The 288,358-nt window shown below is 44.0% G+C and overlaps 1 protein-coding gene and 1 pseudogene across 1 annotated transcript; one reads left to right on the plus strand and one right to left on the minus strand.

Annotated features, from left to right (window-relative positions):
- Positions 1-30,215: 30,215 nt before the first annotated feature.
- LOC126234940 (extracellular serine/threonine protein CG31145-like) lies at positions 30,216-216,885 on the minus strand. Its single transcript, XM_049943679.1, has 8 exons — positions 216,869-216,885; positions 204,874-204,998; positions 166,262-166,340; positions 101,812-101,904; positions 76,259-76,563; positions 56,278-56,551; positions 30,415-30,630; positions 30,216-30,285 (listed from the first exon to the last, which is right to left on the minus strand). The coding sequence occupies exons 1-8, from the start codon at positions 216,883-216,885 to the stop codon at positions 30,216-30,218; spliced, it is 1,179 nt and encodes a 392-aa protein (XP_049799636.1).
- LOC126238303 (5S ribosomal RNA) lies at positions 167,228-167,345 on the plus strand (annotated as a pseudogene).
- Positions 216,886-288,358: the final 71,473 nt, after the last annotated feature.

Raw genomic sequence — 288,358 nt, forward strand, 5'->3', positions numbered from 1 at the left:
TTCTTAAAGAATACCTTCATTTAATGTAGTTGAGAGTGTAGAGTTTAGAAAAATGACTTATTTATTAAAAGAAAACTATGTACCTCCCAGTAGACAAACACTCTCCCACAGTTTACTCTCTCAAGTGTTCGACAGCACGCTAGTGCGAGTAAGATCTGCAGTGCAAGCTGCATCCTACATCTGCATTACAACTGATGGATGTATATCTGTCAAAAATGAGAATTATATTGCAGTGGCTGCTCACTTCATTGATTAAAACTGCAATCTGAAGTCATATTTGTTATCTAGTTTTAAATTCCATGACAAGCATCCAGCAGAAAACATTTCCAGTGAATTACAAAATGTGACTTCATCTTGGGGTATTACCAATAAAATTGTAGCCTGCACTACAGATAATACACCTAATATGGTGAAGGCAGTGATGATGTGCAAATGCTGGCATGCACCTTGTTTTGCACATACACTGAATTTAATTGTGCAAGCAAGCCTTGATCCAATTACAGACACAAGGGCAAAAGTGAAGTCAATAGTGAAATTTTTCATAAGAAGTCCTCAAGCACTTGAGAAATTATACAATATTCAGAAGCAAATGGGCTTCCCTATCTTAACACCGAAACCAGATTGCCCTACGAGATGGAATTCCATGTGTGAACTATTTGACAGGCTTTTGAAAATCAAAGAGCCTTTGCAAAGCACCCTCGCCATCCTCAGTGTGGATTCACAAACAAAACTGTCCAATGAAGACTGGTCAGTTACTGAAAAATCTTGTGAGATACTATCTCCTTCTGAACAAGTCACAAGAGAAATTAGCAGTGAAAGAAATGTAACCTTGTCAAAAGTTGTCTTATTGAGCAAAGGTTTACAAAATCATTGTCTGAGACTGAAAAACTCAGATCACAGCAATGAAGCCACTAATACAGTAATTGATAAACTTGAAGACGGAATCTGTACCCACCTCGTTCAAAAGTTTGCAGATAAAGCAGTTGCTTGTGAAGTAACATTATTGGATCCTCGCTTCAGGGAGCATGGTTTTCCAAAAACTGGGCATCGATTAAAAGAAAAAAAAGATGCCATAATTAACAAATGCTGTGCAATACGACAGAAACCCACTCGGTGTTCTACAGAAAATCCACCACCAGCCAAACCAGTTGTGGTGAGCACATTCACCTCTAGCAGTGGCAACATTTGGCAAGATTTTGACCAAGCTGTAGGTGGCCTGATCCAAAGTGTAGACAATCCACGTGCTGCAAGTATAGTCGAGCTTGATAAATATATGAAGATGCCACTGATACACAGATCACAAGGTCCATTGCTGTGGTGGAAAGAAAATCATGCGTTGTTTCCTACACTGTTTGAAATAATGAAATGACGTCTTTGTATTATGACCACCTCTGTTCCATGTGAGCGCATATTTTCAAAGCAGGGGCAAACAATAACAGACAGACGATCCTGTCTTTCAAGTGAAAAAGTATCAAAAATGATATTTCTAAACTACAACTTAGAGTAGTTACAGCAGATCTACTCACAAATGAAACAGTAAAATTTCAGTTGATTTTGTTCTTCTCTGGACCGTGGCACTGAATTTATATTTGATTGTATTTTGTTTAGTCCACTAAATTGTGGCTCTGAGCACTATGGGACTCAACTACTGTGGTCATTAGTCCCCTAGAACTTAGAACTACTTAAACCTAACTAACCTAAGGACATCACACACATCCATGCCCGAGGCAGGATTCGAACCTGTGACCGTAGCAGTCGCACGGTTCCGGACTGCGCGCCTAGAACGGCGAGACCACCGCGGCCGGCACTAAATTGTGCATGTAGCTATCTTATAAGAACATTTCTCTCATGTTTGTTGCACATAGAAGACACGTTTTTGCCCACCATTCAGTGAGTTTAATTTTATTTTGAATATGTTATGTATTCATTTATATGTTGAGAATAATTATCTGATTTGTGTATGTATATATTTGTGTGTTTGTTTTTGTAAATGTCCTGTATTTGGTTATGACACTATAGACATCTTAATACTTGTGTATGATAAATAATTCTCAGGCAAATCAACAATGGTACTTCGATACTTTTGTTTTTGTCATTCAGATACAGTGATAAAAATTGCATTTCAACAGCGACATAACTTCATCTCTGATATCCTGGGGTAGTTTATAATAAAATGGTAATACATCTGCTTGCTGTGAGTACTTGAGGAACTCCATGTACCTGTACCCCAAACAAACTTCTTTAGCAAGAACTATGTGGTGTAGAGGCAGATCTGCCATGATATAGGTATCACAAAGGCATTACACTGTATGAATTGGTTTAAATTTTAGTCTGGATTTTATACTTCAAAGAAACATACCTATCTGCATTTCAGTTACCTTGAAATGTTTTCCAAGTCTATCAAGTGTACTTACTATGAGATGTATGCAGCTAACTTATGAATGTTTGGTGAGAAACTGCCATACTTGACCATTGTGCTATATCCTCAAGTCTGTCAGGGGAATTTTTTGATCTGGGTCCATCAGTCACTTTGCATCCTGCTCTGTGTGACAAACAACGGAAAATTTAACTGTGAGTAGTAGAAGTGTGAGTGGCACCCTCATAAATGTTAATTCAGTGCCTCGCTTCCCAGAATGTTATCTCAATAAATTATATCTCATGATATGCCTTTTCAAGAGCACATACAGATTATCACTCATAAAACCTATCAAAATTATGCACTAGAATACAGGGAAACGAGTTTGGCAAAATCTGTTATGTCAAACATATTTAGTCTGACCTCGGCCAATTGCAAAGTATGAAAGTCACATGACACGAAAGCAGCGCATTTGCTACAGGAAATATGGAACTGCAAAGACGCCTAAGTGAAAGTTTCACACTTTCTGCGATATGATTGGCGGTCTCGCACCTCATTTGTTTTTTTATGACAATATTTTTACAGTAGACACTCAAGATGATATAATGTGAAGGCCTATACTATTACAAAACACAAACTGTTTCACTGTTTCGAAACAGCGTTTCGAGACATTGCATTGTACTGTTTCATTTGTTTCGAAACAGTTGTGTGTTTCAGTATGCCCATCTTTACAGTGGAGGCGGCGGAACAATACTCTCTAGCGCGATCTCTGGCGCTGTGGCTCAGTGTAGCCACCTTTCAAAAGCAACTGATTTTCTTTACGATAATCGGCATGACTATGGATAGAAGAAATTAGTAAAAACTTTAAATTCAGATGAATGACTGTCAGAAGTTATCTTAATAAGAAAGATTATTATTGAAAGATTTTTTGTTAACATTTACATGGGACTTTGGTATCACAATAGTACAAAAATAAGTTGTAGCAATTAACAGATGCTCGCGGCAATAAAGAAAAATAATATTTTGCTTTTACCTTATCCTACATTGCTCGGGCACCGCCATCATTCTCCACGACCGGCCTTGGTAATTCCATAACTCTACTGCTCTTCTCGAGCTACAAAACACCACTACTGGACTCCATTGTCCGAACTTCAGGACACAAGTGCTCTCTGTGAGCTATATAACTCGACAACTGCTCTCTACAAGCGACCTGACCAAAGCGCCTGATTACGAGCTACTACTACTACTAGTGCTGCCGACACTGCTCTCTGGTCTGAGATTCTATTGTAGCTTACATATTGCAGGCAGCGCGTGAGCAATTCTTCGAACTTACATCTGCTCGAGTGCGCTAGGAATAAATTCCTTAGTCATAGACCTCTTACAACTGGTATTTGACTTCTCTCTTAGATATAAAAAATCCATGTTTCAGCATTTTGGATCTTCTGCCCCTAAGACGGTGAAGTTCTTTATGAAAATATTACGTTATATTAAAGCATTTTTAAAGCAAAATCTATGAAAATTTTTATTTGACTTCGAGAGAAATGAGCGTTAGGGGATGAAAGGTCCTATGGAAGCATCACTACAATAACTCAAAAGGCAGGATCAAAAAAGACCTTTGGCTCTCCAGCTACCAGAACAGTTTTTTTGGTCAACATATTCGGAAGAGACCCATGCTCCTATTGCCTTAATTAACGTGTAATGTTTAGAAGATATTGCAATTAGTGAACAACATAAAAATTCGATTGAAGGAAAAAATATTGACCATACAGTTAACACGAGCGAACCAGCAGGCGCTAAACTTGTATATTATAAGAGCTGAGGTACAACAGAGTCGGTAAATAGTGGGCGAGGTTGAAGTATCCTGCAGTCTGAACACTTCTACAAGATAGACACGAGAATGTAGTTTTATATTTAAGGACACTTAATTCAACAGAAATTGTCTTCGTTGGTCGCTACAACAAGTGACCAACTTTGTAACTATTTCCTACAGGGAAATAAGTTCACAACTAAACGCAGGTTCTTGTAATGCCAACAAAAGGAAAACTTTCACAGCCAGGGTTCGTTCTGCATCAGTTTGACTATCAAATGTTTAAGGCATCGCTCTTCTTGAGCGGAGCACATTGGAACAGGTTGACACTCAAGTTGCAGTCTGTAGGAGTTGATGCTTTCTACAGAATACCAACAGGCTCGCGAGCAGGTTCCGAGGTTCCTTACCGACGACGACGGCTTACCGTTGGCAGCATTCGATCCGCAGCAGGCTTCTTTTCTCAGCTGGCTGCATCATTTGTCGTGATTTTTTCTTCTTTATTATGATTTCATTCCGCTGCCCCATAGGGGGTTAATGGGGGTTAAAATAAACACTGACACCGAGACGTTCATTGTAGGACAGTTAAAAAAAAGGCAACATAGATTTAAAAACACAGTTGGTGATTCGTGGAACACGTAAAATACACTGAAGTCACATGCACAAGATAAAAGTTGGCGACAGTATTAAAACACATCAGAAGGAAGAAACTTTAAAACCACTGTAAAAGACGAAGCACACACGTTGAAGAATAAAAGCTGTTAGGAGGGACCTGCCAAGGGGCAGGAGGCCTGAGAGGAGGGAAAAAGGAGAGCGAGGTACAGTAGGGGAAGGGGTCTGGAGGGGGTGGGAGGAAAAGGAAAAAGGGAGAACAGGAGACAGGCGGGATGAGAGATGGAGGGGGAAGGTAAGTCATGAGGGAGTACAGAGACGCAGAGGGGAGGCACGGGAAAGAGAGGGGAGTGTAGGAGGGAGGGAAAGCACTCAGGAGAAGGGAAAAGGAGGCGAGAGGGAGCCCTGAGGAGTAGGAAGGGTTAAAGTTGCTAGAAGAGGTAGAGACCAGGGTGAAGCTCATCATGTGGGAGGGGTAGGTGCTGGAAGTTGCGTTGAGAGAGGAGTTGGAGAGTGTGGAGATGGAGAGACACAATGATAAAGGCGCGACAATGGGCTTGGGGTAGAGAGGATAGAAGACACCAGGAGGTGGATCGAGTCGGCAGATGATGTACAGGGTGCGGATATGTTCGAGGAAAAGATGGGAAAAGGCGATGAGGTCATAGAGGATCTGCACGGGGGATGGGAGGCAGATATGGAAGGTGAGGCGGACTGCATGGCATTCAAGGTCTGGAGGGCTTCATAGAATCTGGGAGGGGCAGAAATCCAGGCGACGCTGGCATAACAAAGGATGGGGCAGCTGAAGGATTTTTAGGAGTGAAGGATGGTGGAAGGATGCAGCCCCACGTGTGGCCAGACAGGAGTTTCAGGAGGCGGATTCTATTATGGGTTTTGTGTTGGTTCATAAGGAGATGGGGTGTAGAGGTTAGGTGATGGCCGAGGGTGACGCCAAGGTATTTCAGGGTAGGAGTGAGGTGGAGAGGACGACCATAAATGTTGAGGTACAAATCATGGAGTTGGAAGGAGTGGGTGGTATGACCTGTGATGATTGCCTGGGTCTTGGAAGGATTTATGCAAAGGAACCACTGGTTGCACCAGGCAGTGAACTGGTCGAGGTGGGTTTGGAGGGTATGTTGCGATCGTTGAAGGGTAGGATAAAGAGCCAGGAAGGCAGTGTCATCAGAAAATTGGAGAAGATGAACAGGCGGGAAGGTATGGGCATATCGGCAGTATACAGGAGATAGAGGAGAGGGGAAAGGATGGAGCCTCGGGGCACGCTGCCGTTGGGATGGAAGGTACGGGAGTTGGAATTGTGGATAGTGACATAGGAGGGACGATGGGAGAGGAAGGAAGCAGCGAGACAGATGAAACTGATGGGGAGAGCATAGATCTGGAGATTGAAGAGGAGCCCGGGATGCCAGACATGGTTGTAGGCTTTCTGGAGGTCGAGAGAAACAAAGATTGCAGAGCGACGGGAGTTATTTGGAGGACAGGAAATTGGTAAGGTGAAAGAGCTGGTCGTAGGCTGAGAAGGAGGGCCAGAAGCTACACTGGGTAAAGTGAAAGAGGTGGTGCTGGTTAAGGTGGTGATGGATATGGTGGGAGAGGATGTACTCGGAGACCTTACTAAATACGAAGGTGAGGCAGATGGGAAGAGGTGTCAGAGGGGCTTTGTTGGGTTTAGGGAAGTGCAGGACATAGGAAGTCTTGCACAGCCGTGATCATCGCGGACACGGTCCTAAAAACCAGCTCAGCGGGGGTACACTTTTTGATTGGTTGTCCGTGACATTGGCGTATACAGGAAAAGGTTCGTAGTATGAGCGACCTCTCTTGCTGATTTTCAATACCTCTGTACTGTGATCCGGCCTACGCGAAAACCCTCTGCAGGTCGCGCTGCAAGTTACGGAGTCAGAACGTCGTGTATTAACAGGGGCTGAGCTGGCAACCAGCCCGACGGCGGTGTGTGAAAAAAAAAAAAAAAAAAAAAAAAAAAAAAAAAAAAAAAAAAACCGCTTGAAAACGGACCACGGAAATTTCGTTTTGCGCCCACAAGAGTGTAGTGCTTGGCGGGCGCGCGACTTAACGAGCAGCCGAGCCGCTGGCCGCTCGGACGGACTCGGGCAATGGCGAGGTACGATGGACGTCGGTGCGGCTCCACCGGCTGACCGGGCACCGCGAGTCGAGGCTCGCTCCTCTGTCATGGCTACGGTCCCGCAGGCTCGGCGCATGCCGCTGCCAATGACTAGTCCACGTTCTAAATCACAGAGTTCTCCTGACAAACCTGTTCTGCTGTGACTGCTTCTCTACTGACAACACAATCCGCCTCCTGTTAGAACGACAGTTCCGCCTTCATGACATCTGTAATCTGTCCAAAAATACTTTAGGTTTGATACTTCGGCAGAAGCACGTGGAGGCGCGTAACAGACTTGTCATGTCCCGCACGGAACACGTGTGTAACCTTACATATCATTCTGCTCTCCCGAACAGGCAAACTAATTACTTTACAAATATGGAAATTGCATCATTGTGTTCTGGAAGAGGTACATTATGTTTCGATTTTAGGTTTATCTGCAGCAACAAAATATTAAGACGATAGCCGACCAGTTTATGAAAATGCATTTTCTCACGACAGTACCGAATTTTGACATGTGGGAAACTTTTTTGTTAGTGAAGTTAGATGAATACACTATGTGAATGAAATCTTAAGAATGCATCATACACTCCTGGAAATAGAAAAAAGAACACATTGACACCGGTGTGTCAGACCCACCATACTTGCTCCGGACACTGCGAGAGGGCTGTACAAGCAATGATCACACGCACGGCACAGCGGACACACCAGGAACCGCGGCGTTGGCCGTCGAATGGCGCTAGCTGCGCAGCATTTGTGCACCGCCGCCGTCAGTGTCAGCCAGTTTGCCGTGGCATACGGAGCTCCATCGCAGTCTTTAACACTGGTAGCATGCCGCGACAGCGTGGACGTGAACCGTATGTGCAGCTGACGGACTTTGAGCGAGGGCGTATAGTGGGCATGCGGGAGGCCGGGTGGACGTACCGCCGAATTGCTCAACACGTGGGGCGTGAGGTCTCCACAGTACATCGATGTTGTCGCCAGTGGTCGGCGGAAGGTGCACGTGCCCGTCGACCTGGGACCGGACCGCAGCGACGCACGGATGCACGCCAAGACCGTAGGATCCTACGCAGTGCCGTAGGGGACCGCACCGCCACTTCCCAGCAAATTAGGGACACTGTTGCTCCTGGGGTATCGGCGAGGACCATTCGCAACCGTCTCCATGAAGCTGGGCTACGGTCCCGCACACCGTTAGGCCGTCTTCCGCTCACGCCCCAACATCGTGCAGCCCGCCTCCAGTGGTGTCGCGACAGGCGTGAATGGAGGGACGAATGGAGACGTGTCGTCTTCAGCGATGAGAGTCGCTTCTGCCTTGGTGCCAATGATGGTCGTATGCGTGTTTGGCGCCGTGCAGGTGAGCGCCACAATCAGGACTGCATACGACCGAGGCACACAGGGCCAACACCCGGCATCATGGTGTGGGGAGCGATCTCCTACACTGGCCGTACACCACTGGTGATCGTCGAGGGGACACTGACTAGTGCACGGTACATCCAAACCGTCATCGAACCCATCTTTCTACCATTCCTAGACCGGCAAGGGAACTTGCTGTTCCAACAGGACAATGCACGTCCACATGTATCCCGTGCCACCCAACGTGCTCTAGAAGGTGTAAGTCAACTACCCTGGCCAGCAAGATCTCCGGATCTGTCCCCCATTGAGCATGTTTGGGACTGGATGAAGCGTCGTCTCACGCGGTCTGCACGTCCAGCACGAACGCTGGTCCAACTGAGGCGCCAGGTGGAAATGGCATGGCAAGCCGTTCCACAGGACTACATCCAGCATCTCTACGATCGTCTCCATGGGAGAATAGCAGCCTGCATTGCTGCGAAAGGTGGATATACACTGTACTAGTGCCGACATTGTGCATGCTCTGTTGCCTGTGTCTATGTGCCTGTGGTTCTGTCAGTGTGATGTATCTGACCCCAGGAATGTGTCAATAAAGTTTCCCCTTCCTGGGACAATGAATTCACGGTGTTCTTATTTCAATTTCCAGGAGTGTATTTTCTTATGTTCGAAACCAGAACTCTGTCGGAGATCTCTAATGCGAGATAATTTGAGTTAAATATGACGCACAGTGGTTCGCTCGCGCGTCAGCTACTATTCGGATGCTCGTATGGTTTCCACGCGAGAGACAGATCGCTGTAGGTTTGTACAAAAACCGTTATTAATTTTTATGATCCGCTCGCTTAATTCCGACACGACAAAAAATAATACTAATCTTATTTATGATGGTGGGAAAACGTATCTTAAATAGGCCAGCCTCCATTATTTAGAAGGAACAAAAGCGATGCAAATAACAAGGCCTCTGTATTACAGCAGTTATATTGTTTACAGTAATATTTATTTTGTGTGAAACAGACTGAATTTATGGAATGAACTTTAGAATTAGTTGCTGTGAAGACATTATGACTGAAATTTCAAAACTTACAACGATAAAATTCTCTTATGTACGTACTTACAGACGTAAACTGCACACGCCAACATGTAGCCGAATCTGTCCGTGCTCCATTTCTACGGGAATAATGAAGGAAACTCCACTGATTCCATTCTCGTTGCTATGACGGATTCTTGACGTGCCAGTATCATTGTCACTGTCACTGTTGTCATTTAATGAAATATTCGTCTCCTCCACTGAACCTTTCAAAAGAGCTTCATTCTGCCACGTTATTTTCATGATTTTCTGCGTCTGTTTTGACGGCTTTCTTCAAATCTTCGGCGGTGACGTTCCTGACAGCTTCTCTCGTGAGTGCTTCGACTCCAGAGAGGGTAAATTTATTATTGTTTAATTTGGGCTCATATTAGCTCTATTGGGTCGAAATGGCAATGGTAAGATGGTAGCTTAACGACCGTATGCCCATGTTTTTCTTTTCTTTCTTTCTTTCCATTTTTTTGCCAGTTCGCCAATTTTTTGTAGGGGCAACTTTGGCTTATGGAGAGATATTTTTTCTACAAGCTTCACCTTTTTAAGGTCATCAGTTACATTGATGTTATGACGTTGAAGACAGTCAATCATTTTCTTCCATCGGTTTGCTATGGTAGGTGCCTTGTCAACAACAACTGAATGATAAGAAGCCTTACCTAGAACAACTGTTGACGGTTTCTCAAGATGTATCATCGAATCACTTTGTAAATGTAACGTGGTTCATTTCTTCGTGATAATCTCCTGTGTTCTTTGATTTGAAAACAAGGAAACTTTGGGGGAACTCTTGCGAGGTGCCTCCATGAAGAACTGTAAGTCTGTCCCCCTTGCTAGAAGGCACTGCCACTGATCATTTAGAATGGGGCCCACAGGAACGGAGTGTTCCCGTAACGGGAGACGGACTGCGCCGAGACGTAGTGTCGTAGCTGTGCGGCCAGCTGCGAAACAAATTGCACAGGGCCAAATATCGAGTCATCTATTGTGGCTCTAAAAAGTTGTTTTATGCAGAAAAGCAAAGTTACATCCGTCTATGTAGTTCGTTGCTCATTAAAGCTTTTACTTTTTGCGTAAAGAATTAAAAAGCACTGTTTTTGACATCCGTGTGTTCTGCACGCTGGGTGATCTTTCTACATCTATATCTGCATCTACATGGATACTCTGAAAATTACATTTAAGTGCCTGGCAGAGGATTCATCGAACCATCTTCAGAGTTCTCTATAATTCCAATCCCGTATACTGGTTCAACTGGCTCTAAGCACTATGGGACTCAACATCTGAGGTCATCAGTCCCCTAGACTTAGAACTAGCCTAAGGACATCACACACATCCATGTCCGAGGGAGGATTCGAACCTGCGACCGTAGCGGTCGCGCCGTTCCAGACTGTAGCGCCTAGAACCGCTCGGTCACAGCGGCCAGCCAATCTCGTATAGCGCGCGGAAAGAATGAACACCTATATCTTTCCGTACGAGCTCTGATTCCCCTTATTTTATCGTGGTGATCGTTTCTCCCTATGTAGGTCGGTGTCAACAAAGTATTTTCCTATTTGGAGGAGAAAGTTTGTGATTGAAATTTCGTGAGAAGATATTGTTCTCTCTCTCCCTGTTTTACAGTATAATATTTTGTTCAACTTTCGATCTGTTACATACTATCTGACATAATGTAATCAGCACATTACGTGCACTCCTGTTCCTATGCTTCTGACAGCTGTTGTCACTGTAAATTACAAGCATTCAATACTAGATTGCGCGATACAAGGTGCCGACTTGTTAACATCGACGGCGCGCGCGCCTGTCAGTCTGATGCTGCTTACAGTGCCGGCCGCACACGCGACCCTTAGCGGCGCGTCTTAATTAACTTGTGCATTCCTAGGAAAATTTTGTAATGTACAAATATATTTTTATCTTTAACGTGAGCACTGTTGCTCTAAACCATTTCATAACTATTTACTCTATGTAAGTATGCTTTCTTTGTCTACTGTTCCGTAGCAGTTAGCTATGATGGAATTTTATTACATATGTTTAATTTAATAATTTTTATATTATTCCAAAACTCTGTTATAGGTAATGTAAAATTTTTTTGCTTCTGATGAAGGCTGCCTTAGAGCAGTTGAAACCTAGGTAGAGTTGAAAATTTTTTACCTGTGCAACCGAAGAGCTGTATTTTCAAGTAATATTATAAATTTCGTGAGAAGATTGCGTCGCAACGAAAAACGCCTTTCTTTTAATGATTTCCAGCCCAAATCCTGTATCATTTCTGTGACACTCTCTCCCATATTTCGCGATGATACAAAACGTGTTGCCTTTCTTTGAACTTTTTCGACGTACTCCGTCAGTCCTACCTGGTAAGGATCCAACACCGCGCAGCAGTATTCTATAAGAGGGCGGACGAGCGTAATGTAGTCAGTCTCCTTAGTAGGTCTGTTACATTTTCTAAGTGTCCTGCCAATAAAACGCAGCCTTTGGTTAGCCTTCCCCACAACACTTTCTATATGTTCTTTCCAATTTAAGTTGTTCGTAATTGTAATACCTAGGTATTTAGTTGAATTTACGGCTTTTAGATTAGACTGATTTATCGTGTAACCGGTTTAACGAGTTCCTTTTAGCACTCATGTGGATGACCTCACACTTTTCGTTATTTAGGGTCAACTGCCACTTTTCGCACCATTCAGATATTTTTTCTAAATCGTTTTGCAGTGTGTTTTGATCTTATGATGACTTTATTAGTCGATAAACGACAGCGTCATCTGCAAACTACCGAATACGGCTGCTCAGATTGTCTCCCAAATCGTTTATATAGATAAGAAACAGCAAAGGGCTTATAACACTACCTCGGGGAACGCCTGAAATCACTTCTGTTTTACTCGATGACTTTCCGTCAATTACTACGAACTGCGACCTCTCTGACGGGAAATCGCAAATTCAGTCACATAACTGAGACGATATTCCATAAGCACGCAATTTCACTACGAGCCACTTGTGTGGTACAGTGTCAAAAGCCTTCCGGAAATCCAGGAAACGGAATCGATCTGAAATCCCTTGTCAATAGCACTCAGCACTTCATGTGAATAAAGAGCTAGTTGTGTTTCACAGGAACGATGTTTTCTAAACCCCACGTTGACTGTGTGTCAATAGACCGTTTCCTTCGAGGCAATTCATAATGTTCTATCACAATATATGTTCTAAAATCCTGCTGCATATCGACGATACGGGGCTTTAATTTAGTGGATTACTCCTACTACCTTTCTTGAATATTGGTGTGAACTGTGCAACTTTCCAGTCTGTGGGTACGGATCTTTCGTCGACCGAACGGTTGTATATGATTGTTAAGTATGGAGCTAATGCATCAGCATGCTCCAAAAGGAACCTAATTGGTATACAGTCTGGACAAGAAGAGGTGCTTTTATTAAGTGATTTGAGTTGCTTCACTACTCAGAGGATATTTACTTCTACGTTACTCATGTTGGCAGCAGTTCTCGATTCGAATTCTGAAATATTTACTTCGTCTTCTTTTGTGAAGGCATTTCGGAAGGCTGTGTTTAGTAACTCTGCTTTGTCAGATCTCATTAGATTTGAGGAAACTATTCAACAAAATATATTTTTACACATCTTATAGTCTGACATCACAGCCCGATAATGAATTGGCTTTCTTTTCGTTATTGCCCACACTTATTGTAATGTTCTTATATGGATATGGTGTCTGTTCTTACGGACAGGTCCGAAAGAATGGACCCCATTGATGACCTGCAGCCGTCTAGAACGAAATTAGAATTATATATTAATACCTTCAGCTGCTGACGGGCGTTGATATATATCAACACCGACATGTGAAAATGTGTGCCCCGATCGGGACTCGAACCCGGGATCTCCTGCTTAAAAAGCAGACGTTCTCTCTTCTGAGCCACCGAGAGCACACAGGACAGTGCGACTGCAGGGACTATCTCGCGCACCCCTCACACGAGACCCACATTCTCACCTTATATGTCAACATACTACATTCGTGTTGTTCTACCCAAGACACTCATTACTCGTGGAAGACATTGTTACCAAGTCCCGTAAGAGTTCGGGTAATATGTGTGCATCCCTGCAGTCGCACTATCGTCTGTTGCCCTCGGTGGCGCAGATGGATAGAGCGTCTTCCATGCAAGCAGGAGATCCCGGGTTCGAGTCACGGTCGGGGCACACATTTTCACCTGTCCCCGTTGATATATATCAATGCCCGTCAGCAGCTGAAGGTATTAATATATAATTCTAATCTTATTGTGATACGTCGAAGGAAAGTAAAACACAGCGTTAACTTCGAAAAGTTCGCAGTAAAAAACGTCGCTATCCAGATTAGCCTGTGCAGGTTGCGATGGCCGACGCACAGTGACCAGTTTTCGTCCAAAGCGCTGGGCGAGTTCATTCGTTCGTTCAGAAACGGAGGACGTCACGTGTGTTCCACCTTTCGGTCAGCAATGACAGAATCTAGGCGCACGCTCTGTTATCTTTCTCAATCGATATTACAGAAACTATTTGGTAAAAAAATGAATTTGCTTGACTTATAGCTTTATATGACAGGTTCGTGAAGATGTGCCCATCATTTCGTTAATGGTCACAGTTATTGTGAAATTTACATGGAAGGGAATTTCGGAAAAGTTTGCAATGAAACATAGAGGTGGCTATGCTTTTGCATTTGGTACGTATTACATAATATGTTGTTGCATATGAAACTTAATTAACATATTGAATTTTTCTTTAGACTTGGGTGGAGGTATTATCTGTCAACAATCTCGAGAAAATACCGATCGTGCCCCGCTAGCGATAAAGCCAGAGTGAAATATCCACGACATTCCTCATATTTCACAAACGGTTTGAGATATCGAAATGATAGTGCATTTTCCATATCATTACTACGTAAAACTTCATTATGTACCGTGTTATTTCACTAACTACAGACTTTTTCGATGAAAGAAAGTAATTTTTAAGAGCCATCGACAGCTGGTGAAACGAGAAATGCTATAGGTTTTGGAACAACATAAGTGAAGAGATATTACAATTTTTTTTTGTACCGAGGATGTGCTTTTTCATAAGTTGCTGACCTTAATAAACGATTGTTACAGACTTCTCTCACAACTGGGTCTGCACAACATGTTAGCCGGCCGCCGTGGCCGCTTCAGTCAGGAACCGCGCTGCTGCTACGATCGCAGGTTCGAATCCTGCCTCAGGCATGGATCTACATCTACATTTATACTCCGCAAGCCACCCAACGGTGTGTGGCGGAGGGCACTTTACGTGCCACTGTCATTACCTCCCTTTTCTGTTCCAGTCGCGTATGGTTCGCGGGAAGAACGACTGCCGGAAAGCCTCCGTGCGCACTCGAATCTCTCTAATTTTACTTTCGTGATCTCCTCGGGAGGTATAAGTAGGGGGAAGCAATATATTCGATACCTCATCCAGAAACGCACCCTCTCGAAACCTGGACAGCAAGCTACACCGCGATACAGAGCGCCTCTCTTGCAGAGTCTGCCACTTGAGTTTGCTAAACATCTCCGTAACGCTATCACGCTTACCAAATAACCCTGTGACGAAACGCGCCGTTCTTCTTTGGATCTTCTCTATCTCCTCCGTCAACCCGATCTGGTACGGGTCCCACACTGATGAGCAATACTCAAGTATAGGTCGAACGAGTGATTTGCAAGCCACCTCCTTTGTTGATGGACTACATTTTCTAAGGACTCTCCCAATGAATCTCAACCTGGTACCTGCCTTACCAACAATTAATTTTATATGATCATTCCACTTCAAATCGTTCCGCACGCATACTCCCAGATATTTTACAGAAGTAACTGCTACCAGTGTTTGTTCCGCTATCATATAATCATACAATAAAGGATCCTTCTTTCTATGTATTCGCAATACATTACATTTGTCTATGTTAAGGGTCAGTTGCCACTCCCTGCACCAAGTGCCTATCCGCTGCAGATCTTCCTGCATTTCACTACAATTTTCTAATTCTGCACCTTCTCTGTATACTACAGCATCATCCGCGAAAAGCCGCATGGAACTTCCGACACTATCTACTAGGTCTTTTATATACACTCCTGGAAATTGAAATAAGAACACCGTGAATTCATTGTCCCAGGAAGGGAAACTTTATTGACACATTCCTGGGGTCAGATACATCACATGATCACACTGACAGAACCACAGGCACATAGACACAGGCAACAGAGCATGCACAATGTCGGCACTAGTACAGTGTATATCCACCTTTCGCAGCAATGCAGGCTGCTATTCTCCCATGGAGACGATCGTAGAGATGCTGGATGTAGTCCTGTGGAACGGCTTGCCATGCCATTTCCACCTGGCGCCTCAGTTGGACCAGCGTTCGTGCTGGACGTGCAGACCGCGTGAGACGACGCTTCATCCAGTCCCAAACATGCTCAATGGGGGACAGATCCGGAGATCTTGCTGGCCAGGGTAGTTGACTTACACCTTCCAGAGCACGTTGGGTGGCACGGGATACATGCGGACGTGCATTGTCCTGTTGGAACAGCAAGTTCCCTTGCCGGTCTAGGAATGGTAGAACGATGGGTTCGATGACGGTTTGGATGTACCGTGCACTATTCAGTGTCCCCTCGACGATCACCGGTGGTGTACGGCCAGTGTAGGAGATCGCTCCCCACACCATGATGCCGGGTGTTGGCCCTGTGTGCCTCGGTCGTATGCAGTCCTGATTGTGGCGCTCACCTGCACGGCGCCAAACACGCATACGACCATCGTTGGCACCAAGGCAGAAGCGACTCTCATCGCTGAAGACGACACGTCTCCATTCGTCCCTCCATTCACGCCCGTCGCGACACCACTGGAGGCGGGCTGCACGATGTTGGGGCGTGAGCGGAAGACGGCCTAACGGTGTGCGGGACCGTAGCCCAGCTTCATGGAGACGGTTGCGAATGGTCCTCGCCGATACCCCAGGAGCAACAGTGTCCCTAATTTGCTGGGAAGTGGCGGTGCGGTCCCCTACGGCACTGCGTAGGATCCTACGGTCTTGGCGTGCATCCGTGCGTCGCTGCGGTCCGGTCCCAGGTCGACGGGCACGTGCACCTTCCGCCGACCACTGGCGACAACATCGATGTACTGTGGAGACCTCACGCCCCATGTGTTGAGCAATTCGGCGGTACGTCCACCCGGCCTCCCGCATGCCCACTATACGCCCTCGCTCAAAGTCCGTCAACTGCACATACGGTTCACGTCCACGCTGTCGCGGCATGCTACCAGTGTTAAAGACTGCGATGGAGCTCCGTATGCCACGGCAAACTGGCTGACACTGACGGCGGCGGTGCACAAATGCTGCGCAGCTAGCGCCATTCGACGGCCAACACCGCGGTTCCTGGTGTGTCCGCTGTGCCGTGCGTGTGATCATTGCTTGTACAGCCCTCTCGCAGTGTCCGGAGCAAGTATGGTGGGTCTGACACACCGGTGTCAATGTGTTCTTTTTTCCATTTCCAGGAGTGTATATTGTGATGTCCTTAGGTTAGTTAGGTTTAAGTAATTCTAAGTCTACGGGACTGATGACCTCAGATGTTAAGTCCCATAGTGCCTAGAGCCATGTGAACCTTTTTTGAACAACATGTTAGTGATGTGAGACTGTGTAAACAACACTGTGATTAGGCAAACGAAGCAAATTTTAACATGGCAGCCAGAGAAATATGTGGTTTTATTCAAAATTCCCCACTCATGACTCTTCTGAAAGTTACAAATGGTTGACAAGCGAGGTGAAAATAAATCGCTGGATTTTCGGCTAAATTCTTTTTAGACACCAACCAAAGCAGATGTGTCCATAGATCTTCTTGAATGGTCATCATGCAAGTGTGGGCGTGGAGCAGGCCACTTAATATTTACAAAAAATGTTAATTTAGGCCTCAGTTTAGAACGACACTTCTCCTCCAGTGCTCTGCGTTTCACCTACAACGCCTGCTTGCAACCCCCACCACTACTGCTCTTCCCTCACATGCCCTACCGCCTGCGCATGATCTGCCACCGCGTTCTGCACGGACGACACATTTAGTGCATTTAGAACAAATGATGCTGCGTACCAAATGTAGCCAACATATCCAAATTGTTTTTAACGCTGGAAGGAGAGCTGTACCTCTTTCCCATCCCGAATAAACGAGCAATATGTATTGGCGTTTGACCGCAACGTACTATGATGCGCATCGCTCGAGGCCATGGCCACTCGCTATGCGCACTCGTGCCTATTATTTCTGTATGGGATTTATGAAGTCATTTACACTAACACTTGAGGTTAACATTGCAGTAAGAGTTATTTTTGTTTTAAAGTGGAGACAGGCATTAGCAGAATCGGTTTCCGGATCGAACTTATACAAAGTGGGCAACAAGGAATTAAAATGGCTCAAATGGCTCTGAGCACTATGGGACATAACATCTGAGGTCATCAGTCCCCTAGAACTTAGAACTACTTAAACCTAACTAACCTAAGGAGATCACACACATCCATGCCCGAGGCAGGATTCGAACCTGCGACCGTAGCGGTCGCGCGGTTCGAGACTGAAGCGCCTAGAACCGCTCGGCCACACCGGCCGGCAAGGAATTAAAGAACGTTTTCTCTTCGTCCTCAGAGGAAAGAGAAAGAATTCAAGACTTTTTAGAAATTTCCGTCATTGGAGTTTCAACGTCAGGTTTCACACTTCTGTTATTTACTTTTGTAGAATTGATGACACCTCTGATGTCCTCTCAGGTATTAAAGCGTCATCTGATGTTGTTTGACAGCCCGTGTTGCCTCTGCCAGAGATAATTCCAAAGCCGCATGTCCATATTGCGTCTTTCTGTGGACTTTAAATTGAATCTCTGGCTCTAAAACAAGTGCCAAGAACCCTAGTTAGTTAGCATACACGGTAGTCCCTATTGTTTCGCCACTTTTATTGAGCCTTCTAGCCTACAAGAGAAAAAAAAAAAAACGAAGCAGCAGATTAACATTAACTTCGAAGTCTTTAACATTATTACATAATGACTAATTATTGACCATCAGTTTTTACATTTATTTCTTTGGTTTTAGATATTTGCCTGCTTGTTGTTAATTATTTGAGATGCACTGTGCGTAGCAAATGGCAAGTCAAGAGCCAATGACGTAAAGAGAACAGTGTTCTGCAGCGCCATTTTGGGCTGCATGCGTGACATGTGTCTGCCTCAAGAATGGAAGAACATCGCAAACGCATTCCAAACCCGTGCGAATGTCCCCCGAACTGCGTACGGGGAATCGATGGTAAACATAATGGGTTGCTGCAGCGAAAGATGAGTGAGTCACTGTTTTATATTTATAAGGACTTTTTTATATTATTCTTTTATCAGTGGCCGACGTACATTACAGATTAGTTTTTGTCGATATTGGATCGTTTGGAAAAGATTCAGACGGAACAGTGTTTAAAAAATAACTGTTGTGGAACAGTCTGAACGAAAATACATCGCACATACCTGAGGCCTCTACGTTACCAAATGTCATTGAAATAGTTCCGACGTGTGTGTTTGTTGATGAGGAAGCGTTTGGGCTCTCAGACCACATACTATGATGACATGGAGGTAGGATATTGTCGCATGAGAAAAGAATTTTGAAGTACCGTTTGTTAATGGCTCGTAGGTACGTTGAATGTTCCTTCGTCATGTGAAATAAAGGGCGCGTGTTCCAGGGATTTTGTTGTTGGCATAAGAAGACCATGTTGTATTCTACATAATTATGTATGTGAGAGAGATGGGTACCAAATTGAGAACACATCTACTGTGGAAGGATTTGAGTCCGCCACAATGTCAGCAATAATAAACAGAGACGTAATTGCAAGTTATTTTGTAACTGAGTCTGGTAAAGTTCATTGCCAAGACAGCAAAAAATGTGTCTGAAATCTTATGGGACTTAACTGCTAAGGCCATCAGTCCCTAAGCTTACACACTACTTAACCTAAATTATCCTAAGGACAAACACATAGACCCATGCCCGAGGGAGGCCTCGAACCTCCGCCGGAACCAGCCGCACAGTCCATGACTGCAACGCCTTAGACCGCTCGGCCAAGACTGCAAAATTTTGTGTGTTGCATAAAACAGAATAAGGGCAGTCATCTGCACATTTTCCTTTATACTACAATTTTATTAATTTGACTGTTATTATCGATGGCTGTAGCTGTAAATTTCCCTAAGATATAACAAAAATGTAGTCTGCTGCTGCTGACTCTTTCTCACACTATCCAGAAATCCTTTTCATAGCAGTGGTTACTTAAAGTGGAATGTTTAATGTTCTAATTTTTAGTGTTGTATCACTGTCTCCAATAACGTAATTGTCAAAGGCAATCATGTGCCTTAATTCATCAGATGCAAAGGAATCGATATCATTATTGTGGAACCACCTCCACGAAAATACATTTATGTACCAGAGCCTACTGGTTTACAAAATGCCGTTGACTTACTCTATAAGCATTTGGGCTCTGAGAACACAAACGACGAAGATGGAGGTTGAAAGGCCGCTTGTCAGTGGCTCGCAGGTGCCTTGTAAGAAATCGCAATGCATAGTGCCATCATATTTCATTCTTATCGGTCATTGATTGTGTTTGTTGTGTATGTTTACAATAAAACAATTAACAAATTACATATCTATCTTTATACCAACATTGGGTATATTAGTCATGTTTCCCAGTATCTAGCCATCGTTCAGTACCCCTGATATAACATTACTGTGAAATTTTTGTCTCCCCTGCCCTTAGTTCCATTTTTTAACATCGTTGTTGGATTCCATCATAATTGCAGATGAATTATTATTTTTGCTAGACTGTGTCAAAAGAAGCAACATGTAACACGCTAACAGGAAACATGTAGTTTCTGAAAACTTGTCACTTTGACGAATTTCTAAATAAAAATGGGTGACCCATTTGGGGAAACTATTTCGCTAATTCTGTTGTAATTCCGACTGATCTTGTAGACCAGAGTATTATTTTTGTACTAATGAAGAGGTGAAAAGAAATACCAACAGATTCTCTCTCTCAAATTTGGCTCTCCGAAATGTTGAAATAACTGACAGCAAGTATCATATCCTGCCATGCCATATCTTCTTTGGTTCTATTCTAGTATTCATCGGTCCATATGTCCGAAATATCGGAAATACACTGAAGCGCCAAAGAAACTGGTAAAGGAATGCGTATTCAAATGCAGAGATACGTAAACAGGCAGAATCGGCGCAGCATTCAGCAACGCATATGTAAGGCAAAAAGTGTCTGGCGCAGTTGTTAGGTCGGTTACTGCTGTTGCAATGGAAGGTTATCAAGATTTAAGGGCGTTTGAACGTGGTTTTATACCGGCGGACGAGCGATGGCACACAGCACCTTCGAGGTAGCGTTGAAGTGAGAATTTTCCCGTACGACCATTTCACGAAAGTACCTTGAATATCAGGAATCAGGTAAAAATATCAAATCCCTAACATCATTGCGGCCGGAAAAAGATCCTGCAAGAATAGGACCAACGATGACTGAAGCGAATCGTTCAACGTGACAATGCAACCCTTCCGCAAATTGCTGCAGATTTCAATGCTGAGCCATCAACAAGTGTCGGCGTGCGACCCATTCAACGAAACATCATCGATATGGCTTTCAGAGCCGAAGGCCCACTCATGTACTCTTGATGACTGCATGACACAAAGCTTTACGTCTCGCCTGGGCCCGTCAGCACCGACATTCAACTGTTGATGACCGGAAACATGTTGCCTGGTCGGACGAATCTCGTTTCAAATTGCATCGAGCGGATGGACGTGTACGGGTATGGAGAAAACCTCATAATCCATGGACCCTGCATGTCAGCAGGGGACCGTTCAAGCTGGTGGAGGCTCTGTAATGGTGCGGGGCGTGTGCAGTTGAAGTGATATGGGACCCCTGATACGTGCATTCCGAAGGACTTCGGCAATTCCAACAGGACAATGCGACACCCCACACGTCCAAAATTGCTACAGAGTGGCTCCAGGACCACTATTCTGAGTTAAGACACTTTCGCTGGCCACCAAACTCCCGAGACATGAACATTATTGAGCATATCTCAGATGCCTTGCAACGTGCTACTCAGAAGAGATTTGCACCCCCTCGTACTCTTACTGATTTATGGACAGCCCTGCAGGATTCATGGTGTCAGTTCCCTCCAACACTACTTCAGATGTCGACTCCACGCTGCACCGTGTTGCGGCACTTATGCGTGCTCGCGGGGGCCCTACAGAATATTAGGCAGGTGTACCACTATCTTTGGCTTTTCAGTGTACGAGGCCTCTTGGAGTCTTCTGTTATCAAAATGTTTGTATTTTTTTTTTTTTTTTGAGTATCTACAGGTCGCGCGACTTCCTCCTCGTTAAGGGCGATGTGGTTGGCAGGCAGCGAAATTCCGCAGCCGCAGACGTTGGCCCCCTGCGGCGCTCTCTGTGGACTGCCGCATCCACTCCGTGCCCCGTAGCGATGCACCCGTTTATCCCGCAGCTGACGGTCAGCAAATATTCTACTCATGGTGCCCCAGCCTCGGTTCTGTCGTCTGTCCATACCTGATTGACACGGCCAGCGTCTTGAGGGCCATTCCAAGACCCGGGCCGCCGCCCACAACCAGGTGACGGGCAATATTATACCTATCCCTTCTCTATTCAGTTCTCTTCCTTCCTTCTTTCTAAATATTTAATTTCGTTTTGTTTATTAATATCTTACTTGATTTTGTATTAGTTATAAGTTTTTCTAATGCTGCACAAAAAAAGATATCAAATGGATCTAAACAGAGCCCACCTCCACGTGGCGGGACACGGGCAACGGTGTGAGTGGGGACGGGAGCCGGTGTGGTGTTACTTTCAGTCACTCCGGACCCAGTCACAGCGGCTAAGTGGCAACATACGACCCACCATAAGAAATTAGACGGTGGGTCATAAAATATAAGCAGCTAGTGAAAAAAAAAACAACCTGATTGACAGCGTGACCAGAACTGACCCCTGTTTCTTCAAGGCACAACACTTCGTCGATATTTATGCTACGAATGTACCCTGAAAATAGGCATCGCCATGCTGTTATATCGTCCCTATCAGCAGCTTACCGCTACAGAAATGTCGCTAGTGAAAGCCTAGGTTGTGTAAAACTGTGGACAGTGGTGTGCTACTGCCTCGAGAAAGTTAAGATTCTCTAAGCGCAACCATTAACTTCCTGAGTGTCGCATGTTTCTTCCTGCGATAATAATCACAAAACATTACGACAGATCGCATCCTCTGCAAACAAATCGATGTTGGTGCTCCGCTTAACCATACGATGTTATTTCTCAGGGGTGCTAAGTTTCGACGGTTCTTCAGCTTCATTTGCTTTGTCGAACACTTGTTTCCCGATCTTTACGACAGTGTTTTTGTTTATTTTCAAAGCTGCAGCAGTTCTGTCGATTACTTTGTTAGCGGAGAACAGCCGATCACCATTCATTTTCAAAGTAGGCACGTAAAGCGCAAACCATTTCTCCATACTGCCCTCGTACGGTAATGCTCTGGCCAAGAGGACGTCGTCGAACTTCTCCCCTAGCAGCGTCCGACGAACTTCAGCTGACATCGTTGAGTATCACGCAATGAACAGCAGTAACAACGAATAACAGTAACAACAAGTAAAAGAATAACTCCTATATACGCAAAAACGAACACACACGTGACAGCAAGCTCACTGCAGCTGAAGCTAACTGCAAGCAGGAAGTGCTGCGGTGTGGGGTTAAGGTTTGACAACTTCGGGCATCTGCTGCGGCTGCATGTAGCATAGTATTGGTGGAAAGTAGCACGGACCTGCCACGCGAGATTCCGCCCCTACCACTTACGTCCTCGCTGTCAATGCTAAAATAATTTTGGACAGACTACAGCAATCAATTGAGGGTGTCCCACATACTGTTGATGAGATAGTGGGGTGTGGACCGTTAACGGACTAGGAGCTATTACAAAATCTCTTTCTCACACTGGAAAAAAATAAATACACAATTATGTAAGGAGAGGTTTTATTTTTTTAAAGAAAAAGCTAGATTTTCTTTACGTGATTTGAAACCTGTGCTTACTGCATTATTATAGTGGTGGACGTGATTAAAGTGAAGTACAAGAAATTTTTCAGCTCATTCCCTTTATCCACACATTTCTTGTCTGCTATTCTCAATCTCAGTATATTCACAATATTGGAAAAAAACAGCAAGTTAATGAAATAAGGAGTCGCTAGCGTTGTAGATTCACCAATTTGTCTTACAAGGGAAGGACTCGGACACGGCCAACCGATTCGGCTCATATTTGGTAGGTCGCTTGTGTACAACCTAAAACGAAGGAATCTAAGATATTTTGGGTCAACACCCCCGCGTTTTTGAGAAAATCACCCCTAAAGGTTATGACGAGCGATCGACTCAAAGTTGGCGGGTTCGATAGATAATTGTAAATAGAGCATTTTTCACCATGAGGTATGGGGTCCGAAAACGCATACTTTTCCAGAAATCGAGGTAAGAAACTTTTAGAACTGCCGCTTCTGTACCCACATGGTAAACGCTTTTCGCCGACAGCACCGATAGAGTAACGGCCAAGGTAACTGGCTGCGAATCTCGAAGAAACATAGTGGATGTTACTCTTTTGGTTTGTATTTTTCCATATCTCAATTGATAGGGATAGGCGGGTTAATAAGGTAAGTAAATCAACAAGGAATGATAATAAGGTAGGCAAATAAACTTCTCAAACCTCTTGGAATAGTAAACAACTAAAATGTTACTCCAGGTCACTTTACAATGGCTCTTTGAGTCACTGTTATGTGTCCTCACTTTCTTCGAACAACTAGATGGATGGTACTTGTCATATAAACATTCGAAACAAATATACTCACGGCACCAAGAGCATCTAATGAATGCAATCTTTCGACAGCTACACTGTTCCTTCCCTGTGATATGACGAAGAGGCAACCGGGACAACAGAACTCTCCCTGCGTGCATTCTATCCCGTGCCTCGCTGTAAACAAGCGTCGCACGGTTGGCTGTGTGTGATCCCTCGTGAGGTAGTCGCAGCACTTTTACTCGGAGGCTTAAAAGTTTAATGCTTCTTATCATTCCTTATTACTTTACTTACCTTGTTAACCTTCGTATCCCTATCAATTGAGATAGGGAAAAATACAAACGAAAAGAATAACATCCACTAGGTTTCTTCGAGATTCGAACCCGCGTTTTCCGATTCCCAGCCAGTTACCTTGGCCGTTGCGCTATTTTTTTTAATCTCATTTTGTTCATTTTCGTTCGTTGCATCTGCTCGGGGCGGACATCGCAAGACACCCGTTTCAGTTCGTCGTCCCTCTGACCGAACACGCTGAGCTACCGTGCCGGCTCGCTACCGGCGCTGTAGACGACAGGCGTTAACCATGTGGGTACAGACGCGGCAGTTGTAAAAGTTTCTTACTTCGATTTCTGGAAAAGTATGTGTTTTCGGACCCCATACCTCATGATGAAAAATGCTCTATTTACAGTTATCTATCGATCCCGTCACTTTTTAAGTCGATCGCTCGTCATAACCTTTAGGGGTGATTTTCTCAAACACGTGGGGGTTTTGACCCAAAATATCTTAGATTCCTTCGTTTTAGGTTGTACACAAGCGACGTGCCAAATCTGAGTCGAATCGGTTGGCCGTGTCTGAGGCCTTCCCCTTGTTAGTCATCCGCATTACCTGCCGAGGTAATCCATTATAGACATGCCTTCCTTAACACGATCAGTGTTCTTTTCTATCATTATTCGATTTTGAACAATGGGTCACTGGGAGACAAATACACATTGCAAACTGACTAGCAATAATGATTTATACATTTTCCATACGATACGCTCTTACTGGCCTTATGTCTATTGTCAAAGTTCGCCCCGTCTGGACTAAAGCTTATGTTTAACATTAATATTATGTTTGTGCTTTGTTTCCAAGCTAATAACGAAATTACTGATGTTTTGTTACGAGCTATGTAGATGCAATAACGCACTCATTCTACTAGAAATTAGACTTACTGATCTACCTGGATTGTTATTCAGGCAGACACCATCTCCTCAAAATGAACACTAGTGTTTCAAAATGACCATAGTCATGACAGTCTCTGTTTTAATACTTTTTCTGTATCCCTGTCTACGTATGATTTTAAGTCTGAATGGTAAGGACAGATTACTTAGCACTTACGAAATGTGTCTTCATACAGTCTAAAATTAAAAAAAAAGAACGACGCACCACAAAGGAATTACCCGAATGGGACGGAAATCGGTAGATGTGATATACATGTTCAAACAAACAAATGATTACAATTTGAGAAAAAACTTGATGATTTGTTCATGAGAAGGATCTTCACAAGCTGAGCAAGTCAATATCGCATTGGTCCACCCCTGGTCCTTATCCAAGCAGTTGATATTGACTGCTAGAGTTGTCGGCTGTTCTCCTGAGAGGTATCGTGCCGAATTCTGTCCAAATTCCTCATTATATCGTCAAAACTCCGAGCTGATTCGAGGACACTGACAATAATGCTCCAAGCGGTCTCAATTGGGGAGAATTCCGGCGACCTTGCTGGCCAAGATACGGTTTGCAAGGCTGAACACAAGCAGCAGAAACTTTCGTCGTTTTCGGGCGGGCATTATGTTGCTGAAATGTAAGCACAGGATGGCTTGCGTGAAGGGCAATGAAACGGGGAGCAGAATATCGTCGACGTACTGCTGTGCCGTGAGAATGCCACAGATTGAAGGGTCGTGCTATGAAAAGAAATGGAAACCAGACCATCACTCCTGATTGTTGAGCCGTACTGCGGGCGACAACCGGGTTGGCATCCCACCACTGTCCAGAGGTTCTCGAGACACGTCTTCGTTGGTCGTCGGGGCTCATTTCGAAGCGGGACTCATGGCTAAGACAATTATATTCCAGTCAATGAGGTTCCAGGCGAAGACGTGTCTGGAGACGCCCGGGACACCGGTGGGATACCAATCTAACCGTTGCCCGCCGTACGGTTCGACAACCAGGAATGATGGTCTGGGTGCCATTTCTTTTCGTAATAGGACCCCTCTGGTTGTCATCCACGGCACCCTTATATCACAGCGGTACGTCAAAGATTCTACGCCTCGTTATGTTGCCCTTCATGGCAAGTTGTCCTGGGCTTCAATTCCAGTAAGATAAGGTCCGTCCGCACAGGGCGAGGGTTTCTACAGCTTATCTTCGTGCTTGTCAAACTCTTCCTTGGCAAGCAAGGTTGCTGGATCTCTCGCCAATTGAGAACGTTTGAAGCTTCAACCAGCTCGGGATTTTGACGACCTAACGCGCCAAATGGGCCGAATTCCCCCCAGGAGGACATCCAAGAACTATCAGGCGGTGCCAAGCCGAATAACAGCTTGCATAAGGTTCAGAGGAGGATCAAAACGTTACTGAGCATGTAAATTGCATCAACCGATCACCATGCTATTCGTGGTGCAATTTTTTTTATCTTATAGTGTACCTTCATAATCAGTCCTGAAATTTGGTATACGTACTGTTTTGATACCTCGTATTTCGTTGCCCTGACGTCAACATTTAAGGCCACTGCACTTTTGACAAAACGTAAGACTCCTTTATGAGATATGCAGTGTATTCTAGTAGGTAGGAAGATGGTCATGCTAACGAGACCACTCCGCTCTTTCCATGACGGTCCAATTTTCAACAAAACACAGAAACAATACTCAGACTCACACAGTTACTTGTTCATTCCGAGCCGATGTTCCTGGAAATTGCGTGTAGCTTGTTCGAAGGCTGGTTCAAATGGCTCTGAGCACTATCGGACTTAACTGCTGTGGTCATCAGTCCCCTAGAACTTAGAACTACTTAAACCTAACTAACCTAAGGACATCACACACACCCATGCCCGAGGCAGGATTCGAAACTGCGACCGTAGCGGTGGCGCGGTTCCAGACTGTGCGCCTAGAACCGCTCGGCCACTCCGGCCCGCTTGTTCGAAGGGTTTTGATGATTTCTGTTAAGCGAAACAACAATATAAAAAACATTTAAACTGCAGGTAATTCTGTATAACAGCTTTATTTGTTATTAAACAAGGTCAGTTTCCCAACAGAACATGCATATAGGCTTGCATTGTAATTTTCACACAATTAACAGTTATATTTCAACATAATTTAACCGTGTTATGTACACAGACCAATGTAACAACAAAAATAACAGATCTTCACATAATGCTGACAGCTTTAGACATCTGCTCGGATGCATCTTGACGGCACTGGCTAAGCGGTAACGTTATACTCATTTTTCCGCAAACATTCGACTGACTGCTGGCTTTAACAGATGAAGCACTATCAGGCCTACATATTGAATAACCACTGGCGTTTCATTGTCCACGTACCAAAAAAGGAAAAACCACCGTATAATAGTCGCAAATCACCATATTGTCACAGCCACTGATGGCCCTTCTATTCAGGCCGCATGAAACAGTTCTTGTAACTAACAAACAGTCTAGAAGGACGTTTCACACACTATTGTCTCACAAACTTATCAGTGTATGATATGTAATCTGTTGTAAAGCGACCAATGACGAATTGCGCTGCAATATACCGTCCTGCAGTTGAGTCACTGAGAACTAATAACTGGAAAACTCACTCAGTTAAGGTTTGACTGTTTCTGGAACCCATAAACGTCGTTACACAATAGTTTTAAAGTGGCCACATTTAAAAGTTAACTGTAGCTTTTTCTGTTACTTTATATATGACAGCATGTTTTTGTAATTCAAATATGAGCCTGGAGGGATTATACAGTAGCGGCACGAACGAAAAAGGCCTAAGAGCACATACAGCTGTATTATCTGTCCGCATTGGTTCGCTCAATGACAATGGCTTCTGGTTTGTGGGAACAATTCGCAAAAAGTCATACATCAGTAGACTAAACTAGGAAGTTGTTATAAATTGTTGAGAGTATTCTTTCACTATTTTGTTGAGCATTCAGCACGATATAAGATTAAAGAAATACTTTGTTTTTGTTTGTCTCTCTTGTACATCTTCTGGGAGTATGTGTCGTGAACCATGCGGTGTTCCTTACTAATCACATATTTCTTACCAAGTCTGTAAGTGTCGACTTGGAAGCCGTATCGATACAGTGGCACTGATGACTATTTTTCGTAATTTTGCCTTCGCTTTAACGATAGACTGATATTTAGCTTGAACCATGCTCCTTTTGCAGTTTTTTTATTGTTTTGCATCGTACCTGAAGCGCAACAACGCGTGGACTGATAGGAGAATCTCCGTCTTAATTAAGTATTTAGAAGAGTTGCAGTCTACTGGAAGCCTATCTCCGACTGCTTACGACTTTTCAAGATTTCTCATTGTGTTGTGGAGTAAAAGGTGTGGAAGAGAGAAATGTATGTGTGTTTATTTGGTACGTAAGACGACGTTATGGCTAGGTGAATTTTCCTGTCTATGGCACGATATACACCCCACCCAAAATAATCACTGACAAACCTTACACGAAAACAAGAAAAAAAGTCTAATGAGCAGAGGCCTTAAAGATTATCTTGAGAGGTATGAGCACTTAACCACGCTACGAAACACATCTCTTCTACTGCAAGCTCTTTGCTTTTTTCTATTTTGGGAAGAGGTAGTACGGGCCAAAATAAGGAAAAAATTTCCAATAAACATGGATTCCAAAATGCATACCTTAAGAGCTGTGAGCACGTGTTCTGTAGAAGAGATGTTTTTCACACTAGCGGAGATGAACAATTGCTCATAACTTTTAAGGTATTCATCTTAGAGCCCACATTTACTGGAAATTTTTTCCTCGTTTTGGTCAATACTTCTTCCTCAAATTTGGAAAGCTAAGACCTTGCAGTAGAAGAGAACTATTTCACAGAATCAAAAATGAACAAGCGATCACACCTCTTCAAGTATGCATTTCAGAGGCCATCTTTACGGACATGTTTTTCTTATTTCGATATTTATCATGTTCGTCGGAGTTTTTATAGGACATTCTGTATAACAGGGACGTAATAGAATTTTCTTGTAGTCAAATTAGTCCCCAAACATTGTGAGTCAGACGAACTTTTTGGATTGCAATTACTTCTTTAGCGTTGTTGGTAATACATGTTTATTAAACACATCATCACAAGTGTCTTCAGTCCTTGGTGCGTCACGACCAAGAAGCGTAAAGAGCTTGTGACATCAGCTGGTCTTGTCACTGGCGCGGAAAGTTTGTGAATCGGAAAAGAGTGTGTAATTACAAGTGAAACTACAATACGCACAATATAACTTGGAACTTTTCTGGAAGCGAAGGAGTCGAATGAAGTTAGATGACTTAGCGCTGGTACGGAGAGTTTCCGCCACTGTCAACCTTTCCTAGAAAACAGTGTAACAGATCGTAGCATTTTGGTAGGCGCTATGAATGCAACATTATTTTCATTGTGCTGCATGCCCTGCGAGAAGAAGGCGGGGCTTGTTCCCGTTACACCCCTCCCCCCACCTAGGAGGCGATCATTACGCTCGGTGCATTCCTAGCAAAGAGGTCGAGTTATACTGTGCGTATCAGTTCGTACTGGCTAGAAAGAAGAGCCGGTGAGGAGTTCGTCGCTTTCTTGTACGCAATGCGGAGGATAATACGGCATTGACTTGCAGACCAAAAACCGTACAGGACTAGCTGTATCGTATGCGTTAACGCTGTGATTTGCGTTTAGGAACATTTGTGTGAAATATTCTGAGCGGTATATGTCAGTTTAGATATGGTGAAGTTCCCCTCCTTTATTAGGAATTGATCGGTAGAAAAAAAGCACGCATCTCGTGTCGTGTGTACACATGTACATTTACAGGTTCAGCAGAGAACTGGTGAAGCTTAGTGGAGCTGTAGAAAAAGAGTAGGACACGAGTTCTGGAGCGGGCGCTATGGAAGCAGCGTGGTCCCTAGGTTGTTGTTTACTTTTGCGACGACCATCACACGAGAGCAGAGTCCACTGTAAACACAGAGTGTCCGACGACTGTCGGCTGTCCGAGGGGCGGTGCGCGGGGGCGGCTACGGGTGCAGGCGCCTCCGCTGGCGCTGCCGCAGCCGCCGCCGCGCGCGCCGCCGCTAGGAGCCGCTTGCGGGGGCGGCGTCGGCGGCGTCGCCGTCGGCGTCGTTGCGCACCACCGCCTCGACGGCGTCGTCGCGGGCAACGCAGTCGCGCACGGCCTGCAGCACGATGCGCACACGGCGGTCCAGCGCGGCGAGGTGCGGCTCCCACAGTACCGGCGCCACCGGGTCCTTCTGCATCGCGTCCCGCATCGCGTCGCTCAGCTTGCGGGGGCCGTTGTGGTACCTGCCGGGCACACACCTCGCCCTCAGTGGCGAAAACATACGCATACACACACACACACACACACACACACACACATACACACACACACACACACACATTAGGATAGTTCGACACCGTTCCTCACAAGCGTCTTCTAACCAAACTGCGTGCCTATGGAATATCGCCTCAGTTGTGCGACTGGATTCGTGATTTCCTGTCAGTAAGGTCACAGTTCGTAGTAATAGACGATAAGACATCGAGTAAAACAAAAATAATATCCGGCTTTCCCCAAAGGAAGTGTTATAGGTCCTCCATAGATCTTGATCTACAGGTTGGTCCATTGATAGTGACCGGGCCAAATATCTCACGAAATAAGCATCAAAACGAAAAAACTACAAAGAACGAAACTCGTCTAATTTGAAGGGGGAAACCAGATGGCGCTGTGGTTGGCCCGCTAGATGGCGCTGCCATAGGTCAAACGGATATCAATTGCATTTTTTAAAAATAGGAACCCCCATTTTTTATTACATATTCGTGTAGTACGTAAAGAAATATGAATGATTTAGTTGGACCACTTTTTTCGCTTTGTCATAGATGGCGCCGTAGTAGTCACAAACGTATAAGTACGTGGTATCACGTAAAATTACACCAGTGCGGACGGTGATACATTACCCGTGTTAAAATGAACCGTTTACCAATTGCGGTAAAGGTCGATATCGTGTTGATGTTTGGCTATTGTGATCAAAATGCCCAACGGGTGTGTGCTATGTATGCTGCTCGGTATCCTGGACGACAACATCCAAGTGTCCGGACCGTTCGCCGGATAGTTACGTTATTTAAGGAAACAGGAAGTGTTCAGCCACATGTGAAACGTCATCCACGACCTGCAACAAATGATGATTCCCAAGTAGGTGTTGTAGCTGCCGTCGCAGCTAATCCGCACATCAGTAGCAGACAAATTGCGCGAGAATCGGGAATCTCAAAAACGTCGGTGTTGGGAATGCTACATCAACATCGATTGCACCCGTACCATATTTCTATGCACCAGGAATTGCATGGCGACGACTTTGAACGTCGTGTACAGTTCTGCCACTGGAGATAAGAGAAATTACGGGACGATGACATATTTTTTGCACGCGTTCTATTTAGCGACGAAGCGTTATTCACCAACAGCGGTAACGAAAACCGGCATAATATGCACTATTGGGCAACGGAAAATCTACGATGGCTGCGACAAGTGGAACATCAGCGACCTTGGCGGGTTAATGTATGGTGCGCCATTATGGGAGCAAGGATAATTGGCTAACATTTTATCGATGACAATCTAAATGGTGCAATATATGCTGATTTCCTACGTAATGTTCTACCGATGTTACTACAAGATGTTTCACTGCATGACAGAATGGCGATGTACTTCCAACATGATGGATGTCCGGCACATAGCTCACGTGCGGTTGAAGCGGTATTGAATAGCATATTTCGTGACAGCTGGATTGGTCGTCGAAGCACCATACGATGGCCTGCACGTTCACCGGTTCTGACGTCCCCGGATTCCTTTCTGTGGGGAAAGTTGAAGGATATTTGCTATCGTGATCCACCGACAACGCCTGACAACATGCGTCAGCGCATTGCCAATGCATGTGCAAACATTACGGAAGGCGAACTGCTCGCTGTTGAGAGGAATGTCGTTACACGTATTGCCAAATGCATTGAGGTTGACGGACGTCATTTTGAGCATTTATTGGATTAATGTGGTATTTACAGGTAATCACGCTGTAACAGCGTGTGTTCTCAGAAATGATAAGTTCACAAAGGTACATGTATTACATTGAAACAACCGAAATAAAATGTTCAAACGTACCTACGTTCTGTATTTTAATTTAAAAAACCTACCTGTTACCAACTGTTCGTCTAGAATTGAGAGCCATATGTTTGTGACTATTACTGCGCCATCTATCACAAAGCGAAAAAAGTGGTCCAACTAAAACATTCATATTTGTTTACGTACTACACGAATATTTAATTGAAAATGGGGGTTCCTATTTAAAAAAAAAACGCAGTTGATATATATTTGACCTATGGCAAAGCCATCTAGCGGGTCAGCCATAGCGCCATGTGGTTTCCCCCTTCAAGCTAGACAAGTTTCGTTCTTTGTAGTTTTTTCGTTTGACGCTTATTTCGTGAGAGATTTGGCCCGGTCACGATCAATTGACTACCCTGTATATTAACGACATAGGAGACAACCTGAGTAGCCCTCTTAGATTGTTTGGAGATGATGCTGTCATGTACTGTCTTGTAAAGACATCCGAAGACCAAAACGAATTGCAAAATGATTTAGATAAGATATCTGTCTGGTGCGAAAAGTGGCAATTGACCCTGAATAAAGAAAAGAGTGAAGTTATCCACATGTGTGCTAAAAGAAATCCGCTACATTTCGATCACGTGATATGTCACACAAACCTGAAGGCTGGAAATTCAACTAAATACTTGGGAATTACAGTTACAAATAACCTAAATTGGAACGATCACATAGATAATGTTGTGGGTAGAACAAACCAAAGACTGCGATTCATTGGCAGAACACTTAGAAGGTGCAACAGGTCTACTAAGGGAACTGCTTACACCACACTTACCCGCCATATTCTGGAGTATTGCTGTGTGGGATCCGCAATAGGTGAGACTGACGGATGAAATCGAAATAGTTCAAAGAAGGGCGGCTCGTTTTGTATTATCGCGAAATAGGGGAGGTAGTGCCACAGACATGATACGCGAATTGGAGTGGCAATCATTAAAACAAAGGCCATTTTCGTTGCGACGGGATCTTCTTTTGAAATTTCAATTACCTGTTTTCTCCTCCGATTGTGAAAACATTCTGTTGGCATCCACCTACATAGGGAAAAATGATCATCACGATAAAATAAGAGAAATAAGGGCTCGCACAGAAAAATTTAAGTGCTCGTTCTTTCCGCGTGCCGTTCGAGAGTGGTACGGTAGAGAGACAGCATGAAGGTGGTTCACTAAACCCTCTGCCAGGCACTTTATTGTGAGTAGTAGAGTGATCACGTAGACGTAGACGTAGACATTAGGATGACTCCGTTCGGATGGTGACAGAGATACATGCTGTTCTTTGATAATCCACTGCTGGCCATTAAAATTTCAACACCAGGAAGGGCCCAAATAAAAAATAAATTTTACTCGTTGTGCATTTATTGGACTTATCAGACCTGTTATGTACAGGGTGTTGTGATAGTCCGGTGGCAAACATCGAGGACTTGCAAAGTGGAGTGAGTACATAATACTCTGAACAGGAACCCATGTCCGCAAATGTACCGGTTCCATTCTATGACCTTTTCAGTTCAGATGTGTAACGCGTCCAAGTCTGCTGAGGCAAAGAGAAAAGTCTCAGTGTTGCTCGTCCTGGTATGCAACAGCGTAGACAGAACGACGTGTACTACGTCAGACGATCACATGATATCACTTAACGTCTGCCTTGCTGCGAGATCTATTCAATGCATGTGCATCTCAGGTACAGTAGCCATGGTTCGGTACACATTTTGGGAATACACAGGCATGCTCCTTGTGTGTGGCGAAGCTCGAGGTGGTGGAAGACCTGCTAGTCGGCTATATGACAAACGTTTTCCTTAACGTAGCACGCCATCGCACAAACTTTTTGCCCAAGTCAGCAGCGGCTCCGAGAAACGGGTACCTTCACCACGACGAGGCAGGTGTGTGGTGCTCCATGGCGACGCCGCACGCGCGAATATGAAGAAGATGTACTGTGTCGCGTTGAAGAGAACACGTCAACGAGTACTCGGACAATTGCGCGTGCAGTGGGTATAGTCATTCTACCGTAGTCTGGGCCTTTCTGCGTGAGCAACAATTACATCCGCGCTACTTACGACTACGATTTATAAAGGGTACACGCTATGGGTCCAGACGATTTTCCACAACGCGTTGGCTAATACATGCGGTTCTTGCACCGCTGCGTCGACACATCCTTGTTTCCACTTCGAGTTGTGTTTACAGATGAATTGTGTTCTGAATTCGCCAAACAGCCATGTCTGGGCAGACGAAAACCCTCGTGCCACGCATGTTCAGGGAATTCAGCACCTGTCTGGCATTAATGTGTGGGCAAGTATGTGATTGGGCTATACCTCCTTCCAATCAAGCTAACTGATCCTGCATGCTTGATCTTCCTACAAAACATATTCTTGGAAGCTGTGCCTCTGAATATCCATCAGGAAATTTCGTTTCAGCAAGACGAGGGGCAACTTCACTTCTCACTTGCAGTTCGGAGACATTTCAACATGCGGTAGCGTTCTCGCTTCCCGCGCCCGGGTTCGATTCCCGGCGGGGTCAGGGATTTTCTCTGCCTCGTGATGACTGGGTGTTGTGTGATTTCCTTAGGTTAGTTAGGTTTAAGTAGTTCTAAGTTCTAGGGGACTGATGACCATAGATGTTAAGTCCCATAGTGCTCAGAGCCATTTGAACCAACTATGCGACTTAACTTCTGAGGTCATCAGTCGCCTAGAACTTAGAATTAATTAAACCTAACAAACCTAAGGACATCACACACATCCATGTCCGAGGCAGGATTCGAACCTGCGAACATAGCGGTCGTGTGGTTCCAGACTGAGGCGCCTGGAACCGCTCGGCCACTCCGGCCGGCAAAGATGGACAGGCCGAGATGATCAAACCGCTTGGTCGCCACCATCGCAGGATTTAGCTCCTATGGATTACTTGTTGTGGGGTCGTATGAAACGTTTAATTTACGAGACTCCTATAGAGAAAGAGGAAGATCGGCTGGCACGAGTTCTGGACGCTGGACTGGAAACTGAAAAGACGTCAGGTGGGATGGAGAGTGTACCAGAACATGCCTCGTAGGTACAGTTCTGTAATAACCGTTGGTTGCCACAGCGAGCCGCTGTTGTAATGCATCTGTACTGTCCTGTATGGGCTCTTTTTTGGTTTGGAATAATGTAAACTAGTAATGTTTAAGTGTTAATATAAACAAGCGTGCTTAAATCATAAATGGAATTTTCGTTATGTTTCCTTTCAAATTGTTACCTAATGTACTATGTCACGCCTAATTCAGTTCCTCAAGCAAAAGTGGATGAGTTAAACATATGGACTGAAACATTCGTAGAACGGAAACGGTACGTTTCCGACATTGGTTCCTATTCAAAATATTATATAGCCACTCCCCTCTGCAAGTCTTAGAAGTTTGTAACGGAAATTTTCGAACACCCTGTATAATACGTTTAAATAGTTCAATTGCGCACTTGAGAAAGTAATCGGACAATGGAGCAAAAATATAAAGAGCGTAATAGGACTGGGCTGCATAAAGGAAACTCTCAATATCAACTCCATTGCCTTTGTAGCCTGTTTTCTGAAACAATAGAGGAAGCAAAGGAACAAATCCTTGAACTAGAGAAACAAGCAGCTAAAATAGTTATTACATATCCTTTGAAAAAAAGCTCAAATTATGACCAACAACAAACACCCACATAAATACCCAAAAGTCCAAGAATATAACACAGAAATAGTAAAAGAATTTACGTATCTGGAGGAATGGATTAGCTGGAATGCAACATCCCGCAAGGCGAAAGAATCCAGGAAGAAACAATCTTGAATTGGCCTTCCAATTGATAAAGGGAGACGTACAAGAAGCAATCCCTTTCGTAGGAGTCCAAAATGTAGCATTACAAAACAGTGATCAAGCCAGAAGCATTGTATGCAGCACCGCCCTAGCCATGTGGCCAGATAGAACAGTCAAAAAAAGAAAAATTTTAAGAAAAGCACAGGAATAAAATATCAGAATGATAAAATAGTACACTCTACAAAAAATATTTAAAAACCCTTAGAACTGCGCAAAGAAAGACACAAAATTTTTACGGACATCATCTCAGAATGAACTCTTATAGACTAACGAAGGGAATTTTTGATTTCTTCCGTAACCGCATAACAAAACCTAATTGGTTTACGAGAACTAAAGAGGACCTAATTGAATTAAAAATTACAAGAAAGTTACTACACGATCGAACAGCTCAGATAAGTATTAAAGACGAAAAAACAAGGTTCCGAGACAGATTTAAAATTAAGTCGATACCCATCACTTCGGAAGAGAAGCAGAGACAATGAAGAAATACTGGGCACAAAGGAAGAAACAACACGTTAAGAATGAAGAGGGCGAAACGAAAGAAGAAGAATACGTTTAAATTCGTCAGTTAATTTCCTGCATATAGCTTGTTAACCTGAAATGTGCTCTTGGAGCGGATCGGGACGAAGCAGAATAGGGCAGTGCCTTTTTATGCAGGTGGATTTCAGACTATATATTTCTTTCATTCCACTAGCTTTTCCAGATGGTGTGAGCTTACATTAGAAAGACTGACAGATAGCAGTGGGATATTAAATCATTGGAAATGACAGTTTCAGCCATTTGATCTTCAGAAATGGTTGTTTTAAAGGCTTCTAAGGAGATTAACGTTCCCAAATCAATGTTGCGAAGATACATTCGTCAGACTAAGAATAATCCCAACTGGAGAACTGACAAATAAGATTGGAAGTTTAAAACTGTGTTCACTGCAGAACAAGAAGACGACCTAGTAGCATATTTGAAGTCAGTGGTGAGCGGACTCTTTAGTCCAACGACGAAACCAGATTGTCAGATCATTAGCCTACCAGCAACTGGAAAGAAATAGCTTACTATACAAATTCGACAAAGAAACATGTCTAACTGTGCAGAACTGGGCTATAGGAGTTATTGCTAAGGATAGTACATTATCTATTCGCAAGCGAGACAATATAAGGGTCGATGAAAATGTTTAGGTTTGAGGATGTTGCTGCAATGTATATGCAATCCAGCACGACCCACATGCGGGTATATAAGCAACGACGTTTAGGTAAAGAGCTAGTGTGGTCTTCCAACGGAAACTTTTTGATCGTCCCTTATACATCTGGTGCGGGTGCGATGGCATTAATCCCAGTATCAGTAACAGTAACTTGGTATAAAGCATTAAAAACAATTGCACATTTTTCAAACTGACACAAATATTTTCTTATAGTAACGGTTTTCAAAATGGTTCAAATGGCTCTGGGCACTATGGGACTCAACTGCTGAGGTCATTAGTCCCCTAGAACTTAGAACTAGTTAAACCTAACTAACCTAAGGACATCACAAACATCCATGCCCGAGGCAGGATTCGAACCTGCGACCGTAGCGGTCTTGCGGCTCCAGACTGCAGCGCCTTTAACCGCACGGCCACTTCGGCCGGCAGTAACGGTTTTGTTTGAAGATTTCGTATGCCTAGAAAAGTTATTCAAGTTGTGTAGGCGCGGCTCTCAGCCATTCTGCCGAGTAAATAACATTCTTAAAGAAAAGGGAGAAAAAAGAACCTTTCCAAACTTTGTAAAATAGTAGCATTCCTATCCATAAGATGCAATATACTGTTCCGAAAAGAACCCGGAAATTTATTAATTTATAAGAAAAAGTTTCACTTGATTTCTCAGAAGTTTTTGCAATAAATAATATTTTTCGTTCGTTTAATGTTTCTCTTACACTAACTAGCAAATACTCCAGTAACCAAGTATTCCACTAGTTACGTAAGAATATAGAATATTTTTGTGTCTTTTCCTTACAGCGGACGACTCCAGAAGATATTTGTTGCTGAACGTTTTCAAGTAGTTTTTTTGTTGGTACATTAGGAGCGTCTGTCAGACTTCTGTAGTAGTGTGAGGTGGAAATTGTTTTTTGCAGGAGCCAAAGGGTGCTTGTTGGATCAATCCATTGCGCAACTTGACAAAATAAAACCCACACAGTCACACCATGTCCCGCCTTTTTTAATCTCCAGGGAACCATCATAAGACTAGGTGACTTCAGTGTGATACTTCTTTTTGAATGAGTCATTTCTGTGCGTATCATTGCGTATTCCTTTCAGTTACGTTCTCTGCTATACCATAGAAGTTTTTTCTGTGTATAGTCCAAGTGTCATCGAGCTATGTTATTTGGCAGCGACACATCATACGGAAGTTACTTTCGCCCTTATGTTTTGAATACCAGTTTGTTTCTCATCCTCAGAACATCAGAAATTCCTTCTTTCTTGCACTAAATTTAAAAATCTCTCACAATCCAAGCTCTGCGTGTGGGAACTTGGCCCGATTCGAACGAAGAAAAAGAAATTTAATACTGTTTTCTGAAGTCTCTACATCCGGACGTTGAGATCATTAGCACAGAGCCGCTCGGGGTAGCCACGTGGTCTAAGGCGTCTTGTCACGGTCCGTGCGGCTCCCCCCGTCGGAGGTTCGAGACCTTCGTCGGGCATGGGTGTGTGTGTGTGTGTGTGTGTCGTCCTTAGCGTAAGCTAGTTTAAGTTAGATTAAGTAGTGTGTAAGCTTAGGGACCGATGACCTCAGTAGTTTGGTACCATAAGCCCTTACCACAAATTTCCAAATTTATCCCGCGCACATACTGGCGTACTGATTTGAAAAAATCGGCTGTTTTCGGTCAACGTCGGTCGTCGGCGGAATGATCCGATGGCGGTGCCACTGTGAAGGTAGAATTATACTCATCTCTGTAGGATCGGAGCAGCCAGATGGCGCGGGGGTGCCCCGTCGTCCAAATTCAGGAGTTATTTTGGAGCCTACCGAATTAGCGCAGCAGTCTAGTCAGGGGGATTGTGCAGAGTGGAGTGCGAAAAGCAGGCGAGGGAAGTAATATTGTCAAATGCGTTAAATAGGTCGCAGAAAATGCCAACCGGCGCTGTTTTATTATTTAATGCTCGTAAAATCTGGTAAGCGAACATGTAAATGAGCTATGCAGAGTAACCCTTCTGAGATCAGACTGGGATTTTCTGAGGATATTATTGTTGCCAAGGTGTGATAACATTCTAGAATACATCACGTTCTCAAAAGTCTCGGAAAATGATGTCAGTACTGTTCTAGAATTAACCATTGTACTGTTATAGAATACTTCACCCTCCCAAAAATCTCGGAAAATGATGTCAGCAAGAAGGAAGGAAGATTAGGGTTTAACGTCCCGTCGATATATAGGTCATTAGAGACGGATCAGAGTCTCGGTTTGGAGAAGGAAACCAGCCGTGCCCTCTACAAGGCACCACCCTGGAATTTGCCTGGAGCGGTTTAGGGAAGCCACGAGAAAACTAAATATCTAGATGGTCGGACGCGAATTAGAACAGTCGTTCTTCCAATTCTAGTTCAGTGTGCTAACCACTGCGCCACATCGCTCGGTACAGATTGAAAGGAGCTGTACAAATATTCAGTCACATCTTGACAACGCAAGATTATGCACTTTTCAAAACGAAAAAACTTAGTGTCTTGTGATAGTAAAATCAGTGAGTCGCAGTTGGACTCGGACAACTAATAGAAATATCTGGGTATACATTTTGCAGGGAGATGACAAGGTTCGATTGGAAAGGTTCAGTCGTGGGCAAAGCAAGCAGCAGACTTCAGTTTAAAGGTACAATACTAGGGAAATGTAGTCAGTCTACCAATGAGATTACTTACAAATCACCTGTGCGACCCATCCGGCTATATTGTTGAACTGTGTGGAATCCGTACCAAACCGGACTAGCAACGTATTTTAGTATCTTAATCCTGTTTGTAGCAGTTACCAATGGTCATTGGTGGCACAATCGGTGTAATACGTTAACGGATTTCTTCCTTGACTAACGTTCGACCAGCCACTGCTACACGCACAGTGCGTCGTTCTTGATGTGTGTACTACGCGGACCGCTATGTCCTGTTTTACGGTCGTGGGAATATTGCAAATTGTGTCCAACATATGCATCAGTCTGTCCACACGCCGTCCAGCTTCCGGCAGGGACACAATGCGATCCCGTTCAAACGGCTGAAGCTGTTCAACTCGTGGGGCACGTTTGTATCGTAGAATGAATGTTGCAGACACTGTTAAACTCTAAACTCAACACAGTTACTGCCTGCAAAATCGAAACAAAAGCCACACGAACAGGTCTCGGTAGCGCCATCTGATCGCCGAAGATGATGACAAATGAATCAGTAACACTACAACACCTCAGTATCCATGTCTTATAAACGGGTTCCACTGAACATTATCGTTGAGCGTATTGCATTTGTTTCTCCGGCAGTGTTGTATCATCGAGAGGTTTGTTTTTGTAACTCCGATAGCGTACCTTCCAAGAAAGAAAAATGGTTCAAATGGCTCTGAGCACTATGGGACTCAACTGCTGTGGTCATAAGTCCCCTAGAACTTAGAACTACTTAAACCTAACTAACCTAAGGACAGCACACAACACCCAGCCATCACGAGGCAGAGAAAATCCCTGACCCCGCCGGGAATCGAACCCGGGAACCTGGGCGTGGGAAGCGAGAACGCTACCGCACGACCACGAGATGCGGGCTTTCCAAGAAAGGTTGAGCGACATATTGCGTCCTCCAAAATACGAAATGATTACCATGAGAAAATCAGAGAAGCTAGAGCTCATACGTAAAGTATCGAATATATGAGACTGGTGACATAGCACTAGAATTTCGAAAGATAGCAAGGACGGATAAGAGTGAAAGCTATAGTAGAATCTGTTTAACGGCTCATACTTCAAACTAGCTGACAAGAATAATATTCAGAAGAATAGAAAAGACAACTGAGGCCCTGTTAGATGACGATCAGCTTGGCTTCAGGAAAGATGAATGCACCAGAGAGGCAGTTCTGGCGTTGCCCTTGATAGTGGAAGCAATAGTAAGAAAAATCAGGACACCTTCGTAGGATTTATCGACCTAGAAATAGCGTTCAGCAGTGTAAAATTTTGTAATCTGTTCTAAAGGCTTCGAAAAATAGGTGTAAGCTGGAGGGAAAGACGCGAAACATACAATATGTATAAGAACAAAGAACGAACAATAAGAATGGATCACCAACATCGAAGCGTAGGGATTAAAAAGGGTGTGAGACAGGGATGCAACCTCCCTCCCGTACCGTCCAATTAGTATATCGAAGAAGCGATGACAGATAGGCAACGAAATTCAGAGTGAGAGTGTGTCAACGATGAGATTCACTGGGAGCGAGAAAGAATTACAGGACGTACTAAACTACACTGAAGCGCCAAAGAAACTGTTGTAGCATGCATAACCAAATACAGAGACATGTAAACAGGCAGAATACGGCGCTGCGGTCGCCAACGCCTACATAAGACAAGTGCCTGGCGCAGTTGTTAGATCGGTTACTGCTGCTACAATGGCAGGTTATCAAGATTTAAGTGAATTTGAACGTGATATTATACTCGGCGCACGACCGATGGGACACAGCATCTTCGAGTTAGCGATGAAATGGTGACTTTCCCGCACGTCCATTTCACGAGCGTACCGTATCAGGAATCCAGTAAAACATCAAATCTTCGACATCGCTGTAGCCGGAAAAACATCCTGCAAGAACGAGACCAACTACAACTGAAAAGAAATGTTCAGCATGACAGAAGTGCAACCCTTCCGCAAATTGCTGCAGATTTCAATACTGGACCATCAACAAGTGTCAACGTGCGAACCATTCAATGTAACATCATCGATATGGGCCTTCGGAGCCGAAGGCCCACTCGTGTACCCTTGATGATGGCTCGAAACAAACCTGGGCCCGTCAACACCGACGTAGGACTGTTGATGTCTGGAAACATGTTGCCTGGTCGGACGAGTCTCGTTGCAAAATGTATCTAGCGGATGGACGTGTACGGGTCATGAATCCATGGACCCTGCTCGTCAGCAGGGTACTGACCAAGCTGGTGGAGACTCTGTAATGACGTCGGGGGGGGGGGGGGAGGGGGTGTACAGTTGGAGTGATAATACGATTCTGACAGGTGAGACGTATGTAAGCATCCTGCCTGATTACCTGCATCCATTCATGTCCATTGTAAATTCCGACGGTCTTGGCCATTCCAGCAGGACAATGCGACACTCTACACCTCCAGAATTGCTACAGAGTGGTTCAAGAAACACTCTTCTGAGTTTAAACACTCCCACTGGCCACCGAACTCCCCAGACATGGACATTATTGAGCATATCTGGGATGCCCTGGAACGTGCTGTTCAGAAGTGATCTCCATACCCTCGTACTCTTACGGATTTATGGACAGCCCTGCAGTGTCAGTTCCCTCCAGCACTACTTTAGAAATTAGTTGGGTCCACTCCATGTCCTGTTGCGGCACTTCTACGTGCTCACGGGGACCTACACGATATTTGGCAGGTGTTCCAGTTTCTTTGGCTCTTCGGTGTAAATGAACTGTGTACTGAGCACTAAATATGGATTGAGGCAAAACTGAAGAAAGACGAAAGTAATAAGGAGCAGCAGAAATAAGATTAATGATAAAATTAACATCAAAACTGCGGAACTCGAAGTAGAGAACTTAAGGAATTCTGCTACCTTGGAAGTGAAACAGCCCATGACGAACGAAGCAAGGACTTAAAAAGCAGATTTGCCCAGACAAAGGGCATTCCTGACCAAAAGAAGGCTACTGGTATAATTTGAGAAAGAAAATTCTGAGAATGTACGTGCGGAGCACAGCAGTGTATGGTACTGAAACATGGACTGTGGGGAAGCTGAGAAGAAAAGAATCAAAGAGTTTCAGATGTTTTGCTTCAGACGAATATTGAAAATTAGGTAGAGTGGTAAGGTAAGATACGAGGAGATCATCGCAGAATAGAAATATGTGGGAAACAGTTATAAGAAGGAGGAAGCGGATGATAGGACATGAGTTAAGTTATCAGGGAATAACTTTCCTGGTACTAAAAGAGGGGAGTTGTGAAGAGTAAAAACTGTAGAGGAGGACTGAGATTGGAATGCATTCAACAAATACTAGACGCAAGTGCTACTCTGAGATGGAGAGGTTAGAGGAGAAGAATTTGTATCGGACTGTATCAAACCAGGTGACTGGTGACCAAAAGGAAAAAAAAAGAAGTTTTGTGGACAATCATTCTTCCCACAATCAATCCGCAAATCGAACAAGGAAGGGATATGAAAGGTACCCTCCTCTGCACTTTGTAAAGTATCTTGCGCAGAATTCATGTAGATATAAGATTAGAAACAACGGAGAGAGAGAAGTATTAATCTATACGAGAGATTGGTGACCAAAAAGCGCGAAAGGACTATACTTCCAAGTATTATCATGTTCCCACTAACTTGGACCTTCTTGTGCCCAATTCCTTGTTTGTAGAATAAAAATTCGCTTTATTTATTCCTCGACCGGTTTCGAAGCTTAAAGCTTCATCTTCAGGTGAGTAATCTCATCCGTGTAGTGCTATCCAGGCAGGCGATGTGCGTGCTGGTCTTACACTCCCATGCGTTTGTTTCACTTGAATGTGATCCCCCATGACTGACTGGCCCGGCTGCCAAACATTTATGTTCCAATAATTGTTTGGTGGCAACTGAGGATGAAGCTTTAAGTTCCGAAACTGGTCGTGGAATAAATTAAGAAAATTACTGGCAACTGAGGCGGATCTATATTCTATAAATACATCACTCAGTGGCGGTTGTTCATCTGGTCAAATATTTCGTATAATTCCGCGTAATATTTCTTCGAAGGAGGAATTCGATACTCTGGAAGCGACTGTCAGGTTTCGTTCTGGTAATACTTCGGTAAAGGGGTCGCGTTACAACTTTCGCAAGCGCCGAGGGAGCGCACGCACTTGGCCAACTCCGCTAATCTCCTAGTCTCGAGAGAGAAAATTTGTCGAAGAACAAAAGTGACCTGTAGCGCCCGCGACTAGAGTTTCTTTCCTTTCTCCTCTCTGAAGAGCGTTCGCCGCTTTTAATTGCGAACGAAAGTGAACGCCGGTCGGCGAGGGCTCTCGGTGCGAACCGCATTCATCTCGGCCCGCGAGAAAGAACATTAATTATCCGGAAGAAGAAACAGTGTTCGTCATTCCGACAGGCCGGGGGCAAAGATTTCCCCTGCCGACGCCGAGACGCGGGAAAAAAGAGAGAGGGGAAAGAAAAAGGCAAGAGTGGTGGGTGAGTGAGAAGGGGTGGGAGGGGGAGGCGAGAAGAACGACCGAGGTAACCGCTAGAAGCTGGGAGAGGGAAGAGGAGTAATGCATTCTCCTAGTTATTTTCGCTGACAAATAGTGTGAAAGGAGGAGGGAGGTGTATTCGAAGAGCACTCCACTCGTCCAGTTTTGTTTCGCGGTCCGTGTGCGCGAGTCTCTTGCGCCAGTAGGTGCAAGATGACAGTTGAAAGGGCGCCGCCAAGCGCGCGGGATAAATTATTAGGCGAGATGACTGCAGAGCGGCGGCTACTTGCGGTCTCTTGCAGCGGTGTTGTGGAGGGGCGCGGGAGGCAGTGAATGATTGATGGGCCGGCGCTGAAAGCAGCGACGCCGGCGTCGCCGCGCTGGCCGACCGTCCATTATTGCCGGCGCAAGTGCGTGGCGTCCCGTGACGTCGGGGCAGCGGCAGCCGACGCAAACCGCTAATGAAGGACATCAATGCGTAATGCAGCCGCGGGCGGAGGGACTGGTCCCGCCGTAAAGCGGGTTGCATCGCGCCAGGCGCCGCAGCACCGACGAAACTACCAGAGGTATCGCGTTACCGAGTTTCGTCCGTTTTATGTCCTCTGTGGCAGAAATTTGCCAATATCGGGCAAAAGCAGCCCCCCCCTTCTGTTTCCCTCCCTCCTTCACCCCCCCCCCCGGTCAAAACACACGGTCAAAACCCTCTGCCAGGCACTTAAATGTGGTTTGCAGAGTATCAATGTAGATGTAGATGTAGATGTCTCTGACGTGATTATGACCGCACGACGGAAATTAACAGACTTTAAACGTGGAATGCTAGTTGGTGCTAGATGCATGGACGAACCATTTCGGAAATCGTTAGGGAATTCGGCAGTGGCCGACGGCGTTCGCTTAACGATCGAGAGCAGTGAGTGGAATAACCACAAAAGTTGACGTGGGACGTACGATGAACGTATCAATTGGGAGAGAGAGTCGAAATCTGCCGTTATTGGGCTATGGTAGCAGACGACCGATGCGAGAGCCTTTGCTAACAACACGACATCGCCTGCAGCGCCTCTCGTGGGCTCTTGACTATATCGGTTGGACCCTAGGCGACTGGAAAACCGTGGCCTGGTCAGATGAGTTCTGATTTCAGTTGGTAAGAGCTAATAGTAGGGTTCGAGTGGGGCTCGGACCCCACGAAGCCACGCACCCAAGTTGTCAGCAAGTCACTGTCCAAGCGGGTGGTGGTTCCATAATTGTTTGGGCTGTGTTTACAAGCAATGAGCTGGGTCCTCTGGTCAAATTAAACCGGTGATTGACAGGAAATGGTTACGCTCGGCTACTTGGAGACCATTCATGGAGTTAATGTTCCCAAACGACGATGGAATTTTTATGGATGGCAATACGCCATGTCATCGGACCACAATTGTTCGCGATTGGTTTGAAGAACATTCTGGACAATTAGAGCGAATGATTTGGCCATCCAGATCGCCCGGCATGAATCCCGTCGAACAGTTATTGAACATAATCGATATGTCAGTTCGTGCACAAAATCCTGCACCGGCAACCCTTTCGCAATTATGGACGGCTACAGTATTTTTGCAGAGGATTGTGTCTGTAGCGTCAGAAATATATCAAGACACATGAATGATAGTAAGATTCTGAATTCGTAAACGAAACAGTATTGCTTTTTGCAACCGTTCTCCTTCATTTATTATTTCAATTGTGTTTATCATATAGACAGAAACAAGTATTATCCGCCTGAAGGTTTACTTTGCGTTCCAACCAAAACAGCACTTAACAACAAATATTCGAACTTCTTTCCGCCTTTCTGCGGTGCCCCATGTTTTCCCTTCAGTGGTATCCTGAAGCACGTCTGTTAAAGAACTTAATACAGCATGATTTTATTTAAAAAAATGTGCTTGTCTTTCTTCTTTTGCTTTCTATGGTATTTCTGTGTCGGTCTACTGCTCTTATAATACACACTTTCCTTATCATGTAATAACTTCGTACAGAGTCTGATTATTTACACACTCTTACAAAAAAAATGGCTCTGAGGACTATGGGACTTAACATCTGAGGTCATCAGTCCCCTAGAACTTAGAACTACTTAATCCTAACTAAACTTAGGACATCACACACATCCATGTCCGAGGCAGTCGCGCGGTTCCAGACTGACACACTCTTACACTTCACTCGATTATTTAAGACATGAATACTTTTATTTAATTACTTCATTTCCGGAAGAGATCTTTGTTGCAGATTCTGATGTTTCTGAGTCTGGTATTTTTGACTCTGATGTAGCAATAATTGCGAAGAACTCATTTCCACTTTGTCTTTAGTTTTATTGCTATTGAAGTTTTATCGTCAGTTCTCTCTTCAGCGACTTGTGATTCCGTTCATGAACAAGTTTGGTTCGACGTGTAGCGAACAAAACTTCACGTTCTTTTGCTTGCACGGAAAGTTTCTCAACAAACAGTTATGTCTTCTAATACTTACTAGACATTTTCTGCTCCTATGAAAACATTAATCTTCATTAAATGTTTGTAGGTTACAACAGAATCGTAGCTACACCTGGAATCTAATGTTCCATACCTCACAGATTCTTAAAGAGAATCAAAAGAATGAAATTTGTTGTGTTTTCTGTTTGCCAGTGCTGTAGTTTATTACGCTACATAGACCTTTTTTTAAATTTTATTTTACAAATCATGTCTAACTTCAACATAAAAGTCAAAGTTAAAGTAGTCCCATAGTCAGGGAGTGAGCTCAGGAGAGCAGATGCAGGGATCCTGCATTGTCCTTCTAGGCAGGCCCCAACGGAGGTGGTTTGCCATTGGTATCCTCCGTCCTGTTCAAACGGTTCAAACGGCTCTGAGCACTGTGGGACTTAACATCTATGGTCATCAGTCCCCTAGAACTTAGAACTACTTAAACCTAACTAACCTAAGGACATCACACAACACCCAGTCATCACGAGGCAGAGAAAATCCCTGACCCCGCCGGGAATCGAACCCGGAAACCCGGGCGCGGGATCCTGTTATGAAGTGGCTAATTTGTATTTGTGATGTGGCTTGACAGCAATGAGTGCATGTAAAGTGTAGCGTTGAGTTTGTGTTGTTATGGACGGTAGACAAGGGTGTGGGTGAAACCAATGCCATCACACAAGCTGTTCCTCTCGAAGAGCCCCAAGCGAACTTCCGAGCTTCAAGTCCCCATCCGACGGACGGATCATCATCAGCAGTATAACATGTCCTCACTTCGTAAAACCCTGTGGAGATATTTAGAATTTAATCCAGCATACCGACGCATATACGGAGGTGACAAAAAGCCACGGGACACCTCCTATCGTTAGGACCTCCTTCCGTCCGGCGCAGTGCAGAAATTTGACATGGACTTGACATGGCATGGGCTCACCAAGTCGATGGAAATCCTCTGCAGAAATATTGCGCCATGCTGCCTCAGTAGCCGACCATAATTGCAAAAGTGTTGCCGGTGCAGGATTTTGTGCACGATTATGTCCCATAATTGTTCGATGGCATTCACGTCGGGCGATCTGGGTGGCCAAACCATTCTCTCGAACTGTCTGTCCAGAATGTTGTTCAAACCAATCACCAACAACTGTGGCGCATTATCACATGGCGCATTATCATGCAAAAGACATCCATCGTTGTTTGGGGACATTAAGTCCATGAATGGCTGCACTTGGTCTTCAAGTAGCGGAACGTAACGATTTCCAGTCTATGATCGGTTCAGTTGGACCAGAGGACCCTGTCCGTACCACGTAAACACAGTCCACACCATTATGGAGCCACCGCCAGGTTGCACAGTGACTTGTGGACAGCTTGGGTCCATTGCTTTGTGGGGTCTGCGCCACACTCGTACACTACCGTCAGCTCTTACCAACTGATATCGGGACTTATCTCACTAGGCCACGGTTTTCCAGTCGTCTAGAGTCCAACGTATACGGTCACGAGCCAGGGAGAGGTGCTGTAGGCGATGCCGTGCTGTCAGCAAGGGCCTGGAGTTATTCCTCTACTGCCATAGCCCATTAAGGCCAAATTTCGCCGCACTGTCCTTACGGATGCTTTCGTCGTACGTCCCACATTGATTTTTGCGGTTGTTTTACGCACTATTGCTTGTCTGTCAGGAGCGACAACTCTACGCAATGCCGCTGCTCGAGAGGTAATGCCTTAAATTTAGTATTCTCGGCGTACTCTTGACACTGTGGCTCACGGAGTATGAAATTCCCTAACTTCAGGAATGGAATGTCCCTTGTGCTTAGTTCCATCTACCATTCCGCGTCCAGAATCTGTTAATTCGCGTCGTGCGGCCATAATCACGGCGGAAACATTTACACATGAATCACCTGTGTACAGATGACAGCCTAACCAACGCAATGCCATTTATACCTTCGATATCCGATACTACCACCGTCTGTATAGCTGCATGTCTCTATCGCGTGACTTTCGTCACCTCATAGTAAACTGGTGACGAGGGACCTTACGCCACCACACCACCTTACCTTTGGCGTAAAGGGAAAGGGAGGGCTGCCAACAGCTTGTGGCGCGTCTGGAGGGTTACCCATCTAAGCACCGGTGATGCCCGACACTATTAATCGTATCAAACACAGCAACGCCAGCGGCATACATCATTATAGACGGTAATATTCACTATCGTTTGGTGTCATATTCAACAGCGCAGCTTACTGTCCACCTTCTGGCGTGCTGCTGCAGAACCATATAACAAAAACCACACAAGTGCAGGCAGGACTCGCGTTCTGAGGGTTCCGTACAAACTTAGTTATGTATATGGATACTTCATCTATATGTTGTGATGGGTGAGTTTACGAGTATCAAAAATGTGACATAAATGCCGTAGCTATTGATTGCATTGACTTAGACGCTTAAATTTATTATACCGCCAAGAGACCGTAGATCTTAGTATCTGACTAAATTTCAGCTGGATACGTCTACCTGTTCCTGAGAAAAAGGGGTCTTGACAGATGGCCGAATCTTTTGACTGCATTGACTTAGAAGCTTAAATTTTTTCCACCGCCAAGAGACTGTAGACTGACAAATTCCATTTGATAATCCAACCGAAGAAAAAAAAAAGATAAATTTCAATCCGATAATCTAACTGTTCCTAAGGAAAATGCGTCTTAACAGATTGACGAGACAACAGACAAACAGATGGACGAGAAACTATTGCTATACACTAACAAACGCGATTCTCTGATCAAAATCGACTGCTGGAAGTGTGTGCGTGTCTCGTGCCTGCTTGTAAATTAGCAGTCAGCCACGACGCGAGTGTGTCTACGACGTCACTGATCTGCAGATTGTACCAAGTGCGGAATTATAAATTCCCGAGCATGCTGCACACTCCGCATGCGCTGTAACAGGCGACTATGATGGCATCTGCTATCATCCGCACTGGCCGAGCCGGCCGAGCGGTTCTAGGCGTTACAGTCTGGAACCGCGCGACTGCTACGGTCGCAGGTTCGAATCCTGCCTCGGGTATGGGTGTGTGTGATGGCCTTAGGTTAGTTAGGTTTAAGTAGTTCTGAGTTCTAGGGGACTGATGACCGCAGTAGTTAAGTCCCATAGTGCTCAGAGCCATTTGAACCATTTATTCTGACCGAGCTCAATGCTGTTATAGAAATGGATTTTGTATTATCGTGTCTTCTTAAACTTAATTGCGTTGTTTGCTTTGTTTTCGTGAAACACTTAAAAGATTCACAAGATACCGGTATTTTCTCCTATCTAGTGTTCTCCTAGAAGAGGGACGAAATATCTGAAAGCAAACAGGTATTTATGTTTTACAGAGAAATAGCCTACACTATGCACAAATAAGTCGGGTGATGCTGAGGGAATTAGATTAGGAAATGAGACACTTAAAGTAGTAAAGGAGTTTTGCCATTTGGGGAGCAAAATAACTGATGATGGTCGAAGTAGAGAGGATATAAAATGTAGACTGGCAATGGCAAGGAAAGCGTTTCTGAAGACGAGAAATTTGTTAACATCGAGTATTGATTTAAGTGTCAGGAAGTCGTTTCTGAAAGTATTTGTATGGAGTGTAGCCATGTATGGAAGTGAAACATGGACGATAAATAGTTTAGACAAGAAGAGAATAGAAGCTTTCGAACTGTGGTGCTACAGAAGAATGCTGAAGATAAGGTGGGTAGATCACGTAACTAATGAATAGAGGAGTTTGTGGCACAACTTGGCTAGAAGAAGGGATCCGTTAGTAGGACATGTTCTGAGGCATCAACGGATCACCAATTTAGTACTGGAGGGCAGCGTGGAGGGTAAAAATCCTAGAGGGAGACCAAGAGATGAATACATCAAGCAGATTCAGAAGGATGTAGGCTGCAGTAGGTACTGGGAGATGAAGAGGCTTGCACAGGATAGAGTAGCACGGAGAGCTGCATCAAACCAGTCTCAGGACTGAAGACCACAACAACAACAACAACAAGCATAAATAAGAAAGCCAATACATAAACATGTTTAAAGCAAAATTATTTCAACAGTGAAAAAGGCAGAATTATTTAACAGAAAAATAATTTTGTATGTTACTTGACACTTAGCAGGAAAACACGATACAGAGGATAAAGCGAAAAGGCTACGTTCTTGATATTGTTTGATGTGTTTGCAGATATATATATTTACTCGAGCTAATGAATGTTTATACGAGGGCTATTCGGAAAATAAGGAACGATAGGTCGCGAAATGGAAACCACAGTGAAAATCAAAACTGTTTTATTTGCAACTGTTAGCTACAACTTCCAGCTGCTTATCTCCATAGTCGCCGATCCGACTTAGACGTTTGTCGTAGCGTTGGATCAACTTTCCAATACCCTCGTTTATAGACGGCAACTGCCAGTGCTTTCCGCCAGTTCTTTACGCTGGCCTACAGCTCGTTGTCTGTGCCAAAGTGTTGTCTTCATAGCTAGCGGTTCATGTGAGCAGAGATGAAACTTGGGCTGTATTGTCGGTAATCAAACATTTCCAACTGAAAACGACGCAGGAGCATCTTCATTGCCCCTGCAGAATGCGGCTGAGAATTGTCTTGAAGAAGAAACCGCACGACAGTTATGTAATGTTGGCTGCATAGCTTCAGGCGAAATTTCTCACCAGGCCCTCGTACTTGGCAGGGGACACTGTTGTTCTAGGTATCTGTATGTGCTACCTGTGAGCTGAGAACTAAAAAGAACTACCTAACGCGATCGACGGGCATGCTAGAAACACTTCCCAACACACCTGTGCAAAACTTCATCGGTTTTTCACTGCGGTTTCCATTTCGCGACCGATCGTCCCTTTCATTCCGAATAACCCTCGTATTTCGAAATATTTGGATGAGACATTTTCTGTTCTTTTAGTTCTCAGTAGCGTAAAGAATTAACCACACGACCTTTGACAGGAGCTTCATGATTTCTGCTTTGGTCATTGATATACTCTACTGTCATAGTTTACTCCTATTATTTGTTACTCTCTCTCTCTCTCTCACTCACTCACTCTCTCTCTCTCTCTCTCTCTCTCTCTCTCTCTCTCTCTCTCTCTCTCTCTCTGCTTCTTACAATGATGTGTACACGTTGTTTTCGTCGTCGCCGGCGAATGTTGGTTTACAAATCACGCGCGCGATTCAAATTACGTTGGAGCAACACGCCACTAGTATTACTTGATGGTGTGTTGCTGGAAAATTTATTTCCGGTGTGATTGCGTAAGCTGATAAAGAGTCCACATTCGCTGCATGCGCCAGGACTGATGTTATAGATAGCACACTGTTCTGTCTAGCGCATTCACTTGGTTTGAGTGAATAGCCACTGAGGCACTGCTTCTTACAATGATGCGTAAATGTTGGTTTACAAATCACTTGTCAATGTGGACGGCACTCTTGGTGCTTCGACATCTTCTGCTAAGGGTAAAAAGAACGAAACCAGAGGAGTTTCTAAAACTGCTCAATTTGTTCTTATTCATGGACCTACTTTATTTTGTGGTGCGAGATTAACTTTTTCTTTAATGAGAGTTTCTTCTTCCTCCAGTTTGGGTAACGGATGGCTAACTGTAGCTTTCGTTGCTTGTAACAATGCAGTTAGAGCCGGTTTGGAATCCTTTGAAAGTCGGGAAATATTAGCTTACCGTACTATACCTGTTTCTGAGATTATTATTGCTAGTGAGGGTTCCTACCCTTTTCCGCACGGGAGTTTGTCTTTGTCTTGTCGTAGACGTTGTAAGATAAATTCCGATTGTAGTATTCACTTATGGGTGAAGGCTAGTGGTCCTTCTTCTTTGGAAGATTGTCGCATTGTGGGTGATTGTACTTTATATAATCATTGAAAGCAGTTCTCAATAAACGGACCTTTTAAGGGCCACAAATACTACACATTGATCTTGCCAAAACCCGAGAAGCGATTCTTCTTAGTGTTTTAGCTCTCTGGGGCACTCTGGGGCACTCTGGGATCCTCAATAGATGTCGAGCACAGTCTCTGATTGGTTGTTCTGTTTTTGGCGCGCGATTCAAATTATATATATATATTTCGTAAAAATGATATTCCCTCAAAACCTTACTTTCACCAGTCAGATGCCAAATTGCACACCAGACAGCTCTCAACTCCCACAACACACGCAGTTTTGGTACCGACGTATCAAGGAGAGAGACGAGTCTCAGTACGGGAATAAAACGCCAGGGGCGCTGCTGTATACTCACTTGTCTCGAGGAGTCAACTGAGACAAGGAAGTCGACCGAGTAAAAGGGGCTTAAGGATGATGATGATGATTTTAGGTGAGGGGCGCTAAACATCATGGTCATCAGCGTCCTGACGAAAAGTCAGAATGCCAGTCTCATGGTTGGGGCCGAAGGCTGTCCCCAAACGCGTAGCAGTTTATATAGCATTAAAGTCTGTCTCCCTTCTCCATTAATTTGCAGGATGAGCCCTGACAGTTCACAAAACGTCACCACTCTTGTAAGAGTGGAATCAGTACCCGCGAGGATGGTGGGCAGATCTCCATCGAGAGTGAGGGCTGCTTTGATATCAGTATATAAGACATACGTTGCCAAAATATGCTGAACTGAAAGCGGCACACCACAAACCTCACAGAGTGGTGGATCCTCTCGCCGAAGGAGGGAGCCGCGTGCTAAAGGGCTGTGGCCGATGCGCAGCCTGGTACGCAGAACCTCCTTCCAGCGGTGAGGCTGACATGAAGTCTGCCATTCCTGTGAGGTAGATTTGAGCGACCGCAATTTGCTTTCTGTCAACTTCAACCATTTAATCTCCATATGACGCATGGTGCATTTGTCAGAAAATGAGACGACGGCGTGCAACGGGATGGGACATTGACGGAGAACACTATCTTGACTTGCTTCCTTGGCATCTTTGTCGGCCATGTCGTTTCCCTGTTTCTGATGTGACAGGAACCCAGCAAAAGTTCAGCCCCTAGCCAAGGTGTTGGTGCCGCTGTAAGGAGTCATGGATGAGCTGAATCAGCTGGTCTACTGGATACATTTGATGAAGCGCCTGCATTGCACTAAGCGAGTCGGAACAGACAAGAAACCTTATACGGTGATGTTTGTGATTGCTCTCTAGTCCCATCATAACGCCATATAACTCCGCATCGTAATTTGTAAATACTGTTCCTGAAGATGCACTTTGAAATCCCTGTCATGGAAAACAGCGGAACAACCGGGGACATTCTCTTGCTGGGATCCATTCGTATAAACAACGATAAAATTGTGGTACGTACTTAAAATTGAAGAAAACAAACTTGTAAAAACATAATCTGGAGTACAAGTTTTCTTGCAAGCGTTAGGCTTAAAATCACGTTGGGCCTCTGAAGACACCAACGCGGCAACGCGTTATGTCCGTTGCTGTGTATTTGATGGTCCGACACATCCAGATCCTTGAAACAGTCAGTAGCCACGTATCTCGAATTGCTTGGTCGCATGGTGCCGATTCCTAAACAGCGTTCAAAGCTGGATTGGACCTCTGCACTACGAGGTGTACCCAAAAAAACCGGAACAACATTGCCGTGGACGGAGCTTGTGTAGTACCAATTTCTGCCGCTAGGACTCATTGCCAGTTCAGCGCCGTCTGTATTGTCGACCTGGCTTGTTTTGTTCATCTGCAGTGATTGTTTCTGCTAGTGTTCTTTTGTTCGTGTTTCGTTTTTTACGACGGCAAATTTAAGTTAACAATGTGCAGCTGAGAAATTTTGTTTGCTACTCTGTAAAAATGCTGCTGAAAGTGTTTTCATGTTGAAAACAGCTTACAGAGATGAAGCTATCGGAAAAGCTCAGGTGTACGAGTGATTTGCACAATTTAAAAATGACGACATGTCGATTGATGACAAAACTCGTTCTGAACGGCCATCAACTGCCCGAATCGACGAAAATATTGAAAAAATTCAAGAATTTGTGCTCACAGATCGTCGACATGTAATTGATTAACTGTCAGAGATTAATGGGTTATCTTGGAGCTCAGTTCAGCGAATTTTAACGGATGATTTGGGAATGAAATGAGTTGCTGCCAAGTTTGTTCCTCGGGTTCTGACTGACAGCCAAAAGGAACGTCGAGCTGAAACATGTGTATTCAAACAAAAGCTTGAAACTGTTCCAGATTTTCTGTCAAAGGTCATTACTGGTGATCAGTCATGGTGCTACGGTCAACACCCACAAACAAAGTGACAGTCAAACCAGTGGAAGACGTCATCGTCACCCCGTCCAAAAAATGTCACCAAGTCAAATCAAACATCAAAACAATGCTGATTTGCTTTTTTGATGCCAAGGGCATAGTTCATTCAGTGTTTGCTTCCCCAGGCCAAGCCATCAATCAGATCTTTTATTTGGAGGTTTTAAGAAGACTGCGTAACAGTGTTCGTCAAAAAAGACCCGATTTGTGGCAGAGAAGAGACTGGTTCTTCCACCACGACAACGCACCTGCACACAACACCATCTCTGTTAGACAGTTTTTGGTTAAAAATGCCACGGTTCCGCTGCCCCAAGCACCTTACTCGTCTGGCCTGGCTCCGTGCGACTTTTTCTTATTTCCAAGCATGCAAAAGGGCATGAAAGGTCACCGATCTGACAACACTGAAGAAGTCTAGAAAAAAAAAAAACGAGGGAGGAGCTATTAGCCATTTCTAAAGATGACTACAAAAAATATTTCGAACAGTGAAAGCACGGGTGGGACAAATGTAATGAGTTGTAATGGAGGGCATTTTGAAGGGGATAAGGTTGTTTTGCAAACGATTTGAAAATATATAACTTTAAAAAAAACATCCGGTTTCTTTGAGAACCCCTCGCAAATGCCAATGACCGAGGTGAAGCTGAGATTTTCAACGCTTGTCGAGCCAAAAGGTTACGTCGCCGAATCCACAGACTCGGAACTGAGCTGGTCCGAAAGGCTCCACTCGATTTCCGAATGCCCTCACGGTAGACAGCGTCTAACATCTTTAGTTAGGAAATACAGGCTGATCCATAGACCACGCTGCCATTATCTAAACGTGATCGAACAAATGCTCTGTGAAACTGCATGAGGCGGGATCTGTCAGCTCCCCATGCTTTTCCGCTAAGGCATTTCAAAATATTCGATGACCTAAGAGGCTTAAGTGTTCAGCTTTTACAGGCTGAGGTGCGGAACCCTAGAAATGAGCCGGACTGTGGCAAGTGTACGTGTTTTAGCCTGTGGCCTTCCTTGGTGATCGTGCCGTACCTGAGCAGCGTGGTGAGCGTCGACTGCCGCAGCAGGCAGCACTGTATGACGGGCGCCAGGATGGACATCTCGTCGTGGAAGGGCCGGCCGAAGCCGCGCCCGTGGTCCAGGTGCAGCGGGAACGTGTCGTTGCCGAACATGCGGAACGTCTCGTAGTGGTGGCGGTCCATGTTGCCCGTCAGGAAGTCGAACACCGCCATGTCCATCAGGTCCAGCAGCCGCCGTCCGCTGTCGTACGGCGGGATGTCGCGCACCAGCGAGCAGTAGCCAGGGTCTGCAACACCCACAATAAAGCTACGTGCCGTTCCCAATTCCTGTACAGTGTGACATCTCGAGGCGTCAAGGAAAAGTCACTGTGGTATCCGAGGGAAATGCGGGGATAAAAATTTTAGAGGGTGATTAGGCATGATTACAGTAGGCAGGTTCACATATCGACCTCTGCAGCTACATCTGCATGGGTACTCTGCAGACCACACTTACATGCCTGCATAGTCACTCATGTGGTGCCCAAAGACCCTACAGCTGAGGATTTTTTCGTCACGTTCGACAGGGAAACTGAGACGCCAAGACCTTCTCCACGTCAGAGGACTAAGGAAACTTTACCCCCTCTTAAGTCCCATGTCTCTTGTTCCTTGTCGCATATGGCTCACCGGTCATTCATTTTGGTTTTTGTATGTCATCGATGTGCACATCAGAGAGAGAGAGAGAGAGAGAGAGAGAGAGAGAGAGAGAGAGCAAGTTACGTTAAACAATCTTTGGTCTTGCTGTGGCACAGACTTTGCCTCTGCGCAGTATGATACACTGAAGTGCCAAAGAAACTGGTATAGGCATGCGTATTCAAATACAGAGATAAGTAAACTGGCAGAATATGACGCTGCGGTCGGCAACGCCTTTGTAGGACAACAAGTGTCTGGTGCTGCTGCTGCAGTAGCACGTTATCAAGATTTAAGTGACTTTGAACGTAATGTTATGTAAGGAACACAGGATCTCCGAGGTATCGACGAAGTAGGGATTTTCCCGTAAGAGCATTTCACGAGTGTACCGTGAATATCAAGAATCCGGTAAAACATCAAATCTCCGACATCACTGCGACCCGAAAAGGATCCTGCAAGAAACGAACCAACGGTTTCGGAAGAGAATCTTTCAACGTGGCATAAGTGCAACCCTCCCGCGAATTGCTGCAGATTTCAATGCTGCGCCATGAACAAGTGTCAGTGTGCGAACCATACAAAGAAACATTATCGATGTGGGCTTTATGAGCCGAAAGCCCACTCGTGTATCCTTAACGACTGCACAAGACAAAGCTTTACGCCTCGCCTGGGTCGTTCAACGCCGACACTGGACTGCTGATGACTAGAAACAAGTTGCCTGGTCGGACGGGTCTCGTTTCAAATTGTGTCGAGCGGACGGACGTGTACGGGTATGGAGACAACCTCATCAATGCATGGATTCTGCATATCAGCAGGGCACTGTTCAAGGTGGAGGAGGCTCTGTAATGGTGTGAGGCTTGTGCAATTGGAGTAATACGAGACCCCTGATACGTTTAGATACGACTCTGACAGGTACGTAGTACGTAAGCATGGTGTCTGATCACCTGTATCCATTCATGTCCAGTGTGTATTCCGACGGACTTGGGCAATTCCAGCAGAACACTGCCCACCCAATACGTCCAGAGTTGCTACAGAGTGGCTCCAGGCACACTCTTCTGAGTTTCAACACTTCCGCTGGCCCCCAAACTCCCCAGACATGAACATTATTGAGCACATCTGGAATGCCTTGCAACGAGCTGTTTAGAAGAGATCTCCACTCGCTCGTACCCTTACGGGTTTATGGACAGCCCTGCAGGGTTCATGGGGTCAGTTCCCTCCAACACTACTTGAGACAGTAGTCGAGTCGATGCCACGTCGTATTGCGACACTTCTGCGTGCTCACGGAGGCCCTACACGATATTAGGCAGGTCAACCTGTTTCTTAAGCTTTTCAGTGTACAGTCTTCACTGAAGTGTGGTAGGTGATGAGCGTATTCAGTAGTGCTGTGTTAACTTGTATCTGTTAGATAAAGAAAATGGTAGAGGACAGCAAGGATTAGTAAGATGCGTTTATTGAAAGGTAAAAGGAACGTATATTTCGAAAAATGTTATTATTTTTGAAGAGAGGAAGTTTGAGGTAAGGCTGCAGTACTGCGCAGATAGGAATGATTACTGTCAGATAGTTAACTTGCACAGAGCTGAGAGAGAGAGACCACCCCACTTCCCTAAGTCATGCACTGACATATTAATTGATTAGTCTGTTTGACTTTTATGTAAATGCTCTGTTAACATTGTACCTTTTTGTTAAGCATAGTATTTTTCAGACCAATGTTAAGTGTGAAGATCACGCAAAGTTTTACTCTGACTTTTTGAATACATACTTCATTCTAAAATCTGAGTCTTGAAATACCATTTCACAGGAATAGTTACTCTCACCACCCCACTGTTTATCATTACGCATTACCACGTGCAACAGTTTGAAAATGTATTTAGAAACAGAAATCTAGCTTAGTCGCTGCCTGCTTGCTGTCTGCTGTTGTGCTTTCGAGAAATCTGCAACAATGTTGTCAAGATGCGAGGTAAGTGGAAATTTTGATTAGGATTAGATAACTGTTTTAGTTCAGTTGCACATTTAACATAAACACAACTTGCATTCAAATCAGCTACAGTTCAGTTCATATTAGGTTCTGTTTAGTCTAAGTTCAGCATGCGAGTTTTTAGTTTTTGATAATGCATAGAATTTTATAGTGTGGGAAATAAAGTTAGACTAAATTTCATACAGAAACAAATATAGTGTGGAAGTTAAAACAGTACATAAAACTAAGGTGTTGCCGATACTGGGATATGCTGCTGTTGTCTTACGCAATACAACACAATGGAAACCGAAGATGCTTGCTACGAACATTTGTCTAAGGCATATTGATTGATGATTTTGAGTTTTTTCCATTTGTGCTCCTCGTCTTCACACTATCTCGCACTGACACAGTGAAAAAAAAGAAAAATACGACCTTACCGAGTATCGGGACAGGTTTGCGACTGGATTCAAGAATTCCTCGCAACAGTACTCAACACGTCGCTCTTAAAGAAACAAAATTAACAGATATAATTTCGGCGTTACCCAAGGGAACTCTGATAGTGCCTTTACTGTTTACAATGAATATTATTAGCCTAGTAGAGGGCGTCAGGAGTACTGTAAGGCTGATAGCAAATGATGCGGATGTCTGTAAGAAGGTAGCAATGCCGGAAGACAGTAATGAATTGCAGAAGTACCTACAAAGGATTGATGAAAGGCGCAAGGACTGGCAGCTGACCCTGAATGTAAATAAAATTAACATACTGCGCACAGATAAAAAAAAATTCCACTATTGTACAACAACACTACTGGTGACAAATTGTAGGGAACAGTAACTACCATAAAATGTCTAGGAATGTCTATCTGGAGCGACTTTAAGTGGAATGACCACATAAAACAAATAGTAGGAAAAGCAGATGAGAGACTAAGATTTACGGGGATTACCCTAAGGAAATATAATTCATCCACTATAAAAGTGGTACACAAAGGCGCTTGTTCGACGGATTCTTGAGTACTGTTCACCAGTCTGAGACCCTTACCAGTGCAACACGTATAAGAAATAGAGAAAATCCAAAGAAGAGCAGCGCGTTTCGTCACGGGATCGTTTAGACGGCGCGAGAGCGTTAAAGAGAGGCTCAACAAACTCCAGTGGCAGACTCTAAAAGAGTAGATTTTGCATCACGGAGAGGTTTACTATTGAAATTTCGGGATAATCCTTTCCTAGAAGAGTCGGATAACATATTACTTCCTCTCATACACATCTCTCGAAATGACCGCTACGAGAAAATTCGAAAAATTGGAGGTAGTAAAGTGGCTTACCGACACTTTCTTCCCACGCGCCACTCAAAGAAGAGAGTGATCAGTTAGTGGTACCAGAATTACCTTCTGCCACATACCGTCAGGTGGCTTGCGGAGTACTGACGTAGTAGGCTGTACAAAACTGCGCCTTAGAACGTGCACTCATAGTACCTTCTGGATATCATACTTGTGGTGTCACCGCCAGACACCACACTTGCTAGGTGGTAGGTTTTAAATCGGCCGCGGTCCATTAGTATACGTCGGACCCGCGTGTCGCCACTGTCAGTAATTGCAGACCGAGCGCCACCACACGGCAGGTCTAGAGAGACGTGCTGGCACTCGCCCCAGTTGTACAGCCGACGTTCATAGCAATGGTTCACTGACAAATACGCTCTCATTTGCCGAGACGATAGTTAGCATAGCCTTCAGCTACATTTGCTACGACCTAGCAAGGCGCCGTATTCAATTGATATTGAGATTCTATTAATGTATCATCAAGAGCGATGTTCTACAAATGTGGATTAAAGTTAAGTATTCCAGAAGCTACGTACTTTTCTTTATAGCGTTCATTAGGTATCCTGTTTCAGACCTCACGCCAGCCTGCGTGAGTTTAAGCGCGTGCCTTTTGGCTTCCTCTCATTGTGTCTAGGCTGTATTGTCTAGACACAACAATACTAACACATTTAACGAAATGTCTGGGGTGCCTCTCCTCAGCGAGCGCTTCAAAAACTGCGCGACAATTCTATCAGAAAAATGTTCACGCCATCTACGCAAAAATTCCCCCTCTGGGCCATCAAGGTCCGCGTGCGTGGGCAACGAAATGGCCCGACCTACTGCGCACGTGGAGCGTTACTGCGCTACCTGGCCGGTACTAAATGACGGCGACAGCGATTAACTATTATAGCCCACCGCATTTGTTATGGCTGATGTTCCACGCTGTAGTCACTATCGGAGAAATACCGCTACGCGCTTGGTCTCCGCCAACATCTCGTAGTTCAGCATTTCTAGTCAGCAGCAGCAACAAGCCAGTCTTCGGACTGAAGACCACAACAACCTCACAAGGACAAGGAACAGTACGAAACAGAGTGAGGTACAAAACAACACAGAAGACGACAGTGACAAACACACACAGTACACTTCAGATAGGTAATGCTGACTGAAACCAAAAACGAATGATAACGTGCAGATGCCTTCCGACTCCTACCGTCTTCTACAGGTTCACGTCTCGGGAGCCGATTGACGAACGTACAGTTAACAAACAGCCTACATCCCGGGTCCTGGCTTGGGTTCGTTTCAATTTGAGCTGTCCACTCCACAGTCTGAGTCTTCCTCCGGCGGCGTGCCCCTAAAATGTAACTGACTTATTTAGGATTTAGAGCTGTATTTAAGCTAAAGGTTTAGTAAAGCAGCCTATTCCTGCGATTTCTTCACCTAAAGCTTGTTCTTTCGGGAGTTTGGCTTTTCATATGAATTTGAGTAGATAGTTTTTTCGATCTTAATTTTTTGCATCAATTTGATGTTAGTTTTCGTGAATGTGAAAGTCGACAATGTAAGATAAAATTCTCAGGTACGGGGTACTTGATGGTTCTACGCAATAAAAAACCACGATTTTTCGTACAGAAACAATGATGTTAGGGAAAAATAAAACCGTACACGATTGTATTTGAAAAATAATTGCGGAGTTATGCTTGTGTGATTGACAAAAGCACAAAATAAAAAGGAAAATTTGCAAAAGAAATGTGTATAAAGCAGATAAAAATCACATATCTATATAAAAAAAGTTATAATATTATTAGTTATAACAATAAACATGAAAAATATATGCAAGAAGCCTTGTGAAATCATTCTAAAGTAATGAACTAACTGCAACTCCTTTTCTATTAGTGAGAATATTTTTGTTAATTTTTAAAACTATTCTTAATTGTTAACATAATTGTTAACTGTTAATTGTTGATACAATTGTCAATTATTCAGCTGGGTTTGTCAGCCTGCCTTTGTGTCACTCTGGTTGATTAGCACGTTCTTTATCACAGTTGTGGTCGGCTGCGTAAGTATAAATAAAGCAAATGTATCATCAGCCGGATGTTTCATTTATAAATACCAAAACCCGAAGACCATTTTCGTGATTTTTAAGACTAGTATTTTCGTTTTGAAACTGAGTCTCCTCTAATGAGATGTACACTCAAACATACATATGACGCCACCAACTTTTAGTAGCTGCAGCGAAATCTGAAGCACTTAACAAGATGATATCGAGTTTCGTCAAATGTTGCATGTTTTGGTTATGGTTGGAATTTGGGGGGAACATTTCACCAGCAACGTTCCAACAGGTGGCTTTCTGTATATTGATGTCCTTTCACGAGTAATGTTACCAGACGGTTTTAATTGTCATGTTACTACACAGACCAACATTCCACCCACTTTAGCAAACAGTGTTCTTCAGGTATAATCAGTGCAGTGGGAACGTGTCGTTGCCGAACATACACCACGCTGCAACATCGACCGAAATGTTGATTTATATTCCAGCATAAAATCGCGTTCACATATCCGGAAACGTTTACTGGAGATATTCAAGAGAGATATCACAGTGAAGCTCCGTTGGGCCACAAAGCGACGCTCTCTCCAAAAAGATGGAGCTATACGAAAGTTACCTTAGACCTCGGGGACACAAAATTAGCGTTGAAAGATCATAAAAGAGATGGCTCACTGCTACTAAGAGGACTGCTGGAATGCTGTGCTTCCAGATGGGACAGAATCGACTGGAATGGAAGAAGTTTTCATTCAGTAGTGTGTGGAATGTTGAAGAAAAAGCAGACTAAGAATAACAAGTCTCTGAAAGACACAGCATATGCATAAAATATGAGTACATGCAAGCAGTAGAGAGTGGCACTGCTGAATGCTTGGTATTGCATTTTCATAATAAATTACGTTGGATGGAGCATTCTGCAAAATGCTCAAATTGCCTAAATAAATATTTTCAGTGCAAATGCAGTCAAGCATGGATGACGTAAAAAAGAAGAATCTGTACCATAATGTTTTATAGAGTAATTCGACGTCAAAATTTGCCGCGTCTAAAATCGAAATAATACGAGTTAGGAGTGGTGAAAATTTCAAAATTGTCCTGTAGTAGGGTTTTTGAAGAATTGCGTATAGTATGTGTTGCTTCTTCGAACCTGCATTGTTTCATTAACTTCGTCGTATCTACAAATTTCAGGTTGTAAATAATAACTATTTGTAGCGTATCACAGTGGTGTGGGGGAAGTCAAGATGAACAACTTGGAATAACAAACTAGTGGCTATGAAGCCGTGAAACAATCTCAAACTGGCCAACCAAAGTCGCCTAAGCTACAGATGTTGAATATCCCCTCACCCTCTTGCGCCAACGGCTTTCGATAACGTTAATAAGATACCTATGATGGTAATGAAAGGAAAAACACTTTTGAACATGTTATCCAAATCTAATTACGTTTCCAATTCGATGTAAACCTATCCCACATAAGCAAAGTGGTCTCGTACTATAAAGGCCAGAGAAACAAAACGCTTTAACTACGAATTTTACGCTGCTAAAATTCACGACCTCTAAAAATGAGATTGACAGGAAGTGCAAAATGGTTACGGAGGAATAGCTAGAGGACAAATGTAAGAATATAAACGCATATATCACTAGGCGAAAAATAGATACTTCCTACAGGGAAATTAAAGATGCCTTTGGAGAAATGAGAAGCAGCTGTATGACCATCAAGAACTTAGAAGGAAAGCCAGTCCTAAGCAAAGAAAGGAAAGCTGAAAGGTGGAAGGCGTACACAGAGGGTTTATGCAAGCGAGACGAACTTGCAGGCAACATTATAGAATTGTAAGAGGGTGTAGATGACGAGGATAATGGAGAAATAACACTGCGAGAAGAATTTGACAGAATGCTGAAAGAGCTAAGTCGAAAAAAGGTCGCGGAAGTAGATGACATTCCGTCAGTCCTATTCGATAGCCTTGGGAGAGCCGGCCATGACAAAACTCTTCCATGTGGTGTGCAGGAAGTATGAGACAGGTGAAATACCCTCACACTTCAAGAAGAGTGTTGTAATTCCAGTTCCAAAGAAAGCAGGTGCTGAACTATCAGTTTAATAATTGGTGGTTGTAAAATATTAACACGAATTCTTTGCAGAAGAATGAAAAAATTGGTAGAAACCGACCTCGAGGAAGATCAGTTTGGATTCCGGAGAAATGTGGGCGCACCGAAGCAGTATCGACCTAACGACTTATTTTAGGTTGCCAGCATTTTTTAGACTTAGAGAAAGCTCTCTGAAATGCTGAAGGTAGCAACGTTGTGCGAAGTGGACGCGCGGTTTGAGGCGTCATGTCACGGACTGCGCAGCCCCTCCCGCAGGAGGTTCGAGTCCTCTCTCGGGTATGGGTGCGTGTGCTGTTCTTGGCATAAGTTAGTTTAAGTCGTGTGTAAGTCTAGAGACCGATGACCTCAGCAGTTTGTGCCCTTAGGCGATCACACACATTGGAACATTTTTTTTGAAGCAAGGGTAAAATACAGCGACTGAAGCGTTATTTACACCTTGTACAGAAAGCAGAGGGCAGTTTTAAGAGTCGAGGGGCGTAAAACGGCAGCAGTGATTCAGGATGGAGTGAGACAGGGTTGTAGCCTATTCCAGATATTGTTCAGTATGTACGCTGAGCAAGCAGTAAAGGAAACAGAAAAAAAATGGAGATGAAATTAAAGTTTAAGGAGAAGAAATAAAAACTTTAGGATTTGCCGATGACATTGTAATTTTGTCAGAGGCAGCAAAGGACTTGGAAGAGCAGTTGAACGTAATGGACAGTGTCGTGAAAGATGGATACAAGATGAACATCAAAAAGGTAAAATAAGGATAATGGAATGTAGTAAAATTAAATCAGGTGAGGCTGCGCTAGTTAGACTAAGAAACGACACACTGAAAGCATAGATGAATTTTGCTATTTGGGCAGCAAAATAACTGATGATGGCTGAAGTAGAGATGATACGAATTATAGACTGGTAATGGCAAGAAATGATTTTCCGAAATTTGTTAACATCGAATATAGACTGGGATGTTCTTTTCTGAAAGTATTTGTGTGGAGTGTGGAACTGTATGGAAGTGAAACATGGACGATAAACAGTTTAGACAAGAAGAGAATAGAAGTTTTTGAAATGAGGTTCTACAGGAGAACGCTGAAGATTATTAGATGGGTAGATCATATAACTAATGAGGACTTACTGAACGGAACCTGCGAGAAAATAAATTTCTGGCACAACCCGACTAGAAGAAGGGATCGGTTGATAGGAGACTTTCTGAGACATCGGGGGATAATCAGTTCAGGATTGGAGGAAAGAGTGAATACCGTAAGCAGATTCAGAAGGATGTAAGTTGCGGGAGTTATTCTCAGATCAAGAGGCTTGCACGGGATAGATTGACATGGAGAGCTGCATCCAATCATCTTCGGACGGAAGGTCGAAACAACAAAATTCACGAAACGCTGAGGTAAAATTTATCCAAACGCCAGTTTTACCATTTTTCAGTGCTCGATTAAGCCGGTAGCGCAAACTGGCGTGAGTATACTACAAAATCTAGCGAGGCGGAAATGTGATGTATCTTGGGCAGCTGTTGCAGGCTAATTTGGGGTTTGTTTCCTGGATTGACAGATCACAAGTGTCTTATCTAAAATTGTTCGCCTTGTCTTACCCTACGCTACTAAGTACGTTATAAGCCGGAGTCGTCTACAACCCGTGTTCCCGATTCAAACCAAAAGCCTAGTTCACAAAACGAATTCTACCGTTAACAACAATCTTAAGGGATTTTTTTTGTCTAAAGGTGTCCCTATTGAATAATACACACGTTTAAGGAATGACTAGCCAGTGAAAAGATACTACTAATTAAATACACTGTAAGCCCAATCATTGACGTATGTGTTATTAGTAACATAAGATAAAATAAATTCTTTATAATATTCGTTTAAATTACGTCTTAAGTGCAATAATATTAACAGTCTACAAGAATTACAACTGTAGGACATTTATTCTAGTGTCCAGATTTAAAAATGAAAGTGTGTTCTAGGTTGTTCACTTTTTGCATAACCTCCAGGACCAATTAATTAGGAGCTGTGGAAAGTACATTAAATTCAAGAGACTCAACATAATGTATGTACCATAAATTTTGAGTTTGTGTTGTACTCGCGTATATGAAAAGTTCCTCAATTTTTATCCTTGGAATGTATTTAATTTCCTGTAGATGAGAAATGTGAAAACTTTGCTTACAAATAACAGAGTAATTGCAGCACCATTGTTCTATCCCTCAAAGTTCAGTCTATTTCGTGACAATTGACAACTCAGGTTTTCATAAATCAGGAAAAAACTCAAAACATGAATATCCCGGAAAACATACCAAAATGACATGAAAGTATGTTTTTAGCATAGCAGTTTCATAAAAACCCGATAATTTAGTGGAACTTGCAATCGAACTAAATATGTTAACCAGGATTTTCCCACGACATTGCTAGGTATAAGAGTCACTGTATTAATTTTCACATTTACTGAGGGGTGCGGAGATGCTGAGAAAGCACCTAGAAGCACCTATGAAAATCAGTACGATTATCATTAAAAAGTGTCCTAAAACATGAAAGAAATTAGAACAGATAGGGGATGCAAATTTGTTTCATCGAAAAAGCAATAAATCGAACTGCAGATATGGCGAATGCCGTCATACACCGAAGAATCTATTCGTAGCTATGCATTTCACATACATATGCTTTGTTGTGACTAAGCAATGACATTTGCGTGTAATGAATTCTTTAACGCGTGAACATGGCGCTGAATAGCGCTATTCGGAGCGAAGCGACACGCATTTGGATGCGAGCCGACCACCAATAATCCATTACGTAAATCAGGAGCCGGTATCAAAGAACGCTAGAATTTTGCGCCCTACGATGACCCATTAAGTCGCATCATACATCGTACGATCCCGATTCGTTGGCACTGGCCCCACAACGTACTATAAATGATCGCAGCAGATAACACAGACTATCTGAATTGTAAACTCTTTAACAAACGCAACGCCTGCTTCTGAAATATTACCTGCGATTAAAATTCATGGACCATCAGATTAACACTGGAAACGGCCCTGTGAATAAGCCCGAACGACAACTCATATTGTGCACACTTTTTTCCGTTAGTTACAACGTACTTTACCCGTGAGAGAGTGCGACAGTTTGTGTTGAAACAGCCATCATTTTGAATTTTTAGGTTTGGAGGAAGTTACATATTTAGACCCGAAAAATCGGTAGAAAAAACTCGTATGGCACTTGGCCGGACTATATCAGTTATACCCTCTCTCAAGGGAGATGGGAGTCACATCAAGGGAGGTTTTTGGTAAAAGACGAAGATAGTATTTTACAGTAATTTTCGAGTTAAAAACCTGAAACGCATTATTTAAAGTTTTGAAAGAAATCATCCGCACTGGCTACAGAATATTTTTTATTAAAAGTCACGACAGGTTTCGCGTCAATTGAAGACGCATCCTCGGGTGATAAAGATTCTTTTTACGAAGTCGTTGCCGAAAGGTAACTGCCTTAGAACCACTCCTCATCATTCACGTCAAGTCGTAAACAAATAGTGCGCTAAAAGTTGTAGTCCGTATTTAAAACGAAGGGGATAGCAGAACCGCACCACAAGCAGGGGGGTGATTGAGCGGCAGTTGGTAAAGTGTAAGGTTGCATAAATTTTTTAATTCGTTATCATTACTGTTTGTCAAAAGAGACAGGTATGTTACTTGAGAAATGATTTTCTATGAGTGACTTCATAACTCTCAAAGTGTATGAGTCAACTTCTGCTTTAGCTGCTAATGGGGACTTGGGGGCTGAGATGCGACCTCTAGGGTGGAACGCTGTTAACTTGGTACAGATTTTCGCTTCTAGATAGCCCTGAAACAGAGGTTTAATAGATTTTCTTATTCATTTTTAAATACTGTGCTGCATTTTTTATGAAATTACAGTCATTACTCCAGAAAAAAGGCTTTTCCAGATACAAAAACAAGTTCCAAGATACAACATTATGTGTATCTAGGAACAAATATTCTATTCGAATTTAAAATCGTTGCAATCGATAAAATCCTAGCCTATCTGTTGCGTTTCTACTCTACTACACACCAATAATTATCAGGTGAAATCAGATTAAGCGGCAGTGTTATCAAAAACCACTTAGAAGTTAAGTACTTTCAGAAGCTAACATAAATTTTCTCTTTCAGCACAGATAAAATTGTTAAGAAGTTAAATAAACTCAGTTCATTTGCAAGTATCACATGTTACACGGTGAAAGACCTCCTTCTGTGTCGAGGTACCAGTGCGCCTGTTTATCTTCGACATTTTGAAAAACGTCTACTCTACTGCAGGCTCCATGGTTTCCGTATTTTTGGAGGGGGCAGTATGAACAAAATACGGAAAAAATGTGCAGCGAATATGGGCTCTACAATGCATCGTTACGAGCTGTGGATACTTCTTCGGTAGAGGAGATATTTTTCATAGTATGGAAGAGGAGCAAGTGTTCATCGCTCTTAAGGTATACCTTTTGGAGCCCTTGTTTACAACTCCTTTCTTCTTGTTTTGGTTCATACTACCACCTTTCAAAATATGGAAAGCGGAGAACTTACGTTAGAAGAGGTTAATTTAACAGTATCGAAGACGCGCTCTAGCTGTTTATGTGTCTTAGAGCCCATATCTACTCAGACTTTTTTGCTTCTGGTATTGTATAGTTTCAACTGTATGCGTTTAAGCCATTAATTATGATAAACCTTGTATTTACAGCACTTAACCGTTTCATTAATGTAGGGTTATTTTAATTAATTTCTAAGACAGAAGTAATATTATGAAAAGAATATTTTCTGCAGTTTGGTTTACCAAGTCATTCGGGGGTGGGGGTGGGGGCTTAGGACAGACAGAATTATCCATACACTATGTGATCAAATGTATCCGGACACCCCTAAAAACATATGTTTTTCATATTAGGTGCTGTGTGCTGTCAGCTACTGCCAGGTACTCCATATTAGCGACCTCAGTAGTCATTAGGCATCCTGAGAGAGCAGCATGGGGCCCTCCGCGGTACTCACAGAATTCGAACGTGGTCAAGTGATTGGGTGTCACTTGCGTCATACGCCTGTGGGCGAGATTTCCACACTCCTAAATATACCTAGGTCCACTGTTTCCGACGTGATAGTGAAGTGGAAACGTGAAGGGTAACGTACAGCACAAAAGCATACAGGCTGACCTCGTCTGTTGACTGACAGAGACCGCCGTCAGTTGAAGAGGGTCGTAATGTGTAATAGGTCGACATCTATATCATCACACAGGAATTCAAAACTGCAATAGGATCCACTGCAAGTACTACGACAGTTAGGCGGGAGGTGAGAAAACTTGGATTTCATGGTCTAGCGGCTGCTCATAAGCCACACATCACGCCGGTAGATGCCAAACGAGGCCTCGTTGGTACAAGGAGCGTAAACATTGGATGACTGAACCGTGGAAAAACGTTGTGTGGAGTGATGAATCACGGTAGACAATGTGGCGATCCGATGGCAGGGTGGGGGTATGGAAAATGTTCGGTGAACGTCATCTGCCAGCTTGTGTAGTGCCGACAGTAAAATTCCGAGGCGATGGTGTTATGGCGTGGTCGTGTTTTTCATGGAGGGGCTTGCACCCGTTGTTATTTCGCGTGGCGCTATCTCAGCACAGGCCTACATTGATGTTTTAAGCACCTTCCTGCTTCCCACTGTTGTAGAGCGATTCCGGGATGGCGATTGCACCTTTCAACATGATCGAGCACCTGTTCATAATATACGGCCTATGGCGGAGTGGTTACACTACAATAACATCACTGTAATGGACTGACCTGCACAGAGTCCTGACCTGAATCCTATAGAACATCTCTGGGATGTTTTGGACTTCGTGCCAGGCCTCACCGACCGACATCGATACCTCTCCTCAGAAATGAAGACAAATAGCAAACAAAGATAACCAAGTGAAAGCAAACAAAACAAAAGAGAGAAAAACAAAACACGATCAACTATGACCCGCCTCCACGTGGCGGGACACGGGCAACGGTGCGATCGGATGCGGGAACTGGTGTGGAGGTTCAGCCATATCGCGCCCATATACCGATCGCAGGGGGCTAAGTGGTCAATAGAGACCCTCCTTATGCAATTAGGTGGTGGGTCGTAAAATCAGGGCGGCAAGTGAAAAAAAGAAAAAACTTCTCCTCAGTGCAGCACTCCGTGAAGAATGGGCAGTCATTCCCCAAGAAATCTTCCAGCACCTGATTGAATGTATGCCCGCGAGAGTGGAAGCTGTCATCAAGGCCAAGGGTGGGCCAGCACCATATCGAATTCCACCATTGCCGATGGAGGGCTCCACGAACTTGTCAGTCATTTTCAGGCAGGTGTCCGGATACTTTTGATCACATAGTATAAGTACCACCTTGGTGTCAGAAGACAACTGCTCAAAAACTGCAAGACGAACTGAAACAGACACACATCAGTGGACAGAGCATCTCTTCATGTTTATAACTCACACTACAGGTTCTCAAGATGGGCATCGTTTGTGTGTGGCGAGGGTCAATGTGAGGGCGTAAGTCATTGACACAATGCGTCCGGAGAGGCGCGAATGCAGCCCGTTTTGCGAATCTGGTAATTGAGTGCGAACTATTTCGGTGTGACAATATGGCGACGCGGGTTAACAGTGAAACTTGAGAACAGTACAACCTACAGGCGCAGTCTGTAATGGTAAGGCCGACCGGTGACGCCGAGCGGATCTAGGCGCTTCAGTCTGGAACCGCGCGACCGCTACGGTCGCAGGTTCGAATCCTGCCTCGTGCGTGGATGTGTGTGAGGTCCTTAGGTTAGTTAGGTTTAAGTAGTTCTAAGTTCTAGGGGACTGATGACCTCCCATAGTGCTCAGAGCGATTTGAACCATTTTTTTTGTAATGGTAAGAATTGTGCTGATCATTAGTAGGCTTCTCTTTACCTGTGGGACACTGATACATAGAGCAAGACATTCCAATTGGTTCTGTGATAACCTATCGTGGAACACATGCAATGATCAGCCGAAACATTACGACCACTGCCCACCGCGACGTTAGATGCCGCCTGGTGACGTTGCGGGCACGTGCCGAGGTAACAAAAGTATGTAAGCAGACACGGACGGTTATCACCCTAGCGAAGATATGGGCTGCAAATGGGGAAGTCCATTCAGGTAAGCGACTTTGACAGAGGGCAGATTATTACTAAGCAGAGCCTATGAACGAGTATCTCGAAAACGGTGAAGCTGGTCGTTTGTTCACGTGCTAGTGTCGTGAGCATCTACGGAAAGAGGTAGAAGGATAGTGGAACTACCACTAGGCGTTATGGCTGGACGTCCACGACTCTTGAAAGAACGTGGTATGCGGTGGCTTGTCTGCTATGTAAACTAGAACAGATGGTGATCTTGGCATCTCTGCCGTAAGAGCACAACGCTGGTGCACGCACAAGTGTTTCGGAACTCAGCTTTCATCGTACATTGTTTAACACGGAGCTCCGCAGCAGACAACCCCTACGTGTTCACATATTGACCCAACGACATCTTCAATTACGATTGCAGTGGACACGGAGCCATAGGGATTCGACGATCGATCAATGGGAAAGTGTCGGCTCTTCGGGGCGAATCACATTTTTGCTGCACTAGGTCGATGGTCGTCTCCACAAACGCCGTCATCGAGGTGAACGGCGGCTCGAAACGTGCAGCGCGCACGGACGCAGCCTGGTGGAAGCAGTATTATGCAATGGGAGACATTCTATCGCCCTTGCATGGGACCTGTAGTAGTAATCGAAGGCACGCTAACAGCAGCAAACCACCTGCATCCCTTAATGTTTGATGTCTTCCCCGAAGGCGATGTAATCTTTCACCAGTATAATTGCCCTTATCTCTTAGCTATAACCATGCTACTGTGGTTTGAGGAGCATTGTAATGAACTCATGTTGATTGTGACCAAATTCGCCTGATGTAAATCCTATGGAACCCATCTGGGTCATTTTAGGACGCCATCACCGCGTACGCAAATCAGCGGCCTGTTATTTACGCGAATTACGTGATCTATGCGTAGACGTCTAACGCCACAGACCTCCACAAATCTATCAGCAAACTGTCGGATCCGTGATACACAGATATTTCGTTCCAAAGACGGAGAAACAAGCTATTATGCATGTAGTCTAAACGTGTTGGTTCATCAATGCATGTACCGTTGTTAATGAAAGGGTTAAATGGTTAAATTTGTAGAACGGGAAATGCTGTGCGTAACAAAAAGGCATGTCTAACCACAACGAAAACGGTAGGAATAGTTGGGAAATGATTACGACGGTTTGTTCAAAAAAATGGTTCAAATGGCTCTAAGCACTATGGGACTTAACATCTGAGTTCATCAGTCCCCTAGACGTAGAACTACTTAAACCTAACTAACCTAAGGACATCACACACATCCATGCCCGAGGCAGGATTCGAAACTGCGACCGTAGCAGCCGCGTGGTTCCAGACTGAATCGCCTAGAACTGCTCGACCACAGCGGCCGGCAAGACGGTTTGTAGTTGCGCGTTGCTTCACGCTGTGATGAAATCAGTCACTGGACTGAAGTACCACCGTAGGTACACTATCCTCTGGTAACAACATCTACATCTACACAGATACTCCGCAAGTAGAGTGAGGGAAAAAGGACTGTCTGTATGCCTCTGTATGAGCCCTAATTTCTCGCATGTTATCTTCGTGGTCCTTACGCGCCATGTATGTTGGCGCCAGTAGATTCTTTCAGCAGTCAGCTTCAAATGCCAGTTCTCTAAATTTTCTCAACAGTGTTTCTCGAAAAGAACGTCGCCTTCCCTCCAGGGATTCCCATTTGAGTCCTCGAAGCATCTGCGTAACACTTAACTGTTTTTCGAACCTATCGGTAACAAATCTAGAAGCCCGCCTCTGAATTGCTTCGATGTCTTCCTTAAATTCGACCTGGTACGGATCCCAAACACTCGAACAGTACTCAAGAACAGGTCGCACCAGCGTCCTACCTGCGGTCTCCCTTACAGGTGAACCACTCTTTCCTGAAACTCTCCCAATAAACCGAAGTCGACCATTCGCGTTTCGAACCACAGCTCTCACATCCTCCTTTGCAACGTTATGCCCAGATATTTAAATGACTTAACTGTGTCACTAGTTATATTGTATCTGAACATTACAGGTTTGATCGTCCTACTCATCCGCATTAACTCACATTTTTCTACATTTAGAGCTAGCTGCCATTCATCACACCAACTGGAAATTTTGTCGTCTTCAGTCACTCCTACGTCCGCCCCGATAGCTGAGTGGTCAGTGTGACGGATAGCCGTCCTAAGGGCCCGGGTTCTATTCCCGGCCGGGTCGGGGATTTTCTCCGCTCAGGGACTGGATGTTGTGCTGTCTTCATCATCATTTCATCCTCATCCGGCGCGCAGGTTGCCCAATGTGGCGTCGAATGTAATAAGACTTGCACCGAGGCGGCCGGACCTGTCCCGCAAGGGCCTCCCGGCCAATGACGCCAAATGCTCATTTCCATTTCCACTGAACTTCGACACCTTACCGTACACCGCGGCATCATCAGAAAACAACCGCAAACTGGTGTCCACCCTGACCACCAAATCATTTATGTGTCCAGAGAACAACAGCGGTCCTATCACACTTCTCTGATGAACAATCGTCGTCGAGGACAACGTCCTGGATTCTATTATTTAAGAATTCGTCGAGCCACTCACATATCTGTGAGCTTATTCCATACGCTCGTACCTCCGTTAACAACCTGCAATGGGGCTCCGTATCATATGCTTTCCGGAAGTCTAGAAATACGGAATCTGCCTGTTGCCCTTCATCCATACTTCTCGGTATATCATGTGAGAAAAGGGTAAGCTGAATTTCGCATGAGAGATGCTTTCTAAAACCATGCTGATTCGTGGAAATAAGCTCCTCAGTCCCAAGAAAGTTTATGATATTCGAACTGAGAATACATTCATGCTCATAAATTAAGGATAATTGCAGAATGTGGTGCCACACAACGTGGCACTACACAAAACTGCCGCTAATAGCATAGGCACATAGGGAACACATACGACACAGATCTGTAAGTCCACGGTATTGGTGGTAAGTTGAGAAAGCAGTCCCGAAACACATGTGCTACAAAACGCCACTGTTTGCTGCACATATACCCCGAAATCAATATGGGATATGGTAACCATGCACACGTACACAGGCCGCACAACGGGTTGGCATACTCTGGATCAGGTGTTCGAGCAGCAGTTCGGGAATAGCCGCCCATTCTTGCACCTGTTCCTGCCGGAGCTCCTGAAGTGTCGTAGGGGTTTGAAGACGTGCAGACCGAGAGCATCCCAGACGTGCTTGATGGGATTTAGGTTTGAAGAACAGGCAGGCCACTCCATTTGCCCGATATCTTCTGATTCAAGGTACTCCTCCACGATGGAAGCTCGGTGCGGCCTTGCGTTATCATCCATCAGGAGGAAGGTGGGACCCACTGCCTCCCTGAAAAGGCGGACGTACTGGTGTAAAATGATGTCCCGATGCACCGAACCTGTTACAGTTCCTCTGTCAAAGACATGCAGGGGTGTACGTGCACCAATCATAATCCCACCCCACACCATCAAACTACGACCTCCATAAAGGTCCCTTTCAAGGACATTAAGGGGTTGGTATCTGGTTCCTGGTTCACGGCAGATGAAAACCCGGCGAGAATCACTGTTCAGACTATACCTGGACTCTTCCTGGCAGATTAAAACTGTGTGCCGAACCGAGACTTGAACTCGGGACCTTTGCCTTTCACGGGCAAGTGCTCTACCAACTGAGCTACCCAAGCACGACTCACGCCACGTCCTCACAGCTTTACTTCTGCCAGTACCTCGTCTCCTACCTTCCAAACTTAACAGAATCTCTCCTGCGAACCTTGCAGAACTAGCACTCCTGAAAGAAAGGATATTGCGGAGACATGGCTTTGCCACAGCCTGGGAGGTGTTTCCAGAATGAGATTTCCACTGTGCAGCGGAGTGAGCGCTGATATGAAACTTCCTGGCAGATTAAAACTGTGTGCGGGACCGAGACTCGAACTCGGGACCTTTGCCTTTCACGGGCAAGTGCTCTACCAACTGAGCTACCCAAGCACGACTCACGCCTCGTCCTCACAGCTTTACTTCTGCCGGTACCTCGTCTCCTACCTTCCAAACTTTACAGAAGCTCTCCTGCTGCAGAATGAAAATCTCATTCTATACCTGGACTCGTCGGTGAACATAACCTGGGACCATTGTACCAATGGCCATGTAGTGTGTTCCTAACACCAGGCTTTACGGGCTCTCCTGTGGCCAGGGGTCAGTGGAACCCACCTTGCAGGTCTCCAGGCGAATAAACCATGTCTGTTCAGTCGTCTGTAGACTGTGTGTCTGGAGACAACCGTTCCAGTGGCCGCGGTAAGGTCCCGAGCAAGGCTACCTGCAGTACTCCGTGGCCGTCTGCGGGCACTGATGGTGAGATATCGGTCTTCTTGTGGTGCTGTACACAGTGGACGTCGCGCACTGTAGCGCCTGGACACGTTTCCGTCTATAATCTTGAGAGCACACTTTGTGGCACACGGAGAGCCCGTGCTACGACCTGCTGTGTTTGACCAGCCTAGTATTCTACCCCTCATAACGTCATCAATAAGTGTTCTTTGAGCGATTTTCAACATACAGTAACCATTAGCACGTCTGAAAACGTCTTCGCTGCACGGTACTCCGACATGCACCGACACACCTCTTCGTATGTGGACTGCTGCCTGCGCCACCGTGCGACGACCGCAGGTCGAATGCACCGCACGGTCATACCCCGAGGTGATTTAAACCCGCAAACCGCTCACCAGAGCACTGTTTCACCGTGTATAAGCAGTTTCCTTAATTTATGAGCATGAGTGTATATGCAAGGATGCTGCGGCACACAGGAGTTGCGGACATTGGTGTTACGGAGCAGGCAGCGGCCGGCCGGCTACTCACCGTTCTCCCACTGGGCCTTCCGGCGCTTGTGGTAGGAGCGCCGCCAGGGGTGCCTCCACACTTTGCGCGGCGCGACCGCCTTGTCGGGCAGGAAGGCGGCGAAGCTGCCCTCCAGCGTGTCCGGGTTGCCGCAGATGGCGTGCGCCGTGTCGCAGTAGTACGAGCAGCGCCCGTGGAAGCACAGGTTGTCCGACGGCGACACGAAGAACGTCTTCAGCAGCTCGCCGTCCGCCAGCTCGTACAGCTCACTCGTCATGTTCAGCACGCGCCCCGACACCGGCATCGCCCTCCGGAAGCCCAGCAGTCTGCCGACACGTCACACACTCACTCATTCACACAGTCATAGGTCAAAACCAGTTTTACAAATACGAGGGTTGCCCAGAATGTAAAGCAGCGCATTTTTTTTCCTTCAACAACTCTTTATTGCACATAACGAGAACTATACACACGAAAGAATGGTATTTTATCTACACGCCCTATTTTTCCACGTAATCTCCGTCCTGTTCTGTGATCTTCCTCCAGCGCGAATCAAGGGCGTGTACGCCCTGTCGGTACCAATCCGTGTCATGATGGTGGAGCCAGTGCTTCTCTGTGTGAATCACCCCCCCCCCCTCCATCGTCCTCAAAATGTGTTCCACGAATGACATCCATTAATGGCCCAAATAAGTGGAAGTCCGAGGGGCTAGGTCGGGTGTGTCAGGTCTCAGGACCGCTGCAAATCATGGAGCTCCGCCGAACCGCCTAATGACCTCACCCTCCGTGCCCAGCGACTAACTGTATTTCTGTCGACAGCAGATGCTCCATGGACTTTGCACAAGCGTTTCTGAATATTCCCCACGGTTTCTTTCCCTGCAATGAGAAATTCAACGACGACACGTTGCTTGTAACGTATTAAACCTAAAGACACCATTTTGAAGCTGTCCTGAAGCTACGCTATCAGTCGGAAGTGACGGATACTTTGCGCACTCACTCAGAAGACTTCAAATTATACATACGTAATGTTTCGCATTCTTAGCATCCTTTTCGGCCGAGAAAAAAAAAAAAAAAACGCGGTGCATTACTTTCTGGGCAACCCTCGTACGTTGGCTTTCGTGACCGGTATCAGTCTCATTACAGTCCTTCGGCGTGTACTGCCGAGTCGTCTTATAAAATAGCTAAGGCCAGATCAAGGGAATGCGAGTTTGAAGTACGCAGACTGCGTGCACTTTAGTCACTCAGGAGTTATCTGAAATAAAAAATCGATTACATCAGTTGATACTAGATTAAATTTATGGGAGCTTATACCTAACCACAATGAAATATACTTAATTTTAACGATACGGTGCTAATTTAAACTTTGCGTACGAGTTTTGGTGGTTTTGCTCACTCTTTATTGCTTTACAAAAAATATTTGATACTAGCAACTTTAATATATTATAGGTATAAGCTCCCAAGAAAACTGTTTGCTTTTCAGGGGTCAAAGATAGAAGTTAATAAGATGAACCGTTTTTACTTTATGCTGCATACACTTTTGACAAACCGTCTCTGTAGAAAAAACATTTTTAAAGTTTAGGGGAAACTTTTATATCTATTATTAGTTCAAGTTGCATAAAAACCACATGTTATTAATATATTTTTGGTGTCGGTGAAAACAAATCTCAAGTTAGATGAATATGGATAATCCAATATGGTGGTCCAAAAGTTATGTTTGAACAAATGTTGATCACAAAAAGTATTTTCCTTACTTACTTTTAGTCTGTAATTCCAGGGTCATATATCAAGCATTCCTCTAACTCGAACTGTTCCTGCAGAGCACTTCCCTCGTTCTTTTTGGTGAGAAGTCGATCTGGCTGGACTGTACACAGCCCTTCTATAGACCCTCTAGAGGTCTCTTTAATTTTCCTGTGAGCCGTATCTGCCTTACCCCTAGTGAGATAAGCCTCTACATCCTTACATTTGTCCTCTAGCCATCCCTGCTTAGCCATTTTGCACTTCCTGTAGATCTCATTTTTGAGACGCAGTGTTTCCATATTTTTGTTCATCCTCTGTGCATCAAATCAGTCTTCGGACAGGCAACAACTAAAAGAACCCGGCCGAAGTGGCCGTGCGGTTAAAGGCGCTTCAGTCTGGAACCGCAAGACCGCTACGGTTGCAGGTTCGAATCCTGACTCGGTTCAAAAATGGCTCTGAGCACTATGGGACTCAACATCTTAGGTCATAAGTCCCCTAGAACTTAGAACTACTTAAACCTAACTAACCTAAGGACATCACACACAGCCATGCCCGAGGCAGGATTCGAACCTGCGACCGTAGCAGTCCCGCGGTTCCGGACTGCAGCGCCAGAACCGCTAGACCACCGCGGCCGGCTCCTGACTCGGGCATGGATGTTTGTGATGTCCTTAGGTTAGTTAGGTTTAACTAGTTCTAAGTTCTAGGGGACTAATGACCTCAGCAGTTGAGTCCCATAGTGCTCAGAGCCATTTGAACCATTTTTGAACTAAAAGAACGACGCACCCAAGAACTTTACGTATCCAGCATTATTACTCAGTTTTATCACTCACAATCTCGTGAGATGATTTTTTTCGATTAGTATTAAAGTTACCGATGTGGGGTCTCCCTGACATTCAGCCAACGTCATTTTCCAAAATAGTATTCCATGCACCAAGACAATTATCTCTCTGTCCGCTGCAGAAATGTATCTGCTTAGAAGGGTAAGGGCGGCTGGAAGTAGAGGACTGTATTCTGCCGGCTACAGGGCTGACAAGACCTGCAAAAGGCGGCGGTGGCACACGGAGAGGAGGGAAGTCGCTACAAAGCGCTCCTCCGTCTGTTCGCTGCAGTCCCCCTACAGCGCTAGAGGCCGTTGTCGGGATGCGGGCTCCGGGACGTATTTCAGCAGCGCATTTCAGTAATTATGTCTGGCCACCGGGTCTCGGAAATTGTACCCTTTGTATGAGTCATTTTTAGAAAGCGCTGTTTCGGCAACCGGGCTTTGAGACGAGAATCCGAACAATAAAAACTATCGGTAAAAGGACATTAGCAAAAAAAGACACATTGTAGTACACCTTCTAATGGGTCACCCTCCTCTAACATTACCTTTTTTTTATAGAAATAACCGATAACATGTATACTATCGATTCTTGCATAGGTTAAAATTATCTCAGCTGTTTCACTAAAAGAATTCATATGTATTTGTAGTATACGATGTGTTATATTTGAAGCTAAAATGTATAAAAAGAAGTTAAAGCGTTAGAATCGATATGTAATAACAGTTAAAATTACACTTCTTTTAAAAATAATTGAAATTACAAAATCTGTGGCATACTTAAAATTGGATTCCTAATTAGATTAGAAAATCAGACACTTAAAGTAGTAAAGGAGTTTTGCTATTTTGGGGCAAAATAACTGACGATGGTCGAAGTAGAGAGGATATAAAATGTAGACTGGCAATGGCAAGGAAAGCATTTCTGAAGAAGAGGAATTTTTTAACATCGAGTATAGATTTAAGTGTCAGGAAGTCGTTTCTGAAAGTATTTGTATGGAGTGTAGCCATGTATGGAAGTGCAACTTGGACGATAAATAGTTTGAACAAGAAGTGAATGGAAGCTTTCGAAATGTGGTGCTACAGAAGAATGATGAAGATTAGATGGGTAGATCACATAACTAATGAGGAGGTATTGAATAGGATTGGGGAGGAGTTTGTGGCACAACTTGACTAGAAGAAGGGATCGGTTGGTAGGACATGTTCTGAGGCATCAAGGGATCACCAATTTAGTATTGGAGGGCAGCGTGGAGGGTAAGAATCGTAGAGGGAGACCAAGAGATGAGTATACTAAGCAAATTCAGAAGGATGTAGGTTGCAGTAGGTACTAGGAGATGCACAGGATAGAGTAGCATGGAGAGCTGCATCAAACCAGTCTCAGGGCTGAAGACCATAACAACAAAAACAACTTAAAATTCATATTATTAATAGCATACTCTAACGCTACTTATTAAATTTATTTCTTGATTTCTCTATGAAATAATGATATAATTTGGTAAAGATTCTTCTCCTGTCGAGAAAGTTTGCAAACTTTTTTGCTTTGTAAACTCTTTGGAAATTGTGAGTACGGCAGAATGTGAGTAGTGGTGGCCATGCCTCTGGAGGAAGTAGATGTTTTTCTAAACTTGTCAACAACAATGTAATTTCTGGTGTGATAGATGTGAAAATTGCAAAGTCGGTGTGATTTAGAAGAATGGGATAAAAAGGAAAGAAAATCATAGCAACAGGAAAAATCTTCGTCAGTTATTTAGTCATCAAGAACCTACAGAATCGAAATTTCAGATGCAAGAGTGTACCCCTAGACAAGACTTGGAGCCATCAGCAAAAACAACAAGAGAGAAAATCAAGATAAGTAAGAAGTTCTTCTTTTGTACATCTTACGCCTCTCGAAGCTTTGAAAATTTGTGCAAAGACAAAGAAGTTTAATTGTGATGTGTGGGAGGGTAAGATTACAACCTCCATATTTATTTATGTCACATCTAACCACTCTCAAAAATCATCTTGTGGTGCAGTTCTTATTGTTGTGTCCTTTTTTGCTACGAAAGTGGGATGAGAAGTTCCGCCTTATGCAAGACACTTTTTTTTCTGTTTTGTTTAACCCATATATGTTTTAGCACTTTTGTGCTATCATCAGTATATTTGATTTTTATTTTTAACTTTAAAATTGTTGTTACATATTAACATTTGTGTTGTTTATAACATTATGTCGAAGTTCCATTTTTAGCTTAACTGGCGAAACTAATGCATACATCCACTTTTCGCCAATTAAGCTATAAATGTAACTTTGACATAATGTTATAAACAACACAAGTATTAATATGTAACAACAATCTTAAAGTTAAAAATAAAAATTAAACCCACTGATGATAGCACAAAAGTGCTGAAACATGTATGAGCGAAACAAAACAGAAAAAACGTGTCTTGCATAAGGCGTAATTTCTGATCCCATCCCCTCAAAAATTTTCACCTAAAATTGCTCTCTTACTGACATTAACAGGAAAGTAAAGGAAATTAATTCATAGATCTGATATAACCAAATTTTCCTGAAGGGATTTGAGTCTCACCTTATTTGACGATAGTGATGGAAACTGAAGAACGGGAAAATAAGCTGAAGATATGAATTGGAGTTTGTGTTATGGAGGGCGTCGGACGAGAATAGTTCAAGCATCCACGTTTGCTATGACGCTGTGGTGGTGTAACAGCTCGCATACGTGCCCAGTAAGCAAGAAGACCTGGGTTCAAGTTCCAGCCATGCCACAAATTTTAATCCATTTCTTCAGCTTTCCTCATTATCTTAGAAATAAATTCAGTCTGACGATACTGCATAACAGGAAGTCAAACACTGCCACTTATTTATTTTATTGGATGACCAGTTTCGCCCTTTCAGGGTTCCGTACCCTTACAGGCTCACTTGCCTGTCTGTCTATCTTTCATTCCGACTGTTAAAAATCCTTTTCCTCATGAACCGGTAGATGTATCAAGTTGAAATTTATGTCACGTAGGAACGTCTACAGTTCACTGGTGGTGTAACAAATTTAAGCTTCGAAGTCAATGCAATCAAAAGATACGGTAATTTATTCAACATATTCTAATACTCGCACACTCACTCATCAAAACCTATAGAGTACTTCCCGTTAATCTGGAACCATGAAATTTGGCGAGAAGCAAGGTTTCACAGTGCAAGTAAAGGGGAAAAAATCAGCAAATTGTTATTCTGTAAATATATCACACGACAAAATATTTCTTTGTCATTTGTTATCAGACGTCAAACTTGAAATTAGATCATTCTCGAAAGTCTTCGAATTCCTGGAACCGATATGTTGCCAGTATCAATGTCGATAACTGGCAAAAATCATCGAGATTGTCGATTCGCGAAAAGAATGATCTACACTCCTGGAAATTGAAATAAGAACACCGTGAATTCATTGTCCCAGGAAGGGGAAACTTTATTGACACATTCCTGGGGTCAGATACATCACATGATCACACTGACAGAACCACAGGCACATAGACACAGGCAACAGAGCATGCACAATGTCGGCACTAGTACAGTGTATATCCACCTTTCGCAGCAATGCAGGCTGCTATTCTCCCATGGAGACGATCGTAGAGATGCTGGATGTAGTCCTGTGGAACGGCTTGCCATGCCATTTCCACCTGGCGCCTCAGCTGGACCAGCGTTCGTGCTGGACGTGCAGACCGCGTGAGACGACGCTTCATCCAGTCCCAAACATGCTCAATGGGGGACAGATCCGGAGATCTTGCTGGCCAGGGTAGTTGACTTACACCTTCTAGAGCACGTTGGGTGGCACGGGATACATGCGGACGTGCATTGTCCTGTTGGAACAGCAAGTTCCCTTGCCGGTCTAGGAATGGTAGAACGATGGGTTCGATGACGGTTTGGATGTACCGTGCACTATTCAGTGTCCCCTCGACGATCACCAGTGGTGTACGGCCAGTGTAGGAGATCGCTCCCCACACCATGATGCCGGGTGTTGGCCCTGTGTGCCTCGGTCGTATGCAGTCCTGATTGTGGCGCTCACCTGCACGGCGCCAAACACGCATACGACCATCATTGGCACCAAGGCAGAAGCGACTCTCATCGCTGAAGACGACACGTCTCCATTCGTCCCTCCATTCACGCCTGTCGCGACACCACTGGAGGCGGGCTGCACGATGTTGGGGCGTGAGCGGAAGACGGCCTAACGGTGTGCGGGACCGTAGCCCAGCTTCATGGAGACGGTTGCGAATGGTCCTCGCCGATACCCCAGGAGCAACAGTGTCCGTAATTTGCTGTGAAATGGCGGTGCGGTCCCCTACGGCACTGCGTAGGATCCTACGGTCTTGGCGTGCATCCGTGCGTCGCTGCGGTCCGGTCCCAGGTCGACGGGCACGTGCACCTTCCGCCAAACCCTGGCGACAACATCGATGTACTGTGGAGACCTCACGCCCCACGTGTTGAGCAATTCGGCGGTACGTCCACCCGGCCTCCCGCATGCCCACTATACGCTCTCGCTCAAAGTTCGTCAACTGCACATACGGTTCACGTCCACGCTGTCGCGGCATGCTACCAGTGTTAAAGACTGCGATGGAGCTCCGTATGCCACGGCAAACTGGCTGACACTGACGGCGGCGGTGCACAAATGCTGCGCAGCTAGCGCCATTCGACGGCCAACACCGCGGTTCCTGGTGTGTCCGCTGTGCCGTGCGTGTGATCATTGCTTGTACAGCCCTCTCGCAGTGTCCGGATCAAGTATGGTGGGTCTGACACACCGGTGTCAATGTGTTCTTTTTTCCATTTCCAGGAGTGTATATACGTAATTAAGTTTGTATGGAACCCTCAGTGCGCCAGTCGTACTCGCACCTGGCAGACGTCTTTCATGTCATCCTCAGTTCCTTTAATTATTAAAAAGGAAAGAAAAGGGGGCACTGTAGCCACAGGGGTAGTAGTAAAGTGACACAAAATACATAAAACACACAGCGGCAGTAAGTAAAATTTTTTAAAAAATTGAAAAAAGTCAAATATTTTGTGGAATGAATTTCTCTTAAAGTAAGAAATAAAACAGATTAGAGAAACATTTGACGCGCCTATGAATGATTTTCGAAATCATATGCAATAGCTGAGATGCTCATATGTTAGTGGCAAAAGTAGAGTACTGCGTGAAACTCCACGAGACAAATGTCCTCCAGTACTTTTCAAAATTCTAAGTTAAATTGACTTTAAATTCTCAGTCAGCACTTCATTGGCTGCACACGATTTCGAGGATCATTCAAAAGTACGTCTAATGTTCTTCTAATCCATCGTATATCTCACTTTTAGACAAATCGTTTCACAAAACATTTGACGGTATTTTTTTCAATTTTTTTTTAATTTTCAAGTTTTGTTCAGTAAGAATGAAATATAAAATATTTAAATAATGATATATACTCTATTATAATCAAGAATATACGGATCAAGTGCGGGCAGAGCACTGTCACTTTATGCTGTGATTTAATATTTTTTGACACTTCATTTACGTAGTTGGCAGTAGCTGTTCGTGAAATATTTCAACTTTCTCGGAAATCAGTAATTAAGTTTTCCCTAATTACCCTGATTAATTTCATCCCATCACATCTTTCTTTCGCAAAACTAGATTTCACGCTGATCAGTTTGATACTCCAGGATAGAAAATTCTCGGTAGTTTTGCCGCATGAAAATCAGATAAAATCCCAAGCTTTCGAAGACTGCCTCTATCGTCATCGTCAGGGGCTAACTCTGGTTGTCGTGAAACTTCGAGCATCAGTTTCACGACAGTCAATCAGAAATGAAAGCTTGAAATTTTATCCGATTTTTAAGCGGCAACTTTACCGAGAACTTTCTATCCAAGGATTCGGTCGCGAAAGAAGTCGTCGTGATATTTGATAAATCCTTTTTCCATTTCGCAATCCTCATATGACTATGAAAATTCGAAATTTTTCCCCCTCAAATCACTAATTAATTTTTTGTTAATTACTCTGTTTACTTTCAGGCAATTAATTGTCTGCGAAAGCTGCTACATCTACATAACTACTCTGCAGTTCACACTTAAGTGCGTGGCACAGGGTTTTTTGCACCCCTTTCAGACTATTCTATACCGTTCCAATCTCTAATAGCATGTAGGAAGAACGAACACTTAAATTTTTTCGTACGAGGTCTGTTTTCTCCTATTTTATTTTGATGATCATTTCTCGCTATGTAGGTTGGCAACAATAAAATATTTTCACATGCAGAGGAGAAAGTTGGTGATCTAAATTTCTAGAAAAGACCTCGCCGCAACGAAAAATGCCTTTGTTTTAATGACTGCCATCCCAGTTCGCTTATCATATCCGTGACACTCTACTATACAAAACGAACTGCTTTACTCTGGACTTTTTCGATGTCCTCCGTCAATTCTTTCTAGTAAGCTTCTCATATAGCACAGCAATACTTCAGCAGGGGACGAACAAGCGTAGTGTAGGCAGTCTCTTTGTTCGGCCAATGAAACGTAGTCTTTGGTTTGCCTCCCCCACATTTTTTATGTGATCGTTCAAATTTAAATTTTTCGTATTTGTAATTCCTAGGTATTCCAGCCCTTAAATTTGTGTGATTTATCGTGTAATTGAGATTTAACTGATTTTTTTTTGTACACGTGTGGATGACCTGACTCTTTTCCTTGTCGAAATACAATTGCCACTTTCCACACCAGTCAGATATTGTGTCTAAGCAGACCTTAGGATGGTCAATATGATACCCCTTTTGTCAATTTCCCACTCTTCGTTTGGCTATGAAAATTCGCACAAAATTGGTGTAATTTCTAGAGAGTCTTGTTTTCGGTGCGTTCCGACATTTGGCCAATCAAACAACATGAAGCAAATGAAATCGAATTACTGCAAAGCGCAGGTCATCAGTTGGCAATCTGTGTTTGTCTGAACCATTTTCATTGTCAGCACTTTACAGGATTGTAATGATGAGCCAGATACAACAATAATTCGAGCGGGCGTTTGCCCGAGAGAGAGGTGGCCCTCTGCAATAATCGGGAGCCCTGCCATCAATCTACACGTTGAGACGTCTGCTGCATGGCAGGTGATCCGACCTCATGACGTGTCGCACGGCCCTTTACTCTGACATGTGACATACGACAAGGGTCTCCGGACAGTCGGCTTTGTAACTGCTTTGAATGAAATGGTCTGTCATCGCTGTTGTCGGCTTAGAGGAGCTGTCAGCTCCTAATACTGCACCTGCGTCAAAACTGTCTCTCAATGGAACTGTCTCTCAATGAACTGAATTACGTACTGCTAAATTTCCGCGGTGGATTTGCGCGGGGTTCATAATTCTTAATACCTGCTTCATTGCACCGTGGAGTATGATAAAATGTTCGAGTATTCCGTGAATCAAATGCTTATATTGTTGCTAGATCTGACAATATTCGTACACAGACCTACATGACTATTCTACAATTCACAATTAGGTGCTTAGTTGAGAGTTCCTACAACGACTTTCAGATTCTGTCTCGATCGTTCCCCTATTGAACAGTAAGCGGGGAAAAGTGAACACCTAAACCTTTCCGTGCGAGCTCTGATTTCTCTTACTTTACTACGCTCATTTATAACTATGCACGTGAGAGTCAACTAAATACAATGCAAGAAAAAAATGAAAGGACGTACCACGAAGGAACTCTCCGTATGGGAAGAAAATCGGTAGATGTGGTGATGTACATGCACAGACAAACAAATGATTACGATTTAAGAAAAATTAGAGAAAGAGCTTGACAAGTTGAGCAAGTCAAAAGACGTTGGTCCGCCTGTTGGCTCTTATGAAGCAGTTATTCCGCTTGGTTTTCATTGATACAGTTGTCGACGTCCTCCGGGGTGACATCGTGCCAAATACTATCCAAATGGCGCGTTAGATCGCCAAAATCCCGAGACGGTTGCAAGGCGCTGTCCAGAATGCTCAAAACGTTCTCAACTGCAGCGAGATCCGGAGACTTTGCTGGACAAGGTAGGGTTTGCAAACACGCAGACAAGCAGTAGATACCCTTTTAGCGTGCAGAAGGGCATTATCTTGCTGAATTGTAATCCCAGGATGGATTGCCACGAAGTGCAACAAAACGGGGCATATTATATCGTTGACGTACCGCTGTGCTGTAAGGATGCCGCAGATGACAACCAATGGGATTCTGCTACGAAAAGAAACGGCACCCCAGACCATCACTCCTGGTTGTCGGGTCATATGGCTGGCGACAGTCAGGCTGGTAACCCACACCTGTCAGAGGCACCAGCAGTCACGTCTTCGCTGCGCATCGGGGCTCAATTTGAAGCGGGCTGTTGACAGTTCCACTCCAGTCAATGACATCTCAGCAACTTGACGACTTAACGCGCCAGTTGGACAGAATGTGGCACGATATCTCTCAGGAGGACATCCAACAACTCTATCAATCTATACCAAGCCGAATACTTGCTTGCATAAGGGCCAGAGGTGGACCAACGCGTTATTGACTTGCTCAATTTATGAAGCTCTTTCTCTTGAATACGTCATGCAGTTTTACTGAAATTGTGATCATTTCTTTGTCTCTACATATACATCACATTCGGATAATTACATCGTGGTGCGTCGATTTTTCTTCTTCTTTTTTTCAGAGTGTTATTCGAGTGCGGAGGAGAAAGAGAAACTTTCTGCTTTAATGATTCCCATCCCAGTTCGCCTATCATATCCGTGACAATCTCTACCCTACTGCACGATACTACAAGACAAGCTGCCCTCCTTTGAGCTTTTCCGATGACCTCCGTCAATCCTATCTGGTAAGGATCCCTACCACGCCCCAATACTCCAGGATGGATAAGCGTAGTGTAGGCATCTCTTTTGTAGATTTGTTGCATCTTCTAAAGGGTTCTGCCAATAAAAAGCAGTCTTTGGTTTTCCTTCCACACCAGATTTTCTGTGCGATGATTCAAATTGTAAATCCTGGGCATTTAGTATAATCAGCAATGTTTAAATTGATTTATCATGTAAGCGAAAGTTAACAAAACCTTTTTAGTACCCATGTGGAGGACCTCACTTTTTTTTAGTGTTTGGGATAAAGTGACACATTTTGGACCATATACACTGCTGTCCATTAAAATTGCTACACCAAGAAGAAATGCAGATGATAAACGGGTAATCATTGGACATACTAGAACTGACATGTGATTACATATTCACGCATTTTGGGCGCATACATCCTGAGAAATCAGTACCCTGAACAACTACCTCTGGCCGTAATAACGGCCTTGATACGATAAATAGTTTGGACAAGAAGAGAATAGAAGCTTTCGAAATGTGGTGCTACAGAAGAATGCTGAAGATTAGATGGGTAGATCACATAACTAATGAGGAGGAATTGAATAGAATTGGGGGGAAGAGGAGTTTGTGGCACAAGTTGACAAGAAGAAGGGACCGGTTGGTAGGACATGTTCTGAGGCATCAGGGGATCACAAATTTAGCATTGGAGGGCAGTGTGGAGGGTAAAAATCGTAGAGGGAGACCAAGAGATGAATACACTAACCAGATTCAGAAGTAAGTACTGGGAGATGAAGAAGCTTGCACAGGATAGAATAGCATGGAGAGCTACATCAAACCATTCTCAGGACTGAGGACCACAACAACAACAACATGTTATTCCTTCTGTTGTTGCTGGCCAGGGTGGCTGAGCGGTTCTAGGCGCTACAGTCTGGAATCGCGTGACCGCTATGGTCGCAGGTTCGAATCCTGCCTCGGGCGTGGATGTGTGTGATGTCCTTAGGTTAGTTAGGTTTAAATAGCTCTAAGTTCTAGGGGACTGATGACCTTAGAAGTTAAGTCCTGTAGTGCTCAGAGCCATTTGAACCATTTGAACCTTCTGTTGTTACATGTGAAGTGGTCTTGATTATGATGCAGGCATTATCTAGAGAGCACTTTTCCTGTCCTTCAGCATTGTAATGTGGTAAGTCATTTACAGATAGCAAGAATAAAAATGGTTCCAGTATTGAACCCTGTGGAAGACCACTAGGAATCTGGCTACAGTCAGATGATTCATCACACGAACTGAATGAACTCACAGTGTGTGAGAGTATTTCAGTTGTGTGCGTCTTTCTTGTACTTATTCTACAACCCTTACGTTTTATAATAATATCAAACAACCATGACAACACAGGCTCATCATTCGTCGCACGCAGAAGATGTACCTGAATGCTGTCTGATATGGTGGCCCCTCAGTTTCGAAACCCTGTGTTCCACTAAAAGAAGGCTGTTAGTGAAACGAGGTACATATTAATAAAGGAAAGTCAACTGTTTAACTAAACAAACACTGTACTGTCTTTTGCCTTGTTTCACAAATTTTATTATTAATGTTATTTCACAACCTAGGTTTCGAGTTATAAGCCCATTTTCAAGAACATTATTGATTCCCAAAGATGATACTGCACAGATAAACATGATGACAAGGCAAAGATAATCATCTCAGCCTCTTAAGGTATCGAGCCATAGAGTAATGTAAAATAACGTCAATGATCATTTTTCCACAAATTACATATGTAATGCAGCAGTTACACCTCGTAACATAACAAACCTGAAGATATCCATCAGCCATGAACTTTTAATCTAATGATGGACTGAGGCCCAACGTTTTGTTTCTATCCTGCGGTTGTGATCTCATCTAAAAGAGGTGAATAACTGAATTAGGTTTGCTCTTTATTAAGCAATGGATGATGCATAACTTCAGTCCTGTCATGTTAGTGTAATTGCTGAATTGTGTAATTAGATGCGTAATTTGTTAAAAAATGGTCATTGACGAAATTTCAGGTTAAGCTGTCGATCGGTACCTTAAGAAGTTGAGATGATTATCTTTGCCTTGTCATCATGTTTTTCTGTGCATTATCATCTTTGGAATTAGTAAAGTACTTGAAAATGGGCTTATAACCCGAAACCTAGGTTGTGCAGTAACATTAATAGTAGACCGTCAGCGAGAGCGCATCGCTAGCTCCTGCTACTACTAAGGCGAGTACACCGTTTGCTTCTTACATATTTTACAAACAGCAGCGACTTATTTTCAGTTATCTGTGTAATTACTAGTTTATTTTTGTAATTTCTTGCGTGTTCGAGTGCTTACTAGGTAGAACCTTTTATTTCAATAACAGTGTTTTTGTACTTATTTGCTGCGCTTAGCTTTTAAATAGTTTTTCTGGGAAAACCTAGCGTAGTTTTCGCGTCTCGTATTTCAGTGAGTGTTTCTTGATTATCAGAGTAGCTCATCAGAAGATTATCTTGGGAATTTGTCACCGTATAGAGTAGGGTAAACATAGTCATGTGTAGGGACTGTGGTTGTTGTGAGCGGACGCAAGGAGAATTGGCCACTCTTCGGGGACAGGTGGAGGCTTTGTCTGTTAGGCTCATCGAGCTCGAGGCGCAGGCGTCGGCTCGTAGTGGCGTTGGGGCAACTGTGGTGAGACCTATGCCTACTTCGGTGGCCTTGGAATCACATGGAACCCCTGATGTCGCTGCGTCTTCCGGCAGTGAGCATCTTACCGGTCAGCCATCACTCCAGGGTGAATGGCGGACAGTGGTGGGCTCGCGCGTGCCTGGCCGAAAGGCGAAGGTGGGATCTGGCCGCGTGGCGGCTGCCTTACCCCTTTCCAACAGGTACGGGGTGCTTCCTAGTGGTGATGACATCGTTTCCGAGCCACCACAGGATGCCTCGCCTGTTGGGCCAGTGGCCGATTCTCCGGCAAGGTCCCGACAGTCACAGAGGGCGGGCCTATTAGTTATAGGGAGCTCCAACGTTAGGCGGGTTATGGAGCCCCTCAGGAAAATAGCGGGTAGGTCGGGGAAGAATGCCAGTGTGCACTCGGTGTGCTTGCCGGGGGGTCTCGTCCGTAATGTGGAGGAGGCCCTTCCGGCAGCTATTGAACGCACTGGGTGTGACCGGCTGCAGATAGTAGCACATGTCGGAACGAATGACGCCTGCCGCTTGGGTTCTGAGGCCATCCTTGGTTCCTTCCGGCGGCTGGCTGATTTGGTGAAGACAACCAGCATCGCACGCGGAGTGCAAGCTGAGCTTAATATCTGCAGCATAGTGCCCAGAGTCGATCGCGGTCCTCTGGTTTGGAGCCGTGTGGGGGGTCTAAACCAGAGGCTCAGACGACTCTGCGACTATAATGGTTGCAAATTCATCGACCTCCGTTATTGGGTGGAGAACTGTAGGGCCCCCCTAGACAGGTCAGGCGTGCACTACACACCGGAAGCAGCTACTAGGGTAGCAGAGTACGTGTGGCGTGCACACGGGGGTTTTTTAGGCTAGAGGGACCCCCCCTTGGGCGAAACGATAAAATACCTGACGGCTTACCAGAGAGAACATTATCATCGTTGATAAAGAACGTCCGTCCTCAGAGACCAAAAACAGGAAAAGTTAACGTAATATTGGTAAACTGCAGGAGTATCCAGGGCAAGGTTCCTGAATTAGTATCTCTTATTGAAGGAAATAGTGCGCATATAGTATTAGGAACGGAAAGTTGGTTAAAACCGGAAGTGAACAGTAACGAAATCCTAGACACAGAATGGAATATATACCGCAAGGATAGGATAAACGCCAATGGTGGAGGAGTATTTATAGCAGTAAAGAATTCAATAATATCCAGTGAAGTTATTAGCGAATGCGAATGTGAAATAATCTGGGTTAAGTTAAGTATCAAAGGTGGGTCAGATATGATAGTCGGATGCTTCTATAGGCCACCTGCATCAGCAACCGTAGTAGTTGAGCGCCTCAGAGAGAACCTGCAGAACGTCGTGAAGAAGTTTCGTGATCATACTATTGTAATAGGGGGAGACTTCAATCTACCAGGTATAGAATGGGATAGTCACACAATCAGAACTGGAGCCAGGGACAGAGACTCTTGTGACATTATCCTGACTGCCTTGTCCGAGAATCACTTCGAGCAGATAGTTAGAGAACCAACTCGTGAAGCTAACGTTTTAGACCTCATAGCAACAAATAGACCGGAACTTTTCGACTCCGTGAATGTAGAAGAGGGTATCAGTGATCATAAGTCAGTGGTTGCATCAATGACTACAAGTGTAATAAGAAATGCCAAGAAAGGAAGGAAAATCTATTTGCTTAACAAGAGTGATAGGGCACAAATCGCAGAATATCTGAGTGACCACCATCAAACGTTCATTTCTGAGGAAGAGGATGTGGAACAAAAATGGAAAAAATTCAGAAACATCGTCCAGTACGCCTTAGATAAGTTCGTACCGACTAAGGTCCAAAGCGAGGGGAAAGATCCACCGTGGTATAACAATCATGTACGAAAGGTACTACGGAAACAAAGAAAGCTTCACCATAGGTTTAAGAGTAGTCGAATCATAGCTGATAAGGAAAAGCTGAACGAAGCGAAAAAGAGCGTAAAGAGAGCAATGAGAGAAGCATTCAACGAATTCGAACATAAAACATTGGCAAACAATCTAAACAAGAACCCTAAAAAGTTTTGGTCATATGTAAAATCGGTAAGCGGATCTAAATCCCCTATTCAGTCACTCGTTGACCACGATGGCACCGAAACAGAGGACGACCGAAGAAAGGCAGAAATACTGAATTCAGTGTTCCGAAACTGTTTCACTGCGGAAAATCGTAACACGGTCCCTGACTTCAGCCGTCGCACGGACGCCAAAATGGAAAATATTGAAATAAACGATATCGGAATTGAAAAACAACTGCTATCACTTAGTAGCGGAAAAGCATCCGGACCAGACGAGATACCCTTAAGATTCTACAGTGATTATGCTAAAGAACTTGCCCCCTTTCTATCAGCAATTTATCGTAGATCTCTGGAAGAACGTAAAGTACCTAGCGACTGGAAGAAAGCACAGGTCGTTCCCATTTTCAAGAAGGGTCATAAATCAGATGCGAATAATTATAGGCCTATTTCACTTACGTCAATCTGTTGTAGAATAATGGAACATGTTTTGTGTTCTCGTATTATGACGTTCTTAGATAATACAAATCTCCTTCATCATAACCAACATGGATTCCGCAAACAGAGATCATGTGAAACCCAGCTCGCCCTATTTGCCCAAGAAATTCACAGTGCCGTAGACACTGGCGAGCAGATTGATGCCGTATTCCTGGACTTCAGGAAGGCATTTGATACGGTTCCGCACTTACGTTTAGTGAAAAAAATACGTGCTTACGGAATATCGGACAAGGTTTGTGATTGGATTCAGGATTTCCTAGAAGAAAGAACACAACATGTCATTCTTAACGGTTCAAAATCTGCAGATGTAGAGGTAATTTCGGGAGTACCGCAAGGAAGCGTGATAGGACCTTTATTGTTTACAATATACATAAATGACTTAGTTGACAACATCGGTAGCTCCGTGAGGCTATTTGCAGATGACACGGTTGTCTACAAGAAAGTAGCAACATCAGAAGACTCGTACGTACTCCAGGAAGACCTGCAGAGGATTAATGAATGGTGCGACAGCTGGCAGCTTTCCCTAAACGTAGATAAATGTAATATAATGCGCATACATAGGGGCAGAAATCCATTCCAGTACGATTATGCCATAGGTGGTAAATCATTGGAAGCGGTAACGACCGTAAAATACTTAGGAGTTACTATCCGGAGCGATCTGAAGTGGAATGATCACATAAAACAAATAGTGGGAAAAGCAGGCGCCAGGTTGAGATTCATAGGAAGAATTCTAAGAAAATGTGACTCATCGACGAAAGAAGTAGCTTACAAAACGCTTGTTCGTCCGATTCTTGAGTATTGCTCATCAGTATGGGACCCTTACCAGGTTGGATTAATAGAAGAGATAGACATGATCCAGCGAAAAGCAGCGCGATTCGTCATGGGGACATTTAGTCAGCGCGAGAGCGTTACGGAGATGCTGAACAAGCTCCAGTGGCGGACACTTCAAGAAAGGCGTTACGCAATACGGAGAGGTTTATTATCGAAATTACGAGAGAGCACATTCCGGGAAGAGATGGGCAACATATTACTACCGCCCACATATATCTCGCGTAATGATCACAACGAAAAGATCCGAGAAATTAGAGCAAATACGGAGACTTACAAGCAGTCGTTCTTCCCACGCACAATTCGTGAATGGAACAGGGAAGGGGGGATCAGATAGTGGTACAATAAGTACCCTCCGCCACACACCGTAAGGTGGCTCGCGGAGTATAGATGTAGATGTAGATGTAGAAAATTTATGAAGTAAGGCAAAAAGCAGTGTTTGCTTAGTTAATTTACAATATTTCCCCAAGAACCCACAGTTGATTGAATTAAAAAGTCAAGTCTTTCTTTACCGGAAATGCTGTAGAGATAACCAAACGCTTCCACGTATCGTGTCTTTGTTATTTCTGCATACCACCGTTTGTTCCATGGTTTCGACTCGGTCTCAGCTCGGAGATATTCGTTTCTGCCACAGTGTCAAATATTCCTGTGTTTCTCTCTTGTTGAGCAGATGTAAGTAAACACAGATTTATCCGACTGACTATGTCTTTGTGCCTTGCCATGTTTTACCGCAGTACGAAATATGCCCCAGCGATTACGAAAACCATCATAGCGTTCGTCTCGCAGATGCGCACTCAAAAGCAAGTTTCGGAGCAGTGAAATTATTTAGGCTCCAGTCGTACTGGAGGGGGATAAACTTGGCAGCCCCTTACAGAGTAATCTCGCCCTCGCAAACTTCTGCAGAACATCTCGTAAAGACCCTGTCTTATCGAGTGACGTTAGGCGCTTACATTCCGTTCGCAGAACATCCTACTAGGATCAACTGTTAGGATTACGCAAAGAGGAAGGAAACACTGTACTAGGAAAGTAAACAAAATCTTGTGGATACATCTATTTAACAGCAGTAGTGAAAAGTTTTTCTGCCTTTCCTTTTACATCACCGATGTCAGGCTCCAAGTAACGCTTAGAGAATCCCCAGAAAGAGATTTTTTAAAACCTGAAACTACTCACTTTCAAATTCCCGAGTAATTGTAACTATACTGCTAACCGGGAATCGATCGTGGAAAGGTGCCTTTCACGGTCAGGACTCTTACCTACTGAACATCCAGGATCGACTAGCGATGCATCTTCATAGCTTCAATCGGCACGTACCATTCTACCATTTTTCGAAATTTCACAGAAGCTTCCTTTGGGCAACTAGGAAATACGTACTTGCACATTAAAACTCTGTACGAGTGTGGCTTGATTGCTCAGCCGGTAGTAGTAACGTTACCGAAAAGGTAAGGGTCCAGTTTCTCAATCACAGTCAGGTACGCAGTTTTTTCCGTCCGGAAGTTTCAGGACGGCACCACACTCTCCTGCGGAGTGAAAAATTGGTTCAGCATCAGTGCCGCGCAGGATTAGCCGAGCGGTCAAAGGTGCTGCAGTCATGGACGAGCGGCTGATCCCGGCGGAGGTTCGAGTCCTCCCTCGGGCATGGGTGTGTGTGTTTGTCCTTAGGATAATTTAGGTTAAGTAGTGTGTAAGCTTAGGGACTGATGACCTTAGCAGTTAAGTCCCATAAGATTTCACACACATTTGAACATTTTTTTCAGGATCAGTCTTCGTGTCAAACCCATTTTCTTTTATCCTATCATAACATTCTGAGCTTTAGAGACCTATTACAACCGTCGTATTGAACACTGTAAGCTTCATATTGTAACCTACGTTATTAACTTTTCAAGATCTTCATCAACATTAATATCTTGCGAGAATTCCATGTATGACAGCAAATCGTAATTTGGGATACCTACAAAATGTGTGTGAGCACCGCATACTACACTTACTGCTGTTTCTTTCTGAGTGATAATACATTGTTAAGTGGAAAGATGCAACATTTTAGGTCGATTCATTTGTTTCCAAGGCTAACAATCACACGAAGAGGAAAAACAGTTGAACTTAACTGTTTGAGTAGCTCAGTAATCCATTTCTTCCAGTTCAAGTTTTGATTAACATATACACCCAAAAATATGGAGATTCTACCCTTTTTACTGATTTCTGTACGTGTCCTTCATAAGTTGTTGATATGATTATTTTCCGTACAGAAATGAATACAGCGTGTTTTTTCAAGATTGAATAACATTATTAGCAATATCTTCTGCTGCTTTCTCTCCAGTGGGATTAATTATAACACTAATATAGTCTGCAGGGAATGCCAATTCTGCTTGATGAAGGTTAAGTGGAAGATCATTCTCATATATCGAGCGTTTCTCCCAGACATTTTCTCTAGTGTTTCGGCACATATTTGTAATTTAGTTTTTTAGATGTATAGCTGGAGTCAGCTCAGAGATGTACTACTGATCACGTTTTTCACGCGAGGCCCAATGTCGACGTAAAATATCTGTTTGTTTCCAATTATAAGAAAAAATGTTTTTTAAAGAGGAATTTTACGGGCGTATTCGATAGGGTGGTCCCAGATCAGTCTAGTGCTATATTCGTTTTATCGATCTGTGTAAACAGGAAGGATAAAACACGAGGAACAACCAGTACTCCAATAGCGAATGAACAGAGCTGCTACATGGCCGTAGCAGTCAGCTCGGGCCAGGGCGGTGCTGGAGTTTCTCGTGTTTTACCCTTCCTGTTAACATAGATCGATAAAACATTGGAGTAATTTGGGACCACTCAATCGAATGGGCGCTTAAAATTCCGCTTTAAGAACCGCGTTGTTCGTAACGGGAAACAAACTGATGCTCTCCACCGCCACTGGGCTTCGCATTGAAAGATGTAAAGATGTGACGGACAGTGTTTGTCTGGGCTGACTCCAGCTACACACTGCAAAACCGAATAAGAATTATCTGCCGAAACATCAGAGAAAATGCGCCTGACGACACATAGGAGAGACACCTCGTGTAAGGAATATGAGAGGATTCAAAATTGAACGCTGTGCAAGTTCCTTCGTCATTCCCCCCAGTCACTGAAATTTTCTGTACAATAACATTGTCTACACAGTCTAAAGCCTTGCACATATCACAGAAGATACCAACTGCCGATATTTTGTTACTTAAGGCTTTTAACATTTGGCGAATGAATTCCTCTATTATAGCATCGGTGAATGGAGTTGGGAACGATTTAATAATCGATTCTGTGGCAAAACACGCCGTTCTTCTTTGGATTTCACCTATACCTATATTAATCCTACTTGCTAAGTCCAAGGACGACGAGCAGTACTCAAGAAGGTACGAACGAGGGATTTATACGTACCTCTTCCATTACTGAACTACATTTTCATGGGATACCTACATTTTTCTACATGAGCACTGAATTTCAAATATCCCCTGCAGCACATTCTTAATAAATGTTTGTTTCCGGTGATCTGCTATCTTAATTTTACTCTTTATAGTCACTTGATCTAGTGTAAAATTTCAAGTGCAACTTTTTACTGTTTAATCTCGTGAAATGAACCTGGACTGCACTGTTTTTTTTGTCTGTAGCTTAGTGTGTGTGTGTGTGTGTGTTGTTGTGCTGAACAGTGCAAGCGGTGTAATTACATAACGCTGTTTAACTGTATTTTAATTAACTTCGGCCGAATTAATCAGAAAACGTAAAACTGTATTTTAAATAAGCAGTCTTGTGAATCTGTTTTGCGCTGTACAGTGCTTTAATATATGGCATGCAGTTCAGACACACAAAACTAACAGAATAATGATGCGACATAATTGCAAACTGAACTTTGAAATAACCAAAAAAGTTTCTACAATAATGCCCTGTGAATTTACGTATTCAGACTGAATAGATAGGATTCCGAACACTGAATAATATACACGCAAATGTAACACTGCACTGTGAGAATAAAACTGTCTGCATAAGAAATGTGGTCTGAACAGAACCTTCAGTACAAAGAAAAACCAGTCAAAGATGCAAAATTCACTTTTTTTTGTTCACTCGATGACTACTTTCGGTCCGGGACCCATTTTCAAATCGTCGTCACAGATAGTCAAATTGGTATTTCCGGAAATGCAAAAACCATGTGAAAAATGTGCAAACGAACAGTTGCAGCTCATATATGTCGTTCGTAACGGGAAAAAAAACCTATGCTTTCCATCAGCAGTGGGCTACGCTTGCTGTATGCGTTGTAACTGTCAGCTTGAACATTTTTTGAGATGATTTTTACATTTTCGGAAATTGCAATTTGACTATCTCTTACGATGATTTGAAAATAGGTCGCCGCGCGAAACTAGTCATCTAGTGAACACACAAAAATAAAAAAGAAATTTTGCAACTTTGGCTATTTCTCGTTTTACTGATCAACAGAAGTTGCTGAACTACTTCTATTCTCTACATGTAAAAGACAATATCCTGACTGACTCACCATCGCCCAGTCCAAACGGCTAAGAATAGAAACTTGAAATCTGGAGAAGACGTGGATCTTATATTGTAAATCGGTTAAGAATGAAATTTTCGAAGTAGGGGAGAAATAGGGGATTAAGGGATTTTTCTGAAAAATGTCGCTGTTAAGGAAATTTTGAAGCTAAACCTACGAAAACAGGTATTTGGTTTCTCGGTCAGAAATAAAGAAATACGTGTTTCACTGTTTTTGGAAGTTCAGCCACAAAGGGTGTCAAATAGGGTCAGACTGATTCACTGATTCATTATCGCCCATCCCAAACTGCTAAGGATAGAAGTTCGGAGATGGCGTGGATCTTATATTGTAGATATAGTTTAAGAAGTGATTCTCCGGAATTCCACTCCTAAGGCAGTGAAACAGGGGATGAACGGCTTTTGACAGTATTTTGCTGTTAAGGGAACTTTGAAGCTAGAACTACCAAGACTGGCATTCGGCTTCTCAGAAAATAGAAAAAAAGGAGTTTCGGCATTTTTGGAAATTCAACCACTAAGGGGATAAAGTACTTAAGAAATATTAAAGGGTTTTTAAGGCTACATCAATAACAATTGGTGTATGACTTCTCGGTCAGAAATAAAAAAAGTACGTGTTTCAGTGTATATGGAAATTCAACCGCTACGAGAGCGCAAAAGGGGATAGAAAATTTTAAAAAAATATTTCGTTACATTAAAAAAATTTTAAAGCTGAATTTATGAAAACTAGTATTTCATTTCTCGGTTAGATATAAAGAAATATCCGTTAGGGGATGAAAGTTGCTATGGAAATAACGCGATAAGCACGCAAATTGCCTTTTGTGAGCTATGCTCTTTTCTGCTGTGTTGTAGAGAAGTGCATGGCGATCCTACTTGTAGCACCCCTCTGCTTCTGTCATAGTTCACAAGCAGTGACGCGGGCCCTAAGCGTTTTGGGGAGCTCTGTTGGTAAGAGAATTGCCCATGGGAAGACTGGATTCCGAGATCGAGGGCCATTCTGCTACACAGTTCTGGTCCCTCTGGAAGCTTCTCAGCAACCTGAAATCCGGAATAGACTAACTGATTAACTGTAGGAATTGAATCCTCAACTTTGTACGCCGCCGTAACAGTGCAGTCAGCGCTTCGGGCTTCCATGTTGGTGTCTCGGGTTGTTCCCGGCACAGCCAGGGATTTCTCCTTGGTGGGAAGAATGGAACGGGGTGCACCCAACCTCTTTAGGTCAGCTGAGGAACTACATCGATCAGAAGTAGTGGACTCAAGGTCTGGAAAGCTAGAAACGGTTAGGAGACAAGTGCACTGACTGCAACCATATCCTCCACTAACGCCGCAAATGACTTTTTCCGAAAAAAGTTTTAGCCATCCGTTCCAGTTTGCTCTTTACACGCGTCTCTGACTTCCACATCTCGAGTATCTTTCTACACTCCTGGAAATTGAAATAAGAAGACCGTGAATTCATTGTCCCAGGAAGGGGAAACTTTATTGACACATTCCTGGGGTCAGATACATCACATGATCACACTGACAGAACCACAGGCACATAGACACAGGCAACAGAGCATGCACAACGTCGACGCTAGTACAGTGTATATCCACCTTTCGCAGCAATGCAGGCTGCTATTCTCCCATGGAGACGATCGTAGAGATGCTGGATGTAGTCCTGTGGAACGGCTTGCCATGCCATTTCCACCTGGCGCCTCAGTTGGACCAGCGTTCGTGCTGGACGTGCAGACCGCGTGAGACGACGCTTCATCCAGTCCCAAACATGCTCAATGGGGGACAGATCCGGAGCTTGCTGGCCAGGGTAGTTGACTTACACCTTCTAGAGCACGTTGGGTGGCACGGGATACATGCGGACGTGCATTGTCCTGTTGGAACAGCAAGTTCCCTTGCCGGTCTAGGAATGGTAGAACGATGGGTTCGATGACGGTTTGGATGTACCGTGCACTATTCAGTGTCCCCTCGACGATCACCAGTGGTGTACGGCCAGTGTAGGAGATCGCTCCCCACACCATGATGCCGGGTGTTGGCCCTGTGTGCCTCGGTCGTATGCAGTCCTGATTGTGGCGCTCACCTGCACGGCGCCAAACACGCATACGACCATCATTGGCACCAAGGCAGAAGCGACTCTCATCGCTGAAGACGACACGTCTCCATTCGTCCCTCCATTCACGCCTGTCGCGACACCACTGGAGGCGGGCTGCACGATGTTGGGGCGTGAGCGGAAGACGGCCTAACGGTGTGCGGGACCGTAGCCCAGCTTCATGGAGACGGTTGCGAATGGTCCTCGCCGATACCCCAGGAGCAACAGTGTCCCTAATTTGCTGGGAAGTGGCGGTGCGGTCCCCTACGGCACTGCGTAGGATCCTACGGTCTTGGCGTGCATCCGTGCGTCGCTGCGGTCCGGTCCCAGGTCGACGGGCACGTGCACCTTCCGCCGACCACTGGCGACAACATCGATGTACTGTGGAGACCTCACGCCCCACGTGTTGAGCAATTCGGCGGTACGTCCACCCGGCCTCCCGCATGCCCACTATACGCCCTCGCTCAAAGTCCGTCAACTGCACATACGGTTCACGTCCACGCTGTCGCGGCATGCTACCAGTGTTAAAGACTGCGATGGAGCTCCGTATTCCACGGCAAACTGGCTGACACTGACGGCGGCGGTGCACAAATGCTGCGCAGCTAGCGCCATTCGACGGCCAACACCGCGGTTCCTGGTGTGTCCGCTGTGCCGTGCGTGTGATCATTGCTTGTGCAGCCCTCTCGCAGTGTCCGGAGCAAGTATGGTGGGTCTGACACACCGGTGTCAATGTGTTCTTTTTTCCATTTCCAGGAGTGTATTTAGAGAATGAAATCCGCCAGTATATCGCTCATTTTTAATAGTAAGTTATTATTGTCAACCCTGTTAAACTTCTGTTGTTTATTCTTTGTGAATGTCAAAACCGAACACTATGCAACATGACACTTTCGTCAAGTTTTTAAGGAACATTCAGTAGTACTGGAAGCGAAATACATTATTGAAAGTAGGGCGGAGGTCTGACATGTTTGGCAGCGAGTGTAAGATACTGCCATCTTCTGAGATAGAAAAATATAGCATTATCTTTTTTTACGAGGCTTTCTCGATCCTAGTGTCGCATGACCTTCGTTGCAATGACTTCAATACGCTGCTCCCTCGGGCAGATACGATTAAACTACTACCGTCTGGTCGCAAGAAACTCGTTATCTGCTGAAGAATTAATTTAAAGTTAATAGAAGATTTCTGAAATGAGTTTTTACGGAGCAATTTAGCATCTTGACGATTACTTTACCCTTATCCCTTCATTTATTAAAACTGAAATGTTACGGTCTGAATGTGCACGATTAAGAGCCGAAAATGAAATTCTCGTTCTAAGCCAACGAGATTAAAAAAAAGTATCCAGGCGTGCATTGTATGGGAATGGGATAGCGGGGTAACGGGCGAGGAAAGATAATACTGGAGCCACTCGCTACGAAAGTCCGGCCTCAAATCGTATATTAATTTCTGGAGTAAAGATGTAAAGGTTCATTACAGATCTGATTCGTTCTTGTTTTTTGTTCGTGGCATTATCCCCGTTTTATGCAAGTTGTGTATGAAGTAAGCTTTCTCTTATCCCTTAGAGTCGTATTTCTGTGGGGAATACTGAGGGCATTTCCAGCTCTAGGATGCATGTATCTTGTGTGTTGGCACGAAGCTTACCTGTCCAGGTGGAAGGAGGCGATCTCTGCCGTGTGCCGCTCGAAGTCTGTGAAGTAGAAGTGATTGGGCAGTGTCTGCTGGTCCCGAGGAAACCTGCAACATAGTGCCGAAACGTCTTGAAAACCAAGTGCCGAATTAGGGCACATGTATGCGATTAACGCTAATGGAATTGAGACATACGTCTTTAGTAATTACCGTGACAACACAGCTACAACAGATAGGTAAATTAATTCTAGTTACTGGCATACAAAAGAAGTTACATGTTCCGCTAATAATGTACATTATATGATCAGAAGCGTCAGGAAACCTGTTAGTGGACAATAATATGGAATGTCTCTACCTTTCGCCTTTAAGACGGCGTTAACTCTGCCTGGAACACTTTCAATGAGGTGTCTGAATGTCTGTGGAGGAATGGCAGTCCATTATTCCTCAGGACCAGAAACGGGAGGAGGTAGTGACGATGGACAATGGGCTCTTGAGCGAAGTCGATATTCTGATCCATCCCAACTGATCGTTAGGTTCAGGTCGGGACTCTGGGCAACTCAGTCCATTTCTGTAATGTTGTTGTCCTAATATCATTGCCTCACAGATGCTACACTGTATTGCTGATACAAACTATCAATGTCTCCGAACTGTTCATCTGCTGTACTCACTACACACTGCTGCAAAGTATGTTCATAGCCTTCTGCATTTAGCTTTTTATAACTGCACTAAGGGAACCACATCACAACCAGAAAAACACTCCAATACTGAAATATTACCTCCTCCGCGGTTCACTGTTGCCAGTACTCATTATGTCAAGTAACGTTTCCCAGGACCACTCAAACCCAAAACCTTCAATCGGATTGACGCAACGTATAGCGTTATTCACGACTCCAGATTACTCGTTTCCAGAGGTCCACTGGCCAGTGGTGTCTCTCGTTACACTAAGCGTCACTCAGCAACGACTACAGAAAGCCGGCCGGAGTGACCAAGCGGTTCTAGGCGCTTCAGTCTAGAACCGCGCGACCGCTTCGGTCGCAGGTTCGAATCCCGCCTCGGGCATGGATGTGTGTGATGTCGTTAGGTTGGTTAGGTTTAAGTAGTTCTAAGTTCTAGGGGACTAATGATCAGAGCCATTTGAACCATTTTGCATATTTCGTCACAATGTGCAACGTATTTGTTCGTGTGGACTTACTATGATCAGCCAGAATATTATGACCACCTGCGTAATAGCCGTTATATTCACCTTCGGGAAGGATAGCAACGACGACACATCGTGGCCTGGAAGCAATGAGGCCTTTGTAGGTCGTTGGAGGGAATTGGCACCGCATCTGCGCATACAAGTCATCTGATTCCCGTAAATTCCAGGGACGGGGTTGATGAGCTCTGATTCCACGTTCAATCAGATGTGTTCGATCGGTTTGAGATTTGGTGAGTTGGGGCGCTGGTACATCAACTGGAACTCGCCAATGTGTTCCTCGAACCATATCATCACTCTCCTGGCCTTGTGACATGACGCATTATCTTGCTGAAAAATGTCACTGCTGTCGGGAAACACGATCGTGATGAAGGGGTATAAGGTGTCTGCAACCAGTATATGATACTCCTTGGCCGCCACGGTGCCTTGAACGAGCTCCACTGGACCCATGGATGTGCATGTAAATGATCCCCAGAACATAATGGAAACACCACCAGCTTGCCTTCGTGCCGCAGTGCAGGTGTCAAGGAACTGTTCCCTTCGTAGACAACGTATTCGCGCCCTCCCATCGGCATGATGAAAAAGGTATCAGGATTGATTAGAGCATCCAACTCTCTGCCAGTGCGCCAACTTCCAGTCCCGATGGTCACGTGTCCATTTGTCTTAGTTGCCGATGTCGTGATGTTAACATTGGCACATCAATGGGTCGTCGGCTGCGGACGCCCACCGTTAGGAGTGTTCGGTGCACTGTGTGTACAGAGGCACTTGCACTCTGCCTAACATTAAAGCCTGATGTTAGTTTCACGACAGTTCGCCGCCTCTCCTGCTCCACGAGTCTACCCAGCCTACGACGTCCGACATCTGCAATGAGGGGTGGCCGACCAACCTCACGACGTTTGGAGGCGGTTTCATCTTGGTTTCGCCACATGTTGAAGACACCCACCATAGCACTCCTGACAAACCCGACAGAATGTGTAGTTTCCGAAATGCTCGTGCTAACCCTCTGGACCATTACAATCTGCCCTCGGTCAGACTCAGATAGACAGTGCATCTTCCCCATTCTACACACAACCAACACGCTCACTGATACTATGAGCACCATGCGTGTGTCTGAGTAGCAGTTATTCCTTACCAAGTGACGCTGCTATCGCCTTGACGGGTTTATATCGATAGAAGGTCGGTAGTCATGATGTTGTCTGATCAACGTATATTCGTCATATGCTTTAGGGATAATTGGAGCTTTAGGTTGTATAGCGCATGTCCGCCCCCCCCCCTCCCCCCCCCCCCTCCACACACACACACTCCCGACGTATTTCGTAAGAGTCGGTAGGCACATTCTCTCAGAAGATATTTACAATTTCATTCTTACAATGTGTAGGTTGGGGCAGCGCAGACAAAATCTGCCCATCATGTGTTTTTTGCGATGTCCAAGCACAACGGACGACATAGAATTGTTTCTCGTGACAAATAAAAATTTAATTTGCAGTGAAAATCATTTGTATATTCGATAGAATGCCCCAGGTTTCTCGAGTGTGATTCCGCATTCATATTGCTGCCCGTTGGAGGAATATTCTCGTCGTTTCTTGGTGGGGTACGAAAGACATGACCTCATAACCCTCGTGAATGTCCCTTCCCCCAACTCCCCCAACCCCTCACCCCTCCTCCTCCATCTTCGCCACTGGATCCGCGCCTGCAACTTTTGCAAGCAGTGGGGACGTCCACTGATCATGTGAGGGATTTTCTTTCAAATTTTGACCCCCCACCATGCTAAGATTTGACGAGATGTGGTGGGGCACAGCCCCTCCCCCCACCCCCCCCCCCACCCTCTCACACCTTTCCTATTCAGGCAAGATAATGAAGATAGTTTATTTGTTTTAAACTGTTTTTAAGCACGTGATTAAAAACACTATTTTAAATATGACGTAGCTGAGCGGTGTTCGGAGGTACAGAGACAGAAAGGGAGACAAAAAGGCCCCATGAGAATAGTACGATGGATCTCTAGGAAATTCACCTTTTGTTGGTATATTATATACTTTAATTGTTAATGACCTTCACTTAATTTGCACATGAAAGACGACACTGTTTGTAGCTTTATTTGAAACGTATAATTATTTATCTTTTAAATCTGTTGATTTATATGATCACTGAGAGAATTCTCGGCTGTGAATTTAAACTTGGCTTGCTTCCACAAACGATTAACTTCTTGCTCGCACGTGTGTTTCGACTTGTCGGCATAATATGCGCAACGTGAAAGTCGTGATACAAATTCATGTTGAACACAATAACATTGGCTTTATATGCGTTGCAAAATTTCACAACTGACTCACTGAGTAACATGAAGCGACTTCTACCTGCGTGGCAGAGAGCTTACGGAATGATATTAACACTTGTGCGGCACTTGTTTCAAATCGGGAAATCGCGGACATACACACGTGTAAGACATTCAGTTCGGTTAGAGAGGCCATAAGGATAGGTGGGAACTTTAATTTTGTCTATGCTCGTGGTTAATTATAGAAAACAAAATGTTATCCATTATACTAACGTATATTCTCTGAATTAAAAAGTTGATGTGAAGTTCCCAGATGATTATTTTTCAACTTCTTCTGTTTTTCTTTCCTTGCCCTATTCCCTGTCTTCACAGTTTCGGCATATGTCAGTGGTTGAGGGTGGCCGGATGCCGTAGTTGACGCCATCCGCGCCTCCTCGTGTACGAAATATGTGAACCACCGCGTGTCTGATTCGAATATTATCACATGCGAAGTGTGAACGTTTTCGAAATGTTTGCGAACTGTGTAGCTGATGCGGGACGTGGGGAACCAGTCTGGTATTCACTTCGTAGTTAATCGGCAGGGCGGCTCCGACCCGGGGCGGTCAGGCCTCCCCGAAGCCCGACATCGGCGTGCTAATGCGCCCGTCCATTCGAGCGGGTCATGAGGAACCTTTCAGTCGCGATGGTATTTGCATCTGTCATGATTGGAGTGATGAAAGTCTTTATCCCACATTCGTCTCATATTACCAGCATCTATTATCTATCAATATTTGGGGTTGGAATTTTTCGAAGTCGGCTGACATTTCGGAGTACGAGTACGGTGCCGTGCGTCGAAACCTTCCGCAGAGTTCGGTATTTTTCGATTTTTTGCATCCCTGGTGGAATCGCTGGTTGTGTAGAATATCTTTGCCAGAGATGCTTGTGGTGCGAATTTGGTCCGCGAGGCGGCGTGGCACGGGCAGCGGAGGAATCTGAAATTAGCAGCAGTACGAGGAAGGTGGCGAGCGGGGCCCTGTGCTGGGAGCAGCATGTGTTGTGTACCGGAAAAAGACTTGGCCGCACCTGGAGTGACAGCGCTGCCCAGTTGTAGTTGCGAGCCGTTGTTTGGGAAGCCATAATTTGGAAAGGAGCTCCCCTTTTGAATGCAAGAGCACTTCGGATGCACAATACTGGTGCTGCCCGAAGGAGATCGGCGGTTAAAGCAACGGCTGCATATCTGTACAGCCGTCACTATACTGTCGCTGCTCCCTGGTTGCATTGACACACGAATAATGGATAACTCCACGTGAAGCCGAGTTGCGTTCTCATTGAGTACTTCCCCATGTGTGTGTTTTAGTTGTTCGTCTTGCAAATAATTGTTGAGCCTGCTCTGGTGGGGCGCCATTAACTCCACTATTTCGTGACAGGTCTTTTTTTTTTTAACTGTTCATATTATAACGTTGTCATAGAGTTTGTCTTGGTGGGGACCGTTATTTGTATGCCTTTGTGGGGCCAGTGTGAACTGATTCATGTTTCAGGTCTTAGCACGCCAATTTAGTGATGTGTGTAACGTATTGCCAGGAAGAGTGCGCAAGACTGCCGTGTGAAATAACATAAGATGGCAAGATCACGGCACTGTAAACCCACTGAGGCAGCGGCGAATGAATTATAATGCTGCAGATTTGTTCTTGAGTTAAGTGATTACCTTTTGTAACTGAATAATTCACGCCTCTTTATTTGGCGTTCATCTGAAGAAGTTTGCACCTAAACTTGTTTGAAATTGTTCGGTACTCCTGTACAGTAAATGAGCAAATTCTGAACTGCGGCACAAAAAGAAAGGCGTGTACAAAACTTGTAACAAGGAGATCCCACTGTAATTTGTTGTGTATTTCAAGTGCTTTGGTTGAACTGGATTTATCTGAATTCTGTCTGTATGTTTGAACTGCTGTCGGGTTGTTATTATAAATTTGTTTAAAGGTTACAAAATCCATTTTGAAATAGTCTTGGGCATTTTAAACTTTTCATCACAAATAGTTGTCGAACTTGGTCGAACATGAATTAACAGTTTTAATAGATGTTATAATTGCTTTGGGCTCAAAGAAAATGTTTTCTAATAACTGTTGAGTAAGAATTGTTGTTAATAAATTTATTTTAATGGATGTCTGAATTTATGTTAGCCTGGCATCTTATCATTCTTTAACAGCTTCTACCATACCACGTACGAAGCGATTTAAAGGCAGATGCCAGACTGAAATACAGGGTGATTCAAAAAGAATACCACAACTTTAGGAATTTAAAACTCTGCAACGACAAAAGGCAGAGCTAAGCACTATCTGTCGGCGAATTAAGGGAGCTATAAAGTTTCATTTAGTTGTACATTTGTTCGCTTGAGGCGCTGTTGACTAGGCGTCAGCGTCAGTTGATGCTAAGATGGCGACCGCTCAACAGAAAGCTTTTTGTGTTATTGAGTACGGCAGAAGTGAATCGACGACAGTTGTTCAGCGTGCATTTCGAACGAAGTATGGTGTTAAACCTCCTGATAGGTGGTGTATTAAACGTTGGTATAAACAGTTTACAGAGGATGGGTGTTTGTGCAAGGGAAGCCCGTGACAGAGCACTTCATCACTGGCCTCCAAGAAGCCCTGATCTTACCCCCTACGATTTTTTCTTATGGGGGTGTGTTAAGGATATGGTGTTTCGGCCACCTCTCCCAGCCACCATTGAAGATTTGAAACGAGAAATAACAGCAGCTATCCAAACTGTTACGCCTGATATGCTACAGAGAGTGTGGAACGAGTTGGAGTATCGGGTTGATATTGCTCGAGTGTCTGGAGGGGGCCATATTGAACATCTCTGAACTTGTTTTTGAGTGAAAAAAAAAACCTTTTTAAATACTCTTTGTAATGATGTATAACAGAAGGTTATATTACGTTCCTTTCATTAAATACACATTTTTAAAGTTGTGATATTCTTTTTGAATCACCCTGTATATTGGAAGAATCCTAGGGATATGGAATCCATCCACGAAGGTGGCGGCTTCCAAAGCTCTTTTAAGCAATGACTCTAACAGTCGCTCCCCTATGTCGTTCATATCGCCAGACTGTTTCTTTCCCTCGTAGAAACCTTCGATATACTCTTTTATACGCTCGCTTCTCTGTCTTTAACAGTGTTATTACTGTTGTGTTCTTAATATTGAAGCTTTTACTTTCAATATCACCGACGTTTGCTTCGAGCTGTACACGTGCCGAATCCGTCTTTCCGACGACAACTCAATAGTGACCAGGACAGCCACTAAATAATTTTGCGAGCATTGAGTGAATTAAACTTTATAGTTTAAAGTGATGTGATTACTGTTCCTCTCAGCCAAAACATGGGTAATATGAAAAAAAAAGAAAAAGAAAAAAAAAAGAACAGAAGACAATCTCTCAATGTGTGGAGAACGAGCGTCAGTTGGTAGAGCGAGTCGTAGTTTAGCGTGTGGCGGAAGATTTGTACCTGATAGAGCTCCGTGGAGATACATGCTGCCTCGAATCACCATTGATCGCAAACACAACCGAATGGCAGTTTGCCGAAAGTTACGAGGTCGTTTGCAGAGCTATACAATTGATATTATCTGGCAATTTGTGGCTTTGTACGCACCACATGGGGAGGGGCGTGTGAAGTAAAGCAGGCGTGATAATTCTTCACCACCGAATGAGAAAGTATCGCTGTAACGCAATAAACAAAGTTTCTATTCATGACAGTGTATCTTTGTGACTACACATACCAGTACTCCCACCAAAGAAAAAGCAAGCTAAAAGCATAATTACGAGGGTCATTCAATAAATAGATAAATATGTATAGTGAAAGCAACGCGTAATGCAAGGAATTGACATATCTGTATTAGTTGGCAGCCTTAAAAGTGTTAGTCATTAATTCGGTTAATACCTACATAAACATTCATTAGGCTGATAAACGTCATGGAATCGCAATATGCAGATATTCAGATGGCGGTAGTATCGCGTACACAAGTATAAAAAGCATTGCAACGACGCACGACGGGAATTAACAGGTTCTGATAGCGGAATACTAGTTGGAGCTAAGCGCATGGAACATTCAATTTCGGCATTCGTTAGGGAATTCAATATTCCGTGATCCACATTGTCAAGAGCATGCAGAGAATATCAAATTACAGGCATTACCTCTCGATCAGTGGCGACTGCGTAGAGTTGTCACTGCTAACAGACAAGCAACAATGGATGAAATAACCGCAGAAATCAATGTGGCACGTACGACGAACGTATCCGTTACGTCAGAGCAGTCAAGTATTTGGCTTTAACGGTTTATGGCAGCAGACGATGGACGAGACTGCCTCAGTCGCTCTCTTGGGCTCGTGACCATATTGTTGGACTTCAGCCAATTGGAATACTGTGGCCTGATCAGATGCGCTCGCATTTCAGTTGGTAATACTTGATGGCAAGGTTAGAGTGTGGCGCACACACCACAAAACCATCTACATCACTAAATCCATATTGACACTCTGCAAATCACATTTAAGTGCCTGGCACAGGGTTCATCGAACCACCTTCACAAAAAAATGGTTCAAATGGCTCTGAGCACTATGGGACTTAACATCTTAGGTCATCAGTCCCCTAGCACTTAGAACTAGTTAAACCTAACTAACCTAAGGACATCACACACATCCACGCCCGAGGCAGGATTCGAACCTGCGACCGTAGCAGTCGCGCGGTTCCGGACTGACGCGCCCAGAACCGCATGGCCACCGCGGCCGGCTCCACCTTCACAATTCTCTATTACCCCTATCTCGTATAGCACACGGAAAGAACGAACACCTATATCTTTCCGTACGAGCTCTGATTTCCCTTATTTTATCGTGGTGATCGTTTTTCCCTACGTAGGTCGGTGTCAACAAAATATATTTTCATTCGGAGGAGAAAGTTGGTGATTGGAATTTCGTGAGAAGATTCCATAGCAACGGAAAATGCCTTCATTTTAGTGATGTCCAGCCCAAATCCTGTATCATTTCAGTGAGACTCTCGCCCATATTTCGCGATAATATAAAATGTGCTGCCCTTCTTTGAACTTTTTCGATGTACTTCGTCAATCCTATCTGGTAAGGATCCCATACCGCGCAGCAGTATTCTAAAAGAGGACGGACAAGCGTAGTGCAGGCAGTCTTCTTAGTGACCTGCCAATAAAACGCAGTGTTTTTTTAGCCTTCCCCACAACATTTTCTATATGTTCCTTCTAATTTAAGTTGTTCGTAGTTGTAATACCTAGGTATTTAGTTGAATTTACGGCCTTTAGTTTTGACTGATTTACCGTGTAACCGAAGTTTAACGGGTTCCTTTTAGCACTCATGTGGATGACCTCACACTTTTCGTTATTTAGGGTCAACGTCCACTTTTCGCACCATTCAGATATTTTTTCTAAATTATTTTGCAATTTGCTTTGATCTTCTGATGACTTTATTAGTCGATAAACGACAGCTTCATTTGCAAACAACCTCCCAAATCGTTTATATAGATAAGGAACAGCAAAGGACCTATAACACTACATTGAGGAACGCCAGAAATCACTTTTGTTTTACTCGATGACTTTCCGTCAATTACTACGAACTGGGACCTCTCTGACAGGAAATCACTAATCCAGTCACATAACTGAGACGATATTCCATAAGCACGCAATTTCACTGCAAGCCGCTTGTGTGGTACAGTTTCAAAAACCCTCCGGAAATCCAGAAATACGCAATCGATCCGAAATCCCTTATCAATAGCACTCAACACTTCATGAGCTAGTTGTGTTTCACAAGAACGATGTTTTCTAAACCCATGTTGACTGTGTGTCAATAGACCGTTTCCTTCGAGGTAATTCATAATGTTCGAACTCAATATACAGGGTGATTCAAAAAGAATACCACAACTTTAGGAATTTAAAACTCTGCAACTACAAAAGGCAGAGCTAAGCACTATCTGTCGGCGAATTAAGGGAGCTATAAAGTTTCATTTAGTTGTACATTTGTTCGCTTGAGGCGCTGTTGACTAGGCGTCAGTGTCAGTTGATGCTAAGATGGCGACCGCTCAACAGAAAGCTTTTTGTGTTATTGAGTACAGCAGAAGTGAATCGACGACAGTTGTTCAGCGTGCATTTCGAACGAAGTATGGTGTTAAACCTCCTGATAGGTGGTGTATTAAACGTTGGTATAAACAGTTTACAGAGAATGGGTGTTTGTGCAAAGGGAAAAGTTCTGGACGGCCGAGAACGAGTGATGAAAATGTAGCACGCATCTAGCAAGCATTTGTTCGCAACCCAGGAAAATCGACTCGCAGAGCTAGCAGAGAGCTGCAAATTCCACAATCAACTGTATGGAGAGTCCTACGAAAAAGGTTACTTATGAAACCTTATCGTCTGAAATTGGTTCAAGCACTGTCTGCAGCTGATAAGATTAAAAGAATCGATTTCTGTGATTTTATCCTTGCTCAAATGGAAACAGATGAATCTTTCGTTTCAAAGATTGTGTTTAGTGATGAAGCAACTTTCCACACTAACGGGAAAGTCAACTGTCACAATGTCTGTATATGGGGCACTGAGAATCCGCGGGAAACAACTCAGTATGAACGTGACTCGCCTAAGGTGAACGTTTTCTGTGCCATTTCAGCCAATAAAGTTTTTGGTCCCTTTTTCTTCGAAGGTGCTACTGTAACTGGACTACAGTATCTTGGAGATGTTAGAGAATTGGCTGTTCCCTCAGCTCGAACAAGAAGCACAACAATTCATATTTCAGCAGGATGGAGCGCCACCACATTGGCACTTATCTGTCCGTAACTACCTGAACGTCAACTACCCGAGGCGATGGATCGGCCGCCAGGCAGCCCGTGACAGAGCACTTCATCACTGGCCTCCAAGAAGCCCTGATCTTACCCCCTGCGATTTTTTCTTATGAGGGTATATTAAGGATATGGTGTTTCGGCCACCTCTCCCAGCCACCATTGATGATTTGAAACGAGAAATAACAGCAGCTATCCAAACTGTTATGCCTGATATGCTACAGAGAGTGTGGAGCGAGTTGGAGTATCGGGTTGATATTGCTCGTGTGTCTGGAGGGGGCCATATTGAACATCTCTGAACTTGTTTTTGAGTGAAAAAAAACCTTTTTAAATACTCTTTGTAATGATGTATAACAGAAGGTTATATTATGTTTCTTTCATTAAATACACATTTTTAAAGTTGTGGTATTCTTTTTGAATCAGCCTGTATGTTCTAAAATCCTGCTGCATATCGACGTTAACGTTGTGGGCCTGTAATTTAGTGGATTACTCCTACTTCCTTTCTTGAATATTGGTGTGACCTGTGCAGCTTTCCAGTCTTTGGGTAAGGATCTTACGTCGAGCGAACGGTTGTTTATGATTGTTAAGTATGGAGCTAATGCATCAGCATACTCTGAAGGGAACCTAATTTGTATACAGTCTGGACCAGAAGGCGTGCTTTTATTAAGTGATTTAAGTTGCTTCACTACTCCGAGGATATTTACTTCTACGTTACTCATGTTGGCAGCTGTTCTTGATTCGAATTCTGAAATATTTACTTCGTCTTCTTTTGTAAAGGTTGAACCAAGGTTGTCAACAAGATACTCTGCAAGCTGGTGGTGGCTCCTTAATGGTGTGGTGTGTGTTTACATGGAATAGACAGTATTGTCTGGTCCAGCTATACGGATCAGTGACTGGAAATGGTTATTTTCGGCTAACTGGAGACCGCCATTCATGGACTTCATATTCCCAAACAACGATGGAATTTTTATGGATGACGATGCCCCATGTCACTGGGCCATAATTGTTCACGATTGGTGTGAAGAACATTCTGGACAGTTCGAGCAAATGATTTGGCCACCCAGTTCGACCAACACGTATCCCATTGAACATTTATAGGATATAATGGAGAGGTCAGTTCGTCCACAAAACTCTACATAGGAAACACTTTCACTATTACGGAGGGCTATAGGGGCAGCACGGTTCAACATTTCTATAAGGGACTTCCAACGACTTGTTGAGTCCATATCATGTCGAGCTGCTGCAATGCAGGAGGAGGTCCGACACGATATTAGGAGGTATCTCGACTTTTGTCACCTCAGTATCATGTCCAAAGTCTTATTTATGGTGGTCCGTCCGCTCGAAAGAAGTGTAAGGTGACCATGTCTTCTGAAGCATCGGATGTCACCTTACATGGTTGCTAACTGCCAAATCATTGAAACTTTTTGTGTAGGAAAATTAATAATTAAATTTGCCCTGAGCTCAGCCGAAATTTAATGTAACATTTGATGAGTAAAAGCATCGACAAGGAAAGGAAACTGTTTGGAAGAATACTGTACTCGTCAGTAAGACATCTGAAGCCAGGTGGTGCAAGCGATGGCAAGCATAGCGTGCGACGCCAGGATGTGAAACTGGTTGAGGAGACGCCCAGGTGACGTCACAACATAATACACGAGGCCCACGAGAAAGACAGGCCGTGACGCGTACGTCACGAAGGTAGGCCAACCGAGCTTGCTCGCTCAACGCAGCAGAAAAACTGCGCTTCTACACCTGTTAACTCGTAACTGGGTGTGTATGTACAAACGAGAATTGCATCTTCTTCTGGAATAGATACTTATGAAATCTCACTGTTATTAGTCCTACAATGATAGAAAGTGCATAGGTCTGATAATTATTTGTTATGGCTGTACTGGGGTACTATAAAATTAAAATCATGTCAAAATGATTATCAGCTGCATAAGGCACCACATCTTGTATTAAATGGGGATAGTTACGCAGAACAGACTGAATGTGACAAACAAGCGGTTATACTATTTATGTCGAGAATTGATCTTAAATTTTCTTGTACGAATAGTAATCAGTAAGACTTCATAATAGCAGATTCTAGTAGAAGATGCAAATCTAGTTAGTACATACACGCCCAGCTGCGAGTTAAGAGGTTTAGAAACGCATTTTGTCTGCTGAGCTCAGCGAGCGAGCGAGCTCAGGCCTACCGTCGTGACGTACGCGCCGCGGCCTGTCTTTCTCGTGGGCCTCGATAACACACGATCAGAACGGCGGCCAGCGTCCAGAGGCGTGGTCGTAAGTGTTAATGAGGGCGAAGGGTAGGGGAGTGCCGTAGAAGTATTAAGTTAATTAACCCAGGGGGCTACTGAATAAGAAAACTGTCGAATAACTTTTATTTGTACATATTGGTGCTATGAATGGTCGTTTTTGCCCTAAATAAATTGAAAATAATAAGTGATAACTCTAAAGTAACAATCGACGCACTCAGTGGCCTCCATCTTAAGGGTGACGCAGAGCAGATTACAGTGAGGCGACAAAAGTCATGGGATAGCGAGATGCGCTTTTACAGCTGGCAATAGTAATGCGTACACAAGAAATAGAAGGGCAGTGCTTTGGCGGAGCTGTCCTTTGTACTCAGGTGATTGATGTGAAAAAGATTCGAATGTGATTTCGGCCGCATGATGGAAATTAAGACTTTGAATACGGAATGGTAGTTGGCATAGAGGCCTAGGACAGTCTAGTTCGGAAATCGTTAGGGAACTCAATATTCCAAGATCAGCAGTGTCAAGAAAGTGCCGATAATGTCAAATCTGGGGTATTAACTCTCAGCACGGACAACGCAGTGGGCGAAGGCCTTCACTTGACGACCGAGAGCAGTGTCGTTTGCGTAGAGTAGTCTGTGCTAACAGACAAGCAACACTGCGTGAAGTAAACGCAGAAATCAATGTGACACGTACGATTAACGTATCCGCCAGCACAGTGTGAGGAAATTTGGCTTTAATGGGCCATGGGAGCAGACGGCCGGCGCGAGTGCCCTTGCTAACAGCACGACATCGCCTGCAGTGCGTCTCCTGGGCTTTTGACCCTAGACGACTGGAAACCTGTGACCTGGTCAGATGAGCTCCGATTTCATTTGTAAGAGCTGATGGTAGGATTAGAATGTGGCGCAGACTCCACGAAGCCATGCGTCCAAGTTGTCCACAAGATACTGTGCAAACTGGTGGTGGCTCCATAACGGTGTGGGCTCTGTTTACGTGGAATGGACTGGGTCCTTTGGTCCAACTGAACCGATCATGACTGGAGCTGATAACTGTCGGCTACTTGGAGACCATGTGCAGCCATTCATGGACATCACGTTCCCAAACAGCTATGGAATTTTTACGAATGACAGTGGTCCATCTTAAAATGGCTCTGAGCACTATGGGACTTAACATCTTTGGTCATCAGTCCCCTAGGACTTAGAACTACTTAAACCTAACTAACCTAAGGACACCACACAACACCCAGTCATCACGAGGCAGAGATAATCCCTGACCCCGCCGGGAATCGAACCCGGGAACCCGGGCGCGGGAAGCGAGAACGCTACCGCACGACCACGAGCTGCGGACGGTCCATCTCACCAGGCCACAACTGTTTGTGGATGATTTGAAGAATACTGTGGACAGTTTGGGCGAATGTTCTGGCCATACTGATCTCCCGACACGAATCCCATTGAATATTTATAGGACCCAACCGAGAGGTCAGTTCGTACACAAATCCTGGATTGGCAACACTTCCGAAATTATGGACGGCTGTAGAGGCATCATGGCTCGATATTTCTGCAGAGGACTTCCAACGACTTGCTGAGTCCATGAAACGTCAACTTGCTGCACTATGCCGGGCAAAAGGAGGTCCGACATGACATTAGGAGGTGTTCAAAAATGGTTCAAATGGCTCTGAGCGCTATGGGTCTTAACATCTGAGGTCATCAGTCCCCTAGAACTTAGAACTACTTAAACCTAACTAACCTAAGGACATCACACACATCCATGCTCGAGGCAGGATTCGAACCTGCGACTGTATCAGTCGCGCGGTTCCGGAGTGAAGCACCTAGAACCGCTCGGCCACCGCGGCCGGCATTAGGAGGTGTCCCATGACTTCTGTCATCTGTGTGTGTACGCATGTTTAGCAAGAATACTTTTTTCTAAATAGAAGATACATCAGAATATGGTTTCCAGATAAATGCGTAGCAATTTCAGTGCCCAATATTAATGTTTGGATGTTGCAAATTCACTAACTTGTATTTATTTTTATTTTTTTTTGCAGTGATATTACATCATATGAACAGGTAAGAAAATTCCGTTAGCAAAAAAAAAAAAAAAAAAAAAAAAAAATTAAAAGTTCAAAACAAGTAAAAACGCAAGAGTAGACATGTCATAGTTGGCTCACAGTTACCCTGGATTTTAACAGATAGAAACAGCATAAACAAATCTCCCCGAAAAGGGCTCATTGTGAAAGTACTGTTGAAGATTAGCGTTCTGTGATCGGGTTTTTACTTTCGGAAGGTGTACAACCGGCAGAAATATTCTCTCCGATGAGCAAAGAATACGGCAACAGTTGCATCAACTGTGCGAGGTTTTATTCGTGTCTGGAAAAGTTTTCCTGTAACTAAAAAGCCTAACCGACAGAACACCGCTCTGGCGTCCGGTAGCAGTACCGTTCTCGATGTTGCAAGCTAGTAAGAATTCGCTTATCCAGGAAGACCGACGACTTACAAAAGAACAAATAGCTGGAAAATGGTGAGTAAATGCAGGCGCAACTCATTCTATCATTGAAAATAACTCGAACTACCTTAAAAATTTCATTCATGGCTGTCAATCAGCAGCCATGAAGCACGTTTTAAGAATAGAAATAATCAGTCGTCAGCTGCACATATTTTTATTGAATTAAATCGTAATTTAATACCAATCTGTGTAGCTGCAGGAACAGAGATTTCGCATTTGGGACGAGCTCAAAAATTGTTGCGGTAGCGAACGTGATTCATCAAAAAATTATTCAAATGGCTCAACACTATGTGACTTAACATCTCAGGTCATCAGTCCCCTATAACTTAGAACTACTTAAACCTAACTAACCTAAGGACATCACACACATCCATGCCCAAGGTAGGATTCGAACCTGCGACCGTAGCGGTCGCGAGGTTCCAGACTGTAGCGCCTAGAACCGCTCGGTCACTCAGCCGGCGTGATTCATTATTCGACCGGATTTTTTCCTGTGGTGAAACTTGGATATATCATTTTCTGGCCTACTCCGAGCGTCAAAACTTGCTCTGGAAACATCCTGGATCGCCTTTTTATAAGACATTTAAAACGCAACCATCGGCTGGTAATTTTCATGTTAAACACCTTCTATAGTGCTCAAGGTCGGATATATATATATATATATATATATATATATATATATATATATATATATATATATATATTTTGGAGAAGTATCTCACTATCAACGGCCCACATTACTCAGGCGTAACTGATAACAAAAATAAAAGTCTGTATTGACGAAATTTGCAGGATGGCAGAGGAAAGTCGTGCTTCCTCAGGGCAACTTTCGACTTTGGACGGCATGGATAGTTCAGGCGAAATTGATTGGTAGCTCCTACCTATTCCTCCTGAAAGATCTGTCCTTGCCCAATTCGGGTTTTTATCTGTTTTTCTTTTCTATTAAGTAAGCTTTGTGTGGCATCATCTACAACGGCAACGTAGAGGTAAAGAAAAAAGTGCAAAACTGACTTCGATATTACGGATAAGAATTCTTGGTCGAGGGGATAAGAGGATTCATGGTGGCACAAGTGCTTATAAGTTGGTTAGGATTACGTGGAAAATAGAATTTAATAAACCATTTTTGCTCTGCGGCTGTTTGTCTGTTTAATTACTGAATAGCCTTTGTACATTCAGTTTGACATGTTGCGACATTCTACTTTTACGGCCGGGAACCCGTCTGGCACAACACAGTTGTGGGTAGCCTACATGCTACGCAACAGCTCTGCGCCAGAAAATAGTTTTGCAGCAGTTCCACTAGGCGGCTCTGGCAGCGCTACCAGGGATCGCGGTCAGGGGTGACCTATTTGCATCCACGACCCACGTGACCTAAAATAGTTCCTGTGATGTCCTACCATGCGACAGTATTTAGGCCGCGCACTGTCGTGGTGACAGAGTTCACTTCGAGCCACAGCTACGAACGGACATCCGCACCACTACGACGCCGCTGCCAGCTGCCTCCTCGACGGACACCGCATGACCTCTGCAGTTCCCCAGATGGTAAAGTCTCTGGGGTTGGATGTCGTAATCTGCTTCATAAACTATAACACAACACTGACTGTAACCTGTTTTCCCAAGAATCTATACCACTGCGCAGTTACTAAAAGTGAACTGTTGGGGAACTCGGTTCCTGTGTGCAGCAGTTGAATGTAAATATTAGCTTTTGGAAAACTCGACCAAGTATGAGACTGAGTTGTTGAACAAAGGCCTTCTGCCAGTAAGTAATTTTTGAGAGTTAATTGTGTTTGTTTTGTCGGAGCAGACGAGCATACTATTCCTTCCCAGTAAACTACATTTGTGGAAAATTAATGGCCTTACTTCTACCTGTAGCGACGAGATTTATTTACTACTTAACTGGTGCGCCGCTTGCACTGATTAGGGATTTGTGAAAGCCTTGCTCAAACAAATACTTCGTAAGTTCAGTGGCTGAAACCTTGAGTATGACTTCAAGGATTCTGCTGACCCTGAAACACACGAAGCAGGAATTTCAAGCCATGATGGACAGGATGGCCGCTTAGTCTGCAGCGACACCGGAGGTCTTCAATCGTGTTTCCCACATAGACACCATAGTGAAGAACTTCTGCACTTCCGCTTCGTCGTTCCCGCCATTCGACCTCAATCTCGAACTGTGGGCGAACTACGTCGCAATGACGGAGCAACATTTCTTGGTCCACATCATCTCCGGTAATGAACAGTATAGCGCATTCTTGTTAGCTTATGGTGGACCTGAGATCTATGAGCAAGTACCACAAACGAACCTGGAGGCTGAACCCCACACTCTCTCTTACGACCGGGTCAAGACCAGTTTTTGAGCAGTCTGTTTTCGCTGCTAGGCCTTCCCCTCAATCCCTACCACATGCCCAGCCGGACTGGCAACTGTCTCATAAAGACTAGGCACCAATGCGCCGACCACAGCAACTGCCGCACTGTCGCCAGTCTTTTGCGTCCAAGTGCCGTTATCGGCGGGCGAAGAGTACAGCGTGTGGTGAATCAGATCACAGGGTGGGAGTCTGGCAGTCCAACAAAATGTCACTAGACTACAAGTGTCGATCCGTCGTATGATGAAACAGCGGCCGGAGACAAATCTTTTCCCATTGTTGCTTGTGTACAATCAGTGTTTCCCTGACAGTCTCCTTGTACACAATCATTTACTGACACTCCTATCAGCAGGTAAGCGCCCCAACCCTCCAGCCAATGGATTTCCAGATGCTGTCGTACAGTAATGGCATAAACCATTTTTCGACTAGTTCACGGCTGCCATTCAGTACGACAACCACTTTATTAAGGCGCACATCCTACTGGTGGTCTCCCTGGGGACTGCTAGACCTTGAGATCCACGATTCCATGCCTACCGCCCATTCTCTCAGAGTGTTAGGTCTTCTGTTCGACTTGTTTACCCATTTTAGTTCGGTATTTTCATCTTCCGACCCCAGCGTCAAAGGTTTTGAGGCCCATATCACACTGCACCCATCTACTACCCCTAAATTTTTGATAGCACGTAATTTGCCCTTTGCCCTCCTTGACAACTGTGCCCTGAACTTCAGCGCTTCCAAGACGAAGACGTCACTACCCCAGTCTCCAATAGTCGGTGGGCGACAGTTGCCATCCTAGTCAAGAAGCCAAATGGCGCCTTGCAAATCTTTGCGGATTTCTCAAACACAATCAGCTTCTAGTCCATGGTCTACTCCTACCCCATCCCTAAAGTCGATGACATTTTGACCTGGCTGGCGGGTAGTACTAATTTTGCCTAGATTGATCTCAAGGATGCCAACCTCCAACTGCCCTAGGATGTGGTCATCAATATGCCATACAGCATCTATGAATGTAATCGCCTCACACTTGGAATAGCTAGCACCCAAGCCATTTTCTGACATTATCTAGAAACTCTGATTCATGAAGTTACATGTGCAATGGTTTGCCTAGATGACATCATTGTCGTCAGCACTGATGCAGCTGACATTGCCAAGAACGTAGTGGCGTTGTTTCTCGTGATTTAGGGCGCAAACCTTCGGTGCAGCAAGGAGAAATGTAATTCTTTTGTCGAATACCCGGAGCACATCCTCAGTGCGGTGGGCATTGATCCGACGCCATGATATATGGAGGCGATTCAACTGTTGCCCCCATTCAGTTGTGTTTGCCAGCTCAAATCTGTGCTGGGGCAGTTAAATTACTACTGATCATTTATTCCTTGAGCGACTGCCATAGCACACAACCTCTCCACAACATCGGGAAAGATGTCAAGTGGGAATGATCGCCATGGCTTTTGGGGAACTGAAGCAGGCCCTCCTCCATAACTCTTGCCTCACTGCATGTGATACCTCCCTCCCACTCATTCTTGCTGCAGGCACATCCGAGTATGGGGTGTGGGTGGTCCCATTTTTGGGGTGGAATGGCCCAATAATTTAATTCTGAAGACTTTCTCATTGGCCCAACGCCATTACAGACAAACTGAGAAAGAGACAGTGGTCACAATCTTTAGCCTCAAGAAGTTACAAGATTACATCTGCAGGAGACCATTTACCGTGCTCACAGATATCAAGCCACTGTTGCCCCTTTTTAAAGCTTCCCCATCCTTCCCCACTAAATGGCCCATCGTCCCCCCCCCTCCCCCATCTTTGGCACTGTATTTGCTGCCTATAATTATGTTATTCAATATCGCTCCACCAACCACACGCCAATGCGGATGTTTTGTCTCATTTACTGGTAGGTCAGGACACAGATTTCGACATGGACCCAGAGGGCTGCTTTCACTTTGACGACAAGGCAGAAGACGGTATTGCCTGTCTTCCACTGGACGCACTGCTAGTGGCCCAACACTCCGCACCCAGTTATCATGGAACTCCTCTGACTGTTCCAGCATGGGTGGCCCACTGATTACCACAGTCTCGCCAAGCTTACTGACACTGGCGCTGTGAGTAATCTACTGTGCATGGGAGCCTCCTTCTACAGGACGAGAACCACAACACTGAAACGGTAGTTTTGGCTCCTCTCCAGCAATGGGTGTTGGTCCTCCTCCATGAAAGGCACTGCGGGTGGCCCTCACTAAGCGTTTGGCTCGTGAGCTTCTCCACTGTGGGCTATCGATGCAGCAATCACTCATCTAGTGGTCACATGTATCACTTGCCAGAGCAAGCAAACTGCGTCACACCACCGGTTGTTTCCATGGCCAGATATCTCGACATCTTGGTCTCGCCTCCACCTAGATCTCGCCAGGCCATTCTTGGGCCATACCTGGCTCATAGTGGTGGATGCTGCTATTGGTTTTCCCTGTGTTTTCCACATATCTGGTACCTCCTCCAATCATACCATTCGGATCTTGGCCACAATTTTTTCCATCGACGGGCTGCCAGAATCTTTGTACAAGGATAACGGGCCCAGTTTACTTTCAACGGATTTCGCTCCTTTTGTGAAGCAAATGGAATTCAGTTTCTTCATACTGTCCTGTTCTATCCGGCCTCCCATGGCCTCGCATGTTTAAGACACAATTAGCAAACCTCCTTCCCTGTCACCGTCTGGATGAGGCCCTAACGTTACTCTTTGCTTCCTATCGTTCCAAGCCTTAGGATGGAACCTTCCCAGCCGAGAAATTGCATGGGCGGCCTCACTAGTCCAAACTCACCAACATCCATCTGCCGATCTCTTCCCCACGACCCAGCAATTTCCTTCACCTTCGGTGTGCTCTTTGGGCCCTCGTTTCTCCGCGGGGATGTCACAAATGGCTTCTGTCTAGATCTCAAGTGACTAAGATAACAAGATGACAGGTTAATGTATGCGAGAGATATGCCATTTAAAATGTGAAATGCTAGTACATTAATAATCGGCGTAACCGATAGAGTGTAGAATGGAAGTACGCTAACGTGCATGCATTGTGTAGTACAGGTGGCGGATGTCAGTTTGTGGGCTGGAGTTCCATGCATGCGGCACGTGGTCGGTCAGTACAGGACAGTTAATACCGGTATTATTTGTGAACGACGCTGGAGTTGTAGTCCGATGATGTCCAATATATGCTCGGTTGGGTACAGATCTGGCGATCAGGCAGGCCAGGGCTACTTGTCGGCACTCTGTAGAGCACGTTGGGTTACAACAGCCGTATGTGGACGAGTGTTATCCTGCTGGAAAACACCTCCTGGAATGCTGTTCATAAATGGCAGCTCAACGGGTCGAATCACTAGATTAATGTACAAATTTGCAGTCAGGGTGCTAACCTAGAGAGTCCTCCTGCTGACGTACGAAATGGCACACCAGACCATAGCTCCAGGTGTAGGTCCAGCGTGTCCAGCACTCAGACAGGTTGGTTGCAGATACTTTAACTGGCCTTTTTGTAACCAACCACGGCCAACACAGCACCGAGGCAGAACCAGATTCCATCAGAAGACACAACAGACCTCCATTCTGCTCTCTAATGAGCTCTCGTTTGAGGACTGAAGTCGCAAATTGCGGTGGTTTGGGACCGCTACATGTCTTCTGGCTCGGAGCTGTGGTTCGTTGTGTCACCGTGGTGCCAACTGTTGCTGAAATTGCTGCTACTGATGCAGTACGGTGCACCAGCGCCATACGCCAAAAATGACGGTATTCCTTCCTGGTAGTGCCACGTGGCCGTCCGAAGCCCGGTCTTTTTGCTACCGTGCATTCTCGTCACCAACACTACCAGAAATCATGTACAGTAGCTGCATTCCTACCAAGTCTTTCTGCAGTATCGCAAAAGGAACATCCACCTTATCGTAATCTTGTTACACGATGTCGTTCAATCTCAGTGAGGTGCTGATAATGGCGTCTTTGCCATCTTAAAAGCTTTCTTCGTAAACATCAACTCAACACGCCCAATCTCAAAGGTAACTCTCACGATCATTACAGCGTGTATTTAAAGCAAACCTGATTTGCATCCTCATAGTGGCGCTACTATCGCCACTCTTATGCAACTAACGGAGCGAGGTGGCGCAGTGGCTAACACACTGGCGAGGTGTCGCAGTGGCTAACACACTGAACTCGCATTCAAGAAGACGGTGGTTCAAATCCGCGTCCGGCCATTTCCATGATTTCCCTGAATCCCTTCAAGCAAATGCCCGGACGGATCCTTTGAAGTGGCACGAACGACTCCCCCCCCCCCCCCCCCCCCCGTCCAAACAAGCAACCAAGCGACTAGCGTGAAATCTGAATAGACACCATCTTTCAGATGCAGAAGCCTACCATCTTCCGTTGATGTCGCACAACTACTTTCTGGTGTTGCGGTTTTTTTCTGTCAGCGTATTGTTCATGAAGTTTTGTATTGCTCTTCTGAAAAATATAATCAATCTGTAGTCTGTTCTCATGTAATTTCGGTTTCTTGTGCAACTATTTTCACTTCTGTTTTCATTAATTTAAAATCCGCACATGCGCTCAAATCTTATTCATGGAAGGACCGTAGTCGGGTGCAACAGCACCCTCAGCAGAGACAAAATTTACACTCCTGGAAATTGAAATAAGAACACCGTGAATTCATTGTCCCAGGAAGGGGAAACTTTATTGACACATTCCTGGGGTCAGATACATCACATGATCACACTGACAGAACCACAGGCACATAGACACAGGCAACAGAGCATGCACAATGTCGGCACTAGTACAGTGTATATCCACCTTTCGCAGCAATGCAGGCTGCTATTCTCCCATGGAGACGATCGTAGAGATGCTGGATGTAGTCCTGTGGAACGGCTTGCCATGCCATTTCCACCTGGCGCCTCAGTTGGACCAGCGTTCGTGCCGGACGTGCAGACCGCGTGAGACGACGCTTCATCCAGTCCCAAACATGCTCAATGGGGGACAGATCCGGAGATCTTGCTGGCCAGGGTAGTTGACTTACACCTTCTAGAGCACGTTGGGTGGCACGGGATACATGCGGACGTGCATTGTCCTGTTGGAACAGCAAGTTCCCTTGCCGGTCTAGGAATGGTAGAACGATGGGTTCGATGACGGTTTGGATGTACCGTGCACTATTCAGTGTCCCCTCGACGATCACCAGTGGTGTACGGCCAGTGTAGGAGATCGCTCCCCACACCATGATGCCGGGTGTTGGCCCTGTGTGCCTCGGTCGTATGCAGTCCTGATTGTGGCGCTCACCTGCACGGCGCCAAACACGCATACGACCATCATTGGCACCAAGGCAGAAGCGACTCTCATCGCTGAAGACGACACGTCTCCATTCTTTCCTCCATTCACGCCTGTCGCGACACCACTGGAGGCGGGCTGCACGATGTTGGGGCGTGAGCGGAAGACGGCCTAACGGTGTGCGGGACCGTAGCCCAGCTTCATGGAGACGGTTGCGAATGGTCCTCGCCGATACCCCAGGAGCAACAGTGTCCCTAATTTGCTGGGAAGTGGCGGTGCGGTCCCCTACGGCACTGCGTAGGATCCTACGGTCTTGGCGTGCATCCGTGCGTCGCTGCGGTCCGGTCCCAGGTCGACGGGCACGTGCACCTTCCGCCGACCACTGGCGACAACATCGATGTACTGTGGAGACCTCACGCCCCACGTGTTGAGCAATTCGGCGGTACGTCCACCCGGCCTCCCGCATGCCCACTATACGCCCTCGCTCAAAGTCCGTCAATTGCACATACGGTTCACGTCCACGCTGTCGCGGCATGCTACCAGTGTTAAAGACTGCGATGGAGCTCCGTATGCCACGGCAAACTGGCTGACACTGACGGCGGCGGTGCACAAATGCTGCGCAGCTAGCGCCATTCGACGGCCAACACCGCAGTTCCTGGTGTGTCCGCTGTGCCGTGCGTGTGATCATTGCTTGTACAGCCCTCTCGCAGTGTCCGGAGCAAGTATGGTGGGTCTGACACACCGGTGTCAATGTGTTCTTTTTTCCATTTCCAGGAGCGTATTTCTTTAAAAACAAAATTTTCAGCTGACAATTTAAGGCTGGATCTGCAAGATACGTACTTGGTACAGACGAAGCTGCCTAGGCTTTGGATTTAAATGAATCATCTTCAGTTTGTTAGGCGTTGTAGAATACAGTGTACAGGTACATCTGCACGACACGAACCCCTTCCATAAGGAGTAGTTCACCGACACTGATAGGTCGTATAGATCAGGTGTGAAGATTATGAGTTCAGTTTGTCTTGATTTAACTTATGTTCAATACCCGTTTAATTATTCCGTTGCAGAGTGAGAAAGTTGGTTCACTAGAGCCCTTTTGACTTGAAACAGTCAGGTCACCTTATTGTTTATTTATGTGTCAGAATTTATACAAGTTGGAATTTTTGCAGGGCATTAAAATCGGTGTGATAAATCCATCGACAGGGTAAAGTTTACATGTAGTGACCGCTTTCAGTTGCTTCGAAAGGGCACGGCCCATGTCCTTTCCAGATGTTTGAGAAGCCTCTGGCAAACCACAAAAAGTTCCATAAGTCTGATTACAAGTAATGCTTCGCTGTAAAGGGCAGCTGGAATGACAAACTGGTAGCGAAATACAGTGAGATCCAGAGGGGGTTGACGTCTGGATTAAGGAATTGTCAAAGAGAACAATTGTTTTGGTATGCCTTAGAGACCAAACACTGGAAGCAGACACAAAAGTAAAATATTAAGGGCTGTGAGACCGGAGCAGTTAAATGACGACCACGTAAAAGTAGCTGCAGGAAGCGCAGACGCCAATAAATTAATTCATTGGAAGGCCCTAAGGAAATGAAAATTATCCATGAACGAGGTGGTTTACAGTACCTACGTTCGACAGATTCTTGAGTATGTAGCGTCAGTATGGGTGTCTTAATGTGTAGAATTAATAGTGGAGGTAGTGAACGTCCACTTTCAACGTTTTCTGTTAGTGATGGAGTTGCGAATAATTCATATGAGCTTGTCTGTTGCAAATGGATAACGGGACCATTGTACGGAGCTGTCCTAAAAAATGAAAAACTTGGCTTTTCATCGTAGAGCTAATATTAATGAACAGTTACTAGGTCATAACAAATGTAATACAATTCTCTTGTGTGGTATTCGTGTGTTCAGAGAACAGTGCGGTGAATAGCTAGCGAAAACACTCGAGGTGTATCAAACTATCGGAGCTAAATAATGGCCTGGAGTATAATAGTCGTGTTTGGTTTCTGTTGAGTCCTGTATAGACGGACGGTGTATGTTATTTGCATTTGAACTGTTTACAGTGGAAGTAAATATTCATTTATTGAGACAGTGTCTCTGACACAGCAAATAGTAACCCAAAATAAATAAGAGAGCATTTCCTGTATTAGCTTGTTACTGTTGCATTCGAAATGACAGCAACTACCGTTTTTCTAAATTTTAACACGTTTGTAAGAGACTTTTAGGATCAGCACGTTACTGATATAAACTATGTCTAACTGAACAGGTAACACCATTGGAGGAGTCACTCTATAGAAAGAGACGTTGAATAAGTAATCCAATACATTTTTTTATGAAAGCAGGCTTTTTTATTCCAATAAACTGTATTATTATCCACTATTTTGGCTACAAAACGCTTTTTTCCAACGTAATCTCCGTTCCATGCGACGGCCTTATGCCACCTTACTGGGAGGGCTTACATGTCCGCATGGTACCACTCTACTAGAGCCAACGTCTTGCTGCATCAAAAACCTGCATCAATAAAATCCCTATCAACAGTTACTACTTCTTGCGGAGTGCGTCCTGTATTGGGCCGAAGAGATGGACGTCAGAAGATGCGAAATCTGGGCTGTAGGGTGGATGAGGAAAAACATTCCACCGACTCACCGTGCTTTTGTTCACTGCCAAGTCTAAGTAGACATTCTGCAAGCGCGTGTGTACATCTGCGACGCTCCGGTTTTCCGACAAAAGAAACTCAATGACAGCTCCCTGCTTGGAACGCCTCCTATCTCCATGAAAAAATAGGGACTGAAGCGGCAATATTTCACGAAGCCCCACAACAAATTCTGCATCTTTTTCAACCACTACTGGCCGAGAAGAAAAGTGTGTTGCAATACTTATTGAACGCCCCTAATTCGAGCCTGTGTTAGCACTTACCCGCGTAACCCGAAGTCGATTGTGTCGTTGACAATCTGTTTCATTTTTTCGCAATAATTTAACTTTTTTTTAAATTTCCGTTGAATCCTATCGGCAGACCCGTTTCGTTTGTGGCATATTGAAGAGCCTAAATGATTGTCATTTCGAGTAAAAGGACTGTCGCTGGCAAATGATTCTCCTCTGTTTTACACCACGTGACTCCATAGAGAACATTAAATGTATCTTTGGTATTCAATCGTGTTGCATGATCCTTGGCTCTGAAAAACGTTGACTAAAGTATTGGTTCACTGCATGCTCATTCTCGCTACCTGGAAGACCCACTTAAGAACACAAATAAGAGACAGATTACGCTTCATACATTTAGAGCGTTCCAACCAAATACAGGCAAGATATGCCAATACGTTATCACCCTTCTCATCTCTCCGGGTAGTATGGGTGTCTTACTCCCATGGTATTTTTTTTACAAATAATGTCATGTATACACAAAAATTGATTGAAATTGTTTCAGGTGTTCCTGAGTTATGCTTCTACGTCAATGCCTGTAGTAGTTGTTTCTTGTCTCAACATTGATTCTTTCCAAACAGTAAGTGCTGTAATTGCATCTGTAATGGAGGTGCGATCCGAGAGCTGCCATTGGGTTTCATTTGGATGAAAACCAGAGCACCGCGCATATTCATAGGCAGTGAACAAAACCACGTTGAGTGAACAAAACTACAGTGAGTCGTTGAGGCGAGGCACCTGTCATCACCGTAACAAGGTCGCGCAAACCTTCGATATCTCCCGCATGACGGCCGGACGCTAACAGCTGTGACTCCTGCAATGTTGGAACGTCTGGATCATAATCAAACACCTCGCTGCAGATATATGTCTCAGTTGTTAGTGCTGACGAAGATATGTGCCTGCTGGATTCCTCGCCGCCTAGCAGAAGACCATAAAGTGCAACGAAGGACCATCTGTGCGAAATTGCCATCTCCCCGTACGCAAATCAGCGAATTTAATGGCCTGTGCGTAGATATCTGATACCAGCAACAAACTGTCTGATCCCTGATATGCAGAATCAGTGAAGTACTTCGTTCCAAAGACAGACAAACAAACTCTTAAGCGACTGGTCATAATGTTTTGGCTCATCAGTGTAAAATGAAAGAAAAGCAACAGAAACTTACGTAAACGTAGACGGACATATAGTCAGTCCGCCATAAAACCACATAAAATGGAAAATAGTCTCAACAGTAACTGGATATCCGTCTTGCAAACATAAAATGCGAAGCGGAACTAGTTAAGAGAAAAGATAACCTCCAGTATAATGTCAAGAAGGTACAAGAAGGTGGCGGAAAAAATTCAATGATTGTCTCATGTTATCGTGAGTACACCAGCTGATACGGCCATAGCAGTACAAAATAGGGCCATGATTACAAAATAAACGCGGTTGGTGCCGCATACGGCACAATGACCGCTTGCCGCCCACACAAATATGACTGCGATAGATGAAGAAGCACACACCGTGTATAGTGCGGCAAGGGGTGCCCAGGTGGCGCGCATGATCGGCGTAAGGGACATATACGTAATACAAAAACTAAGTAAAACTAATAAATTAAGATGCATATATGCAAACCGTTGAAATCACATGAAACCAGAAGTACAATAAAGTACCCCATATAAAGCAGAAAAAAAGTAAAATGGTGATATGAAAAAAAGCGAGTCAAAACATGCCATTGAAACTATCTTACGGAGTAAAATACCTAAATTTTAAAGTGCGTCTACAGCGTATGCGTACAAGATCAACGACCCAAACATCAAGGAATCTGGATCAGGGGCAGTCGTAAGCATTCCAAATTAGAGATAAAGACGTATTCCAGTCATTAAAGCAGAGAAATATAAGTTAAGAATATAAGAAGGTAAAGTCACCTGCGGTAAGATCATTAATAAGACCCCCATGAAATGTAATTCCCTTAACTTTACTCACAAAAAAAACATGCAAGTTCAAAATAAAGCTGTCGACTTAAAAGGTATTACTGTAGCAACATTCTAAATACAGGTAGCATTGTATCAAAATATATTTGATTTCTGCTAATCAACTGATCGTTCAGCAACTTGTCTTTGTCAATACAGAGATGTGTAACGATTTCTAGCTCCTCGAGTAGCATTCGGGAGGACGAAGGTTGAAAACCGTGTCCGGTCATGTTGATTTAGGTTTTCCGTGACTTCCCTAAATCGCTTAAGGCAAGGGCAATGGTTCCTTTCAAAGGACACTGCCGATTTCGTCCTTCATCCTTCCCTATTCCGAGCTTATGCTCTGTCTCTAATGACGTCGTTGTCGATGGGACATTAAATACTCATCCACTCCTCCTCCTCGAGTAGCTGATGTGTTCAATGTAACGAGATAGTTGTTGAAATTTTTCCGGCACCTTCTCGTGCCCTCTTGATGATATACCGGAACATTTCTTTGCTTTTAACTAGGTCCACTTTTCATTTTGTATCTTTATATTCAGCTACTGTTGCGTCCATTTTCCATTTTATATGGCTCTATGATGGATGGGTTTTCTATCTAGTTTCTTTTACGTACATTTCTATCACATTTAGTTCACTTTACCTGCGTAGTCGCACATGACAGGACCATACCCCTTCTTCTGTTTGTTTCTAATTGATTGGTTTCCTGTTTTTATGAACAATCTGATAGTGCCCCAAAAGGATGAAGACTGTTTTGTTCTGAAATAATCGGAACCTGGTTGCTGTAGCATCCTGTCGCAATGGAATCGATTTTTTTGAGTCTGTGATGTTTTCAGGGTGTTTTTGGTATCATGACGTAGGCCTGTTTAATTCAGGTACATGAATCATGATGTTTATTTCAACATTATCGGGGACGAAGTGTTATCCTTTCTTCTACATCGTGATCACGCTCTAGACATTTCCATTTTACAAAAGGACAACAGCCGAGTTCAAAGAACTGCACGTGTACACTTGTGCTTTAATGAACACTGAGGCACCTTATAAGTTCATCGTATCTTGACTGGCCCACTAAATCATCCGATCTCAAACCCAGAGAAAATGTCTGTAACTACACTGCAGGAAAAAAAAGACACACCATCGAGGACTGTGTTCAGTGGCACCTGAGCGGTTGTAACGTTAGTGATTCATTTGTCTCGATCATCAGCGGTCGGATGGCGCTCAGGGGACCTTTCTCTGCATCCTCTGCATTGACTCTGCAGGCAGTAACCGTGCTCAATTTAGAGCAGTGGTTTGCAACATTCGTTCCAGAGTAGAAACATGCCCGGCTGACGAGTATGTATGTTTTTTGAACAACCTCAGCCACTTGAAAGTGGTCGTATTGTGGGTCTATGGGAAGCTGACTGGTGGTATCGACGGATTGCTCCACATGTTGGGCATAATGTATAGGTGGTATGTCGCTCCTTTCAGAAATGGTCTGTGGATAATTCCCACACCTGTGGACCAGGATCTGGACATCCGCATACTACAGACGCACGTCAGCATCGATGCTTTATACTAGCAGAGGTGGCCGACCGAACATCATCCAGGGAAGGAATCTGGGCGAATGTTGCACCTCACGTGTCACTGAGGGCCACTGGGAATCGTCTGCTTGCGTCAGGGCTAAGATCACAGGGACCGATGACCTCAGCAGTTTCGTTCCGTAAGACCTTACCACCACTAAGATGACGTGTGCCTCTGGTCTGCATCGACTGATATCACAACACCGACATGCACTGCTACTTTCACAAGCTGCGACATCGTCGCGAAAAACAGTGACCTTCATATGTAATAAGTTTCCTTTAATTTACGTCTATGGCCACAAACTTTTTGTTAACAGATTACCGGTTTCGGCCTTTAATGACCATTATCAGATCTGTTTCATAAAAACATTTAACATTTGACGATGCCACTATGGCTGCAGTTCATTAGGACTTTGTTTTTATGAAACAGATTTGAGGATGGTCATTAAAGACCGAAACCGTTAATCTGTAAACAAAGAGTTTGTGACCATAGACGTAAATTAAAGGAAACTTATCACTGCTACTTTGATGTCATGAAAGAGTCGACTCGAGAATGGAATGGCGCTCTGTAGTCTTCAGCAATGAGAGTACGTTCTGTCTACACGTGAGTGATGTACGTACACGAGCACAGCGAGCGGCGTATTCCGGAGTCCATTCTCCATGACATACGGTCCCACCCAAGGGCTCTTGGTATGGGGTCCTTCAGTTACCACCACTCGCGGTCACCTCTGGTATTTCTCCAGGGTAAAGTCACTAATGCCCGGTACATTTCAGTGAGTGTTATCTCCATTGTACTGACATTTCTTCGACAGGAATATGATGTGCTTTTTCACTCGGACAATGTATGTCCACACACGGTTGCTGTGATGCAAAGTGCTCTTGTGTGGTGTACAGAATCTACGTACCGAGCGAGTTGGCGCGGTGGTTAGCACACGGGACTTGCATTCGGGAGGATGATGGTTCAAACCCGCGTCCGGCCATACAAAAAGTATCCGGACACCCCTAAAAACATACGTTTTTCATATTAGGTGCGTTGTGTTGCCACCTACTGCCAGGTACTCCATATCAGCGACCTCAGTAGTCATTAGACATCGTGAGAGAGCAGAAAGGAGCGCTCCGCGGTACTCAAGGACTTCGAACGTGGCCAGGTGATTGGGTGTCACTTGTGTCATACGTCTGTAAGCGAGATTTCCAAGCTCTTAAACATCCCTAGGTCCACTGTTTCCGATGTGAGAGTGAAGTGAAAACGTGAAGGGACACGTACAGCACAAGAGCGTACAGGCCGACCTCGTCTGTTGACAGACAGAGACCGCCGACAGTTGAAGAGGGTCGTAATGTGTAGTAGGCAGACATCTGTCCAGACCATCACACAGGAATTCCAAACTGCGTCACGATCCACTGCAAGTATTATGACAGTTAGGCGGGAGATGAGAAAACTTGTATTTCATGGTCGAGCGGCTGCAATTAAGCCACACATCACGCCGATAAATGCCAAATGACGCTTCGCTTGGTGTAAGTAGCGTAAATATTGGACGACTGAAAGTGGAAAAACGTCGTGTGGAGTGACGAATCACGGTACACAATGTGGCGATCCGATGACAGGGTGTGGGTATGGTGAATGCCCGGTGAACGTCATCTTCCAGCGTGTGCAGAGGCAACAGTAAAATTCTGAGGCGGTGGTGTTATGGTGTGGTCTTGCATCCCTTGTTGTTTCGCCTGGCGCTATCTCAGCACAGCCTACATTGATGTTTTAAGCACTTCCTTGCTTCCCACCGTTGTAGAGCAATTCGGGGATGGTGACTGCATCTTTCAACGCGATCGAACAACTGTTCATAATGTGGCGGAGTGGTTACACTACAATAACATCCCTGTAATGGACTGGCCTGCACAGAGTCCTGACCTGAATCCTATAGAACACCTTTGGGATGTTTTGGAACGCCGACTTCTTGCCAGGCCTCACCGACCGACATCGATACCTCTCCTCAGTGCAACACTCCTTGAAGAATGGGCTGTCATTCCCCCAAGAAACCTTCCAGCACCGGACTGAACGTATGCCTGCGAGAGTGTAAGCTGTCTTCAGGGCTAAGGTGGGCCAACACCATATTGAATTCCAGCATTGCCGATGGAGGGCGCCACGAACTTTTAAGTCATTTTCAGCCATGTGTCCGTATACTTTTTTCCGTGAGTTCTATAAATCTTTTCAGGCAAATTCCGGTTTGGTTCCTTTGAAAGGACAGGGCCTAATGCATTTCCCATCCTTCCGTAATCCGATGGGACCGATGACCTCACCGTTTCGTCCCCTCCGCCAAATCAACAAATGAAAAAAACAGTTTGGGTTTCTTAAGGGTTCTGATATCGAGAAAGCTACTTACAGTGAAAATGTCCTTAATTCATTAGGCAAAAAGTTAAAGGCAACTGGCATATTTTGTGACCTGGCAAAGGCTTTTGACTGTGTGAATCACAGCTTTATATTAAGTAAATTAAAATATTATGTCATCACTGGTAGTGCTGCAAAGTGGTTTCAGTCATATCTTACTAACAGAAAACAAAGGGTGTCATTCCGTAACACTTCAGCAGTAGGCAGTCAGACATCATCTGGCCGGCCAGGATGGCCGAGCGGTTCTAGGCGCTACAGTCTGGAACCACGCGACCGCTACGGTCGCAGGTTCGAATCCTGCCTCGGGCATGGATGTGTGTGATGTGCTTAGGTTAGTTCAGTTTAAGTAGTTCTAAGTTCTAGGGGACTGATGACCTCAGCAGCCCAAATGTTCCATACTAGGTCCACTACTTTTTCTTGTGTATATTAATGACCTGTCATTTGTTACATTACCAGATGCCAAGTTTGTCTTATTTGCAGATGATACAAACATTGCAATAAGTAGTTTTTTTACTGACATTAATAAGTGGTTCATAGCCAATTCACTGTCATTAAACTTTGAAAAGACCCACTATATGCAGTCCAGAACTTCCAAGAGATTTCCTTCTAGTGTGTGTATGAAAAGGAAGTAGGGGAAGTTGAGAGGGTAAAATTCTTGGGATTACAAAAATGGCTCTGAGCACTATGCGACTTAACTTCTGAGGTCATCAGTCACCTAGAACTTAGAACTAATTAAACCTAACTAACCTAAGGACATCACTCACACCCATGCCCGAGGCAGGATTCGAACCTGCGACCGTAGCGGTCGCTCGGTTCCAGACTGTAGCGCCTAGAACCGCACGGCCACTCCGGCCGGCTTGGGATTACAACGTGATAATAAATTCATTTGGTAGCGACATACTAACGAACTGCTAAACCGCCTAAACAAGTCTGTTTTTGCAGTGCGAATGATATAGGTGATATAAATACACTCCTGGAAATGGAAAAAAGAACACATTGACACCGGTGTGTCAGACCCACCATACTTGCTCCGGACACTGCGAGAGGGCTGTACAAGCAATGATCACACGCACGGCACAGCGGACACACCAGGAACGGCGGTGTTGGCCGTCGAATGGCGCTAGCTGCGCAGCATTTGTGCACCGCCGCCGTCAGTGTCAGCCAGTTTGCCGTGGCATACGGAGCTCCATCGCAGTCTTTAACACTGGTAGCATGCCGCGACAGCGTGGACGTGAACCGTATGTGCAGTTGACGGACTTTGAGCGAGGGCGTATAGTGGGCATGCGGGAGGCCGGGTGGACGTACCGCCGAATTGCTCAACACGTGGGGCGTGAGGTCTCCACAGTACATCGATGTTGTCGCCAGTGGTCGGCGGAAGGTGCACGTGCCCGTCGACCTGGGACCGGACTGCAGCGACGCACGGATGCACGCCAAGACCGTAGGATCCTACGCAGTGCCGTAGGGGACCGCACCGCCACTTCCCAGCAAATTAGGGACACTGTTGCTCCTGGGGTATCGGCGAGGACCATTCGCAACCGTCTCCATGAAGCTGGGCTACGGTCCCGCACACCGTTAGGCCGTCTTCCGCTCACGCCCCAACATCGTGCAGCCCGCCTCCAGTGGTGTCGCGACAGGCGTGAATGGAGGAAAGAATGGAGACGTGTCGTCTTCAGCGATGAGAGTCGCTTCTGCCTTGGTGCCAATGATGGTCGTATGCGTGTTTGGCGCCGTGCAGGTGAGCGCCACAATCAGGACTGCATACGACCGAGGCACACAGGGCCAACACCCGGCATCATGGTGTGGGGAGCGATCTCCTACACTGGCCGTACACCACTGGTGATCGTCGAGGGGACACTGAATAGTGCACGGTACATCCAAACCGTCATCGAACCCATCGTTCTACCATTCCTAGACCGGCAAGGGAACTTGCTGTTCCAACAGGACAATGCACGTCCGCATGTATCCCGTGCCACCCAACGTGCTCTAGAAGGTGTAAGTCAACTACCCTGGCCAGCAAGATCTCCGGATCTGTCCCCCATTGAGCATGTTTGGGACTGGATGAAGCGTCGTCTCACGCGGTCTGCACGTCCAGCATGAACGCTGGTCCAACTGAGGCGCCAGGTGGAAATGGCATGGCAAGCCGTTCCACAGGACTACATCCAGCATCTCTACGATCGTCTCCATGGGAGAATAGCAGCCTGCATTGCTGCGAAAGGTGGATATACACTGTACTAGTGCCGACATTGTGCATGCTCTGTTGCCTGTGTCTATGTGCCTGTGGTTCTGTCAGTGTGATCATGCGATGTATCTGACCCCAGGAATGTGTCAATAAAGTTTCCCCTTCCTGGGACAATGAATTCACGGTGTTCTTATTTCAATTTCCAGGAGTGTATAAAGAAACTGGCATATTTTGCTTATTTTCACTCCATTATGTCATATGGTATCATACTTTGGGGTAACTCTACAAACCGAGCAAATTTTTTTAGAGTACAGAAGCGTATAATAAGAGTAATGTGTAGTGTAAATCCAAGAAAATCATGTGGAAACCACAGAATTGGGCATACTAACCACAGCTTCTCAGTATATTTATTCCTTGATGAAGTTTGTTGTAAATAAAACATCTCTTTTTCCAACTAAATGCTTAGTACATAGTATCAATACTAGGAATAAGAACAATATACATAAAGATTTAAAATTACTTACTCTTGCCCAGAAAGGAGTCCAGTATTCAGCAAGGCATATTTTCAATAAGTTACCAGCAAACATTAAGAGACAAGGCACAATTTGAACATAATTTTGAAGAATTTTTGGTGGCCAACTCCTTCTATTCGATCCACGAATTTCTCAACAAGTGCAGTAGACCATTTTAATGAAAATTTATTATTCTTTAATTTTTGACAATACTTGGTTGTAACATCCAAGTAACTACCTACTGTGTGAATGATAGACGTATGGAAAGCAGATGTAAGTCTTAAGTCTGTAAATAGTGGAAGTTTAATTTTAAATCTTGAACATCATTTGACTGTTCTGAACTGAGGATCATTGAAATGAATAATTTACTTTAATTTTTGACAATACATGGTTGTAATAGCCAAGTAACTAGCTACTTTGTCAATGATGGATTTAATGAAAGCGACGTAAGTATTAAACCTGTAAATATTAGAAGTTTAATTTTAATTCATGTACATAATTTTACTGTTTATTAACTGAGATCACTAAAATTAATGAAATTCAAGTTTTTCTAATTACATTTTTGTAAGGTATTTATCTGACATGTTCCACACCGAGGAGGATCCCCTCTTTTGTGGGTCTATGGAATGAATAATTAGTCTAATCTAATCTAATCTCAACCTACCAACGGCAACTACCCTGCCCAGTAAAACCTCCAGATCTCTCACCAATAAGAATATGTATGCGGCATATTGCAACAGATGTTTAAAAAGTCTCCTCAGGATGCCTACCGCTCCTTTACGATCGTCTGCATGCGAGAATAGAGGCCTGTGTTGCCGGTGAGTGACGCGCGGTGACGGCTCCCTGCAAGTAGCCAGCGCCCACCATCTCTCATCCATCACCGGCGGAGGCAGCAGTGACTCCCGTGGCTGCGGCCAGAGGGCAGCAGCGGCACGCGGTCACGTCCACTGTTGCTTTCCGCGGGAAATCCATACACTTCCCACTGATTACGACTGCACCCTGTACTGCGACATGTGTGTTTCATTTGGTCTCAATTTATCATATACTTTTGCAGTGATGAACTACGCGTCACATCTCTTACCTATAAAATGGACTTGTCCTTGAGGGTGTTGCATTTTTTTTTCCTGTAGTGTATTTGGAATAGCGCATGAAACACAACAATCATCTTTCCTGGAGTCTGGTAGCTCTACAGGATTTATTTATCTATTTATTTACACGTCAAGTTCCGTAGGACCAAATTCAGGAGCAAATCTCCAAGGTCATAGAACGAGTCAATACATGAAGTTACAACAAAAAAGTAATAACAGATAAAAATAAAACGATTATGAACTCAAAAAAAAGTCAAGCCATAAGTTTAAGTAAACGCAATCAACAATATAACATAAGAATCAGCTTAAGTTTCCAAGGAACTCAACAGAATAGGGGGGGAGTCACCCACGAGGAAACTCTTCAGTTTAGATTTGAAAGGGCGTGGATTACTGCTAAGATTATTGTGGTAGCTTGTTGAAAACGGATGCAGCAGTATACTACACACCTTTCTGTGCAGCAGTTAAGGAAGTCCGATCCAAATGCAGGTTGGATTTCTGCCGAGTATTCACTGAGTGAAAGCTGCTTATTCTTGGGAATAAGCTGATATGTTTAACAAGAAACGACAGTAAAGAATATATATATCGAGAGGCCAATGTCAAAATACCCAGACAAGTGAACAGGGGTCGAAAAGAGGTTCGCGAACTTACACCACTTACTGCCCTACCCGACCGTTTCTGAACCAAAAATATCCTTTTATAATGGGAAGAGTTACCCCAAAATATAATACTGTACAACATGAGCGAATGAAAATAAGCAAAGTACATTAATTTTCGTGTCGAACGTTCACTTACTTCACATACCGTTCGAATAGTAAAAATTGCATCATTAAGTGTCTGAACGAGATCCTGAACGTGGGCTTTCCTCGACAGTTTACTGTCTGTCTGAATACATAGAAACTTGAACTGTTCACTAATCATATGCCCATTCTGTGAAATTGAAAGCCGTGTTTTGTTGAATTATGTGTTGGAAACGGTAAAAACTAAGTCTTACTGTGTTTTAGCGTTACTTTGTTTTCTACAAGCTATGAACTTATGTCTTGAGCTGCACTATTTGAAACCGAGCCATTGTTGCACGCAACATCTTTTACTGTCGTCAGCAGACAGAAATACTTTAGAGTTACCCGTAATACTAGAGGGCATGTCACATATATAAATAAGGAACAGGAGTGGCCCCAAGGCTGATCCCTGGGGCATCCCCATTTGACCGTACTCCACTCAGACCCTACATTACAGCCATTCTCAACTCTGTGAATAATTACCTTTTGCTGTCTGTTTTTAAAGCAAGAGGTGAACCAATTGTGAGCTACTCCCCTTATTCCGTAATGGTCCAACTTCTGGAGCAAATTTTGTGCCACGCAGGGTAGCCGTTAGGTTTAAGGCGCTTTGCCACGGTTCGCGCGGCTCTCCTCATCGGAGGTTCGAATCCTCCTTTGGGTGTGTGTGTTGTCCTTAGCGTAAGTTAGTTGAAGTTAGCTTAAGTAGTGTGTAAACCTAGGGACCGACGATCTCAGCAGTTTGGTCCCATAGAACTTACCACAAATTTCCAGTTTCAAATATTTTGTGATCAACACAATCAAACGCCTTAGTTAAATCAAAAAATATGCCTAGCGTTCGAAACCTTTTGTTTAAGCCATCCAGTACCCCACAGAGAAAAGAGAATATAGCATTTCCAGTTGTTAAACGACTTCTACAGCCGAACTGTACATTTGACAGCACACTGGTTATGTAATCACCAATAACCAGTGGCGGCTCATGAGTATAGATTCTGGACGTTCACAAATTTTGAGATACAGATAAATACGAGAATGTGAAAATAATAGTATCTGCTGTATGACAGTTATGCTTATCAACTTGTTTATACAACTACAGCCATTGCCAATCATAATAATGACATTAATTATAATATTAATAACGTGCATAATTTGTCTGACAAAAGAAAGAATCGTTTTTGTGGAATTTTGTTGTTTTGTACATAATGAAGTATAGCTTAGCGCAAGAACGAAATAATGTTATGATTTCGCTATTCCCTGTTTCGCATTTTTGTGTAAGTTGAAGTTTTCGTGCTTTTTAATTTTTTTCCGACAAATGCACGAGATCCATAACACATGTATTAGTTGACGAGTTAACTTCTGTGCTGAAAATCAGATTTTCTTATGCTGCACCCACACAACAACTTACGCTTATTAAACACTTCTTTGTTAAATGTTCGCTTATAGTCACGCTTATCTGATTTCGTCATTTTCTCAGTCGACAGATCTGGTCTGGCAGGCCCTAGTTACTTTGTGACTAACTTTTCATGGGTATTTTCTTTTCTGTTAGCACAGACGCAACAGAGTTCGTGTTGAAACTGCAGATGTAATCCGATTCCTCCACAGTAATCAAGCAACTCCAAATACAAACTGCCGTTTGTGGAAAGGAGTAAACACAAGTAGTACTGTCTACCAACATTGGCACTTGACTAGAATGCAAATGAGGCGCTGAGAACCATAAGGACCAAAAGCACACCGTCGTCGATCCCATATTTAAGTGAATATCAGAGAAGCCAGTGAGACAGCTTTTCGTGAATGTTCATACATATAATGTGGGCCTACTGTACAGATAAACCTGACCCACTATATAAGACCAACAGATGTCAGAAGCATGAATAAAGGCTATAGTCTCACAATCAACGATGATTTGCTGTATGATTCTCAGCGTTTCAAATGGATTACTGTATGATAAAATCTAAAACATAATATACTATATCTCATTCAGAATCCCACAAAATACGTTTTTCTATGAGTTAACTGGAACATATACTGATGTCCGATGTAATTTTACTATATAGTGAGTGAATTGGCATACCTGAGGAATGTGCTACCGACTAGCGGAATTTATGCCAAGCGAAATGGGATAAAAGTCTGCTACAGTGTGTTACCACCTGGTGGCACTGACGTACACTTCTAGTTGAGTGGTAAAGGCTGTGTACGCCTTGAACCGTACACGTTGTTTAGCAACGCCGTGTATAAATGGGCTATTCGGAAAGTAAGATCCGATCGGTCGCGAAATGGAAACCACACTGAAAATCAAGAAGGTTTTATTTACAACAGTTACCACATCTTCCAGATACTTCTATATGTAGTCGCCGCGCCAACTTAGACATCTGTCGTACCATTGCACCAACTTTCGAATACCCTCGACACAGAAAAAAGCCACAGATTCTTTACATTGGTCTACAGCCTTTTGCTGTGCGAAAATATTGTCTTCATAGCCAGCGATTCGCGAGGTATCTGGGAGAGCCAATTACGGGGTGGGTGATCAAACACTTCCCATCGGAAACGCTGCAGGAGCATCTTTACTGCCCCTGCCGTGTGCCGTAGAGAGATGTCATGAATGGCCGACTGCCTTGGCCGAGCGGCTCTAGGCGCCTCAGTCCGGAACCGCGCTGCTGCTACGGTCGCAGGTTCGAATCCTACCCCGGGCGTGGATGTATGTGATGTCCTTAGGTTTAGATAGTTCTAAGTCTAGGGGACTGATAACCTCAGATGTTAAGTCCCATAGTGCTCAGAGCCATTTTTTGATGTCATGAATGAGGAAACGCACGATAGTTATGTGGGCTGGATGATTTCGCGCGAAATCTCTCACCAGGCCCTCATACTTGTCGGGAGACACTATTTTCTAGATACATTTACGTGCCGACTGTGCGTTCAGCACTGAAAAGAACAACGTGACGCGACGACGGGCATACTACAGACATTCCTCAACACATCTGTGCAAAGCTTCATCAGGTTTTCACTGTGGTTTACATTTCGCACCAGATCGGACCTTACTTTACGAATAGCCCTCTTACAAGACCCGTAAGGCAATTACATTACGCCAGTTGCGCTTACGCAAAAGCTCTTTAAAATGTGCGCAACTGAAAAGTGTTCTCGCGATCCTGGAGCCAAGTGCCGGCCGGTGTGGCCGTGCGGTTCTAGGCGCTTCAGTCTGGAACCGCGTGACCGCTACGGTCGCAGGTTCGAATCCTGCCTTGCGCATGGATGTGTGTGATGTCCTTAGGTTAGTTAGGTCTAAGTAGTTCTAAGTTCTAGGGGACTGATGACCACAGATGATAAGTCCCATAGTGCTCAGAGCCATTTGAACCATTTGATGTCAAGTTTCATGGAGAGTAGAGGATGAGCAATGTGGCATAGCATAAATTTAGTGCCGTTTATTTCAGATTACAGTGTCTCCAAATTTCGTGCCGTGTATTTTAGGTTACCCCGTATACATTACGTTCAAGAGCATTCAAAGAAAAACAACAAATAAATCCACAAGGTGTCAATACTCACGTGCTCTTGTGCTCATACACAACAGCTACCGCTGTCAATAAGAGCCTTCAGCTGTATATGACGTAAGGGCTTTATCAAAGCTGCGGGCGGTGTTATGTAGTGTGAGCCTGATGTAACTTGAGGCGACTGAACTTTTTTAAAATTTTGTCTGCTTGATGGTGAGTTAATACTGTTGATAAACGTTTCAATGTTTGTGTAAATTTGTTAATTTAGGAAGCATGCATGGTACCACGGGCTTCACTCCAGTTTCTGTTCCCCATGAAGTGGACTGTGTCGATATTCGGAAGTCCCCCGCAATAAGGGGATTTCCCGCGGGAAGCAACACTGGAGGTGGCCGAGCGCCGCTGCTGCCCTCTGGCCGCAGCCACGGGAGTCACTGCTGCCTCTGGCGGTGATGGATGAGCGGTGGTGGGCGCTGGCTACTTGCTGGGGACCGCCACAACGCGTCACTCAGCCACCGCAAAAATGGCTGCCGTCCTTCGGTGACAAAAGACGGCGCCGCTGTAATCTGCGGAACACGCGCCACCTCCGCCATCCTCCTTACCTCCCCGTTTTCTTTGCCCACCTCATCTTGGCTTTGGCTTGCGTCCCACCACAATTCCGCTGAGGTACCATCTGACAGCGGTAGAAGTCGACAGTTCGATGTACCATTGTCTTTATACGACCGCTTCCGACTACTGTAATAAGATGGAACGAAATATGGCAGGTGCATTGAGGGATGATTATATCCGTTTGAAGGTATCCGAATCTGCTGATACTGGAATAATAATAACCACAGCACGTTGGACAGACAAACACAGGTACAAGGCAGAAACCCTAACAAAATACTTATTTGAACTGTCAGATGAAAAAAGGAAGTACAAAAATGTTAAGGAAAATTTAAGGAATACGGCAATGTAAACTACATAGGAATGAAATCAGAAGGTTGCAGAAAAAATATGATTATATGCAAAAGGAAATGATCGTCGGAAGGACAGATTTAGCGTATAGAAAAGTCAAAGTAACTTTATAATAAAAATGACTCTAAAAATGCTTGTTGGTTGCTGAAAAATCTTGTTGCTGTTTCTGGAGACTTTATTTCCACATTCACAGCATATTTCGGGCCCAGTCCATCTTCTAGTATCTTGAAAGCAATTAAAATTTGTGATTACAAACACATGATGGTGGTAAGCTAGGACAAAGAATGGCTGAAACGTATGGCAGCACCTTGCAGCAAGCTACAAAAGTCCAGATCTTCCTGGCGGATTAAAACTGTGTACTGGACCGAACCTGACCACGGGACCTTGCCTTCCACGGGCAAGTGCTGTACTGGCTGAGCCATCTAAACATGTCCCACGATCTTCGCTACAGCTTTACTTCCGCCAGTATGTATCCTATCTTTCAATCTTTCCATGTTCGAATCCCCGTCCCGCACACAATTTTTATGTGCTAGGAAGTTTCAAATCCGTGCACACTCTGCTACAGAGGGAAAATTCATTCTGGAGATATGCAGATCATCGGTGAAAGTAAGATCGAATACACGTGCAAGAGAAAATCCACAGCCTGTTAATGTGAAAATTCAGATGCCTGGGAGTTCAGTTGACCGTGTGTAATGAATTGGACATTGACTGAAAAAAAGCAAGAGCGAAATACTTCTTCGGTCTGGTGAAACTTCTGAAATGACAAGAATTGGTCATGTGTTTTGCAAACATCGACGGCTTCGAGGATGGATAGAAAGAAATTCGAATCTTAGAAATACGTGCGATCGCGATGATCGTACCTGTCAAAGTTGGATTCGAGTCGAGACAGTGGACAAAAAAAAGTTAAGGATACAATGGGTCGTTCTGGGATTACAAGAATTTTTGAAAACCAAGCAGATCTCGTTAGCAACTCTTGTAGCATGGATGTGAGAAAATGCAATTACCAGAGCTGTGACGGGGGAAAAGCATGTAAGATTTATTTCCTTGACAGATCAAGACTGTGCTGATATGAGCAGTGAAATGAGTTATCCCTACTGGGAGTTGAGGCAACTAGAAGAATGAAGCTCTAGAAAGAAGGAGATTGAGCCAAGCTTGTTATGATAGCCCATGGCCTTATGGTTCAAATGGCTCTGAGCACTATGCGACTTAACTTCTGAGGTCATCAGTCGCCTAGAACTTAGAACTAATTAAACCTAACTAACCTAAGGACATCACACACATCCATGCCCGAGGCAGGATTCGAACCTGCGACCGTAGCGGTCACGCGGTTCCAGACTGAAGCGCCTTTAACCGCACGGCCACACCGGCCGGCCATGGCCTTATGGGTCCATGATCATTTGATGACTTCATGATGATTCTCCAACTATGATGGTGATACTGATGATCTATCATCGGATAATCCGATGATCATCAACGGATTATCGGATAATGATGATCGCATGATGACGACGATGTAAACGGTTTTTAGAGCCACAGTCGTGTGTTAAAAAAAGCGCGCGGTTAAAAATGCAGAAAAGGTTCATTTTTCCTGTCGGGGCCGGCCGAAGTGGCCGTGCGGTTAAAGGCGCTGCAGTCGGGAACCGCAAGACCGCTACGGTCGCAGGTTCGAATCCTGCCTCGGGCATGGATGTGTGTGATGTCCTTAGGTTAGTTAGGTTTAACTAGTTCTAAGTTCTAGGGGACTAATAACCTCAGCAGTTGAGTCCCATAGTGCTCAGAGCCATTTGAACCATTTTTTTCCTGTCGGGAATTCACGTCTCGATATGAGAGTTGGCTTCAGCAATACTGTCGAACTGTAAATACCCTCTCTCTCTCTTCATGTCTTTCTCTCTTTTCATTTTGACTATTGCTACTCGGATAAGTGACTGTTCACTCACGTATGCAAACGCAAATACCACGTGCGGTCACTGTTTTATCCTGCTTGTTCTTTTAGGGCCGTATATGTGGCAGCTATGTGGCGCGCGCGAGTTTGTGTGGTGTGTGTGTGTGGGTGTGTGTGTGTGTTTGGGGTGGGGTCTTTAAGCTGCATGCAATCAGAAAGCTTTGTAGATAGCAGATGCTGACCACTGAAACACAAACAGACGCGAAGTACTACCGGTTCGTGTTTCAGTGTATTCCTTGTCAAAATGATATGCGTTACGTTGTTTTCACAGTCTACATTCTAATATTTATTTCTCTACATATACCTGCTACAGAATTCGTTACGAGTGAGTGATTTAAGCTCAAGTTGTATGTGAGTGTATTGGTAGGTTCATATTTCAAAGAGCTGCAAAGGAAAAAAGAATGTGCATGTGCACAGACTTTCCAAATACGTGAAGAATTGCTTTCAGTCACAATGATATGGGTATAATTGCATTGCAAGGTACGTTTCAGGCCTTGAAGATCGAACTTTATTTATGCAAATCAAGACAGGACCATCGGACTTGTGGACGTAAGAAATGGCTCTGTGCACTATGGGACTTAACAGCTGAGGTCATCAGTCCCTAAACCTAACTAACCTAAGGACATCACACACATACATGCCAGATGCAGGTCTCGAACCTGCGACCGTAGCGGTCTCGCGGTTCCATACTGAAGCGCCTAGAACTACTCGACCACTCTGGCCGGCTTTTGGACGTAGATAAAGCGTTCGACAATGTAAATTGTGCAAGATGTTTGAAAGTCTTAGAACATACGTGGTAGCTATAGGGAAATACCAATAATATATAGTACGCACAAAACGAAGAGGGGAAAATAAGGATGGAAGACCAAGACGGAAGTAGTCGCATAAGAAAGCATCTGTTCAAACTAAACATCGAAGAAACAATGACGGAATTAGGGAAAGGTCGAGAAGTGGAATCATAATTCACTCTGAAAGAAATTCGTCTATAAAATTGTCTGATGACATTGGTATTCTTAGTGAAAGAGAGGAAGCACTGCAGCACTTGTTGAATGTAATGAACAGTCTAATGAGCAAAAAAAAGAGATTGAGAGTAAGCCGGAGAAAGACGGAAGTAATGAGTAGCAGCAAAGATGAGACTAGTGGTAAACTTAACGGTACCATCACTATAGAATTTAAAAAAAATCAGTTTTTTATTGGATTTAAAGATGCTTCGATCCTTGTAAAAGAAACAAAAGTGTTGTTTGGAATTCCGAGATCCTCCTTAAGCGCCTCGGATGACCTGAAACGGCTACCTGCGTCATCCCTGTAGCCCCTGTAATGTCTGGGTGTAGGTAGAGGAATTTCAAAACGATAATACGTTAGCTTCGCGTTAGCAAGTGTACGAAAAAGACAGTTCTTTCGATTTTGTGTGCAGTATTGAATTTTGATGGTTTATTTGTGAAGTTATAGTATACAGTGGAGTGGCATCACGTTAGTATTTCGAAATGTAGTTACCAGGAAAAAGACCAACTGGGTGGCCTAGGAATAGATGGGCAGGTCAGGTTAATGAAGATGTCAAGAGCAAAGTACGTGGAATGCAGTGGAGAGAGAAAAGCTGTGTTAGGGCAGAAATGAATGAAGGCGTACCTTTCACGAAGTTCCTACCTGGCTCACTGGAAGGAAATGATATTGATGACGAGTTGATGATGAGAATGAGAGCAGCGGCCTCCAAAAAACTTTAGATGTAATTTCAATCCTTTTAGAAATTTTTTGTCACTGACTGCCCCCCACCCCACCCCAACCCATCCCCCAAAGCCCGCAAAATAATGAAAGAGTTCAAACGGTTCAAATGGCACTGAGCACTATGCGACTTAACTTCTGAGGTCATCAGTCCCCTAGAACTTAGAACCACGTAAACCTAACTAACCTAAGGACATCACACACATCCATGCCCGAGGCAGGATTCGAAACTGCGACCGTAGCGGTCGCTCGGTTCCAGACTGTAGCGCCTAGAACCGCACGGCCACTCCGGCCGGCAATTAAAGAGTAACAGTTGATCGCTTACAGCGTTTTCACTGATCATTCAGTAAAAAACTTCAGCATCAGGTATGACATTCAAGTTGATCACTTCTTTACTGTGAACGTTATAAACAATAAATGTTTCAGGCAGTAATCACTTGTCCCACTGAAGGTACTTGCAAAATTATGTGATTGTAGTGCTGATAGTTTAGGAAGGAAATACACTACTGGCCATTAAAATTGCAACACCACGAAGATGACGTGCTACAGACGCGAAATTTAACCGGCAGGAAGATGATGCTGTGATATGCAAATGATTAGCTTTTCAGAGCATTTCCGACTTTGATAAACGTCGGATTGTAGCCTATAGCGATTGCGGTTTATCGCATCGCGACATTGCTGCTCGCGTTGGTCGAGATCCAATGACTGTTAGCAGAATGTGGAATCGGTGGGTTCAGGAGGGTAATACGGAACGCCGTGATGGATCCCATCGGCCTCGTATCGCTAGCGGTCGAGATGACAGGCATCTTATCCGCATGACAGTAACGGATCGTGCAACCACGTCTCGCTCCCTGAGTCAACAGATGGGGACAACAACCATCTGCACGAACAGTTCGACGACATTTGCAGCAGCAGGGACTATCAGTTCGGCGACCATGGCTGTGGCTACCCTTGACGCTGCATCACAGACAGGAACGTCTGCGATGGTGTACTCAACGACGAACCTGGGTGCACGAATGGCAAAAAGTCATTTTTTCGGATGAACCCAGGTTCTGCTTACAGCATCATGATGGTCTCATCCGTGTTTGGCGACATCGCGGTGAACGCACATTCGAAGCGTGTATTCGTCATCGCCATACTGGCGTATCACCTGGCGTGATGGTATGGGATGCCATTGGTTACACGTCTCGGTCACCTCTTGTTCGCATTGACGGCACTTTGGACAGTGGACGTTACATTTCAGATGTGTTACGATCCGTGGCTCTACCCTTCATTCGATCCCTTCGAAACCCTACATTTCAGCAGGATAATGCACGACCGCATGTTGCATGTCCTGTACGGGCCTTCCTGGATACAGAAAATATTCGACTGCTGCCCTGGTCAGCACATTCTCCAGATCTCTCACCAAATGAAAACGTCTGGTCAATGGTGGCCGAGCAACTGGCTCGTCACAATACGGCAGTCACTACTCTTGATGAACTGTGGTGTCGTGTTGAAGCTACATGGGCAGCTGTACCTGTACACGCCATCCAAGCTCTGTTTGACTCAATGCCCAGGCGTATCAAGGGCGTTTTTACGGCCAGAGTTGGTTGTTCTAAGTACTGATTTCTCAGGATCTATGCACCCAAATTGCGTGAAAATGTAACTACATGTCAGTTCTAGTATAATATATTTGTCCAATGAATACCCGTTTATCATCTGCATTTCTTCTTGGTGTAACAATTTTAATGGCCGGTAGTGTAGCTTTTGAGGAAAATGGAAACAGTTCTCAATATTGGTCGCAGCAATGTTTAGAGAATTAAAAAACTGTGTTGGTAAGTAGTTATCAGATGACTCAACGATTTGTAATCAGATGCTTGTAGGCATGTATGAATGACAGCTTCACGAGTGTGTGGGGGAGGAATGGGGGCGATTTGGTGGCTAACTTAGAAATTCAGTATGTAGATGTAAGTTTACTCGCATATAGGGGGAGATGAGATGCAGTGGGAAGGCTGATGTAAAGTGGAGGAGCGCTTTTCCCTTAAGCTAGTGGGAAATTCCTGGGGCTGCCCCCCCCCCCCCCGACTCCTGCAGAGCAAACTGCCTGGGAAAGTGACAGCTGCCCGCGGCGGGTATTTTCCGCGCCGCTGGCCCGCTAGCTGCCGGCTCGCCCCTTGCTTAATAGCCAGGCCGGTGGTGTGGTGTGTGTATGTAGCGAGACGAGCCAGGACCAGAGGAACACGGGCTGCGTGCGGCCGAGGGACGTGTAGCGGCGCCGTGACACTGCCGCCTGCACCGCAATTAGCGCGTGCCAGAGGTCACAGCCTTCGGACACCTGCAGCCTGCTGCCGCTACCCACCTGCTGTCTCTGTGTCTGCAGATGGAAGGCGCAGAGCCAACTAGACGTCGTCACAACTTGTCGAGTTTAGCCAGTGCGGCACGTTCAGAAAGGCCAGTTAGAAGCACAGAGCATTACAACTACGTTGTGAAGCACTTTGTGATAATCACCTCTCCCGACGCCGTCAGGATGGGAAAACTTGCACTTCTGTAGCGAAGGAGGCATTCAGCAGGAAGAGGAGATTATTGTGGGGCAAAGTGCACTACTGGCCATTAAAATTGCTACACCAAGAAGAAATGCAGATGATAAACACGTATTCATCGGACAAATATGTGATTACATTTTCACGCAATTTGGGTGCATAGATCCTGAGAAATCAGTACCCACAACAACCACCTCTGGCCGTAATAACGGCCTTGATACGCCTGGGCATTCAGTCCAACAGAGCTTGGATGGCGTGTACAGGTACAGCTGCCTATGCAGCTTCAACACGATACCACAGTGCCAGTTGCTCGGCCATCATTGACGAGAAGTTTTCAATTGGTGAGAGATCTGGAGAATGTGCTGGCCAGGGCATCAGTCGAACATTTTCTGTATCCAGAAAGGCCCGTACAGGACATGCAACATGTGGTCGTGCATTATCCTGCTGAAATGTAGGGTTTCGAAGGGATCGAATGAAGGGTAGAGCCACGGATCGTAACACATCTGAAATGTAACGTCCACTGCTCAAACTGCTGCCAATGCGAACAAGAAGTGACCGAGACGTGTAACCAATGGCATCCTATACCATCACGCCGGGTGATACGCCAGTATGTCCATGACGAATACACACTTCCAATGTGCGTTCACCGCGATGTCGCCAAACACGGATGCGTCCATCATGATGCTGTAAACAGAACCTGGACTCATCCGAAAAAATGACTTTTTGCCATTCGTGCACCCAGGTTCGTCGTTGAGTACACCATCGCAGACGCTCCTGTCTGTGATGCAGCGTCAAGGGTAACCGCATCCAAGGTCTCCGAGCTGATAGTCCATGCTGCTGAAAACGTCGTCGAACTGTTCGTGCAGATGGTTGTTGTCTTGCAAAGTCCCCATCTGTTGACTCAGGGATCGAGATGTGGCTGCACGATCTGTTACAGCCATGCGTATAAGATACCTGTCATCTCGACTGCTAGTGATACGAGGCCGTTTGGGATCCATCACGACGTTCCGTATTACCCTCCTGAACCCTCCGATTCCATATTCTGCTAAGAGTCATTGGATCTCGACCAAAGCGACCACCAATGTCGCCATAGGATAAACCGCAATCAGGCTACAATCCGACCTTTATCAAAGTCGGAAACGTGATGGTACGCATTTCTACTCCTTACACGAGGCATCACAACAACGTTTCAATAGGCAACGCCGGTCAACTGCTGTTTGTGTATGAGAAATCGGTTGGAAACTTTCCTCATGTCAGCACGTTGTAGTTGTCGCCACCGGCGCCAACCTTGTGTGAATGATCAGAAAAGCTAATCATTTGCATATCACAGCATGTTCTTGCTGTCGGTTAAATTTCGCGTCTGTAGCACGTCATGTTCGTGGTGTAGCAATTTTAATGGCCAGTAGTGTAGATAAAGGTCTGAGGAAAAAATATGGCAAGTGTTTTGTCTGGAGTGAGAGACTCTATGGGGTAGAAACATGGAAGTTGAGACGAGAGGATGAGAAATTGAAGCATTTGAGATGTTGGTGTGGAGCAGAATGGAGATTGTAAGCTGAATGGAAAGAGTAAGTAACGAAAGAGTGTTGGAAAATGTCGGTGAGAGAACAGGATTCCTGCAGGTTATAAGAGGAAGGAAGAAGTACTGGATAGGACATTTGTTGAGACGGTAGTACCTGCTAAGAGACGTTTTGGAAGGTCTAGTTCGTGGGAGGACACTGATAGGAAGGAGGAGATACAAAATGACAGACGACATAAAGGGAAACAGAACACGAGACAGGAGAGCATGGAGAGTTACCACGTGAAAACCTGTCGTGGGCAGAACACTGATGATGACCTCTTTACAGGGCGACTTCGTGGAGTGCCCCGCTTCAATTTTCTCCTTACTTCTAGGATCTGAAGTCAATGCAAGGACGTCTGTTTCCTAAAGCAGCGCGATACATTTGTCAGAAGTACTCGAAAAAAATCTACTTTTCAAGATTTCCGAGCGTTGTTGAAGTTCGGAAACTTCGAGCAGTTTGCGAAAGCTGTCCGTTTCTGCTTGCATAATGTAATAGTATTGTTACTGCGAGGTTGGTTGTTCTCTTTTTGCTAAACATAAATAGTATTTTACTATTACCTGGATTCTTTAATCATCGAATAGAAATATTACTTAAAATGTTGAGTCAAAATTTTCTACTAAAAAACGTTGGAAATTTGTGGTAAGGTCTTATGGGGCCAAACTGATGAGGTCATGGGTCCCTGAGCTTACACACTATTTAATCTAACTTAAACTAACTTACGCTAAGGATGACACACACACCCCTGCCCGAGGGAGCACTCAAACCCCCGACAGGGGGAGCCGCGCGGACCGTGACAAGACTCCTGAGACCTCGCGGCTACCCCGCGTGGCTCTATAAAACTGACAACTTTTAGCAAAATGTCTTATTGAGGTATACAGGGCGATTCACGAAGATATGCAAATATTTTAATATGTTGTTATACAAGTAAAACTAAAGAAAAAATTTCATGTAAACATAGGTTCGCTAATAAAAGATTTTGCCTGAAATTAGCAACTTCACTAATATGAAGCCATCGCAAAACTGTACGATGTTAAAGTAAAGCACGATTTCAATTTATTTTTTGTTATTAGTCTCGTGAATCTAATAAAACATGTCACAGACGTGTATTTGCAGTAGTTTTCCAGAACATCCAGAGAAGCAAAGATTATTATACAAATAGATTTGTTAACTTTCCACTAAGAATGTAGAAATGTTTACATCACTGTTGGCAACCGTTAGAGACTTGTTTCAGTCGTTTCCTAACCTGGAAACGAGTTAGTTTTCTCTATTGTTCAGTGAATGAACATAATAACAAGAGTGAATTTAAGTGAAACCACATAGTAACTGTTGTGATTTGTAGATTGTTTATGAAATAGGGATGCGTTTCAAATTTACGGCAGAGGAATACGCCGATATGGTGTTCATTTACGGCAAATGTGATGGTAATGCTACGGCTACAGTTAACGAATATCGCGTACGTTATCCAACTCGGAGGATCCCGAATGCACGAACCACTAGAGGAAATGAAGAACAAACTGAAACTAGCAACAAAATCTGTTCATAGACGCACAGCTAAATGCACTGAATTCGGGGGAGATATTTTCGAACATTTATTGTGAATATATTGTGAAATTGTATGTATACTGTACAACTTGACACTGAGCTTTGTTTTTTCCGGTTTAATATGAATTCACGTATTCTGTGATATTAACAAAAGCAGATTATCTGACACATTCATACAGTCTTAGTTAACGTTATTACCATCATTTTTCCAAAATTAAATTCTCTACAACTTCTTTTGAAAACTTTGTGCAATTTTCTGGAATTTAAAAAACAAATTGGGCCACTAGTTAATAAATTAAAAATTTTACGGAATTACTTCTGTGCTTCTTTGGATGTTCTGGAAAACTACTGCAGATACACGTCTGGGATATGTTTTATTAGGTTCACCAGATCAATAACAACAAAATAAATGGAAATCTTGCTTTATTTTAAACTCGTACAGATTTGCGATGACTTATATTAGCGAAGTTGCTAAAGTTCAGGCAAAATCTTTTATTTGACGTAACTCCGTAACTAAACATTTCGGGCCTATGTTTATCGGATCTTTTTTCTTTAGTTTTACTTGTAGAATAACATACTAAAATATTTACATACCTTCGTGAATCACCCTGTATTCAACGTCCGTCGAGAAGTTCCGAGACATTTAACTCTCGTGTACGAGGCCTACAGGGAAGACAGGCCGCGGCGCGTGCATCACGAAGGTAGTCCTGCGCTCTCTCGCTCGCTCAAATCAGCAGACAAACTACGTTTCTACACATGTTAACTCGTAACTAGGCGTGTCCATACAAACGAAAACTGAATCTTCTACTGGAATCCGCTATTATGGAATCTTACTCTTATTAGTCCTATAATGATGGGAAGTCCATGGGCCTACTTATAATTTGTTACTGCTGTACTGGCGTACAATAAAATAAAATCATGCTAAAATGATTACCAGGTGCATAAGGCACCACTTCCAGCATGTAATGAGTACTGTTAAGCAGAAGAGACTAAATGCTATAAACAAGCCGTTATACCATTTATATCGAGCATTGATCTTAAATTTTGCTGTAGTACTGTTAATCAGTAAGACTTCATAATAGCAGATTCCAGTGGAAGATGCAATTCTCGTTAGTACCTACACGCCAGCTGCAAGTTAACAAGTTTAGAAGCGCATTTTGTCTGCTGAGCTGAGCGAGCGAGCGAGTTCAGGGTTACCTTCGTGACGTACGCGCCGCGGCCTATCTTTCTCGTGGGCCTCGTCTCGTGTAGAAGTGACGTCAGCGTAGTAACTGCGGTGGTAGCTTGAACTAGCAGCTGTAGGCAACAGACGTGCATTTGACCAGTCAGTTGTGAGCAGACAGTGTTAAGTAGTGGACATGTTGTTGTGTCGATTCCCTAAGGTCTCGACACAATGAGTGGCTAGGTGCACGCGAAACTAACGCAGACGGGCGTAACTTCTGAAACAGGAGACTGGATGAAAACTATAAAGAAAAGAAGAGAGATTTTAATATACTTAACTTTAATGTAGTCTTGTTCTTGTTGAAATACATCTCTTGCATAGTAGTAAGCAATTAGCAATGATACACATGGCGCCTTGCTAGGTAGTAGCGATGGACTAGCTGAAGGCTATTTAATCTGTCTCTCGGCAAATGAGAGGAATACTTGATAGGTCTAGTCGCAAGCTATGTCGTCCGTACAACTGGGGCGAGGTCATGTCCGTGTCTTGTGACCTGCCCTGTGGTGGCGCTACGTTTGCGAATACACAGTGGCGACACGCGGGTCCGACATGTACTACAGGACCGCGGCCGATTTAAGTTACCACCTAGCAAGTGTGGTGTCTAGCGGTGACACCACATTCCTCCCCCGCAAATCGGCGAACGGTCGTGAGATAAGGCTTCCGCCCGCCGTGGGGAGGACCCCATGTTGACGTATGCGATGAGGTGGGGAGCCTAACAACAGGCGAGGCTGTGCCACCCGCACCCGGCCATTCGGTCCGAGGGGAGCTAGGAAACGCCTGCAAACCTAGTCCAGGGTGCACGTCAACATGAGGTGTTTGCGCACGTAATGATATAAGAGGAGCCGCGGGGTCGACCTCCATGTGGTCGGAGCACCCGACGGGCGAAGACGACATCTGGTCCGGAGCGGGCAAGAGGTCCATGGCGGAGGACGGCTGGTCACGGGAAGCAAGCGGCGGCGCGTGACCCAGGGAGGCGCGAGGCGGCTGCAGCGAAGCGTCCGCTGCTGGCGGCGCCGGCGGCGGCTGCGGCGGCGCGACGCCATGAGGCAAAATGGAAGGCAGCGTCGGTAACACCTGGGGATGAGGCGAGCCAGTAGATGGGTCCCCAGGGCGCTGACCTGACGGCTCCGTCGCTGAAAGCAGACGGGGAGCGGCAGAACCCAGGCGACGACAGAGGCGCAGCTGATTGAGATGCCGACGCACCTCACCAGAGGCCCCCAAAACCAAATACATCGCGCGGCCGAGGCAGCGAAGAATGCGCCCTGCGAGCCAACGCCGTGAACCGCGATAGTTGCGATAATAGACAACGTCGCCAGGAGCAAAAGCAGGTCTCAGCCGCTGCACAGGAACCTGATGTGGCGGATGCAACAAAGACATCAGAGTTCGATGAGGACGACCATGGAGCAATTCAGCCGGCGAGCGACCATCGCGAGGCTGAGAGCGATATGAGGACAAAAAGAGCAACAAAGCGTCCTCCCGAGAATGCGACTCTTTCAACTTCAACATCTGTGACTTGAAAGTCCGGACCAATCGTTCCGCGGCACCGTTTGACTGAGGCGAAAACGGCGCGGATGTCAGATGTTGAATACCATTGGCCTTGCAGAACGACTGAAATTCTGCGGACATGAATTGTGGGCCATTGTCGGAAACAATAGTCTGCGGAAGACCTTCAAGGCAAAAGATAGCAGACAAGGCTTGGATGGTGGCAGAAGACGTCGTGGAAGACATCCGGACAACAAAAGGAAAATTACTGAAAGCATCGACCACAACCAACCATCGAGCATTCCAGAATGGACCAGCAAAATCGATGTGCAAGCGTTGCCAAGGGGAAGTGGCTTTCGGCCATGCAAAGAATTTCCGCGGCGGTGCGGATGGTTGTTCGGCACACGCCACGCAAGAGGAGCACATATTCGTAATCGCAGCATCGATTCCGAACCAAGTACAGTGCTGCCGAGCAAGTTGTTTCGTTCGCACTATACCCCAATGGCCTTGGTGAAGAAGCTTTAAGACAGAGGACTGTAACGAACGTGGGACCACGACTCGGGATTGATCATTAGCGGAACGCAACAACAAAACACCACGTCGTACAAAAAGTCTCTCCTTGTGAGCAAAAAAACGGCGAACCAAAGGATCCTCGATCCGTGACTTTGACAAGGGCCATTGCGTAGCAACAAAGCGCAAAACGGGAGGAAGGACAGGGTCAGCAGCTGTGGCAGTAGCTACACGACGAAAATCAATCGGAAACGATGCGACCACGTCATCGGCTTCCGAATCAATGAACATGCAAGCAAGTTCGGAAGAAGCGAATGCTTTATCCTCAGCAACAGGCAAACGGGACAACGCATCAGCGTTTCCGTGCTTAGCAGTGGACCGATACAAGAGATCGTAGCGGTACTGCGAGAGAAAAAGTGACCAGCGAATGAATTTCTGCGCTGTACGTGGAGGTACAGGCTTGTTCGGATGAAAAAGCGATGTCAAAGGTTTGTGGTCCGTGATGATTGTAAAGTGACGACCATACAAGAAATCGTGAAACTTTGTTACACCAAACACAAGAGCCAAAGCTTCCTTCTCTATTTGGGAATAATTTCTTTGCGCAGATGAGAGCAATTTTGACGCAAAGGCAATAGGGCGATCATGCGAACCATCCTTGTGCGCAAGCACAGCACCGATCCCGAAATCCGATGCATCGACCATCAACAAAAGGGGTTTTCGGGGATCGAATGGCGTAAGGCAAGTATTTGATAGTAACGCCGATTTCAACTGGCGAAAGGCGCGTTCGCATTCCGTCGTCCAGACGAACGGAACACCTTTACGGCGTAAGCGATGAAGCGGAGCTGAAATAGAAGAAGCATTGCGCACAAACCGATGATAATAATTTACCTTACCCAGCACACTCTGTAGCTGTTGTAAGTTCTGCGGTGACGGCAAGTCCTGAATGGCACGAAGGTGCTCTGGACTCGGATGTATACCTTGGGCGTTAAGGACATGGCCCAGGTACGGTAAGTCACGAGCAAAAAACACACATTTGTCCTTCCTCAAGCGAAGACCATTCTGACGCAAGACCTGAAATAAGGTCCGGAGATTCTGCAAATGTTCGGCTGCTGTCTTTCCTGAGATCACAATATCGTCCAGATAGTTCGCAGCAGTAGGGACCGACGCACAAATAGTTTGTAAATATTGCTGAAATAAAGCAGGGGCGGATGCACACCCGAATGGCAGTCTTTTGAAGCGATACAAGCCAAGATGCGTGTTTACCACTAAGACGCGCTGGGATTCTTCGTCCACAGGTATTTGCAAGTACGCATCTGCTAGGTCCAATTTTGAAAAATATTTTCCCGGGCACAGTTTGTCAAAAAGATCTTCCGGGCGGGGCAAAGGAAAAGTAGCAGTCACAAGTTGTGGATTCACAGTGGCCTTGAAGTCCACGCAAAGTCTCAATTTTCCGGAAGGTTTTGGCAAAATGACTAAGGGTGAGGCCCAGAGAGAAGCCTGCACACGTTCAATTACACCTTGAGATTCTAAATCGTGCAATGTTCTTGCGACCTCATCACGCAATGCGTGGGGAACATTGCGCGCTCTGAAAAATTTCGGTTGCGCGTTATCTTTCAGTTCCAAATGCGCTTCATAGTTCTTAGCGCAACCAAGGCCCGGTGCAAAAATGTCTGCAAATTCTTCACAAAGACTAGAAACACTGGCGGAAGGCACAGTCTGATTCACTGATAGGACCTGATTTACTATAGACAAATTAAACAATTGAAACAAATCTAAACCAAACAAGTTCACTGCACTAGAGGAACGAAGAACATAAAATGACACAAGTTTTGTCTGTCCCTTGTATGTTGCAAGAAGGCTGCACTGTCCTAACACAGGTATATGCTGTCGTGAGTAACTAGTTAACGTAACATTTGCGGCACGCAATGGCGGTTGGCCCAGTTGTTTGTACGTGTCGTGATTGAGCAATGAAACAGCAGCTCCGGTATCGAGCTGGAATGGGATCACTGTTCCTGCAAAGTCTAAGTCCACAAAAAGTTTATTGTCTTGTTGACGACAAGAGCGACTGTCTCGTACAATTTGAACTGATACAGGTCCAGAAGCACTTGCAACTTTACGGGATTTCCGGCGACGTCGACGCACACTTTGGGTGGGACGAACACAGTCACTGTTAGCTAAAGTGTCACTGGACGGGTGGGCATGAACTACATGAATGTCCATGGGCGAAGGTCCACGAGCCTGATTGTCCTGGGTTCGATTCCGGCGCGAAGCAAAGGGCCTGGAATTGGTGTGATTGTCTGACCGAAGCTTTTTCTGGCAAACACTTTGTACATGTCCTTTCTTTTGACAGTAAAAGCAAATAGCTTGGCGTGACGGGCAATTTTCACGCGAATGTCTAGTGGCACACCGCGGGCAAGATTTCACTGCATTTGCTTGCTTACGCGGCGCACGTGGTTGCAAGCTAGGCTGCCGCTGCGAAGTCGGGCGCGAGGGCCGCTTAGCGTCCCGTGCAGCGGGCCCGGCGGGCCGATTAATGTGACACACTGCTGGCGAAGTTTCAAATGATTCCTGAGCAAAGTCAAGTGTGTCTTGCCTGTCCAATATGTCTATCACTTGTTGCAGGGAGGGATTAACTAGCTTCAAAATCTGTTCCCTTATGCGAACATCAGAAACGTTTTGTGCAATTGCATCACGCACCATAGTATCTGAATATGGGAGGCCACATTCACAGGCAAACGCGCAGTCTCTAGTAAGGCCTTGCAAAGTTGCTACCCACTCCCTGTTAGTCTGACCGGCCGTACGTTTTGTACGAAAAAACGTATACCGTTTGGCAACTACATTTACTGTTTCTTTGAAATAGGCATCTAAAGCCGACAAAATTTCCTCGTAGGTCAGAGTTGCTACGTCGCGTCGGGGAAACAATTTCACTATCACACGGTAGGTAGACACACCTACACAAGAAAGCAAAAACGGCTGCCGCTCTTTACCTTGAATTCCATAAGCTGTGAGGTGGAACCGGAACTGATCGGCCCACTCAGTCCAGCTTTCGGTTGTGGCTTCAAAGGGCCGAAATGGCGGTGCGACAGCGTTGTGTGGCTGCGGTAGCGATGAAGCGGCTGCCGCCGCATCGGTTTGCAGCGCACGTTGACCCTGGACGAGCTGTCCAAGGGCTTCCAATAACGCCTGCGTCTGCTGATTCTGCAAGCGAAAAAATTCGGACAGTACATCTGGAGAATGCGGCGAAGCCATGACACAAGCAAATTAGAGCAAGTATAACACAAAGACTGCAACGTGGGCGCGGCATCCCATCCTCGTCGCCAAAATATTGTTGTGTCGATTCCCTAAGGTCTCGACACAATGAGTGGCTAGGTGCACGCGAAACTAACGCAGACGGGCGTAACTTCTGAAACAGGAGACTGGATGAAAACTATAAAGAAAAGAAGAGAGATTTTAATATACTTAACTTTAATGTAGTCTTGTTCTTGTTGAAATACATCTCTTGCATAGTAGTAAGCAATTAGCAATGATACACATGGCGCCTTGCTAGGTAGTAGCGATGGACTAGCTGAAGGCTATTTAATCTGTCTCTCGGCAAATGAGAGGAATACTTGATAGGTCTAGTCGCAAGCTATGTCGTCCGTACAACTGGGGCGAGGTCATGTCCGTGTCTTGTGACCTGCCCTGTGGTGGCGCTACGTTTGCGAATACACAGTGGCGACACGCGGGTCCGACATGTACTACAGGACCGCGGCCGATTTAAGTTACCACCTAGCAAGTGTGGTGTCTAGCGGTGACACCACACATGTGACCGTAGTGTGTCAACGTCGCTGTGTCGCAAATTGCAGGGGAGCAGCAGCTCTCGATCAAGTGTTCGACACGTTCTCCAGAATGTTCAGAAAGTAGAGAAAAACTCCACTGTGCTGAACCTAAGGCAGGTCTCGTCACGCAGGGAATTTTGAGCGGAGGTATAATCGATTTAAAAGCCGTGTTTGTGCTCCGCTCATCTTGCGAATGGAACTTCCTAAATGGTGTAATAACACTTGTGGGCTCTCCGGGCAGCCGGAGTCGGCGGCGGCAGGTGCGGATGTTGATGTTGATGCGCGCGCAGCACCTGCCTGGCGCGGCCCGCGGGTTGTGTTTGCTGAGGGCGCAGTTCCGCGTCTAAGGCGACGCTCGGCTGCCGGGCGCCAAGTTCGCAGTTTGTGCGCGCAGCACAATTCCAGGGGCCGCACCGCCCGCTGAGGCGGGCACAGTTGCATACGTGCAAAGTTTACCTAACAAGGCTGCTCCGAGCGGCCGAATGCGCTGCTAAACGAGGCGCGGCGCGGCGCGGGTGCTGAGACTGCAGTTACAACACCGCCAGCTCCTACAGGTGCGCGCGGGTTAAACTTCCATGCAGATCGGGAGCGCTGTACCTTTTGTGGCGCCCGTAGTCGTTAACTACATTGCTCAGAACGACCAAAATGCGATGCCGCACTTTCTAGATTGGCGGAATTTATACGTAGTTTTTTGCAGTCAATATTCAGCAGTCGATATACACTGAAGAGCCAAAGATACTGATAAACCTGCCTCATATCGTGTTGGGCCCCAGCCAGCACACAGAAGTGCCGCAACACCACGTGACATGGACTCGGCTAATGTCTGGAGTAGTGCTACAAGGAACAGACACCGAGAATTCTGCAGGGCTGTCCATAAAGTCCTAAGAATACGAGGGGGTGGAGATCTCTTCCAAACAGAACATCTACATCTACACCTATATTTATACTCCGCAGTCCACCAAACGTTGTGTGGCGGAGGGCACTTTACGTGCCACTGTCATTACCTCCCTTTCCTGTTGCACTCGCGTATGGTTCGCGGGAAGAACGACTGCCGGGAAGCCTCCGTGCGCGCTCGAATCTCTCTAATTTTACATTCGTGATCTCCTCGGGAGGTATAAGTAGGGGGAAGCAATATATTCGATACCTAATCCAGAAACGCACCCTCTCGAAACCTGGACAGCAACCTGCACCGCGATGCAGAGCGCCTCTCTTGCAGAGTCTGCCACTTCAGTTTGCTAAACATTTCCGTAACGCCATCACGCTTACCAAATAACCCTGTGACGAAACGCGCCTCTCTTCTTTGGATCTTCTCTATCTCCTCCGTCAACCCGACCTGGTACGGATCCCACACTGATGAGCAATACTCAAGTATAGGCCGAACTAGTGTTTTGTAAGCCACCTCCTTTGTTGATGGATTACATTTTCTAAGGACTCTCCCAATGAATCTCAACCTGGCACCCGCCTTACCAACAATTAATTTTATATGATCATTCCACTTCAAATCGTTCCGTACGCATACTCCCAGATATTTTACAGAAGTAACTGCTACCAGTGTTTGTTCCGCTATCATATAATCATACAATAAAGTATCCTTCATTCTGTGTATTCGCAATACATTACATTTGTCTATGTTAAGGGTCAGTTGCCACTCCCTGCACCAAGTGCCTATCCGCTGCAGATCTTTCTGCATTTCGCTGCAATTTTCTAATGCTGCAACTTGTCTGTGTACTACCGCATCATCCGCGAAAAGCCGCATGGAACTTCCGACACTATCTAATAGGTCATTTATATATACTGTGAAGAGCAATGGTCCCATAACACCCCCCTGCCGGCCGCGGTGGCCGTGCGGTTCTAGGCACTTCAGCCCGGAACCGCGTGACTGCTACGGTCGCAGGTTCGAATCCTGCCTCGGGCATGGATGTGTGTGATGTCCTTAGGTTAGTTAGGTTTAAGTAGTTCTAAGTTCTAGGGGACTGATGACCTCAGATGTTGAGTTCCATAGTGCTCAGAGCCATTTGAACCATTTTGAACACTCCCCTGTGGTACGCCAGAGGTTACTTTAAGGTATGTAGATGTCTCTCCATTGAGAACAACATGCTGTGTTCTGTTGAAAGGCATGTCAGATATGCTCAATGATGTTCATATCTAGTTATTTTGCTGGACAGCGGAACTGTCTGAAATCAGAAGAGTGTACCTGGAGTCACTCTGTAGCAATTCTGGACGTGTGGAGTGTTTCATTGTCATGCTGGAATTGCCCAAATCCGTCGGAGTGCACAATGGACACGAATGGATGCACGTGATCAGACAGAACACTTAAGTACGTGTCATCTGTCAAGTCGTATCTAGACGTGTCACGGACCCCATATCACTCCAATTGCGGGCACCCCCACCATTACAGAGCCTCCACGAGCTTAAACAGTCCCTTGCTGGCATGCAGGGTCCATGGATTCATGAGGTTGTCTTCAAACTCGTACACATCCTTCCGCTCGATACAATATGAAACGGAACTCGTTGGACCAGGCAAATGTTTCCAGTCATCAACAGTCCAATGTCGGTACTGACGGTCCCAGGCGAGGAGTAAATCTTCGTGTCGTGCAGTCATCAAGGGTAAATAAGTGAGCCTTCGGCTCCGCAAGCTCATATCGATGATGTTTCGTCGAATGGTTCGCACACTGACACTTGTTGATGGCCCAGCACTGAAATCTGCAGCAATGTGCAGTAGTTTGAGGAAGGGTGTAAGTAGGCTGTTTAGGTTTTTGTGTTGGTAACGCCACGTAGCGCTCTGTATGAAAATCACTAACTATTCTGTGTGCAGTCTGTGGCTCGTTTGCATTGTTGGATATATATATATATATATATATATATATATATATATATATATATATATATATATATATATATATATTGAACATTATTAAGGTAAATACATTGCTTGTTCTCTATCAAAATCTTTCATTTGCTAACTATGCATATCAGTAGTTAGTGCCGTCAGTAGTTAGAATCTTTTATTCATCTGGTACTATTGGCACACGCTGTATTGCAGTAGTTTGAATAACGAACATTTTTGTGAGGTAAGTGATTCATGTAAGGTATACGTTATTGTTAGTCAGGGCCACTCTTCTGTAGAGATTATTGAAAGTCAGACTGCGTTGCGCTAAAAAAAATATTGTGTGTCAGTTTAATGATGATCAGAATAAGTAAAGAGAGAAATGTCTGAGTACGTTGAGTTTTGCTCAGTTGTTTGAAAATCAAATAACGTAAGAGGTTTATCAGCACAGTAATTCACTAATCTTTCTAAGGGGATGTTTCAAGGGTTGTACTTCTGTCACGCTGGGCGATTCTCTTCAGTCGTCTTTGATACCGTGCTTGCAGGATCTTTTTCCGGTCGCAGCGATGTCGGGGATTTGATGTTTTACCGTATTCCTGATATTCACGGTACACTCGTGAAATGGTCGTACAGGAAAATCCCCACTTCATCACTGCCTCGGAGATGCTGTGTCCCGACGTCCGCTGTGACCGAGCAGTTCTAGGCGCTTCAGGCCGGAACCGCGCTGCTGCGACGGTCGCAGGTTCGAATCCCGCCTCGGGAATGGATGTGTGTGATGTTCTTAGGTTAGTTAGGTTTAAGTAGTTCTACGTCTGGGGGACTGATGACCTCAGATGTTAAGTCCCATAGTGCTCAGAGCCATTTGAACCATTTTGCTGTGTCCCATCGCTCGTGCGCCAGCTATAACACAGCTTTCAAACTCACTTAAATCTTTATAACCTGCCATTGGAGCAGCAGACACTTGTTGTCTTATATAGGCGTTGCCGATTGCAGCGCCTTGTCCTGCCTTTTTTTATGTATCTCTGTATTTGAAAATGCATGCCTGTAACAGTTTCTTTGGCGCTTCATTGTAATGTACTTACGCAAATCACTTAAACCATTTCATTTATCATGAATATTGAAACACAAAGCACTGAACATTTTAATCTACATGAAAAACGTAATAAAAAGTCATTCGTACCATTTACAAGTGCAGCAATCATGCTGTTCATACGTATCCAGAAACCTACTTCTTCACTTTTTGTACTTTTACTGGACGTTAACAGAGTAATGAATCTTGTATATGTCACCTACATCATCAGCAAGTCATATGGTGCTCGAAAGGCTTATGGACAGGATATGTAATAACTCGGGTGAGCCACACAATTACAAGATCTCACCTTATTCTGTCACTAACTTCAAGTAGATGATTGTTTTTGGATAATTTTTATGTTAGGTCTCGTTTCTGTTTTAGCCTGTTCTATAATTTTTACAACACTGTAATATTGTAATTTATAAAATACACTCCTGGAAATGGAAAAAAGAACACATTGACACCGGTGTGTCAGACCCACCATACTTGCTCCGGACACTGCGAGAGGGCTGTACAAGCAATGATCACACGCACGGCACAGCGGACACACCAGGAACCGCGGTGTTGGCCGTCGAATGGCGCTAGCTGCGCAGCATTTGTGCACCGCCGCCGTCAGTGTCAGCCAGTTTGCCGTGGCATACGGAGCTCCATCGCAGTCTTTAACAGTGGTAGCATGCCGCGACAGCGTGGACGTGAACCGTATGTGCAGTTGACGGACTTTGAGCGAGGGCGTATAGTGGGCATGCGGGAGGCCGGGTGGACGTACCGCCGAATTGCTCAACACGTGGGGCGTGAGGTCTCCACAGTACATCGATGTTGTCGCCAGTGGTCGGCGGAAGGTGCACGTGCCCGTCGACCTGGGACCGGACCGCAGCGACGCACGGATGCACGCCAAGACCGTAGGATCCTACGCAGTGCCGTAGGGGACCGCACCACCACTTCCCAGCAAATTAGGGACACTGTTGCTCCTGGGGTATCGGCGAGGACCATTCGCAACCGTCTCCATGAAGCTGGGCTACGGTCCCGCACACCGTTAGGCCGTCATCCGCTCACGCCCCAACATCGTGCAGCCCGCCTCCAGTGGTGTCGCGACAGGCGTGAATGGGGGGACGAATGGAGACGTGTCGTCATCAGCGATGAGAGTCGCTTCTGCCTTGGTGCCAATGATGGTCGTATGCGTGTTTGGCGCCGTGCAGGTGAGCGCCACAATCAGGACTGCATACGACCGAGGCACACAGGGCCAACACCCGGCATCATGGTGTGGGGAGCGATCTCCTACACTGGCCGTACACCACTGGTGATCGTCGAGGGGACACTGAATAGTGGACGGTACATCCAAACCGTCATCGAACCCATCGTTCTACCATTCCTAGACCGGCAAGGGAACTTGCTGTTCCAACAGGACAATGCACGTCCGCATGTATCCCGTGCCACCCAACGTGCTCTAGAAGGTGTAAGTCAACTACACTGGCCAGCAAGATCTCCGGATCTGTCCCCCATTGAGCATGTTTGGGACTGGATGAAGCGTCGTCTCACGCGGTCTGCACGTCCAGCACGAACGCTGGTCCAACTGAGGCGCCAGGTGGAAATGGAATGGCAAGCCGTTCCACAGGACTACATCCAGCATCTCTACGATCGTCTCCATGGGAGAATAGCAGCTTGCATTGCTGCGAAAGGTGGATATACACTGTACTAGTGCCGACATTGTGCATGCTCTGTTGCCTGTGTCTATGTGCCTGTGGTTCTGTCAGTGTGATCATGTGATGTATCTGACCCCAGGAATGTGTCAATAAAGTTTCCCCTTCCTGGGACAATGAATTCACGGTGTTCTTATTTCAATTTCCAGGAGTGTATTTCATTCTGAGTCTTAACGTAGTGACCAGGTCAACTGAGACCCTGATGTATGCTTTTCATTCTTTTTCCGTGTGTTAGGATGGCATGATTGTATAAAAAAATACTGTGCTACTTGACGATGTAGGATATAAGATTTAGCTTTCTTTACGCTTTTTGTCACATTTTGTAACTGAATAATGTACTTATCGACGTATCTTCATATGTATATCTTCAGCGTAACGAGATCTTTGGGGCTACGACACCAAGCTACTTTGTATTTGCTGTTCTCATTTCAGTAAAAGTACAGAAAGTGAAGAGGTAGGGTACTGGGTACATATGAATAGGACGATTGCTGCACTTGTAAATGCTATGAATGAGTTTTTATTTCGTGTTTCATGTGGATTAAAATATTCGATGCTTTCTGTTTCAATATACGTGACAATTGAAATGTTCCAAGTGATTTTCGTGGGTATATTTTTATGTGACTGCTAGGTGCCAATTTGTCTTAACGTTGTTCGACAAACTGGAATGTTTTGTCCTTAGGCATCAGATTATGGCTTAATGCCAAAACCAGTAGTATTAATAAAATCCTGTTAATGCAGTTCAGTGTCATGAATATTTGGAATTTAAACAATGAAGGATAACTTGAGCCTGGCTCAAGCTGACAGATACCAGATCGTTTTTCTTTGCGGCAATCCAAACTGTTCGAACACAGTACATGTTCCAAAATCCTACTGCAGACTAACGTTAGTTATATGGTTCTGCAATTCAGCAGATCACCCCTATTTCCTTTCTTGAGTACTGGTGTAACCTTCGCAACTTTCCAGTCTTTAGGTACGGATCTTTCTTCGACAGAGCGGGAGAGTGGTTGTATATGATTTAAAGTATGGAAGTCTTGCACCAGCACACTCTGTAAGGAACATAGCTAGTATACAAGCTGGACCGGAAGATGTGTCATTATTAAGACATACAAGCTGCTTCGCTAGACCGAGGATATCTACTTACTCATGTTACCTGCTGTTCTTGATTTGAATTCTGGAGTATGTGCTTCCTCTTCTTTGGTGTTTAATAACTCCACTTCAGTGACACCTCTGTTGTGGCGCAGTCAAAGAATTGATTGTGTCTTATCGTTGGTCTGCTTTAGACTCGACCAGAAGCTCTTTGTATTTCCTCTAAGATTACGAGACAGAGTTTCGTTGTGGAAACTAATGAACCATCCCGCACTGAAGGCTGCGATAAATTTCGACTTGCAGTAAAACCGCTAATCTTGGAGATTTTGCGTTCTTTTAGACACTGTTTCAACAGTGTTCTGTGCTGTTTTGTGCTCTATGAGGGATTAGTAACGTCCCCTATTAATTTATTTGGTATATTTGAATGGCCGTCGATACTATTTCTTTGAATCTAAGCCACATCTGGTCTCCGCTTACATCATTAGTTCGGAAAGAATGGTGACTATCTCTTAGGAAGGCCTCAAGCGAATTTTTATCTACTTTTTAAATAGATATATTTTGGGTTTATGTTTCGTGGATATAGACGTTACGGTCTTCAGTCTTACTACAACGACTTTGTGGTCACTAATCCCTGTATGCTCTCTATTTGCTTAAGATTATTTGTTGCTTAGATGTCACATATGTTTCCGCAACCTTTTCACTTAGAGTGGGCTCCCGAACAAACTGTTCAAAATAACTTTCGGAGAAAGCGTTCATGGGCTCTAGAAGCAATCATAACTGGTAAAGTAGTAACAGCAGCATATACAAATGAGAGTAGTTAATGTATAAGTACATAGCCGGTGCGAAAGCAAATAGCTACAATTGAGTTACTGAGATATTGAGATTGTGGCCTGCGTGTGCGACAAGAGACGTACGTACTATCTCGTTTCCAGTCCACTCTAGTCAAAAGCAGTCTTCACAGACGGGGAAGAAGTGGTGACAGGAAGGCGAGACTAGCGTTACAATTTGCAATAGTCTGTCGACGTCAGCGCACTTAAATAGAGATCCGCTCACTTACCGCATAGGCTTGAACAGAGCTTGCATCTGGTTAGCGTAGTCGATGACCAGCTTGATCTGAGTGCCTCCATCTTTTTGACCTGTAACACGAAACAGAAAGACACCGCTCAGATACAAACGTTGCAAAACAGAGAAGACAACATCACTCACTTACGCCCTTAAATGCGACAGTCCAGAAGTGTGATGTCTTTTGTTTTAATTTCTCCTATAGAAGAAACTAAACAGAAAAAACAAAGGTGATGGTCCTGATCTACCAAATACGAACTCATGAACTGATCTATAGACTATTATGGGTCTTCCGTAAAAGCACAATAGTTATAGTGTATCTACCAGCCGAAATATTAGAAACAGGCAAAAATACTATGAATTAGTGGCCAAAGAGACGAAGATTACAAGTAAATCTTTACTTGAAGATATAAAAAGAGTTCTTCAAAAAAAAAAAAAAGGTTCAAATGGCTCTGAGCACTATGGGACTTAACGTCTATGGTCATCAGTCCCCTAGAACTTAGAACTACTTAAACCTAACTAACCTAAGGACAGCACACAACACCCATTCATCACGAGGCAGAGAAAATCCCTGACCCCGCCGGGAATCGAAACCGGGAACCCGGGCGTGGGAAGCGAGAACGCTACCGCACGACCACGAGCTGCGGACAAAAAGAGTTCTTCTCTATGTAAAATATCACACTGGTAACTGAAGTGATCAAACATTCTAATTTAGACGATGTTGACTATGAGATCCTTTGAGATAAATCAGAAAGTTTATCAAAGGAGACAGCGGCGCTTCCTTCCGAAACAATGCATTCGTCCAGAAAAATAAGAGTGTGCAACACATTATTTCAGATGTTTATTGCGGTAATACAGAAACATCTCAGAGTTGGGATCACCCACTAAATAGTACCTAGTCGCCCCCCATTACAAGCTTTCAGTGTTAACCGAGAATTTATAACGACTTCATATGCTTGTGGGCAACGGCCTTGCCGCTGTGGATGCACCGGTTCCCGTCAGATCACCGAAGTTAAGCGCTGTCGGGCGTGGCTGGCACTTGGATGGGTGACCATCTGGGCCGCCATGTGCTGTTGCCATTTTTCGGGGTGCACTCAGCCTCGACCGAATAGTAGCGGCTCCGGTCAAAGAAAACCATCATAACGACCGGGAGAGCGGAGTACTGACCACACGCCCCTCCTATCCGCTTCCTCAACTGAGGATGACACCGCGGTCAGATGCTTCCGGTGGGCCACTTGTGGCCTGAAGACGGAGTGCTTTTAATAAGCTTGTAAGCGAATGATGGTGTCCTACATCGGAGTTACAACACTGGAAAGTCGTAGCGAAATTCAGGAGTTATTAGTTTCTCCATATGCTCCACAACTGTTTGTTTAATTATTGAGAAGGAATCTCCAGCTGGACTGCAGATATTTATTTAGCCCACTGCCGGTTTCGGATTTTTTAAGCCCTTCTCAAGTGGATCTGAAACTGCCATACATGTGGTATATGTTTACATGTAGATGATTCAAGACGAAAAAAGGCTTACATATATTTATGTACAGGCAATCTATAAAACTTAGAATGGAGAAATGATGCCCAAAAGATATATGTACGGTTTTACTAGATTTAAAATATTACTTGTCTAATGATGTCGTGAGAATACGGTCGTCTCAAGACTTTATTATTCATTACATTATGATTGTTATTTGAATTTATAGAGAATTTTGTTTTGACATACTCGAATTTGCTTGTTGTGTAAATAAGAGGATAAAATAGTTTTTAATAAAACTGAAGTACAGTTGCAGTGACAAACCAAGTTAAGTGCAAAATTATGCTCCTAGCGTGCAAAAGTTTAACTACACGGGACTGCAGAGGTTCTTGTCATACCTTGGATGTTACCATTGTTTGCATGTGTCGCAGACTGCTTGCGCAGCGTATTTGCAAATGTGTAGATACAGTTAAGAATTTGCGTAGTAAAGTTAAAGAAGTTATTAATAATGGGGTGGCGTATGTCCAAGAAACTGCACTGAGCGCAATTTGCTTTGGATTTTTTAGGCGGGCGTGAATTTTTGTTACTTCAAAAATGATAAGTAATGTCGATAAAGTGTCCTGTATGTTGGGTTACGTGAGCTACGAAGGTAGATTGCTTTCCTATGCTTTTCTTTTTAGTTCTGTTTTCTTTGTAACGCTTTTGAAAGTTCTTTGCTGTTTGTAACTAGCCTTACAAACATGTGCGCACCCACGGTGAAGCTAAAAAATCGCATACAACATGTGAGAAATATTTATTTAGCAAAATTCTCAAGAAGAAATTTATATGTTAATGTGCAACATTCAAAACTACCGGACGAAATAATAAATTGTCGATGATGCATTGTGGGTATGCCCCCTTCCGCACGCAGCCGGCTCCGCTCCGTGTGTAACTCGTAAGGGGTCAAGATTTAAAGTGCATCGACAAATTCACCGCGACCAATTACAGTTGTTTCTGACGTTTTAGTTGTGTTCTTATATTCCTGTTTGTGAATGAATAGTGAAATACCTATTCAGTTCAAAGCAGTCTGAATTAAATGGCAATAAGCTGGCTGCCCGAAATGGATATACGAAACTTTATTAGCGCAGCACAAGGTATTTACATACTTACGTTAATGTAATTCCTACAACGTTTTCATTAGTTATGTAACATAACTTAATTTTAGCCTTTCGCTTTTGTTTGGTTTGGATCATTTAGAGGAAATTAAATAGTGGGTGTTACACCTACCTGGATAAAGTGAGCTATTTCGAATTAAACGTCTATTTCCTTTTCGTCAGCAGCAAAAATATTTTTAACCCAAGCTTATCTAATAGCGTTAATATTATAAAGGCGAAATTTGAAGATGGTTAACTTATGATCGGATTTTTATGAAACTTTACAGAAATCTATCTTATACATCAGAATAACATCAAGGCTACTTTTTACTTCGAGAAGATAGCTAATTCCGATGGGGAAATCAAATAGTGTTGGGCGGAAGCTAGTAATACATACATGCTATAATTATCAAATGCTTTTCTCCAAACCATTTTTACTTCAGCGTTTTTACTTACATATCAAATTATTCTTTGAAGTAGTTGTTTTCGAGTACGTTGTTTACTTCGAATACTGTGTCTTCAAAACAAAACTGCCCTATTTTTGTTACCTATAACTACGTTATTCGATTGTTTAAAAATTTCATCTAGCTATTTTTTCTAATTCCTTAGGTATTACATTTGTTGATTCCAGTTCGAAAATAAAATGGTAAAACATTATTTAGCCTGGCTAGATTTCAATTTATTATACCTAACTAACATTTCCTAGTGAAGCAGAGTAAGAAGAGGATAGAACCAGATGAAAATAGAAGTGGCAAAAGTGATAGCGGCGAGGAAGAGATGAAGCAGAAGAAGGCAGCAGCCGCCAGCGATGGCGTCAGTAATACCACCACCATAAAGGTTCCTGTTTCCACTGCATCTGTGTCGAGTGAACTTGCGCTGCAATCTGGATCTGGTGCATATAATCAAATCTACTGTCGTGATGACGTGCGTCAATGGCTAGGTCCTTCGTATAACATGAAGTCATTTAAAAAACTTGAATTTTTTAAAAAAATTGTTAGATACATCCCCGAATTATGACTTTGCTAAGGACGCTGTACAATTAAAAAGAAAATTTAAGCACTGTTGGTTGGCAGAATATGCTTCTTAGCTGGCTTATTCCCAGAAATTAAAGGGTGCGTTGCGCTTTTATTGTGTGTTGTTGCCACCAACATTAACAAACATGCAAGGTTCGTTTACGGTGAGACCTTTCATACGCTGTAAAGATACGCATGAATTTCCAAAAACTCACGCGGCGTCTCAAAGCCACAAATCATCAGCGACAGCTGCGAAAAGTTTTGTTGCAAGAATATGCCAGTCGAAGTACAGTTGATTGCTGTCCACCAAAAAGAAATAGAAGCCAACGAAAAAGACGTAGGATCAACAGTTTCGACTGTGATGTTCTGCGGTACTCATGGCCCACCTCCAAGGGGCAAAGGACAACGTGAAGGTATTTTTTGAAGACCTTATAAAACTTAAAAAGTTGGATCTGGCGACAGAATTATGAAAGAACACGCAGAGAACTGTGCAATGAAACAATTAAATTATGCAGACACGATACCATTGCTGACGTAAGGAAAGCACTTCTCTATAGCATTCTGGCAGACGAGAGCTGTAACACATCTGGAAAAGAGCAACGTTTCATTAGTGTCAGGTGTTTTGATGAGGAAAAGATGTTGGTCTCTGAAGAGTTTCTTGGTTCTGTGGAATTGACTGCCATGGATGCGAAATCTGTAGCCTCTGCCATCGATGATTTTTTGGTTAACACAGGTCTCGATCCCGAAAATTGCGTAGGACGAGGGTATGATGGATGTTCGACTATTTCAAGACAGGATGGTGGTGTTCAGAAAATTATACGGGGGAAATATATAAAAAAAGCTGTTTTCTCACTGCGCTAACCACAAACTGAACTTAGTTGTGCATGACTTAAACCAAATACCAGAATAACAAATTTCTTTCGAGAGTCGGCCCTTCGTCGAACGTGCGTACCAAATATTCCAAAGCTCGGTGAAACCAGATGGTCCCAGAAATATAATAGTATTTTCAAAGAGATTTATCTCCAGGTGGTCATGGCACTTACGACACTATGAGAAAACGGTAACAGTGCAACCAGAAAACCTGGGCTTTTCAGTTGCATTGCGCCGCTTCTAATTCTGACTTTATTGTTGGTGTTTGCCTTATAGCAAAATATTGTGCACTGCTAAAACCAATAGTACATGCCCTGTAGTCCAGGAGTATGGACATGCTTCAGTGTGCAAAGCATATCAGAAGAATAACTGACACTTTGAGGAAGCATCGTGAAAGTTCCGATGATCAAAGCGAGAGTTTAATAGCCGAAGCAGAGACAATCACCACCGATCGTGAGATTGATTTTAGAATGTCACGGATCACAAATAGGCAGACACATCGTACAAATTCTCCTGTACAGACTAATAGGGTGTTTTGGAAGAGATATTTAATGATTACTGCCTAAATTCTTTAATTATGTCTCTAGAGCAACGTTTTCCGGGGATAATTTACGTACGTACTCATTGCTTGCATTGCACGCTCACGCAATGCTTCAAATGCTGTATGAAGACTTTCTTATAGTTAGTACAATTTAAGTGGTTTTGTTGGCGAGACTGAACTGTGTTACAACATGTGGAAACAAACATATGTGGCAAGGGAAAACTAAAGGAGATGAAGCTTGTTGTGCTAGTTAAAGAAACACAGCTGTTTTACCCAGCCACAAAATAGGCACTTCCCATTTCACTTGCGTAGCCCTGAACAAAATGTACCATCGAAAGATCTTTCGATAAGTTACAAAGCGTCAAGACTATTAAGTTCGACAATGACGGAAAACCGTCTTGTTGGCCTCTGTATGATGAGTGTGCACACAAAGTGTGTTCTAGAAGCACAAAATAAATCTCAAACTGAAACTTTAACCGCATTTTGCCAGAACCCTCGCAAGTTGTTGTTGAAGTAAAATTATTTAATAACTTAAATGAATAAATATTTTTTAATTCCTACCACTTAACGGGTTTTCTGACTTTTGTCCCATTCCTAAGGAAATGCTGGGTACGCCCGTGCTTACATCCAGAGCAATAAATTTACTATGCTGGTGTGTCTTGAGTTGTCAGTGTCGAGTGATGTAGAAAGATGTAATAGTGAAGGCTGAGATTTATACGCGATGAGAACGTAACGTCTTTAAAAAAAAAAAAAAAAAAGTTGCTACCTTTGTACGAGACTTGACCACAGGAAGAAAGCGATATAAATTGTTTTTTATGTAGTAACTGCATGTGTCAGTTGATTCCTTTTCAACTTTGTGGTATAATAATTTTCAACTATCACGCTGTGGTAGTAGGTCGAGGAAGATCTACGTGGCACTGAAATTTCATCTATTTTTCTTTCATAAACAAAGTAGCATGTTTCCCATGAAAAGGCGGAAAGACACGATTAACGATCACTAGAAATTGTCAAAACCGAAAATATCTAGGAATTATCATCTGTTGCGACCTAAAATACAACGATAACTTTAAACTAGCTGTAGGAAATACAGACACCAGATCGAATTCCTTGGCAGAATTCTACGAAAATGTAACTGATTTACAACACCCTAGTTTCATCGATTCTAGACTGTTGCTCGTCGGTCTGGGAACCTTACCAGATAGGTCTAACAAAGAAGTGAAGATCCAAAGAAGAGCAGCACATTTCGTCACCTTAATGTTATATAAGCGCGAGATCACGTAGATGTTGATCCAACTGCGGTGTCATATCGCACAGGAGAGGCGTCATTCATCACAGGGAAGTTTATAATCAAATGTAAAATTACAAAAATTTTAAAAACTTTCTATAATAATTTTTGAAACTCAAAAATTTTTTATATTCTGTCTCATCGCATTTAACATTAACGTTTTTTTTTACAAAGTGATGACCAGTTTCGTTAGCTTAACTACCATTTTCACACCAGAGAACAGACAAACCAAAAGAAAAATGGCCTTAAGTAACAAAATGTGTAGAAATTGCTATTAGCTTACTTTTAAAAAATTTACAGGGGGTTAACATATCACATATAGTATTATTAATGCCATTGCAGTGTACAAGACCGTTGCATCGTCCATAACATTCTTATTTTAAGTCTTTAGGTAAGACGTGTTATGTACAGCCTAAAACGAACGTAAGGGCAAATACAGTATATCATGTATTTGATTATCTGCATATGATCGCTTTGTCCTATTCTGACAGTGTCAGATATGTACAGAAAACTTTACTGTTAAAATTTCGAGACCGTACATTCCAAACAGAATCAAGCAACGTATTACTGTTCCATATAGCTGGGGAAATGAACACAAAGCAGAAAAAAATCTGAGAAATTCAAGATCATACAGAGGTTTGATGACAGCCGTTCTTTCCGAGCACCATTCGTAAACGGAGTAGGAAAACGGAGGAAATGATATTAAATACCCTCCGCCATATATCATAAGGAAAATATAAAAGTTAACAAGTACAGTCCTTTGCCTAGACAGCTAGAGCTCGAAAAGCTCATCATAAATTAATACGTGTATCAAATGTTGATAGCAAATACGATTTCTGATGATGAACGTGCTTTTGTCTTGTCCGTTATTTACATCTGAAAAATTTCCAAGTATTCTAAAATTTAAATGGCGTTATAAGTTCTGTTAATCTCCAAACATTTAACAGCCTCTTCAGCCTTATTCTGCATTTTTTAAATTCTGAAATCAAAATTCTTATTCTTCTCTTTAATCAATGAAAGATTAAAGCTAATACATTTTAAAACTTCTTTAATAACTCTCTTCCGTGGCTTCCGTCTTCTCGATATTGTGATAGTTTTGGAAACGTCTCAGTGTAACGATTAAAATGTTCTCGTTAATTTTTTCTTATTTATTTTATCCCGAACTTCAGACTGCGGCACTGGAAGGTCGGAAGATCCTCTTAAAGCTGTAAGAAGAAAATTAATATTCGTTATTGGTTGCATTCTGTATCGTTACGAGCGATTTCCACGACGAGCGTTGATTTTCAGTTGACGAGCCATGTTTGATACCCTCTTTATGGGATGACGTGATTTGCTCAGTCTTTAGCGTAATTAGTTTTACTTTCTTAATATTCCAATGTGCATCTTCTTTGAAGAGAATTCGATGCATATATCTTCACGGTAACAGAAAGAGGATGGTTTTTGCTGTTTAGTGAAGTTAATTGAAATTTTAGTCCTGATGTTAATTTTTATTTATTCTCTTTATTTTGAAATTATTTCCAAATCGCTGTATTTGATGATGTCCAGCTAGTACGATCGATTTCGGAGCTCTGATGGCTATATCATCAGGCACATGACGCGATAATTAAATTTCTGAGCACCTGTAAAATATGTATCTGCGCGGAACGCTGTCACGTATCGCTTCACCTTAACTGGCGGCAACCAGAATGCCACGTCGAACACATTGTATACAAAATGTACACTTACACACGTGTAGCTCCAACTTGGAGATCCCAGTCAATTTACGAATTTTTTTTATATTACTATCAACGACCGTTAGAGTTCGACTTGGCATTTTGGTAGATGTCGACAGTTAAGGGGAAGCTCAACGTGATAGCGTTTCATGATTATGCAGATGTGCAGCTTGTTTCAGAAGCAATGGTAAAAGTAGCTACCAAGTTCCAATAAACGTGGGTCCACAATCAACCGTTGTCGAGATACAACACTTTTTCTGTTGCGGTTCGTAAGTGTCACATGGAACACATGGCATTTCTATACGTTAAAGAAGGTGTTCGAGACGTTGTCCATGCGTCTAAATGCAACATTGCGCTCGTCTCTGAAATGAGTTGCGAATCCTCTCAGGCAGTCTGTAAATGCTGGTAAGCTGCTTCAATACGCAAGCGTAATTCCTCACCTCGGTAGCGTCGATCAGGCTCTTGACATGATCCCACACACAGAAATCCATAGGATTAAAATCCGGAGACCTTGGAGGCCATGGCACAGGCCCTCCTCTACCTATCCAATGTTGACCATAAGTCCAAGTTAGAAGCCGGGGCACTCGTAAATGAAAATGTGCTGGAGCACCGTCACGCATGATCACGCATGAACCACATGTTCAGGCGTTGGTTCAGTGGGACATCATCATGTACATCTGGAAGTACAGTCCGCAGAAACCTCATGTACTGTGTCCGGTTAGTTTCTGCGGTAGGAAGTGCGGTCCAATTATGCGGTCTGCCAGTAGTCCTGCCCAGACTTTCAAGATATAACGCTGCTGATCTCGTGATATGCGTTACGATTGATATTGGCCCAAAAGTGATAGTTATGGTAGTTGAGAATACCGTCATGGATAAATCCAGCCTCATCCGTAAACAGAATACTGCTTACAGACAGGGGATTCAGGGTTCACTGTTGTTGCATCCATTGGAAGAAATTTTCTCTAGGAGGGAAGACTGCGTTGTTGAGGGCTTGCATACTCAAGAGGTCATATGGACAGAGTCTAGCCGAAGTAAAATAAGACACACACTGCTGTGACTCAGGACACGCTCTTGGGTAGCAGTCCTCCATGCTGAAGTACTCAGACGTTAGCGTACAATGCGAAACATCCTTGCCTCAACATCGGGTGTTAGGATCTGGGTCGACCTTCTCGTTCATGGTGGGCGAAACTCCCAGTTTCTGTAAAGCGCTGATGTAACGGGCTAAATGTAGGCCTGTCCTGCTGTCTGCAGAGACGAAAAGCGTCGTCATACAATCGTGCAGCCCTAAGGGCACTGCTCAAGAAGAACATAATACTTCCAATCCCAAAGAAAGCAGGTGTTGACAGATGTGAAAATTACCGAACTATCAGTTTAATAAGTCACAGCTGCAAAATACTAACACGAATTCTTTACAGACGAATGGAAAAACTGGTAGAAGCCGACCTCGGGGAAGATCAGCTTGGATTCCGTAGAAATATTGGAACACGTGAGGCAATACTGACCTTACGACTTACCTTAGAAGAAAGATTAAGGAACGGCAAACCTACCTTTCTAGCATTTGTAGACTTAGAGAAAGCTTTTGACAACGTTAACTGGAATACTCTCTTTCAAATTCTAAAGGTGGCAGGGGTAAAATACAGGGAGCGAAAGGCTATTTACAATTTGTACAGAAACCAGATGGCAGTTATAAGAGTCGAGGGGCATGAAAGGGAAGCAGTGGTTGGGAAGGGAGTGAGACAGGGTTGTAGCCTCTCCCTGATGTTATTCAATCTGTATATTGAGCTAGCAGTAAAGGAAACAAAACAATAATTTGGAGTAGGTGTTCAAATCCATGGAGAAGAAATAAAAACTTTGAGGTTCGCAAATGACATTGTAATTCTGTCAGAGACAGCAAAGGACTTGGAAGAGCAGTTGAACGGAATGGACAGTGTCTTGAAAGGAGGATATAAGATGAACAGCAACAAAAGCACACCGAGGATAATGGAATGTAGTCGAATTAAGTCGGGTGATGCTGAGGGAATTAGATTAGGAAATGAGACACTTAAACTAGTAAAGGAGTTTAGCTGTTTGGGGAGCAAAATAACTGATGATGGTCAAAGTAGAGAAGATATTAAATGTAGACTGGCAATGGCAAGGAAAGCGTTTCTGGAGAAGAGATATTTTTGTTAACATCGAGTATAGATTTAAGTGTCAGGAAATCGTTTCTGAAAGTATTTGTATGCAGTGTGACCATGTATGGAAGTGAAACATGGACGATAAATAGTTTGGACAAGAAGAGAATAGCAGCTTTCGAAATGTGGTGCTACAGAAGAATGCTGAAGATTAGATGGGTAGATCACATAACTAATGAGGAGGTACTGAATAGGGTTGGGCAGAAGAAGAGTTTGTGGCACTATTTGACTAGAAGAAGGGATCGGCTGGTAGGACATTGTCTGAGGCATCAAGGGATCACAAATTTAGGATTGAAGGGCAGCGTGTAGGGTAAAAATCGTAGAGGGACACCAAGGGATGAATACAGTAAGCAGATTCAGAAGGATGTAGGATGTAGTAAGTACTGGGAGATGAACAAACTTGCACGGGATAGAGTAGCATGGAGAGCTGCATCAAACCAGTCTCAGGACTGAAGACCACAACAACAACAAGAGAACTGCCATTCGCTTTACCATATGCATGTCAGCGTACTCTTCATTGGCGTAACCTCTCTCCATGGTGCCTTCACGTTCGTAACTGATTGTCAGGCCGGTACGGCACATCGCACGGAGGAGGAAGGGAAGTAGAAGCGCATGAGTAAACAAACAGGTAGTCGCTCTCTGACCCTGAGCTACCAACGTAAATACAGCGGCGTTTGCAGTTGATTCCCAACTCCAATTAACGCGGTATCTCTGCAATGGTTCATTTGCGGACCCACATTTATTGGAGCTTTTTAGCTACTTTTGGCATGTCCTTTCCAAGTGTGAATTATTGACCATCAGTTGTGAAACACCCTGTGTACTACGCAGGTTCGCAGAAATTTGACTGTCACGGCAGGTGCCTGATGATGAAGCCATAAGACCTTCAAAATTGATCGTAATACACTACTGGCCATTAAAATTGCTACACCACGAAGATGACGTGCTATAGACGCGAAATTTAATCGACAGGAAGAAGATCCTGTGATATGCAAATGATTAGCTTTTCAGAGCATTCAAACAAGGTTGGCGCCGGTGGTGACACCAACAGCGTGCTGACATGAGGAAAGTTTCCAACCGATTTCTCATACACAAACAGCAGTTGACCGGCGTTGCCTGGTCAAACGTTGTTGTGATGCCTCGTGTAAGGAGGAGAAATGCGTACCAGCACGTTTCCGACTTTGATATACCGAGCGAGGTGGCGCAGTGGTTAGACACTGGACTCGCATTCGGGAGGATGACGGTTCAATCCCGCGTCCGGCCATCCTGATTTAGGTTTTCCGTGATTTCCCTAAATCAGTCCAGGCAAATGCCGGGATGGTTCCTCTGAAAGGGCACGGACGACTTCCTTCCCCATCCTTCCCTAATCCGATGAGACCGATGACCACGCAGTCTGGTCTCCTTCCCCAAACCAACCAACCGACTTTGATAAATGTCGGATTGTAGCCTATCGCGATTGCGGTTTATCGTATCGCGACATTGCTGCTCGCGTTGGTCGAGATCCAATGACTGTTAGCAGAATATGGGATCGGTGGCTTTAGGAGGGTAATACGTTACGCCGTGCGGGATCCCAACGGCCTCGTATGACTAGCAGTGGAGATGACAGACATCTTATCCGCATGGCTGTAATGGATCGTGCAGTCACGTCTCGATCCCTGAGTCAACAGATGGGGACGTTTGCAAGACAACAACCATCTGCACGAACAGTTCGACGACGTTTGCAGCAGCATGGACTATCAGCTCGCCGACCGTTGTGGACGTGCGGTTCTAGGCGCTTCAGTGTGGAACCGCGTGACCGCTACGGTCGCAGGTTCGAATCCTGCCTCGGGCATGGATGTGTGTGATGTCCTTAGGTTAGTTAGGTTTAATTAGTTCTAAGTTCTAGGCGACTAATGACCACAGAAGTTAAGTCGCATAGTGCTCAGAGCCATTTGAACCATTTTGAACTATCAGCTCGGAGACCATGGCTGCAGTTATCCTTGACGCTACATCACAGACAGGAGCGCCTGCGATGGTGTACTCAGCGACGAATCTGGGTGCACGAATGGCGAAACGTAATTTTTTCGGATGAATCCAGGTTCTGTTTACAGCATCATGATGGTCGCATCCGTGTTTGGCGACATCGCGGTGAACGCACATTCGAAGCGTGTATTCGTCATCGCCATACTGGCGTATCACCTGGCGTGATGGTATGGGGTGCCATTGGTTACACGTCTCGGACACCTCTTGTTCGCATTGACGGCACTTTGAACAGTGGACGGTACATTTCAGATGTTTTATGACCCGTGGCTCTACCCTTCATTCGATCCCTGCGAAACCCTACATATCAGCAGGATAATGCACGACCGCATGTTGCAGGTCCTGTACGGGCCTTTCTGGATACAGAAAATGTTAGACTGCTGCCATGGCCAGCACATTCTCCAGATCTCTCACCAACTGAAAACGTCTGGTCAGTGGTGGCCGAACAATTGGCTCACCACAATACGCCAGTCACTAGTCTTGAACTGTGGTATCGTGTTGAAGCTTCATGGGCAGCTGTACGTGTACACGCCGTCCAAGCTATGTTTGACTCAATGCCCAGGCGTATCAAGGCCGTTATTACGGCCAGAGGTGGTTGTTCTGAGTACTGATTTCTCAGGATCTGTGCACCCAAATTGCGTGAAAATGTAACTACATGTCAGATCTAATATAATATATTTGTCCAATGAATACCCGTTTATCATCTACATTTATTCTTGGTGTAGCAATTGTAATGGCCAGTAGTGTATGATTAAAACTTCCTTTGGATTTTCTGTTAAGGCGACAGACAGCATTTCACTTTCGACGTTGTTGAACGCTCCACTCATAACGTTTCTTACGAAATGCAACAAAATCACATGTCCCTCTGCATACTATCTTTTGTCCACAAATTCATTCCGATATCTTGAACTGTTCACGAAACAGACCAGATATTACGTCTTATGTCACACACTCTTAATAAATACACTGACGCAAATAAAACCAAGACGATGTGCGACACAAACGAAATTTGGTAGGTGTGTTTCTATATCTGAAATATCATATTTATTCAAATTGACGCCAGTCGTATAGCGGCGCTAGAAGCGCCACTATGAGGATGCAAATCAGGTTTGCTTTAAATGAATGCTGCAACGGACGTGAGCGTTAGTTGCCTTTGGTGAGCAAATGTTAGTCGAGAATGCCTTTAAAAAGACGAATGCGCCATTATCATACCTCATTGAGTTTCATCGTGGTCGTGTAGTAGGTCTACGATAAGCTGGATATTACTTTGTGATAATGCAGAAAGGCTTCGCAAGAATGTAGCCACTGCGTACGATTGCTGGCAGCGGTGGTCACGAGAATGTGCGCTCGCAACATGACCTGGCTCCAGACGGCCACGTGGCACTACCGGCAGGGAAAACCGTCGGGTTCGGGGCATGGTTGTGGCGCATCGTACAGCATCTGCAGCGGCTATTTGGCAAAACGGTCACTTCAAGGACAGCTGCGAGCAAGACGCCCTATAGCGTGCATTCCACCGACCACAGATCACCGCCATTTGCGGCTTCAGTGGTGTCAAGCGAGAGCTCACTGGAGGGCAGGTTGGAGGTGTCTTTTTTTCTAGTGAAAGCTGGTTACACCTCGGAGCCAGTGATGGCCGTGCGTTGTTTATAAGGAGGCTAGTTGAGAATATAATACCAACTTCTTAAGTAATAGAACCCAGTACGTTGTCCTCGATGGTGAGTGTTCATCGGAGGTGAGGTATCATCTGGAGTGCCCCAGGGAAGTGTGGTAGGTCCGGTGTTGTTTTCTATCTACATAAATGATCTTTTGGATAGGGTGGATAGCAATGTGCAGCTGTTTGCTGATGATGCTGTGGTGTACGGGAAGGTGTCGTCGTTGAGTGAGTGTAGGATGATACAAGATGACTTGGACAGGATTTGTGATTGGTGTAAAGAATGGCAGCTAACTCTAAATATAGATAAATGTAAATTAATGCAGATGAATAGGAAAAAGAATCCTGTAATGTTTGAATACTCCTTTAGTAGTGTAGCGTTTGACACAGTCACGTCGATTAAATGTTTGGGCGTAACATTGCAGAGCGATATGAAGTGGGACAAGCATGTAATGGCAGTTGTGGGGAAGGCGGATAGTCGTCTTCGGTTCATTGGTAGAATTTTTGGAAGACGTGGTTCATCTGTAAAGGAGACCGCTTATAAAACACTAATACGACCTATTCTTGAGTACTGCTCGAGCGTTTAGGATCCCTATCAGGTCGGATTGAGGGAGGACATAGAAGCAATTCAGAGGCGGGCTGCCAGATTTGTTACTGGTAGGTTTGATCATCACGCGAGTGTTACGAAAATGCTTCAGGAACTCGGGTGGGAGTGTCTAGAGGAAAGGAGACGTTCTTTTCGTGAATCAATGCTGAGGAAATTTAGAGAACCAGCATTTGAGGCTGACTGCAGTACAATTTTACTGCCGCCAACTTATATTTCGCAGAAAGACCACAAAGATAAGGTAAGAGAGATTAGGGCTCGTACAGAGGCATATATGCAGTCATTTTTCCCTTGTTCTGTTTGGGAGTGGGACAGGGAGAGAAGATGCTAGTTGTGCTACGAGGTACCCTCCTCCACGCACCGTATGGTGGATTGCGGAGTATGTATGTAGATGTAGATGTAGATGAACCTACCTGCGTCCTAGACACACTGGACGTACACCTGTAGTTATGGTCTGAGGTGCGGTTTCATATGACAGCAGGAGCACTCTCGTGGTTATCCCACACGTTCCGACTGCAAATTTGAATGTCAGTCTGATGCTTCGACCTGTTGAACTGCCATTTACGAACAGCATTCCAGGGGGTGTTTTCCAACAGGATAACGCTCGTCCACATACCACTGTTGTACTCGAACATGTTCTACAGAGTGTCGACATGTAACCTTATCCTTCTCGATCATCAGATCCGTTTCCAGTCGAGCACATATGGGACATCATCGGGAGACAGCTCCACTGTCATCCGCGAACAGCATTAACTGTCCCTGTATTGATGACCAAGCGGGACAAGCGACATCTGGCACCGGCACAACAAAGTGCAAACACGTTTGCATGCTTGCATTCAACATTCTGGTGGTTACATCGGTTAATAATATAACAGCATTTCACATTTGCAGTGGCTTACCTCGCGCTTACATTGACCTGTGATCTTGCAGTGTTAATCATTTTACCTAAGGAAATATATTCCCAAAATTTTGTTACTCTACAATTATTTTCTGGTGCTGTGATTTTTTTCTCTGTCAGTGTTTTAGAGCACGGTCTTGAGGGACGAGTCCGTCTTCCGTGCTTCATGCGAGTCCTATCTCTTTTTAAACTGGGTATGAGCCGACATGCGGGACCTGTTGTCCTGTCGGCGCCAAGCGCACCACCCAGTTGGAAATTTACGCCCCGCGAGATATTTGGGGCTGGATTTAAGGCAGCGTGAAGTGCAGCGCTGGAGTGCGGCCGTTGGCTCGGTGTCATCGGGCAGCGATCCAATAGCAGGTGCGGCCGGCCCCGGACTCCCAAATAATGCCAGCCGATGTGTGAACGGCGAATGCGGATATTAATTTTCTGTCCGCACTCCGGCGCAGTGCAGGTGCACGCGCGGAGTCATGCGTCCGCCGCTCGACCGCCAGCCCACGGCTGAAAATACGGCCTTACTCCTGCGAAATGACACCGGCCAAAACGGCCATGCCTTTGGCAAAACTTTTCGGAACTAATGTGGCTGTAGAAAATTTAACAAAGGCTACCCGCTAAGTAAAGTTGCCCGCATTTCGTGGTCGTGCGGTAGCGTTCTCGCTTCCCACGCCCGGGTTCCCGGGTTCGATTCCCGGCGGGGTCAGGGATTTTCTCTGCCTCGTGATGGCTGGGTGTTGTGTGCTGTCCTTAGGTTAGTTAGGTTTAAGTAGTTCTAAGTTCTAGGGGACTTATGACCACAGCAGTTGAGTCCCATAGTGCTCAGAGCCATTTGAACCATTTTGAAGTAAAGTTCCAGAGTGAAATCTGGGAATCTTTTGAAATGAAAACAGATGCAAGGCAAGGTGAAAATCTGTCTTGCTCCTTTCCAAACCGGTACTAGATAGTGTTATCAAAGCATAACAGACAGAAATACGTGGAATAACAAAGGTAACACCATATTTTACGTGACCCATCTTTCCTTAAAGCCTCTTGTGCACTGTGACAGAAATTCATAATCGATTATCGATTACTGATGCACAGTCGATCGCGACAAAAATGGTTCAAATGGCTCCAAGCACTGTGGGACTTAACATCTGAGGTCATCAGTCCCCTAGCCTTAGAAGTACTTAAACCTAGCTAACCTAAGGACATCACACATAACCATGCCCGAGGCAGGATTCGAACCTGCGACCGTAGCAGCAGCACTGTTCCGGACAGAAGCGCCTAGAACCGCTCTGCCACAGCGACCGGCGCGATCGCGACACCTAGCAACAGATTCTTTATTCGTAACTTAAACTGCCGGCCGCTGTGACCGAGCGATTCTAGGCGCTTCAGTCCGGAACCGCGCTACTGCTACGGTCGCATATTCGAATCCTGCCTCGGGCATGGATGTGTGTGATGTCCTTAGGTTAGTCAGGTTTAAGTAGTTCTAAGTTCTAGGGGACTGATGACCTAAGATGTTAAGTCCCATAGTGCTCAGAGGCATTTGAACCTAACTTAAAATGATGCGACTGCTACGGTCGCAGGTTCGAATCCTGCCTCGGGCATGGATGTGTGTGATGTCCTTAGGTTAGGTAGGTTTAAGTAGTTCTAAGTTCTAGGGGACTGATGACCACAGATGTTAAGTCCCATAGTGCTCAGAGCCATTTTTTTAAAATGATGTTACCCAAATTCAATTGTTCATTCGTAAGACATGTTTATGACGAAAGCACAACGTTGCTGAGTCCACAGATATAATACAATCTTCCTGAAATTGTATTTCACGTTTCCAATAAGAAATTCAGATTTCGAATGCCGAAACCAGTGAAATTCCTCACCCCTTATTTTGCTGCCATGGGTTGACGATCTGTAACTACTAAGAATTATTATATGTTAATAAGTTTCACGGTGGCCATACTCGTTTGGCTAATTCAAAAACTGTCTAAAGTTTTTACAGAAGAAATTGCGATGCAATACTGAAATTCAGTTGAACAGTTGTTTTCAAAAATAACTTTCGTTCAACTAGTAATGAGGACAAAAGGTCATGTTTGACATAGACAACAGTAAGCCAAAGGCATCAAGTTGATTAATATTAATAAAATGCTACTATAATATTATAGTCACCATAAATTCGGAAATATAACTGACGCGGAACATCTAAACACAGTTTTGAAATCAACACAAAAATTCCTTTACGGCGAGATATTGCACACTTCATTTCACAGTCGTTTTAAATTTCGTACGTTTATTTTATTTTGCTAATTTGGCTGAACGAGTTGTGGAAGGAATCGCCTAACTTAACTCTTTTACGTTGTAAATAATACAAACTGAAATTGTGCTAGCCATTACGCAGCTTAGTGCTACTATGAACTAAATATTTATGTCTTATTTTTGTCACCTCACGGGCCTTAAACTGGTGTGGATTGTTTTAAGAGTTACCAGAAGGCAATTCTGTCTGCTTTGATGTTGAGATAGGTCGGCGAGACCGACAATACCTGTATTTGAGGGTAACTGCCAAAAGTAGGTTGGCAGCAACGCAGAAATATGTACGATGGTTGTTATCTTGAGCTCTGATTGTGAACTGCGTTTATATAGTATAAGTCTTACTGTGGATACACTTTCGAACTTAATATTTACCGGCAGAGGTGAACTCTGGCACCAGACTTCTAGAACGGACTTCAGCCGGTGTACTTCATCATGTTATTGATGAAATGCGGACGTTTGGGTGTTGTCTTAGAAATTCAATTTTTTATTGACCGCAAGTTAAGAAAACGCCACATTGCTCAGTTGTATTTACTAACAATATTGGATGGGAGTGGTTGGGAAGGGAGTGAGACAGGGTTGAAGCCTATCCCCGATGTTATTCAATCTGTATATTGAGCAAGTAGTAAAGGGAACAAAAGAAAAATTCGGAGTAGGAATTAAAATCCATGGAGAAGAAATAAAAACTTTGAGGTTCGCCGATGACATTGTAATTCTCTCAGAGACAGCAAAGGACCTGGAAGAGCAGGTGAACGGACTGGACAGTGTCTTGAAAGGAGGATATAAGATGAACATCAACAAAAGCAAAACGAGGATAATGGAATGTGGTCAAATTAAGTCGGGTAATGCTGAGGGAATTAGATTAGGAAATGAGACACTTAAAGTAGTAAAGGAGTTTTGCTGTTTGGCGAGCAAAAAAACTGGTGATGGTCGAAGTAAAGAGGATATAAAGTGTAGACTGGCAATGGCAAGGAAAGCGTTTCCGAAGAAGAGAAATTTGTTAACATCGAGTATAGATTTAAGTGTCAGGAAGTCGTTTCTGAAAGTATTTGTATGGAGTGTAGCCATGTATGGAAGTGAAACATGGACGATAAATAGTCTGGACAAGAAGAGAATAGAAGCTTTCGAAATGCGGTGCTACAGAAGAATGCTGAAGATTAGATGCGTAGATCACATAGCTAATGAGGAGGTATTGAACAGAATTCGAGAGAAGAGGAAATTTGTGGCACAACTTGACTAGAAGAAGGGATCGGTTGGTAGGACATGTTCTGAGACATCAAGGGGTCACTAATTTAATACTGGAGGGCAGTGTGGAGGGTAAAAATCGTAGAGGGAGACCAAGTGATGAATACACTAAGCAGATTCAGAAGGATGTAGGCTGCTGTAGGTACTGGGAGATGAAGAAGCTTGCACAGGATAGAGTAGCATGGAGAGCTGCATCAAACCAGTCTCTGGACTGAAGACCGCAACAACAACAACATTGGATGGGAGTATTCCACTATTCTGCCTTCATGATATTTTTGTATTTACCGTATCCTGAGATGGCAAAAGTCATGAAATAGCAATATGCGCATGTACAGATGGGGATGGTATCACGTACAGAAGGTACAAAATGGCAGTGCATTGGCGGAGCTATCATTTGTACTTAGGTGATTCATGTGAAATGTTTCCTACATGATTATGAACTTGGAGCGCGGGGTAGTAGTTGGAGCAAGACATCCCATTTCGGAAATCGTTCCAAGATCCACAGTGTCAAGAGTGTGCCGAGAATACCAAATTTCAGTCATTACCTCTCACCACGGCCAACGCAGTAGCCGACGGCCTTCACTTAACGACCTAGAGCAGCGGTGTTTGCGTAGAGGTGTCAGTGCCAACAGACAAGCAGCATTGCGTGAAATAACAGCAGAAATCAATGTAGGACGTACTAGGAATGTATTCGTTAGGAGAGTGCGGCGAAATTTGGCTTTAATGAGCTATGGCAGAAAACAAAATATGAGAGTGCCTTTGCTGACAGCACGACATCGGCTGCAGCGCCTCTCCTGGGCTCGTGACCACGTCGGTTGGAACACTGTGGCCTGGTCAAGTGAGTCACGATTTCAACTGGTAAGAGGTGATGGTAGGACTCGAGTGTGGCACAGACCCAAGAAGCAATGGACCGAAGTTGTCAACAAGGCACTCAGCAGTCTGGTGGTGTCTCCATATTGGTGTGGGCTGCTTTTACACGGAATGGTCTTGGTCTTCTGGGCCAACTGAACCGATCGTTAGCTGTAAATGGTTATGTCTGGCTACTTGGAGGCAATTTGCAAACATTAATGAACTTCACGTTCCTAAACAACGATGGAATTTTTGTGAGTGACAGCGCGCCATACGACGGACCACAATTGCTTGCGTTTGGTTTGAAGAACATTCAGGACAATTCGAGCGAATAGTTTGCTCACCCAAGTCATACAACATGAATCCCATCGAATATTTATGGGAGTTATAAAGAGGTCAGTTCGTGAACATAATCCTACGCCAGCAACACTTTCGCAGTTATGAACGACTATACAGGGAACATGGCTCAATATTTATGCAGGTGACTGCCAACACCGTGTTGAGTTCATGCCATGTCGAGTTGCTTGATGAGATTGCTATATTAGGAGATATCTCAAGACTTTTGTCACCTCAGTGTACTTATCGCAATTGAAGTGACAAAATGGAAACAAGCTCTCTTTTACAAAGTTTATCGTATTGTTTGATTTTTGATAACAGTAAATTAAGACAGTGTCTGTGCTGTTATCGTTATCAGATGATTTTCCGCGAATAAATGGTTCAGATGGCTCTAAGCACTGCGGGACTTAACATCTGAGGTCATCAGTCCCCCAGGCTTAGAACTACTTAAACGTAACTAACCCAAGGACATGACACACATCCATGCCCGGGGCAGGATTCGAACCTGCGACCGTAGCAGCAGCGCGGTTCCGGACTGAAGCGCCTAAAACCGCTCGGCCACAGCTCCGCGATGAAACACCAGCGAAAGTACGAGGTAATACAGTCCGCAATTTGTGCTACCCACTTACATTTCTGTGTACGTTGCGTTACAAAATCGTTGTATCACATACGAGATTAAAACAAAATATAAAACAAAGTGTTGAATTCGTGTTTGTCAACCGGACGTATTATTGGCGCGTCATGTAAACTATCTTTATTGTGTAAACCACAAGTCATCTACCTTGCATGCACAATCATTAACACACACATTTATCACAGTTTCTAATTTTTTATTGATTTAATTTTCTTAAAACATTTCAATATATGTCAGTTATCCCGTGCAGCATGAAACGTAAATTACGTGGGGCAATATTAAACAGCGTTGTGTGTAATTTCTTTCGCCAAGGGAGTTGTACTACGGGAATTAGTTATGATGTAATTACCCAACTAATTTCGAATTTGTGGCAAAATAAAGAGGGAAAGGTGTGATACTATAGGACTACGATCGCGAGGAAATGTAGAAAGCGTTGAACAAAACTTCCACTGGTTGTTACTGAAGGCACCTCTCCTTACACGGAAATAAATGTAAGATAAAGCCTACAACAAAGAGAAAGAATCCGATAATATCTGTTTACAAGATCAGTGGTGAACGTTTTGAGAACGTCACATCATTTAACAATTTGTGTGTATACAAAGCAGTGATATGAAATTGGGCGATGGACAAATTTAGATTTTTTGAAAGGCTTTTGGGAAAATGAGGTGTATCTACACTGCTGGCCACCGTAAATGCAACACCAAGAAAGACAAGAGGTAGCACAACAAGATTTATTTTGTAGATAACATGTTGACCAAGTATCAAATGATTACGTTTACAGACGTCTGTGACATGTGGTTCCTGCCAGAATCAGTAGCCAGAGTAGCCGCCATTGTTGGAGATCACCGCTGCCACACGTCTAGGCATTGAGTCAAAGAGACGTTGGATGTGTTCCTCGGGTACAGCAGCCCAAGCAGCTTCCACACGTTGCCAAAGATCATCTGGTGTGGCAGCTGGGGATGTAATCTGGGTCACTCGTTGAGCAACCATGGACCACATGTTTTCTATCGGCGAAAGATCCGGAGAGCGAGCCGGCCAGGGAAGCAATTCAATCTGGTTATTGACGAAGAACCTTTGGACAATGCGTGCCACGTGGGGTCGCGCATTATCCTGTTGAAATATGGCTGTGGCCGAGATCTGAAGGTAAGGAAGGACAACTGGCTCCAGCACCTCGGATATGTAGCGCCGGCTATTTAAAGTACCGGCAATGCGTACTAGAGGCGTGCGAGAGTAATATCCAATACCGCCCCATACCATAATACCCGGTGCAAGACCAGTGTGGCGGTGCATAATGCAGCTGTCCAGCATCCTCTCTCCACGGTGTCTCCACACTCGAATCCGACCATCGTGGTGCTGCAGACAGAAGCGTGCCTCGTCAGTAAAGACAACGTCATTCCATTCTGCCGTCCACATCCGTCTGTCATCACACCATTGGCGACGGAGACGTCTGTGGTTCTGCGTCAATGGTAGACGAAGCAATGGACGTCTTGCGGACAGACCACTCTGCTGTAAACGGCGTCGAATGGTACGCGCAGACACTGGATGATGCGTTACAGACGCAATGTGCTGTGCTATGGTTCGGGATGTCACTGAGCGATCCGTCACTGCTATGCGCACAATTGGACTATCAGCACGTGCAGTGGTGCACCGAGGTGAATGCGATCGACCACGTCGGTCCGTCGTACCCTCCTGCATCCTACGGTCACATATCCGCATTACAGTTGTTTGGTTTCGTCCAACATGACTAGCGATTTCTCTGTATAATAATCCACAATCTCGGTAAGCCACTATCCTTCCTCTGTCGAACTCGGATACTTGATCAAAAGATGTTCGCTGTTGTCTACGAGACATAACTGATCGTCTTGTGAAACAACCACAAGGTAAACACACGTGCCGAACGTACACTCGTCGAAATCGCCAAGCCTTAAATGGCGCTATGAGGTGGCGCCACAGGCGCGCGTGATGTGCGTCTGCGCTGAAATTCTAATCAGTTTGCACATCAGTTGCAAACCCATGGTGTAAATTTCACTTGATTCGGATGCTTCCTTCAGGGTGTTGCATTTACGGTGGCCAGCAGTGTATTAAGGAGACGGCACACATGACGCCAGTGTGACTAATTCTAAGCTACAGTTCCAGCGTTTGGAGTCCTTATCGAGCAGACATGACTGTTGACATCCCAAAAATTCAGATGCGTGCTAGTTTCGATATAAATTCGTGTGCCAAAATTAAGGACGGTAGCAACTTTTCGCATAATGTGCCACTGCCGAGTAACATAACTCGATGAAACTTGGACCATACACAGAAAGAAATGCTACAGTACAGTGTAGTATAGTTCAGAAGACAAGTGAAAGAAATATACAATGAAGCGAAAAGGAAGAACACTTTTATTCAAGCACAATAAGTACATTGAAGTCAATGTTGATTTATGAAGGTCTCCTGGACATTACAAAAGGATGAAGATAATGTTTGGTTTTTTACATAGTCCAATATAGCCACTGTTACGAATGATGTTGATGAAATGATGAAGACAACACAAACAACCAGTCCGCGCGAGCAGAAAAATCCCCAACCCGGCAGGGAATCGAACTCGGGACCCTGTGATCCAGAGGCAGCAACGGTAGTCACTAGGCTACGAGCTGTGGACATTACATTAAGCTATATACAAAGTAAACCAACTTTTTTACGTCAACAAGAAGCCTAAAAATTATTGCAACATTATACAGCATGCAGTAATATCTTATCGGTCATACTAATCGAAAAATATTTAGTGAAAATAATTTACTTTTCGTTATGTTTGAGAAGAAGTGCGAGAATCAAGATAATACAATTGATAAAATACAAGACAGCATCGTGTACATATCCCCTTTTTGTGTATAATACAAAAGTAAAGCATGTTAGCAGGCCGGAGTGGCCGAGCGGTTCTAGGCGCTGCAGTCTGGAACCATGCGATCGGTACGGTCGCAGGCTCGAATCCTGCCTCGGGCATGGATGTGTGTGATGTCCTTAGGTTAGTTAGGTTTACGTAGTTCTAAGTTCTAGGGGACTGATGACCTCAGATGTTAAGTCCCATAGTGCTCAGAGCCATTTGAACCATTTGTTTGCGCGACGTTGCTGCGATGATGACAGACGCCTCGCTCAACGACTCAACGTGCTTTTGTTGACTCCCTCGTCTCCGTAGAAATTCTGAAAGTGCCTATGAATGTATCTGCGATTGCTTTTCCGCCGAAATAAACTCAATGATAACTCTCTTCCTGGAACGCGCCTTCGTTACAGACGTCATTTTGAAGGCTATATCAGAACTTCACGAAACTATAGGGGCTGAAGTGGGAATATTCCACGATGTCCCACAACAAATTACGCATTTTATCAACGGAAATTGGCCTAGGAAAAATGTGTTGCATTTCTTACTGACGCCCCTGATATTTATAACACTCACAGATCTGAAGATGGCAGCATAACTTTACTGAAACCAGTAATCAAGAGATGTACCGACTGCGATCTGGGTGGTAAAACTTCTATTTTGGAAGCTTTTTTTACAATGATAAAGAGATCATTCTCCTTTTGACAGTGTTAGGTAATTACAAAAATCACCACTTAATAACTATGGACCCACCAGTGAAATTCTCCTTCAACGATAGTGATGAAGCTCATGAAATTTGTAGAACTGAGTGTCAGCCAAGGAGAAATGCTTGCGTCGGACGGTGACTTAACACGGCGCGAAGAGGTCAAAGGTTACCCTTCTAGCCAAACAGGAAGAAGGGCGACTGTGCGAAGTAACATCGCAGTGCAGGTTCGCCTATATAAGTCATCTTTTAGGAACGGGCAGTTTCAACGGTAAAACGCTATTCGTATCGTTCCTGTCTGTCACGCCCACACCGATAAGGCGGGAGATTTTTGCGGTCTGATGAAATATGGAAAAACCGCTCAGTCAGGAAATTCAGGCCCATCAGATGTCGCATGCGGGAACGATCTCATGCGATGGGGGAGGCAGTTCCACAATATTCACTACCGTGTCCTCTTCGTCAGGCATCGTTGTGGAAAGTCTTTCTGCAGTTGAGTCCAAGGGCTATCGACGCTGTAGTCGTAAAGGTCCGTATACATCCGCTGATAAAAGCTGCAATGAGAGAGGCACTTGGTTGGTAGTCTTGAACGAGAACAGCTTCTCAATACTTATGCATTTAACGTCCATCAAACTTTCCGAAAAACATCATCCACACAATCTTGAAGACAGAAAGAGCAGGTAAGTCAGAGAACCATCGCACAATCTGTTTAACGGCTGCTGAGGCCCATGCATCCAAATTACTAACAAGAGTAATACACAAAAGAATGGTGACGAAAAAAGATGTTCTATTAGACGACGCTCAGTTTGGCTTTAGGAGAGATAAGGGCCCAGAGACGCAGTTCTGACGCAGCAATCGATAATGGAAGCAAGATTTAAGGTAAACCAAGACACGTTCATTGGATTTTGTAAAAGTGTTCGAGAATGGGCTGTAGGGAATGAGCGTAACGGCTCATGTATTTAAATTGCTGACAATATGCAGAAGACTGGGGAAGAAAATACAGGATCCGTTACGTGACGATGTACAGGCGTTCAGTCACGTCTTGGCTCATCAGTTCATGTATACACATTCGCGATTGTTGTGGCTCAAAGTTTGCTCAGATGAGGCTCTACGTGAACTTTTCCCCTGAGCCGCTCATGTATGAACAAGAACCAAGAGGGTTCAAGAAGACTGGAAGACGAAGAGCGAAGTGATCGGATTAGTGTAAGATGTGGATGTAGCCTTATATCCCCCACTGATCACTCTAGATATTGAAGAGGAAATGGCAAAAATCAAGGATCAAGAGAGAAATTAAAATATTTGGTGAAAGGATATCAATGATAAGATTCACTGATGACATTGCTGTTCTTAGTCAAACTGAAGAGGATTTACAGAATGTGTTGAACGGAATGAACTCAGTAACAGGAAATGAGTATGGACTGAGAAAGTAATGAGAAGTAGCAGAAATGAGAACAGCCGCCGGTCGGAGTAGCCGTGCGGTTCTAGGCGCTACAGTCTGGAGCCGAGCGACCGCTACGGTCGCAGGTTCGAATCCTGCCTCGGGCATGGATGTGTGTGATGTCCTTAGGTTAGTTAGGTTTAAGTAGTTCTAAGTTCTAGGGGAATGATGACCTCAGAAGTTAAGTCGCATAGTGCTCAGAGTCATTTGAACCATTTTTGAAATGAGAACAGCGGAACTTCCCATTAAAATCCCCCATTTATCTCTGCTCTTCTTGTCCACTTCCATCGCTACGCCAAATATCCGTAACGCTTCCAGACGGTATTCAGTCATGTTCTGCCTCATCAGTGAATGTATAAGCATTCGTGAGTGATGTGGATCACAGACTGCTCAGTTGCGGCTCTACATGAACTTTTCCGGAGTGGCTCATGAGCCCTTTTCGAGCAAGTTGCTCGCAAGCGTATTCATCCCTTATATGAGGCCACCCTTATGGTTGCCCTGCGTTCTAGGAAACCAGATAAAACGGCACAGCTTCTGTACGATAGGAAATGGTTTATGCAGCATTCGCAGCGAACAGCTTGACTAACGCTGCTGAAGCAGAGAGACTTTGGTTCCGTCTAAGGCAGGGGTGCTCAACCCATTGATTGCGATCGACCGGTCGTTTGCCACTGGATTGTGAGTCGATCTTTCAAAATCTTTGTGCGATATCTTTTTAAATGAGCTCTTTTGGAAAATAACAGTTTGTTCACAATGAGTATTTCGCACGGTATTTGTAGGCGGTAAATCTGACAGGACTGTCTCCATCTCCTTCGTCTGCACTCCATCTGCATTTCACCGCCTTTAACGCTCGCGACAAGTAACAGTCTTTCCTCCTCGACGCTGAGGCTGCTACTAGCGAACTGTAACTTCGGGCGTTGTGGGCGGCGGTTGCGCTGAGTGGGGAGAGCGCTCGGGGTTTGCTGCGAGTCTTGACCTTGGGATAGCACACTTACAGAAATTAAATGTAGAACATTTTCCTCAAATACAGTCAGAGCTGTCAGACCAACAAATATTACTGGATGAACAAGCTGCAAAGAAGTATACTTCCAAGCTGACAGCACTGAAGGCAGTGTCTCATTTGTAGGCAGTGGAACCAATTCTAGCTTTCATAGTTCAATTTTTCCCAAAAAAAGTGAATGGGGAATATATTTCAGGTAAAATGAGTACTCTTTTTTCCTGTAGTTCGACTGCACTTGAAAAGTAAATAATTCGATTTCAAAACGACATTTTCTTACAGTTATAATACAATGAAGATGACTTTTGCAAATTAGTGAGTGTAAAAATCTACCCTAACAGTGTAAAAGTAGAGTCCTATGTTTTGTCATCTTTTGGATGAGGATATCTATATGAGGCACCGTTTCCAGCGATGAACATAACGAAATCTAAGTGTAGAAATAAACTGATCCTCGTCTTCCAGACAATGTATGGTTACCTACGATTATGATAAACAAATGGTTCAAATGGCTCTGAGCACTATGGGACTTAGGTCATCACTCCCCTAGAACTTAGAACTACTTAAACCTAACTAACCTAAGGATGTCACATACATCCATGCCCGAGGCAGGATTCGAACCTGTGACCGTAGCGGTCGCGGGGTTTCAGACTGTAGCGCCTAGAACCGCTCGGCCACCCCGGCCGCCGATTATGATAAACATATCAATGATATGCAAAGCCTAGTACCTCACTAAACTTTCTTCAACGTTAATGATGGTGCATATTTTAATTTTTATAACATGTGTAATATCTTGAAAATTGAGTAGTCGGCCTACAACTTTTGATGGAGAGAAAATTACCTTCTATGATTTTTATGTAATTGAAATGGTTAATTTTATTCATGGCTCTCTATCAGCAACTGCGAAGCACGTTATAAACATAGAAATATTCAATCGTCACTTGCACAAATTTTTATTAATTTAACCTCTTGACGTGTTTCGGCAGTTTCATTTGCCATCCTCAGAAGATCATACAATTAAGCTCACATCGGAAAGCAATCGTCAAGCAAACTCTGGACGATAGTCCTTCGTTACACTATTGCATGGTACTGTCAAGAAGCTAAAAAGTAACGTAAAAAATACGAAGATATGGTGACAAAAGAAAAAACTTCACAATATGAGTAAGATATTAAAAAATGACGAGACATTGGTGATTAGACGACCAGAAATCTAGATATGCTAGAATAATAAAAAAATAATGGGAATGCGACTGACTGCTCGGTGTCTCTGCTCCCGTATAGTCTACGGTCGCTGCGCACAACAGTTCCTTACGGAATCAAAGTTGCCTTTGCGAATTTTTCGAATTTTTAACTCAGTAGGTCTCTAAATGGACTAAGATGCATGTAGCTGATCTCAAGACTAGAAAGGCTGAGTCATCCTGGTCTACGGGAAAGCTAAATTGAAGACAGGGAATGGAAGACCGTGGGGTGCTGAAAGGGACAGGAAGAGAGAGAGAGAGAGAGAGAGGGGGGGGGGAAGAGGGTGTAATTTCACAGTGTACAGTTGGCTGGACAATACAATGGCGAATCCAAGTACTGCGCCAGTGTTTGGACCGAAACGCGGCTCTGTGACATGCTGCGTTGTAAACAAGGGGGAAGCTATTGGGCTGTTCGGAGCGGGTATACACATTTTTGTGACGCTATCTGCGCTTTTAATTCGGGTGGTTTTACTGCCCATTCGGAAATAAAATAACTGATCCCGCTCCTTTTATCGTGCTGGCTATATATTTTTTTCCTTTCCCTGTAATAACAATGGACGCGATGCGCGTTTCCTGGTCGCCGAACAGCGATACACGCTTCAAATTCTTATTTGTCCAGAGAGAGAAAATAATACGTTGCCGTGTATTAGCATCCTCCATTTGAAGTTGCGGTGTGGGCAAACACTGTTATTATACGTAGTTTCCCCTGTCTCTACGTCCTTTCCTCCTACCCTGCCACACACTCCAGTTCAGGAATATCTCTAGTATCGAGCAAAGGCCGTGGCCTTTACGATACTGGGTTCGAATTCTGGTTGAGTGGAACCGCGTTTGCTATGGTAGGAACTACCCAGTGGAATAATTGCACTGATAGAACACAAATAATAATGATTCTATCGTAGAAATATTTTAGGATCACAATCTGTGTATTTTGATTGCTCAGCACACTACTACTGGGGACCAATATTGTTTAAGATCAGAATCTAACGTTCAGTGACTACAAAGAAGAAACTTCAAATCTTCAGCAGTAATAAATGTCTTAAATTTACATGCGTTGGGACCTCTGGTAAACTCAAAGTGTAGATCTGATTTCGCTGCAATGTATAGAAAAACACTTTATATGGTGATTCAAACGCTACTGTTTGCTTTTTGCTTCCGACATTCTTATGCGTGACCCATCTTGAACATTACGCTATTGATTCATTACATCACTTACATATGACGAATTGCGACCGCGATTTAATTCGTCCTTGATATCGATGTGATATTCATCCAGTCGCTTTTCGAATTTAATTCGATTTATTGCACCATTAACCAGCTGTCGAGCTGCTGCAGGCTCTTCATCAGATGGACTTATTACAGAAACATTATTTTCTGGAACATGTGCAGCTAAAATCCGGGGCACGATACTGGGGAAAATAACGGAAATTTAGGTACAAATTAACGAAATGTGTGCGAAACGAAACGATCGTTATGTTTTAGAATACTTTTTAGCCGCATCTCTCTCTCTCTCTCTCTCTCTATTTACAACAACAGATAATAGTTGCAAATGAACTTTGCAAGATCTATGAGTGTTCATACTTCGGCATTATACGTGTAATATAGGTCAAAAAAGTTACAGATAAACAATCAGGATTAAAAATTTACCAAACAAATAAAAGAGCGAATGAGTTACTAACGTATGTGGCAGATATAGATGAACCTGGAAAGCTCATGAATTGAGCTTTTGGTTACGGAAACATGCCGCTATAAAAAACAGTTACTGCAAAAATAACGGAACGAAATCGTTGTGATGTGAATAAAAGCGTGAAAAAGTTAAGAGTGTAAAAGGTTGACATAAATGAACACGGAAAGCTGTAGGTGTATGCATGAGTTGAGTTATTGATTATGTATTGTTAAAATTGCAATTTCTGCACGAGTATGAATATATCACATTTTTGTGGTTTTCGAAGGTGGTTTGGTACCAGGATTTCTTGGAAATTATGGAAGGAAAAGCATTCACTCTCTTTGCTCGTTATGTACTTTGTGAGGTGACTCAAAAACATAAATACGTGGCGTATTCCGAAAGTAAGGTCCGATCTGTAGCGAAATGGAAACACAGTGAGAAACTGATAAAGCTTTGTGAGACCTGAGTTTCTCCTGGCGTATACAACTTTCAAATAACTTCCGGGAATTCAGCCAGGTAACACTTTCAGCAACCGCCGCGGTTGCTGAAAGTGTTACCTGGCTGAATTCCCGGAAGTTATTTGAAAGTTGTATACGCCAGGAGAAACTCAGGTCTCACATTGTTTACCTCTACGGGGAGGAAATGTATCGGTGTTTACGTAAGTTGGATAAACTTCGTAGCTGTCGAGTTAGACTGCAATGTGCTTTGTCGTTTTTATTGAGGTGTCGTGATGAAAATCATGTCCCAACATTTGCTAAGGTTGTGCACCATATTAATTCTCCTGCCGCCAATCGTACCAAGAAACGTGCTGGCTTGGCTCTTGTTCGCGAAAGGATTCGTTTTACTCGTCGACGTTTGGATTCTGTGTCCAAAGAATTGTATCGTTTTCATTTAATGGTTGCATCTGAAGTGTCTGATTTCACTTGGGATTGGTTGGACGGTGCCTCATGGACCCAAGCCGACTGGGAGTACAACTCCGTTACTGCCCGGCATTTGGCAAAGTTTGAACGTTTTCATCGCGCGGAGTCGGATGGCCGGCCGAAGTGGCCGCGCGGTTCTGGCGCTGCAGTCTGGAGCCGCGAGACCGCTACGGTCGCAGGTTCGAATCCTGCCTCGGGCATGGCTGTGTGTGATGTCCTTAGGTTAGTTAGGTTTAACTAGTTCTAAGTTGTAGGGGACTAATGACCTCAGCAGTTGAGTCCCATAGTGCTCAGAGCCATTTTTTGAGTCGGATGTTATATCTCGACGTTCTGTGATAAATCTCACAGAGAAATCTTTTGACGACGCAACCTTTTCCGTGTTAGGGAAGGGTTTAAATTTCGCACCCACTCCGAAGAATTTGCCGGTAGTTGATTTTATTAGTTCAATTGAACAGGCAGTTTGCAAACTACCTCCTGACGCTGCAGAGGAAGTTAGGAGGGAGGCATGCCGTGTTTTGACTAGGGCTCGTCCACCCAAGAGTAATGTAACAGCAGCAGAGAGGGCTGCTTTACGCTCTCTCAAAGTTGATCCCAGTATTGTTATTTTACTTGCTGACAAGGGCAATGCCACCGTTGTTTTAAATAAACATGATTATGTACAAAAGATGCAACGTTTACTATCTGATTCAGCGTATCGCAGAATCGATGCTGAACCCACGAAAAGTGTTGAGAGAAAGACCAACAGCCTCCTGAAGAAAAGTGGTTTGTCGCAGGACACAATCAAGAGGCTTAACACCTATAGTGCCGTTCCCCCTAGGTTATATGGCCTTCCAAAGGTTCATAAGAAAGGGGTTCCTTTCCGTCCTATAGTGAGTAACGTCGGCGCTCCGACATATCGTGTATCCAAGCATCTTGCTTCTCTGTTGAGTCCACAAGTAGGACGGTGTGAACATCATATCAGGAACTCAGCTGATTTTTTACGTCGTTTGGAGGGACTGAGGCTGAATGACTCTGATATTTTAGTGAGTTTCGATGTGGTCTCTCTCTTCACTCGTGTTTCTCTGTCTGATTTGTTGCGGTTAATTGAAGCCAGGTTTGCTGCTGATTTAACTAATCTCTTTAAGCATGTGTTGACATCCACTTACTCTTTATTTAATGACCAGTATTACGAGCAGACAGATGGAGTTGCGATGGGTAGTCCGTTGTCTCCTGTGATCGCAAATTTATTTATGGAAGACTTCGAGGAACGTGCATTGGAGTCGGCGCCTTTAAAACCCGCCTGTTTCTTTAGATACGTTGACGATACCTTCGTTGTTTGGCCTCACGGTAGGGAGAATTTGAATGTCTTTCTAGAACATCTGAACTCGGTCCACCCGAACATTCGTTTTACGATGGAGGTGGAAGAGGATTGTTGCCTTCCCTTTCTCGACGTGTTGGTTAGGAGGAAGGATGATGGATCATTGGGACATGCAGTCTACAGGAAACGTACTCACACCGACTTGTACTTACAAGCTAATAGTTGTCACCATTCGGCTCAGCGTGAAGGGGTACTTCGTACCTTGGTACACAGGGCACATGTCGTTTCTGACGCTGAGACTTTGCCAGCTGAGCTGTCCCATCTTGAAGTTACATTTCGTCAAAATGGTTATAGTGATAGACAGATTGAACGTGCGTTGCGCTATCGACCAACTGTACATCGGGTGATTGATGATAATTCTGAGTCAACACCTAAGTCTACTGCCTTTTTGCCTTACGTAGGAAACACGTCCAATAAGATCGGTCGTATTTTACGGAAATACGATGTGAAATGTGTTTTCCGACCTCCATCTAAAATTAGAGCACTTTTGAGTTCCGTTAAGGATGATCTTGGACTGCGTAAGGCGGGTGTATATCGTATTCCTTGTAGCTGCGGCATGGCATATATTGGTCAAACTATCAGGACCGTGGAGGACAGATGTACTGAGCATAAACGGCACACACGATTACAGCAGCCAAATAGATCAGCTATTGCCGAACATTGCTTGGATACTGGTCACCCCATGTTATATAATAACACCGAGATATTGGCATGCACGTCCAGCTATTGGGACAGTGTCATTAGGGAGGCAGTTGAGATTAAATTAGCGAGCAACCTCGTTAACAGGGATGGAGGTTTCTGTTTAAACTCTGTTTGGAATCCGGCTCTCTCCCTTGTCAAAAAACAGAGGAACAGAGTCAATGCTGCCTCACCTGCGAATTCATAGTCTCACTATCGATAGCTCTGACTTTGGTCATCTTTGGTGGCACTAGTGTTCAGTGTGTGTGTGTGTTATCTTTCCTGCTTCTGTCGGAGAACCGAGCTATTAAATTTGCATGTACGCCGCCTGTCCGTTGCAGTTTGCCTTGAAAATGGCGGGGTGTTCTCCCGCCGAAATATCGGCGGTTGCTGAAAGTGTTACCTGGCTGAATTCCCGGAAGTTATTTGAAAATGATAAAGCTTTGTCTAAGTGTGTTGAACGTTGTCTCTAGTACTCCCGTTGATCGCGTTACGTCTGTCTTTTCAGGTCTGAGCACACAGTGAGCACGTAAAGATGCCTAGAAAACAGAGTCTCCCGCCAAGTATGAGTGTCCCTGAGAGATTTCGCCTGATTTGATGCAGCCCACACAACATAACTGTCCACGCATTTTCTTCTTCATGACAGTTCTTGGCCGCACTCTGTAGGGGCTACGAGGATGCCCCTGCAGTGTTTTCGGTGGGCAGTGTTTGATCGCCCTCCATACAGCCCGGACTTTGCTCCCTCTGATTTTCATCTCTGCTGCCATGAATCTCTGGCTAAGAAATCAATGTTTTGCCACAGACAACGAACTGCAGGTCAGCGTAGAATATCGGTGAAAAGTGCAGGCGGTTGCCTTCTATGACAAGAGTATCAGAAAGTTGATACAACACTACGACAGTTGTCTCAGACGGAGCGGCGATTATGTACAGGCGTTGCTGGAAGGTATGGCTAACTATTGCAAATAAAACACTTTTGATTTTCATTGTGTTTTCCATTTCGCGACCGATCGGACCTTACTCTCGGAATACGCCTCGTAAGTCCAACTTTGTGCCACACTTTGCCCGCCATGATTACTCTGCTGCCAATGAAATCCTCTGTTCTGATGAAATTATATTTTCCTGGAGACGTATGAGTCTCAAAAAGACAAGCCGAAGCAATGAATTAAAATTTGTGCCAGGGTCGCTGCTTTTTTGTTTTTTGTTACTGTTCTCTGCAGCTGGTCGGGACGGATCATATGACACCTGTTCTAGTTGATCGTTGAACATTTCACTCAGATTTTTTTTTATTACAGAGGACAACCAGCTCTCGGACTGAACATGCTGAGATACTGTACCGGCTTGAACTGGGGTCTCTTGTTTACTAGGAAGATATGCTAACCACTACACTGCTGTAGCATTGTAGCTACCACCTCTACATGGACTACTATAGTCCATTGGCCTCCCTAACACAAGCGTCAGCTCACACCTTCAGCCCATTTTTCCCCCTTTTTAAATCGCCAGTATTGCAGAGTTTCTACGCCACTAGAATAGCACCCCAGATTTGCATCTAATGGGGAAGGTGTGAACTGAAGTTTATGACAAGGAGGGCAATGGACTACTCGTACAGGTATGGTACCCAAAATGCTATAGTGGTGTAGTGGTTGGCACGTCTACACAGTTAAGTGAAGAACCTGGGTTAAAGTCCTGGCTGTGGCATAAGTCTTAATTCATTGCTTCACCTTCATTCTTGTCGAAAACATTTGTGTTACACAGCGCTGACAAAGGTTCACAGACGAAACTGCTTCAACAGCTGGAGGTCTACATCCGGAAGGTAAAGTCACCTTTGCCTGCAGTAAACTTTTCGTTCACTTACGCCTAAATTTCCGATATTTTCGCCAGCACCACCGCCCCAGCGTCAAGTTGTGGCTCCATCTGCAGTCGTTCGAAAACTAGTTACTCTGTATAACTAAATGACTAAAACGGTGACCTTGTTTCCCGAGGACAAGTTCCAGGTTGTGATTCTTCAACTTCTCCTGGCATACTTCATGACGAAATAGTTCGCGGGTGAATGGTCGGTTGTCAGTTGCAGGTTATCTATCTAACGGCTTCCAGAGTAACGAAAATTCAGTTCCCAGTACTTCATACAATTATTGACTGAATTTAAAAACTTAAAATGCTGATATAATCCACTCATTAAGAGATATAATCTTATGTTACAGATATAATACAGTAAGTCAAGTATTAAAGTTAGACATCATATATGTGTCTAGAGGCAGGGTAACTCATGGCGCGCAAATTATACAGACTACATTCAACCCGTATTTCAATGTGAGAGCATTTAGAGAGTCTTAAAAAACTTTACTCAAAATTCCAAACCTTTTTGATATTTTTCTCTCTGAGAAACAAAACAAAAAAAAAAATGAAAGGAAAAAAAAAATTTGCTTATTACATGTTCACTGTTCACACAGTAAAACTTCAGCATCAGGTAACACGTTTTAACTTATAATCCTATTCACAACTCTTTTGCATAAGTAACCACATTTACTACTCAATGTACATGCAATATTTTATCACTGTACAAGACATAGTTAAGAAGATACGTCATCATAGAGATGAACGGCAAACCACCTGTTATATAGAAGGGGCGATCAAAAAGTTTCTGCTCGAAGGCCATACAGCCCAAAATCGGTATGACAATCAGGCAAAATCGTCGTGAGCATTGCTACAATCATCCTAACGACACGCCATGTAAAAGATAACTGTTCAGTGCAACACCGTACACTGCTGCATGAAGAAGTAAGTAACTGCCTGTCACAATAGGAATTGTCGGTCCTTCAAGGCCTTTTTCGGGGACCAATGGCGTGACAGTCAGATAGGGAGTCAGGACTGTAGGGGGGGGGGGGAGGGGGGGCGGGTGCTTGGCGTAGCTGCTGCTGGTCTCTCACATCGAGCAGCGTCTTGTGTGGAATCGCGACCAGCAAGGAACTTGGCACACCATTCCACAGGGCCGCGTGGGGTAGCTGGGCAGTCTAAGGCGCCTTGCCATGGTCTGCGCGGTTCCCCCCCCCCCCCCCCCACCACCCGTCAGAGGCGTGTGTGTGTGTGTGTGTGTGTGTGTGTGTGTGTGTGTTGTAATTAGTTAGTTATATTTAGTAGTGTGTAAGCCTAGGGACCGATGACCTCAGCAGTTTGGTTCCATAGGAACTTACCACAAACTTCAAAAATTTACCATTCCACAATGGAGGTTTTCGACAGACATTCTGCCCCACACATATCCTTAATTCTTCAATGGATATCTGCCAGCTTTTGTCCCTTGGTAACCAAGAAAAGTATAACAGCGCTTTGGTCCTGTTTGGAAGCATTTGGGAATAGTCCACCTTGCTGTATTTACCGCATCTACATTGGAAAGACATGAATGCCACAATGATCCCTTTCCTACATGTCGGTGCTAATATAATCCATCGGAGTCGGGCTACGTTGCGTATAGCCCACAGCAACACCCTCAAATGGGGACTTTTTAATCACCATTTATACATAAGAGTTCGATTCTTTAAAGAACGTATGTGGGATTACTGGTCTCTTATACTCGTATGTTGTGACCCATATGTCTTGCACCGATTATAATCCCAAAGTTGATTAACTCGTAATGTGCAGGCATGTTCACTACCCATGCGTCTACGAGAGACTACTCACGCTGTACTCCGCATGTCGCCGCCACATCTGTGGGTCGTACGGGGAACACATTCATGTACGGCAACAAATCCCATGATGTTTGGCCACTCTGTTAAATGTAATGCTCTGGTATGTGGATGTTTGCATAGGAATGGTTTTATTTTGGTGTGGTGAGTGACCAGCCCACTAATAGAAGAACTTTGGACTATTAGCTTTTTAGATTACTAATGATTTCATCAAAAAGCTAAACAATACATTTCGGACTCGCTAACTGTAATTATGACAGGCCGACTGCACCTGAATGCCTTGGTGAGACGGGATGTCACGAAATTTTAATGTATACTGTTCTGTTGTGTCCTCACAATGTAGCTAGTGACTGACGGTAACACAGGTCGTACTGATGGTGACACATGAGATGGAGAATGGTGCTGTTTTTCCAGCAGCTTCAGGTACTTCCGGCGCCGCAATCGTACGATGTAATCTGATTCGCAAGTGTGAAAGATCTACTGACGATCAACTCTTTTATATGTGAGAGATTTTAAAACGTACCAGCACCAAAAACATTCAATGTTGAGTATTTACCGCAGGTAGTAGCCCACAGCTCAAAAATGGTTCAAATGGCTCTGCACACTATGAGACTTAACTTCTGAGGTCATCAGTCCCCTAGAACTTAGAACTACTTAAACCTAACTAACCTAAGGACATCACACACATCCATGCCCGAGGCAGGATTCAAACCTGCGACCGTAGCGGTCGCGCGGTTCCAGACTGAAGCGCCTAGAAACGCTCAGCCACATCGGCCAGCACTTGTCTACAACCTGTACTGGTACATCCATCATGTATATTCTTATCAAGCCGAGACATTTTTCTTAAAAGTTGCTAGCCCGGCGTCGGCGGATAAATACGATGTTGCAGTGCCATGCTTGCATGTTCAAAAGAACATTGCATGGTAATTCGGAATAACGCAGGCACTGCAAAATTGTATTTACCCGCCGACTCCGTGCAATCAACAATCAAGCAAATGTCTCTCCTGAACGGGAATATGCATAACGTATGGTCGTGCGGTAGCGTTCTCGCTTCCCGCGCCCGGGTTCCCGGGTTCGATTCCCGGCGGGGTCAGGGATTTTCTCTGCCTCGTGATGACTGGGTGTTGTGTGATGTCCTTACGTTAGTTAGGTTTAAGTAGTTCTAAGTTCTAGGGGACTGATGACCATAGATGTTAAGTCCCATAGTGCTCATAGCCATTTGAACCACAACGTATGTATGAGTACAGGTTGCAGACACATGGATGACTACATATGGAAGTTTGGGTCTGGCAATGAGTCGTTCTCGGATACTCCAATGGTAAGGCCGACTTGTCACGATAAGTGGGAAATCCGGTTTCGAGACCCGGTCCGACAAGGATTTTCATTGTTGTCATTCCATTCCACAGCTAATGGTTGTCCATATTCGCAACTGCAAATAGATTTAGTGCAACTAATTCCATTCCAAACTTCACTGTAGGCAATATATGGAATTACACAAGCATTTTGCGAGCAATAATACGAATTTTGAAAGGAACTTCTCAGTTGTTGTTGTTGTTGTGGTCTTCAGTCCTGAGACTGGTTTGATGCAGCTCTCCATGCTACTCTATCCTGTGCAAAGTTCATCATCTCCCAGTACCTACTGCAACCTACATCCTTCTGAATCTGCTTAGTGCATTCATCTCTTGGTCTCCCTCTATGATTTTTACCCTCCACGCTGCCCTCTAATGCTAAATTTGTGATCCCTTGATGCCTCAAAACATGTCCTACCAACCGATCCCTTCTTCTAGTCAAGTTGTGCCACAAACTTCTCTTCTCCCCACTCCTATTCAATACCTCCTCATTAGTTACGTGATCTACCCACCTTATCTTCAGCATTCTTCTGTAGCACCACATTTCGAAAGCTTCTATTCTCTTCCTGTCCAAACTATTTATCGTCCATGTTCCACTTCCATACATGGCTACACTCCATACAAATACTTTCAAAAACGACTTCCTACATTCACAGTTACCCACTCATTATGTTAATAGACGTGGCGAATCTACTAGAGCACAAAAATTTGAATAAAATATGTGGGGTGGCGCTATGAATAATTAAGCCACTTTAAAACACCCGATATTGATTTCCACTAATAACTGTTCGGATACGTTTTATCTAATAGTTATAAAGCTTGGGAGAAGGTTTATTTTACAGCTTAATAATTACGGTACTGAAAATGCTTATTTGTGATAATGATTAATGGAGTAAGACAGTGAGAGTTGCCGTCACAATGAGCTGGTTTGTGATGACTATTAATCGACTGAGAGAGTGAGGGTCACCATCACAATGAGATAATAATTGCAGCGAGGACCGGGCTCAGTGGATGCGTGTTAGGCGGTACTCACTGACGTGCACGATGCGCTGCGTGGCGAGGTCCCGCAGCACGTCTTCGATCACGGGGTCCCCCGCGCGGTACAGTTCGTGCTGCGAGATGCGCCGGTGGAAGCGCTCCAGTGACGTCAGGTTCTTCCTGCAAACACAAGCAACGGACAGGCGGTTAGACGCCGCATTTGTATTCCGTCACAACCATCGGAAAATAACGCTACATGCAGCTTTGTCGGAAAGAGCAAAACATAGCAATACGTAGCAAGCACAGAAAGGGCTGCAGGGGGAACAACGGCCGTAGAAAACAAGATTGTCAAGCAGCCACAAGTCGCATACATAACATAGATAAATGTAATGTACTGCGAATGCATAGAAACAAGGATCCTTTATTGTATGATTATATGATAGCGGAACAAACACTGATAGCAGTTACTTCTGTAAAATATCTGGGAGTATCCGTGCGGAACGATTTGAAGTGGAATGATCACATAAAATTAATTGTTGGTAAGGCGGGTACCAGGTTCAGAGTCATTGGGAGAGTCCTTAGAAAATGTAGTCCATCAACAAAGGAGGTGGCGTACAAAACACTCGTTCGACCTATACTTGAGTATTGTTCATCAGTGTGGGATCCGTACCAGATCGGGTTGACGGAGGAGATAGAGAAGATCCAAAGAAGAGCGGCGCGTTTCGCCACAGGGTTATTTGGTAAGCGTGATAGCGTTACGGAGATGTTTAGCTAACTCAAGTGGCAGACACTTCAAGAGAGGCGCTCTGCATCGCGGTGTAGCTTGCTCGCCAGGCTTCGAGAGGGTGCGTTTCTGGATGAGGTATCGAATATATTGCTTCCCCCTACTTATACCTCCCGAGGAGATCACGAATGTAAAATTAGAGAGATTCGAGCGCGCACGGAGGCTTTCCGACAGTCGTTCTTCCCGCGAACCATACGCGACTGGAACAGAAAAGGGAGGTAATGACAGTGGCACGTAAAGTGCCCTCCGCCACACACCGTTGGGTGGCTTGCGGAGTATAAATGTAGATGTGTAGATGTAGATACAAATCTCCTTTACTTTAACATGTTTCCGTAGCCAGACACAAGCATTGTTGGGAATTTCCTTGCAAACGGCCAGATGTTAAATGTATCTGGCTGCGTACAGCGGTACAGGGGCGACGTCTGACAGCCGGATATAGTGAGTATCCAGTGAAATGTCGTGACAAATATGAACGTTGCCGAGTCAAGATTCGAAACAAAATTTCTTGTCTCTTGGAAAGCACTCAATGTAACCAATATGACCATTAGACGATGTCTTCGAGTCGGAATTAAATTTGTGATGTCGCGTTTTTGTCTCCTACTGTTTTCCGACACAACAACCACAGGTTCCAAGTTCTACACGGGACGGAAGATGTCGAAAGATGATCAAAATGTGAAATAACATGGTTCGCAAAAAACATAGTTCTTCTGGTTGGACATAAAGAAGACTTAAAAAACTTATTGAACGGAATAGTATACCTATCACAGAATATTACCGAGAGATAAATAAAGCAAATACATTAATGGAGGCTACTAGAAAGTAGAATAACGACCTTTTTTCGAGTCGTTAGTCTTCTGGCTGCTTTAATGCGGCTCCCCACGAATTTCTCGCCTGTGTCAACCTCTCCGTCTCAGAGTAGCACCCGCAAACTACGTCCTCAATTACTTGCTGAATGTGTTCCAATCTTAGTCTTGCTCTACAGTTTTTATCCTCTACAGCCACCTCTAGTACCATGCGAGCTATTCACTGATGTCTTAACAGATGTCCCACCATACCGCTTCTTCTTGTCAGTGTTCTCTAATATTCTTTTCCTCGTTGATTCTCCGAAGAACCTCCTCACCCAATTTTCAACTTTCTTCTGTTTCAGCGCATATCAAATGCTTCGATTCTCTTCTTTTCCCAGAGTCTGTGTTTCACTACTATAAAATGCTGTGCTCCGAATGCACACTCTCAGAAATTTCTTCCTCAAATTTAAGTTTGATACTAGTAGACTTTTCTTGGCCAGGTATGCCCTTTATGCCATTCCTAGTCTACTTATTATGTCCTTCTTGCTCCGACCACCATGTGTTATTTTTCTGCCTGAGTAGTACAGTTCCTTAACTTCAGTAGGAGTAAACAAAGCCTAGAACATGCGACGAATGTTTATGAAACATTTGTAACATCAGGATTTGCAAGTAAAAAAGAAGGTCGTATTTAGATTGTCACAAGCGTTTTGTTTTAAGGTTTTAGGGTATCGTCAGTGGTCTGGAATAAAACATATTTACAATTTTGATTTGGTATCTGTATCTAAAAGTAATTATTTACGAAGGATATTATCGTGTGGTTTTTACATCTAGGAAGTAAACCAAAATTACAGTTATGTTTCATTCCATATCACTGATGAGTTTTTATTTGTATATACAAAAAATTCCCGAGTCGCATATGATAACATAAACACATTTTTTTGGTAGTTGCTAAAACGGATCTTAGGTACCTGAAAACATTTCGTTAACAACGATATCGACGTGCAAGTTTTAGATCCGGGAAGTAAACGAAAATTGTATATATTTTTACTCTAGACCACCGATGGTGTTTTATCCTCCTCAGGCGCTGTATAGTATTAACTAGGCGGTACATCAAACTTATTTTTTTTTTCTAGCTGTGCCTCATTCTGGAATGCACTTTTCCTGTGAGTCATTTGATTACGTTTTCTGCACGTTCGCTGTAGATGGTAGCATCTGCTCGAACAAATCTGTTTATCGTAGTGTCAGTATGTCTTCGAGAAGTAAAGGTAATTTATGTTTTTTTGTAGTAATTTTGAACTGCAGTCCGTTCAGAATATGCTGTAATACTACAGTACTTCATACAGTCGATTAAGTGACTGTTTATTTCATCATAGCAATACAGCGATGTATTTTTTTCGAAGTAGCTCTGGGTTACATTCAGGGACGACCTGTATTTTCACATTACAGTGGCTCTGCTTTTATAATTTTCAGCTGTTTAATTTTGCGTTTTCTTAGTGCGGCATGTATTTCAGTTATTTTATGACTAATAGTATAAAGGAAACAAAAGAAAAATTCGGAGTAGGTATTAAAATCCATGGAGAAGAAATAAAAACTTTGAGGTTCGCCGATGACATTGTAATTCTGTCAGAGACAGCAAAGGACTTGGAAGAGCAGTTGAACGGAATGGATGGTGTCTTGAAGGGAGGATATAAGATGAACATCAACAAAAGTAAAACGAGGATAATGGAATGTAGTCGAATTAAGTCGGGTGATGCTGAGGGTATTAGATTAGGAAATGAGACACTTAAAGTAGTAAAGGAGTTTTGCTATTTGGGGAGAAAAATAACTGATGATGGTCGAAGTAGAGAGGATATAAAATGTAAACTGGCAATGGCAAGGAAAGCGTTTCTGAAGAAGAGAAATTTGTTAACATCGAGTATAGATTTAAGTGTCAGGAAGTCATTTCTGAAAGTATTTGTATGGAGTGTAGCCATGTATGGAAGTGAAACATGGACGGTAAATAGTTTGGACAAGAAGAGAATAGAAGCTTTCGAAATGTGGTGCTACAGAAAAATGCTGAAGATTAGATGGGTAGATCACATAACTAATGAGGAGGTACTGAATAGGATTGGGGAGAAGAGAAGTTTGTGGCACAACTTGACCAGAAGAAGGGATCGGTTGGTAGGACATGTTCTGAGGCATCAAGGGATCACCAATTTAGTATGGGAGGGCAGCGTGGAGGGTAAAAATCGTAGAGGGAGACCAAGAGATGAATACACTAAGCAGATTCAGAAGGATGTAGGTTGCAGTAGGTACTGGGAGATGAAGTAGCTTGCACAGGATAGAGTAGCATGGAGAGCTGCATCAAACCAGTCTCAGGACTGAAGACCACAACAACAACAACATAGTATTCACTTTGGACATGTATTAAAAGTTTGGGGATTTGCACCAGTTTCTTAAATTTAGTATTTTAGTCTTAATTTCACACAGAACAATGCATTGACCACCAATATAAACTTTTCATTCATAAGCTCAGGACCGAGAACGTTATATTAACGAAAACAACGAAACCTGTTTAATAACATAAATAGGCATTTTTACATTGGCAAAGGCAGATCTAGATATCTAGAAAAGGTTCGTCACTAAAGGTATTGACGTATGATTTCTAGATTTAGCAAGCAAACAAAAACTGAAATGCAAGGTGTTCTAAAATGATCTTTACATCTTTGATCACGTACATTTAGGAAATAGGATATGTAGAAAGGTGCTGTTCGTGCACAATGTTCACGCACAGCTCAAGACTTTTTTCTTTTTGCAGATTAGTTATTCACAAGAAAGACCACCCTCCCAGCAGATGGCACAGTGTGTGAGATCGTTGACAGAGACCAAATCTGACAACCAGGTACAGCGGAATTTTTGGGAACGTTACAGAAGCACACGACAATCACGTCCGACCAGCCGACAGTGGTACATGAGGTTCAAGGAATCCGGAAGTGTCACGAATTCTGGGTGTCCGAGCACAAGTGATAGAGATGCGAGCTCAACCAAACCAGTCTGTCAAGCGTCTCGACAGTTTCAGTTACCACCTCACCAAACACAGTGCAGGGAGTGCAAGCTTCATGCGTACATGGTGCAACTGCTGCGTGTGCTTCAACACGAATGACAGGCCAAAGCGCAGAGCTTGCGCAACTGAGATTCTGAGTCGCATCATCGATGACCAAGGCTATCTCAAAAAGGTGATATTCACGGACGAAGATTGCTTTCTTGTGTCCGGGAAGGTAAACCGACTCAGTGTGACGATACGGTGCTCTCAGAATCCCCGACTTTAGCATGAAAATTGTGCACACCAGTCCAAAGGTAAATGTGTGGCGTGGTCTGATTCATTACAGTGTGTTGAAATAGTTTTTCCTTGCAAAAGTCACCAGACATAGACGCATTAGGTTTTTTTCTTTTGAATATATGAAGGACGCTCTCTACCAGACGCCGGTGCAAGACCTACACGGAGCGGTTCTAGGCGCTTCAGTCCGGAACCGCGCTGCTGCTACGGTCGCAGGTTCGAATCCTGCCTCGGGCATGGATGTGTGCGATGTCACTGAGTTAGTTAGGTTTAAGTAGTTCTAAGTCTAGGGAGCTGATGTCCTCAGGAGTTAAGTCCCATAGTGCTTAGAGCCATTTGAACCATCAATTTGAATAGAAAAGTTAATGAGGAACTGGAAGGAACTGAAATATGGCTCAGATATTGTGTGTGCTATAGATGGCGCACACATTGCTTTTAAATGGCTACTGAAACTCTAGGTTTGCGTGAACATTATGCTGCATACCGCACATATTTCTGAAGTACACATGATAAAAGTTGTGAAGATAATTTTGAGACACCCTGTGTATTTCGCTCAAGATCACTGACGACGTTTTAAATTAAGAAACCAAGAGTGACGTGGTAATATAAATAAGCGTTTTTAGTAATTGCAAAGACGAATTTTACATACCTTTAAAAACTGTAAAGCAACTAAGGTCATCTTACAGAAAGGATGCTTAGCGTAGCATCTACTTTGAGATGAAAGGATTAACACAGTAATCTAGATGACGGAAGATGGCATTAAACAAGTGGATCGAATGACGACGTAAAGAAGTTGTTGGGGTAGATCTGGAGAAGGTTTCAAAGGAGAACAGGGACAGAGTGCGGTAATTGTTAGATACTTTGTCAGTGAAAAGAAAGAATTTTTTAAAAAAATTGTACCAATTGTAGACAGATTTCTATTGCGCAGCACAATGCGGAGCTTTACAAAACAATATGGAACAACACACGCTAATACTACTTCCTCGACTTGGCACACCAATACACAGAAAACTCAGAGACTTCGTTATTCAGAACTGCAGCGCCCGGAATTGGTCCTCGGGCGTGCGGGTGCACTCTAGGCGCTTGCCTCCGTAATGGGGGCCAAGTAATTCAGACCGACTCACAAGTACATCTGGCGGCAGACAACGGCCAGCAGCTTTCTGCGGTAAGTGAAAGAAAACAATTACCGCGAAATAATTTCCAGTCGACTCGGCGGTAAAAGCTGACATTCGTAATAAATTTCCGTCGCGGGTCCCAGGTCCCCCTGCGCTTTTGTTTGAGGAGTAATTACGCCGCGAGGGCGAGAGTGGAGGGGGAAGTTGTGCATTTGGTGAGGGGAAGTAAAAGAAAGGGGGTGGGGCGAGGGTGGGAGGGTAGCCCTCGAGACCACTCGGCGTCCAATTCCTGAAAACAAACCTCCACTTCTCTGGCAGTTAAAGAAGGAAATAATATCGGGAAAGCAGGGCGGCCGCCGGCGAAACCTGGAGTGGTTGCCGGGGAAGGGCCTCGGCGGGGATTTTCCTCCTCTCCGGGGAAAGCTCCAATTTTCCGCGCTCCAGATGTAGCAGCAATACGCAAAGAAACATACTGTTCGTGAATTCACATGACATCCGAACTGCTGGAACTGCGCTGCGCAACTCGCACCACGTTGCGTTGACGAGTGGTGCATTGAATGTTTTAACTTTTTGCCGTCAGGGCAATGAATGTCTGAAGGTGCTCTCGTCTGTAAACTGAATCTGGCAAAAAAGCAATACATATCTACGGCGGCGGTTTATTTGTATATTAACTTCTAACCGTCACTAAAGCCCCGAGATGTCCTTTTTGCTACGAAAACGTATCTTGTAGGCCATTTTGTGCTTTTGGAAGCATCGTTTGTATTTATAACACCCCAATTACCGAAATCCTAATAAACAACCCTTTGTTGTAAAAGAAGTAGGAAAATTAGTCATTCTGACAGTGACGCAGCTACTGACGACGGAATTTACACTTGTGATAATTTTATCAACAGGAATGTCATGTGAATAATAATATTTATCATGAAATAGAGACTGAATGAATGAATATGATAGGATACGCAACAAAAACATCAAAGAAAGAATTGCAAAATAATTAATAACGAAGGTTAAAACCCAGGTGATAAATTAGCCATAGATAACATTTACCATAGAAGGGAGTTGTAGCCGCATCGAAAAGGAAGTCCGATGTGACTACAATGTAACTCGGAAATGGAAATGTTAGCTTCAGTCGGTATCTGGTCGTTCTCTAGTACTATTGCGATAGTAGCATGCATGTAAGCGCTACTAGATTGTTTTAAGCTAATCGGAAGTTTGAAAGTTTTGCGATATAGACTGAAGTATTATTCAGAAGTCATACTAAAGCAATGTCGTCTTTACCGTTAGCAAGATAACGGGATACGGATATTCGTGACTAAATTAAATCGTGTGGATTTCTGATGGGACTTAGCCTTCGTGATAGTAAATAAGCACGAACATTCAAGGACACTGAAATAGAAAGATCGCCGACAGAAAAACAATCATTAGTCTCGAGTAGGTAATAGACAAACGCAAACACGAAGAACGTACAATTGCGCCGAGTTGTCAGAAGTTGTCGTCAACGACAGGATTACTGATGCAAACGGAAGCAGTTCCCTGAGTGAGAAATAGGTGTGCGTCCTCAGGGCAGGGACAATTAATTACAAACAACAATAAAATTGGATTCAAACTTTAATTCTTCGTGTCGCCTACATAATTGAATAGACATTATCACGTGTGTTAGTGACAATTAATTGAATATTAGAATATTATGAAGTGAAAAGTGTATTCATGGTTATTTAACAGTGAACAATCACCGATTTTCCTCAAGATTACGACGCATTCTGAACATTGCTTAAGTATACGTTATCTCTGGAATTACGTCGTGTAGTTATTGAACACGCGACGTAGCGACGTCTTGACAACGGAATAACAATTTATTAACTTAACATCCTCGCAATTCCATAATGTGGCCACAACTTGGGTGATGAATTGAAGTGTCAAGACATTATATTATTAATATTCGACATCCATTATCTAACCGGGCATAATAAAAAGAAGAACTACAGTTAGCCAGTTCGCGTAAACTGAAAGTCTGTCGCGGACTCACAACAACAGAAAACTGGTGGCCATCATTTCAGGTCAAGGGAGTCATCGCGTCATCGAGTGGTGTAATTGCCGCGTTCATCAGTGAAGAAGCAGAGCAGCTTACACATTCTGACGCGCTGCTCTATCGAAATATTGACAATCACGAAAAACGGTATCTGAAATATGACCAAACCATGCGAGGAGTTTGTGTTTTTCTACTAGTTACAGGGTGGCGTTGTCGTGAGCGACGGACGCCGTTCCACGTCATACCGACTGGAACAACCATCACCACCGAGTCGTGTCAACTCTAAGGAGGCGCAGACGCCACATATTACAGTTTCTGAGAACAAGGCTCGCCACTGATAATAACGGAAATTACCCTCGTTGTTATAGCCTTACTGTTTTCGGCTAAGGGTATACAATTTTTTTAACTCTATATAGCATACGTCCTAGAGTTACGAAAATGGTGTATTTTTATTAATAGTTCTGATTTAGATTATTCGATCACCTTTATAAAATCATAGAGAACACACGTAATGGAAGAAACCACCCTCAAGGGAAAAAAAAATACCACCTGCGCAGCTAACTGTGACGTCAACTGGCTCCTGAATCTGAAGTGGTTGTCGGAACCATTCTCACACCTAAACATTGATACTTCTGTTTTGCGTACTGTCCTGCATCACTCTATACGTTTACCTATCTATAATATACAATAGTATCATTTATTTATTTATTAAATAAAAAATTTTAAAAGTAAAAACTTTTAATGCCCAGGTCGGAATTTTCCTGTCACAGTTAAAGTTCGATAACTAGTTTCGATTGCTATCTGCAACCATCTTCATATCAGTAACACATGTACGAAACATAGCCCAAGAAAATTATGTACTATCAAGTAGAATACAAAAATGTTGTGCTACACCTGAGCAAAAATAACGGGGAACCAGTTCTAGAAGTAAAACTGAACATTTCACAAAGCCATTTGATAGTTTAGAATAAACCATGTTAATGCTTATGAGATAACATACCGTTCAAAATATGAAAAGGTGTTGAGTAAGCATTGGAAAGCAGATGCAGAGTAAGCTTTTTGAGATTTTTTGTCTATAATTCTTTCGACAAGTCTACAACCTGACTTGCTCACAGTGACATTTTCTACTACGTACTGTTATTGTTTTGGTACTTACGAATGCATATTGTTGCATGACTACAGTTAACGATGACTTCCAATGCTTATTCACCGTCTTTTCTTATTTTGAACGGTATATTACCTGATAAGCAATAACAAAGTTTGTACTACACTATTAAATGCCTTTGTCAGATGTTCACTTTTGCATCTAGAATTGCCTCCCCTTTTTTTTGCTCAGGTGTTTTTGTGTTCTACTACACTGCACATAATTTTCTTAGGTTATGTTTCCTACACATGATACAGATCTGAAGATGGTTGCAGATAGCAACCGAAACTAGTTATCGGACTATAATTGTGATAGGAACATTGTGGTGTAGGTATTAAAAGTTTTTACTTTTAAAAATTTTATATTTGATAAACCAAAATAAGACCACAGTCTCTTCCCCTCTGCCCATATCACGCTTCAGTTATTTATTTATTATTACTGTGCACTGAAAAGTGTTGGAGGATTGCTTTTTTAAGGGTTCAGTGTTTTAGAAAGTCAATTAAAAGGGTACTGCCATTAAAAAATGAGGTTAAGAAATACTTAGAGAAAAACATTGAAAAAGGTTTCATGAGCTCGTCGATTGTACGCCACGATGAATTCAAGCCTATATTCGAGCAAGGGGACGGATTGACCTAGCTGAGGGGTGCTGTGAAAAAAGTCCCTTGGGAAACACGATTTTGTCGTCGCACACATCTTTGTTTTTTTTTGATCTGGTGACCTGGACATGCTGTAAGTGATTTATACACATGCTTCTGTGACAGTTTTTGTTTTATGTGCCATGAATTTCGCGATAAAGGAGTGATGCAAAACTTTTGTATATCCGTGTGTATATACTGTATTTCGATAAAATACCCATACATGCATTAATAATAAATCGCACACAACTGAAAAAGTTAAAAAGACACAGAAATAGGGGGCAAAAGTGCCTGGATACGAGATAGTTTTTAGTGGGCCGTGAGACAACTCTTGGTCGATAAAAAAAATCCCACAATCGTAATTAATAAGAGCTCACGTTCAAAATGAAGAAATGAAAACATCATTGAGGGAGAGCGAAAGAGGTACTGTCTAACGATGGCACATGCGTAGCAGAATGTGGTAGATCGCCTTAGCGGCAACATGGAAGCGCAGGTGATCCGGATGCGATCGTAATTACAAGTTTCCATCGTAATTCTGGATGATGTGATTGTCGGAATAAGCGAAAAATAAGATCATTAACTGTTTTTCCGACTAACACTCTTTCATAGACCTTCTAGTACCTGTGGCACTCAGTTAAACTGTTTATCACCTAGACAGCAGTACCATGTGGTATGCAGACTGACCTAATCAAGAAATCGCGTCTTTACAGTAGAACAACTCATGGCTCCAATACTCTTCTTTTTCTTTTTTCACTATGTGACTTAACATCTGAGGTCATCAGCCCCCGGACTTAGAACCACTTAAACCTAACTAAGCTAAGGACATCACACACATCCATGCTCGAGGCAGGATTCGAAACTGTGACCGCAGCAGCAGCGCAGTTCCGGACGGAAGCGCCTAGAACCGCTCGGTCACAACGGCCGGCTGAAACGTCGGGATTCGAAGAAAACGACCTTCTGCGCAGAAGGCTCTACGTTTCGTAGCCAACCTAACTTTGATCGTTTGCACAGGTTTGGACAGGCTCTTGAGCTACGGTAAGTTTCCAGACACTGACTTCTTCTAACGGCCAGAACCGCCTCTCTGGTGAATTCATGTATGAAAGGGAAGTGTTCCCGGCTCCGAACATTCCCACAAGAAAACATAAGAATTAAGTTCTGTCTCAATTTATTAAAAAAACGATTTTCCTAATCTGAAAACAAATGGTCTCCTTCAACTGATGCTGAAACTCAACACAGATGAAGTCCAAAAAGTCAGTAAACTGGAAGAATATCTTAGACTAAGCGGGAAAAACACTGAATGCTTAATAATAAAGTTCTATTACTGGAACACCCAAAGATATTCTCTATGATATGATTGAAACCTCTCATTTTATTGAGAACTCGAAGATATACAAGTCCATACTCTCGCTGGGAGGCGTAAATCTGAAGAGAATGAAACTTAAGATTGCGACAAGTCCGGTATAAAAGACCCTTCACTCTCATAGGAAAAGTCTGACAATAACGAATGCAATCAACAGTTCCCACGAGGACGTCGCCGAACTTAGCGCTATCCATTGCAGGTGGGGGTAGAGTGCGGTTGTAGGCAGTTCTGGGGCTGTAGCAGAAAACATCAGTTGACTAGCTGCGATGGAACTGCCTGGATTGGGATCGGCGTGGTCCTAAATACTCTCCTGGCGGAGGTATACTTGCGTTAGATTGACCACATGTGACGCGGCGGATGCAGTAAAATATCCGCAGCAGGAGCGATCCCTATCGACATTGCACACCTCACCAGTTCTCACGTCAGGTGTACACGAAGGCCCTCTGCGGGCCGAACTGCGATTTCTTGGCTCTCTGTACTGCAACCGCTGACTCGCAGGGACTGTGCTCGTTGCATCCCGTCAGGCAGAGGTGTGTTGCGGAGTGCGTCGACGCCTGATGACTTCACGACAGACCAGGTAGTCCGTTCAAAAACGGCTTCGCCATCTTGACGAAAATTACTAACTTATGAATTAAATGCCATAACAATCAGCAAAAATTATTGACAATAGCTCTATGCTTGGGCATTATTACTAACTGTTTTATACTCAATATCATGTAGTGTCCTAAGATGCAATAGTCCAAGTAATATATTAATACACACAAACAGAACAAACTCCCATAATCACACACCATTTAAGATAGGAATAGCTCGATGTTCTACCGAGGCCTTCTCACGTGAAATAGGTAGAAATAGGCTATTTTCAACCAACAAGCCACTTACACATCCAAATGTAGCATATCGAATGTTCAAATGTACAAATGTGCGTGAATTCCTAAGGGACCAAACTGCTGAGGTCATCGGTCCCTAGAATTACACACTACTTAAACTAATTTAAACTAACTTATGCTAAGAACAACACGCACACCCATGCCTGAGGCAGGACTCGAACCTCCGGCGGGAGGGACTGCGCAGCCCGTGACACGGCGCCTCAAACCGCGCGGCCACTCCGCGTGGCTGTAGCACATCACTTCCCTCTACATATTAAAACTTATTTTTACCGCAGCTATTGATATACGTTTTGTATTTATTTATTTTTAATTTTTATTTTTTCTTCTTTTAGTTTAATTTTTATTTTATCCTCCTTTATTATTTATTTTTTGACGTTTTCATTACATAAAATGTAAATCATGAATTATATTCTCCTCAACTAGGCAGAAACAACTTATATAGATCCACTTTAAGAATCTTAAGGCATTACATTGTGTGTAGTCTTGGAGAAACTATTATATATTATGTTCTTTATGTTATTTATAATAGCTTTAACAACTGCATAACAATAAGATGGTAACAATAAGAAGTGTCAGTTATTAGTTTTAGTGTCATCTGACCCACCTTATGAAGGTGGTGGGTTATTCTGTACTGTTAATGAAATAAATAATAATAAATAATGTTTGATATCTATCGTTCACCCTCGAAACATACATAACATAGTTAAAAGTAGTTACTTCATATAGGAATATCACTGCTAGCCTCAAACGCTTCTTAATCTCTAATTAACCTAATTCTGATGTGAGCATAATAGCTAAGACCACCGGTCGCGTATGCCTTCATTGTATGACGTGATAATACTTAACCAACAGCTACTTAGACAATGTTACACATTCAAATGTCGCATATCGCTTCTCTCTATTTTTACCATACTTATTGGATTACGTTTTACTTATTTACTTATTTTTTTAATTTGATTTTATTTTCTTTTCTTTTTACTTTCTTTTATTTTATCTTCTTGAAGTTTGCATTATAAAAAAATCAAATGGCTCTGAGCACTATGGGACTCAACTGCTGTGGTCATAAGTCCCCTAGAACTTAGAACTACTTAAACCTAACTAACCTAAGGACATCACACACATCCATGCCCGAGGCAGGATTCGAACCTGCGACCGTAGTGGTCGTGCGGTTCCAGACTGTAGCGCCTTTAACCGCTCGTCCACTCCGGCCGGCGTTTGCATTATACAAATTATAAATTATGTTCTCCTCAATTAGGCAGAAACAAGTTACATAGAACCATTTTAACAATTTTGAAGCATTAAATTCTGTGTAACCTTAGATAAATTTGTATGTGTTATGTTCTTTACATTATTCAACATAGCATGAACAGCTGCATACCATTAAGATAGTAACAACAAGAAGTCTTTGTTATTAGATTTAGTAGCATCTGAACCACCTTACATTTCAAGGTGGTGGGTTATTCTGTACTGTTAATAACGTTTGATATCTATTGGCCACCCGCTCAACATACATAAAATGGTTAAATCTAATTACTTCGTATAGGAGTATCGCTGCTAGCCTCAAAGGCTTATTAATCTCTAAGTAACCTAATTCTGATGTGAGCATAATAGCTAAGACTCCCAGTCGTGAACGCCTTCACTGTATGATGTGATAATACTTTGCCACCCGCAGAGAAAACCACCGGAATAGCACGAAAATATTCACCCTCGGTCCAGAACGTTGGCCACAGAAGGCACTGAAGCAGGTGATTTGTTATTTGATTTCGTCTGCATTCATGGTACATGTCATCGAAATTAGATACTCATTTTTTCATCCCGTCGTGAGATCATCCCATTCCAGATAGCACTGTGTTGAGCGACTTTCATAGCAACCAGCTTTCGCTGTGTCCATGAAAGGCAGTTGCACAGCTGTTGTCACCCACCTCCTGGATCGAAGCGTTCTCAGTTTCAGCCTCTTCTTCCCGGAAAGCACAGTAAGCTTCTTAGATGATCAGAGAAAACTATTCCTGGTGCTCTGATCTACTTTAAGTCTCTCATTCATCAGTGACCACTTCTCTAAGTGCAGAGAGTGCTTCTATTCCAGCTAGGCGATATAGTTGTTAACATCTTTGGAGACGAAATTACTGCAGATTGAAATTAAAGTACCTTGGACACATCAGGGGAGACTCACTAGAAGGAGCTGTAATGTTTGGAAGAACAGAAGGTCACTCATTGGGAGAAAAGCAAGGAGAAAGTGGAAGAACTGAAGACTCAACACAACGTTTGGGAGTTCATGGAGAGACATTGGTTATCATGTCACCAGCACCCAAAGACGACTTTATGGATCATAGTAACAAAAAACAGTTTTCGTCACTAGTAATTTCCCAGTCTTATTTACCTATTTATTGATTTGACTGTCAATCTGTGTATCTGTATGTTTCTGACTCGAGAATAAATAAATAAATCGCCCCCGACGTTTTTATCATATTTTCACCCTCTAACACGTTACGGAATAACTCTGTCAGAACACTAACATCAGTGTGGAGTAGCACGTCAAACTGTGCTCAGCGTGAATATAAGTATTCTTCTCCGCTGTATCCTCACTCGTTGATAAACGAAACGAAGTGCGAGTTCCTACTAACTCAAATAGCCAAGAGTAGTCTTCCGTGGAGAAAACGGCTTTACACTCCAATCAGATGATTTAGTGAAAGTCACAGTATTCCAACACACAGACGGCGGGGAAGTTGTCTGGACCTCACACCTGCAGTAAAAAATTTTGTCTGAGTCAAATTGTATCCTCCTACAGTCAGTTAACTTCCTATAAAACACAGCATCGTCAGCAAACAAACCCTGTTCGCCAAGTCATTTATGTATATAGAAAATAACCGCGGTCCTACCACACTTCCCTGCGACACCTCTGACAATACCCTTGTCTTTGATTAACACTGCCGTCGAATACAACATACCGGGTTCTACTACTCACACATCTGTGAACTTATTCCATAGGTTCGTTTCTTCGTTAACAGTCTACAGTGTGGTAACGGGTCAAATGCTTTCCGGAAATCTAGAAATATGGCATATGCCTGTTGAACTTCATTCATAGTTCGTAGTGCATAACGTGAGAAAAGCGCAAGCAGAGTTTCGCATGAGCGACACTTTCTAAAACCGTGCTAATTCGTGGACATAAGATCAGGCTCGAGAAAATTTGTTATATTCGAACAGAGAATACGTTCAAGGCTTCTGCAAAAAGCCGATGTTAGGGGTATTGGTCCGTAATTTTGAGGGACCATTCTTTTGCCCTTCTTATATACAGGAGTCATCTACGTTTTTTTCCAGTCACTTGGGACTTTGGGCTGGGCGGGAGATTCGTGATAAATGCAAGCTAAGTAAGCGTTCAGTGGATGTCATCTGTGTAGCCCTAGCGCCTTATATTGGCAACTTTCACACCCACGTACGACCATTTGCCCTGCTTACCCCAAGCCCTCTTTTTTTCGTCGGATCTTTCCGCCACGAACGTAAATTGCTACCTCGTACTGTCGCATTTTTTGCCCACCTCGTCGACTCCGTGGCTTTTGCGCGGCCATAATGGCGTGTTTAACGGCCGAGAGCAGAGTTTACGTCACATAGCACCGACGCTTAACGCCAGATAAGAGTTACGCCATTACCATTAAAATTTTCATTATGCAAACGACTCGCTGACGAAATAGCGTTCCTCTCTTCATTACGTGCTCTATCGTCCATTTACTTGGGTGCTCCGCAATTTGCGCGCAGACAGTGTGGCCCTGCACAATGTTGCAGCTTTTGTTTTCCGTTTACTAGACGTCCCACTACAAATAACTTTGTAAGATTAATTGAAAATGAGATAACGAAGATATACATTACGCTTTTTGTGTGACGATTTGATACCTATGATACCGGCGGGAAAACACACGACCGAGCTTAGAAAGGCGAGGGGTGAAACTGAAAGCTGCCCGGTGGCGAGGTTAGTCCCGAAATCTGAATAACACCTGAATCTCTATGTGAAGATATACACCAGCCCCGGTAATCGTCACCCCCCTTATCACGAGCAAGGAGGGCAGAATGCGTAAAAGTATATTTGGCTCTGTCTTTGATGACAATTCATGGGTTGACCCCCTTTACATGGTTTGCAATATATTGAATAATTTCTCCCAAAAATGTGCTCAAGTACAGGATACCCTATAATGGTTCTATAATTTACGGTAATGGTAGTGAGAGATGAGCATTATTGATTTAAGGCATAAACGAATCGAGTCTTCATATATTATGACAATACATGGCTATTCAAGAACGTGAGAAGTCCAACAGCCGGCCGGTGTGGCCGTGCGGTTAAAGGTGCGGAACCGCGTGACCGCTACGGTCGCAGGTTCGAATCCTGCTTCGGGCATGGATGTCTGTGATGTCCTTAGGTTAGTTAGGTTTAAGTAGTTCTACGTTCTAGGGGACTGATGACCAGAGAAGTTAAGTCCCATAGTGCTCAGAGCCATTTGAACCATTTTTAGAAGTCCAACAAATTTCTCTGAATAACTAGCTGGTAAAGTTGAAGTGGGCGTCTGTCAAATGATTATAGTTCCCTTTCCTCAAATGTGAGTGGGCCGATTATCCTAACAGACTGCGAATTCGCCAACTTGTGGTACAGTGATCGACTAGCAGAATCCCACATGGAAAGCAGACCTTATATGTAAATTGAAGGTGGAGAGGGAAAGAAAGGAATGAGGAGAGATCACTTCAGTCAGCTGTATTGGGACATTACGTGGAATCGGCGGCGATGAGTGAAAATGTGAACCGGACCGGGATTCGAACCTGCAATCACCTGCTTACCAGGCAGGTGCGGTAACCACTGTGTCATCTGAGACACAGTGTTATCACAACTGCACGGACTATCTCGGCTCGCCTTGCGGCCAATCCAAGCTCCCGTATAGTGCCACCTATATGCAGCTCCTGTCCATTTCCTCCACATTCGTTCTTCCGAGATTCCCACAGGAGGTGAGACGTATTTGTGCATCACCACTGAAGAAGATTATTCATTGCCCAGCTAGGCCTATCAAATTATGTGAATGTGTGCTGTCTGTTCCTTCGGACATATAGTCATATAAAGTAGGTCTGCTGTGGGCAGGCACTTTGTCAGGGGAGTCAAAATGACTGAGTCTCTACACTGCTGGAGCTGTCAAGTACTTAACCAAACGCTGTGCTCGATTCGTGTGGAATCAACTGTCAGCGATCAGCTGCACTGCAGTCTGCAATGAGGACTGCTGACCACACCGAAGAGCTGTCGCTCTGGGTGATGTTCCGACAACAGACGACTTACAAACCGAGCTATGCTCGACCAGTCTCCGGTGTGTGCTTTCCGTCTTCTCTCTCCTGCGGTCGGGAGTAGTGTCCCTGAGAAAAACGTTTCTCTGCACAAACTCGGAAAAAATTAGAATGCGTCGACACTACCGACGCATACGGTCGCCGACAGTGGTCAGTCGCGCATCTTAGCGTCCATCACGAGCGTAAAATCCCGCCACATACATCCCCTCCAAACACCACGAAAAAATCCTACTTTAGTTGAGAGGCTTGCCGCCATAAACTAGAGGCGCCTTGTTATATCAGCTTGCTCCTTTGAAGCACATCTGGGAAGACTGCTGCATGGGAAGTCTAAGTATTTAGCAATATACAGGGTGTACGTGCGGCGCCAGATTGGCTTGAACCCCGCTGTCGCAGACCTGCGATTCCAGGAACACAACAATACAACTCCCATCCGCTCTGGCCAAAACGTCACTGGGTCCAGCTGACAGATTCTACGCAATCCTCGCTACCGCTCCTCTGCGCGAGAGAAAGCCGAAGGCCGCTTTGAAACAGAGCGCCCCCGTCCACCGCTATTGTCAACTGGGCCCGACCTTCTTGGAACCCAGGACTCAACCGTGCGCAGCACCTCTGTCTCACACACCTCTCCCACAAAAAACGACCACCAACAGATCTTGGAAATTAGCGAATGTAGCAAGATTCGACACCTGATTAATTCGAGCAAAGAGTAATTACAGCCCTTGCTACCCGATCACCTTCATATCGATCCGTTCCTCCCCCCATCCCCCACTCAGAGGGCAATTAAAGAAGCTAAACGAGAGAGGAAAAGCCAAAAGCGTTTGGTATGTTTCAAAGCCACTTAAGGACTGAGGCAGTTGATTTAGAAACATCAGTAACTCACCTCTACGTCTGGGCCTTTAAAGAACGGAACTTCATGTACAACCCAGCTTCAGACGTCTGATTACTTTAGATAACCCAGGTTCAGACGTGTGTTATATATTCGAAGAAAACACGAATGAGCAACCGGCGGCCCTTGGGCCGCATACGTTTCGTGTCTGGTTTCAATCCGGCCAGCGTTGTATTCCGCCCGGGACGCATTTTGGGATATTTTCGCCGACACTTTGATCGCCCCGGACTTGCAGCTCGTAACTCAGACCAGTGAAACTAGCTTCCGTAAACTTGGTTCCTGTACGATACAGCCGATGTATGCTATGATCAAGCAATTTAGGCTTTTAAACTTTTTTAAATTAACGAAGAAATGATGGCTTAATTCATTTACAGTTACAGAGTCAACCCACGGTTGTATGACAAGTCATCAAAACGATTTTTGGACAAATATTTAAAAAATGCTTGCTAAGAGTATTTGTGAATACTAACACACTAAATTTCATTATCTTTGATGACCTGCCTGTGGCCAAAAATCGCAGAGTTACTTGTAACTGCTTGTCGACTGGGATTGCATATCTAAAACGGTTCAAACGGCTCTGAGCGCTATGGGACTTAACATCTGAGGTCATCAGTGCCCTAGCTACTTAAACCTAACTAACCTGAGGACATCACAAACACCCATGCCCGAGGCAGGATTGCCGGCCGCTGGTGGCCGAGCGGTTCTGGCGCTACAGTCTGGAACCGCGCGACCGCTACGGTCGCAGGTTCGAATCCTGCCTCGGGCATGGATGTGTGTGTTGTCCTTAGGTTAGTAAGGTTTAAGTAGTTCTAAGTTCTAGGGGACTTATGACCTCAGCAGTTGAGTCCCATAGTGCTCAGAGCCATTTGAACCATTTGAACCGAGGCAGGATTCGAACCTGCGACCGTAACAGCAGCGCGGTTCCGAACTGAAGCGCCTTGAACCGCTCGGCTACAACGGCCGCCTTGCATATCTCAAGGCCGCATTTTGCTTTCCTATTCTTTCTCGTATTCCGTTGTGGTTATATTAGAACAGTGCAACTGTCGCAACTGAAAATAATTTATAATGGGTTAATTGCAAGCAGTTACTTTTATAGGCGTTTATTTTTCCATGGTGACATTTCAAGATGCCTGGCGTCCACCTTCAGATGTTTAAATTTACTGATGTGTTTGTGAACATTGTTTCTTTACTAACAGCGTTGCAATTGTAAAACTTCGTAACTGAAAACGCGTATTTATGATTCCTTCCGTTACTTCTTGGTAGAACCATTCTATATTTAAATTTGTTATTGAACCTTAAATAAAGATGCGTAAATAAATATAAATATTCGAAGAAAGTTTCAACATAAAATGAATATAGACAAAAAATGCGTCTTTTGGGGCATGCGAGTCGGGAAAGGGATACCATTCATATCTGTGCGTTACCTCATAAACTATAACGTCACGGATGCTACAAAAATGGCTCTGAGCACTATGGGACTTTTCTTCTGAGGTCATCAGTTCCCTAGAACTTAGAACTAGTTAAGCCTAACTAACCTAAGGACACACATACATCCACGCCCGCGGCAGGTTTCGAACCTGCGACCGTAGCGGTTCCAGACTGTAGCGCCTAGAGCCGCTCGTCCATCCGGGCCGGCTACGGACGCTACAGTTCTGCCTTTATGCGCCAGGAGGGCTGCTGTCAGGTCGTGTGACAAGTCGGTCCGCGAGTTCAGGTAGGTATGTGAATCGGTCCCACGGGTCATCATCGTAGGCTGCGCATGTGTCATATAAAACTTTCATGATTGTAGTCTCTGTTTCTTTAGTAGTTTCTTTACAGTGACTGTGTCCCATGGACGATTTACTCCATTGAGCAATATTCTAGTGGTTCACATCAGTCCAGTGCATGCTCAATACCTCATGGACGGTCTCTTCCAACAAGAAAAGCTCTAGTGGGATCATAATTGTCCAGTACATGGTCAATTATTCTATTAAATATGGATTACAGTTTTTCTAGACGCCCCCGTCCAGAACTAAATGTTGGAAGTTCCTCATTCAGATACGTCACTACTGTCTCTTTACCTACACTACTGGCCAATTAAAATGGATACAACACAAAGATGACATGCTAAAGACGAGAAATTTAACCGACAGGAAGAAGATGCTGTGATATGCAAATGATTAGCTGTTCAGAGCATTCACTTAAGGTTGGCGCAAGTGGCGACACCTACAAAGTCCTGACATGAGGAAAGTTTCCAACCGATTTCTCATACACAAACAGCGGTTGACCGGCGTTGCCTGGTGAAACGTTGTTATGATGCCTCGTGTAAGGAGGAGAAATGCGTACCATCACGTTTCCGACTTTGATAAAGGTCGGATTGTAGCCTATCGCGATTGCGGCTGGCTGTAACGCATGGCTGTAACGTATCGTGCAGCCACGTCTCTATCCCTGAGTCAACAGATGGGGACGTTTGCAAGACAACAACCATCTGCACGAACAGTTCGACGACGTTTGCAGCAGCATGTACTATCAGCTCGGAGACCATGGCTGCGGTTACCCTTGACGCTGCATCACGGACAGGAGCGTCTGCGATGGTGTACTCAACGACGAACCTGGGTGCACGAATGGCAAAACGTCATTTTTTCGGATGAATCCAGGTTCTGCTTACAGCATCATGATGGTCGCATGCGTGTTTGGCGACATCACGGTGAACGCACATTAGAAGTGTGTATTCGTCATCGCCATACTGGCGTATCACCCGACGTGATGATATGGGGTGCCATTGGTTACACGTCTCGGTCACCTCTTGTTCGCACTGACGGCACTTTGAACAGTGGACGTTACATTTCAGATGTGTTACGACCCGTGGCTCTACCCTTCATTCGATCCCTGCGAGACCCTACATTTCAGCAGGATAATACACGACCGCATGTTGCAGGTCCTGTACGGGCCTTTCTAGATACAGAAAATGTTCGAATGCTGCCCTGGCCAGCACATTCTCCAGATCTCTCAGCAACTGAGAACGCCTGGTCAATGGTGGCCGAGCAACTGGCTCGTCACAATACGCGTCACTACTCTTGATGAACTGTGGTATCGTGTTGAAGCTGCATGGGCAGCTGTACCTGTACACGCCATCCAAACTCTGTTTGACTCAATGCCCAGGCGTATCAAGGCCGTTATTACGGCTAGAGGTGGTTGTTTTAACGTGTTTAGAACGCACTACAGCAGCGATTCTGCGTGGTGTAGATTCAACAAGTCGATGGTATATTTCCGGAGGTATGCGACTCAGATATCTACGCATAGATCATACAATTGTCATAAATTACGGAGCGGTGGTTTGTGACCGCGGAACTAGTGCACAATAGCGGTCCAGATGTGTTCCATCGGATTCAGGTCAGGCGAAAACATCAACGTGAGTTCACTATCGTTTTCCTCAAACTACTGTAGCACGAGTCTGGCAACTATCCTGCTGGAAGATGCTATCTGCGTCGGAGAATACGAGATATGTTCAGAAAGTAAGTGTGATGTGGCAATAACGGGGTGTGTTTTTTTTACAGTTGGCAAAACTGAGCGGTAGAGCGAACGTCGCAAGAACAAGGCAGTACCTAAACTCACGCTGTAGTGAGTAGCTGCGTGAAAGATGCCGGTAAGAAATCCCGTCAAGTGCGAGCCACATACTGTGATCTGCTTCGTACTCGCGGAAAGAATAACATCTACCGAAATTTATTCGCGGATGAAAACGGGTTAGCACGAAGTGTGTTTAAGTGGTGTAGGGAGTTTAGTGCAGGCAGATCAAATGTTCATGATGAGCAGAAGAGTGGAAGACATTACATTTTGACTGATGAATTGGTGCAAAAAACGGAGGAAACTGTTCGTAAAAGCCGATTGACAGTGAATGAAATTTCTGCAATGTTTCCACAAGTCTCCAGAATTCTCTTACACGAAACACTCACAGAAACGCTGGGATATCGGAAACTATGACCAAGATGGGTCCCAAAACAGCTAACAGAGCAGCACAAGAAAAATCGGGTCAGTAGCGTCCGCAAGTTTCTCGAGCGACTTGAATTGGAGGTGATTATTTTCTGAGCTCTAGTGTGGCTAGAGATGAAACGTGGGTGGTTCATTACACGCCTGAGACAAAAAGACAGTCTTACAGCGGTGTAACACCAATTCCCCATTTTCCAAAAAATTCGCTAGCACAATTTCAGGGCAAAAAAACATGGCTTCAGTGTTTTGGTACCGAAAAGGCATAATTGTGGTCGATCTTCTGCCCCAGGGAAGATCGTCGATGTACAACGATATTGTGAGACCACAAGAAAAACTCGAAAGGAGCATTCAACACAAATGAGGGGACTACTGACGAGAGACGTGTGGTTATGGGACGACAACGTCCGTCCTCACACAGTCTTAGCTACCAAGGTGCTGTCGGACTCATTTGGCTAGACACAACGGAGGAATAACAGAGCCAACCGGTTGCAAATAATTATTTAGCACATTGACCTAGGTTTGGGCACCTCTAAGGATGTTTTCATCAGAATGAAATTCTAAAACTCGTAAAGCTACATTGCGAGGAGATCGTTCAAAATAATTGTTTAGCACATTGACTAAACAATTATTTGGAACGGTCTAGCTGTGTAGTTTCTTCGTTGAGGCTTATATACGGTTGCTGAAAGACAGCCATGTTCAAAACGGTCATTTGGTTACGATGTTTTGAACCCTCTCCCGTATTACCTTCACTTTTTGCCTTCATATTATCATATTTTTACCTCAATGAAGGCACACATGAATGCAATTAAATTTTCAAGCAGATTCAGAAAGAGGTTCTGAAGGGGGAAACGAGCTGACAAGTGAGTTCTTCGAGGAGGACATAAAGAAACTTGTGCCACGGCTCGCTACATGATCTGAACGAGATGGCGATTATGTGCGAAAACACTCAACGAGTGTATTAACAGCATCCTGTAACATTTTTCAAATACTTTTGTCTGAAAAAATATAAAAAAACTAGTACACCTACTTTTTGAAAATGCCTCATTCATAATGCTTGTCTTCCAGTGAATTTATACTGGAACACAGACGTAGATTCTTGAGGGTATTTTCGTTCCGTCGTTGCAACTACAAAAAATGCGTGTTTTTTCTCACCGGACACGTTTCGTATTTTTGAGGTAAAGCATCATTAGTGGTCTCTAATTAAGTTATTTATATTCTAATTTGCTTTAAGATACGAAAACAGTTAGTTCATAAATTTTCGATCTTAAAGCAAATCAAAATATGAATTACTTAATTAGAAACCACCGATGTTGCTTTACCTCAATAAAGCGAAACGCGTCCAGTGAGAAAAAACACAAATTTTTAGTTGGTGCAACGACAGAACGAATATACCCTCAAGAATTGTAAGGCAGCTACAGACAGTATGCCACACAAATGAAGAACTTACAGACGTAGATGATTAGTAGTATCTTAAGTTATACCTAAATTAATTACTTTCATCTTGAGATACAAACTGAAATACGTCTTTTGTAGCCCGAGGGTAGTCAGACTGACTGTAATCGATGGTCAGAATGAAAATAAACAAAGCTGTGTATTGGATGATGCAATTCCTAAACGCAAATTTCAATGGTCCGCATTAAATTTAAGAAGATAATTATCTCGCAGTTATAATTAGCAGAGCAAATTTATAGAGCCTAACAGAATTGGTAATTAAGTCATTAAATGAGGAAATTAATTGCATGAATTGAGCCGCGAGCTACTCGTGGGAACTGCCATATATTCCGCAGATGGCGCACCGTTGCAGACTCGTAAATTAATGCCAAGTATCGATATCTGGTCTCAACGTTCATCTACCTTAGAAAGTGAACACTAGTGAACTTGGACCTACAGGGTGACGTGTGTTCTTAATTAAATCAAATTGTGAAGAGTAGAATTCTAGTCACGGACGGAGTACCTATGCACTTTTAAGTCTCTCTCTTTTTCTCTCTCCCCCCTCCCCCTCCTTCACTCCCACCGCACACACGGAACGGTATTAACTCTCCTACAGGAAAATCTTACAACCAAGTGGAGGCAGATTTTAAACTTAAAGGTTTTAGTCCTTGTTCTAATCCATTTAAGCATGGCACTTGACACTTTAGCGCAGCTAGCTGGTTATAAATACCCTGTTCGCTTACTGTAAGGAAGAGGCATCCTTAAACACCTATCAGACTGCAGTACACTTGATTTACATTTAGCTGCGAAAAAAGATAATTTCTCAGCTCAAAAGACAGGTTCATGCCAATTTGTGTGAGGAATTTTTCAAAAAAATTCTTAGACAACATGGCAACGGAGACGAAAATGGGATACTACATAAGTTCCGGGAACTGAGCAGCAGTTAAATGTTTTGGTAGCTGTGCAAGATGAACCGAAAGCAACGGAAGTGGTTCGTTCACGAAACGCTTGTAAGAAAGTTTTAGCTGGTTTCTTCGGTTATACGGAAGACATCGCACCAATGATTTAGAGGACTAAAGAACAAATAATGCTGAATGGCATATAACAATTTGTTTGCGCAAATCATAGATGAAATCAGGTAAGAAAACAAAAACTTCATGCCTATCTTCACCAAAGCAATACATGAAACAAGAAATCGCGTAACGGACAAAGACAATGAAACAATGTCTCGTCGTCGGTAATCAAATTATTATTCTCTTGCCTAACGACTTCTTTTTGTTCCCTTACGTCATCACATCAAGAATGTGCTGAATACTTTGAAGCTATGTTCTGAGGTACCAGCATCGGAATTTTTTCCTTTATGTCAGCACTTCATGAAGCTGCTGAATACCTCAGAAAATATGTTTTTAGGTACCAACAAAGATGTCGAAAACAATACTTGCAGAACTGGTTCTGACTCAAGTAAGAGTCTATACAGTTTAGAGCCTAATATTTTACGAAACAGTAAGTTGATTTGTGAGTTTTCGCTACTACTTATTTAATGGAAACTGCTCCAGTTGTTGCTGAGAACTTTATTGTGCCGACTGCCGGTTTCGAGCTTTACAATTACGCCATTTTCATGTGGTTCTGAAGACCGCCATAAGTATAATATCCTTTGTGCTGGAGAGTAACATTGAGCCCAGCATCTAAATCGATTTCGTAATCCTTCATACAATGAACAAGGGATTCTTTAAGAATTAGAAATCTACGCCAACATCAAAAAATCCATGGGAGACGCTTAAGGAGCAATGCTTAGTTATAAACACCAGCTTTCTGGACATCTGCCGCACTGTCATTGATAACTACCTTTAAAATTACTCCGTAAGTTCGTAATTGAATCGTGAATGTTTTGTAAACATGCTTTGTAAGCAGTCCACGATGCGTGCAAGCTACACTAACGGCCTTTTCAGCTCCCTGTGGTTCAACTTCTGCTCGCTAGAGAAAGTAACTTCACATTGGGTTTGGATATCGCATCCATTGTAACTGTTTTACGTAACTGTTTTATGCTTTTATTAAGGCTAAAAATTATTTTCAGCCATTCATTGGTGAACTGTGCACTGTGGAATTTTAGAAAACATTTTGACACTAATCCACTTTAAGCTAAAGCATGCCCATGAGCCGTGATGCAGCTCGCGCTGGTGCTGTTTGTAGGTTTCCGCCCTCTGTTGGAAGCCAGACGGTATCGTTTAGTTGGCATGGTTGCGGTTGTTTGTCTTCTTCTCGTGTTGACTGGCGCCATTCGGTTTCGCAAGCGTTGCCTGTCCGCTAGTGGCAGCAGCGGCGGTTATCGATATGTAGTAACTGTTTCCCTATCTTTGGGGCGACGTCGCTGTTTTGCCGGGTCGTGTGAGTGTGCGAGTTCGGTTAGGGACTGAGGAGAAGCCAAGTCCGACTGCTACGGTCGCAGGTTCGAATCCTGCCTAGGGCATGGATGTGTGTGATGTCCTTAGGTTAGTTAGGTTTAAGCAGTTCTAAGTTCTAGGGAACTGATGACCTCAGATGTTAAGTCCCATAGTGCTCAGAGCCATTTGAACCATTTAGAAGCCAGGTGCGCGCATTATGAGAACACGCTGGGACCGCTAGCGTCACGCATGGACTGCTGGATGTAAGGGCTGTGGTCACGAGGGTGCACGACTTCGTCGTAAACCGGACCCAGCAAGCTTTAAGATGAGTGCATTTCAATTCAAGTAGAGAAACCTCCACTACTGTGACATCTCGCGATTTTCCAGTGACTTGGGTTCGTATTGCTACTCGAAGTGTCGCCAAGCGGAAGAGCAGTGAGTGGAGTGCTTGGGGAAGGCGGATCTGATTAGCTTTTCTCGACTTCTTATTACTATTTACTGCGTTCAGCTTGTTAGACTTTGCTGAGTTCAACCAGCGGTAATTTTTCTTGCCTGGTAGCCGCTAACGCCCCAGTTACCTGCCCCGGGGGTTAGTATATGTAACGGCACTGTACATTTCCTGGCCTTTCCGCTGCTGTCCGGTAAGGAGTGTGGTTTTGGCAGCTTTCTTGATTGTAGGCCGGTTGGTGATTCTTCTACTCTGGTGGTACTGATTCCCTTCTCGTTCTGGGGGCTCTAAACACAGTATTCTAGACGTAGTGCAGACCGCTGCTTCCGGCTTTGGTGTATCGTTCCATCGTTGCATTTGGTTTATTGGACGTCCGGTAGTTTCACGAAGATTATCATTAGTCATTCGTTAGACTGCCACTAGTCTGAGTTACTATCTCGTGAAGTGAATGCAACTCTTGGCTGCCTATCCCATCGCTCGCGAAAGTGTTTGTTGCCGGTCCTTCTCAGAGGTCGATTCCTGGAGCACCGTCTGTATCAGTTGCTTGTTTTTTTTAATTAACTTTTACTATTGTATTTGCTGCTTTTACAGCAGGTTTCAAAATTTTTAATATAATTGCCGTTTCTAGCGTGTAAGGCCTTCAGCCGTGATTGTGGTCATTTGCCTTAAAATTTTAATTTGGTATTTGTATTTTAGCAGTAAGCCTTTAAACCTTATTTACTTCCATTCCTGGCGTCTGATGCCTTCTGCTGTGTTTGTGGACTTACCTTAATATTTCAATACCTGAAGCTGTAAACTGCAGCGAGTTCTTACACAATTCTTAGTTTATTGCCATTCCTGGCGTGTAATGCCTTCTGCCCAGATCACAGTGCCTTACATTTAGAACATTATCTGTTGTATCTGTATTTCATGGTGATTTGCTAGATTGTAACTCACTGAAAACAGTATTATTTATGCCCGCATCTCGTGGTCGTGCGGTAGCGTACTCGCTTCCCACGCCCGGGTTCCCGGGTTCGATTCCCGGCGGGGTCAGGGATTTTCTCTGCCTCGTGATGGCTGGGTGTTGTGTGCTGTCCTTAGGTTAGTTAGGTTTAAGTAGTTCTAAGTTCTAGGGGACTTATGACCACAGCAGTTGAGTTCCATAGTGCTCAGAGCCATTTGAACCAAGTATTATTTACACTGTGTATTTAGGATTTTTCCCATTTTTTGCTGCAGATCTGATGATGGTCATTATAGACCGAAGCCGGTAATCTGTTAACAAAAAGTTTGTGACCATAGACGTAAATTAAAGGAAACTTATTGTATATACGCGTCACTGTTTTATTCACGACAATGTCGCAGCACCGCGGGACTGCTATGGTCGCAGGTTCGAATCCTGCCTCGGGCATGGGTGTGTGTGATGTTCTTAGGTTAGTTAGGTTTAAGTAGTTCTAAGTTCTAGGGGACTTATGACCTAAGATGTTGAGTCCCATAGTGCTCAGAGCCATTTGAACCATTTTGAATGTCGCAGCTTGTGAGAAAAAAATTAAGTAGCTGAGTAAAAAATTCGCGATATTTAGAGAAAAAGAGAGCAAGGTCGTTACAAACCTGGCAAGCTATAGTCAGCTGTTAAGTGGGAGGATAAAGGACTGAGGCGTATCATCTTTGTGAGTGTAAACTGTTTGACTGGTAATAACGTTTAGTGTCCCGGTATCGAATGTGCTTCGGCATGAGAGCGAAAAGAGTTGTGGCGAATGCCACAGGTACTCGTGTAAGTCGGGCGCGCCAGCTGGCCGCTCCCACACCACGCCGCGATTCGCGCATTGCGCCGCTGGGATTCGTGAGCCACGGATACCGTGGGAAGCCACCGGGCCGTGTGAAGCTCGCGGCTGCGTTTGCGCTGGCTCTGTCGGTCGAGCCGCGCGCAGGCCCACGGCAAATATTAACACCGGCAGCCGGCAGCCGCCACGCTAGCGCCGGGGTGGCATCTCGCTTTGGCCGCCGCAATCCACGCCACGGCCCAGCCCGGTCAGTACAGAGCGATCGGTGCAAATGAAGCGGCGGCCAGGTCCCTTTGGCGCACGTGGGAGGGGGAGGGGGGGATGGAATCGCGGCTTTTATCCGTTCGGCTGCTCTCCCGTGTTATCCGCATCAAACACAGCAGGCATTCTGCCAGAAAGAACCGAGGAGGCGGGAAATTAAATACCGCGGTCGCGAGCAGCGATTCGCTATCTGGTGTTCTGCTACGCTGTAGCTCGCAGCAAACCGTGCTCCGGCACCGCCGAAATAACTGTGATAGTCAAACTTGGAGATTTTGCTTTAAGCGTTTCAGCGCGTGATCTCTATTTGCGAACAGATTACAGTTTTACACTTGATTGAAACTTGAGTCTATCCACCATCTACATTTTTAGCAGGATTTAAACTAGAGTTTCTTCCACTGTGTGGTGGCTCCCTTTCTTACACTGAAGAGCCAAACAAACTGGTACACCTACCTAATATAGTGTAGGGCCTCGGCGATCACTTGGAAATGCCGCAACACGACGTGGCATGGACTCATTTATTGTCTGAAGTACATCTACATCTACATGGATACTCTGCAAATCACATTTAAGTGCCCGGCAGAGGGTTCATCGAAGCACCTTCACAATTCTCTATTATACCAATCTCGTATGGCGCGCGGAAAGAATGAACCGTACGAGCTCTGATTTCCCTTATTTTATCATGGTGATCGTTCCGCCCTATGTAGGTCGGTGTCAACAAAATATTTTCGCATTCGGAGGAGAAGGTGGTAATTGGAATTTCGTGAGAAGATTCCGTCTCAACGAATAACACCTTTCTTTTAATGATTCCCAGCCCAAATCCTGTATCATTTCTGTGACACTTCCTCCCATATTTCGCGATAATACAAAACTTGTCGCCTTTCTTTGAACTTTTTCAATGTACTCCGTCAGTCCTACCTGATAAGGATCCCACACCGCGCAGCAGTATTCTAAAAGAGGACGGACAAGCGTAGTGTATGCAATCTCCTTAGTAGATCTGTTACATTTTCTAAGTGTACTGCCAATAAAACGCAGCCTTTAGTTAGCCTTCCCCACAACATTTTCTATGTTTTCTTTCCAATTTAAGTTGTTCGTAATTGTAATACCTAGGTATTCACGGCTTTTGCATTAGACTGTATTATCGTGTAACCGAAGTTCAACGCGTTCCTTTTAGCACTCATGTGGATGACCTCACACTTTTCGTTATTTAGGGTCAACTGCCACTTTTAGCACCATTCACATATTTTTTCTAAATCGTTTTGCAGTTTGTTTTGATCTTCTGATGACTTTATTAGTCGATAAACGACAGCGTCATCTGCAAACAACCGAAGACGGCTGCTCAGATTGTCTCCCAGATCGTTTATATAGATAATAAACAGCAAAGGGCCTATAACACTACCTTGGGGAACGCCTGAAATTACTGTTGTTTTACTCGATGACTTTCCGTCAATTACTACGAACTGTGACCTCTCTGACAGGAAATCGCAAATCCAGCTACATAACTGAGACGAGATTCCATAAGGACGCAATTTTACTACGAGCCGCTTGTGTGGTATAGTGTCAAAAGCCTTCCGGAAATCCAGGAATACGGAATCGATCTGAAATCCCTTGTCAATAGCACTCAGCACTTCATGTGAATAAAGAGGTAGTTGTGTTTCACAGGAACGATGTTTTCTAAACCCATGTTGGCTGTGTGTCAATAGACCGTTTTCTTTGATGTAATTCATAATGTTCGAACACAATATATGTTCCAAAATCCTGCTGCATATCGACGTTAACAGTATGGGTGTGTAATTTAGTGGATTACTCCTACTACGCTTCTTGAATATTGGTGTGACCTGTGCAACGTTCCAGTCTTTGGGTACGGATCTTTCGTCGAGCGAACGGTTGTATACGATTGTTTAGTATGGAGCTAATGCATCAGCATACTCCGGGGAACATACTGCAGGGAACTGACACCATGAATCCTGCAGAACTGTCAATAAATCCGTAATTGTACGAGGGGATGGACATCTCTTCTGAACAGCACCTTGTAAGGCATCCCAGATATCCTCAATAATGTTCATTTCTGGCGAGTTTGGTGGCCTGCGGAACTGTTTAAACTTAGAAGAGTGTTCCTGGAGCCACTCTGTAGCTGTTGTGGACGTGTGAGTGTGTCGCATTATCCTGATGGAATTGCCCAAGTTCGTCGGAATGCATAATGGACATCAATGGATGCAGGTGGTCAGACAGGATGCTTACGTACCTGTCACCCGTCAGAGTCGTGTCTAGATGTATCAGTGGTCCCATATCACACGTCCCACACCATTACAGACCCTCTAGCAGCTTCAACAGTCCACTGCCGACATGCACGGTCCAGTGATTAAGGGGCTCCGGAAAGGCTCAAAATCATGAAAAGTTCAATTTTTACTTTTTTGAGTTTTCTGAATCTGCAGACTATTACCTTTTAATAGATATATAATTTATTCAATTCCGAAGACTACAACTATTTTTAAATTTTTTTTGAAATGTGTTCTACATGGGCGTGACCCACTATGGCGCTGTTAAACTGCTGTCAAATGATGTTATTATTAACGTCCGTGTTCATCAGGTACATTTTAGTGATGTGAGATAAAGTATGTGTTGTGGCTAACTTGTGATGGTTCAATATATATCGCTGGTGTGATTGTCGATTGTTTCATGTTTATTTACTCTGTCGTTATCTCGAAAATATTCTGTTTCTTGAGTCTCTGTTTTGTTGAAGTATAATAATGAGTAAAAGTAAAGTTATTAGAAATCCTCTGAAGGTTTTTAAGAAAAGGAGAAATGTTGGAAAGCCAAAGGTATTTAGAAATATGGGAATGAAGATAGGTTCTAACATGGTACGAGCGATGCTTGCTTTAGACAAGGAACGCCTTCGGGCTGCAGACAGGGCTGTAAAGAGTCTAGAAATACAAGCAAGAGTAAACAGGAGGAGGAACAAGAGGGAGCTGGAGGAGGAGTTTGCAGAGGATGAAGATAATCCATCCTATGGACCTGGAATGCACTAAAAAGTTAATCCAATCTTTGTCGCTCGATTCCCAAAACTTTTATTTTCTCATACTAATCACATATTTTCTAAGGATCTTCCAAACATATTTGTTTCAAACTTTCAGTAAATGTTACACAGTACCTTCTGCATAATTTAACACAGCCTTTTTCCAAAAAACTGTATATTTTTGAATATATAAATAAAAAATTGCAAAAAAATGTTATGAATTTTCATTACAATTGAAAAAAAATCATCTTTAATAACTGAACTAAAATTTTGTAAAATCCCTGTGTTAAGTTGTAGCCCATATTCCAATAAATAATCTGTAAAAAGTTCAACTTCCTACCTCAAATACTTTGTGAGGAAAGATGTAATTTATAAGCGTTATTTTAACATTGCAAGTATAGGGCGTTCCGGAGCCCCTTAAGAGGTTGTCCTCAAACTCGTAAACGTCAATCAGCTCGATACAATTTGAAACGAAACTCGTCCGACCAGGCAACGTGTTTCCAGTTATCAACAGTCAAATTTCGGTGTTGACGGTACCAGGGGAGGCGTAAAGCTTTGTGTCGTGCAGTCATCAAGGGTACACGAGTGAGCTTTCGGTTCCGAAACCCATATCGATGATGATCCGTTGAATGGTTCGCAAGCTGACACTTGTTCATGGTCCAGCATTGAAATCTACAGAAATATGAGGAAGGGTTGCACTTCTGTCACGTTGAACGATTCTCTTCAGTCGTCGTTGTCCCGTTCATGCAGGATCTTTTTCTGGCCGCAGCGATGTCGGAGATTTGACGTTTTAACGGTTTCCTGACATTCATGGTACTTTCGTGAAATGGTCGTACGGGAAAATTCCCACTTCATCGCTACCTCGGAGATACTGTGTCCTATCGCTCGTGCGGCGACTATGACACCACGTTCAGACTCAAATCTTGATAACCTGCCATTGTAGCGGAAGTAACTTGCATAAAAACTGCGCCATACACTCGTTTTATATAGACGTTGCCGACCACAGCGCCGTATTCTGCCTGTTTACATATCTCTGTTTTTCTGTATTTGAATACGCATGTCTACACCAGTTTGCTTGGTGCTGCAGTGTATAAATGAGATTTTGAGTTTAGTTAAACACTAATTAAAGTCTTTAGATCTGGAGCGACAAAGTTCCACTTACGCATATGTTAGTTTTAGACGAGGTGCTGAGAAGGACTCTGAGAAACTTGTAATGGTAGTCCAGGATAGGTCGTGCTGAGAAATAATTGCAAAGAAAAGAAATACGATTCGTTGCGCCGTATCAGAGCTAATTGGCACTGAAATTAGCCAATCAGGCCGTTGCGTCCACAAATTCAAGCGGACCGCCAGAGGCGGTGTGACCAAATGTGTTCTCCTTTTAGTTTCCTAAAACCGAACAACAGAGCGATACAAAAATCAGGCGTGGGGTGGTAATAAGGATCAAACGCGAGACGAAGGCGGAGTAGTCTCGTACGATGCCATCTACGCTATGAGAACAACTGACGCTAACTGTATGTTGCGGGCCGCTTGAATTTACGCGTGCAATGCTCTGATTTGCTAACTTCAATGATAATTTACTCGGAAACCGTCCAACGTATCATAATTTCTTTATGAACAATTATTCCTCAGCACAACCTACTCTGCAACATCCTGATATGCTTTTCAGACAGTTTCTTACCACTCTGTATAGTGCGCAACAAAATTAAAAGGGTTTAGTTTTTTTCCTCCTATCATGAAGCAGAAGTTAGAAATTTGGCTCAAAGCTGCATGCAACGTACCTTCGTAATGCTGCAAAAGCGTGATACCCTGTGACGTAACCAACGGATTCGGTGACGCTTCAAATAGCAAGGTGTCGACACTTGCAAGGAAAAGGTCAGAGCTCGAAAGTTCACGTAAGGCGTAAGTTGGGTTAACGATGTCCACTTTAAAAAAAAAAAAAATTGTATTTGTGGAGATCCACAGCCTCCAGATGCTTAATAAACATAAACATGGTCCTTAGTAGGCTCTAATACGACGATTGTTGAATTGTGCGATTAGCTAATTTCACTAAGCGTCATTATCAAGCACATTGGTAACATCTGTATTTCAGATCATTTTCAAATTGCTTTAATTACAAGTAAAAAGTAGCCGTATTCCGTCATTTTAAAAAATGATCCACGATACAGTGACATCTTTAAGGTCGTGGATCCTTATGAAACATGACCGAATATGGCTAATTTTATTTGTAATTAAGAGTGATTTGAAAATTACATGAAATGCAGATGTTACAAATGTGCTCGACAGTCAAGCTTAGTCGAAATTAGCTAATCGTACAATTAAATAAACATCGCATTACGGCCTACTACTGACCACGTTCACGTTTATTAAGATGTCAATTTTGGCACCACGTTTAACCACAATTCTGCCCAACGCCACCACTGTAGTGTCTCACCGTGGGAAGGTCGTCACACGTCCCCACACCCACGTCTCACCGCTTCTGTTGACGTCTTGACGTCTGTGCGTTGGCAATCAGAACCGCGACGCCCAGTGTTGAAATCACGTGTTTTCTTATGGGTGCCTGAGGAAAACATTTCGGAAGCACCGCTGCTCAGAACCGACGTGAAAAGGCCTCGGGAGCCTTCACAAGGACAGGAGTGGAATCAGCCGTTCCCTTGCGGCCTTCATTTTCACACGTTTCGCGGTCGGAGACGACGTTTTGCAGTATTATTTGGAACGCGACGACATTCGTGCAAGCCTCTGAGGTGGTAGGACAGGCAACGCTTTCGATACTAGTGCCTCCCGGCCACTTCTGAAATATGAGGAGATGTCAAAAGTGTTGCCAATACTGCGGGCGCTCAGAAGCGGTGGATGCGTGTTCGGTACAGGGACATTTTTAAATCAACAAAGATCTAGGCGACATCGACGATGTTTCCGATATGGGGGGGGGGGGGGGGGAATCCTTTACCGTTTTATTGGAGCACATGTCAATGTCGCACGCATCTGTTATCATAACGCAAGGGGACGCGAAAGGATGGATGAAAAAGCATCTTCAGCTTTGTCTGCTTGGATCATATTCAATTTTCGTCGAATTGTTTTGAAGGGTCCCTAGTGGTTCCACCCTCCATACAATCGCAAAAACTGCGATCACGCTACACACAAAATGGGGTGGGGTCACTCTGAACTGTATTGCAGCCTCACAGTGTCCTTGCAGAAGAGTTGAATCGTGTCGCAACATCAAAGGTCGTCAAGAGCGTCACTCGTTGCGCATCGCAACTCAAAATGTCGTTTTCGACCTCAAGATATGTGAAAATAAACGCCCCAAGAGAGGTCGCGGTTTCATTCACGTCCTTTATGACAACTTCGTAGGTCTCATACTTCCAGATTGGTGCCATTCTATAGTGCAACGGGTGTACGTGACGACAGCGGGCAAGTCCTTCACACTGCAAGTACACGCGTACTTCAAGCCACGACACACGGCAATAGGAATATTCTTGTCTCAGTAATGCTGTACCAGTTTTTGTGCCATGTGTTATCTCGTTTCTGCCGATGTTCTTATTAAAATGGCACTGGTCACTTTTCCCATTTCCTGTTGTTGTTGTGGTCTTCAGTCCTGAGACTGGTTTGATGCTACTCTATCCTGTGCAAGCTTCTTCATCTCCCAGTACCTACTGCAACCTACATCCTTCTGAATCTGCTTGGTGTATTCATCTCTTGGTCTCCCTCTACGATTTTTACCCTCCACGCTGCCCTCCAATACTAAATTGGTGATCCCTCGATGTCTCAGAACATGTCCTACCAACCGATCCCTTCTTCTAGTCAAGTTGTGCCACAAACTTCTCTTCTCCCCAATCCTATTCAACATCTCCTCATTAGTTATGTGATCTACCCATCTAATCTTCAGCATTCTTCTGTAGCACCACATTTCGAAAGCTTCTATTCTCTTCTTGTCTATACTATTTATCATCCATGTTTTACTTCCATACATGGCTACACTCCATACAAATACTTTCAGAAACGACTTCCTGACACTTAAATCTATACTCGATGTTAACAAATTTCTCTTCTTCAGAAACGCTTTCCTTCCCACTGCCAGCCTACATTTTATATCCTCTCTACTTCGACCATCGTCAGTTATTTTGCTTCCCAAATAGCAAAACCCCTTTACTACTTTAAGTGTCTCATTTCCTAATCTAATTCCCTCAGCATCACCCGACTTAATTCGACTACATTCCATTATCCTCGTTTTGCTTTTGTTGGTGTTCATCTTATATCCTCCTTTCAAGATACTATCCATTCCATTCAACTGCTTTTCCAAGTCCTTTGCTGCCTCTGACAGAATTACAATGTCATTGGCGCACCTCAAAGTTTTTATTTCTTCTCCATGGATTTTAATACCTACTCCGAATTTTTCTTTGGTTTCCTTCACTGCTTGCTCAATATACAGATTGAATAACATCGGGGAGAGGCTACAACCCTGTCTCACTCCCTTCCCAACCACTGCTTCCCTTTCATGCCTCTTTTCTATACAAATTGGTTTCTATACAAATTGTAAATAGCCTTTCGCTCCCTATATTTTACCCCTGCCACCTTCAGAATTTTGAAGAGAGTATTCCAGTCAACATTGTCAAAAGCTTTCTCTAAGTCTACAAATGCTAGAAACGTAGGTTTGCCTTTCCTTAATCTAGCTTCTAAGATAAGTCGTAGGGTCAGTATTGCCTCACGTGTTCCAATATTTCTACGGAATCCAAACTGATCTTCCCCGAGGTCGGCTTCTACTAGTTTTGCCATTCGTCTGTAAAGAATTCGTGTTAGTATTTTGCAGCGGTGACTTATTAAACTGATAGTTCGGTAATTTTCACATCTGTCAACACCTGCTTTCTTTGGGATTGGAATTATTATATTCTTCTTGAAGTCTGAGGGTATTTCGCCTGTCTCATACATATTGCTCACCAGATGGTAGAGTTTTGTCAGGACTGGCTCTCCCAAGGCCGACTGTAGTTCTAATGGAATGTTGTCTACTCCCGGGGCCTTGTTTCGACTCAGGTCTTTCAGTGCTCTGCCAAACTGTTCACGCAGTATCGTATCTCCCACTTCATCTTCATCTACATCTTCTTCCATTTCCATAATATCGTCCTCAAGAATATCGCCCTTGTATAGACCCTCTATATACTCCTTCCACCTTTCTGCTTTCCCTTCTTTGCTTAGAACTGGGTTTCCATCTGAGCTCTTGATGTTCATACAAGTGGTTCTCTTATCTCCAAAGGTCTCTTTAATTTTCCTGTAGGCAGTATCTATCTTACCCCTAGTGAGATAAGCCTCTACATCCTTACATTTGTCCTCTAGCCATCCCTGCTTAGCCATTTTGCACTTCCTGCCGATCTCATTTTTCAGACGTTTGTATTCCTTTTTGCCTGCTTCATTTACTGCATTTTTATATTTTCTCCTTTCATCAATTAAATTCAATATTTCTTCTGTTACCCAAGGATTTCTACTAGCCCTCGTCTTTTTACCTACTTGATCGTCTGCTGCCTTCACTACTTCATCCCTCAAAGCTACTCATTCTTCTTCTACTATATTTCTTTCCCCCATTCCTGCCATTTGTTCCCTTACGCTCTCCCTGAAACTCTGTACAACCTCTGGTTTAGTCAGTTTATCCAGATCCCATCTCCTTAAATTCCCACCTTTTTGCGGTTTCTTCAGTTTTAATCTACAGTTCATAACCAATAGATTGTGGTCAGAGTCCACATCTGCCCCTGGAAATGTCTTACAATTTAAAACCTGGTTCCTAAATGTCTGTCTTAACATTATATAATATATATGAAATCTGTCAGTATCTCCAGGCTTCTTCCATGTATACAACCTTCTTTTATGATTCTTGAACCAAGTGTTAGTTATGATTAAGTTGTGCTCTATGCAAAATTCTACCAGGCGGCTTCCTCTTTCATTTCTTAGCCCCAATCCATATTCACCTACTACGTTTCCTTCTCTCCCTTTTCGTACTACCGAATTCCAGTCACCCAGAACTATTACATTTTCGTCTCCCTTCACTATCTGAATAATTTCTTTTATTTCGTCATGCATTTCTTCAATTTCTTCGTCATCTGCAGAGCTAGTGTAACACCGGAAATGCATATCCTCCTATTTCCATCTACTGCACTATAAATTTTTCCTTATTTTTGTCACCTGAAGATATGACAATTCTGTCTATTTATGTATTGTAATTGTGTTACTGTTTTTATATATATATATATATATATATATATATATATATATATATATATATATATATATACTTGCATTTATGTCGATGTATAATTGCTTTGTTTTGTAAATATTATTTGTATTTTTACGCTGGGTCGTGCCTAGGAAAAAATATGCTATTGAACGATTACATCGATAGGTCGTGTGGTGAACAAAAGTGTTTAGGATCTTTGGTAGTGTTAACTCTGCCGCGTGGAGCGCGGGCTGAGCAGAGGGAGTCTGGCTGGAGGAGTGCAGTGGAGCAGGTGTGTTGTGTGACGCTCCCGCGAGTTGCCGCGCTTTCGGGGTTTGGCAGCATGTAATTGCGCCGAATTGTTATGATAGTTTCTGACATGGTGTCGCGGACGGAAGGCGTTAGCTGGCACACATCAAGAGCCCGTTTCGGCTGGAGACCGTGCCGAGAAGAAGGCGCGCCAACATCCAGCTTCTGCAACAGCGGCGGCCGATAATGAGTTACTGTCGCCACCTCCTCGATCGACGACCTCAAACCTTCAATCAACCAACAAGGAAGACTGGTAGCACGTAAACTTTTAGAACTGTATGGCAGACCTCAGCTTTTCAAACTGTTAAATCTTTCTCACTAAATTACAGCAACGTAGCATGAACCTTTGTTGCTCATTGTCCCAATTGTATTACCAAGCAGGGTCCCTTCCTTTTCCGGCATGAACCCGAGTGTCGTTGAAATTCAAACGCCAGCATTAAAGTAATATCATTCGATTTCACTGCTTTAATTTCAAAGTTCAGTTAAGGTATTCATAGCTGGCTACAATATTTAGATTACACAAGCACAAATTAAGAGTGCGAGTTTTGTTACCATATTTTAGCTTACCTGTGACTGCAGCTCGGCTTGGTACGTACTAAATGTTACTATTGTTAATTCTTCACAATAATCATTTAATTCAAGTTCAAAGTTAAATCTCTTATTTCTAAATTGCGTAGATTCAAGTAGCTTTTGAAATGATTGTTGAGGTAGCCCAAGACTAACCTTATTTTACTGAATTTCGTAGTGCTTCAGAAACAAATCTCACTATTAACTTCAGTCACTAAATTAACTTTCAATTTTCCGGTTTTATTAATTCTTTTGCTAAATTAAGTCAGAGGGTAGCGATATTTATTACGTCTGACAAACTTTCAGTTTTCACACTACACGTGTCAACCTTCAGTTGCCACGCTTCTAGTGCTAATTATATGTGCAATAACCTTTCTTTTTCAGTTACTATAGTAATTGTCCATAGGACTGGCGACCGTAATTTTTCCCAAATCTCAAATATCTAATTACCGCTAGTTAATTGTTAACGTAACGGCCGCACATTTACTTTCTTTATTAACTTTACCCCTTTTCAAAATTAATTTCCACCAGTTTCATTTGCATTTTTCCTTTCATTTAGATGTAACCCTTTCCTCCCTCTTTCCGACAGATTAACTTCGGTGACGATTGCTTTTCCCAAATTTCCATTAGGTACACGCGGTTTAATTTTTCACTGTCATTAAGGTCGATAAGTGAGGAGGAGGTTACACTAGTTGCCATATAAACTTGTACTACTGTAGTAGGCGTGGGCTTCGTGTCTATCTTGGCCGCAATAATGCTTTCACTACGCTGTTTGTAGTAGCTTACCCGCATTCCTATTTTTTTATTCATTATTAAACCTACTCCTGCATTACCCCTATTTGACTTTGTATTTATAACCCTGTATTCGACTGACCAAAAATCTTGTTCCTCCTGCCACCGAACTTCACTAATTCCCACTATATCTAACTTTAACCTATCCATTTCCCTTTTTAAATTTTCTAACCTACCTGCCCGATTAAGGGATCTGACATTCCACGCTCCGATCCGTAGAACGCCCGTTTTCTTTCTCCTGATAACACCGAGCGAGGTGGCGCAGTGGTTAGACACTGGACTCGCATTCGGAAGGACGACGGTTCAATCCCGCGTCCGGCCATCCTGATTTAGGTTTTCCGTGATTTCCCTAAATCACTCCAGGCAAATGCCGGGATGGTTCCTCTGAAAGGGCACGGCCGACTTCCTTCCCCATCCTTCCCTAATCCGATGAGACCGATGACCACGCTGTCTGGTCTCCTTCCCCAAACAACCAACCAACCAACCATCTCCTGATAACGACGTCCTCTTCAGTAGTCCCCGCCCGGAGATCCGAATGGGGGACTATTTTACCTTCGGAATATTTTACCCAAGAGGACGCCATCATCATCAACCATACAGTAAAGCTGCATGCCCTCGGGAAAAATTGGTTAGTGTTACAAGGCCAGATCAGTCAATCATCCAGACTGTTGCCCCTGCAACTACTGAAAAGGCTTCTGCCCCTCTTCAGGAACCACACGTTTGTCTGGCCTCTCAACAGATACCCCTCCGTTGTAGTTGCACCTACAGTACGGCTATCTGTATCGCTGAGGCACGCAAGCCTCCCCACCAACGGCAAGGTCCATGGTTCATTGGGGGGGGGGGGTCGCATTTCCTATAATAACGCAATATTTCAAAGCAATGCAAACACTACGAATAAAAATTACTCCTGTTTTTAAAAAGATTTATTTAGAAATGAAAAATTTTAGCACGGGTGATGTGGCTAACTGATATTTTGGTTCTAATAGTAAAACCTTCCCATCCCTACTCAGATGTAACAACAATTGTGGAACTGGTTTCTTCTGTCTTGGGAAACAGTTTTGTTACTTTCGACATTTTGACACAGTGTTGTGTCCTTAATGTTTTCCTTGGACACCATAAGAACACCGAGTAATTTCAACCCTGTATATTCAGTTTGACTGCCTTCGCAGAGACTTGAAGAAGTAGGTATGGGGTCGTATGGCGACCTTCTTCGTGGCGATGGGCAGAATTGTGGCGCCAATGTGATATCGTTAACCTAAATTCCTTAAATGAACTGTTGAGCTCTGGTATTTTCTCTGCGCGTGTCAACACCTTGCTGTTAGACGCGTAGTCGATCCCGAGGATAATGTCCCAGGGCGACACGTTTCTGCACCACGCGTACTTTTACTAGTTTGAGGAACACTGAAGAATCGGCCGGCCGAAGTGGCCGTGCGGTTAAAGGCGCTGCAGTCTGGAACCGCAAGACCGCTACGGTCGCAGGTTCGAATCCTGCCTCGGGCATAGATGTTTGTGATGTCCTTAGGTTGGTTAGATTTAACTAGTTCTAAGTTCTAGGCGACTAATGACCACAGCAGTTGAGTCCCATAGTGCTCAGAGCCATTTGAACCATTTTTGAACTGAGGAATCGTATTAAGCCTCGAACGGTCCGCTAAATCGCCCGATCTTAACCCCAAGGAAAATTTCTGGGAGTATTTGGGGTAGCAAGTGAATCGCAGCAGTCAATATCCCCGCAATTTGGTAACTCTGCGGGCTCTAATAGTCAATCAGAGGCATGAGCTGGATATGGCTTACGTGAAAAACTTGTAGTCTCCCTTCCTCGGCGAAATGAGACCACTACCAATGACAGAAGTGATATCACACGATATAAGCACAGTCTAACTCGTACCTTCACGACACTACTTATTTTTGTTATACACAGTGACAGCAGCGCTCCAAGCGGGCGGAAAGCTACACTTTTGAATGCAATATTGGATGATTACAAATAATATCGTCTATATTGATTTGTAATATAGTTTTTACTATATTGGGGGTACGTAGTGCCGTAAAAATCGGAAATACCTGGAAAATTAAACCACATTTGTCTTTCTTTAGTTTCATAACGACGCTGGGAGGTACAAAATGGTAGATTCAAAAAATGGCTCTGAGCACTATGGGACTCAACATCTTAGGTCATAAGTCCCCTAGAACTACTTAAACCTAACCAACCTAAGGACATCACACACACCCATGCCCGAGGCAGGTTTCGAACCTGCGACCGTAGCAGTCCCGCAGTTCCGGACTGCAGCGCCAGAACCGCTAGACCACCGCGGCCGGCAATGGTAGATTACAAGGCAGTTTATTTACGATTCTCTTCTAACCTACAGATATTTAATGAAGATTGTCGTTTTCTTTCAAGAACAAAAAAGTCTAGTAAACATCAGAAGACCTGACCTTTTGCAGGACGACGTTTTATATCTACTCAACAACGTGAAGTCTTCCACGCAGCCGGCCGCTGTGACCGAGCGGTTGTAGGAGCTTCAGTCCGGAACCGTGCTGCTGCTACGGTCGCAGGTACGAATCCTGCCTCGAGCATGGATGTGTGTGATGTCCTTAGGTTGGTTAGGTTTAAGTAGTTCTAAGTTCTAGGGGACTGATGACCTCAGATGTTCAGTCCCATAGTGCTTAGAGCCATTTGAACCATTTGATCTTCCACACCACACTTCCAGTCAAACCAGTGAATGTGGAACGTAAGAAACTCACATGGAATGTAATGCCTAAATTATTTAACATACCAAATTAGCCATCACAACTGTACGTGAAGGTAAAACAACACAAAACGTGACGGAAAACGTCACAAGTAATACAACTGCTTACCGACACAAACGAACCTGTTCCACAGTAGTTGTTGCATCTGATTAGGGATGGAAAAAACCGACCGGTTACAACCGATACAGGTATTTTAGTTATGAATAACTAGAAATTTCGGTACTTGTTTCGTCTCGGTTATAAGAAGAGTTGTACACAACGTCCCACATGAGCAGCAATTTCCCGGATGGGTGCATCATGCTAATAATGCGCCCTCGTTCAAACTCACTGACATGATAGGATGGTTCACGCAAACGTCTGCGAGGCATCCTGTACATCTGCTCAAGCCACACTGATCCATTACCGTCGGTGTATAGTGACAACGACAGCCGCAGGCACATTTTACCAGCAAGTGGTGTTAGGGCGCGATATTGATGTTGACCGTGAACCCACGTGTGTGGAAATGCTAATCATTTCTGCAGAAGATACTAATGTACGTTTCCTGTGAATATGAACGTCCTGTCTCTAGTCGTTCAAGGTGTCTTGTTTTTTACGAACAGGAGTGTAAATGCAGTGTTTGGTCAGAAATGAAAGTGACAGAAGCGGGAGTTTCAGATTGCCAAGAATTTAGAAAAAAACAAAATAGCATTTTTTGTCGCGGGTTGGGCGGATCAAGTGCCATTTACGTGCGTTAGTGTAGTTTGCAGGAGGCGGTTGGCGCATCGGTAATCACAGAGTCTTGGGTTCGAATACCGTACGGAAACTTTGATTATTTTCAGTTTTTATGTTACTTACACTGCGGATGAACTGAAATAATGTTCAGTGCGTTACACTTATTAATATTTTTATAAAAGGCGTGAAAAGAAAAGGTACGCAAAAATTTGGGATTGAAAATAAATTTCCAAGGTAACGTCCGCCTGCTTAGCTGGGTGGTAAAGTGCTCGTCTCCCATGCAAGCGGACCCACGTTCGATTCCCGGCCTGGTTGGAGATTCTCTCCACTTGGGGCCTGGATGTTGTGTTGTCCTCATGATCATTTCATTCTCATCACCGGCGCGCAAGTCGCCAAATGTGGCGTCGGCTGAAATAAGACTTGCACTTGGCGGCCGAACTTCCTCAGATGGCCTGCCGGAGTGGCCGAGCGGTTCTAGGCGCTACAGTCTGGAACCGCGCGACCGCTACGGTCGCAGGTTCGAATCCTGCCTCGGGCATGGATGTGTGTGATGTTCTTAGGGTAGTTAGCTTTAAGTAGTTCTAAGTTCTAGGGGTCTGACGACCTCAGCAGTTAAGTCCCATAGTGCTCAGAGTCAGCCATTCCTCAGATGGGGCCTCCCGACCGAGGATGCCATACGCTCATTTCATTTCATTTCCAAGGTGACAGCGTGTACGACGTCTTTGCAAACAGCTTTTCAAGATGGGATTGTAACTAAAATGTTCGATCACACAGGTAAGTCGAGAATCATTCTTCAGCGTCAATCGGAATATTCTACTTAAAGCCACGTATAGCATATTATTGATATTTGTATGTTATCTTCCCAGGTTGCCAGTGACAGTCGACTTTTAGCCGAACTCAGAACCATCGACTGGCAGAAGTAGTTATCGTGAAACGACAGAATATGAACAAAGTAACCTCTTCGTATGCAGCGTAGTACACTATAAATATTTTTGGAAATTTATTTCCAACAGCCTGTGTATGCCGGCAAGAGAGTATTGGTTCAAAGGTACTGATAATTAACAAAAAGAGGAATATCGCCATTACTTTATCAAAGTCTGGGAAACTCGCATCAACCCTGTACAAAAATTTTTTGACTGATGTGATGAAGCCCTAAGGACTGGAGAACAAATTTCGTCTGTTAAGTGACTCGTGGAGGGGCACAAACAAATTTACAACTGAAACTTCCTGGCAGATTAAAACTGTGTGCCCGACCGAGACTCGAACTCGGGACCTTTGCCTTTCTCGGGCAAGTGCTCTACCATCAGAGCTACCAAAGCACGACTCACGCCCGGTACTCACAGCTTTACTTCTGCCAGTATCTCGTCTCCTACCTTCCAAACTTTACAGAAGCTCTCCTGCACACAGTTTTAATCTGCCAGGAAGTTTCATATCAGCGCACACTCCGCTGCAGAGTGAAAATCTCATTCTGGAAACATCCCCCAGGCTGTGGCTAAGCCATGTCTCCGCAATATCCTTTCTTTCAGGAGTGCTAGTTCTGCAAGGTTAGCAGGAGAGCTTCTGTAAAGTTTGGAAGGTAGGAGACGAGATACTGGCAGAAGTAAAGCTGTGAGTACCGGGCGTGAGTCGTGCTTCGGTAGCTCAGATGGTAGAGCACTTGCCCGCGAAAGGCAAAGGTCCCGAGTTCGAGTCTCGGTCGGGCACACAGTTTTAATCTGCCAGGAAGTTTCATATCAGCGCACACTCCGCTGCAGAGTGAAAATCTCATTCCGGAAATTTACAACTATACAAGATTTTTCAAGATGAAGGATTACCATAGTGCTGCAGTAACGTGATTTCTCCACCCCCACCCCATAAAAAACACTCTGCTATTGCACCCGTGCGATGTCTATCTTCAGGTAAAGAACTTGATCCCAAAACTTCAAAATTTGCTCTTATGTCGTCGAGAGAGAAAAAGAAATCACATTCCCAGAAGACTACGCCAGAATACATTCCATTGTAAATATTTGGCGAAATGATGCGTTACGCGTGGTTTGTTGCCAAACTGTGGGATCAGAGACCATCTTTTGCGAATGTAAATCTTTAGTTTGTTTTTCTATTCAATTTTTAAACCAACCATGTAATTGTAAAAAATGCGACGTTACACTCGTAATGAGTAGAAGATTCTGAGAAAATAATTGCTCTTCTAGTTCGTGCATATCATCAACTGTAAAAAATAAAGAAGCTACCTAATTTTACACACGAAGTTCTCGACTACGCCTCAGATTTCTTTTCTTTTTCATGCTTTTTATGGAAATATTAATGAATAGAATATACTGAGCATTATTTTTGTTTACTGGCAGTGTGAGTAACGCAGATATTGAAAATAAAAAAAAGTACAAAAAAGATTCTGAATAGGACTAGATCCCACGATCTTCGGGTAGCCATTCTATACTCATGCGTCACCCGCTGCCTGGGAACAACGCTAACATAAAAGGTCCGTGGCTCGACCGTACCGTGACAAAAATGCTTTCTTTTTCCTAAACCTTTGAACGTCTGGAGCTCCAATTTGTGCCGCATTTATTTCTGAGCAAGTCTTGGAAGTACCGTAAATTTGTACGAAATCGATGGTAACGAGTAGGCGCGGTCCGCTTGTTAGCGTGGGACGACTCGCGTGTCTTACTTTCTGAAGTTACCCCTCGTACATATTCTCCGAAACTCATGTTTTACTGTATGTAACAGTAACGTCCGCGAAACATTTTATTGTGTTGCTAATACTGTCTTATAAATGGTTTATGTATCCCTTGAGTATCTCCGATATACACCTTTCTGACACTATAAATGTAGTTAATAGAGTTTCGCCATCGTTCTTTCGAAGATACTCTCTTAGTGGTCTTTGAGCATGTTTGTTACACTTTCATATGGATTGTACCGACATGTTATGATTCTAACAACTCGCCTCTGAATGCTTCCTCGATGGCACTGGAACCCTAGAACTGGTCACACCAGTGTGGAGTATTTCCTTTATAGATCAACCGCACTTCCACAAAACTCTTCCAACAAATGTAAATGTTATGTAGTCAATCGTCAGCATTGGATTCACGTGTTCGTCCCTTTGCATATCTCTTCGCGATATTTCACGTTGATGCTTTATCAGTGAGACGGACTCCAAATGTTTATCGTTAATCTTGTTACAGGATATTGCCGGATTCTCTCTATCCGTTATGGGCGTTATTTTGTACTCATTCGAATTTACTGTAAAATCTAATCCGATAACACCAAGGGCCTGGAGCACTTGAGCAATATTAATTGTTTTTAAAAAAATGGGAGTGCTTATTTCGATATCTCGAACATGCGCGAGTGCTTGTGCGTGTGCGGTGTGTGTTGCGTGTACGTGAGAGACACAGACGGAGAGAGAGTGACAGAGAGAGAGAGAGAGAGAGAGAGAGAGAGAGAGGCGATAAACATCGGTGAAATTCCATATTTCAAGTCTCTGTAATTCATCGTTATACAGATGGTTTCGGAAGTCGGCTGTTCAATACAAAATGTCGAATCAAAACACCTTCAGCCGTCAAAATTTCCAGTTGTTATTTTATGTCAGGAACCGTTTCAGCGCTACGTTACACCATCTTCATGCCCCTTGACTGACGCAACAACTGGAAATTTAAACAGTTGAAGGGGTTTTGATTCGACATTCCATATTTCAGTATGGATTGTCTAGAATCTGAAGGGACTGGAGAAAGTGTAACATTGTCGCACTTGTACGATCTCATTTATGGAGCTTGTTACTGACGCTCCTCTAATAAAATAATGTCTTTATTTTTCACATTGCACTATTGTGTACATTTAAGTAGCTAATATTATTTGATCCATGTGGTGTCTACCGCCATAATGCAACGGGAACAAATTGTCGAACTCACTTAACTAGCGTAAAAGCAGCGTCTGAAGTTCACCAGGAATCTTCATGCGTTATACACAATAAAAGATAGAGAAGAAACGCTTTACTTATTGATTAAGACGAGGAGGTATAAAAGAAAATGATAGTTGAGCGCAATAAGCTCTTAGAAAACAACTAATACATGGACGGGAACTGCTTAAGACCCTCCAACATACAGATTGCACTGCCCAACTTTCCAGGAATAATTGATTAGTTTTCTCTTAGAATAGCTCTTTGCTCCGTGAGGAGCTTCATTGTCAACTGTATTGGCACTTCATTCGTTCCTGAAAAAGGCAACTACGAGTTTTTAAGAATTTTTCTTATATCTCATGATGTATGGTTCAGAAAAATACGTGTACAATATTTTACAGTGTTTAGAGGAGTTAAAAAGAAACGGTATTTCTGTACCACAAGAATGTCACAGCACACCACTTACTCACAAGGGGTCCATGAAGGGGTCCATGTTCAGAGAAGGTCATCCAACTGCCATGTGATGGATATTGTTTTAGAGTTGATGCTGACGCCCTAAGCATTTCATTCGTGGAGGGAGATGAAGCGATTGGTGTAAGAGGCACCCTTAGACATTCAAGAAGATCTGGTTGCCCATGTGGCTGAAGCTACAGCCAGTATTCGTGAAACACCTGGTCAGATTGAGCGTGTTAGACAGTCACTAGCAAGCAGATGCCATATGTGCATTAATGCAAAAGCTGACATTTCTAGCAACATGTTTGAAACAACGTTCATCACACGGCAGTTTGAATACCGTCGCTGAACATTACTAGCATCAACACCTCCATGGACCCTGTGCGCCTGTGATAAAAAAAGTATTTCGTTGTCTCTCCTCCACCCACAAAAATTTTGTTTAAGTAGTTTTTTTCGTCGATTATACAGTGTCTCTCTTCTAAGAAATGTCATGAGCGTATTCTCTGGCGTTTCGGCAGATATTTTCAATTTGATTTTTGTATTGTGTAGACGGAGTTAGCCGAAAGAAATACTGCTCATCATGTGTTTCATACGACGCCCAGTGTCAACGGAAAGTAAGGGTTTGTTATCCGCACGCAGAAAGTTATTTTTAAAGCGGAATTTTAGGGACCCATTCGATAGAGTGGTCCCAGATTATCGATATGCATTAAAATGGAGAGCAAAACGCGAAGAATAACCAGAACTACAGCAGCGATTAGCGCGCTGCTGTGGCCCGAGTTGATTGCTACTGCTGTACAGCAGGGGTGCTCAGCTACTGTTTATTCTTCCTGTTTCAATGATCCTGTTAATTGATATCGATAATTTGGGGCTGCTCTATCGAATGGGCACCCAAAATTCCGCTTTCAAATCATTTTGTTGGTAACGAGAAACAAACCGGCGCTTTCTGTAGGCACTGGGCATCATATAAAACATGTGATTAGCAGTATTTGCTTGACGTAACGCCAGCTGCACAGTGAAAGAACGAAATTGAATGAATGTGCCGAAATACCAGAGAAAATGCACCTGACTACTCTTACAACAGAAACGCGTTATACATCGGTACGCATTCGAAAGCGTGCGCTACCTAATACACACATCAAAAAAGTTTTGCATCACCCCCGTTCCGGAACCTGTACAGAAAACTGAAGTAGAAATCAACATAAACATGATTTCCGCCCTTTTTACTGTTCATGAAAACCACACATTGCATTTTCGCCACCATACAGCGAGAACTTCAGAGGTGTAGGTCCAGATTGCTGCACACACCGGCACCTCTGATACCCAGTAGCACGTCCTCTTGCGTTGTTGAATGCCTGTATTCGTCGTGGCATACTATCCACAAGTTCATCAAAGCACTGTTCGTTCAGTTTGTCCCACTCCTCAAAGGCGGTTCGACGTAGATCCCTCAGAGTGGTTGGTGGGTCACGTCGTCCTTAGGCAGCCCTTTACAATCTATCCCAGGCATGTTCAATAGGTTTTATGTCTCGAGAACATGCTGGCTACTCTACTCGAGCGATGTCGTTATCCTGAAGGAAGTCATCCTCAAGATATGCACGATGGGGGCCAAATTGTTGTCCATGAAGAAGAATGCCTAGTCAATATGCTGCCGATACGGTTGCACTGTCGGTCGGAGGATGGCATTCACGTATCGTACAGCCGTTACAGCGCCTTCCATGACCACCAGCGGCGTACGTCGGCCCCACATAACGCCACTCCAAACCAGCAAGGAACCTCCACCTTGCTGCACTTGCTGGACAGTGTGTGTCTAAGGCGTTCAGCCTGACCGGGTTGCCTCCAAAAAGTTCAATGTGTGTGAATTCCTCAGGGGCCAAACTGCTGAGGTCATCGGTCCAGCCGGCCGCTGTGACAGAGCGGTTCTAGGCGCTTCAATCCGGAACCGTGCGACTGCTACGGTCGCAGGTTCGAATCCTGCCTCGGGCATGGATGTGTGTGATGTCCTTAGGTTAGTTAGGTTTAGGTAGTCCTAAGTTGTAGAGGACTGATGACCTCAGATGTTAAGTCCCATAGTGCTCAGAGCCATTTGATCCATCATCGGTCCATAGACTTTCACACTACTTAAACTAACGTATGCTAAGAACAACACACACGCCCATGCCCGAGGGAGGAGTCGAATCTCCGGCGGGAGGGGCCGCAGAATCCGTGACATGGCGCCTCAAACCGCGTGACAACTCCGCGTGGCGAAAAACACGTTTCCGACGATTGTGTGGTTGAAGACATATGCGACACTCATCGGTGAGGAGAACGTGATGCCAATCCTGAGCAGTCCATTCGACGTGCTGTTGGACCCATCTGTACCGCGCTACACGGTGTCGTGGTTGCAAAGACGAACGTCGGGAGTGAAGTTGCGCATCATGAACACCATTGCGCACAGTTTGAGTCGTACAAAGGCGTCCTGTGGCTGCACGAAAATCATTATTCAACATCGTGGCGTTGCTGTCAGGGTTTCTCCGAGCCGACTTCCTAGTAATCCTTGTTTCCTTGCAGGAAATAAAGAATGTACGTGTAAATAACTTGTACTCATGTAGTTGCAAATAAGATGGAAAACGGTAATGTTAGGCAAAGCGTGAGGCAATACTGACCTTACGACTTATCTTAGAAGAAAGATTAAGGAAAGGAAAACCTACGTTTTTAGCATTTGTAGACTTAGTAAGCTTTTGACAATGTTGATTGGAATACTCTCTTTCAAATTCTAAAGGTGACAGGGGTAAAATACAGAGAGCGAAAGGCTATTTACAATTTGTACAGAAACCAGATGGCAGTTAAAAGAGTCGAGGGGCATGAAAAGGAAGCAGTGGTTGGGAAGGGAGTGAGACAGGGTTGTAGCCTATCCCCGATGTTATTCAATCTGTATATTGAGCAAGCAATAAAGGAAACAAAAGAAAAATCTGGAGTAGGTATTAAAATCCAAGGAGAAGAAATAAAAACTTTGAGGTTTGCCGATGACATTGTATTTCTGTCAGAGACAGCATAGGACTTGGAAGAGTAGTTGAACGGAATGGACAGTGTCTTGAAAGGAGGATATAAGATGAACAACAACAAAAGCAAAACGAGGATAATGGAATGTAGTCGAATTAAGTCGGGTAATGCTGAGGGGATTAGGTTAGGAAATGAGACACTTAAAGTAGTAAAGGAGTTTTGCTATTTGGGGAGAAAAATAACTGATGATGGTCGAAGTAGAGAAGATATAAAATGTAGACTGGCAATGGCAAGGAAAGTGTTTCTGAAGAAGAGAAATTTGTTAACATCGAGTATAGATTTAAGTGTCAGGAAGTCGTTTCTGAAAGTATTTGTATGGAGTGTAGCGATGTATGGAAATGAAGCATGGACGATAAATAGTTTGGACAAGAAGAGAATAGAAGCTTTCGAAATGTGGTGTTACAGAAGAAGGCTGAAGATTAGATGGGTAGATCACAGAACTAATGAGGAGGTATTGAATAGAATTGGGGAGGAGTTTGTGCACAACTTGACTAGAAGAAGCGATCGGTTGGTAGGACATGTTCTGAGGCACCAAGGGATCACAAATTTAGCATTGAAGGGCAGCGTGGAGGGTAAAAATCGTAGAGGGAGACCAAGAGATGAATACACTAAGCCGATTCAGAAGGATGTAGGTTGCAGTAGGTACTGGGAGATGAAGAGACTTGCACAGGATAGAGTAGCATGGAGAGCTGCATCAAACCAGTCTCAGGACTGAAGACCACAACAACAACAACTAGGCAAAGCGGTAGACAAGTTAACTTCCATATCTCCTTAAGCTGCTTTCTCCGGCCCCAGGTCCCCTGCCTCTAGCAGTCGAGCGTTCTCTATGTCCTGTTACATTTTTTCACGCTCGTACTGAGACACCCTGTATAGTGATTAAGTTTGTACGGAGAGCTCAGTGCGCGAGACCTCCTCCCACTTGGCCAATCTCTGTTAGGTTCAGGAAGTGGTGAACACTCTTCTAACGCGTCGTCATTTTCTCGCTGAGCTCCTGGTGCGGCCTGCCGCTGCTGCTAAGTGCAGAGGCGAGTTTTCCCGCAGTGGCTGCCGACGGTATCTCTGCGGGGTATCGACAGCGGCTGGCCGCTGTAGCCGACTGGTTCAGCTCGGGCCGTCGCGCGCGGGCAAACAGCAGCGTGCAGGCGCAAACATCAGGCCGCGGCCGATTGGGTCAGCAGTGGGCGTCGTTACGGCGTCCGCTGGGGGCAATCCCAATAACGGCTGGCCGATGCTCGCCAGCCGCTGCCTTAATAAAAGCCAGCGGCCGGTGGAGTCCTGACCGACCCGCCGTTACTGTCCGACTTCGTGAAGACCGACTTCACTCCGGCGAGCAGGTCCATTAGGACAGCCTATACCGAATTACAGTGACTCACATCGAAAGAACTACACCGTGAACACACCGACCGAACGCTACCCAACTGTGCGACGTCTCCATTAAAATTTCATCCTTAAGGCGTGCGGGCTTTAGAATATAATAAACCAAATGTGGTGTGATGGTGGCCCTCAACTACGTACCCTGCGACTCAGTATTGAAATATTAAAAGTTCTGGCTGGTTTGGTTGTATAGGGGCTGGGATACATAGTTGCCACATTACAAGCCAAATACTGCTGAGTCTACAGTATACAATATGAATAGACACACGAATCGTATGCTCGAAGGTTCCTATCACTCGGTAATTTTTTGCAATTAAGTAAAATCTACAGGTATTATTTTAACGACTTTAAATGATGAGTACGATAGCAGAAGTACTTTTGAGAATGCCGTATATTTTTGCAAAACACTTATTAGTGTCGATGGTCCAGCAGTTACATAAAAAAACGTTGAATAACAGGTGTAATGGTGCTTGAATTAAGCAAACAATAAGGCACCTCACCTGAACCTCTCGATACCAGTAATATTCTACTGTGTTTCTGTAGAAGTAGTTAACATATTTCTGAGACAACATTCAGATTTGATTTCATTAATGTAGATTTATTTTGATACATCGATATGTTTATATTGCAATGATATTATTCGTATGTGTATTCTTTTTTTTAGTCACTGTGATCTTTGACGTACTTGTAACTCTGATTTTTGGGCGAGTAAGCGATTATTACTAGTTGGTTATTAGAGAGTCTTGTTGGAAAGACGCGTATTGTAGTCAGCTTATAAAATGTGAACTTTAACAGTGAGGAAGATGTTTTCAAGTATGTTTTGTATTGTGAAGTGATATTTTGTGTGTTACGTGATATTGCAATAAAAGCAATTAAAAGGAAGTGTAACTTAAATTCGGAGTGCTGATTATTTTTTTTTACATCACTATTGTGCTAACTTTGAAAGGTTTAATCTTCAAGAATGGTTTGTGAAGCGCATCTACAAAACTTTTGAATATAGCAGAATAAAACCTAGGCCGTTTTGCATCCGAACTTGGAATCATCACCACCTAGATTTTCGACGATTGAGCCATGATTTTACAACGAGACCAGCTTGGGAAACACGAAAAGATGAGTGCCTAGTTTATTCATTATTGCATGAAATGACTTTAATAACTGTGCTCTAATGACACCTGCCACATAATAACTATGTTGTTGCCCGAAAATTCAGTATTTAGCAGCGTGAGCAACACCACAATCATTATTAAATTTTGATCTTTGTTGTGGTAGGGTTGTTAGACAGGGAAACAATAGATTCCTACTGCACGTAATTATTTATGAACGACAACATTCACTTCTAAACGCATACTACGTTTTCACTGTAGAAACCACGGAAATCTCAAGTTCACAAGTCCGCACTTCCAAGTATTTCTATCTGCCGCGACCACGCGCAAACCGCTGCACACTCCAAGTGTCTCTCGCGACTGTGCGTCCCTCGCGCCATACCGTCCCAGACTCTCGTGTCCTCACCCGTACTCTTCAGAACTCTTCTCCTGCTTCCATCCAGTCTCCCCATTCACGAGCGCTGAGACTGGCTAGAGCGCTCGCGTCATGTCTCCAAGCCAACGCACCCACACAAACATAATGAAACACATTCGAAATGCTGGATTCACATTTAAATAACTTGAAATTAAATAAATATTCCTATGGCTGGTCCATAAATACGCTCTAATACACATTATTAAATACAGTTTTAATCTGCCAGGAAGTTTCATATCAGCGCACACTCCGCTGCAGAGTGAAAATCTCATTCTGGAAACATCCCCCAGGCTGTGGCTAAGCCATGTCTCCGCAATATCCTTTCTTTCAGGAGTGCTAGTTCTGCAAGGTTCGCAGGAGAGCTTCTGTAAAGTTTGGAAGGTAGGAGGCGAGGTACTGGCGGAAGTAAAGCTGTGAGGACGGGGCGTGAGTCGTGCTTGGGTAGCTCAGTTGGTGTATTCCCGGCTGGATCGGAGATTTTCTTTCATGTTTATTAAAAAAAAAAAAAAAGTTGGTAGAGCACTTGCCCGCGAAAGGCAAAGGTCCCGAGTTCGAGTCTCGGTCCGGCACACAATTTTAATCTGTCAGGAAGTTTCAAATTAAATAAACATATATCAAAGGTATAGAACAGAAGGTAGGCCGGTAGCCTAATGTCTCTGTGCTTTCTAAAACACAGTAAATATTTAACCAATTTCTGCATGAATAGTATATATCGGACATAAACAAAGACATAGATGAATAAATATATTTATAAGCATGCTGCTACCATTTTTTCGTGTAACTGTGGAGTACTTATGGCCTGACGCGATCGATAATGATCGGCCACTTTGACCTCCAATAACTCATGCACTATAAAAGTTACAAGCCTGTAATTTATACCAATTTAGGTTTACACTAACAGCTTTCTAAAGACACGTCGATTAACAAAATCGGAAGAACTGTTTACATTTTGGAAATTCGTTGCTGGGTGTTATTTGTATAATTTATCGTCAGATACTAAACTTTAAACTATTGATGATATTGAAAGTCTGACCACACCGTCAGAATCGTCGTGCTAATAATGGTAATGTACATGTTTCTTTTTGAGGTACTATGATTCATCCGGCTACTATTAATTTCTATACGAACTGTGAAATGTCTACCATTAAGGTTTCACAAAGTCCGCCATCTTTGGCACTCTCGGCGTGTTTCCTTCATCGACACGGCATCACCATGGAATTCCGAGCCACGCGGCTGGACCACGCGCTGGGGCTACTCCTTATACTCAGCTACCGTTCGACACTACTTGGTTGCTGCCAAAGGCGCGGACCGCCGAGAGGCCCCCGCGCGGCCACGCCAACTCCGAACTTAGAATATTTCCAGGGCGCCACAACTCGCCCGTTACCTCACAGGAACGCACTAGCAAGTAAACTTCTGCAAGTCGCTTGCAGACGCCACTCTTACATGCTCTGTGACGTGGTAACACCCCCTGCAAGTCTATTTCTGCAGGTTATGTCAACTTGTGTTAACGTTCCTCAGCAATACCTCTGCGACGTCTAGGTTACCGTCGTGGCTGGCGGCGCAGTGTACCTGTGTATCGGAGCTTAAAAGCAATTGATATTGATCTGGCTGGACAGTTTAATAAACAGCAATTAATTGGAGGCCCCAATGTGTTTCGTGGACTGCGTCTGAACTTCACTTGTGATGTGCAAGCAGTGTTTGGAGGCGTGTCACACGAAGCACACTTGTTTCCGAATTTCTTTATCATCTTATTTAAACCATTAAATGACATCGGGCCTCTCCTCAGGCCTTTTAGTCGGCGATCCTGTCTCAATGCAATACTCTAATTGCTACAATTCACGAAAAACAGTTTAACTAGCAGCGCAGAGTCTCTCTTTCCGACAGCCATTCTGTTTACTCACATACATTGAGTACGCGAAAGAACTTGCCCCCTTCTAACAGCCGTGTAACGCCAAGTCTCTAGAGGAACGGAAGTTTCCAAATGATTGGAAAAGAGCACAGGTAGTTCCAGTTTTCAAGAAGGGTCGTCGAGCAGATACGCAAAACTATAGGCCTATATGTCTGACATCGATCTATTGTAGAATTTTAGAACATGTTTTTTGCTCGCGTATCATGTCATTTCTGGAAACCCAGAATCTACTATGTAGGAATCAACATGGATTCCGGAAACAGCGATCGTGTGAGACCCAACTCGCTTTATTTCTTCATGAGACCCAGAAAATATTAGAAACGGGATCCCAGGTAGATGCCATTTTCCTTGAATTCCGGAAGGCGTTCGACACAGTTCCGCACTCTCGCCTGATAAAGAAAGTAAGAGCCTACAGAATATCAGACCAGCTGTGTGGCTGGATTGAAGAGTTTTTAGCAAGCAGAACACAGCATGTTTTTCTCGATGGAGAGACGTCTACAGACGTTAAACTAACCTCTGGCGTGCCACAGGGGAGTGTTATGGAACCATTGCTTTTCACAATATATATAAATGGCATAGTAGATAGCGTCGGAAGTTCCATGCGGCTTTCCGCGGATGATGCGGTAGTACACAGACAAGTTGCAGCATTAGAAAATTGCAGCGAAATGCAGGAAGATCTGCAGCGGATAGGCACTTGGTGCAGGGAGTGGCAACTGACCCTTAACGTAGACAAATGTAATGTATTGCGAATACATAGAAAGAAGGATCCTTTATTGTATGATTATATGATAGCGGGACAAACACTGGTAGCAGTTACTTCTGTAAAATATCTGGGAGTATGCGTATGGAACGGTTTGAAGTGAAATGATCATACAAAATTAATTGTCGGTAAGGCGGGTGCCAGGTTGAGATTCATTGGGAGAGTCCTTCGAAAATGTAGTCCATCAACAAAGGAGGTGGCTTACAAAACACTCGTTCGACCTATACTTGAGTATTGCTCATCATTGTGGGATCCGTACCAGGTCGGGTTGACAGAGGAGATACAGAAGATCCAAAGAAGAGCGGCGCGTTTCGTCACGGGGTTATTTGGTGAGCTTAATAGCGTTACGGAGATGTTTAGCAAACTCAAGTGGCAGACTCTGCAAGAGAGACACGGTGTAGGTTGCTGTCCGGGTTTCGAGAGGGTGCGTTTCTGGATGAGGTATCGAATATATTGCTTCCCCCTACTTATACCTCCCGAGGAGATCACGAATGTAAAATTAGAGAGATTCGAGCGCTCACGGAGGCTTTCCGGCAGTCGTTCTTCCCGCGAACTATAAGCGACTAGAACATTAAGCGGAGGTAATGACAGTGGCACGTAAAGCGCCCTCCGCCACACACCGTTGGGTGGCTTGCGGAGTACAAATGTAGATGTAGATGTAGAACTTGCAGAAGCAGCTTCTGCAAATTAGTGGAAACAGTTTCTCGCGCCAGGTGGTGCGAGCTTTTCTCAAATTTGCACAAATTATGTGTGTTCAATACCGGTACGAAAACGTCAGAGTCGAAAAGGAGAATGGCGCAGAGATAGGTGAGATGGAACAAAAGTACCATCGGAAGTCCTAGACATATACAGGGCGGCCCTCCTACGAGTCGTCAGGTCCATTTTCTCTGATGTCTCGGCCGTCATGTGCATTTTCGTTTTTGCAATGTGCAGGTGGAGCCAACGCAAACAAGTACTGCTCATCAAGTGCTTCATTCAACGCACAGTACCAATGGAAAGCGTCGGTTTGATTCCCGTTACAAACAAATTTTTAAGCGAAATTTTACGTGTCCGTTCTATAGAGCGATAGCAATTTAGTCTAGTGCGATATTCGTTTCATCGATACGTTTCAACGGGAGAATAGGTCACCACGGGTAGGGGCAGTTCCATTGTTACATTCATCGTGTTCTACTGTCTCTGTTGATGCATACCGATAAAACTAATATCCCACTAGACTAATTTGGAAACGCACTATCAAATGGACACGTGGAATTCCGCCTAAAATGATTTTGTTTGTAACGAGAAACAAACTAACGTTTTCCATCGACACTGGGCGTCGCATGAAAGTCATGGTGAGCAGCATTTGTTTGGGCTCCACCCAGCTACACGTTACAAAAACCAAATTGCAAATACCTGCCGAAACATCAGAGGAAATGCGCCTGGCGACTCTTGGGAGAGACGCCGTGTAAAATTGGCCACAGTCCAGCAAGAAAGTGAGAAATGAATAATTATTTCAACAGAATGCAAGTGGAATGATAGTAGAGACGCTTTTAAAGTTTAGGTTATTTCATAATGTTAGCATAAACATAAATGTATAACAAAAAATGGTTCAAATGCCTCTGAGCACTATGGGACTTAACATCTGAGGTCATCAGTCCCCTAGACTTAAAACTACTTAAACCTAACTAACCTAAGGACATCACACACATCCATGCCTGAGGCAGGATTAGAACCTACGACAGTAGCAGCCGCACGGTTGCGGACTGAATCGCCTAGAACCGCTCGACCACAGCGGCCGGTTAAATGTATTACATTTGTAATAGTTAATAAATACTGTTTGAGAAGATCGATGTGTAATTAAAAGGCGATCTCTTGGTGATATACAGTCCTCCATCTTTTAAAACTTATTTTCCAATGAACAGTAGACAATAGCTGTTCGAAACTTGCTTCAACTTTCGCAGGATGTTTTATTCGTTCAGTAGTGTTTATTGATAACTTAAGTATGAACGACCCTGTCTGCATTTCTTCCTCTTTTTCTGATTTTTTCTTCTTCGGGATTTTTTTAAATGTTAACAATGCAACAACTTTGGCGGCTGCCCTGGTTTTTAAGCACGACACTGTCAGCTTCCATTTGCCTGTCTCAACTGCGCGGTTCTAGTGGGGACATACGTGTGAGTGTTTGCAGCAAATTCCTGAAACTAACTTGTCAAAACGACTTGCAGAAGTATACTTGCGGAACTTTTTGTGCTACTGTAAACTGCTCAACAAGTGTTTGCAGAAGGCACTTCCGGAAATTAACTGCTAGTGGACACACGTCATTACACGAGGTTATCTCCGAGCTGCACGCATAACGGAACGGGCAACACGCTATATTTTGAGACAGGAAAGTAAGCCAGGGGATCAACGACCGCATGCTGGGACACTTGCCATCCTTAATGACATTTTTGGGCACTTCCGCATGACGGTCTAGGCAAGTGTTGGGCCGGTCCCCGAATTCCGCCTTACAGAATACGATAGAGAAAATACCGTAGCACGGAGAACAAAGACTAAACGTTCGACTGACAAATAGACCACAGGACTTACCTCTTCCCCATAGGTGTCCTTGACGATAGTGGCGTCAGAAAGGGCACAATAAAATTTGTCAAATGCAGATAACGGGAACCGCATACTAGATGGGATGAACGCTGACGAATATCTCACTCACGAAAAATTCTTACTGTGTTTGAAGAAATTTACGAGTTCTTATACATTATCAGTACGTATGGATATATAAACATTTATTCTGATTTTTAAGTAAACCTAAAAGACAACGACGAAATGTTGTACTCCAAAAAATGTAACTTGGCTGAACCCACTACAATATTTTATTTGTTTATGAGAGATTGTAATGATTTACCAGGTAGGTTACAAATGAGCATTTCAATCCCTGTACATGTATTAAAATAACAGGTAAACACGTAAGTGGATTTTAAAAGTTTGGAACAATACCGCAATATTCAGATGAAAAAATACATAAAATTAAACTTCCTGGCAGATTAAAACTGTGTGCCCGACCGAGACTCGAACTCGGGACCTTTGCCTTTCGCGGGCAAGTGCTCTACCATCTGAGCTACCGAAGCACGACTCACGCCCGGTACTCACAGCTTTACTTCTACCAGTATCTCGTCTCCTACTTTCCAAACTTTACAGAAGCTCTCCTGCGAACCTTGCAGAACTAGCACTCCTGAAAGAAAGGATATAGCGGAGACATGGCTTAGCCACAGCCTGGGGGATGTTTCCAGAATGAGATTTTCACTCTGCAGCGGAGTGTGCGCTGATATGAAACTTCCTGCAAGGTTCGCAGGAGAGCTTCTGTAAAGTTTGGAAAGTAGGAGACGAGATACTGGCAGAAGTAAAACTGTGAGTACCGGGCGTGAGTCGTGCTTCGGTAGCTCAGATGGTAGAGCACTTGCCCGCGAAAGGCAAAGGTCCCGAGTTCGAGTCTCGGTCGGGCACACAGTTTTAATCTGCCAGGAAGTTTCATATCAGCGCACACTCCGCTGCAGAGTGAAAATCTCATTCTGGATACATAAAATTAATCACGAATCAAACGCCGACCACACTGAATATAATGGAATAAAGTGACTGTAATTTTTGTCGCGAGAATTAATTACAGCGCCAAAACACGTTTTGTAGATTGTACGATCAGACATCACTATATCGTGTGATGAGCTGAAGATCTGGAACGGAAAAGAATTATGACTGCAATCTTATTTATTAGTAGCGATTGTTACGCATGACCTGCACCATATATTTTAGTTCAGGTTTCAGTTATTTTTATTATTAAAATACTACGTGGATTAAAAAGCTAACACATGACGTTGTGATAGTACCAAAAAAAGTCATTAGATTGCAGACCTGTCAAAAGATCGAACAAAACCGGAGATTTCCCGAACTGTGATGTAAACCGTTCGAACAGTTCGACTCGTGTTCAATCACAGACCTAGTTCACGGAAAGAGACAAATAATTATTACTTGAAAACGATAGAATGTCCGTGCGTGTTCAAACGTTTATCAGCTATGAGCGGTCACTATTTTTTAACTTGTAAACCCATGCAGTTAGATGAGAACATTTCCGTCAGGGCAACAATAACTACTGATCACTGCACATCTTCAGGGGATTTATTATAGGCGCCTTCAACTGGCTTTTGCACCTGAATTTGGTTTTAGAATCTTTGCGCGTGCGGGTTCAGGAAGATGGGAAAGTGGATTGACTTACTAACACCGTTTGTAATATCCACCTCCCTACAGGCTGACCGCCACACGTTCTAAGGTAACACAGCAAACGTATAATTATACAGGTTATTGGACGGTAGTTTCGTGAGTCGCTTCTATTACCATTCTTGTAGAAGGGTTTAATCTGTGCTTTATTCCAACTGCTGGGTATGTTCCAGTACAGAAAAAAGTTATCCATACACATTATATTGTGAATAAAACGGTCTAGATCGCTTATAATATTATTATAATGTATTTGTTTGTTACGAGGTTTCGGCTGCTGCCATCATCAGATACCAAATAGCTTAGAATTTATAAAAGAAGGTTCTGTGTCAGCACTAACACTCATGCATAATCAGGGCGTAAACTTAGGTGGCTCTAAAACACAGCTGTTACTTGACGCCCGGATATCTCATAGGTTTTAGTAATGACGCAGAACCTTCTTTTGTAAGTTACAAGCTCTTTGATATCGGATGAAGGCAATAGCGGAAACGTCGTAATAAGTAAAGAAATTTTAATGAGCGATTTAGACGGTCTTACTTACAAAATACACAAAATATTCACAATTATCGCGGACTCATACGGGAATATTTCGTTTATTAAGCCTTACAGATGAGGAATTATGTGAGTGCATTATAGCTATTGGATGTGTCTAATGTTACGGGAACATATGAGGTAGGAGCGCAGCATGCTTATAGTAGGTGCACGTCTTTTGGACTTTGATAAAGGTCATATCATTGGCACGAGAGCATGCAAACACAGCATCGGATTGCACAGATAGTTACTGTAGTATAATGATTGCAGAACGGATGTTAACGTGACGCACTCGAGAAAACGGTGTGGTGACAATAGTAGGCATAGATGCTTCCAGATGGATTACACCACGAGAAGATCGCAGGATTGTGGGGCTGGTTCTGACGAACACAGGGATGACAGCAGCTGAAGTTCGGCCGGAGCGTCACCACAAACAGTCGACAATAGTTTACTAAGTCCAGGATTGAGATCTCTAGTAGTTAAGCGACTTTTACCGCAACAGCCGACAAGGACTTCAACGCTGTAGAGGTAAATTGGAACAGTGAGTTTCATTTTGTGATCTTCAGCGACTAGTCTCGCTTCTGTTTGCGTTGGTTACATCGGTACCACCTCCTGGAATTATTGTGTATGGAACTATTGGTTATGACAGCAGGTCAGATATGGTAATTTTTGAAGTAGTATGCGGCACGAATTGTAAACTCTGTCGTCGTATTCTCCATCACCAGTGTACCAGATGTAATACTGCAGAAAGATTTTGCGAGACTGGAGACTACAGTTCACACCACGAACGCCTTGAGGAAAGTTCGGATCACTGTGTGGCCTGCCCGGTCCCATAATTTCTCAACTATGGAGCATTTCTGCTTACTATGGGAAGCCGTATACTTTAATGCAGACTTGTAGCCAGCAGTGTAGTCGTGCTCGTGTGGATCACACCGAATACTGATAGTGGTGGACATCAATTCCATTAGGTGATGAACATCTGCACAAAGTTGGATAGATATCGGTCCAGTGCTGTATGGTGCAACGGTTACCACGTGCATCAGCGTAGGACTGCAGGTTTGTTGCGGCGTCTCTCGCTAACATACGCCTGAGTACTCTGAAACAAACGATGCAACTGCGTCATGCGGGTTGTATAGTCCTCAGGCGACAGACTGGGAACTGAGAAAGCGAATACGTAATGCTCTCTATAGACGGCGCAAGATACGAGACTAAATGCTTCCGCCGCTAACAGCTCGCTCATCTGCAGCACAGTGAGTCTGCATCTAGCTGTCGTGTTTGCATGCACGACGGCGCTGCCATTAACGACTGTTTGTGTCATATTTATATTGTTAATATTGGTAGTCGGTCTTTTTCAGCTGCCGGCCTGTGTGGCCGAGCGGTTCTAGGCGCTTCAGTCTTGAGCCGCGCGACCGCTATGGTCGCAGGTTCGAACCCTGCCTCGGGCATGGATGTGTGTGATGTCCTTAGGTTAGTTAGGTTTAAGTAGTTCTACGTTCTAGGGGACTGATGACCTCAGATGTTAAGTTCCATAGTGCTCAGAGCCACTTGAACTTGAACTTGTTCAGCGGCTAGCACAACGATGTTTACTTTGTTGGTAAGATCAACTGGATAGTAGAAAGAAAACCTGAAGACATACTGGATGAAGATGAGTTTTGTTTCAGGAAGGCAAAAGATACCAGAGAAGCAAAGTTGTGTTTAGTAATGGAAGACACAAAAAAGAACACCTTCCTAATATTTGCGGAATTAGAGCAAGCTTTTTGACAAAATGAGGTGGAGTAAGATGCTCAAAATCTTCACAAGATTGCGGTTAGTGTACAAGAGGTAGTCCTTAAGTTTTAATTATCGCCCTGAAAAAAATAAAGTTTACGTAATTAATTTTCCATTTATTTGCAAGTACAGATCTGCAGTCCTGACACACAGTGAAATAGCCGCGCCACAGTACCACAGCACGCCGCTTTAGCATCAAAAAGAAGATCGTGGAATCTCCACTTTATCAATGGTCTACGCCATTTAGGACAATTAGCTCCAAATAAATTAAAACTAATTACTTAACTTACAATGAAATGAATACCCTTAGCTGCATATAGGCGTTGATATAAGTCAACGGGGAAAGTTGAAAATGTGTGCCCCGACCGTGACTCGAATCCGGCGTGGCCTAGGTTGGAAATGTGGGTCTCACGAGGAGAGTGCCAGAGATAAATCCCTGCAGTCACACTATTGTCTGCGTCCTCGATGTTTCAGTCGAATAGAGCATCTGCCATATAAGCAGGATATCCCGGGTTCTAGTCCCGATCGGGGCACACGTTTTCAACTGCCCCCGTTAATATTTATGAACGCCTATAAGCAGCGAATGGTCTAATTTCATGTAATATGAATTTTAAAACACCCTGTAGAAGTATCTGCAAAAGCCAAAAGACTGTAATAAAAATTGAGGAGCAAGAAGGATGAATCGCGTCAAGAAGTCCATAAGGGAGGGTCACGGCCTGTATAGATCTGTTGTTCAAATAGTATATACAAAAGGAGGGGTAAAGGAAGTGAAAGAAAATTTTTGGGGAAGACTGAAATTGCAAGACGGAAAGATATCGAGGTTCGAATCCTGCCTCGGGCATAGATGCATGTGATGTCCTTAGGTTAGTTAGGTTTAAGTAGTTCTAAGTCTAGGGGACTGATGAAATCAGACGTTAAGTCCCATAGTGTTCAGAGCCATAATGATAAGGGTACCGAATGGGATATTGCGCCTTTCGCTGCATTCGGCAATGTTGCTTGCAGGCCCTTAAGAACGAGTAAGTTTCAGCTTCATCTGTCACACACGTGTTCAACTGCTGAGAGATCTGATGATGTTGCTGGCCAAGGCAATTTTTGTGTACAGTGAAGAGCACGCTGCGACGCAGCAGTCGAATATGGAGGTTCATTGTCCTTCAGGAAAAGTACATCACCCTCCTGTCCAATAAATGGCAGTAGCACGGAAATAACATCCTGTGCAACGTTGCGAGTAGTGGTTATTTCACCCTGCAGAAACACCAAATGTTGTAACTGATACCCCCCACTACGAAGCCTGTGATGGGACCTGTGTATATGGGCGAAAGCATTCTGGAATGGGAAACTCGCCAGGTCCACGTCATACATGTGTACGTCCATCCATCACATGTGCACGTCCATCTCTCACATATAGGCAGAAACTGCTCTCATCACTGAGGAGAATACAGTGATATTCCATTCTCCAGGCCACACTTTCACGACACCAGAGTAGCCATGCTTGGCGGTGACGTGATGTCAATGTTAGCCTGGTCAGAGACACGTTATCCCAATCCTGCTGCAAACAGATGTTTCCCATTGGTCCCCTATGACAGCAGGAGCAACAACTGTCCAGATTTCGTCTCTAGATGACGTTCGGTCGGCCACCGGTGTTTGCACGATGCGTCGGTCTCGAAGTGAGTCTGTATCACGCGGACTTCCAAAGCCAAGTCTACAGGTGTGGGAATATTCCACAGACCACTGCTGTAAGCAGCGACACACTATCGGTACAATGAGCTCAACATGTGCAGCCATCTCTCGATAAGTCCATCCAGCTTGTCACAGGTCTATCATGCGACCCTGTTCAAATGAAGCTGTTCAACAGGAGAACGTACTAGTCAGTCGGGTACAGTTCTACCCCAGAATAAAATGCAAAGATTCTTCGCCTCTTAACTCGGCACAGTTAGCTGCGTGCGACTCGGCATCTGATCGCCGTGACAAGTGAATCATTAACGTTACGATACACATTATACCATGGTGCCACTGAACAAGGTCTTTGAGTGTGCTGTGTAGGCTTTCGGCAGTGTAATTGATTCCGCAGTAAACAGCATGAACTGTGAACAGTCAGTAATGATGTTAATCTTAGCCACCTTCGCAGAAATGATATAAGCACTTTTGCGCGTGGTAAGTGTTGTAACACCGTGTGGCTTCGTAAACCTCGCTGATAAAGTGTACTCTGAAAACTGGTATCAAATATAACATGGAACAGAGGAAGAAGTTGATGAACGAGTATGTCCAGCATTCGTGGAAGAGAAATATGCATCATTAGAAGTCTGGTGAAGAAAAAACTTGAAGAAATTGAAATTTAGTGCTATCGAAAAAGGTTAAAAATGAAGTGGGCATATAAAGCACCAAATGAAGAGGTGCTAGAAGGATTGCTCAAGAAAGAATTCTACGGAAGTCGATTACCAGAATAACGGACACGTTGATAGAATATCTGCCACGACACCTGAAAATTGTGAAACTGTTCATGTTGGCCTTGATATTCGCAGAGAGCATGAGTGAGCACACTGCTTTTCACAGATCAGTTTATTTCAGTCAGTACTCATAAAACTGCTTAGTGGCTGTCCCTGTTTCGACTGGCTAGTCGTTATCAGCAGCGCATTGATTATGCTTGGCCGACGGTTGCATCAAAACATTCTGTGAATCTACCTTTCTCTGGGGCTTCTGCTAGAAAATTGTTCTCAGTTTGACTGAAGAATGCCCTTGTATGGCAGGGTTCCACGTTCGTGTTTCCACCAGCAAAACATTATAATCAGAGGGCAATTCTGAAAACTGGGCGTATTCGACTACAGGGAGATTCATTCCGGGGGATATGACATACCGGTAGGCACTGCTTCTACAATGAATTATCTTCGGAGTCTAGGTCAAACATAGCAGTATGTTAAGAATTAACCACTGGTGATAAGCTGTTCTCTTACTGTATCGCGGAGGTGTGCCATGAATGCATTATTGATAACCTCATGTGCATATTAACAATGGAAAAAATTCCCTAATGAGTCTGTGATCACTGTAAATGTTTGAGAATAAATCCGCCTAAATAGCTTAATTTATTTCTTTATTCATGACAACGTTCCGGCTAGTGACAGCACCAGATCAAAACTTAGAACTCGTAAAACAAAGTTGAGTGTCGGCTGCAATAAAACCTATATGCAAGAAGAATGTCAACTGCCAACCCCTGTCGTCCCCCTTAGATGTAGGTTTTATTGCAGCCGACACTGTTTTACGAGTTCTAAGTTTTGATGTGGTGGCGGCAGTCGCTGGAACGACGTGATAAATGAAAATACTACGTATGGTCGTACCCAAATGAAAATTCTGTGATTTCGCAAGTTATAGGCCTATTTGTTGGATTCATTGTCGTGTCGGAAAACATGTCAGAAATCGTTAGATGAAGACAACAACGATGCAGAACTACTAAAACGTGTCGTAATTATTGATGAAATATGGGTTTACCGATACGACGACGAAAATGAGGCTTGGTAGTCTCGATGGATGCATTCCGTATCGCCAGGATGGCAAAAAAGCACCACAGATGAGGTCAAATGTGAAAGCTACGCTCACCGATTCTTGGATTTTAGTGACTTAGAGCACAATGGGATCTTTTCACAAGACAGATCGATCAATAAGATGTAGGGGGAGGGGGAGGGGCGCAGGGGAGTGTTATACGATGGAACAGTTTACAGGCTTTCATGATCTCTGTAATGGAACCCGATGTATTTTGACATTCCATTTTGAAATAATAATATTAACTTTTTCTGAAATTACAAAAATTCCTCCGGAAAAGAAAGGTTGTCCAGATGTGAAAAACCGTTCGAAACTGGTCGTGTACCTACAAAAATATTCTTTCAAATTTAAAATTGTTACACTCGACAAAAAAAAAATGAAATTATCGAATGGCAATGCTGGACGGCAGGCCCTATCCGGGGAAGTTCGACTGCCGAGTGCAAGTCTTATTTCAGTCGACGCCACATTGGGAGACCTGCTTGCCGGTGATGAGGATGAAATGATGATGAGGACAACGCAACATCACGAGCGGAGAAAATCTCCAACCCGGCCGGGAATCGAATCTGGGCCCGCTGCATGGGAGGCGAGCACCTTACCACATTTTTGGTTTGTTGATCTCATTTTGTGCTCTATTGTTCTTTGAATTTGTTCGGGGCGAACGTCCGATGACACCCGTTTTAGGTTCTTCGTTCATCCATTCACTTTTTTCTTTTATTTATTTATTTACTTATTTATTTTGTTACAGATACGGTCTAAGGCGCTGCAGTCATGGACTGGGCGGCTGGTCCCGGCGGAGGTTCGAGTCCTCCCTTGGGCATGGGTGTGTGTGTGTGTGTGTGTGTGCGTGTGTGTGTGTGTTTGTCCTCAGGATAATTTAGGTTAAGTAGTGTGTAAGCTTAGGGACTGATGACCATAGCAGTTAAGACCCATGAGATTTCACACAAATTTGAACAATTTTTGTTACAGATAGTAGCTAACCCTCTAACCGTACACGCTGACCTAACGTGCCGGCACTGGAAAGGTACATTTATAACATTTTATTACACTTAGAAACACAGTCCACATACTTCTAAAAGTAATAAAAGAATCACTCAGCTAAGCAGGCGGACACAATCTATAAAGATTTCTCAGCGATATATCTAACAGTCTGTGCGTTAAATTATTACTCTACTACACACCAATAATTAGGAAGTTAAACCAAATTATGAAAAATTATTAAGAAAAACGAGTTACAAGCTAAATACATTTTGGAACTGGAGTCTAATGAAAATTTCCATTTTCAAGACAAGGAAAGTTGTTAAGACGTGAAAGAGACATGGTCCATGGTCGAAGAGCTTCTTCAGTTTCAAGATACAAGATGGTGCAACACCGATGGACTATGTCATAACCGTCCACATGTTATGTAACAAATTTTGAAAATATACAAAATTTTACTCACTGTAAAACTCTTTAACTGAATATGTAGAACCCGCAATATTTGCAAGCTCTGTAAAAGATGCAGTCTCGTTTCACACAACAACGAAAACAGTACACAGTGCCAGAAACAGCTTATGGCGGTTTCTAAAGCACATTCCTTCACGTGATTAAAAAATCAGTCACCACATTGGAACACCGACCACAAAACATCACTTAGTCCCAAGTATCCAATTCGCATTTTTGCGCCCGTGTCTAGGGTAGCGTCTTTGACTCATAATCAAAACGTCATCGGTCCCGGGTTCGAATCCCGCCACTGCTTACATTTTGATTAATAATCGGCATTAACGGCCGACGACGGCATAAGAAGTCACGCCTCATCCTGCCAACGGCCTCGTCAAAGAGGACGGAGGAGCGGACAGAGGTTCAGGGCACTCTCTTGCCCTAGGAGTGGGAAACTGCCCCTAAAGGCGGAAGAAACAACAAAGATCAACAGCATGAGGATGCAGAAGGCAATGGAAACCACTGCATTAAAGACACGTAACGTGTATCCACAGGACATGTGGCCTGTAATTGAAGAAGTGTCATGATGATCTGTCCATTGGCAAAAGATTCCGGAATAGTCCCGCATTCGGATCCCTGGAAGGAAACTGCCAAGGGGGAGGTTACTATGAGAAAAAGATTGAATAATCAACGAAAGGATAACGTTCTACGAGTCGGGGCTTGGAATGTCAGAAGCTTGAACATGGTAGGGAAACTAGAAAATCTGAAAAGGGGAATGCAAAGGCTCAATATAGATATAGTAGGGGTCAGTGAAGTGAAGTGGAAAGTAGACAAGGATTTCTGGTCAGAAGAGTATAGGGTAATTGTACAACAGTAGCAGAAAATGGTATATCGGGAATAGGATTCGTTATGAATAGGAAGGTACGGCACAGAGTGTGTTATTGTGAACAGTTCAGTGATAGGGTTATTCTTATCTGAATCGACAGCAAACCAACATCGACAACGATAGTTCAGGTACACATGCCGACGTCGCAAGCTGAAGATGAAGAGATAGAGAAAGAGTATGAAGATATTGAAACGGTAATACAGTATGTAAAGGAGACGAAAATCTAAAAGTCATGGGAGACTGTAAAGCGGTTATAGGGGAAGGAATAGAAGAAAAGGTTACAGGAGAATATGGGCTTGGGATAAAGAATGAGAGAGGAGAAAGACTAACAGAGTTTTGTAACAAGTTTCAGCTAGTAATAGCGAATACTCTTTTCAAGAACCACAAGAGGAGGAGATATACTTGGAAAACGACGGGTGATACGGGAAGATTTCAGTTAGATTACATCATTGTTAGAAAGAGATTCCGCAATCAGATACTGGAATGTAAGGCTTACCCAGGAGCAAATATAGACTCAGATCACAATATAGTAGTGATGAAGAGTAGGCTGAAGTTTAAGACTTTCGTCAGGAAGAATCAATACGCAATGAAGTGGGATACGGAAGTACTAAGCAATGGAAGATAAGGTTGAAGTTCTCTAAGGCTATAGATACAGCAATAAGGAATAGCTCAGTGGGCAGCACAGTTGAAGAAGAATGGACATCTCTAAAAAGGGCCATCACAGAATTTGGGAAGGAAAACATACGTACAAAGAAGGTAACTGCGAAGAAACCATGAGTAACAGAAGAAATACTTCAATTGATCGATGAAGCGAGGAAGTACAAAACCGTTCCGGGAAACTCAGGAATACAAAAATACAAATCGATGAGGAATGAAATAAATCGGAAGTGTAGGGAAGCTAACACGAAATGGCTGCAGGAAAAATGTGAAGACATCGGAAAGAAAAGGATGGTCGGAAGGACAGACTCAGCATACAGGAAAGTGAAAACAACCTTCGGTGACATTAAAAGCAATGGTGATAACATTGTGAGTGGAACGGGAATTCCACTGTTAAATGCAAAGGAGAGAGCGGGTAGATGTAAAGAATACATTGAAAGCCTCTATGAGGGGGAAGAATTGTCTAATGTGATAGAAGAAGAAACAGGTGTCGATTTAGAAGAGATAGGAGATCCAGTATTAGGATCAGAATTGAAAAGAGCTTTGGAGGACTTACGATCAAATACGGCAGAATGGGTAAATAACATTCTATCAGAATTTCTAAAATCATTGGGGGAAGTGGCAACAAAACTACTATTTACGTTGGTGTGTAGAATGTATGAGTCTGGCGACATACCATCTGACTTTCGGAAAAGCACCATCCACACAATTCCGAAGACTGCAAGAGCTGACAAGTGCGCAAATTATCCCAGAATCAGCTTAACAGCTCATGCATCCGAGTTGCTTACAAGAATAACATACAGAAGACTGGAAAAGAAAATTAAGGATGCTCTAGATGACGATCAGTTTGGTTTTAGGAAAGGTAAAGGTACAAGAGAGGGAATTCTAACATTACAGTTAATAATGGAAACAAGACTAAAGAAAAATCAAGACACGTTCCTATGATTTTTCGACCTGGAAAAAGCGTTCGACAATGTAAAATGGCGCAAAATGTTCGAAATTCTGAAAAAAGTGAGAGTAAGTTTTAGGGAGAGCCGGGTCATGCACAATATGTAGAACAAGAACAAAGTGCTTGGATTAAAAAGTGCGTAAGGCAGGAATGTAGCCTTTCGTCCATACTGTTCACTCTGTACATTGAGGAAGCATTGATGGAAGTAAAAGCAAGGTTCAGGAGTGAAATTAAAATTCAAGGTGAAAGGATGTCAATGATACGATTCGCTGATGACATTGCTATCCTGAGTGAAAGTGAAGAAGAATTACGTGATCTGCTGGTTGGAATGAACAGTCTAATCAGTACAGAGTATGGATTGACAGTAAGTCGAAGAAAGACGAAGATAACGAGAAGTAGTAGTAATGAGAACATCAGGATTGATGGTCACGAAGCAGATGAAGTTAAGGAATACTGCTACCCAGGCAGTAAAATAACCAATGACGGTCGGAGCAAGGAGGACGTCAAAAGCAGATTAGCAATAGCAAAAAGGGGATTCCTGGCCAAGAGAAGTCTACTAAAATATCGGCCTTAATTTGAGGAAGAAATTTCTGAGAATGTACGTTTGGAGTACAGCACTGTCTGGTAGTGAAACTGTGGACTGTGGGAAAACCGGAACAGAAGAGAATCGAAGCATTTGAGATGGTGTGCTACAGACGAAAGTTGAAAATTAGGTGGACTGATAAGGTAAGGAATGAGGACGTTCTACGCAGAATCGGAGAGGAAAGGAATATGTGGCAAACACTGATAAGGAGAAGGAACAGGATGATAGGACTTCTGTTAATACACGGGGGAATGACTTCCACGGAACTAGAGGGAGCTGTAGAGGGCAAACACAGTAGAGGAAGACAGAGATTGGAATACATCCAGCAAATAATTGAGGACGTAGATTGCAAGTGCTACTCTGAGATGAAGAGGTTAGCATAGGAGAGGAAATCGTGGCGGGCCGTATCAAACCAATCAGAAGACTGATGAAAAAAAAAAAACTGTCTTTCAGGAACGACATTCCTCCCTACTATTTAAAAATTCAACGCGGTTTGAGTGAAGCAGTCCAGAAAAAAAAATCCGGGTTTGTGTTCATGACGTTTGTACCACGATAATGCAGCTGCCCACACTTCACTACTTGTTCGTGAGCTTTCGGCTGAAGACAATATTTTTATGGTGTCCCAGAAGCCATAGTCGCTAAATATGGCCAAATGTGACGTTTTTCAGGTAGAGAAAAGGGGGAGGGTACTTTATACGAGTGTCAATTTACAAGCAGAGATGAGGTTAAATACCGTCGCTGAGGAAGCTAGAAAGCTATCCCAGCGATCGGAATCTAGGAGTGTAAGGGTCGAAGAAACGGCAGGCGTAAAAATGTAATATCTAATGAAGGTAATATTGACATAAGCGGATAAACAATATTTTTTAAACAAGTCCTGTAATTTTTGAAGGTGTATTAAGCTAACTAAACGGATTTACTCTGAAAAGAACACCATCGAGAACAACGAATAGTACTGCAGCCTAAGGACGAAACACCATCGAGGACAACCAATAGTACTGCAGCCTAAGGACGGTGCTGTGGACTGGATGAAACTGATGGAGGAATGAAGAAACCGGAGAGATTTTCGATTATAGGAGGTAACCGGCCAGAGCGGTCTTGAGAACCCACGCCGCTCGTGGGACCGCGCCGTGGCGGTAGTGTGGTGGTGGTGGGCACGCAGGCGTGGCACACAGTGAGGGCCGAGGTGGGGGTGGGGTTCCCCAGGGGGCAGTTAGGACGCCCTGGAGACCTGGACGTCAGAGTGCGGCCGCCGCCCGCACCCGAAATGGCGCCGCCGTCTTCTGGGGTGCGGGTGGTGGTGGTTGGGGGAGGGGGAGGGAGGGATGGAGGGGGAGAGGGGTCGTCAGCAGCCGTAGGGGTAGGTAGCCTCAAGCCTACCTCGCTTCGAACAGTGCTTCGGGCTTCCTGTACATCAGGCGCTACTGCGTACTGGGTAAAACTGCGATTTTTACCGATCGGAATTATGGTGCCAGAGATGTCTAAAAAGTTTACAGACTCCATCTAACAAGGAAAGGTCCCGAGAAGTCGGACTGACTTTTTGAAACAATGCAGACCTGGTAGACCTTTGTTTGCCATTAATCGGCGAAAAAATTTCGTACTTTCGTATGGTGCTCTAGGCCATTAAGAATAGTAGCCTTACACAGCTTGACAGCGTAGCATAAAGGATAATGTGCAGTCACCGCATGCAAAAGTTTGTGGCTTCGAATTTTGTCAGCTGCTTAACACTTTTTTATTTTTTAATCTATACTGAAACAATTTTTATCAATATTTCATACCATTAATTAGTTTCAACGTATTTTTTCTAATATTTATTCACATAATTAATCATCATATTAATTTCACATTTTGGTCTCATTTTTCAATTTTGTTCATGCCATATTAATTATTATTGAGTATTAACTTCGATTTATTTTCTTCCGTTTCATCATCTTATATTTCCTTACATGTTACTGCATTTGTTATTTCGGTTCCTCATTTCCTTGAATTTCTCTTTACTCGTACGAGCTTCTTTCGTTTCACTGGCAATACGTTCTCCCATTTAAATCTTATATTCTGCGCTATTTTTCGTACAGTGCATCGAGAGTTCACTGGACTCGCATTCGGGAGGACGGCGGTTCAAACCCGCGTCCGGCCGTCCTGATTTAGGTTTTCGTGATTTCCCCAAATCACCTCACTCAAATGCCGGGATGGTTCCTGTGAAAGGGCACCGCGATTTCCGTCCCCAGCCGGCCGGAGTGGCCGAGCGGTTCTAGGCGCTACAGTCTGGAACCGCGCGACCGCTAAGGTCGCAGGTTCGAATCCTGCCTCGGGCATGGATGTGTGTGATATCCTTAGGTTACTTAGGTTTAAGTAGTTCTAAGTTCTAGGGGACTGATGACCTGATATGTTAAGTCCCATAGTGCTCAGAGCCATTAGAACCATTTTTTCCGTCCCCATCCTTCCTAATCCGAAGTTGTACTCCGTCTCTAATGACCTCGTTATTGACGGACGGTAAACACTACTCCTCCTCCCTACTCCGCCAACAAGATTTTATGTCTTAAACATTTCTACGACGATCACCATCCAAAAGAAATTTACATGTTGTTACTAATATTACATTTTTGACACCACTGTATGTTGTTGTTGTGGTCTTCAGTCCTGAGACTGGTTTGATGCAGCTCTCCATGCTACTCTATCCTGTGCAAGCTTCTTCATCTCCCAGTACCTACTGCAACCTACATCCTTCTGAATCTGCTTAGTGTATTCATCTCTTGGTCTCCCTCTACGATTTTTACCCTCCACGCTGCCCTCCAATGCTAAATTTGTGATCCCTTGATGCCTCAAAACATGTCCTACCAACCGATCCCTTCTTCTAGTCAAGTTGTGCCACAAACTTCTCTTCTCCCCAATCCTATTCAATACCTCCTCATTAGTTACGTGATCTACCCACCTTATCTTCAGCATTCTTCTGTAGCACCACATTTCGAAAGATTCTATTCTCTTCTTGTCCAAACTAGTTATCGTCCATGTCTCACTTCCATACATGGCTACACTCCATACAAATACTTTCAGAAACGACTTCCTGACACCTAAATCTATACTCGATGTTAACAAATTTCTCTTCTTGAGAAACGCTTTCCTTGCCATTGCCAGTCTACATTTTATATCCTCTCTACTTCGACCATCATCGGTTATTTTACTCCCTAAATAGCAAAACTCCTTTACTACTTTAAGTGTCTCATTTCCTAATCTAATTCCCTCAGCATCACCCGACTTAATTCGACCACATTACATTATCCTTGTTTTGCTTTTGTTGATGTTCATCTTATATCCTCCCTTCAAGACACCATCCATTCCGTTCAACTGCTCTTCCAAGTCCTTTGCTGTCTCTGACAGAATTACAATGTCATCGGCGAACCTCAAAGTTTTTACTTCTTCTCCATGAATTTTAATACCTACTCCGAATTTTTCTTTTGTTTCCTTTACTGCTTGCTCAATATACAGATTGAATAACATCGGGGAGGGGCTACAACCCTGTCTCACTCCTTTCCCAACCACTGCTTCCCTTTCATGCCCCTCGACTCTTATAACTGCCATCTGGTTTCTGTACAAATTGTAAATAGCCTTTCGCTCCCTGTATTGTACCCCTGCCACCTTCAGAATTTGAAAGAGAGTATTCCAGTTAACATTGTCAAAAGCTTACTCTAAGTCTACAAATGCTAGAAACGTAGGTTTGCCTTTTCTTAATCTTTCTTCCAAGATAAGTCGTAAGGTCAGTATTGCCTCACGTGTTCCAACATTTCTACGGAATCCAAACTGATCTTCCCCTAGGTCGGCTTCTACCAGTTTTTCCATTCGTCTGTAAAGAATTCGCGTTAGTATTTTGCAGCTGTGACTTATTAAACTGATAGTTCGGTAATTTTCACATCTGTCAACACCTGCTTTCTTTGGGATTGGAATTATTATATTCTTCTTGAAGTCTGAGGGTATTTCGCCTGTCTCATACATCGTGGTCACCAGATGGTAGAGTTTTGTCATGACTGGCTCTCCCGAGGCTATCAGTAGTTCTAATGGAATGTTGTCTACTCCCGGGGCCTTGTTTCGACTCAGGTCTTTCAGTGCTCTGTCAAACTCTTCACGCAGTATCTTATCTCCCATTTCGTCTTCATCTACATCCTCTTCCATTTCCATAATATTGTCCTCAAGTACATCGCCCTTGTATAAACCCCCTATATACTCCTTCCACCTTTCTGCCTTCCCTTCTTTGCTTAGAACTGGGTTGCCATCTGAGCTCTTGATATTCATACAAGTGGTTCTCTTCTCTCCAAAGGTCTCTTTAATTTTCCTGTAGGCAGTATCTATCTTACCCCTAGTGAGACAAGCCTCTACATCCTTACATTTGTCCTCTAGCCATCCCTGCTTAGCCATTTTGCACTTCCTGTCGATTTCATTTTTGAGACGTTTGTATTCCTTTTTGCCTGCTTCATTTACTGCATTTTTATATTTTCTCCTTTCATCAATTAAATTCAATATTTCTTGTGTTACCCAAGGATTTCTATTAGCCCTCGTCTTTTTACCTACCTGATCGTCTGCTGCCTTCACCACTTCATCCCTCAGAGCTACCCATTCTTCTTCTACTGTATTTCTTTCCCCCATTCCTGTCAATTGGTCCCTTATGCTCTTCCTGAAACTCTCTACAACCTCTGGTTCTTTCAGTTTATCCAGGTCCCATCTCCTTAAATTCCCACCTTTTTGCAGTTTCTTCAGTTTCAATCTGCAGTTCATAACCAATAGATTGTGGTCAGAATCCACATCTGCCCCAGGAAATGTCTTACAATTTAAAACCTGGTTCCTAAATCTCTGTCTTACCATTATATAATCTATCTGAAACCTGTCAGTATCTCCAGGCTTCTTCCATGTATACAGCCTCCACTGTATAATAAGTATAAATAGATTATTTCGTCTTTTGATCGTAGTTTCCTGGTGTTTTTAATATTATGATAGGTAAATACAAATAATTAAATTCACATGCTCATAGATATCAAATGGAAATAGCATGAAAGTAAGAAATACTGAGAGAAAAGCATAAAGTGAAAACGATGATTTACATGAAGTGAAATAAAATGGTTACATTTAAACCAATTAAGTGAATAAAAAAATTAATAAAAATAATGATCAAATGCATTTCTATAAAGATTTAAAAATTTCAGAGCACCTAAAAAATCTGAACTCGCAACATTCCGCATATGAGGAAACTACCTTAACCAATTACGCTGCATCAATAGTCTGTGTAAAGCTACTATTTTTTAAGCTCTAGAGCATCACACGTAATTACTTTTTTTTTCCGTCGATCACTCGCCCACCCCAAGAGACCTGTCCTTGTAAGTAACACTAAAAGCTAACTCAAAAGTTGCATGTTAAATGATGAGATTTAGAGAGACCTTCGATGTGGCGTTCATTAGCTTCGCTGCATGCTTAATGTTTATCGTGTTCTCATTTCTGAACATGATACATTTAAAGTTTTTCCTGTGTGTTCAGTCCACGGAGCGTACATTCTCACGCGATGAAATAGCTCTACGCTGTGATTGTCTGAAAGAAGTAAATTGAGCAATCCACATGTGAAGCTAACATGCTGTTCACTGAGGTGACAAAGGTCATGGGCTACCTTTAATATCGTGTCGGATCTCTTTTTGCAAGGCGTAGTGCTGTAACTCGACGTGGCATGGTCTTGACAAGTCGTTGGAAGTCCCCTACAGAAATTATGAGCCTTACTGCCTACATACCAGTCCATAATTACGAAAGTGTTACACGAACTGACCTCTCGATTACGTCTCATAAACGTTCAGTGGGTTTCACGTCGGGCGATCTGGGCGACCAAATCATTCGCTCGAATTGTCCAGAATGTTCTTAAAATCAACGGCGACAAAAGAGGCCCAGTGATATGGCGCGTTTTCATCCATAAAACTTCCATCGATTTTTGGGTACATGAAGTCCATGAATGGCTGCCAATGGTGTCCAAGTAGCCGAACGTAATCATTTCCAGTCAATGACCGCTTCAGTTGGACCAGAGGACCCAGTTCATTCTATGTAAACACAGCCCACACCATTATGGCACGTTGTTGACAACGTGGGTGTATGGCTTCGTAGAGTCTGCGCCACACTCGAACACTGCTATCACCTCTTACCAACTGAAATCGGGACTCACCTCAGCAGGCGACGCTTTTCGAGTCTATCTGTCGCCTACTGCCGTAGCCCATAAAGCTACATTTCACCGCACTGTTCTGACGGATACGTTCGTCGCACGTACCACGTTGATACCTGCTGTTATTTCACAGTGTTGCTTGTCTGTCAGCACTGACAACTCTATGCAAACGCCGCTGCTCTCGGTAGTCAAGTGAAGAGCGTCGGGTACTGTGCAGTCGGTGGTGAGAGGTAATGCCTGTAATCTGGTATTCTCGGCACATTCTTGAATTCCCAACGGGTTTCCGAGATGGAATGTTCCATGGCTCTAGCTCCAACTACAATTCTGCGTCCACAATCTGTTAATTTCCGTCGTGCGGCCACAACCATGTCGGAAGCCTTTTCACATGAATCACCAGAGTACAAATGACAGCTCCACCAATGCACTGTCTTTTATATCTTGCATACGCGATAAAATGGCCATCTGTGTATGTGCGTATCGCCCCTTATTGTATTTGATGGTTTTCGTATTTATACGTGCGTGTTACGACAATACGCAAGTTAAGTGATACACCAAATTAAAGATCTCTTGAAAACGACTAATTTTTTGCGTGGTTTGTTGTGCGAAATTGATGGAAATGTATAGTCTCTGGCTGAACAAAAAAGTGGTTCAAATGACTCTGAGCACTATGGGACTTAACATCTGAGGTCATCAGTCCCCTAGAACTTAGAACTACTTAAACCTAACTAACCCAAGGACATCACACACATCCATGTCCGAGGCAGGATTCGAACCTGCCACCGTAGCAGTCGCGCGGTTCTGGACGGAAGGTTTGGCTGAACACATTATCATACATGTACACTACTTCGTTTAAATTACGTATAAACAGTCCCCTTGATTTGTACTGTTTTCGCTCTTGATTGATGCTTAGTTCAGTTCTGGGGGTACCAAGTTACTTCAACCTAAGCTCATAATTCAAATTTTTGCTTACAATAAACTCACAAAAAGATACTTCATAATAACGTACCTTAACCTCACCACCGTCAGAACGTTAAAATAAATTAAACACCAGTGTGTAACAAAGATATACTGAGACAGGAACTCGACAGTGGAAGTTCAGCGATTGTTAATTCCCTTTCGTTGTGAGAAGTAGAACGTGAAAATGATGAAGGGGTTAAAAGGACATCCTTAGATGTGAGCCTTCAGGAGGTCAGTAACTCCTTTACCCCCCAGACGTCACACCCCCCAAACCTCTGCTACGCGGAGCTAACCGGGATTTCAAGCCAGAGCCATAAAACTAGCTAGTACCTATTTGTAAAACACCACTCGATGTCGGCGATTGGGAAAACGTCGACTATTCAAATCGGTATGGGAAATATTCGAAACGCTTCCTGAAATTGACCTGGAATCACTGACAATGGTATGCGTCACTACTACGCTTAAGTGGATGCTTAACCACTATGCTTAACTGTGATGCCATCGCGTATTTCCGATAACAGCCAAGTGGAATAATATCGTGGTTGAGCAGTAGTAATGAACCAATGTAGGCTAGAGTAAATATTTCAGGTGGAAACTGAATAACGCAAACTGAGCGACAAGTGGCGCTTGCAACACGGTGCATACCTCGTTAACAGGACAGCGTACGGCAGATGACCAGCAGCAGCAAGGCACGCCACGAACTTCAATTTGTCACCTCGCATTCCACGCGCCAAGTACGCGATGCGACGGCCGCACAGCACAATTGTCAGAATTCCGATGTTACTGCCCGCTACTGCTCGCCCCGCATGCCCAACTGACATTTGTTCCATTAACATTATCCTCTCTCCAGCCCTCACAGTACGGCAGTATTGGGAGTACTAATGTAGATGAACATACACCATCCCACGCACCTCCTCTGCTGGTATCGAACGGGAGTTGTTAAGGGGTGAAGTCGATGGACTGATATTTTAGGCGTTTGCGTTTCCCCACAAGTAGGTAAACCACTTTCCACTATAAGTAAACTGCCATCGTTCGCGACTAATAAACAGGTCTGAAGATGTTCTGACTCTTACAAAACTGTGATTCGCAGTTCTGGGATGTATTCACGGAGGGTGATCTCTAAAGCATACCACTCACCTCACGAGGTCATAGAAGTACTGCCTGGCAGCATGGCACTGTGGTGATAACCCCACAGTGTCCTGTTACAAGATTAATGGTGATTCATCTCGAGCACTTCGCACCTCGTTCAGGGAAGGAAAGTGGAAGACTTACATTTGCTGGAGGGACTGTGGGAAGGTGCAAAGCTTCTGTAAACTAAAGCGCATGAAAGACGCCAGTGCGAGCGATGTTACTGTTCCAATGTCGGGAGTGTTTGTCAGGGAGGCATGGAAGCAGACAGTCAACGAAGCATCCAACGAATTCAGAGGCGCGGGGCAAATAAAAGTGGCCCGGAGAACAGAGTTCCAGGGTACAAAAAAAGCAGAGGCATGGGCACACAGTACTAACCTGACTACAGCGTATGTTGTAAGTGACCACAATTCATCTCTTGGCACTTCTGGATCCAGATCAGCAAGTTACTGAAGGTGGACCGAAGCTGGATTGTTGGAATTTCTGCAGTCTCATCTGAAATTTTTTGCTGCAGTTCTTGAAGACTACGGGGGCCGTTGCGGTACACCTTAGTCTTGAAGGCTCCCCACACAAAGTAATCGCGCACTGACAGATAAGATGAGCTGGGTAGCCATCTAGGGCCGCGACCAGTCTGACCTCTGCTAACAACTGTGTCAGGCGCGAGGATTGTGTAAATGTGCTCCGAGGTTCGGCCGGCTGTATGGGCAGTTGCTCTATCTGTTAGAAGTAACAGCATTGCTATAGTTATGTGCATACATTCACACCCTACCGTATCGACATGTCCGGGCCACTTATTTGCCCCATCCTGTAATGTTGGAAGAGGTACAGATTATAAGAAACTGAAGATAAATGTACGGGATACTTAGAGAGGGGGGGGGGGAGGGGGGTGCTTCGAAGTAGATCACGAGAAACCTATACTTAGACAACCTGTTTACCAGCGTAAACCCGGCGTAGGGACCATGAAATACACTACTGGCCATTAAAATTGCTACACCACGAAGATGACGTGCTACAGAAGCGAAATTTAACCGACGGGAAGAAGATGCTGTGATATGCAAATGATTAGCTTTTCAGAGCACTCACACAAGGTTGGCGCCAGTGGCGACATCTACAACGTGCTGAAATGAGGAAAGTTTCCAACCGATTTCTCATACACAAACAGCAGTTCACCGGCGTTGCCTGGTGAAACGTTGTTGTGATGCCTCGTGTAAGGAGGAGAAATGCGTACCATCACGTTTCCGACTCTGATAAAGGTCGCATTGCAGCCTATCGCGATTGCGGTTTATCGTATCGCGTTGGTCGAGATCCAATGACTGTTAGCAGAATATGGAATCGGTGGGTTCAGGAGCGTAAAATGGAACGCCATGCTGGATCCCAACGGCCTCGTATCACTAGCAGTGGAGATGACAGGCATCTTATCTTCATGGCTGTAACGGATCGTGCAGCCACGTTTCGATCCCTGAGTCAAAAGATGGGGACGTTTGCAAGACAACAACCATCTGCACGAAGAGTTCGACGACGTTTGCAGCAGCATGGACTATCAGCTCGGAGACCATGTCTGCGGTTACCCTTGACACTGCATCACAGACAGGAGCGCCTGCGATGGTGTGCTCAACGACGAACCTGGGTGCACGAACGGCAAAACGTCATTTTTTCGGATGAATCCAGGTTCTGTTTACAGCATCATGATGGTCGCATCCGTGTTTGGCGACATCGCGGTGAACGCACATTGGAAGCGTGTATTCGTCATCGCCATACTGGCGTATCGCCCGGCGTGATGGCATGGGGTGCCATTGGTTACACTTCTCGGTCACATCTTGTTCGCATTGACGGCACTTTGAACAGTGGACGTTACATTTCAGAAGTGTTGCGACTCGTTGCTCTACCCTTCATTCGATGCCTGCGAAAATTTCAGCAGGGTAATGCACGACTGCATGTTGCAGGTCCTGTACGGGCCTTTCTGGATACAGCAAATGTTCGACTGCTGCCCTGACCATCACATTCTCCAGATCTCTCACCAATTGAAAATGTCTGGTCAATGGTGGCCGAGCAACTGGCTCGTCACAATACGCCAGTCACTACTCTTGATGAAGTGTGGTATCATGTTGAAGATGCATGGGCAGCTGTACCTGTACACACCATCCAAGCTCTGTTTGACTCAATGCCCAGACGTATCAAGGCCGTTATTACGGCCAGAGGTGGTTGTTCTGGGTACTGATTTCTCAGGATCTATGTACCCAAAGTGCGTGAAAATGTAATCACATGTCAGTTCTAGTATAATATATTTGTCCAATGAATACCCGTTTATCATCTGCATTTCTTCTTGGTGTAGCAATTTTAATGGCCAGTAGCGTAAAACAGTTTGGCTCACAAACAGAGGTATACAGTTCGTCATTTTCTGTCGCTCATTGCAGTATAACAGATAATATTGGTGCATTTCGCTCTCCGTCAACTGTAGCTGCCTCCTACTGTTGCATCTCCGTGACATCAGTCAGTGAGTTACCGTTTAGAGGAAGCTACAGTGCGCAACACTGTTAAAGAGTCACTTCTTCAGAACCCTGTAGTTGCTTCCTATTGCGAGACCGGACGTTGAAATGTGGCTGAGTGGTGTACAACTTTCCTTGGCAGTGGTGTAAAAGCTCAGAAGTTCATGTGAGCTGTAAGGTGGGTTAATGATGTCACATTGGCACCAAACATCACACTCATTCTGCCCAGCGCCATTGAGGATGTAGCATACGATGGGAAGGGCGGTACAGCCCCTCCTGTCCATCTTTCACCCCTTTTTTTGACGCCTCTGCGGTGGTGGTCAGAACTGCGGAGCCCATCGTTGAAATCACGCGATTTTCTTAAGGGTGGCAGGGGAACACATTTCACACTGTCGCTCACTGTCGACACGAAAAGTCTCAGCGGGTGGCAGAAAGGGTATCAGTGAAACTACGAGGGGCGTTTGAAAAATCCGTGCAAAATAAAAACTACTTACGTGTTTGAGGTAAACCTTTTTTATTTTTCGACATAGTCTCCTATTGGAGTTATACACTTCGTCCGACAGTGTTCTAATTTGTTGGGCCCTTCCGAATAATAGAAATTGTCCAACTCTGCAAAATAACTATTAGGTGCTGCAATCACCCTCCTTGTTTGAATAAAATCTTTGTCCCGTCAGCCATTTCTTCAAATTGCGGAACAAATAGTAGTCCGAAGGAGCCAAGTCTGGAGAATAGGGGGGATGTGAAACGAGTTGGAATCGTATTTCCATTAACATTGCGACCACAACTGCTGAAGTGTGTGCTGGTGCATTGTCGTGATGGAAAAGGACTATTTTTGCGGTCCAATCACCGGCGTTTTTCTTCCAGCTCGGTTTTCAAACGGTCCAGTAACGATGAATAATATGCACCTGTAATAGTTTTACCCTTTTCCAGATAGTCGATGGGGATTATCCGTTGCGAATCCCTAAAGACAGTCGTCATAAACTTTCCGGCCGAAGGAATGGTCTTCGCCTTTTTTAGTGCAGATTCTCCCTTGGTAACCCACTGTTTAGATTGTTGTTTGGACTCAGTATTATAGTAATGTATCCCTGTTTCATCCACAGTGACGAAACGACGTTACAGTCCTGCGGTTTCTTCCTGAACAGCTGCAAACCATCCTTGCAACACTGCACACGATACCGTTTTCGGTCAAGCGTCGGCAATCACGGAACCCATCTTGCGGATAGCTTTCTCATGTCCAAATGTTTATGCAAAATATTATTTACCCGTCCATACGAGATGCCCACAGCACTAGCAATCTCATGCACCTTAATTCTTCTGTCATCCATCATCACATCATGGATTTTATCAATGATTTCTGGAGTCGTAACCTCCACAGGGCATACAGAACGTTCAGCATCACTTGTGCCCATACGGCCACTTCGAAAATTTTGAAACCACTTATTAACTTCTAATCGAAGGTACAGAATCACCATAATGTTTATCAAGCTTCTCTTTAGTCTCCTGAGGCGTTTTGCCTTTCATAAAGTAATATTTAATCAACACACGAAATTCTTTTTCTTCCATTTTTTGACAATCACTCGACTTCCTTGATTCACACGAATGCCAAGCACAAAGAAATAGACCAATCTTCCTGAAACTTGGTGTGCTTTATTTCCAAAGATGCTACTAACTAAACATGACCTCGATATGCGCCGGTGGTGCCATCTCTCGGACTTTGTACGGACTTTTCAACCGCCCCTCGTACCTCTTCTCTTCGGGCATTGATTCCCACACACTTCGCGGTCGAAATACTGACAGCAACAGGACTACATTCTGGTACCACCTGAATACCTCAACCCTTCTCTAAGGACATCTTGGGCATCAAACTCCGTTGAAGGTAATCACACCCCTTTGGAGTGTAGTGTCACTGAAATCTTTGCTCTGGAGCACAGGGCGAAACCACCACGGACCTTTAAAAACCATTCGACGAAATTTCAACGTGATCTGAAGCAGCAAAGTAGGTTTATTCTTATTTAGCCCCCCCCCCTTTCGTGCCCTCATGTGGCGTGATCATGGATAGCTGCGAATTTTATGTACACAGACGGAAGGGCCGAATGAAAACTTTTATTAAGGCCGGGAATTGAAGCCGGGTCTTCTGCTTACTAGGCAGGTGCGTTAGCCGCTAAGTCACCGTGGCACAGCAGATCATAGATTACCCTGGCAGGCCTCCCTCCTCGATCCAACTTCTCACTGTCTCCTCACGAAAAGAATTGCCGCAGCTCTCCATGTTTTGGAGTAGCACCTCAGCATCGAACGGAAATGGGGAATAAAAACCTGAAACCCATATGCAGGTACTTAGTCGAATGGTTTTGAACGGTCCCGAGTGATTTCACCCCTTACATCACAACACAAAACTGCGGTCACGCTACATTCGATCGAGTTCAGTGGGGCTGCAGACCCACGATGTTCTTAGAGAAGGTTTGAATCGT

Source organism: Schistocerca nitens, chromosome 2, assembly GCF_023898315.1.
Source record: "Schistocerca nitens isolate TAMUIC-IGC-003100 chromosome 2, iqSchNite1.1, whole genome shotgun sequence".
NCBI lineage: Eukaryota > Metazoa > Arthropoda > Insecta > Orthoptera > Acrididae > Schistocerca > Schistocerca nitens.

Coding starts and splice junctions, on each gene's coding strand:
- LOC126234940 (XM_049943679.1), bottom strand. Junction 30,631..56,277: donor ACGCTCACCACGCTGCTCAG/GTACGGCACGAT, acceptor TGTGCCCGGCAG/GTACCACAACGGCCCCCGCA. Junction 30,286..30,414: donor GCCGCCGACGCCGCCCCCGC/AAGCGGCTCCTA, acceptor CTGTGTTTACAG/TGGACTCTGCTCTCGTGTGA.